The 288,358-nt window shown below is 44.3% G+C and overlaps 1 protein-coding gene across 1 annotated transcript; it reads left to right on the top strand.

The window, feature by feature from the left end:
* Positions 1 to 119,759: 119,759 nt before the first annotated feature.
* ECEL1 (endothelin converting enzyme like 1) lies at positions 119,760 to 272,694 on the top strand. Its single transcript, XM_077290204.1, has 18 exons — positions 119,760 to 119,910; positions 139,150 to 140,056; positions 165,901 to 165,969; positions 168,824 to 168,934; positions 169,119 to 169,211; positions 195,517 to 195,641; positions 205,147 to 205,369; positions 206,119 to 206,217; positions 206,386 to 206,460; positions 254,162 to 254,265; positions 255,373 to 255,431; positions 257,214 to 257,265; positions 258,447 to 258,514; positions 259,812 to 259,936; positions 263,577 to 263,642; positions 264,034 to 264,129; positions 265,996 to 266,072; positions 269,467 to 272,694. The coding sequence occupies exons 2-18, from the start codon at positions 139,307 to 139,309 to the stop codon at positions 269,564 to 269,566; spliced, it is 2,292 nt and encodes a 763-aa protein (XP_077146319.1). The 5' UTR covers positions 119,760 to 119,910; positions 139,150 to 139,306; the 3' UTR covers positions 269,567 to 272,694.
* Positions 272,695 to 288,358: the final 15,664 nt, after the last annotated feature.

Below are 288,358 nucleotides of genomic sequence, written 5' to 3'. Positions count from 1 at the left end.
AAGGATGCAGTGGGCCCGTAGGGGTAGACGTGGTGTCCAGCATGCATGTTAGTGAGAAAGATAATGAGAAGGTTTAATGTTCTATAGAAAATGTTTTGATAATGTTGAGAGATAATGGGGATAGAAGGTGAACCCTGAGTCCTCATAGGAGTCATGTAAAAATGGCTCGGTGCTCTTAAACTGAAAGTAATGTTATGCTCTATACTGTGTATAGTAGTTGAAAAGGCAGTAGGCCCGGGCTGAACGGGGCGGTCCTGCATAGAAAGGAGAGGCAGTAGGTCTGGTGCCGTTAGGACAGGCGGTCCTGCAGATTTAAAGAAGGAGAATAAAAAAGTTAAATTGCCTTATAATGTGATTATAAGAGGGTCTTTAGTGGATTCAGAGTGTATGTCCTTAAAGGCAATGTTAAATTATTGTTCAACAATTTTGCACTTAGTAGAATACCCGGTTGGGTAAAAGGAAAGTTATTTGTAGCATGTTGCTATGACATTTAACCATGTTTGTAACGTTCAAGCGTCCTCACCTCCCATAAAGGGAAGCTCTGTTTAAGTATACTTATTGTTATTGCACTCAACAAAACTGTATGTCTTTTTGCTAACTTGTATTGTTGTTTTCTTCTCAGTCCCAGAGTACTGTGTTTAACCAGGGGGGAGTGCAGCGCCCCAGAGTCCTGGTCGTTGCAGTACTGTGGCTCCGCCACTAAGGGGAGCTATGGTGCGTCTGATGGCACTGAAAGAGTTCATCTGATCAGGTATCACAGACACCAATACATTTCACAGTCGGGCCTCCGGGGGGAGCTAAGGGTTCTATTCACTAGGCCACTCCCCACCATAGTGGGTAAACTGGGGGTCAGGCAGGAAGTTAGATGAGAAAGCTGACTGGGTTGGAACCAGGCAACACCTTGTGGCAGAGGGTGTTGTGGGGGAAGATACAGTAGGGTCTCTGTCAGGGGTGGGATCCTGACAGAGGCTTGGCAACTTGAACGAACGTAACGGGACCGTGCCTGCTCAGGATAGCGGCGGTGCCCAAGGAAGGACCAGAAGCGAGATAGATTGTGCTGAGTGAGAAACGAGATCAAGCAATAGGAGAATACCAGTAGGGGTCGTGCTGTAAGACCGAAGCAACACCCTACTGAGGCGCACTACCGGTGGCCGGAACGCCGAGGGAGTATTACAATATTCAGCTTCAAGCAATACTCTAAACAGCGGCAGGGCAGTCAGTCTAAGGCGGGCTGTCTAACTTATATCACCTATGCAGTCTTGGGGGGCAACTTGTGGAGAGGGGCGACTCTAGGGTCCCGGAAGAGCTCCGAGCCTACCCGTCAAACGGGTGCCGTCCCAACCAGAACACCAGGGAGGGACAGAGGATTAGCAGAACATCATCTAATCGAGTTGTGAGGGAACTTAAGAAACAGACACAACAGTTGTGGGGACTTTCTGTAAGCACAGCAGGGAAGGACCGCAACACATAGCGCTAGAAGGAAGGCACAGATTTCCACCTGCTAGGAGAACTCTGGAGGTGCCATTGGACCGGCCGAACTTGCGTAGCCTGGTTATCCGGATTCCGGACTGAGGACCCAGAAATCTTCAGTAAAGAGGTAAAGAGACTGCAACCTGGTGTCCTCGTTATTTACTGCATCGCACCACTACAGCCTCACCACCACCTTCACCCGTCACATCGTTCACTGTGCGCCCCTCGGCAGGGTCACGGACTGGGCCTAGCCACCGTGACAACCCCAGAGCAGAGACTCACAGAGGCCCGGTACCGGGTACCCCTCGGCCCTGCGGCAGTGGGGGCGCTACAGATGTACAAAGGTACTCCATTTGTTATTTAAAGTACCACTAATCCCACGGACTAAATTCGAACACATTTTTGGAATAGCTCGCCTCTACTTAGGTCTATGGACCAATTTGGGGTATGCATCATTTCCTGCCATATACACTAATGTGAAGAAATATATTCTTTACTGCAGGCAATATTTACATAACCAATGATAACACTGAATATCTAACAGATGTCAGAATATTCATAGAACTGCTTGGAAGCAAGTGCATATTAGATATACAGTGGTTACGGAAAGTATTCAGACCCTTTTCAATTTTTCACTCTTTGTTTCATTGCAGCCATTTGGTAAATTCAAAAAAGTTCTCTGCACCTCATCTTGACTGAAAAAAAACATAAATGCAGAAATTTTTGAAAATGTAATAAAAATGAAAATCTAAAATATCACATGGTCGTAAGTATTCAGACCCTTTGCTCAGACACTCATATTTAAGGCACATGCTGTCCATTTCCTTGTGAGCCTCCTTAAGAAAATTTTACTCTTTTATTTGAGTCTAGCTGTGTTTGTTTAAACTGATAGGACTTGATTTGGAAAGGCACACACATGTCTATATAAGGTCTCACAGATCACAGTGCATGTCAGAACAAATGAGAATCATGAGGTCAAAGGAACTGGCCAATGAGCTCAAAGACAGAATTGTGGCAACGCACAAATCTGGCCAAGGTTACAACAGAATTTCTGTAGTCAAGGTTCCTAAGAGCACAGTGGCCTCCATTGTCCTTAAATGGAAGAAGTTTGGGACCAGTAGAAGTCTTCCTGGACCCGACCGTCCAGCCAAACTGAGCAATCGTGGCAGAAGAGCCTTGTGAGAGAGGTAAAGAACCCCAAGATCACTGTGGCTGAGCTCCAGAGATGCAGTAGGGAGATGGGAGAAAGTTCCACAAAGTTACGGTAACTATCACTGCAGCCCTCCATCAGTCAGGCCTTTATGGCTGAGTGGCCTTACAGAAGCCTCTCCTCAGTGCAAGACATATGAAAGCCTGCATAGCAGAGGTGTCAAACTGCATTCCTTGAGGGCCGCCAACAGGTCACATTTTCAGGATTTCCTTAGCATTCCACAAGGTGCTGGAATCATTCTGTGCAGGTGATTAAATTATCACCTGTGCAATACAAGGAAATCCTGAAAACATGACCTGTTGGCGGCCCTCGAGGAATGCAGTTTGACACCTCTGCTGCATAGAGTTTGCTAAAAAAAACACATGAAGGACTCCCAGACTATGAGAAATAAGATTCCCTGGTCTGATGAGATGAAGATAGACCTTTTTGGTGCTAATTCTAAGCGGTATGTGTGGTGAAAACCAGGCACTGCTCATCACCTGCCCAATTCCATCCCAACAGTGAAACATGGTGGCGGTAGCAGCATGCTATGGGGGTGTTTTTCAGCTGCAGGGTAGTCATTGAAGGAAACATGAATGCAGCCAAGTACAGAGATATCCTGGATGAAAACTGTTATGACCCCAATGGCAGAGGGTCTCAGAAATAATTACTAAGTCTGCAAACACAAAAAACCAGCTCATAGGGCAGTGGTAACTGAGCTGACCATATATCTAATCCTAGCACCACAAATAGCAGCAGCCAGGGAACGTGCCTACGTTGGTTCTAGACGTCTCGCGCCAGCCGGAGAACTAACTAACCCTAGAAGGGAAAAGAAAGACCTTTCTTGCCTCCAGAGAAAAGACCCCAAAAGTTGGATACAAGCCCCCAACAAATAATAACGGTGAGGTAAGAGGAAAAGACAAACATAAGAATGAGCTAGGTATTTAGCAAAGAGAGGCCCACTAGCTAATAGCAGAATATAGTAAGATGACTTATATGGTCAGCAAAAACCCTATCAAAATATCCACGCTGGATATTCAAGAACCCCCGAACCGTCTAACGGCCCGGGGGGAGAACACCAGCCCCCTAGAGCTTCCAGCAAAGTCAGGAATCACATTTAGTACAAGCTGGACAAAAATAAGAGCAAAGCAAATAACCAAAAAACAAAGAAGCAGGACTTAGCTTAATTTTGCACGAACCAGGACCAGCAGACAGGAGCAAACAGAAAGGATCTGATTACAACGATGCCAGGCACTGGACTAAGGATCCAGGAAGTTTATATAGCAACACCCCTGGACTAACGACCCAGGTGGGTGCCAAACTGAGGAAAGACAATCCCAGAGTCATATCACTAGTAACCACAAGAGGGAGCCAAAAAGTCTAATTCACAACAGTACCCCCCCCTTAACGAGGGGTCACCGAACCCTCACCAAGACCACCAGGGCGATCAGGATGAGCAGCGTGAAAGGCACGAACTAAATCGGCCGCATGCACATCAGAAGCAACCACCCAGGAATTATCCTCCTGACCATAGCCCTTCCACTTGACCAGATACTGAAGCCTCCGTCTGGAGAGATGAGAATCCAAGATCTTCTCCACCACGTACTCCAACTCGCCCTCAACCAACACCGGAGCAGGAGGCTCAACAGAAGGAACCACAGGTACAACGTACCGCCGCAACAAAGACCTATGGAACACGTTGTGAATGGCAAACGACACCGGAAGATCCAAGCGAAAGGACACAGGATTAAGGATTTCCAATATCTTGTAAGGACCGATGAAGCGAGGCTTAAATGTAGGAGAGGAGACCTTCATAGGAACAAATCGAGAAGACAGCCATACCAAATCCCCAACACGAAGTCGGGGACCCACACCGCAGCGGCGGTTGGCAAAACGCTGAGCCTTCTCCTGTGACAACTTTAAGTTGTCCACCACATGATTCCAGATCTGCTGCAACCTATCCACCACAGAATCTATACCAGGACAGTCAGAAGGCTCCACATGTCCCGAGGAAAAACGAGGATGGAAACCAGAGTTGCAGAAAAATGGCGAAACCAAAGTAGCGGAACTAGCCCGATTATTAAGGGCAAACTCAGCCAACGGCAAGAAGGTCACCCAATCATCCTGATCTGCCGAAACAAAACACCTCAAATAAGCCTCCAGAGTCTGATTAGTTCGCTCCGTTTGTCCATTAGTCTGAGGATGAAAGGCAGACGAAAACGACAAATCAATGCCCATCCTAGCACAAAAGGATCGCCAGAACCTGGAAACAAACTGGGATCCTCTGTCAGACACAATATTCTCAGGAATGCCGTGTAAACGAACCACATTCTGAAAGAACACAGGAACCAGATCGGAAGAGGAAGGCAGCTTAGGCAAAGGCACCAAATGGACCATTTTAGAAAAGCGATCACATACCACCCAGATGACAGACATGCCCTGAGACACCGGGAGATCTGAAATGAAATCCATGGAAATGTGTGTCCAAGGCCTCTTCGGGACAGGCAAGGGCAAGAGCAACCCGCTGGCACGAGAACAGCAAGGCTTAGCTCGAGCACAAGTCCCACAGGACTGCACAAATGACCGCACATCCCGTGACAAGGAAGGCCACCAAAAGGACCTAGCCACCAGATCTCTGGTGCCAAAAATTCCCGGATGCCCTGCCAACACCGAGGAATGAACCTCGGAAATGACTCTGCTGGTCCACTTATCAGGAACAAACAGTCTGTCAGGTGGACAAGAGTCAGGTCTACCAGCCTGAAATCTCTGCAACACACGTCGCAAATCAGGAGAAATGGCCGACAAGATAACTCCCTCTTTAAGAATACCAACTGGTTCTGCGACTCCAGGAGAGTCAGGCACAAAGCTCCTTGAAAGAGCATCAGCCTTCACATTCTTTGAACCTGGTAAATACGAGACCACAAAGTCAAAACGGGAGAAAAACAATGACCAGCGGGCCTGTCTAGGATTCAGGCGTTTAGCAGACTCGAGATACATCAAATTTTTGTGATCAGTCAAGACCACCACACGATGCTTAGCACCCTCGAGCCAATAACGCCACTCCTCAAATGCCCACTTCATGGCCAGCAACTCCCGATTGCCAACATCATAATTCCGCTCAGCAGGCGAAAACTTCCTAGAGAAGAAAGCACATGGTCTCATTACCGAGCAACCAGGGCCTCTCTGCGACAAAACGGCCCCTGCCCCAATCTCAGAAGCATCCACTTCGACCTGAAAGGGAAGTGAGACATCAGGCTGGCACAAAACAGGCGCCGAAGTAAACCGGCGCTTCAACTCTTGGAACGCCTCCACGGCTGCAGGAGCCCAGTTAGCAACATCAGAACCTTTCTTGGTCATATCCGTCAAAGGTTTAACAACGCTAGAAAAATTAGCGATAAAACGACGGTAGAAGTTAGCAAAACCCAAGAACTTCTGAAGACTCTTAACTGACGTGGGTTGAGTCCAATCATGAATAGCTCGGACCTTGACTGGGTCCATCTCCACAGCAGAAGGGGAAAAAATAAACCCCAAAAAGGGAACCTTCTGTACTCCAAAGAGACACTTTGAGCCCTTAACAAACAAAGCATTCTCACGCAAAACCTGAAACACCATCCTGACCTGCTCCACATGTGAGTCCCAATCTTCAGAGAAAACCACAATATCATCCAGATAAACAATCATAAATTTATCCAGATACTTCCGGAAAATATCATGCATAAAGGACTGAAACACTGAGGGAGCATTAGAGAGCCCAAAAGGCATCACCAAGTACTCAAAATGACCTTCGGGCGTATTAAATGCTGTCTTCCATTCATCTCCTTGCTTAATGCGCACAAGGTTGTACGCACCACGAAGATCTATCTTGGTGAACCACTTGGCACCTTTAATCCGGGCAAACAAGTCCGACAACAGAGGCAAAGGATACTGAAATTTAACAGTGATTTTATTCAGAAGCCGATAGTCAATACAAGGTCTCAAAGATCCATCCTTCTTGGCCACAAAAAAGAATCCCGCACCAAGAGGGGAAGAGGATGGATGGATATGCCCCTTCTCCAGAGACTCCTTGATATACGAACGCATTGAGGCATGCTCAGGTACAGACAGATTAAATAGTCTTCCCTTAGGAAATTTACTACCTGGAATCAAATCTATGGCGCAGTCACAGTCCCTATGAGGAGGCAGAGCACTGGACCTGGACTCGCTGAATACATCCTGATAATCAGACAAATACTCAGGAACTTCCGAAGGAGTAGAGGAAGCAATAGACACCGGCGGGGAATCAGCATGAATTCCCTGACAGCCCCAACTTGACACAGACATTGCCTTCCAATCCAAGACTGGATTGTGGGTCTGTAACCATGGCAGACCCAAAACGACCAAATCATGCATTTTATGCAGAACAAGAAAACGAATCACCTCCCGATGTTCAGGAGTCATGCACATGGTTACCTGCGTCCAAAACTGCGGTTTATTTTCCGCCAATGGCGTAGCATCAATACCTCTAAGAGGAATAGGATTTACCAACGGTTCAAGAACAAAACCACAGCGCTTGGCAAATGACAGATCCATAAGACTCAGGGCAGCACCTGAATCCACAAACGCCATAACAGGGTAAGAAGACAATGAGCAAATTAAAGTCACAGACAAAATAAATTTAGGTTGCAAATTACCAATGGCGACAGGACTAACAACCCTTGTTAGGCGTTTAGAGCATGCTGATATAACATGTGTAGAATCACCACAGTAAAAACACAACCCATTCTGACATCTATGATTTTTCCGCTCATTTCTAGTCTGAATTCTATCACATTGCATTAAATCAGGTGTTTGTTCAGACAACACCACCAGAGGATTAGCGGTTTTGCGCTCCCGCAAACGCCGGTCAATTTGAATAGCCAGCGCCATGGAATCATTCAGACTTGTAGGAATGGGGAAACCCACCATCACATTCTTAATGGCTTCAGAAAGGCCATTTCTGAAATTTGTGGCCAGAGCACACTCATTCCACTGAGTAAGCACGGACCATTTCCGAAATTTTTGGCAATACACTTCAGCTTCATCCTGGCCCTGAGAAATAGCCAGCAAGGCTTTTTCTGCCTGAACTTCAAGATTGGGTTCCTCGTAAAGCAATCCGAGCGCCAGAAAAAACGCATCAATATTTGCCAATGCCGGATCTCCTGGCGCTAGCGAGAAAGCCCAATCCTGAGGGTCGCCCCGTAAAAAAGAGGTAACAATTTTAACTTGCTGAGCTGAATCTCCAGATGAACGGGGTCTCAGAGATAGAAACAATTTACAATTATTCCTGAAATTCCTAAACTTAAATCGGTCTACAGAAAACAGTTCAGGAATAGGTATTTTAGGTTCAGACATTGGACTACTGGTAACAAAATCTTGTATGCCCTGCACACGAGCAGCAAGCTGGTCTACACTTGTAATCAAGGTCTGGACATTCATGTCTGCAGCAAGCACAAGCCACTCAGAGGTAAAGGGGAGGAAGAGAGGAGAAAAAAAAAAAAACTCAGAATTTCCTTTCTTATTATCCCACTTCTGCAATGCATTAAACATTCAATGTTGGCCTGGCATACTGTTATGACCCCAATGGCAGAGGGTCTCAGAAATAATTACTAAGTCTGCAAACACAAAAAACCAGCTCATAGGGCAGTGGTAACTGAGCTGACCATATATCTAATCCTAGCACCACAAATAGCAGCAGCCGGGGAACGTGCCTACCTTGGTTCTAGACGTCTCGCGCCAGCCGGAGAACTAACTAACCCTAGAAGGGAAAAGAAAGACCTTTCTTGCCTCCAGAGAAAAGACCCCAAAAGTTGGATACAAGCCCCCAACAAATAATAACGGTGAGGTAAGAGGAAAAGACAAACGTAAGAATGAGCTAGGTATTTAGCAAAGAGAGGCCCACTAGCTAATAGCAGAATATAGTAAGATGACTTATATGGTCAGCAAAAACCCTATCAAAATATCCACGCTGGATATTCAAGAACCCCCGAACCGTCTAACGGCCCGGGGGGAGAACACCAGCCCCCTAGAGCTTCCAGCAAAGTCAGGAATCACATTTAGTACAAGCTGGACAAAAATAAGAGCAAAGCAAATAACCAAAAAACAAAGAAGCAGGACTTAGCTTAATTTTGCACGAACCAGGACCAGCAGACAGGAGCAAACAGAAAGGATCTGATTACAACGATGCCAGGCACTGGACTAAGGATCCAGGAAGTTTATATAGCAACACCCCTGGACTAACGACCCAGGTGGGTGCCAAACTGAGGAAAGACAATCCCAGAGTCATATCACTAGTAACCACAAGAGGGAGCCAAAAAGTCTAATTCACAACAGAAAACCTCTTCCAGAGTGCTCTAGACCTCAGACTTTGCCGAAGGTTCACCTTCCAACAAGACAATGACCCTAAGCACACAGCTGAAATAACAAAGGAGTGGCTTTAGAACAACTCTGGGACCATTCTTGACTGGCCAAGCCAGAGTCCTGAAATAAACCCAATTGAGAATCTATGGAGAGACCTGAAAATGGCTGTCCACCAACGTTCATCATCCAACCTGACAGAACTGGAGAGGATCTGCAAGGAAGAATGGCAGAGAATCCCCAAATCCAGGTGTGAAAAACTTGTTGCATCATTCCCAAGAAGACTCATGGCTGTACTCAGGGCTGTATTTGCCACTAGGCACTTGAGGGCACGTGCCTAGGGCGGGAACAAGCGGGGGGCACCTGAGTAAGGTTTTGTTTGTTTTTTTATTCTAGTCCTGGCTCTGGCTGTGCGTCCCTTCCTGAAGACAGGGGGTGGCAGAGTGGCAGCCAGAACACGTGTTGCTGGTGCCAACTCTCCCTACTCCCCCTGCTGAGACACAATGATGCCCCTGCTCACAGCCTCACTGGTACCCGGCCGGAATGTGACTGTGACTTTGACTGACTCCTGAGGTGGAGCGGCGGCGCACTGTGTCCCGACCCTGGGTCGTGTCCTGGACTCACATTGCTGGCCTGGAGGACTCAGACAGTAGAGCAGTACATACACATTAAGTAGTGTACACTGTCTCTGTAATGATCTCCCTCCTTGCTCCTGCCCACACGCTGCCTGCTGCATGGCTCTGTCTGTGACTCACCTCACGGTGCTCACTCCTTCCCTCACATTCCCCAGCCTCATTTCTACCTGCAGTGCCTGAGGCTGGAGGAGCCATGAAAACACAGTCAGCAGCCCTTAATGTTTGATCTTTGCTCCCGGCAGACTGACCCAGAGAGTGAGTCATGGGGGTGGGGTATAATACACCCCCACTCACTCTATCTGGGTCCTGGGCGCAAACATTGCCAGTGCTGGTGTGTGTGTGTGTGTGTGTGTGTGACTGCATCGTATGTGTGTGTGCGTGAACGGAGCTGTATGTATGTGTCTGTGCGGAGCTGTATGTGTGTGGGGCTGTATGTATGTATGTATGTATGTATGTGTGTGTGTGTGTGCAGGCAGCGGAGCTCTATGTGTGTGTGTGCGCGCAGAGCTGTATATGTGCGGAGCTGTGTGTGTGCAGAGCTGTATGTGTGTGTGTGTGCGGGCAGCGGAGCTGTATGTGTGTGCGCAGAACTGTGTGTGCGGAGCTGTGCGTGCGTGGAGCTGTATGTGTGTGTGTGTCTCTACGAAGCTGTATGTGTGTGGGGCTGTATGTATGTATGTGTGTGTGTGCATGCAGGCAGCGGAGCTGTATGTGTGTGCGTGCCGCAGAGCTGTATGTGTGCGGAACTGTGTGTGTGCAGAGCTGTATGTGTGTGTGTGTGCGGGCAGCGGAGCTGTATGTGTGTGTGCGTGGAGCTGCATGTTTGTGTGTGGAGCTGTATGTGTGGTGGCGCTGTATGTGTGTATGTGCAGAGCTGTATGTGTGTGAGCGGAGCTGTGTGTGTGTGCGTGGAGCTGTATGTATGTGTGTGTCTGTGGGGTGCTGTCTGTGTGGGGCTGTATGTGTGTGTGTGTGCGGGCAGCAGAGCTGTATGTGTGTGCGGAGCTGTGTGTGTGCAGAGCTGTATGTGTGCGTATACAGGCAGCGGAGCTGTATGTGTGTGCGTGTGCGCAGAGCTGTATGTGTGTGTGTGCGGGCAGCGGAGCTGTATGTGTGTGTGTGCATGGAGCTGTATGTGTGGTGGCGCTGTATGTGTGTGTGTGTATGTGCAGAGCTGTATGTGTGTGTGCATGGAGCTGTATGTATGTGTGTGTCTGTGGGGTGCTGTGTGTGTGGGGCTGTATGTGTGTGTGCAGGCAGCAGAGCTGTATGTGTGTGCAGAGCTGTGTGTGCAGAGCTGTATGTGTGTGTATGCATGCAGCGGAGCTGTATGTGTGTTTTCGTGTGCGCAGAGCTGTATGTGTGTGTGTGCGGGCAGCGGAGCTGTATGTGTGTGTGTGCAGAGCTGTGTGTGCATGGAGCTGTATGTGTGGCGGCGCTGTATGTGTGTGTGTGTATGTGCAGAGCTGTATGTGTGTGTGCATGGAGCTGTATGTATGTGTGTGTCTGTGGGGTGCTGTGTGTGTGGGGCTGTATGTGTGTGTGCGGGCAGCAGAGCTGTATGTGTGTGCGGAGCTGTGTGTGCAGAGCTGTATGTGTGTGTATGCGGGCAGCGGAGCTGTATGTGTGTGTATATACAACCGTATGTCGTAGGCAGTGCCCTGCAGAAGCAATGACTAGAACATGCATCCATGTAATGCAATCTTTCTCAATGCTGCATGGCTCATCAGATCTCTGATTAAAACATCCAGTGCCGCTGTTTATTTTCTAGGAGAGGGGGTGAGACAGCCACCAGAACTGACCTCTAGTTGTTTATCCTGGCGATGTATTGCGCCTTTTTAATGCAATACAGCTATTACTCATTTAATGCTGAGTGTAAAGTGAAGGAATGATATATTTCTACTGCCCCCTCCAGAATGGTGTCTGAATCCCTGGGCCGTGATGTACATTTCCCAAACTGAGATAGAGATGCTTGGTCTGATTTATGCGGATTTTAACTCTGAGCTGTCGAAGGCCACAGTAGGATTCCTATTTTGCTTATTCTTTGCTGTCTGTATATACAGAACTGTATAGGTTTTACATGCAAAACACAGGTACAATAATGACATTTTCATAGAAATTCAGCATAAAATGGCTCACAAATATAAGCAAGGATAAAAAGGCAAAAGGATTATGAGTATTAAAATAAGACTTTACTTCTTTTCCAAACAGCAGAATTTGCGTCATTTATAACTCCATTGGGTCTCTAAATAAACCGACCTCTCATTAGTAATATGAAGATATGGGTCAACAATTGTTTATCCTTTGCCTGGTAGTAAAGTAACATTGCATCACTGGGCAACTGTTTGACAAATCCCAGACATTATTAATTAATTATTCTATATAAATTGTATGTGTAAAATATTTTGAAAAGTTACAACATTTTGGAGAAAAAGAATTTGTGTCTTTTAACATTTTCACAACAGTCCTGGCCAGATCTACCAAAGTGGGAAGAGCATGAGTGGGGCAGGGTGTGGTGAAGCTTGCCAGGGAAATTCTTCAAAAGCTACACCACAGTAATTTCATAACTTACTCCAGAAATGTACTACTCCCTGACTAAAGTAACATTTATGGCAACAGGAGGCACAGTGATAAGATATGCCTAATTCGTTAAGAGCCAGTCTTATGGAATGGGGCCCTATATCTGTTCGTGAAATGCATTTGATTCTACTGGATAAGAGGAATAAGAATAAGGCTAAGTTCACACGTTGTGTTTTTGCTTCTTTTCTACACATATTAAAAGCTACTTTTTACAGTATCAGCAAAAGCTCTGAGATTTCAGAAATTTCATGCACATGCTTGTTTTTTTTACCGACTGAATTGGAAAACTTCATGTTAATTCTTCCAGCATTTTTGCAGCATTTTTTCACTCATAAAAAGCAATGAGTAAGTGTTAAAAGACTGCAAAAACATTGCCATCCGTTTTTGCAGCATTTTTAGTGAAAAAAATGCAAGTACAGCAGGGTGTGAAAACCATTTATTTTTATGATTTTCCCAATTTTAAACCAAAATGTCTTGGTGTCCTCACATGAGCATGGCAGTTAGAGATTGTTTACATTAGCCTATAAATTGGAACATCAGTGGCTGGATGAAAGATGCAAGAATCTGTCTGGATCCCAGAAACTCACTCAGCTGTTATGCACACACACTGATTACAAGCAAACAAGTCACAGGTGAGGATTAGTGATGAGCGAACGTGCTCGCCACTGCTCGTTACTCGCCCGAGTATCACTGTGCTCGGTGTACTCGGCGAGCATCGAGCATTTCCGGGATTATTCGGTGGTAACTAGTGTCTCCACCCAGCATTTTTGGCGGACTTTAGAGACCCAATCATGTTGCAGGGATTGTCTGCCAGGCCATGAAACTCTGCAGCCATCTTTGTTGTGGTCGTGCAGTGATTGGCTTGGCCGTACAGCATCATCCCAAGTATAAGAGACCTGGCGCCACCCTGCTCGCCGCATTCTGCTCCAGATTCAGCGAGAGTAAGGAGAGCTGTTGCCGAGATAGGGTCAGAATCGTGGTTTTATAGTTAATGTAGGTCTGCAACTCTTAAATTCACAACTTCTGAGAAACCAACAGTCCTTTTTAGGGCTAATTCGTGGGTCCCGATATTGCAACGCTAGGTAGGCAGTAGAGAAAAAAGGATAGCGGGCACTGCATAAATATATGAATCAGGGATCAACCATATGCATATAAACAATTGCTAGAGGAAAACAAGAAAAAAAGATATGCACACAAATGGGATCAACCTTAAATAGTAAATTTTATTAAACATGATAATACAAAAAAGGCAAAGCAAAGCACACAATTAAAACCATTTAAAACACTAACATGGCTAGATGGGCCATAAAAAGTCTCCCCAAGGAAATTAAGGCATGATATACACAGGACAAAAAATAAATATATCAGATGTACAAATGGAATTCCCCGGTCATAATAATAATAATCATAAATAACACTTACAATTTGCTGCCAATTGACCCAATGGATACCATAAAAGAGTACATCTTATACCATAGTAACCCACATATTCCAACCAGGCATATTGAAAATGGTTGTTGGAAATCCGATCAAATACATCATAACATGTGCACACTTAAATGGCCAAATGCTATATCCAACACCTGTATTCTGCCAACCAAATCCCCAGGTGCCTGAAGGCCATCAGTCATATATCCTATCTGACAAACAGACATGCACATGAAGTCACAACATACCAATCAAAAATCTATGCCTGGTACCCCGAAACATGGAAAGAGGTAAAACCATAAGAAAATGTATCAAAATGGTCTTACTGCAAATGCAATAGTGGGATACTCAATCCTGTCCCTTGGGAGACCAAAGCCCCACGCATATCGATTATTAGAGCGTCTTCATCAGGGGAAATGTAGGGTACGTGATCAAACCCTGCCTAATTTATATACAAATAACACCAAAAATGATTATCACCTGTGAGACTGCAGCAGCGTACAGGAACTGCACGGCGTATGGCAGCCGGGAGTACTTCCGGTTCAGGTTGTAGGCACCTGCGCACAAATTACTCTAACAGGCCCATCCGGGCTCAATCAGAGCGATGCGCTGGCGCCCAAATCTCCATAGTGATAAGTGACGCCAGCAGGGCTTCTCTATGCGCCTGCGCATTTACTTAGATTTAATCCCTGAACGCAAACAGTGAATGCTGCAGATATAGATGATTCATACATCACTGCGGGCGCTCGCACATATGTCGTTCAAGCAAGCATACCAATGCTAAGACAAAACAATTTATCTGCGCGCACATCCCCGATGACAACAGAAGATGTTTAGGTTATCCCATTATGCGCATGCGCGTTTCACCTGAACATGGCCACTGCAGAGATATCACAATAAGTCGCAACAACAGCAGACTTATTTTACATTGATTCGGGTTCCACGGTACATCTTAGAGAACTACATTTGTCCATGTTTATGCATACAATAGATTTGCAATCAGGTGATGGCTGCACCCACGGATCTACTTACCACAATCCTCCCCTGGATAAGTACTTACTCGGGGAGAGAGAGTGTACATGGGAGCCAGCAAGATTCCAATCAGTCACCTGCACATATTTAATGGATGAAAGCAATCACATACACCCAGCGGGCAAAAGTGCTCACTGTAGATATTAATTACACATATGCAAATTATTACAGGTGCAAGAGTCATACATTCAGCACCAATTCTGTAGGTACCTCCTATCATATCAGCCCAATCGACTCACACCTATCAAAGGTATAGGCCCAAGTCAACCCATCTCAATGAATCTAAAATAGTAGCCTCAGTTGTAGTATCTATACAGACCCATCGGTGCAGCGTTTTTACACAGGTAAGGCTACGTTCACATTTGCGTTGTTGTGTGTTGCGTCGGCGACGCATCGGCGACGCAACGCACAACGCATGCAAAACGCATGCAAAACGCATGCAAAACGCATTGTTTTGTGACGCATGCGTCCTTTTTTTGCTTGATTTTGGACGCACAAAAAATGCAACTTGCTGCGTCCTCTGCGCCCTGACGCGTGCGCCGCAGTGACGCATGCGTCACAAAACGCAAGTGCAATGCATGTCCATGCGCCACCATGTTAAATATAGGGGCGCATGACGCATGCGTCGCCGCAGCGGCGCCTGACGCTGCGTCGCACAACGCTAATGTGAACGTAGCCTAAGCACCTTCCTGAACCTACAACTATTTGCAAGTTGGCAAAATAGCTGACCACAAAACTCCAATCAACAAATCCTTAAATAAAGATAGGTACAGCTGGCAGCAAATGGACAATATACAATTCACAGTACAAAAGCAGAGAGTATACAGGCACATATAACAAACAAAATGCACAATTCTTGAATGATTGAAGTTTCCCACTGAGATCTCCCAATAGCTTCATACTATGTCTCTGAGGGACAGACAGGAACATATTTTATGTACCCACAATATCTGTGAAAACAAAGGACATAGATTAAGAAAAAAGTGCAATTCAAGAAGACATACATCCTCTTATGTCTGCTTATAGAAACCGGAATACAGGAGTTCTTCATTAATACCAACAGGGGCCAAACTATTTAAGTTATATAACCACTTGGATTCCCTTCTCAATAGGTCCAATGTGATGTTGCCACCCCTGATATCGGATTTAACCCCTTTCAGTCCCATCACTCTAAGGCCCTTTGTGGAGCCCCCATGGACATGCAAAAAATGTGCAGCCACCGATTAAAGTGTCTTACCTTTCCCCAGATCTCTTTGAGCCTTATTGATGTTTTAAAGGTACTGCTGTACTCGACGTCTCAGTTCCTGTGTGGTATTCCCCATATACAGTTTAGGACAGCTACAAATCAAAGCATAAACAAGATTCCTGGTACATCAATGAAAGTACGCAGACGACTGGATCCTTTCAGAAAGGTGCGGTAGAGATATCCCCCTTTCAGCAATCATATAGCCACGTGTGTTACAGCTACCACACAGGTAAGATCCATATATACATGCACCCGTGCCAATTTTGGTAGTTGTTCGTTTGAAGTGACTGGATACCAATTCGTCCTTTAGATTGCGAGATCTCCTGGCAACCATCTTCCGGGTAGTTTAGATCCATGGTCGAAGTTTGGATTCAGTTAGAAGGATATCCCAATTTTTCTTTAAGATAGCATAAACATCACCCCACTGATTGTGATATGTGGTAATCAAGTTAATGGTTCGAGTGACATCCTTCTGTCTTGGCCTCAATATCTCCTCTCATACAGATTGTTGGGAGTGTTGAAATGCCTATGATATAATCTTTCGTGGCAGCCTCTCGCCCGTAACCTGTTTGTTAATTTCCGTGATTCTTCCCCAAAGTCATTGAGGGCAGAGCAGTTTCAGCAATGATATAGCCACATGTGTTACAGCTACCACACGGGTAAGATCCATGTATACATGCACCCGTGCCAATTTTGGTAGTTGCTCTTTTGAAGTGACTGGATACCAATTCGTCCTTTAGATTGCAAGATCTCCTGGCAACCATCTTCCGGGTAGTTAAGATCCATGGTTGAAGTTTGGATTCAGTTAGAAGGATATCCCAATTTTTCTTTAAGATAGCATAAACATCACCGCACTGATTGTGATATGTGGTAATTAGTGTTGAGCATTCCCATACTGCAAATATCGGGTATCGGCCGATATTCGCTGTATCGGAATTCCGATACCGAGTTCCGATATTTTTGCAATATCGGGAATCGGGATCGGGATCCATAATCATGTAAAAAATAAAGAATAAAAATAAAAAATATGGATATACTCACCCACCGATGGCCCCTGGCTCACAGCGGTGCAACCGGCAGCCTCCGTTCCTAAGAATGCAGTGAGTGTAGGACCTGCGATGACGTCGCGGTCTTGTGATTGGTCGCGTGACCGCTCATGTGACCGCTCACGTGACCGCGACGTCATCGAAGGTCCTTCACTCTCTGCATTCTTAGGAACAGAGGCAGACGCTTGCAGCGGTGACCGTCCATATTTTTTATTTTTATTCTTTATTTTTTACATGAATATGGATCCCAGGGCCTGAAGGAGAGTTTCCTCTCCTTCAGACCCTGGGAACCATCCAGCATCACTTCCGAAATTTGTGTCACATTGACTTGTATTGGTATCGGGTATCGGTATCGGCGATATCCGATATTTTTTGGATATCGGCCAATCCAATCCGATACCGATACTTTCAAATATCGGAAGGTATCGCTCAACATTAGTGGTAATCAAGTTAATGGTTCAAGTGGCATCCTTCTCTCTTGGCCTCAATATCTCCTCTCGTACAGATTGTTGGGAGTGTTGAAATGCCTGTGATATAATCTTTCATGGGCTGCCTCTTGCCCGGAACCTGTTAATTTCCGTGATTCTTCCCGAAAGTCATCGAGGGCAGAGCAGTTTCTCCTTAATCTTAAAAACTGACCTTTAGGTATACTGTTCCTTAAGTGGGCTGGGTGAACACTAGCTTAATGGAGTAAAGTATTCGTTGTCGATTCTTTCCGATGTAAATTGGTAGTTATACAGCCATGCCCAATAGTAATTTTTAAGTCCAAAAAATCCACAACAGTAGGGGATATATTTGAGGTCAGTCTGATATCCCAAGTATTATCATTAAGCTGATCAATAAGAGTATTACATTCCTCCAGGGTTCCGGTCCAAAAAAACAAAATATCATCTATGAACCTGTACCACTTGAGTACATGCTTCCGAAATAGGTGAAAATTACACACGAGGGTTTCCTCCCACCACCCCATAAACAAATTAACGTACGAAGGCGCGCATCTCGAGTCCATAGCGTTACCAGACGCCTGCCTGTAATAGGCACGATCAAAGATAAAGTAGTTCTTTTCAAGGACTATCCTTAAGAGGTCCAACAGAAAGGAATCATGGTTCCTTTCCCTACTAAAGTTCTTGTCCAAAAAATATGCAACTGCTTTGATTCCCAGATTATGTTCTATGTATGTATAGACGGATTCTACATCTAGTGTTACAATAAAAGTATCTACTGATATTTCAAGCTTGCTAATTTGTTCAATGAGAAGCATAGAGTCTAGGTAGGCAGGGCACAGCATATCCACATCAGTGCAAGGCCTGCAGGCACTGAATGTGCTTACATAGCTCCCACTGCATCTCTCCCAAAGCTCCATAACTGTTTGCTGCTGCAGCTTCTTTACTATATACCTGGTTGCATTTTTTTTCCCAAAAGTTCACCCCACTCAAAAAAAAAATATACAGTGTGTTCTGTCAGACTGAGGCCTGTTTAAAAATCATAGTTTGTCAGGCATACGTAGCATAGTTGTGTGTGCTAGCCATGTGCCACTTTTTTTTGGTGTTTTAAATTCACCAAAAAAGGCCTCATATATCTGCGTGCTCCAAGTTTTGGCATTTTAGGCCATTTTGCCACTGTTTTTGCTGTCTCTTACTCTGATTATATACAGCACTATTTGTCATTTTAAAAAAGAAACAGGCCACATATTTGCCAGTGTGGTATTTCCGTGACAGTCCTCATATATCTGCGTGTTCCAAGTTTGGGCATTGTAGGCCGGTGGACCACTTTTTTTGCTGTCTGTTACTGTAATTATATACACCACTATTTATCATAAAAAAATATAAAAAGGCCACATATTTGCCGGTGGGGTATTTCCGTGACAGCCCTCATATATCTGCGTGTTCCAAGTTTGGGCCTTGTAGGCCAGTGGACCACTTTTTTTTGCTGTCTGTTACTCTAATTATATACAGCACTATTTAGCATAAAAATATAAAAAGGCCACATATTTGCCGTGTGTGTGGTATTTCCGTGACAGCCCTCATATATCTGCGTGTTCCAAATTTGGGGGTCTTTCCATCCTGGTTCCAGCTCGATGTCCTGGTTTGCCCACTTCATTTGCGGTAAGCACACCCTGTATTGCCTACTAGTAGTGACTTTGTGTCACTTTACTGCACTTGTTATGGAAATATTAGGGTTGGATAAATATATCCCTGTGTGTGCTGTGGCCGCTCCCAATTAGACTGAGTATTTTGAGCGCTCATCAAGAATGGACTGTACACAACTGTGACAGAACAACATTCCATCAATACTGAAACTTTATTGTACATACATAGTTTTATATTTTCACATAGAAAGGAGTGGTTAGGGGTTGTCAGGGGTGGTTAGTTAATTATCATATTGTCTAGCTCCTCTGTCATTGGTTATCTAAACATATATGGAATATTGTGATTAATGCTCATATGACTGCTGATCAAGCAACTAAACTCGAGTTCTCTGTCTAGGACAAAGTGGAGACACCTGACCAGCAGTCACCAAACATCTGACTCTCTTCTGCTTTTAGGGGTGGAAAACCCCATATGATCTGTCTGGGTTATATCAGGCTTATATCAGTTCAGTTCGTGTCAGCCATTTTAAACCATTGATTATAATGTATATATTTGCTGTGAGCATATAAGTATATATTTGATTATAGAGGAGTATACATGCAAGTGAGATCTACATGATATATATATTTCTATCACAAGCCCCCCTTAGATATCACTTGCCCTAATCCTAGCCTCCTGTCCCAAAGCGCTGCAACTCTTTTGTGCTGTTGGCGAACTGACACAAGCCTAACGCCTGTGCCCCACTCCATACAGACTTTTCGCAAATGGGCGGTCAGGAGATCTGTCCCTAACGGGGGTTCGTTGCAATCAGTCTCTTAGTCAATAGCATGTGTAGTGAGCGATGTGTAGTCTTTATCAGGTAGGTCATCTTTTCGGTCAGGCCGCAACATCATTCTGGCTTGGGTGTCATCTTCTGGTAGGGGAGCTTTCTTGCGATGCGATGAGTGGATCCAAGCGAGTCTTCCCTCCAGTTTCACAGAGTTTGGTGTCATCAGCAGCACTTGAACAGGACAATCAAATCTGGGATCGAGTGGTGTTCTCCTTACAAGCTTTTTCACCAACACCCAGTCTCCTGGCTTCTAGGAGTGCATACCGGACACTGAATCTGGATCTGGCAATGAAGAAAAAAACTCGAGAATGGATGTTAGCAAGTTTCTTGGTGATTTCAATTACATAAGCAGACAAAGTATCATATTGCATAATCAGCTGCTAAGGGAAAGGATACCCCTAACCTGGGACTAGACACAAACAAAATTTCATATGGTAACAGCTTTCCTGGGCCCCTGGGAGTGTGCCTGAACACTGAGTAGTGTGATTGGGAGTGTGTAGGCCTAAGTCTGATCCTACTGCTGACTAGATCTCTCGTGTGAGATTTGCTGTGAATGCGGGTCCCTGGTCACTCTCTATCACTTCTGGGACCCCATAGCTGCATATCTCGTCTCTGAGAGTAGCTTCTTTGCAGTAGTCTTTGCTGACTGGTTCTTCACTGGGAAAGCTTCTGGCTGTCATCTTGAGAACATGTCCACGGCCACAAGGGCATATTCGAATTCTCCACTTGGCGGCATCTGGATGTGGTCTATCTGGATCCTCTGGAAGGGGGTACAGTGGTCTGGCAAGTTGATGTGTGGGAACTTTCTTCATTCTTCCAGGGTTGCATTTGCCACAGGTCAGACAGCTGTTTATGAACTTGGCTGTTAGGGTGGAGATTTCTGGAGTGAACCAGTAAGCACCAATCGGATCATTCATCTGTGTCTTTAATCTGTGTGTGGGCCCATGTGCCCACTGGACCACCATAGGGTACATGCTTCGGGGTAAACAGGGTTTGTAGTCCATTTAGTATACCCTTCCTTCTTCATGTGTTGCTCACTTCTGCATCCAGCATTCCATCTTGTCCTTTGGGGCTTGCTCTTGCAACTTTTTTGAGCAGATCCCAGGATGTCATCTTGTCAGGTTTCCTGTCTTCAGCCGTCCTGTAGTAGCCGTCCGGCTCTACGACCTCTTCCACTTGTCCATATTGTCTTCCCTTGACTGTTTCTTTGGCTGCCATATCCGCCATGTTGTTGCCTCGTGCCCCTACTGTGTTCAGTTTTCCATGCGCTTTGACTTTTAGCATTGTCACCACTTTTGGAAGTTGAAGTGTGTTCAGCAGGTCCTTAATGGCTCCATTGATGCTTCACGGTTGTTCCGCTTGCTGTGAGGAAGTCCCTTGCAGCCCAGATGGGTCCGAAGTCGTGTGCTATGCCATGCAAGTACCTTGAATCGGTAAACATTTTCTCAGTCTTGTCTTCTGCCATCTGGTAGGCCTTCATTAGCGCTATCAGTTCTGCTTCCTGGGCTGACAGACTGGGCGGCAGACTTCTGGACCACAGGATCTCTTGATTGCTGGTCGCTGCACCTCCCGTGTGGAATCTTCCTTCATCATCTGCAAATCTGGAGCCATCCACATAGAGGATCAACTCTGGGTTGGTCAGTGGCTCTTCTGCCACCTTGGGTAGTCCTGCTGTTTCCTGTTGCATGATGCTGAAGCAATCATGGTCATCCGTCCGGAGCAAATTCAGATCCCTGCAGAAGGTATCATGCAGATTTTGATCAGACTTTTTATCTGAGGATCCGTATCTGTATCCCCCCTTGGGAGTGGGAGTAGAGTGGGCGGATTGAGGACTGTGCATCTGGAGATGGTGACATTGTTGGGCAGGAGTAGAGAGCACTGGAGGCGAAGATGCCTGGCGGTGGAGAGATGTTTTAGCTGGGTTTGGTTGAGGATTGCTGAGATGTCATGCAGAGCCAGGATTTCCAATGGTTTTTTCCACTGATGTCAGTAGTCCTGTCCAGGAGGGCGTGTGCTGCAACTGCTGCTCTCATGCGGGAGGAAGAGGCTCCCCTTGCAACTGGATCCAGGCAAGCTGAAAAGTAGTCCGAAAGTCTCTGTTTTCCCCCCTGAAGCTGTGTCAGGACTCCAGTAGCAAGGCCTTCTCTTCTCATCAAGTAGAGACGGAATGGCTTCTTGTAGTCAGATAGGCCTAGTGCTGGCGCTGAGACTACAGAGCCTTTTAACTTCTTGAACGAACTGAAGGCCACATCTGTCTGGAGGAACGGGGTCACGCTGATGTATTCACACAGAGGCTGCATTAGGACGGAAGCATCAGGGATCCAGGCTCTGCAATATGAAACTAGACCAAGGAAGGCCTGTAGCACCTTTGGAGTTGTCGGAGGGACCATCTTCTCCACTGTGGTCTTCCGGTCATCTGTCAGGTGTTTCGCCTGGTGAGCAATACAGTGTCTCTGGAACGTAACTTGCTTCAGACACCACTGGACTTTGTTCTTTGAGATCTTGCAGTGCTGCTCCGCCAGGCAGAGTAGGAGATACAAGGAATGGGCTTTACACGTGTCAAAGTCAACTGCACAAAGGAGTAGATTGTCCATGTATTGTAGCAGGGTTACTTCTGCTTGTTCTGTGACTCAGTTGGTGAGAACTGTGGACATTGCTTTGGTGAACTGTGAAGGGCTGTTCTGGGCCCACTGTGGCATCACTGTCCATGTGTGGTGTCCCCCCTGGTTCATTAAGGCAAACAGGAACTGGTCTTCCGGATGAGGGGGAACACTGAAGAAAACCTTAGCCAGGTCGGTCACTGTGAACACTTTTGCTGTGGCAGGCACATTCGAGAGCAGAGTGTGCGGATTCGGCATAATTGCAGTTTCAAACACTGTGGTGTCATTCACAGCTCTCAGGTTATATACCATTCTGAACTTAGCTGGCTCTCCTTTTACAGTCTTTTTCTTGACGGGGAAAAGCGGGGTATTGCAAGGCGATTTGCGAGGAACAATGATTCCTATTTCCAGGTAGACCTTCAGTTGGTCAGAGGCAGCTTGACTCTAGGCCTGGCCTGGGCCTTACGAGGGTACGGGGTACATGGCTTGAGTGACACCCGTACTGGGGCAACTTGAGGTTTTCTCACGTGCTGGGGTCCCTTAGACCATAGACTTTCTGGTACTACGTCCAGTACCTCCTTGGGTAGGCCTCATTGGTTGGTTAATGTTCTTGTAGGGCCGCCAGCATGACTCTTCTTGGGTCAGGGATGAAGAAAGTGTCACTGTCCCATCTTCGTGGAACACTGTGGTTGCCTTCAGCTTCTGCAGTAGGTTCGCTCCCAGCAGGTTGAGTGGAAGTTCCTTGACACCACAAACTGGGACAGGATAGAGTGTCCTGGCTGAGTGCACACGCTCAGTGGCTTTGTAAGCTGAGAAGGTCTGACTTGACCATCAATGCCCATGCGAGACACAGAGAATTCTGATAGGCAGGTGGGATCAGCGAGTTCCACAGGTGTCATCACACTTCTGGCTGCACCACTTTGGATCTGACAACGCCATCCATTTTAAGGGTAATTTGAGGTACTGGTCTTGCAGATGAAGTTTTAAATGTCAGGAGCGTAGTGTCTTGCAGACCTGGCTTGCTTGCCTCTGTCCTATGGACGGGGTACTTCACTGCTTTCTGCACTTCCTCCTTGACCTGTTTCTCTGGACCAACTCTTGGATTGCATGGGTCCAGTCTCTTCGGGGGCGTGAGTGCTTTGCACTGGTTCTGGAAATGGCCAAACTTGCCACAGATGTAACACTTGACACTTTTTCTGTCTTTGTAGGGTGGTTGCGCTTTCAGGTCAGTGGTCACCATGAGAGGGGCTGTCTTCTGCACCCCTGGTTGGGACTCAATCCCTTTGGCTACTGTGGACAATGGCATGATGGGTACTGTAGCGGCAGCGGGGTCCGGCCTGCTGATTGAAGCTGCGGTGGTAAGACAGGGCCTGCAGGTGCATTCGTGGCGAGGCCCGGGGGTGCCATGAGACCGGCGGCTGCATCCAACCCAAGGTCTTGGGGCATTACAGGGGCTGCGGCTGCATCTGCCGTCACTTCTTACTCCTGCTCCGACATAGCTTCTCCCCTTTGCTAACCTTATTGAGGTCGGTGTCTCCTCTCTGGAGTCTGCAGCGGTTCTTCTGGTGGTGTGTTGGTCGGCACTTTGCGGCGTCTTCACCTCTGGCTCCCCTTCCAGCGTTCTCAGCAGCACGGCACCCGTTTCCTTCTTCGCGCTCTTTGCGGTGCTATAATGGCGGCAGTTTTGGTGACAATCGGCAATAAACAGTCTCCTAGGCGCACATAAAACATTTTTTCTGGGTCAGTCCACTGCTATTGACCTGTTCCTAGGCCTAGCCACTATCAGTGGTTTCCTGATTGGCTGTCTCAGTCCATGCCCAAAGGCCTGTGTATCTGGTCATCAATGGTGAAGCCCAAGTCTTGGAATACTTGCATTACTCTGCCATGAAACTTCTTTACAGACTCTGTCTTATCTTGGCTCTTGGTTTTGGCTTGTCCTGGCAATCTGCCTTTGGCCCACTCTCTGAGCTGTTCAATTAGCTGTGGCCCTGACTCCCAAGCGTGTATGTCTGATTCTGCTGGAAGTTTGAATTGTTCCTTCATGATTGGCCAGAGTGCATCACCTGCTTCTATTTTCATTCATGGCCCAGAGATCATTCCAGGTGGCTGCATATGTTTGCTGCTTCTGCTACTCTCTTCGGTAAAATGGCATGGGATGCATCCCTGGGTCTGGAAAATTGTCACCTGACTTGAAGTGCAGTGCACATAGTGTAATGGTGGTGCCTCTATCTGCCCCTGCATTCTTGGTGCCTGTGGGTTTCTTTTCTAGTACTAGACAGCATGTATGGTGTTCCCTCTTCATCTTCATCAGATGAATAGTTGTGATAGCTTGTACTGGGGTCGTACACTGACTGATTTTGAACTTAGAAGTTGCTTTTTTATGTGAGGATGTCTCCCCCCTTGCTGAAGCTATGATGGATTAGGCTTATAGTTTCATGTTGGTGTGAATGTGGATGTAGGCAGCTCTGACCGGTGCTGAAGCTGTACATTATCAATACATGGTGATATCAAAGTTCATGTAAAACCTTAAGGGTTACAATATTGTTGACTGTGAAATGAGGTAACGGAGGATCTGTCAGTGAGCTCGTTCTGATATCATTCCTCCCCCCTCTGCACCCAGGGCTGAGCTGACTGCTGCCTGATATGTCTGGGGCTGCCCACTGTAGGGGGGGCTTTCACCTTCCTTCCCCGATATCACAACTGGCAATGGCTGGACTGTGCCAGGGACACCTTGTGCTGTAAGCACCATATTGTTTGAATTGGGCGTTGGCCCAGCCGGCAACACGGAGGAAAAAAGAGGAAGAAGAAGGGGGAGGGGTTGAGGAGTGAGACAAAGGAATAGTAGGAAGGGAGAGAGAGAGAGAGAGAATGTGGAGAGAGAGGAGAGAGAAAGGAGAGAGAATGCGGAGAGAAAAAGACTGACAGAGAAAAAAAGAAAGAGGATAGAGGAGAACAACAAGAATAATAGAGAGGAGCAATTATGCCCTCTCCCTGTAGGGAGAGACGGGGCGCACCACATACTGTGCAAAAAAATAACTACCTATACCATGGATTCTGCTAAAAGCAGACTGCGCAGATTCTCCCGTCTCATACCCACAAAAATCACTTCCTGCTCATATAACTTTCTGTACCACCTAAACGATGTAAGCTCTGCTGCCACTTCATACCATGTATTAGTATTCAGCAATCTAACATCAGCTACTGTAACTTCCCTTATTTTCCTTTCTACGTCATGCCACTCCGCAGCTTGAAATCTGCCATTCTAATGAATTTCACGTACTTTATACCTTCCAAAAATCTTCACATACTTAACACCTTCGTATTCTGCCACTATCTAGGGGCTGTTTTCTCATCAGGAAGTAACAAGACTTTCCTGTTGCTCGGCCACTTTGTTCCCCATGGCAAAAGCAAAAAAATGAAAATGAAAAACACATAAAAATGAAAAAAGAAAACAGTACTAAAAAAAACTTCTAAAAATGAGTATATAAAACTCTAAGAAAAACCCAAAACGATAAGAAAAACCGTCAAAAACTTAGTTCACAACCAAAAACTCAAAACTTTGATACAATAGTAAAGAAAAAAAAACTTTTTTCAAAAATATATATATATAAAAAATAAAAAGGTAAAGAGATTGAAGATTGAGGAAAACTTAATTAAAAAAACTTTAAAATGCCGCAAAAAGAAAAAAGACCCCCTAAGAGAGTTAAAAAAATTAAAAATGAAAACGGCTGTCAGTCAGAGACACACTTCCTCTTAGATATCACGTATGCCATTGCAATAATATCAAATGTCACTAAAATCACGTTTCTGAAAACACTTATGTCACATAAAAAATGATAGATACAACTTAAATTTCACTTCTTTACAAAAAAAACTACACATACCCAGCACTGCAGCTGAAAACAGTCCGGAAAAAAAATGTGACAGTTTGATTTACAATGCATATCTCTCTGCTAAACAGCACGGAGAAAGAGGAAGTTCGGACAAGAGAACTATTTCTGCTTCTTAAAGCGGCAATAGTACATGACACAAACAGACAGATAGACAATCCGAGAGATGCCCTTTTAAATTCTGTGACACATGCAGGCTGCGCTGGGAACAGACTACTGCCAATCGCACTGGACGCACCTGCGCCCGGGCCACCTGAGTGCTTGAGAAGCACAACAAGCGGGAAATCTACCACCCCGGTCCGGACGTCCTGACTGGATCTCCGGCACTACGGGAATCTGTGGCAGCCCCTGTAATCTATCACCATCCGAGCCTGGATTCTGGAGCCACCTGCTCCGGAACTACCTGTTCCTTTCCTCTTGCACGGGAATCTGTGATAGCTTACTCAGCGATTTGACCTCCTGCGGTCTGTTTCTCAGCAACCACAAACAAAAGTCACTTTTTCCTTCTTCTCTCGGATTTTACACAAACACATACACGGTCCACAGCAGACACCTCCCAGGGTGGATTCGTGGCTACGGATTTTTTTACACTACCTGGGAATTTGTGACCACATCTGACCGGCAAGAGGCATAGACAAGGACTGGGCACAGGGGACTTTCAGGTAAGATGATAACATTTTCTTACCTTACTTATGGAGCTGCGCAGTCTCCTGCCCCTGTGCCAGGCCACGCTACAGCTTCCGTATCTCCGGTTAGAAGGATCCCGTGCGTTTCATCCGAGCCGTTGGGCGCCATTCTGTTATGGAAATATTAGGGTTGGATAAATATATCCCTGTGTGTGCTGTGGCCGCTCCCAATTAGACTGAGTATTTTGAGCGCTCATCAAGAATGGACTGTACACAACTGTGACAGAACAACATTCCATCAATACTGAAACTTTATTGTACATACATAGTTTTATATTTTCACATAGAAAGGAGTGGTTAGGGGTTGTCAGGGGTGGTTAGTTAATTATCATATTGTCTAGCTCCTCTGTCATTGGTTATCTAAACATATATGGAATATTGTGATTAATGCTCATATGACTGCTGATCAAGCAACTAAACTCGAGTTCTCTGTCTAGGACAAAGTGGAGACACCTGACCAGCAGTCACCAAACATCTGACTCTCTTCTGCTTTTAGGGGTGGAAAACCCCATATGATCTGTCTGGGTTATATCAGGCTTATATCAGTTCAGTTCGTGTCAGCCATTTTAAACCATTGATTATAATGTATATATTTGCTGTGAGCATATAAGTATATATTTGATTATAGAGGAGTATACATGCAAGTGAGATCTACATGATATATATATTTCTATCACACACTCAGTATTTAGGTGGTGCCTTGCGGCTTTATTATTAGTCTGCTTAGGTTTGCAGACTGATTGACTATCTGGGCTCCGTTCACCTGGGGAAAATTTGTCTTAATCCTTATGCACTTTATATGTATTTTATATATGCTCTTTATTTATGTGACTTATGCGTGTATTTACACTTTGTATATTTAATAAATTTGAATACCCAGTATACTCCTATATTCTCTTTGTTCTCATTATTAACATGGAGTGGGTGGCCTCCTTCGTAGGCCTTGGGTTGTTTCACACTATTCAGTGGTAAATAGCCCTCTGTTGTTTTTTCTTTGCTGAAACATGCGCTCTGGTTGTGTTACTGTTACTGTGATTATATACAGCACTATTTGTCATAAAAAAATATAAAAAGGCCACATATTTGCCAGTGTGGTATTTCCGTGACAGCCCTCATATATCTTGGTGCTCCAATTTTGGGCATTGAAGGCCGGTGTACCACTTTTTTTTTGCTATCTCTTACTCTACTTATATACAGCATTCTTTTGCATTTAAAAAAATATAGGCCACATATTTGGCAGTGTGTTATCGCTGTCAGACGTCTGATGAATTTGTGACCTACAAATTGTGGAAATTCAGGCCTACAATTAGCTTTATTTGTTGTCTGTTACCCTATTTCGGTACACTATTTTAGTTTAAAAAATTAAAAAATACAGGCCACATCGAGCACTGTGGTATCTCGTTAAAAATACTTCTCTTTCAAGTTGTTATGGCAAGGTACTCCCTCATCATTTTCCCAAACAAAGCACTCCTTGTGAGAGTCCCCCACGCCTCAGGGGTAGGGCGATAGGAGGGTCTAAGAAAACTCTCCCCGGACTTTGTCAGTGTTCCACTGCCTCTGCTGGATTGGAGTTGTGTCTCTCTCACCTGTACTCCTTGCTTGGCCAAAAAACTGTGACCTCTGCTGCCAGCGCTTTCATATGGGAATTTTTTTAATAATTCAGCAAGAAGGGCCCTGTGGTCCAACAACATTGCAGTACCCCTGTCTGCCTCTGGAATAAGAGATATAAAGTTCTCCTTGTTGCGTGGGTCTAGAATTGTCAATAATTAGTATTGCCTGACACCTAAAATTTTGAGAACGCGAGGGTGACAGGAAAGGCAGCGTAACATAAACTCAGCCATGCGTGAAAGACTTCTAACAGTCGATACTTCCATGTCCTCACCAAGAGGACAACTGACCATGGTCTCCTCCTCCTCCTTGTCTTCAGGCCTCCATGACTTTTGGCAAACCTCAGTAATATCATTGTAAATACATCACTGTAAATACATTCCCCTGTAGTTTTTTTCGTTGTCACGTGCAGGTTTTTTTTGGGGAGGTTTAATTATTGTTATCATTGTTACTTAGTGTAGATTGTAAGCTGTCACAAGCGTTGTAGTTTGATTTCTGTTTAATTATTGTATTGTTATCGTTGTTACTTAGGACTGTTGTGTTTGAAACTGTAAATATGTTGGCGCTATGTAAATAACTATAAATATTAATATTAGGACACAGAGAAGCAGAATGGAGATGTTAATTATGGCATCATTGCCGATCACCATCTTGGTGAATTCCTCAAAGTTTTGGAGGATGGTACATATGTCTGACATCCATGTCCTCTCCCGAGATCTTATGTATGAAGTCAGAACTGAATACCAACGGCCTTGTTGACGCTGGTAGTCTAAAAATGCCTTCTTCTGCTCACAAATCCTTTCCAAAATATGCACTGTAGAGTTCAAATGCATGGGGAGGACATTACACATCAGTCGGTGAGCCAGAAGCTGCAAGTGCTGCAGAATCATGGCAAGGGCAGATGAAGCTCTAGCTGACTTTCTAAAATGGGTATGCAGAGCCTCTTACTTTTCCTAGCAGATCGGGCACCTCCGTGTCACTTTTCTGAAAACGTTCAACAATGAGGTTAAGCACATGGGCAAGGCATGTAACGTGTGTGATCTTGCCTCGACAGAGAGCAGCCACCAGGTTCCAGCCTTTGTCACACACGACCATGCCTGGCTGTAGGTTGAGCGGTGTCAGCCACAGATCTGCCTGCTGTTTCAGAGCTGTCCACAACTCTTCATTATTGTGTGGCTTGTCACAGCATATTACCTTCAGCACAGCCTGTTGCCGCTTGGCTGAGGTAGTGCTGCAGTGCTTCCAGCTTGTGACTGATGTGTTACTTTCGGAGATAGAGGCTGAAGAGGATGCAAAGGAGGAGGAGGTGCAGGAGCTGTAGACTGTGGGGGCAACCCAGATTGACGTAGGGCCTGCAATACTCGGGGTTTGGAGGACATGCACCATCTCAAGGTCGGACTGGGTCCCGGGTTCCACTATGTTAATCCAGTAGGCCGTTAGTGAGATGTACCGTCCCTGACCACAAGCACTTGGCCACGTGTCTGTGGTTAGGAGAACTTTCCCAATAACAGCATTGTGGAAGGCACTGGGTAATGTTGTCGGACACGTGCTTGCTTGTGTGTGGACGTGCTTGTTGATGGTGCTATTTCAGTTTGTGTGCAACTGCAGATGCAGGGCATGAGGCATCTTAAAATGCACCATGGACAGTGGATTGGCTTGCACGTACAACATCGGAAGAAGCAGTGGTATCACCCACAGACACTGTTCATGAGGCTTATAACGGGTTTCAATTCACAGTGGAAACAAATTATGCAGGTTTTACGTAAACACTGGGCTGTGTTGAGGGCCGATTATGATTTAGCCAGTTGCATCCCAAAATATCTTTCTGTCACATGTTGACGATCTAAAAATTTAACAAAAAGTCATTATGTGGCACCTCAAATTACAAGTTTTTCTAGTCGGGTAGGCCCGAGATGGGGGTCATTCCAGTGTGGTGATTGCTCAGCATGCAAATTTTTGGACAGGGCATTTTCTTTCAATAACAGTGATAATAGTCGCAGTTTTACTATTACATATAGTATAAACTGCAAAACAGAAAATGTAATATATTATGCGTATTGTCCGTGCGGGCTTATTTATATTGGTATGACCACCCGTCAATTACGGGTAAGAGTTCTTGAACATGTGAGAGACATTAGGAATGGAGCTTTGGCTGATGAGATTGAACATCTAAAGACCATTCCCAAACACTTCAGGCTGTGCCATCGCAGTAATCCAAATCTGCTTAAAGTAAAAGGGATCGATCGGGTTCAGCTTGGAATCAGAGGTGGGAATTACAAAAGGGAATTATTGAAAAAGGAAAGCAAATGGATGGTTATGCTGGACACGATTGCCCCAAAGGGCCTAAATGAATATGTAAGCTTCAAACCCTTCTTATAGTAGCGCAAATTTTATTTGTAACTGTTGTATTTGTTGGTTTTACTGGTTTGTTATTGTTAATGTTTTTGTCTCAATGTATAGCTCTTCTAATTGACTTTGCGCTCTCTCATCCTATAGTTATTGTTACCATCGGTGCTGATTGAGTCCCTATGAAATCTATATGGGAGAACCCTGACGTCTGTGAACATTATCTATGTGCGAATACATGATGATCATGAAAAACTATATTTTTACTGTATAACTATAACTACATTTTGGACCATTATCAATATGTATCAAATATGTTGTTTTTATGGCACTAATGCATTTTATGTTACTTTATTTTGCACTTAATATGGTCACGTTGTATTTTTTTAATGTATGTTATTATACAAAGCAAACTCAATGCTTTGCTCTCTAGACAGAGTTTGGCATTGTGACTGTAGGCATTATCATATTGTAGAGATCATAATTCATGTTTAGCAACACTATGCACTTTATTATGTATTGTCCACCGTTGTTTCAAATGCCGTTTTTTAGGCATTTCATGTACTAATATGTAAATATGAGTACTGGCACGAGTTATTATGTTTCATTAATATGTATCTTTAGCGTCATTTGATGTATTGCACAGATTTAAGCACTGTATATTGGTGTGGTCGTTGATGTGATTGTCATGTTTTATTATTATTGTGGTCTGATTATGGCTTATGTCTATATTTATGTGATTTTCATATAGATGGTACAAATTTCTGTTATGATTGTTGCTGCATCCTATTAACAGCCAATAATCATAACCATTTATATTCAATAATTGTTTTGTGATTGTGGTAGGCATTATATGTTCTCAGAAATAGGTATAATTACCGGCAATGTGTGCACATTTTTACGCATGCGCTGTGGTGAGATGGCGCTCTATTGTTGTGGCTCGTTGTCTAGGTGACGGGCGGGTCATATGACCTGTTCACGTTACCGGGCGCATTGAGCGTTGCGCTCTCCATGGTGCTGCATCATGGTGGATATGCGCCGGTATACATGCAGCCAATTATCTAATTGGGAATGTGCTATATTAAGGGACTTACCCACGGCTACTCTACCTCCTGACGAAGCTGTGGCAGACAGTGAAACGCGCGTCGAGGTGATTGGTACACGGACGCCTCTGACACCATGTCGACGGGTATAGTCTGAGATTAGCTCGGGGGCACATAATTTGTATATCTGTGCTTGGTATTAGCTAGCTACTTATGACCTTGGAAATCAATATTATATGTGTGTAGCTAGTCACATAGTCCGCTATACTTTATTTAACCATTACATTGGTAGATAGATACTGCATTATGAGTGTGAACATTGGGTGGACACCTATTTGATATTAGATCTCTATAAATATGTCACCCATGATTGTTCAGGGAGTCATTATTTATTTCTATCCGTTTGACATGGTGCAGGTGATGTCTTTAGTGTAACTATTGGTCTATGTACTATGTCCTATATGTAAGTTATCCATATTTTGTGTATTTATGTGATTATATGTGCTTCATTCAATAAAATTTGTATATTATATTTTTACACACTGGATCAGTGCTCCTTCTATATTCTCCAGTAGTTTGTAGACACTGTTCATGGAGCCTTGTGTTCAACCACCAAAGTCAGGTGCTTTGCTGCCATGTGCCTGATCATGCTTGCAGTGGTTAGGATGGGATTTTTGCTATCCCTGCTGCAGCAGGCATGGCCGGTGGTGAAAATAGCCTTTTTGGGTTTATCAGCACAGTCTTTAAAAAACAACCAGGCTGTTACAGGGACATTCAGTGTCTCCCTCTCCCACACCATGTCCTTACTTTGACCCCGGTCTTTCGGTGTTCCCCAAAGGCTCAGTTCTAGGACCCCAACTCTTCTCCATCTACACCTTCGGCCTGGGACAGCTGATATAATGGCACGGTTTGCTATATCGTCAGTACGCCGATGACACGCAGATCTACGTATCTGTACCTGACATCACCGCCTTAGTGGCAAAAATCACAAGTCTTCACGCTATTTCATCCTTCTTTTCTGCTCGCTTTCAAAAACTGGACATGGACAAAAAGAATACATCATCTTTCAACCATCTCATGCTAAATAGACATGAGAGCTTGTGTATGCATCATTCGGTACCACTTTAGTAAAAGGGAAAGTTTGCCCAAGAGAAAATGATTTTCCAGACATTTCCGGCCTTTTTTGCACGTTTTGAAGCTGTGATCTTCATCTTCTTGGTGTGGATGGTGTAAATTTCAAAGTTATCATCAATACCATCATCGTCCATATCTTGTAAAGAGGAAATCTGGTGTTTCCCAGGGTAGTGGTTATCTACGTTTAGTGGCATTCCTTTAACAGTGTTCATTACACTATAACATAATTTTCAACTGTGACATTTGGATATTATTGGTAATATGTATGGGTGAAGATGAAGAAGCTTGTGCCATGGGTATGTTTATAGTTATGGACGTGCACTCCTCTTTAAACTTATTTTTTTCACAAACATCCATCAGTTTGTTTGGTTTTCCTCCAACACTGATCTGCTTTCTCTAATCCAGCATCTCACAAACATGTTGCACTTTGCCCTTTAAACAGACACGTGCGCCTTTCGCAACATATTTGTGACAGGCATTTTTTAGGCTGAGTCAAATATGCGCATCTGTTACACCGATCTTCTGATGGGCATGAAACACATTCTGGTAATTGTTGGTGGATAAACGAATAATCATTGTAGGCTGTATCCTGGATCTCATACCTCCCATAGCCACCACTGTTATTAATCATGTAAGTTCCCATTCCTGTCATCACCATGCCCCTTTTCCTGGTCACTTCATCCAACAATTCGTCCGCCATTTTTTTAAACAAAAAAATGCGCCTTCCTAGCAGCAACTGTGTAGGAAATCACTTTACAGTTTTGCAAAGTGTTTATGATGCCCGTAAATAATAATAATAAAAAAAAAATAACCACCCCCTGGGGAAATGTTTGACAGCCCATGCACTTAGTGTATGGGCATTACAAGTCAAGGAGACCCGCTCATTGACATGGCACAGCTGTGTCGGTGCTCAAGATAGGTTGCCCACACCAGTAAACATATAGGAAGTAAATAACTTGGCACTCAACTTGTGTATGGTGATGATTTTAAGAATTAAATATTTATTACTTGGATAGCAGTCCAGCATAAACGTTTCGGTCAAAACAATGAGACCTTCCTCAGTAGACCGACTGCTTGTCTGATGTGGAGGGTCACAGGGTATAGGCTAGGTCCTATATATTAGTTGTAAATGTATACGATACTCTTCATGGTGAGGAACACATTGTTACGTGCCAACATATTGGATATTAACCTATACATTAAATACCACGGTGCATGTACCTATTTTGGCTACCTTAGCTACCATCCTAACCACAAATTTGGAGAACTATACGTTCACACCCAACTTACCTGGGAAATCATTTTGCTTTAGAGGTCCATTTACAACTAATATATAGGACCTAGCCTATACCCTGTGACCCTCCACATCAGACAAGCAGTCGGTCTACTGAGGAAGGTCTCATTGTTTTGACCAAAACTTTTATGCTGGACTGCTATCCAAGTAATAAATATTTAATTCTTAAAATCATCACCATACACAAGTTGAGTGCCAAGTTATTTACTTCCTATACTTTCTAATGAGGCCTACCTCCGCCTCTCATCATTTTTTACCACTAGATCACCGGGGTTGATGTGTTCCGTGCTGCTACAGACAGTCAATTTTTGGGCAAGGGTGTCTATGATGGCCATACTATGTTTTTAATAAATGTATCCCCCTTGGTGAAATGTTTGTCAGCCTATACACTTACTGTATGGGCATTACAAGTGTAGGAGACACAATCCTTTACATTGGGCCTAGGTTTTAATGCGTCCTTCATCAATTTCTCCTCATTCTCCACCACTAGATCACCAGGTTTCACATGTTCTGTGCTGCTACAGACAGTCAATTTTTTGGAAAGGGTGTCTATGATCCACATGAAATATTTTGAAAAAATTTACCCCCATGAGCAAATGCCCTACTTCTTAACTCTGTCTCCTGCAATGTGTCCTTTACCTGCCACTAGATCACCAGGGTCAACGTGCTCTGTATGGTGCATTTTGGGCAAGGGGGCTGTGATGGCACTAATTTATTTAGAAAAGAAAGGACCCCACATTGGGGAATTGGGCATGACATTACATTGGGCCTACTTCTTAACTCTGTTTCCTGCAACGTCTCTTTCTTATCTCTGATGACATGACCTGGGTGAACGTGTTCTGTACTTTTACAGGCCCGAGAATTTTGAGCAAGGGGGGCTGTGATGGCAATAGTATATTTTTAAAAAGGTACCCCCCCATTGGTGAAACCACGTCCTTGTTGGCAAAGACTTCACAACATTTGTGTACCTCAAAGAGGTCACTTGAAAAGTTCCTTTTTGTGTTGCCTGGTTGCTCACATTGAACTCTATACACTTCATATAAATTTGATAAAGCAATGCTGTTAGTTTGGCTCAGTAGTTCATGACAAATATTTCTTTGTCGACTATATTAGTTTCTCTCCTTGAGAGCCATAACTTTGGCTGCCTCAAATGTACAAATGTCAAATATACAAATGGCGATTTGGAATTCAGATTAAAATACTGTATACCTTATGCATTCAGACAATCACATATCTGCATTTCTTGTAAAACATTTACAGATGTGACAGACAATGATCATAGTGACACAATCTTGGTAAATGTTTGATTATTCACTTCACAAACAGTTCTAAGCCTCTATATGTTTGCTGTTTGTCATTGTAAAACATTAAGGTTTACTGAAACTCTGCCTGTGGTGGTTTGATCTAAATCCTTGTGGCTTTTATATTCTAGGGGTTTATGGCCCCTCATCTGATGACTCCATGATATCTCAGTTTCATACAACCTTGAGAGCTGGCCACTTGAAGGTCTGGGTGAAACTAGAGTTACTACATAGTGTGTCATGGTTCCCAATGGCAAGGGAACGTAAGAAACATAAATAACGAACGAGCTCTCGGGTGATGGAAACTCGAGTTGACCGTGAGCTAAATCTACCACACAACTAATAGTAGCCAGGGAGCATACCTACGGCTTCCTAAATGCCACGCGCCAGCCGGAGGACTAACTAAGCCTGGTAGAGGAAGAAACAGACCTGGCTTACCTCTAGGGAAATACCCCAAAATATGATAGCTGCCCCCCACATGTAATAACGGTGAAATAAGAGGAAAAGACATACACAGTATGAAAGTAGATTTAGCAAAGAGAGGTCCACTTACTAGATAGCAGAAGGATACAAAAGAGGACTTCACGGTCAACTGAAAACCCTTTCAAAAAACCATCCTGAAATTACTTTAAGACTCCTGTGTCAACTCATGACACAGGAGTGGCAATTTCAGCCCGCAAGAGCTTCCAGCTACAGAGAATTACAAAAACTGCAAACTGGACTAAAGATACAAAACAAAAGGACAAAGTCCACTTAGCTGATCAGCAGACTAGTAGCAGGAACATGCAACCGAAGGCTCTGGTTACAATGATGACCGGCAAGGAAATGACTGGAGAGCAAGGCTAAATAGGAAACTCCCAAACGCTGATGGAAGCAGGTGAACAGAAGCAGCAAAGTGCAAACAAGTCACCAGTACCACCAGCAACCACCAGGGGAGCCCAAAAAGCGGATACACAACAATAGTGTAAATTACTATATAAGACCAGAGAAACATGACTAAGACAGATGCCAAAACTGGGGTACCTGTATATGTACAGTGTGCTGATACCTGCATAATTGGGGATGCCCATGCAGTGTTGGTAATCTCCCAGGGGTTCACTGTCTTGGTGTTTCTTCTCTGATATTCCAGACGGATGATGTTTAAAAGCCTCTTGTGGATTATGTAAGTATACTGTATGTAGTTAATCTTCATATATACGTAATCACTATATGCAGTTAATCCTTATATGTACTTATTAACCTTTGTATTTTAACATATACAAAAGTGTACGCACTCACACTATTCAATCATACTATTCCTTGAATTTTGTAGTTTGCAATAAATTTGCATTGTATTGCAAGTATTAGCCTTATTTAAAGCTGTATCTGAAACTTAGTGTTAAAAACATGGCAAATAAAATTGACAAATTCTCCTGTAAATAATTCGGCAAAGAGGGAACCATTATACTATTAAAAGATACGAGTGGATTTTCATGGGCCCATCCAGTATGTGGGTTCCAAGGCCTAATGGGGTGCATATGTCTATGCAGCAGGGCTGGCCTTGCTGCCAATGTGTAAAACAAAGGAGTAAGGAGTACAAAATGCATATTGTGAAGTGGATTTTCATGGGCCCATCCACTATGGGGGTTCCAAGGCCTAATGCGGTGCATATGACTGACTATGCAGCAGGGCTGGCCTTGCTGCCAATGTGTAAAGCAAAGGAGTACGGGAGTACAAAATGCATATTGTGAAGTGGATTTTCCTGGGCACATCCAGTATGTGGTTCCAAGGCGTAATGGGTTGCATATGACTGACTATGCCGCAGGGCTGGCCTTGCTGCCAATGTGTAAAACAAACTAGTACGGGAGTACAAAATGCATATTGTGAAGTGGATTTTCATGGGCCCATCCAGTATGTGGGTTCCAAGGCCTAATGGGGTGCATATGACTGATTATGCAGCAGGGCTGGCCTTGCTGTCAATGTGTAAAACAAAGGAGTAAGGAGTACAAAATGCATATTGTGAAGTGGATTTTCATGGGCCCACCCAGTATGTGGGCTCCAAGGCCTAATGCGGTGCATATGACTGACTATGCAGCATGGCTGGCCTTGCTGCCAATGTGTAAAACAAAGGAGTATGGGAGTACAAAATGCATATTGTGAAGTGGATTTTCCTGGGCACATCCAGTATGTGGTTCCAAGGCGTAATGGGTTGCATATGACTGACTATGCAGCAGGGCTGGCCTTGCTGCCAATTTGTAAAACAAACTAGTACGGCAGTACAAAATGCATATTGTGAAGTGGATTTTCATGGGCCCATCCAGTATGTAGGTTCAAAGGCTTATTGGGGTGCATATGAATTGGTAGCAGGGCAGGCCTTGAATTCAGTGCAACACTTTTTCAGGCATCCCCCCTGGACATCTTATGAAAGTGGTATTGTGGTGCGTCGTAATTCTTGGCAGCCCATCCACTCACAGCATAGGCTGCAATAGCTTAGGAGACCCACTGTTTAATAATGGCCCTTTAAGAAGATTAATGCCTCCTAATTAGTGTTGAGCGATACCGTCCGATACTTGAAAGTATCGGTATCGGAAAGTATCGGCCGATACCGGCAAAGTATCGGATCTAATCCGATACCGATACCCGATACCAATACAAGTCAATGGGAAACCAAGTATCGGACGGTATCCTGTATGGTTCCCAGGGTCTGAAGGAGAGGAAACTCTCCTTCAGGCCCTGGGATCCATATCAATGTGTAAAAGAAAGAATTAAAATAAAAAATAGGGATATACTCACCTCTCTGACGCAGCCTGGACTTTACAGCCGTAACCGGGAGCCATTGTACCTAAGAATGCGCGCTTGAAAGGCCTTAGATGACGTCACGGCGCTCTGATTGGTCCGTAGCGGTCGTGTGACTGCTACGCGACCAATCCCAAAGCAGTGACGTCACCTAAGGTCTTTCAAGCGCTTGAAATACCTTAGAAGACGTCCGCAGCTTCTGATTGGTCGCGTAGCGGTCGCGTGACCGCTATGCGACCAATCACAAAGCAGTGACGTCACCTAAGGTCTTTCAAGCGCTTGAAAGACCTTAGGTGACGTCACTGCTTTGTGATTGGTCGCGTAGCGGTCACGCGACCGCTACGGACCAATCAGAGCGCCGTGACGTCATCTAAGGCCCTTCAAGCGCGCATTTTTAGGTACAACGGCTCCCGGTTACGGCGGTAAAGTCCAGGGGCCGCCGGAGAGGTGAGTATATCCCTATTTTTTATTTTAATTCTTTCTTTTACACATTGATATTAATCCCGATACCGATTCCCGATACCACAAAAGTATCGGATCTCGGTATCGGAATTCCGATACCCGCAAGTATCGGCCGATACCCGATTCTTGCGGTATCGGAATGCTCAACACTACTCCTAATGCACCAGTAAAAATAGGCTCTGTGACTGTAAGAGTCCCTCCTTCATAAATGAAACAAGATGGGTCTGCTTATGTGTCACACACCACATGGCCAGCTAGGGTTGTTAAACGTTACAATGACATTTCCCAGTGAATGCATTTGTAGTGGTTGAAAGCAATGTTAAAGTTGAAAAACGCTTCAAAAACGCTGCATCTGAACTAAGCCTAAGTGGGGGAGGAAATTTTCGGCCTGGGGTTAAATGTTTGGCCTTACAGGCAAGTCATTAACCTGCAAAGGATGTACCTTGACATACTTCCCAGCAAAATTCATTTTGGTTTCGTTAGTGTGTTTTTTGTGGCACCGGGAAAAATGGCATGAGTCTCGGAAAAAAAAGTTTACAGCTGTGAACTAGGAGTCAGGAATGCTTCCAGGGGCGATTCCCATGATGTCCCTGTGTCATTTGAGCAGTGTTTCCATCATTTTCAGACGTTTTTAGATCTTAAAAGGACCCCCGGGGGGGATTGCAGTAAAAATACTCGGGTCTCCCATAGACTTACATTGGGCTCGTTGTTCTGGCCGAGTACCCGAGTATTCCAATCTGCTCGACCCGAGCAACGAGCACCCGAGCATTTTAGTGCTCGTTCATCACTAGTGAGGATGTTACCTTTAGTAGCCATTCAAACCCATTTGTGTCAACTTCTGTGCATGTTATCAGGCCATAATCACCAAGGTATGTGAACTTTTGATCAGGGTCATTTGGATGTTTTGGGTTCGCATTATGACTAAAAAAGAGAAAACACAGTAGTTTGACAATAAATGGCCTCTCCCAACCACTAACCATGAGTGAAGAAAAAGTTTTGGTGTTATCATTCATATCCTCTGAAAAAAGGACAAGAAAGTAAAAATTCTGCCAGGGTATATAAACTTTTGAGCATAACAATAGATAGAAAGATAGATAGATAGATAGATAGATAGATAGATAGATAGATAGATAGATAGATAGATAGACAGACAGACAGACTGACAGATTTGTGGTGAGCAACTTGAATCCCCAGGTGCGTCACAGAAGTTTATTATGTTGAGCCGTGAAAATAAACACATTTTTATTGTGCAAAATTGTTGTGCAATTTCTCCTATGTATGCTGATACCTCATATGTGGGGGAAAACTACTGTCTGGGCACATGGCAGGGCTCGGAAGGGAATGAGTGACGGTTTGGAGTGCAGGCTTTGATGGAATGGTCTACTCCCGCCATGTCACTTTTGGAGAGCCCCCAGTGTGCTTAAAAAGTGATAATCTCCCACAGGTGACACTATTTTAGAAACTACACCCCTCAAGGAATTTATCAAGAGGCATAGTTATAGTAATGATTATAATGCTTCTGGTTTTACCGGTGAATGTAAGTAGAGCGGAATACATCAGATGATAAGTGTGTTGTGTCAACAGGGTAAAACCAAATGTTATGAATTTATGGAAGTGTTGTATGCTTTGAAGCAATCCTTAGTGCAAAGGCCAGGTTTTTCAGTGCAGGTGTCACATGGTAAATTTTGTTTTTTCGTATTCCCCTTTTGGAGCATACGCTGCACCTTTTTTGTGATCTTCCCTTCTTCGCTGTTTGGGGAACCTCTCCGGGAAAATTTTTAGCTGGTGCGATACGGGCACCATCAGTTTCAGAAGTACTGGTACTAGGACCATCACTTTCCTGATGTCGAACATTAGGGCCTTGATGACTACCTCCTTAAACTGAAGGAAGGTCATCCTATTGACTGCAAATCAAAACAGCACAAAGCATTGCACACTGCCATCTGTACAATGTGCACAGTCAATTTTTTGAACCATACTTTAGCTTTTCACATGGCACTGTGTGGTTTTATGACCTGATCTGAGAGATTTACACCTGCCATGAACTTATTATAATCCAGGATACAGTTTGTCTTTGGGACTTGTGTTGTGGTACCTTGGACAGTGACAAGTGAGCTGTTGTCATGGTGTATGGTGGTCAAGAGAAGAACATTCTTCTTGCCATTATACCTGTCCTCCAGCATGTTGCTGGTGTGAAATTTATCTACATAGAGGTAATAATAACCCTTATCCAGCAGTGGATGCGGCAATTCACACAATTTTACCACTCACCCTGAGGACAAGGGGTATTAGAGGGGGATAAATCAGGGTGTCCTTCCCTTCGTAGGCCCTAATTCTGTGGGTGTATTCTGAGGTACTATCGCACAGCTTGTACAGTTTAATTCTGTACCTTTCCCTCTTAATGGGCAAGTAATCTCGGAATTTTAGCCTCCCTTTGAAATAAACCAGAGATTCATCTATAGAGGTGTCCCTTTTGGAGGTTGTACACCACAGCAAATTTTCTGCTGAAGTGGTTAACTACTGGCCAAATTTTATATAGGCGATCAAAGTTAGTATTGGGTCTGGAAGGTCACTGCACATTATCTCTATAATGCAAACATTTTTTGGATCACTCCAAATTGTGTTCTTGTCTGGCCATATAGAATACCGGTATACTGAGTATATCAGTACTCAAGTATTGCTGAAACTCAGTTGTTGTTTTCTGTTATATGCTCATATGCAGCACAATGCCCAAAATGTCATAATTTCCTTTGCATTTACAGGGGTCCATCTGGCGTATGATGACGTGAGATTTTGGGTGAAAAAATTGATGGGTATATAAATTTGCCTGGGCAACCATAACATTTATTATTTCCTCACTGAAAAAGAATTTGAAAAAGTCAATTTCAGTGAGGCCTGTAGCATAACATTGCATTCCCGAGGTGCCAATAACATTTGGAATAACAGGAACAATTGCAGGTCTCTCCTCACTAGGAAGAAAAGAAATAGAGGAATGTGGGTTCTTCCTAACTGCCTGAATTTGTGTCAGAGGCAAGGAAAGCATATGCCTCCTCTTGTGAATAGCATCTTCTTGACAAATGGGCCAGGGGTCGTCTTTAAAGTACTGTAATTGTTCCTTTACTTTCACTTTGGACTTTGATCAGCAGATGTGGTGTTCGCGTGCAGCTACTCAGCTAGGCATCAATTATACTCATCCCCTCTTTTGTTCACTTTCTTACACACGCTTACTCCTCCATTAGGCCCGGTTATGTTGTCTCTTGAGTGCAAGTTGCCGCCACCTCATACGCATATATCAGACTATAATTAAAGCCTGGGGTTTGTGGTTTGTAAGCAGACACTGAAATATGGCCATTTGAACATAATCTAAAGATGTATTGAGAATTTGAGAATGCAGTGAATGGAAGTAATCAAATGGAGAGCACTATTATTCCTCGGGAGTCCTGGAGATTAGACTGGTATCTATTAGCCATATCATGGGGATTTGCCATAAAAGTCTACAATGGGATTAACACTACAAGTATAATTTAACATAAAGCATATGTGACTTATCCGAAATATAGCATATTCCTGATCGTGACCACAGTTGGTCGCCCATGGACCCTTTTGCCCTCAGCTGTTCTGGTGGAAAATAATTTAGGCTATATTCACACATTGCGGATTTTGATGCGTTTCCACAGCGTTTTTAGACACGCGGAATTGCATCAAATCTGCAGTGTAGTACACAAGCCATATTAGTCAATGTGAAATTGAGAATTGTTGTGCACATGCTGCAGAAAAAAATGTGTGGATTTGCAGCGTTTTATTTTCCGCAGCATGTCAATTCTTTTTGTGGATCTGCAGCATTTCTGCACCCATTGACTTCCATTGTGTCAGGCCAATCCCCAGCAAAACTGCAGGTTTAAAAAAGATCTGCGGATTTGCTGTGAGAAATGCTGCAGATCAGGAGAAGGAAGAGTGTGTGGGCCAAGTGTGTGCAAAGACTGTGTGTGTGGGGGGAGACTGTGTGTGTGTGCGGAGAAGACGTGCGTCTCTGCGTGCGAATGTTTGTGTGTATCTGTGTCTGCAGGGGTCTGTGGGCTGTGCGGGGGTCTGCGGGGCTGTGTGGAGGTCTGCAGGGCTGTGTGTGTTTCTGTGTGGAGGTCTGTGGGGCTGTGTGGGGGTCTGCGGGGCTGTGTGAGTCTTTGCGGGGGGGTGCGGGGGTCTGCGGGGATGTGTGTCTGCAGGGCTGTGTGTGTCTGTGTGCGGGGGTCTGCGAGGCTTTGCATTGGTATGCGGGGCTGTGTGTCTGTGCGGTTGTGTGAGGGCGTTTGCGAAGCTGCGTGTGTCTGTGTACGGGGCTGTGGGGGTTTGCGGGGCTGCACCATATTTGGGGGTGGCTGGGAGCTGGTATTTGTAGCCGGGGGGGCAATATCCATGGTCCCTTCCTAGGCTATGAATATCAGCCTGCAGCTGTCTGCATAGCCTTTCTGGCTATAAATTATAGGAGGACCCCATGTCATTTTTGGGGGGGTCCCCCTATTTTAATAGCCAGTAAAGGCTAAATATACAGCTGTGGGCTGATAATAATAGCCTGGGAAGATCCATGGGTATTAACCCCTTCCCAGGCTATAAACATCAGCCGCCAGTCGCTGGCATTCCCTCTCTGGCGCAGAAAATTGCGCAGGAGCCCACGCCATTTTTTTTTTTCATTTTTTTTAAATTAAACAGATATTGCATTTAAGGCTGGGGTCACACTTACAAGAAACTCGCACGAGTCTCGCATCTCAATACCCGACACTGCTGCCAGCACTCGGGACCGGAGTGTGCGGTTGCATATATTTCTATGCAGCTGAACACTCCGGATCCAGTGTCGGTGGCAGTGTCGGGTACTGCAGTGCGCGAATCGTACGAGTTTCTCGCAAGTGTGATCTCGGCCTAACGCAGATTTTGTGTGTGTGTGTGTGTGTGTGTGTCTTTATTTAACTCTTTATGTACCATTTTATTATGTTTATTAATAAACATCGGTCTTGGTATTATCTATCTATCTATAGATATAGCTATCTAATACCTATTTATCTATAGATATATCTATCCATAGATATATCTATCCATCTATCTATAGATAGATATATCTATAGATAGATAGATACATCTATAGAAATCCAAAAATCAGTGGCAGCACACCATTGTAGATTAGATTTTGAAGGTGTTCAAATTTAATAGCCCATCATGGCAACGTTTCGGCCCGTGGAGAGCCTTTCTCAAGCTCTCCGCGGGCCGAAACATTGCCATGATGGGCTATTAAATTTTAACACCTTGAAAATCTAATCTACAATGGTGTGCTGCCTCTAAATTTTTGGATTTCTATGACAAGGTTTGATACATGCCTGAGGGGCCTTGCACCCTAATTTTGTTGTTTTTTCTTTGCGCTGCTCTTACTTTTTTGCAACTAGATATATCTATAGATAGATCGATCTATCTAGCTTTAATCTATCTATCTATAGATGTAGCTATCTATCTAGCTGTGTGTGTAAACATTATTCTTAAATGGAGTATGTAAATGAAGAGGTTGGACAAGAAATGATATAAGCAGGTTGCGGGATGCAGTGATGGACAGGAAGCAGACCAAGGGTTAACAAGGGGTTTAATAAACAGTAGTTACTCCTTGCAGGGTGATATGTTCACAAGGAGCAAGGTTATACCTAATACAGAGAGAACTAATAGGGGAAGGTTTTTTAACGAACAGGGAAGAATAATACAAATAATACTCTTAACACTTTGGGCATCAGCCATGGGTATGTTCCTGCTCGTGACTGAGGAAGTTTAGATTACATGACAAAATCTGTCACAGCTCTGTGAAAAGAACAGGGGAAACTTCCCTGGTGCTAACGGTGTCCTCCTGTGGTCCTTATGATGGCGGTGTCCTCTGGTGGTCCTGGTGGTGGTGATGTCCTCTGGTGAACCTGGCAATGGGTATGATAGTCTGTGGTATTATCACGGGCACTGGCCCCAACGGATAAAGGGAGAAAGGAGGAATAGTCTCTTCCCTCAGCAGAGTCCCTACACTGCCGGACCCTGTGACACTGTCCCGACACACTCTATAATGGCCAGCTCGGTCTGCAGTGCCGTACCGATAAGTGCCTGTATCCAGTACACAGACCTTGCCTCTCACGGTCAGTACTTCTGGCTGGGGCGGTTTTGTCAATGTCGTCGGCTGAGTCAGCAGTCTCTTAAAGGTCCGCAATGTAAGCGGGGACAGTGGTGTTAGCAAGGACAGCGTTATCTGTGGTGTCTCAGCGCGTCCGCTCGTCCCCTGGCTCCAGTCAGCGCCGCCCCGTCGCCTCACAGCTGAACTACTCTGACAGGACTCTCGTGGACGTGTAGTTCCCGCCTGAACTGTTTGAATTTCTGCACATGAATTAACTGTCTGCTTAGCCACGCCCCCTTCTCACGAGCACAGGGACACCCCAAGGTCTCCCCCCTGTATCCTAGGTGACAGACCCGATGGTTCCCAACCCGTTTCAGATGAGGCAAACCTGGTTGGTTTCTCCCCCTTTCATTCCCCCTCTCTTTTTGCTCGCCATCTCACGGGCGAGAGTTCCTGCAAGAGCCATTGACATTCTTTTATGTTTCGAACAACTTATTGCCAAACAAAATTTTCCTGGTCAAATCGGTTAGGGGGTTTTCCTGCTGTTGAACGCTCAGAACGTTGTAAACTGGGAATATCAGCTGGTTCTGTGTTATGACCCCAATAGCGAGGGTCTCAGAGGAACGTGGAAGTCTGCAGAATACAAAAATCCAGCTCATAGGGCAGTGGTAACTGGGTTGACCATATATCTACTCCTAACGCCAACACTAGAAGTAGCCGGGGATCATTCCTACGTTGATTCTAGATGACATGCGCCAGCCGGAGAATCTAGCTACCCCTAGTAGAGGAAAACAAAGACCTTTCTTGCCTCCAGAGAAGGGGACCCCAAAGCTGGATAGAAGCCCCCCACAAATAATGACGGTGAGGTAAGAGGAAATGACAAACACAGAAATGAACCAGGTTTAGCACAGAGAGGCCCGCTTACTGATAGCAGAATAAAGAAAGGTAACTTATATGGTCAACAAAAACCCTATCAAAATCCACACTGGAAATTCAAGAACCCCCGAACCGTCTAACGGTCCGGGGGGAGAACACCAGCCCCCTAGAGCTTCCAGCAAAGGTCAGGATATAGATTTGGAACAAGCTGGACAAAAATACAAAACCAAAACAAATAGCAAAAAGCAAAAGGCAGACTTAGCTGATATAACTGGAACCAGGATCAGTAGACAAGAGCACAGCAGACTAGCTCTGATAACTACGTTGCCAGGCATTGAACTGAAGGTCCAGGGAGCTTATATAGCAACACCCCTAACTAACGACCCAGGTGCGGATAAAAGGAATGACAGAAAAACCAGAGTCAAAAAACTAGTAACCACTAGAGGGAGCAAAAAGCAAATTCACAACAGTACCCCCCCCTTAGTGAGGGGTCACCGAACCCTCACCACGACCACCAGGGCGATCAGGATGAGCGGCATGAAAGGCACGAACTAAATCGGCCGCATGAACATCAGAGGCGACCACCCAGGAATTATCCTCCTGACCATAGCCCTTCCACTTGACCAGGTACTGAAGCCTCCGCCTGGAGAGGCGAGAATCCAAGATCTTCTCCACCACGTACTCCAACTCGCCCTCAACCAACACCGGAGCAGGAGGCTCAGCAGAAGGAACTACAGGCACAATGTACCGCCGCAACAAGGACCTATGAAATACATTGTGAATAGCAAACGACACAGGAAGATCCAGACGAAAAGATACAGGATTAAGGATTTCCAATATCTTGTAAGGCCCAATAAAACGAGGTTTAAATTTGGGAGAGGAGACCTTCATAGGAACAAAGCGGGAAGAAAGCCACACCAAATCCCCAACGCGTAGTCGGGGACCCACACCGCGGCGGCGGTTGGCAAAGCGCTGAGCCTTCTCCTGTGACAACTTCAAGTTGTCCACCACATGATTCCAGATCTGCTGCAACCTATCCACCACAGAATCCACCCCAGGACAGTCAGAAGGCTCCACATGACCCAAAGAAAAGAGAGGATGGAAACCAGAGTTGCAGAAAAAAGGCGAAACCAAGGTGGCGGAACTAGCCCGATTATTAAGGGCAAACTCAGCCAACGGCAAGAATGTCACCCAATCGTCCTGATCAGCAGAGACAAAACACCTCAAATAAGCCTCCAAAGTCTGATTGGTTCGCTCCGTCTGTCCATTAGTCTGAGGATGGAAAGCAGACGAAAACGACAAATCAATGCCCATCCTACTACAAAAGGATCGCCAGAACCTGGAAACGAACTGGGATCCTCTGTCTGACACAATATTCTCAGGGATGCCGTGCAAACGAACCACGTTCTGGAAAAACACAGGAACCAGATCGGAAGAGGAAGGCAGCTTAGGCAACGGAACCAAATGGACCATCTTGGAGAAGCGATCACATATCACCCAGATAACGGACATGCCCTGAGATAGCGGAAGATCAGAAATGAAATCCATGGAGATATGTGTCCAAGGTCTCTTCGGGACAGGCAAGGGCAAGAGCAAACCGCTGGCACGAGAACAGCAAGGCTTAGCTCGAGCACAAGTCCCACAGGACTGCACAAATGACCGCACATCCCTTGACAAGGAAGGCCACCAAAAGGACCTGGCCACCAGATCTCTGGTGCCAAAAATTCCCGGGTGACCTGCCAACACCGAGGAATGAACCTCGGAAATGACTCTGCTGGTCCACTTATCCGGGACAAACAGTCTGTCAGGTGGACAAGACTCAGGCCTATCAGCCTGAAATCTCTGCAACACACGTCGCAGATCCGGAGAAATAGCTGACAAGATAACTCCATCTTTAAGAATACCAACAGGATCAGCGACTCCAGGAGCATCAGGCACAAAGCTCCTAGAAAGAGCATCGGCCTTCACGTTCTTTGAACCTGGTAAATACGAGACAACAAAATCAAAGCGGGAGAAAAACAATGACCAGCGGGCCTGTCTCGGATTAAGGCGTTTAGCAGACTCGAGATACATCAGATTTTTGTGATCAGTCAAGACCACCACACGATGCTTAGCACCCTCGAGCCAATGACGCCACTCCTCAAATGCCCATTTCATGGCCAACAACTCCCGATTGCCCACATCATAATTTCGCTCGGCAGGCGAAAACTTCCTAGAGAAAAAGGCACAAGGTTTCATAACAGAGCAACCAGGGCCTCTCTGCGACAAAACGGCCCCTGCCCCAATCTCCGAAGCATCCACCTCAACCTGAAAGGGAAGTGAGACGTCAGGCTGGCACAAAACAGGCGCCGAAGTAAACCGGCGTTTCAACTCCTGGAAAGCCTCCACGGCAGCAGGAGCCCAGTTAGCTACATCGGAGCCCTTCTTGGTCATATCCGTCAAAGGTTTCACAATGCTAGAAAAATTAGCGATAAAACGACGGTAGAAGTTAGCGAAGCCCAAGAACTTCTGAAGACTCTTAACTGACGAGGGCTGAGTCCAATCAAGAATAGCTCGGACCTTGACTGGGTCCATCTCCACAGCAGAAGGGGAAAAAATGAACCCCAAAAAGGGAACCTTCTGTACACCAAAGAGACACTTTGAGCCCTTGACAAACAAAGAATTTTCACGCAAAATTTTAAAGACCAACCTGACCTGCTCCACATGCGAATCCCAATTATCAGAAAAAACCAAAATATCATCCAGATAAACAATCAAAAATTTATCCAGATACTTCCGGAAAATGTCATGCATAAAGGACTGAAAAACTGAAGGCGCATTGGAGAGCCCAAAAGGCATCACCAAGTACTCAAAATGACCTTCGGGCGTATTGAATGCGGTTTTCCATTCATCACCTTGCTTAATGCGCACAAGGTTGTACGCACCACGAAGGTCTATCTTGGTGAACCACTTGGCACCCTTAATCCGGGCAAACAAGTCAGACAACAGCGGTAAAGGATACTGAAATTTGACAGTGATCTTATTTAAAAGCCGATAATCAATACAAGGTCTCAAAGATCCGTCCTTTTTTGCCACAAAAAAGAATCCCGCACCAAGAGGGGAAGAAGACGGACGAATATGTCCTTTTTCCAGAGACTCCTTGATATATGAACGCATAGCGATATGTTCAGGTACCGACAGATTAAACAGTCTTCCCTTAGGAAATTTACTGCCTGGGATCAAATCTATAGCACAGTCACAGTCCCTATGAGGAGGCAGTGCACTGGACTCAGACTCACTGAAGACATCCTGATAATCAGACAAATACTCCGGAACTTCCGAAGGCGTAGAAGAAGCAATAGACACAGGCAGGGAATCCTCATGAATACCACGACAGCCCCAACTTGAGACTGACATAGCCTTCCAGTCCAGGACTGGATTATGGGTCTGTAACCATGGCAGCCCCAAAACGACCAAATCATGCATTTTATGTAAAACCAGGAAACGTATCACCTCGCGGTGTTCAGGAGTCATGCACATGGTAACCTGAGTCCAATACTGCGGTTTATTTGCTGCCAATGGTGTAGCATCAATACCCCTAAGAGGAATAGGATTTTCTAATGGTTCAAGAGTAAATCCACAGCGCTTAGCAAATGAGAGATCCATGAGACTCAGGGCAGCACCTGAATCTACAAACGCCATGACAGGATAAGATGACAGTGAGCAAATCAAAGTTACAGACAGAATAAATTTAGGTTGCAAATTACCAACGGTGACAGGACTAACAACCTTAGCTATACGTTTAGAGCATGCTGAGATAACATGTGTAGAATCACCACAGTAGTAGCACAAGCCATTCCGGCGTCTATGAATTTTCCGCTCATTTCTAGTCAGGATTCTATCACATTGCACCGAATTAGGTGTCTGTTCAGACAACACCATGAGGGAATTTGCGGTTTTGCGCTCCCGCAACCGCCGGTCAATTTGAATAGCCAGTGCCATAGTATCATTCAGACCTGTGGGAATGGGAAAACCCACCACAACATTCTTAATGGCTTCAGAAAGACCATTTCTAAAATTAGCGGCCAGTGCACACTCGTTCCAATGTGTCAGCACGGACCATTTCCGAAATTTTTGGCAATACACTTCAGCCTCGTCCTGCCCCTGAGACATAGACAGCAAGGCCTTTTCTGCCTGAATCTCAAGATTGGGTTCCTCATAAAGTAAACCGAGCGCCAGAAAAAACGCATCAAGATCAGCCAATGCCGGATCTCCTGGCGCCAGCGAAAAAGCCCAATCCTGAGGGTCGCCCCGTAAGAACGAAATAACAATTTTAACTTGCTGAGCAGAATCTCCTGATGAACAGGGTCTCAGGGACAAAAACAATTTACAATTATTCACGAAATTCCTAAACTTAAACCTGTCTCCGGAAAACAGTTCAGGAATCGGTATTTTAGGTTCTGACCTAGGATTTCTGATAACATAGTCTTGTATGCCCTGCACACGAGTAGCCAGCTGGTCCACACTTGTAATCAAGGTCTGGACATTCATGTCTGCAGCAAGCATAGCCACTCTGAGGTAAAGGGGAAGGAGAAAAAAAAAAAAAAACTCAGAATCTTCTTTCTTATAATCCCTCTTCTGCAATGCATTAAACATTTAATACTGGCCTGGCAAACTGTTATGACCCCAATGGCGAGGGTCTCAGAGGAACGTGGAAGTCTGCAGAATACAAAAATCCAGCTCATAGGGCAGTGGTAACTGGGTTGACCATATATCTACTCCTAACGCCAACACTAGAAGTAGCCGGGGATCATTCCTACGTTGATTCTAGATGACACGCGCCAGCCGGAGAATCTAGCTACCCCTAGTAGAGGAAAACAAAGACCTTTCTTGCCTCCAGAGAAGGGGACCCCAAAGCTGGATAGAAGCCCCCCACAAATAATGACGGTGAGGTAAGAGGAAATGACAAACACAGAAATGAACCAGGTTTAGCACAGAGAGGCCCGCTTACTGATAGCAGAATAAAGAAAGGTAACTTATATGGTCAACAAAAACCCTATCAAAATCCACACTGGAAATTCAAGAACCCCCGAACCGTCTAACGGTCCGGGGGGAGAACACCAGCCCCCTAGAGCTTCCAGCAAAGGTCAGGATATAGATTTGGAACAAGCTGGACAAAAATACAAAACCAAAAACAAATAGCAAAAAGCAAAAGGCAGACTTAGCTGATATAACTGGAACCAGGATCAGTAGACAAGAGCACAGCAGACTAGCTCTGATAACTACGTTGCCAGGCATTGAACTGAAGGTCCAGGGAGCTTATATAGCAACACCCCTAACTAACGACCCAGGTGCGGATAAAAGGAATGACAGAAAAACCAGAGTCAAAAAACTAGTAACCACTAGAGGGAGCAAAAAGCAAATTCACAACAGTTCTGCTTGAGTACTTGAATCAGGTGTGGGTTCACTCTGCCCTGGAGAAACAGCCCTTGTAGGAATTTCCGGAGTCTCTGGAGTCTCGTATTTCTGTTCTATTTCTGATTCTATCCCTGTAGGTTCAGCATCCTTGTCATTTTCTTGATCACTTGCAATGGGTAGAGGATCCTCAAGGGCATCCTGCTTTTCTTTCTCTATTTGCATGGGATCTTTAGACACGCAGGGGTGTAACATGTTTCGGTGTACAACATGAGTAGAAGTATCGTCATCACCTTCGGCTGCACTTCGTAAACAGGTCCTTCACAATTGACTCGTCACCGTACACGGTACGATGTCTTTTCCCATCGATGAGGTAATTTGTTTCAAGGACGTTTCTCTCTCTGATTAACACCCGGTCGCCGGCCTGTAGTGCTGTCCCCCATAGAGGAGCCGTTTCTGGATGTTCCAACTCTCAAAAATGGTTCTGCACCAGACGATGTAGAGTCTGTAGTCAATGATGATGCCCTCGGACCCAGCTTGACACCCCCGTCCTTGGGTAGTCCTCCTCAGGGTCCAGCTCCAACTCAGTGATCTCTTTTCCTGGCCGGACGAAAAGCAGTGTATAGGGCGCGTATCCGGTGGTGCGATGTACCCGATTGTTATACACCCACACTAGTTCTGCCACAAAGTCCGGCCAACGGGCCTTACGATCCTCTTCTAGGGTTCTCAACATTTGTATGAGAGTTCGATTGAATCGTTCAGACACTCCATTGCCCTGAGGATGATAAGGGGTCGTCTGAGATTTCTCAATTCCATACAAATGATGTAGTTCTTCCATAACTCGCCCTAAGAAGCAAGCACCTTGGTCTGAGTGAATTCTCTTCGGGCAGCCATACACTTGAATGAAGTTTTTACAGATGGCGTAAGCTGCGGTCTCAGCGGTTTGGTCCCAAGTCGGGGTCACTACCGCGAACTTAGTGAAGTGGTCGACCATTACTAAACAATGTTCATACCCTTGATGGGCTAGGCCTATTGTTAAATAATCGATCATTAATACTTCCAACGGAGCGGAGGTTATGATGGCTTGTGTGTTGTGAATTCTGCTTTTGGGCTCCCTCCGGTGGTTGTAGGTGGTAATGCAGTTGCCCCTGAGTTGCAGTCCTGGTCAGGTGTATCTGCTGATTGCAGTTCTGACTGGGGTATTTAGGCGTGCAGGATTCATTAGTCCTTGCCAGTTGTCAATTGTTGTTGGGAGGTGTAGGACCTCTGCCTGGTTCCTCCTGCCTTTCTTCCAAATCAGCAAAGATAAGTGTCTGTTTTTTTTTCCTGTGGCACACATGTTGTGTGCTTCACAATTCAGTGCTATTCTTTGTGTTTTCTTGTCCAGCTTAGATTGTGTCAGTATTTTCTCAGTCTTGTTGGATTCTCTGGAGTGGCAGATATACATTCCATGTCTTTAGTTAGATTGTGGAACTTTTTGTATTATCTGCTGTGGATATTTTTGGAAGGGTTTTAATACTGACCGCCTAGTAATCTGTCCTATCCTTTCCTATTTAGCTAGAGTGGCCTCTTTTGCTAAATCCTGTTTTCTACCTGCGTGTGTCTATTCTTCTCCTACTCACAGTCATTATTCGTGGGGGGCTGCCTATCCTTTGGGGGTCTGCTCTGAGGCAAGGTAGCATTCCTATTTCCATATATAGGGGTATTTAGTCCTCCGGCTGTGTCGAGGTGTCTAGGGTTTGTTAGGCACACCCCACGGCTACTTCTAGTTGCGGTGTTAGTTCAGGATTTGCGGTCACTACAGGTTCCACCTACTCCAGAGAAAGTTTCATGCGGCTCCAAGCTCACCAGATCATAACAGTACAACTGGCCCATAATGAGTTAAATGCATCTCAGAAGAAGGGAAGAAAGGTGTTAAGCCATTTTTTTTCTGCAGTCTGTTTTGTCTTTTCTTCCCTCTTTATTTATGGGTAGCTGAGGAGTCTTGTGCCAGCATGGATGTTCAGGAATTAGCTTCTCGTGTAGACCAGCTTGCTGCTAGGGTACAGGGTATTTCTGATTATATTGTTCAGACTCCTGCTTTAGAGCCGAAGATTCCTACTCATGATTTGTTTTTTGGTGATAGGTCCAAATTTTTGGGTTTTAAAAACAATTGTAAACTATTTTTTGCTCTGAGACCGCGATCCTCCGGTGATTCCATTCAGCAGGTTAAAATTGTCATCTCCCTGCTGCGTGGCGATCCACAGGATTGGGCATTTTCCCTGGAATCTGGGAATCCGGCCTTGCTTAATGTAGATTCCTTTTTTCAGGCTTTAGGATTATTATATGATGAACCGAATTCTGTGGATCAAGCGGAGAAAAGCTTGTTGGCCCTGTCTCAGGGTCAAGAGGCGGCAGAATTGTATTGTCAGAAATTTAGAAAATGGTCTGTGTTGACTAAATGGAATGATGATGCTTTGGCGGCAATTTTCAGAAAGGGTCTTTCTGAATCCGTTAAAGATGTTATGGTGGGGTTTCCCACGCCTTCCGGTCTGAGTGATTCTATGTCTCTGGCCATTCAGATTGATCGGCGCTTGCGGGAGCGTCAAACTGTGCGCTCTGTGGCGTCGTCCTTAGAGCAAAGTCATTGTGGCGACGCTTCTCATGTCATTTCAGTCTGCCCTAAGCGGACAAAAAGGATCGCTAGTTCATTTACTATCAGTACTGTACAACCTAAATTTCTGTTATCGGTGTCCTTGATCTGCTCATTGTCATCATTTTCTGTCATGGCGTTTGTGGATTCAGGCGCCGCCTTGAACTTAATGGATTTTGAGTATGCCAGGCGTTGTGGTTTTCCCTTGCAGCCTTTGCAGAACCCTATTCCTTTAAGGGGGATTGATGCTACTACACCTTTGGCTAAAATAAGCCCCAGTTTGGACACAGGTGACCATGCACATGGCGCCAGACCATCAGGAACATTGTCGATTTCTGGTGTTGCATAATTTGCATGATGTTATCGTGCTGGGTTTCTCATGGTTGCAGGTACATAATCCTGTGTTGGATTGGAAATCTATGTCTGTGACTAGTTGGGGTTGTCAGGGGGTTCATAATGATGTTACTTTGATGTCAATCTCCTCTTCTTCCTCTTCTGAAATTCCAGTTTTTGTCTGATTTTCAGGATGTATTCAATGAGCCCAAGTCCTGTTCCCTTCCACCGCACAGGGACTGTGATTGTGCGATTGACTTGATTCCAGGCAGTAAGTTTCCTAAGGGCTGACTTTTCAACCTGTCTGTGCTGGAACATACCGCCATGCGGAGTTATGTTAAGGAGTCTTTGGAGAAAGGGCATATTCGGCCATCTTCTTCACCGTTGGGAGCAGGTTTTTTTTTGTTGCTAAGAAGGATGGCTCCTTGAGACCTTGTATTGATTATCGCCTCTTGAATAAGATCACGGTCAAGTTTCAATACCCTTTACCTTTGCTTTCTGATTTGTTTGCTAGGATTAAGGGGGCTAGTTGGTTTACGAAGATTGACCTTCGGGGGGCATATAATCTTGTTTGTATTAAGCAGGGTGATGAATGGAAAACTGCGTTTAATATGCCCGAAGGCCATTTTGAATACCTTGTGATGCCATTCGGGCTCACTAACGCTCCATCTATTTTTCAATCCTTCATGCATGATATCTTCCGGACTTATATTGATAAATTCTTGATTGTATATTTGGACGATATTTTGATTTTTTCCGATGATTGGAAGTCTCATATGGAACAGGTCAGGATGGTATTTCAGATCCTTGGTGACAATGCTTTGTTTGTGAAGGGGTCAAAGTGTCTCTTTGGTGTGCAGAAGGTTTCTTTTTTGGGCTTTATTTTTTCTCCCTCATCTATGGAGATGGATCCGGTTAAGGTTCAGGCCATTCATGATTGGATTCAACCCACATCCGTGAAGAGCCTTCAGAAATGTTTGGGTTTTGCAAATTTTTATCGCCGTTTCATTGCTAACTTCTCCAGCGTGGTTAAACCCTTGACTGATTTGACGAAAAAAGGCGCTGATGTGGCGAATTGGTCCTCTGCTGCTGTCTCTGCCTTTCAGGAGCTTAAACGCCAATTTACTTCTGCTCCGGTGTTGCGCCAACCAGATGTTTCTCTTCCGTTTCAGGTTGAGATTGATGCTTCTGAGATTGGGGCAGGGGCCGTTTTGTCTTAGAGGGATTCTGTTGGTTCTTTGATGAAACCGTGTGCCTTCTTCTCCCGTAAGTTTTCGCCTGCTGAACGCAATTATGATGTCGGCAATCGGGAGTTGTTGGCTATGAAGTGGGCGGTTGAGGAGTGGCGACATTGGCTTGAGGGAGCTAAGCACCGTATTTTGGTCCTGACCGATCATAAGAATTTGATTTACCTCGAGTCTGCCAAACGGCTGAGTCCTTGTCAGGCTCGATGGTCCTTGTTTTTTTCCCGTTTTGATTTTGTGGTTTCGTATCTTCCGGGTTCTAAGAATTTTAAGGCTGATGCCCTTTCTAGGAGTTTTTTGCCTGATTCTCCTGAGGTCCTTGAACCGGTCGGCATTCTGAAAGAAGGGGTGGTCCTTTCTGCCATTTCCCCTGATTTACGGCGGGTTCTTCAGGAATTTCAGGCTGATAGACCTGACCGCTGTCCTGTGGGGAAATTGTTTGTTCCTGACAGATGGACTAGTAGAGTGATTTCTGAGGTTCACTGTTCTGTGTTGGCTGGTCATCCTGGTATTTTTGGTACCAGAGATTTGGTTGGTAGGTCCTTTTGGTGGCCTTCGTTGTCACGTGATGTGCGTTCTTTTGTGCAGTCCTGTGGGACTTGTGCGCGGGCCAAGCCTTGTTGTTCCCAGGCTATTGGGTTACTTTTGCCATTGCCGGTCCCTGAGAGGCCCTGGACGCATATTTCTATGGATTTTATTTCTGATCTTCCGGTTTCCCAGAGGATGTTGGTTATCTGGGTTGTTTGTGACCGGTTTTCTAAGATGGTTCATTTGGTGCCTTTGCCTAAATTGCCTTCCTCTTCAGAGTTGGTTCCATTGTTTTTTCAGCATGTGGTTCGTTTGCATGGTATTCCGGAGAATATTGTGTCCGACAGAGGTTCCCAGTTTGTTTCTAGGTTTTTGGCGGGCCTTTTGTGCTAGGCTGGGCATTGATTTGTCTTTTTCTTCTGCATTTCATCCTCAGACAAATGGCCAGACCGAGCAAACTAATCAGACTTTGGAGACTTATTTGAGATGCTTTGTGTCTGCCGATCAGGATGATTGTGTGGCCTTTTTGCCATTGGCCGAGTTTGCCCTTAATAATCGGGCTAGTTCGGCTACTTTGGTTTCGCCTTTTTTTTGTAATTTTGGTTTTCATCCTCGTTTTTCTTCTGGGCAGGTTGAGCCTTCTGACTGTCCTGGTGTGGATTCTGTGGTTGACAGGTTGCAGCAGATTTGGGCTCATGTGGTGGACAATTTGGTGTTGTCTCAGGAGGAGGCTCAACGTTTTGCTAACCGTCGTCGGTGTGTTGGTTCCCGGCTTCGGGTTGGGGATTTGGTTTGGTTGTCTTCCCGTCATGTTCCTATGAAGGTCTCTTCCCCTAAGTTTAAGCCTCGGTTTATTGGTCCTTATAGGATTTCTGAGATTATTAATCCGGTGTCTTTTCGATTGGCGCTTCCGGCCTCTTTTGCTATCCATAATGTCTTCCATAGATCTTTATTGCGGAAATATGTGGTGCCCGTTGTTCCCTCTGTTGATCCTCCGGCCCCTGTTTTGGTTGATGGGGAGTTGGAATATGTGGTTGAGAAGATTTTGGATTCTCGTTTTTCGAGGCGGAGGCTTCAGTACCTTGTCAAATGGAAGGGTTATGGCCAGGAGGATAATTCTTGGGTTTTTGCTTCTGATGTCCATGCTGCTGATTTGGTTCATGCTTTTCATCTGGCTCGTCCTGATCGGCCTGGGGGCTCTGGTGAGGGTTCGGTGACCCCTCCTCAAGGGGGAGGTACTGTTGTGAATTCTGCTTTTGGGCTCCCTCCGGTGGTTGTAGGTGGTAATGCAGTTGCCCCTGAGTTGCAGTCCTGGTCAGGTGTATCTGCTGATTGCAGTTCTGACTGGGGTATTTAGGCGTGCAGGATTCATTAGTCCTTGCCAGTTGTCAATTGTTGTTGGGAGGTGTAGGACCTCTGCCTGGTTCCTCCTGCCTTTCTGCCAAATCAGCAAAGATAAGTGTCTGTTTTTTTTTCCTGTGGCACACATGTTGTGTGCTTCACAATTCAGTGCTATTCTTTGTGTTTTCTTGTCCAGCTTAGATTGTGTCAGTATTTTCTCAGTCTTGTTGGATTCTCTGGAGGGGCAGATATACATTCCATGTCTTTAGTTAGATTGTGGAACTTTTTGTATTATCTGCTGTGGATATTTTTGGAAGGGATTTAATACTGACCGCCTAGTAATCTGTCCTATCCTTTCCTATTTAGCTAGAGTGCCCTCTTTTGCTAAATCCTGTTTTCTACCTGCGTGTGTCTATTCTTCTCCTACTCACAGTCATTATTCGTGGGGGGCTGCCTATCCTTTGGAGGTCTGTTATGAGGCAAGGTAGCATTCCTATTTCCATCTATAGGGGTATTTAGTCCTCCGGCTGTGTCGAGGTGTCTAGGGTTTGTTAGGCACACCCCACGGCTACTTCTAGTTGTGGTGTTAGTTCAGGATTTGCGGTCAGTAAAGGTTCCACTGACTCCAGAGAAAGTTTCATGCGGCTCCAAGGTCACCAGATCATAACACTTGGGTGTGGTCCCTCTGCTCCGGAGGTTTGACCAGCTCACAGTCCCTACAGAGTCGTCAGACTTCTTCCACAGTTAATTTTAACAGTGGACGATACATTAGTCTTTGCAGCCAATGAAAGTTTTTTTCTGGACCGAAGTGAGCCCCTTTTTCATGTGCCTCTGTGGCCACTTGATGTAATAGATTTTCAGGGATCACCATTTGTCAGGTGACAAATAGGGCTCGTTGTAACTGTACTTTTCTCTTCAACACTCCTTCTTTTAGGTGGAGCCTCTCCCATTGCCGGAGTATCTGTTTCATTCCAGGGAACAGGTTCACTCTCTCCTCCCATGTAGGCAGTTGGTTGAGAGCCACCCATTGCTGAAGTCGGGCGAGCTCATCATCTTCCTGCTGAATCTGTACCCACTTATCATGAGAATGCTCCAACACTCCCCCCCTGAATTTCTGCCCATTCTGGTTCCCTCGTAGCTGCCAATGTCCTGGCAGATCCGTGGAACTTTGGCACTTCATAAGCCTCCAGCTCTTCATCCCGGTTAGGTCTGGGTTGCCAATAGGGGACTCTGGATAATGCGTCTGCATGGGTTTTTTCAGCCCCCCATTTGTAGGCTATTCTGTACCGGTATTTGGCCATTCGAGCGACCCAGCGTTGTTCCAAGACCCCTAATTTTGCATTTTCTAAATTGGCCAGTGGGTGTTATCCGTGCGAACCTGTACTTCTGATCCGAATTGGTACTCCGCAAACTTTTCTGTCATGGCCCAGAATAGTGCTAACAGTTCTAGTTTGAATGAGCTGTATTTGTCTCGGTTCCATTCAGAGTCATGAAGAAAGTGTCTTGCATAGGGAATCACCCTCTCTTTTCCATCTTGGATCTGTGAAAGCACTGCTCCAAGCCCATGTAAGCTTCCATCTGTATGAAGAATGAAAGGTTGAGAGAAATTGGCAAAGGCCAGGACTGGGGCCTCTGTCAGAGCCATTTTCAAGCTTTGGAACGCTTTCTCCTAGCGCTCTCCCTACTGAATCTTTTGGTTCTTCGCTCCTGCAGGTACTCCTTTCAACAGTTCCAATAACGGATTCACAATCTGGGTGAAGTTTTTCACGAACCATCGGTAATTCACAGTCAGTCCTAAGAAGGCTTGGACATCTTTTATGGTTCTTGGGGTCGGCCAGTCTCACACTGCTGTAGTCTTTTCACGAGACAAATGTATACCTTCTGCAGAGACCACATGCCCTAGGTACTCAATCTGGGTGTGGAACAGGTGACATTTGGATAGTTTCACTCGAAGCACATGTTTCTGTAGCCGGCTGAGTACTTGTTGCAGATGCTGTAAGTGTTCATCGAAAGTGGGGGCAAATACAATTATGTCATCCAGATAGATGAGGGTGGCTTCAAAGTTCAGATCCCCCAAACACCGTTGAAAAGTACCAGGAGCATTAGCCAAACCAAATGGCATTTTGTTGAACTCATACAGGCCCATGGGTAGTATAAAGGCAGTCTTTGCTCGGTCGTGTTCTAACATTGGCACTTGCCAGTACCCACTAGCCAGGTCTAGAGTGGAAAAGTATTTTGAGCTCCCCAGAGCAGACAACGATTCTTCAATCTAGGGCAGTGGGTACGAATCTCGCACCATACAGGCGTTTAACTTGCGATAGTCCACACAGAACCGTAGGGTGCCATCTTTTTTACATACAAGGACAATGGGCGCAGCCCACGGGCTCTGACTTTCTCGGATGACTCCATTATTTAACATTTGTGCTAACATGCTTTTTACCTCCTGGTACATTTGTAGGGGAATCTGTCTGTAACGTTCTCTCACAGGTGCAGAGTTACCCGTTGTTATCTCATGGGTGATAGCAGTCGTGCAACCGAAGTCATCCTCATGTCTAGCGAACAGTGCTTGATAACGTCCCAACACAGTCTCCACTTGTTTCACCTGTTGTGGTGTGAACTCTGCCAACTCAGCCCGGGTTTGTTCTAGGAAGTGATGCCCCCTCTTTTGTAATTGAGGTTCGAACACAGGGGTTGTCTCTACAGCTACATTCCAAGGATCTTTCTTGTTTGCCTTCAATTGAACGGACTGTGTTGGTATAAGTTCTTCTGGCATGGGGAGCGCCCCCACTGCCGCAGGGCCGAGGGGTACCCGGTACCGGGCCTCTGAGTCTCGGTTCTGGGGTTGTCACGGTGGCTAGACCCGGTCCGTGACCCTGCTGAGGGGCGTCCCATGAAAGGTGTGGATGGTGATGATGTTGTGGTTTGGTGCAGGTCGCGGTGAATAACAAGGACACCAGGTTGCAGTCTCTTTACCTCTTTACTGAAGGCTTCAGGATCCTCAATCCGGAATACGGATAACCGGGCTGCGTAAGTCCGGCCGGTCTGATGGCACCTCCAGGGTTCCCTTTGCAGGTGGAAATCTGTGCCTACCTTCTAGCGCTTATGTGTTGTGGTCCTCCCCTGCTGTGCTTACGAGATAGTCCCCACAACTGTTGTGTCTGTTTCTGAAGTTCCCTCACAACTCGATTATGATGTTCTGCTTCGTCCCCCAGATGATATGGCTAGGATGCACCCGTATGACGGGTAGGCTCGGAGGACTGCCGGGACCCTAGAGTCGCCCCTCTCCAAATGTTGCCCCCTATGTCTTCTTAGGTGATTTGAGTGAGACAGCCCGCCTATAACTGACTGTCCTGCCGTAGGTTTGAAGTAAGGCCTGGAGCTCAATACTTCCTCGGCGTTCCGGCCACCGGCTGCGCGCCTCAGTAGGATGTTGCCTCGACTTACAGCACGACTCGTACTGGTGTTTCTCCTTGTTGCGTTGATCTCGTTTCTCACTCAGCACAATAAACCTCGCTCCTTGTCCTTTCTTGGGGTACCGCTGGAACGGAGTGCAGGCGCGGTCCCGTAATGTTCTTTCTGTTCGCTAGGCCTCTGTCAGGATCCCACCCCTGACAGGGACCCCCCTGAATCTTCCCCTGCAACACCCTCTGCCACAGGATGTTGCCTGGTTCCAACCCAGTCAGCTTTCTGACTCACTTCCTATCCAACCCCCAGTTTTACCAGATTGTGAGGAGTGGCCTAATACATAGCACCCTTAGCTCCCCCCGGAGGCCAGACTGTGAAGTTTATTGGTGTCTGTGATACCTGGTCAGATGACAGATGGACAGATGAGGCGGGCCCAGTCTCAGTCGTCCATCTCTTCTGTAAGTGATACTTCAGAACGATCTACATCTTCAGTGACCACACGGTCAAGAATGACTACACGGAACCAGAGAGATTTTATGTTTCATCCTTACAGACGAGATGATTCCTCCACCGAGCCCCGTAAATATAACAACAAGGTAATTAACCTTAGCTCACATGACTTTACTGATACTGATTTAGAACTACTAGAGAAGGGTCTATCTTTTTCACCTGCAGCACCCTTTGATGTGTTTGAGGCTGTAAAAGATCTTCACCTCTTTGCCAGATCATTAATTTTCAAAAAATATTTTTTTGATGGTAATCTGGCTGCACTCTTCCCCACAGAGGAAGAACAGATAGCCCTTCGTACTTTGGAAGAATTGGCAGTCGAACACGACACCCCTGAAGGAGGTATGATCCCAACCTCCATTCGTTCTAGATCCAAAAAATTTCCTCCCCTGTCTTCATGTCCAAATGTAGATTTGTTTGTACAAATGGTTACCAAAGATTTTCAGGGAATCCCCAAACACATCTATAAAGATAATTTAACATTTGAGGAGAGGGGGCGTCTTCGTGTCCTTCAAGGTCTTGGGGATGTTGTGTTTAAGCCGGCGGGCAAGGGGGGTAACGTGGTGGTTTGGCCGAACTCAACGTATGAGAAGGAGGCCTATCGCCAGTTAAACAACAAAGTTTGTTACAAAAAACTCACGTTTAACCCCTTGTCCGCCTTCTCTAAACAACTTGTTGATATTGTTAAACAGGCTAGAGATGCGGGTACCATCACTAATGAATTAGCATCAGCATTATTGACAAGTGACTCTACAATTCCGACATTCTATCTTCTCCCCAAGATACACAAGGACACAAAGACGCCCCCTGGGCGTCCTATAATATCTGGCAGAGGCAATTACCTCGAGAAGGTAAATCAATGGATCGACTCTAAGTTGCAGCCATTGGTTATAAGTCTTCCGTCGTATCTTAAGGATACGGGTGAATTCCTGAGACTTATGGATGGGGTCAGTCTCGGGGATGAGGAATTGTTAGTTACAGCCGACGTCGAGTCGTTGTACACCAGTATTCGACACTCCGATGGCCTTCGAGCGGTCAAGTTTTTCTTAGATGCATCCAACTCCTCAATTGAAATCATAAAACTTATTTGTGATCTCCTGGAATTTTCTTTAACTCACAATTTTTTTGTTTTTAAGGGGTCCTTCTTCCTGCAGCTCCAAGGAACAGCAATGGGTGCCCCCTTTGCCCCTGCTTACGCCAATCTGTTCTTGGGGCTGTGGGAGAGGGGCCTCTCCCTGCCAGATCATCCGGAGTCAATGTGCCGTGTCCTTCTGTGGACACGGTACATTGATGACATTTTTATGATCTGGCGGGGTTCTTCTATCAGCCTGCAGGAATTCATGACATCCCTTAATGATAACACCAGTAATATTAAATTGACATACAAATTCGATGGCAATGCCATCGAGTTTCTAGATGTCATGACTAAACGGGATGTTCGTGGTGACCTGCAGACAGTGATTTACAGGAAACCTACCTCTACCAATCTCTTGTTGCACACCTCCTCCTCACACCCGGATCATGTCATTCAATCAGTTCCCACGGGGCAATTCCTCCGTCTGCGTAGACTTTGTTCTACTGAGACGGACTTCTGTGAGCAGGCTGAAGATTTAAAAAACAGATTAGTGTCCAGAGGCCACAGTAAACGCAGTATCAAAAAAGCGTTCAATAGAGCGAAATACTCCTCGAGGGATTCACTACTATATAAGAGCAATGCTAAACAAGAGCACGATATTGTCAGATTTGTTACTAGGTACCACTCCCAATTTCCGATGATGAAAAATATATTACAAAAATCATGGCATGTATTGAGGGCTGACCCTGTTATTGCACGATATCTCCCTGAGAGGGCTGGGATTGCAGTCAGACGGTCCAGGAATCTCAGAGATACCCTGGTGCATAGCCATTATACTGGTGAGAGGATTACCACATTTCTTGATAGTATGGCGGTTCGGGTGGGGTGTGTTCCGTGTGGCCGCTGTGTCGCATGCCCAAACATTGAGAGAATTGGCGTATTTGCCAACTGGGATAGATCACGCGAATTTAAAATAAAGAAAAAAATTACCTGTACTAGTACCAATGTGATCTATGTTGTCACATGTCCTTGTGACAAAATGTACGTAGGTATGACCACCCGCCAACTTAAAACACGTATCCGGGAACATGTATTGGGCATCGGCGCAGCGGCTACTGTGGAAGACACATCCACCCTCAAAACAATACCACGCCACTTCAAGACCTTTCATGACTGTAACCCTGATCTTCTCAGGGCTAGAGGGATTGATTTACTTGAAGTAGGGATCCGTGGGGGTGGTACCTTTCAGAGGCTGGCCCGCGTCGAGTCAAGATGGATATGGACTCTGGGCACGGTTCAGCCGACTGGCCTTAATGACAATATTAGCTATGCTCCCTTTTTGTAAGATTGGCATTAATACAACTGCTCCTCTTCCAAGTGTATATGCTGTTATCGGTCCTGCTGGTAGTATCTGCACGTTTACGCTGTTAGTTCTTTGTTTTTAATCTTGTTTTTTACTTACTTCGTTGTTTTTAGCACATGTTGACCTGGTAGTACCCTGCGGCATATCCCAGATTTTTGTTCTATGAGAGAAAAAAAGAAAAAAAGGAAAAAAAAGAAAGAAAAAAAGAAAAATTGAGAAAAAAAAGAAAAAAAGAGTTTAAAAAGAAGAAAAAAGAAAGTAAAGGATTTAGAAGGCAGAAATGAGCAATTGACTACGGCCACAGTTATTACAACCACAGTTTTGTATATATATATGCTTTCTCTATATCTATTATTGCTATCTATATATGTGATTGTTATCACTTTTATTGCATTTGCAATGTATAGATTGTATGTTAAATTCGTTGTATTAATCTTTCATTAACTGTGGGATGAGCTTCTTGTATTTCTGTAGGATTAGAGGTGATTAAGTAATATATAGTTTGTGGTCGGTGTCATAGGTATCTATTGGTATTTGTCCCTTTATTTTATGTTCTTATATTCTATGTTTATGTCTATGTACAATTGAATGGCGCCATTCTTAGTGATTGTAGTGATTCCATCTAGCAGTAATTATTACATCTTTGGGTGCTGCTTTAGTGAATCCTATACGCCGGTGCGTTCTTGTGGTGGCCTTTGGATGCTACGGATCACTTGGGGCCCCAGTGGTCTCCGGCTCCCTTTGGCCCCCATTGGACGTCGCCGGCGCTATGGTGTTCATGAAATTTCGCAACTATTTAGCGTTGTGGTTTCCACGGAGTTACGTTCTTTTCCTGACGCTGCTGCGTTTTGATTTGCCATGTTACAGCGTTTTCTTTTTGACGCTTCTGCGTCATGGTTTCCACGGTACTGCGTAATCACTTTGATAGCCACGCCCCTATACTTCCGGTATATGCGGTCACTGTTTCTTTCTTTCCTGTTGCCGTACGGACTATTTTGGTCGTTGCACCCGCTCATTTCCGGTCCGGGAGCTTTTTAAACCCATGTGCACTCACTGTCTTTGCCCCCTGATGAAGGTGTGATCGCCGAAACGCGCGTTGGGGTGGAAGCGTGCCTCCAGTACTACAGTCCTCTGTGCGGTGGGTACCTTGCTCCAATAATATCTACTATGTTTGTTTGATAGGCTATGGGACTTCAATTAGGTTAGCACTATAGCGGTTCTTGTATTTACCTATCTTATATGTGAACTGTTGTTATTTGGCTTGGTATTCCTGACTGCAGTAGGATCAAATTATTATTTTTGTTTATTTAGTTTTTTACTATTTGTTTCCTATTTTTGCTTATTTTTTCTACTCTGATAATGTATAAGCCTGTAGGACTGGTATTCCTGGTGGCACCCTTCCTGTTAACTCTATAACAGAGGTTTTTGTGCTGTTACTACCTTCCCTCCTTTCACCTGGTTTTAATATTGTGGTATGCTATTAATAAAGTTTATAGTATTTCTATTTATTGTGTGTGACCATTTGTCATCTTTTTTCTTTCCGCGTTATGTGCTTATCGTGATGATAGGTCTTGTTGGTCCTTTTCACCTATGGTACAGATTTTTGTCATATTATGAGTTACCATGGTGTTTAGTCATATAAGTTGTTACTCAGTAGGATGTTGCCTCGACTTACAGCACGACTCGTACTGGTGTTTCTCCTTGTTGCGTTGATCTCGTTTCTCACTCAGCACAATAAACCTCGCTCCTTGTCCTTTCTTGGGGTACCGCTGGAACGGAGTGCAGGCGCGGTCCCGTAATGTTCTTTCTGTTCGCTAGGCCTCTGTCAGGATCCCACCCCTGACAGGGACCCCCCTGAATCTTCCCCTGCAACACCCTCTGCCACAGGATGTTGCCTGGTTCCAACCCAGTCAGCTTTCTGACTCACTTCCTATCCAACCCCCAGTTTTACCAGATTGTGAGGAGTGGCCTAATACATAGCACCCTTAGCTCCCCCCGGAGGCCAGACTGTGAAGTTTATTGGTGTCTGTGATACCTGGTCAGGTGAACTCCTTCAGTGCCATCGGATGTACCATAGCCCCCCTTAGCGGCGGAGCATCAGTACTGCAACGACCAGGACTCTGGGGGCTGCACATGCCTACAATTTTTCTGATTTTGCTTCTGGGGTAAGTGTCAGATTATCTTCTCTTAGGTTTACACACCGCACAGGTATCTTTCCATCACACACGGTAGCTAATGTCCTGGCTATTAAAAGCCCCGATGGTAAACTTTCCACAGTTGCTGGTTCCAGTTGAACTTCAACCCCTTCCAACGCAGTGCACACTCGAACAGGTAGTGAAATCACACTTTGACCTGGAGGTAAGTCAAGATTGGTGGTGGCCGGTATGATCACCTTCCCTAACACCTTTCCTTCACAGGAGACCTCTTGTGCCTGGGCCGTCCGGATCAATTGCTGGAACACCTTCCTTTGTGGGGTATATGGGCTCCATTGTTTCAGGAATGCGTTTGTAGATTCGCTAATCAGAAGACTTCCAAACTCTCTGAGTACATTCATTCCAAGCGTAACAGTATGTCCCTGCACATGGTCATCTGCGATCAACACCACTCCCTTACGGCCAAGGTCTTTGCCACAGACTTTAACCCTGCTGTTCTGTTTAGATTTCACATACACTTGTACTGTTCCCAAATAAAGTAAACAAAAATTAAAAAAAAAAAAATTCCCACAGAGAGTACCCCCCTAATGACGAAAAGTCAGGGAGCCTCAAGTCTCAGAATCACACGCTGAATTTTTATAACATTATAGAATTTCAAAAACGGTCATTTTTGACCTAACAGAACAGCAGGGTTAATCTGCATCCACGCCACCCCTGCGACCGGGATGGGCAGTTGATTGGCGTCTGTCAACTTGATCACTGGCCCCCACTCTTGGACACTTGGAAAGTGTCTCTTAAGTCTAAGGCATTGTGGTTACTGGAGAGCCTGTATCTACAAGGCAATGTACGGCCCGTCCATCTACTTTGGCCCATACCAAGGGACTCACTGACACTTAATTGGTGGGACTATCGGTATTCCTTTCGGGCTGTTCTGGCTCTGGGCGGTGTCCCCCAGTCTCGGAACCCTTTAGTTTAACGGGTGATGTCGTGGAGGCTGTCCACGTTGTGGGCAGACCCAGGCCTTATGTCCTAATTCTCCACATAGATAACACATTAAGGGTTCTCTCCGACAAGACCCTCTTTCATCCCGACGTGGCACTGAGAGGGTTTTGCTTCTGGGTGTTCTTATCAAAGTCCCTTTTCTTTTAGTCTCGGTCAGATACTCCCTCATTGATTGGATCTCTTTTCGTAAATCTTCCACCCATCCTGGTTCAGCAGTTGCATTCACAGCCACCTTCCCGCTCCAGACCTTTGCCGCCGGGACTGTCACCCCCTGTTCCTGTTCGCGCCTCGCTTCCCACCTCTGCAAAGGTCATATGTGGGTTCACGTTCAAAAACTCTTGCAGTGCCTGTTTAAGCTATGTGTCTCTCATCCCAGTCGCGCAACACCACATCAGTCAGCCCTACTCCCAAGTCGTCTTTTCTGACTATGGTCTTATGAATCTCTTGCAACGCATTCATATACTGGATCACGGTCTCCCCCTCTCCTTGACCCCAATGGAGCAGCTGCATGCGTAATTCTCCTATGTCTGTGGGGTCCCCATGGGTCTCCTCCAGTATCTGCAATACTTTGTCAAGGGTGTCTTGTTCACGGGGGGACTGCAACCTAACTGAATCTCTCACCTCCCCATCTAAGGCCATCACAGCGACCTCCACCTGCAAGGCAGGAACCATATGGTGCATTCTCATCATCCCCTTTATACGCTCAGTCCAGCTCCACAACATGGTATTGTTCCCATTAAACTTCGGGAGGTTATTTAACATTGCCCCATGGAGATACTAGATCTAGGGCTCTCCCAGAGGCTTGGTCTGCCATGTCCATATGTGTAGACTGCATCCTCCTGACTATGCCAAGTATAAGCAGGTTGTGGGATGCAGTGATGGACAGGAGGCAGACCAAGGGTTAACAAGGGGTTTAATAAACAGTAGTTACTTCTCGCAGGGAGATATGTACACAAGGAGCAAGGTTACACCTAATATACAGAGAACTAATAGGGGGAAGGTGTTTTTAAGAACAGGGGAGAATAATTCAAATATTACTCTTAACACTTTGGGCATCAGCCAAGGGTGTGTTCCTGCTCATGACTGAGGAAGCTTAGATTACATGAGAAAAAAAGCATCTGTCACAGTTCTGTGAAAAAAACAGGGGAAACTTCACTGGCACTAATGGTGTCCTCCTGTGGTCCTGATGATGGCGGTGTCCTCTGGTGGTCCTGGCGGTGGCGGTGTCCTCTGGTGGTCCTGGCAGTGGCGATGTCCTCTGGTGAACCTGGCGATGGCCGTAATAGTCTGTGGTATTATCACGGGCACTGGCCCCAATGGATAAAGGGAGGAAGGAGGAATAATCTCTTCCCTCAGTGGTAAGAGTCCCTACACTGCCAGACCCTGTGACACTGTCCTGACACTCTATAATGGCCAGCTCGGTCTGCTGTGCCGTACTAGTGAGTGCCTGTACCCCGTACACAGACCTTGCCTTTCACGGTCAGTACTTCCGGACGGGGCGGTCTGGTCAGCGTCGTCGGGTAAGTCAGCATTCTCTTAAAGGTCCGCGATGTAAGCGGGGACAGCGGTGTTAGCGAGGACAGCGTTATCTGAGGTGTCTCAACGTGTCCCGGTCGGTTGTTTCCTGTCATCCCATTAGCTTGTCCCCGACTCCAGTCAACGCCGCCCCGTCGCCTCAAAGATGATCTACTCTGACAGGACTATAGCGCGTGCCATTCCCACCTGAACTGTTTGAATTTCTGCACGTGCATTAACTGTCTGCTTAGCCACACCCCCTTCTCTCAAGAACAGGGACACCCCAAGCTCTCCCTGTATCCTTGGTGACAGACCCGACGGTTCTGGACCTGTTATGGATGAGGCAAACCTGGTTAGTTTCTCCCCCTTACAATGGCATCACAATTCTTTTGTGTTTTTTTTGTTAAATAATAGATCTTTATTTAGCCTACAAACGCATACAAATCCACATAAAAAAAACGCATCAAAAACGCATCAAATCCACGCAAATTTTTGCGCCCATTTTCTGGCAAAAGATGCAGATTCTATGCAGAAAATTCTGCAGGGAAATCTGCAAAGTGTGCACATACCGAGTGTATTTTCTATTTAATCCAGGTAAGATACAGTATGTTCAGTAACACATTTACCAGACAGTGTATTTAATTTTCTTTTTATATCAAAACTGTTAGAAAAGTGAGGATATTGCCTCCTATATTATAATGACCCTGAAATTTAAATTAGTTATAAATCAGTGGGCTACGGCACATTAAAAGAAATCTTTTTATTTAATTAAAAGCATGTGGCTTCAATCATTTTCATCTATACTCGCTCAATATCTAGCCTTGTGAGCCAGAACTTATTTACTCTTGTCACCAATTCCAGTCTGAATAACCCTGTATCCTACTGGAGGAAATTACGGTATATAGAAACGTGGGCTGCTCCTTCAAGCCTCTCGTAAGAACAAACAAACCCAGAGACATATTGCATTATATTTCTCCTAACGTTCAGCCTCCAAACACCTGTTATCCTGATAGCAAGTATAGACCACAGGCAGGTTACCTAGAAGTAAGCTGTTTGAGGAAAAGACAATGATAAAATTAATGTCAGTTATTAAATGTCAAGTCCTGTAGCATTACATGGATGCCCAGCTATGGTATTAGGCTTCAGGGCTGAAGTAGTTAATAGGAGCCACTCTGTAAGATGTACGCCCAGCGCATTTAATGCTGCTGATGTCACTCTGCTAAAAGCCTGCACATTTTCTGCTATTAATATGTGACTCATAGCACAACTTCTCTCTCCTATACCTTACCCGGCACAATTAGAGGTCCTCAAGCTCATATCGCAGAACATGGGAGATGTTTATTATGATTGACAATCTGTGCTGTCTATATTAAGGGATGTGATATGTTATGGAAAAGGCCTACCATATTGCATCTTCTGACCTTGTGTACGTCGTCTTACAGTTTTGTTTATGAACCTTTATTCAAACGCTTAAAGTTATTGGTGCAGATTTACTGATTCTGCCTCGTTTTTAGGTAGTGAAATCGGATGGGTAACTGACCTGACTGCCTAGTGTGAACACTTACCTATGGCTAATAACATGGTAAAGCCTGTATTTATAGGAAGGTCAGAACCAACTGTGTTTGGATGTAATTAAAATCACAGCATGGTGAAGAGCGGGGCGTTCAAGTCAGAAAAAATAGTACATAGCAAATATAGGAAAACTGACTGAACAGCAATCTAGTCTGAACTGGTGCATAACCAAAAAAGTCTTACATAGCAAATAGATCAATGGCTGCACTCAACTGTACTTAAGCAAGGAAATGTGCGATACATGAAATGTGAATAGCTTAATGGCTTGTGAAATCTATGAAAAAACACATGAGATGCTTAGCACAAGATTTGGCCAAAAAATGTGAGCCCATTCACCAAACATGGTCAGTTACCCATCCGATCTGAGATTACCTTGACGTTTGGTGGATGGGCTCACATTTTTTGGCCAAATCTTGTGCTAAGCATCTCATGTGTTTTTTCATACATTTCACAAGCCATTAAGCTATTCACATTTCATGTATCGCACATTTCCTTGCTTAAGTACAGTTGAGTGCAGCCATTGATCTATTTGCTATGTAAGACTTTTTTGGTTATGCACCAGTTCAGACTAGATTGCTGTTCAGTCAGTTTTCCTATATTTGCATTGTGACACTGACATCTAATACAAAACATGATTGAAGAAGAGACCGTGGCTGCTGGATTAGGTATTAGTATTTTTTTAATACTGTGTGGTACATCATCATACTATATAATGGCCTGTGAAATGGACCATCATACTATATGGAAAGCTGTGGGGGGACCAGCATACTATATGAAAAGCTGTAGGGAACCATCATACTATATAGGGGCCTATGGGTGGGACAATCATACTATATGAAAAGCTGTGGGGGATTATTAAACTACTAGATTGTGGCCCGATTCTAACGCATCGGGTATTCTAGAATATGCATGTCCCCGTAGTATATGGACAACGATGATTCCAGAATTCGCTGCAGACTGTGCCCGTCGCTGATTGGTCGAGGCAACCTTTATGACATCATCGTCGCCATGGCAACCATTATGACATCTACGTCGATACTGTGCCCGTCGCTGATTGGTCGAGGCCTGGCGGCAGACTGTGCCCATCGCTGATTGGTCGAGGCCTGGCGGCTTCGACCAATCAGAGACGCGGGATTTCCAGGACAGACAGACAGACAGACAGACAGACAGACAGAAAGACAGACAGACAGACAGACAGACGGAAAAACCCTTAGACAATTATATATATAGATATAGGGCCTGTGGGGAACCATCCTACTATGTGGAAAGCTGTGGGGGACAATCATACTATATAGGGGTCTGCTGGGGAGGGTATTCATTTTATAGGAGGGGAAGATAGTGCAGATAGAGACCTGGGCACAAATATGGAAGCTGGGGGTGGTGGTGGCATGGGGGGTGGGGTTAAAACAGTTAGTAATTTAAGAAAGAATAGAGGTACAGAGAGGAACATCAAGTGCATGTATACTAATGCCAGAAGCCTCGCCAACAAAATGGACGAATTAGAACTAATGTTGTTGGAACATAATTATGACATGGTGGGGATATCTGAAACATGGCTGGATGAGAGCCATGACTGGGCTGTTAACTTGCAGGGCTATAGTCTGTTCAGAAATGACCGTACAGATAAGCGAGGGGGTGGGGTGTGTCTGTATGTAAAATCAACCTTAAAACCCATCCTGCGTGATAATATAGGTGAATCTAATGAAAATGTAGAGTCCCTGTGGGTGGAGATAAGGGGAGGGGGAAAAAATAATAAATTACTGATAGGGGTTTGTTATAAATCTCCAAAAATAATGGAAGCAATGGAGAATATCCTCGTAAAGCAAATAGATGAAGCTGCGACTCAAGGAGAAGTCATTATTATGGGGGACTTCAACTACCCTGAAATAGATTGGGGAACAGAAACCTGCAGTTCCAGTAAAGGTAATCGGTTTTTGACAACTATGAGAGACAATTACCTTTCACAACTGGTTCAGGACCCAACAAGAAGGGGGGCACTGCTAGACCTAATATTAACCAACAGGCCAGACCGCATATCAAATATAAGGGTTGGGGGTTACTTGGGGAATAGTGATCACGAAATAATAAGTTTTCAGGTCTCCTTTAACAAGATGTGTAGTAGAGGGGTGACAAGGACACTAAACTTCAGGAGGGCAAATTTCCAACGGATGAGAGAGGATCTTGGTGCAATTAACTGGGACAATATCCTGAGGCATAAAAATACACAAAGAAAATGGGAGACATTTATTAGCATCCTGGATAGGACCTGTGCACAGTATATACCGTATGGGAATAAACATACTAGAAATAGGAGGAAACCAATATGGCTAAATAAAGCTGTAAGGGGCGCAATAAGTGACAAAAAGAAAGCATTTAGAGAATTAAAGGAAGTAGGTAGTGAGGAGGCATTAACTAAATACAAAAAATTAAATAAATTATGTAAAAAGCAAATCAAGGCAGCAAAGATTGAGACAGAGAGACTCATTGCTAGAGAGAGCAAAAATAACCCCAAAATATTCTTTAACTACATAAATAGTAAGAAACTAAAAAATAATAGTGTTGGCCCCCTTAAAAATAGTCTGGGTGAAATGGTGGATGAGGATGAGGAAAAAGCCAATATGCTAAATGACTTTTTTTCATCAGTATTTACAAAAGAAAATCCCATGGCAGCCAATATGACTAGTGATAATAATCCCCAATTTAATGTTACCTGCTTAACCCAGCAGGAAGTACGGCGGCGTCTAAAAATCACAAAAATTGACAAATCTCCGGGCCCGGATGGGATACACCCCCGAGTACTGCAGGAATTAAGTACAGTCATTGATAAACCATTATTTTTAATCTTTAAAGAGTCCATAATAACAGGGTCTGTACCACAGGACTGGCGTATAGCAAATGTGGTGCCAATATTCAAAAAGGGGACAAAAACTGAACTCGGAAATTATAGGCCAGTAAGTTTAACCTCTACTGTGGGTAAAATCCTGGAGGGCATTCTAAGGGATGCTATACTGGAGTATCTGAAGAGGAATAACCTCATGACCCAGTATCAGCACGGGTTTACTAGGGACCGATCATGTCAGACTAATTTGATCAGCTTCTATGAAGAGGTAAGTTCCGGTCTGGACCAAGGGAACCCAGTAGATGTAGTGTATATGGACTTTTCAAAAACTTTTGATACAGTGCCACACAAAAGGTTGATACATAAAATGAGAATAATGGGGATAGGGGAAAATATGTGCAAGTGGGTTGAGAGTTGGCTCAGGAATAGGAAACAAAGGGTGGTTATTAATGGAGCACACTCGGACTGGGTCACGGTTAGTAGTGGGGTACCACAGGGGTCAGTATTGGGCCCTCTTCTTTTTAACATATTTATTAATGACCTTGTAGGGGGCATTCAGAGTAGAATTTCAATATTTGCAGATGACACTAAACTCTGCAGGGTAATCAATACAGGGGAGGACAATTTTATATTACAGGCTGATTTATGTAAACTAGAAGCTTGGGCTGATAAATGGCAAATGAGCTTTAATGGGGATAAATGTAAGGTCATGCACTTGGGTAGAAGTAATAAGATGTATAACTATGTGCTTAATTCTAAAACTCTGGGCAAAACCGTCAATGAAAAAGACCTGGGTGTATGGGTGGATGACAAACTCATATTCAGTGGCCAGTGTCAGGCAGCTGCTACAAAGGCAAATAAAATAATGGGATGCATTAAAAGAGGCATAGATGCTCATGAGGAGAACATAATTTTACCTCTATACAAGTCACTAGTGCGACCACACTTAGAATACTGTGCACAGTTCTGGTCTCCGGTGTATAAGAAAGACATAGCTGAACTGGAGCGGGTGCAGAGAAGAGCAACCAAGGTTATTAGAGGACTGGGGGGTCTGCAATACCAAGATAGGTTATTACACTTGGGGCTATTTAGTTTGGAAAAACGAAGACTAAGGGGTGATCTTATGTTAATGTATAAATATATGAGGGGACAGTACAAAGACCTTTCTGCTGATCTTTTTAATCATAGACCGCTGACAGGGACAAGGGGGCATCCTCTACGTCTGGAGGAAAAAAGGTTTAAGCATAATAACAGACGCGGATTCTTTACTGTAAGAGCAGTGAGACTATGGAACTCTCTGCCGTATGATGTTGTAATGAGTGACTCATTGCTTCAATTTAAGAGGGGACTGGATACCTTTCTGGAAAAGTATAATATTACAGGGTATACAGTGGGGCAAAAAAGTATTTAGTCAGTCAGCGATAGTGCAAGTTCCACCACTTAAAAAGATGAGAGGCGTCTGTAATTTACATCATAGGTAGACCTCAACTATGGGAGACAAACTGAGAAAAAAAATCCAGAAAATCACATTGTCTGTTTTTTTATCATTTTATTTGCATATTATGGTGGAAAATAAGTTTTTGGTCAGAAACAAACAATCAAGATTTCTGGCTCTCACAGACCTGTAACTTCTTCTTTAAGAGTCTCCTCTTTCCTCCACTCATTACCTGTAGTAATGGCACCTGTTTAAACTTGTTATCAGTATAAAAAGACACCTGTGCACACCCTCAAACAGTCTGACTCCAAACTCCACTATGGTGAAGACCAAAGAGCTGTCAAAGGACACCAGAAACAAAATTGTAGCCCTGCACCAGGCTGGGAAGACTGAATCTGCAATAGCCAACCAGCTTGGAGTGAAGAAATCAACAGTGGGAGCAATAATTAGAAAATGGAAGACATACAAGACCACTGATAATCTCCCTCGATCTGGGGCTCCACGCAAAATTCCACCCAGTGGGGTCAGAATGATCACAAGAACGGTGAGCAAAAATCCCAGAACCACGCGGGGGGACCTAGTGAATGAACTGCAGAGAGCTGGGACCAATGTAACAAGGCCTACCATAAGTAACACACTACGCCACCATGGACTCAGATCCTGCAGTGCCAGACGTGTCCCACTGCTTAAGCCAGTACATGTCCGGGCCCGTCTGAAGTTTGCTAGAGAGCATTTGGATGATCCAGAGGAGTTTTGGGAGAATGTCCTATGGTCTGATGAAACCAAACTGGAACTGTTTGGTAGAAACACAACTTGTCGTGTTTGGAGGAAAAAGAATACTGAGTTGCATCCATCAAACACCATACCTACTGTAAAGCATGGTGGTGGAAACATCATGCTTTGGGGCTGTTTCTCTGCAAAGGGGCCAGGACGACTGATCCGGGTATATGAAAGAATGAATGGGGCCATGTATCATGAGATTTTGAGTGCAAACCTCCTTCCATCAGCAAGGGCATTGAAGATGAAACGTGGCTGGGTCTTTCAACATGACAATGATCCAAAGCACACCGCCAGGGCAACGAAGGAGTGGCTTCGTAAGAAGCATTTCAAGGTCCTGGAGTGGCCTAGCCAGTCTCCAGATCTCAACCCTATAGAAAACCTTTGGAGGGAGTTGAAAGTCCGTGTTGCCAAGCGAAAAGCCAAAAACATCACTGCTCTAGAGGAGATCTGCATGGAGGAATGGGCCAACATACCAACAACAGTGTGTGGCAACCTTGTGAAGACTTACAGAAAACGTTTGACCTCTGTCATTGCCAACAAAGGATATATTACAAAGTATTGAGATGAAATTTTGTTTCTGACCAAATACTTGTTTTCCACCATAATATGCAAATAAAATGATAAAAAAACAGACAATGTGATTTTCTGGATTTTTTTTTCTCAGTTTGTCTCCCATAGTTGAGGTCTACCTATGATGTAAATTACAGACACCTCTCATCTTTTTAAGTGGTGGAACTTGCACTATTGCTGACTGACTAAATACTTTTTTGCCCCACTGTATATATTAGATTCCTTGATAAGGCGTTGATCCAGGGAACTAGTCTGATTGCCGTATGTGGGGTCGGGAAGGAATTTTTTTCCCCATGATGGAGCTTACTCTTACCACATGGGTTTTTTTTGCCTTCCCCTGGATCAACATGTTAGGGCATGCTAGGCTATGGGTTGAACTAGATGGACTTAAAGTCTTCCTTCAACCTTAATAACTATATACTATATAGGGGCCTGTGTGGGGAAGACCATACTATATGGAAAGCTATGGGGGACTATCACACTATACAGGGGCCTGAAGGGGGACTATAATAATATATAGGGGGCTGTGGTAATCGTCATATTGTTTCAGAGCTATGGGGCACCATCATTCTGCATGGGGCACCATCATACTATATGGTGGACTGGAGGGGCCATCATACCATATGGAAGGCTACTATTGTACTGGATAGGGGCTTTGGGGGAAAATATACTATGAGGAAGGATTTGGGGAGCTGATCTTACTGTATTGGGTCTGTGTGGGGTGCATCATACTGTATTAGGGCTGTGGGGGAACTGTTATGCTATATGCAGGGCTGTGGAGGACCGTCAAACTATATTGGGGCTTTGGGGGATCAATATACTATATGGAAGGATGTGGGTTGACCATCATACTGTATTAAGGCTCTGGGAGGACACAATACTGTATCATACTTCAAATTTACTGAATGCATATTGATATATCCATGCTCTTCACACCTAGCACTATCATTCCTTTATCATTCCACCTCATTCTGTCTCTTTCTTCAACTTTGATGGTAGTCAAATGTTCTTCTAACTGCAATCTGTTAATTGTTCCCTACTGTGAACTGTCCTCCATCCCCTACCTCCTCCCCTCTCCCTCTCTCACCTGGCTTCATTTCATGGACACTTGAATGGTATAAGTTGAATGGAGCTGGTCAGAATGTCCTTGGTCATATGCAACATCATTTGAAGTGACAACTATTAAGTGTAACATCAGAAATCTACCAGAAATAGTCCAGAAATCAGCCAGACGGTAAGCCTATCACTGTCTTCTATTTCTACTTGCTTTTAATTTCTTCCCCTGCTCTTTAACCATGTTCACATTTGCCCTCACTGTTTTTGCTCCACTAATCCTCACTCCCCAAACCCCTGGACCCTTCAACCAAATAACTATCTCCCCCTCTCTCTTACCCCCCCACCTTGCTTCATCTGCAGACCTGCTCCTTAACTTCAGATCTCTCCTACAAAAACATAATATAAGCCGATCTCTCTCCTTCACCCACCTGCTTTCCCTTTCTCTGCTCCTTCTCACTGCTGGCGACATATCCCCCAATCCTGCCCCCCCGCCTCATACATCCCACTAATTCTCACTCCTATCCTTCTCACACTAAGAGAAACTACCGTAATCCCTCACACTTAAAATCTGTGCCACTGACCCCCACCCCCCTGCTTCCTCTCTCTGGGGCACTTTGGAATGCCTGCTTTGTCTGCAACAAGCTCCACGTGATCCATGATCTCTTTACTTCCCACAAACTTTCTTTCCTGGCCCTCACTGAGACCTGGCTGACGCCCGATGACACGGCCTCCCCTGCTGCACTAAGTTACGGTGGCCTCCAATTTACCCACGCTCCTCGCTCTGGCAAAAGAATTGGCAGAGGAGTGGGTTTCCTTCTTTCTAAAAACTGCTCCTTCAACCCTATCCAACCCCCACCCTCCCATATCCTCCCTTCTTTCAAGGTTCACTCTGTCCGTATCTACTCTCCCTCTAATCTCCAAATGGCTGTCATATACCAACCACCGGTCTCAGCCACTGCCTTCATTGACCAATTCTCCACCTGGCTTCTTCACTTTCTCTCAGCTAACATCCCCACCATCATCATGGGCGACTTTAATATCCCTACTGACACTCGACATCCAGCAGCCTCCAAACTCCTGTCTCTTACCTCATCCTTTGGACATGCTCAGTGGTCCTCCACAGCCAACCACACAGACGGACATACACTAGACCTCATCTTCACCTGCCTCTGTTCCCTATCCAATCTCACAACCTCTCCCTTCCCCCTATCTGACCACCATTTACTCACCTTCTCATCCTTGTCCTCCTCACCCACCCCTCATGTCCAGCCACTAGCACATCCCTGCAGAAACCTCGCTCACCTAGACATTTACAGACTCTCTGACTCTCTTCTACCTCTGTCCTCCATATCTTCACTCGATGACATGGACAGCACTACTGGAGCGCCCTCACGCGTAAGGGCAGTGGGGTACTCGGTACTAGGTCTGTCTCTCTCAGTTCTGGGGATGTCACGGTGGCCCGACCCAGTCCGTGGCCCTTCTAAGGGGCGCCCAATTAAAGGTGTAGTTGTTTGTATGGTGTTCGTGACGCCACCTGTGGTATTCGGTCAGAGTGACCGACGCTGCTAGGGGTCCGCTGGGGTGATGGAATGGCAGCTAGATGGTGTACCTTCCCACAGGTGAAGTATATCCCCAGGGCTTCCCAGATGTGTAGGTGGTGATGGTGGACATTGTAAGGCTCAAGGAATAATGAGGACACAAAGGTTCCAGTCTCTTTACCTTTTACTGAAGACTTCAGCGTCCACAGCCTAGAGTACTGTTCACAGGGCTGGCTGAATCCGGCCGGTCTGAAGGCACATCCAGAGTTCCCTTTACAGGTGGAAATCAGTAGCCTTCCTACTAGCGCCTGTGTGTTGTAGTACCTCCCTGCTGAGCACCACGGGATAGTCCTCACAACTTTCGTGGATGTTTCTGATGTTCTCTCTCTCTGTCCCCCAGATGATATGGATAGGACAACCCGTATGACGGGGTAGACCTGGAGCTATTTTATAGGGACCCTAGAGACGCCCCTCTCCCACAATTTGCCTCCGTTGTCTTCATAGGTATTAAGGTCGGGCAGCCAACTTGGAATTAACTGTTCTGCCGGTCTCTGAAGTAATGCGTAGAGCCTATTACTCCCTCGGTGCTCCGGCCACTGGCTACGCGCCTCGGAAGGATGTTGCCGGTCTTAAGGCAAGACTCCTCCCGGTGTTATCTCCTTGTGCTGTGATCTCGCTTCTCACTCTCCACAATATACTTCACTTCGTGTCCTTTCTTAGGATGCTGCCGCAATGAAGTGCAGGCACAGCTCCATAACGTTCTATCTCGTGCTTGGTCTCTGTCAGGATCCCACCCATGACAGGGACCCTCTGTCTGCAGCTCAGATGTTCCTCCTTCTCCCCCTGTCTGCCTGACAGGTCCTCTCTGGGTCTAACCCAGGCAGCTTCTCTCTCACTTCCTATCCAACCCACCAGTTTTACCCGTGTGTAAGGAGTGGCCTAGTAGATAGAACCTTTGCTCCCCCTGGTGGACTGGAGTGTGAAGTGTAGTGTGTGACTGTGATACCTGGTCAGGTGAACTCCTTTAGTACAATCAGACGTAACATCACTCCCCCTGGTGGAAGAGCAACATTACTGCAACGACCAGGACTCTGGGGCACTGCACTCCCCCCCCCCCCCCCCGTTAAATCCAGCACTCCCAGGCTGGGAAAAGAAGAACAGCAATACATGTTAGCAAAAGACATACAACATTTTTGGAATGCTGTAAACAAGTAAGTATAACAATGCTTCCCTTTATGGGAGGTGAGAACACTTGAACGTTGCAAACAAAAACATATTTACATGGTGCATATAAATTTAAATAACACTTATTAACTAACTAACTATGAATAACCATTATTACCCATACGGGTATACTATCTACGAAAACAGTACTTTTCCTTTAAGGGCGTGTACCCACTAAAGGTATACCATAAGATTCAAAAGTGCAACTCAACATTCTCTTTATTTCTCTTCCACTTTACGTATGCAGGACTATCTGTCTACCCCTACGGGCCTACTGCATCTTTCTTTAACTTCCTCTCATAAAATTCTAATTTTTACTTTAACTTCAATTTTTATTCAAAGAACATTATTAAACATTATTAACATTTCTACTTCTAACTACATACTATCACTATGTAAGAACATTATTACTATCTAACTAGTTAAGGCAACATTGTCACTTTTAGGCGAAGTGCAACAACTAACATTCCCTTTAAAAGGAAACCAAGTCTCTTCTGAGGTAGTGCAAACAATCAGTTTGCAAGTCAGTTTAAAGCAAGAATTTTCACGCTGTAATCAGGAACAGTCTCTTCAAAAAGCTCTTCTTTGGGATACCAGTAGAGAGCACCCTTAAGAAGGTGCAAACTATATACAGCAACATTTTGTGAATCATTCACCGTCCATGATTCAGCAGTCTTTTAGAGAAACAGGCAAAAATTGGTATAACCTGAAACAATAGGGATCCCGGGTAAACTAAGGGATCCCTTTAAGAAGAATAACCCTGGACGGGTTTTAGCAGCAAAAACAGAAAAACAAACAGTTAACTATTTACAGTTTTCGGTTCTCCGAGGTTTATTTGAACCATTCAGGAGGTAGTACCGGCGGAGGTAGTCCCTTTGGATATTGGCTACCGCCTGGTACTACATAAGGGGGTCTCTCATCCCATTTGGGGGTCTGTGTACCCACTGTTTTCTGTTCTGGGATGGCTGGAGCGCTGGCCATCAGCGGAGTCAGGTCTTTGGCCACAACGGTGGTAGAGGTGGCGACAGTACACGTCGTAGTCCGGATAATGGTACTCGTTGGGGTAACGGTCGTTGTCTTAGTAACAGCTGTAGCCTGAGCACAAGGGGGCACTGTTGCCACAGGAGACAATTTAACCGAGCTCTTCGTGGGATGTGCTATGGTGTCCTTTCTTTTATGCACATTCAGGGCGAACCAACCCTTTTCCCCAAAGTGCCTGGTATAGGTGACTACATCTCCCGGATAGAGATCTCGGTCGGGGTGGCCTTCCTGCAGGTGGGATTCCACGTCCCTCCGGTTTACGAAGACCTCCGCGTACAAACCTTGTTTCTTAATGAAGCCCCATCCTCCCCGGAGCTTGAAGGCTACAACCGTGCCCTGCCTGCACGGGGCCTGGTGAGCGGTACGGTCCTTACGGGCCTGGGCTTTCACCGCTAGGTCACGTCGGTCATGGGCCTCATGTTGGGCCTGGTGTTATGACCCCAATGGCGAGGGTCTCAGAGGAACGTGGAAGTCTGCAGAATACAAAAATCCAGCTCATAGGGCAGTGGTAACTGGGTTGACCATATATCTACTCCTAACGCCAACACTAGAAGTAGCCGGGGATCATCCTACGTTGATTCTAGATGACACGCGCCAGCCGGAGAATCTAGCTACCCCTAGTAGAGGAAAACAAAGACCTTTCTTGCCTCCAGAGAAGGGGACCCCAAAGCTGGATAGAAGCCCCCCACAAATAATGACGGTGAGGTAAGAGGAAATGACAAACACAGAAATGAACCAGGTTTAGCACAGAGAGGCCCGCTTACTGATAGCAGAATAAAGAAAGGTAACTTATATGGTCAACAAAAACCCTATCAAAATCCACACTGGAAATTCAAGAACCCCCGAACCGTCTAACGGTCCGGGGGGAGAACACCAGCCCCCTAGAGCTTCCAGCAAAGGTCAGGATATAGATTTGGAACAAGCTGGACAAAAATACAAAACCAAAACAAATAGCAAAAAGCAAAAGGCAGACTTAGCTGATATAACTGGAACCAGGATCAGTAGACAAGAGCACAGCAGACTAGCTCTGATAACTACGTTGCCAGGCATAGAACTGAAGGTCCAGGGAGCTTATATAGCAACACCCCTAACTAACGACCCAGGTGCGGATAAAAGGAAAGACAGAAAAACCAGAGTCAAAAAACTAGTAACCACTAGAGGGAGCAAAAAGCAAATTCACAACAGTACCCCCCCTTAGTGAGGGGTCACCGAACCCTCACCATGACCACCAGGGCGATCAGGATGAGCGGCATGAAAGGCACGAACTAAATCGGCCGCATGAACATCAGAGGCGACCACCCAGGAATTATCCTCCTGACCATAGCCCTTCCACTTGACCAGGTACTGAAGCCTCCGCCTGGAGAGGCGAGAATCCAAGATCTTCTCCACCACGTACTCCAACTCGCCCTCAACCAACACCGGAGCAGGAGGCTCAGCAGAAGGAACTACAGGCACAATGTACCGCCGCAACAAGGACCTATGAAATACATTGTGAATAGCAAACGACACAGGAAGATCCAGACGAAAAGATACAGGATTAAGGATTTCCAATATCTTGTAAGGCCCAATAAAACGAGGTTTAAATTTGGGAGAGGAGACCTTCATAGGAACAAAGCGGGAAGAAAGCCATACCAAATCCCCAACGCGTAGTCGGGGACCCACACCGCGGCGGCGGTTGGCAAAGCGCTGAGCCTTCTCCTGTGACAACTTCAAGTTGTCCACCACATGATTCCAGATCTGCTGCAACCTATCCACCACAGAATCCACCCCAGGACAGTCAGAAGGCTCCACATGACCCAAAGAAAAACGAGGATGGAAACCAGAGTTGCAGAAAAAAGGCGAAACCAAGGTGGCGGAACTAGCCCGATTATTAAGGGCAAACTCAGCCAACGGCAAGAATGTCACCCAATCGTCCTGATCAGCAGAGACAAAACACCTCAAATAAGCCTCCAAAGTCTGATTAGTTCGCTCCGTCTGTCCATTAGTCTGAGGATGGAAAGCAGACGAAAACGACAAATCAATGCCCATCCTACTACAAAAGGATCGCCAGAACCTGGAAACGAACTGGGATCCTCTGTCTGACACAATATTCTCAGGGATGCCGTGCAAACGAACCACGTTCTGAAAAAACACAGGAACCAGATCGGAAGAGGAAGGCAGCTTAGGCAAAGGAACCAAATGGACCATCTTGGAAAAGCGATCACATATCACCCAGATAACGGACATGCCCTGAGATAGCGGAAGATCAGAAATGAAATCCATGGAGATATGTGTCCAAGGTCTCTTCGGGACAGGCAAGGGCAAGAGCAAACCGCTGGCACGAGAACAGCAAGGCTTAGCTCGAGCACAAGTCCCACAGGACTGCACAAATGACCGCACATCCCTTGACAAGGAAGGCCACCAAAAGGACCTGGCCACCAGATCTCTGGTGCCAAAAATTCCCGGGTGACCTGCCAACACCGAGGAATGAACCTCGGAAATGACTCTGCTGGTCCACTTATCCGGGACAAACAGTCTGTCAGGTGGACAAGACTCAGGCCTATCAGCCTGAAATCTCTGCAACACACGTCGCAGATCCGGAGAAATAGCTGACAAGATAACTCCATCTTTAAGAATACCAACAGGATCAGCGACTCCAGGAGCATCAGGCACAAAGCTCCTAGAAAGAGCATCGGCCTTCACATTCTTTGAACCTGGTAAATACGAGACAACAAAATCAAAGCGGGAGAAAAACAATGACCAGCGGGCCTGTCTCGGATTAAGGCGTTTAGCAGACTCGAGATACATCAGATTTTTGTGATCAGTCAAGACCACCACACGATGCTTAGCACCCTCGAGCCAATGACGCCACTCCTCAAATGCCCATTTCATGGCCAACAACTCCCGATTGCCCACATCATAATTTCGCTCGGCAGGCGAAAACTTCCTAGAGAAAAAGGCACAAGGTTTCATAACAGAGCAACCAGGGCCTCTCTGCGACAAAACGGCCCCTGCCCCAATCTCCGAAGCATCCACCTCAACCTGAAAGGGAAGTGAGACGTCAGGCTGGCACAAAACAGGCGCCGAAGTAAACCGGCGTTTCAACTCCTGGAAAGCCTCCACGGCAGCAGGAGCCCAGTTAGCTACATCGGAGCCCTTCTTGGTCATATCCGTCAAAGGTTTCACAATGCTAGAAAAATTAGCGATAAAACGACGGTAGAAGTTAGCGAAGCCCAAGAACTTCTGAAGACTCTTAACTGACGAGGGCTGAGTCCAATCAAGAATAGCTCGGACCTTGACTGGGTCCATCTCCACAGCAGAAGGGGAAAAAATGAACCCCAAAAAGGGAACCTTCTGTACACCAAAGAGACACTTTGAGCCCTTGACAAACAAAGAATTTTCACGCAAAATTTTAAAGACCAACCTGACCTGCTCCACATGCGAATCCCAATTATCAGAAAAAAACAAAATATCATCCAGATAAACAATCAAAAATTTATCCAGATACTTCCGGAAAATGTCATGCATAAAGGACTGAAAAACTGAAGGCGCATTGGAGAGCCCAAAAGGCATCACCAAGTACTCAAAATGACCTTCGGGCGTATTGAATGCGGTTTTCCATTCATCACCTTGCTTAATGCGCACAAGGTTGTACGCACCACGAAGGTCTATCTTGGTGAACCACTTGGCACCCTTAATCCGGGCAAACAAGTCAGACAACAGCGGTAAAGGATACTGAAACTTGACAGTGATCTTATTTAAAAGCCGATAATCAATACAAGGTCTCAAAGATCCGTCCTTTTTTGCCACAAAAAAGAATCCCGCACCAAGAGGGGAAGAAGACGGACGAATATGTCCTTTCTCCAGAGACTCCTTGATATATGAACGCATAGCGGTATGTTCAGGTACCGACAGATTAAACAGTCTTCCCTTAGGAAATTTACTGCCTGGGATCAAATCTATAGCACAGTCACAGTCCCTATGAGGAGGCAGTGCACTGGACTCAGACTCACTGAAGACATCCTGATAATCAGACAAATACTCCGGAACTTCCGAAGGCGTAGAAGAAGCAATAGACACATGCAGGGAATCCCCATGAATACCACGACAGCCCCAACTTGAGACTGACATAGCCTTCCAGTCCAGGACTGGATTATGGGTCTGTAACCATGGCAGCCCTAAAACAACCAAATCATGCATTTTATGTAAAACCAGGAAACGTATCACCTCGCGGTGTTCAGGAGTCATGCACATGGTAACCTGTGTCCAATACTGCGGTTTATTTGCTGCCAATGGTGTAGCATCAATACCCCTAAGAGGAATAGGATTTTCTAATGGTTCAAGAGTAAAACCACAGCGCTTAGCAAATGAGAGATCCATGAGACTCAGGGCAGCACCTGAATCTACAAACGCCATGACAGGATAAGATGACAGTGAGCAAATCAAAGTTACAGACAGAATAAATTTAGGTTGCAAATTACCAACGGTGACAGGACTAACAACCTTAGCTATACGTTTAGAGCATGCTGAGATAACATGTGTAGAATCACCACAGTAGTAGCACAAGCCATTCCGGCGTCTATGAATTTTCCGCTCATTTCTAGTCAGGATTCTATCACATTGCATTAAATCAGGTGTCTGTTCAGACAACACCATGAGGGAATTTGCGGTTTTTCTATCACATTGCACCGAATTAGGTGTCTGTTCAGACAACACCATGAGGGAATTTGCGGTTTTGCGCTCCCGCAACCGCCGGTCAATTTGAATAGCCAGTGCCATAGTATCATTCAGACCTGTGGGAATGGGAAAACCCACCATAACATTCTTAATGGCTTCAGAAAGGCCATTTCTAAAATTAGCGGCCAGTGCACACTCGTTCCAATGTGTCAGCACGGACCATTTCCGAAATTTTTGGCAATACACTTCAGCCTCGTCCTGCCCCTGAGACATAGCCAGCAAGGCCTTTTCTGCCTGAATCTCAAGATTGGGTTCCTCATAAAGTAAACCGAGCGCCAGAAAAAACGCATCAAGATCAGCCAATGCCGGATCTCCTGGCGCCAGCGAAAAAGCCCAATCCTGAGGGTCGCCCCGTAAGAACGAAATAACAATTTTTACTTGCTGAGAAGAATCTCCAGATGAACAGGGTCTCAGGGACAAAAACAATTTACAATTATTCACGAAATTCCTAAACTTAAACCTGTCTCCGGAAAACAGTTCAGGAATCGGTATTTTAGGTTCTGACCTAGGCTTTCTGATAACATAATCTTGTATGCCCTGCACACGAGTAGCCAGCTGGTCCACACTTGTAATCAAGGTCTGGACATTCATGTCTGCAGCAAGCATAGCCACTCTGAGGTAAAGGGGAAAAAGAAAAAAAAAAAAAACTCAGAATCTTCTTTCTTATAATCCCTCTTCTGCAATGCATTAAACATTTAATACTGGCCTGGCAAACTGTTATGACCCCAATGGCGAGGGTCTCAGAGGAACGTGGAAGTCTGCAGAATACAAAAATCCAGCTCATAGGGCAGTGGTAACTGGGTTGACCATATATCTACTCCTAACGCCAACACTAGAAGTAGCCGGGGATCATCCTACGTTGATTCTAGATGACACGCGCCAGCCGGAGAATCTAGCTACCCCTAGTAGAGGAAAACAAAGACCTTTCTTGCCTCCAGAGAAGGGGACCCCAAAGCTGGATAGAAGCCCCCCACAAATAATGACGGTGAGGTAAGAGGAAATGACAAACACAGAAATGAACCAGGTTTAGCACAGAGAGGCCCGCTTACTGATAGCAGAATAAAGAAAGGTAACTTATCTGGTCAACAAAAACCCTATCAAAATCCACACTGGAAATTCAAGAACCCCCGAACCGTCTAACGGTCCGGGGGGAGAACACCAGCCCCCTAGTGCTTCCAGCAAAGGTCAGGATATAGATTTGGAACAAGCTGGACAAAAATACAAAACCAAAACAAATAGCAAAAAGCAAAAGGCAGACTTAGCTGATATAACTGGAACCAGGATCAGTAGACAAGAGCACAGCAGACTAGCTCTGATAACTACGTTGCCAGGCATAGAACTGAAGGTCCAGGGAGCTTATATAGCAACACCCCTAACTAACGACCCAGGTGCGGATAAAAGGAAAGACAGAAAAACCAGAGTCAAAAAACTAGTAACCACTAGAGGGAGCAAAAAGCAAATTCACAACAGCCTGGTTCTCCTCTTCTTTCTCCTCCCACTGTCGAGCAAGCTGGGCCTGGTATTCTTCCCAGCTAAGGGCTTCCACCGTCTCCCCTTCATGCGATCTCACCCCGGGGAGCCCCATGAAGTCTGACCCGGGGTTCACCCAGCGGTACTCAGTCCGCTCCACGTAGATTTCACCCGGCACGGTGGTTGGTGAAATCGGGGCCTTTAGGAACCGCTCCATGCCTGTGGCCTGGTCCCAGGGCTCAAGGCGCTGGAGTCTATAGGTCCTGCAGGGAGGTGGAGCTGCGACGGGGCCTATCAGCAGGTCCACCGCCACGGGGGCAGGGTCGGCGTGCTTACCGGCCATAGCGGCATCCTCCATGTCAGCTGGTTCCGCTGGCGGCGGCATCTGCAGTGACACTGGCAGTAGCTCTGGTAACGGTACAGGAACCAGTGTCAGAGGATCCTCTGCTGGCACCACCTGGTACGGGGTCTTGGTCTTCACCCGCAGCTGCAGGAGTTGGTCTATCAGCTCTTCCATCCCGATCTGAAGGGAAACAGCGTCAACAGTGGAGACTTGGCTGCGGTGCCCTTCTGGGTAGCTGGGGGAGTCCTCTGCTTCAACCCCACACTCTGGTTCCAAGCGGCCGGCCATGGCGTCCTCCACGTTGCTCGTTTCCCCCTGGTCTTTTTCCCGCTCTCTCCTTCGTGGGCGGTTTCGTTTTCTTTGTCTCCACCCGCCATTGAGGATCAGGAGGCGGATCTCGGCTACTGACGACACGTCCTCAAGGTGCAGAAATATTTAGACTGGGTGGCCATTATCTTTTGTGCTTCTCAGTTCGTTCACGCCCACAACTCCACGCCCTTCTTCTTCTTCTGCGCTCCCCGTGGCACTGCAATGGCGGCGGTTTTGGTGGGAATTTTTGGCGGCAAATGGCAATACACAGTCTTTGCAATAAATCACAGTTCAAGCACAATTCTGGCACAGTTCCAAGGCACACATGACCTGATTTTCAGGCTTAAGTAGATCCTGTTCCTGACGACAAAGTTGGAGCGCCCCCACGCGTAAGGGCAGTGGGGTACTCGGTACCGGGTCCGTCTCTCTCAGTTCTGGGGATGTCACGGTGGCCCGACCCTGTCCGTGGCCCTTCTGAGGGGCGCCCAATTAAAGGTGTAGTTGTTTGTATGGTGTTCATGATGCCACCTGTGGTATTCGGTCAGGGTGACCGACGCTGCTAGGGGTCCACTGGGGTGGTGGAATGGCAGCTAGATGGTGTACCTTCCCACAGGTGAAGTATATCCCCAGGGCTTCCCAGATGTGTAGGTGGTGATGGTGGACATTGTAAGGTGCAAGGAATAACGAGGACACAAAGGTTGCAGTCTCTTTACCTTTTACTGAAGACTTCAGCGTCCACAGCCCAGAGTACTGTTCACAGGGCTGGCTGAATTTGGCCGGTCCGAAGGCACATCCAGAGTTCCCTTTACAGGTGGAAATCAGTAGCCTTCCTACTAGCGCCTGTGTGTTGTAGTACCTCCCTGCTGAGCACCACGGGATAGTCCTCACAACTTTCGTGGATGTTTCTGATGTTCTCTCTCTCTGTCCCCCAGATGATATGGATAGGACAACCCATATGACGGGGTAGGCCTGGAGCTATTTTATAGGGACCCTAGAGACGCCCCTCTCCCACAATTTGCCTCCGTTGTCTTCATAGGTATTAAGGTCGGGCAGCCAACTTGGAATTAACTGTCCTGTCGGTCTCTGAAGTAATGCGTAGAGCCTATTACTCCCTCGGTGCTCCGGCCACCGGCTACGCGCCTCGGAAGGATGTTGCCGGTCTTAAGGCAAGACTCCTCCTGGTGTTATCTCCTTGTGCTGTGATCTCGCTACTCACTCTCCACAATATACTTCGCTTCATGTCCTTTCTTAGGATGCTGCCGCAATGAAGTGCAGGCGCAGCTCCATAACGTTCTATCTCGTGCTTGGCCTCTGTCAGGATCCCACCCCTGACAGGGACCCTCTGTCTGCAGCTCAGATGTTCCTCCTTCTCCCCCTGTCTGCCTGACAGGTCCTCTCTGGGTCTAACCCAGGCAGCTTCTCTCCCACTTCCTATCCAACCCACCAGTTTTACCCGTGTGTGAGGAGTGGCCTAGTAGATAGAACCTTTGCTCCCCCTGGTGGACTGGAGTGTGAAGTGTAGTGTGTGACTGTGATGCCTGGTCAGGTGAACTCCTTTAGTACAATCAGACGTAACATCACTCCCCCTGGTGGAAGAGCTACATTACTGCAATGACCAGGACTCGGGTGCTGCACTACCGCTTTCTATAACGCCTCCCTCACATCAGCCATAGACTCAGTCTCCCCTCTCATGCATGGCAAAGTGCGACGAATCAATAGGCAACCCTGGCACAATAATCTCACCAAAAAACTTCAACAAGCATCCAGGGTCACAGAGCTGCATTGGAAGAAAACACGCCTGCTAGATGACTTCACTGCTTTCAAACAAGCTATACTTGCCTTCAAATTAGACCTCTGCTAAACAGACCTATTTCACAAACCTTGTATCTTCATTATCCTACAACCCAAAACAACTCTTCAGCACATTCAACTCTCTCCTCCGCCCACCACTTTGGACTGTGATTGTTCAGAGCAGATGGCACACACTGGCCATTGTGCCAGTGCACCCTCTGACCTAAATTGTTACAGTCAGAAGACGTGGAAGACGCTGCAGTGGAGGAATGGGGAGAGGTAAGTATCGCAAGTACGAGGGCCCTGAGTAAGCAGGGGGGCCCACTCGTGGATGCTGGTACTGGTACTGGCACCGGTACCAGGCCCCCATAATGCACCGGTGTCCTCAATGGTGAGTTGGCTCCCCCGCCTGCTCAAGCCCCGGCATCTGCCTGGGTGCGCTAGGTACTGATGCAGTCCCTGCTTGTCCCACACTGGTAACTGCCTCTTTTATTTAAAACAAGCTCTGAAGGCAGATTCTCATGCAGATCAGTGTCCAGCCCATAGATCTTAACAGCTCATTTACGTATAAGAAAAACATGGATTGCTCTGGAATAAGTCATGGGATTACAGATATCAAATATATGTTTTTAACTCTTCCTATAACCTGCAGGCCCATATAGGCGGCTTAGGCTAGTTTCACACTAGCGTTTTGATGAGCTGCGGACTTCCTCCGTGAAGCCCTGCCCTCGGCCACACCTCCGCCTCTAGCTCTGCCTACTTCTGCATGCAGCCTGCATGTGGCCTGAGTACCTATCTTTAACATTAGGTACGCAGGTCGTGCCGCTGTATGCGGATGCTTCCGCACGCGTCGTTTTGACGATGCGGAGAAAAAAAGAAATTGCTACAAGCTGCCTCCTACGCTGGTCACCGCATCGTCAAAACGACGCATGCAGAAGCATCCGCATACAGCGGCACGACCTGCGTACCTAATGTTAAAGATAGGTATGCAGGCCACATGCAGAAGTAGGTGGAGCTAGCGGCGAAGGTGCGGCCGAGGGCAGGGCTTCACGGAGGAAGTCCGCAGCCCTCCGCAGCTCCTCAAACCACTAGTGCGAAACTAGCCTTAGGGTTGATCCTGCTGACAGATTCCCTTTAAGCTGTTTCTATAGTTTGATTTCTTCTTGGGCAGTCAGTGTATGTTTGATATACACTACAGAAGCTACAGAGGATGCAGTAACCTTCGGTATGCTCCTCTTACAATCACATTCTTAATAATTGTTTAGTTGCATTGAGAATATATCCTTTTATTATAACATAATGAAATTGATACTGTATGTTATTATTTTCATTACTGCAGTAATCTGACAGTCTCCTTTTACTTATGAAAAATGCAATTGAACAACTAAAGATTTACTGTATAGCAGCAATACATTCCTTATGTTCCCTGCCCTATTCATTATAATATTCTCTGCACAAGTATGGTTGCTGCATATTTAATTATTTTCTCTAAACCCTTAAGTAACATCAAAGGTTAAAATGTAATACATAATGAATTAATGATTCGAAAATCAGCCCATCCTTATAATGTTAACGGTTCCATATGATTGTGAGAATAAAAGACATTTCAGCATCAGGTGCCTCTTCAATTACCCTCCAATCTTCCCTCATTTAGTTCCAGTGCCCTCTTCTTTGCCCTGTGCTTGCAAGCCGGCAGATGTATTAATACTCACTAGATTTATACAGGAGGTGGAGTGAACATTTATAGTAATTGATGAATGATAAATCTGGAATGTGCTCACCCCCTGGTGACAGGAGCACACAGTAGTATTTATGTTTATATTCCTCTGCAATGCAGTTTACCATGGCCGTGGATTATAGAGCAGTTTACATTCATGTGTGTATTGGGAATATACAGAACTAAAGTTAATGTTGGCGTGAAAGATCTACACAGTGCGAATATAGCTGCAGGGAAGATGGCTACTTATGTATCCTGGGCACAAACTCATTGGAGAGAGGACAGTTGTGTCTAGGAATTGACATAAAGCTGTGTTAACCGGAGGACACAAAACTACTCTGCCAAGTCTACTTGCAGAATAGCCCAATAGGTGTCTGAGGAGTTGTTAACTAACTTCCTACCTATCTGTAACATTTGTATTCTCTCTGCTATCGCAATAATTGAACATTGTACTAGATGAGAAACACATCTAATAATTCATTCATCCTCGCAAGTTTACTTGACAACCACAACATCTCTACCTCAAACCATATCGGAGCACAATACAAGATGCACCACATGGGTCAGTTTATTTACAATATAACTAAAGGATTAGTAATTGATACGTGTCTTATAGACACCTCTCCATTACTAAGCCATGGACTTGATGTCACCGGACAATACAAAGTTGACATCAACCCCACTAATATGAACCCTACTTACCACTGCCACAGGGCAAGTGGGAAAAGTAGGCAAAGCATCCAACTTGGCGCATCTAATAGATGTGCCTTTTCTGAGGCCACTGCAGGCTGCTATTTTTAGGCTAGGAGGGCCAATATCTATGGCCCCTTACCAACCTGAGAATACCAGCTCTCAGCTGTCTGCTTTAGTTTGGCTGGTTGTTAAAAATGAGGGGACCCCACACCATTGTTTTTAATCATTTAAATAAGTAAAGAATACAGCGTGGAGACCCCTCTATTTTGATAACCAGCCTTGCTGAAACTGACAGCTGGGGGTTGCAGCCCGCAGCTGTCAGTTTTGCCTGGTTGCTTATCAAAGATACAGGGGAACCCCAGAACATTTTGGGGGGAGTCCCCCTTTTTAATAACCAATAAAGGCTAAGCATACAGCTGTAAGCTGATATTAATCGCCTGTGAACCTTTATGAATATTGTCTGTTTTCCAGAATATCAACATTATCCCCCACCATCGGTTTTCCCTCTCCTGATTATGAACATTATGAGGGACCCCATGTGTTTTTTTATTTACTTTTTTAATTGTCAACAAGAACAGTAAGGTCACCTGAGTTCATTTCTCTTGCTTTGCTAGTGCCTGTGCCGGACTGATGAACGGCCGTGAGTCCGGCACCCGGCACTCCGGCATTCAACAGTCTGGCACTGGAGTGAACATCAGACCCAGTGGCATGAACTCAGGTAACCTTCAAGTAGCTGCGAGGCCTAGAAACCTCATATGAAATTTTGAGGGACATTTTAAGATTACTGAAATTTCCAGCTCCTGTAACATCTGAGGGCTGTAAATGAAGGTTTCCATGTGTGTGTATCTTACTGTACTTGCTAATAAATAAAAAGAAATACAAAAATAAGCTAAAAAAACAGAGTGGGGTCTCTTGTAATTTTCATAAACCGGTGAGGAAAAGCTGACGGCTGGGGGCTGATGTTAATAATCAGGGAAAGAGACAATATTCATAAAGGTTCCCAGGCTATTAATATCAGCCCACAGCTGTATACTTATCCTTTCCTTTTTATTAAAATGGTGGACCCCCCAAAAAATGCTGTGAGATTCACCTGTGTTTTTGATAGCCATCCAGGCAAAACTGACAGCTGCGGGCTGCAACCCTCAGCTGTCAGCTCTAGCTAGGCTGGTTATCAAGAATAGAGGGGGTCCCTACCCCATATTTTTTAATTATTTAAATAGTTAATGAATAAAACAGTGTGGGGTCCCCCCCATTTTTGACAACCAACCAAGCTAAAGCAGACAGCTGGGGGCTGGAGTTTTCAGACTGGTAAAGGGCCATGACTATTGCCTATCCATTACTAAGCTGTTGGCTTGATGTCACCAGATAATACAAAGGTGACTTTAACCCCACTTTCTATCGCCACAGGACAAGTGGGAACTGCCAGGCAAAGAGCCAGAATTGGCACATCTAATAGATTTGCCTTTTCTGGGGCAGCAGGGGGCTGTTATTTTTAGGCTGAAGGAAGCCAATATCCATGGCCCATTACCAGACTGAGAATACCAGCCCCCAGCTGTCTGCTTTAGATTGGCTGGTTGTCAAAAATGGGGGGGATCCCAGGCATTTTTTATTATTTATTTAAATAATTTTAAAAACAGTGTAGGGACCCCTCTATTCTTGTTAACCAGACTTACTAACCCTGACAGCTGAGTGTGCAGCCAACAGCTGTCAGTTTTGCCTGCCTGGTTATCAAAAATACAGGGGAAACCACATCAATTTTTTTTTTTATTATTTATTCATAGCGTCATTGAAGGGTCAATTGATGTCACTTTTCCTGGTGTCTGGCCCTAATTTTAGCTGTTTTGGCAGATTTTTGTCCCCCCTGAAGGTATTGTCTATGTTTGGTTTTGCCTCCCATTGAAGTCAATGGGGTTAGAGTATGTTCAAGGAATTTGCTTTGCAAACATCGGGATGTTTGCCGATCCGAACTTTGAAAGGTTCACTCATCTCTACCAAGCACATTTGCTAATGTTGACAGTTCAGTCACTCTGCAGGCAGGTCCATGAGCCACATGACAATGGTCCTGAATTTTTGTATATAACTTCAATAGTTCAATGCATACATAAGTGTTAGACTATGTGCACACGTTGCGGATTTTGTTGTGGATTTGCAGCGTTTTTTCCACATGGATTTACACCAAATCCGCAGAGTGCTCAGGCAATGCTAATCAACAGGAATCCAGAATTGGTGTACACATGCTGTGGAAAATTCCGCACTGATTCTCAGCGTTTTATTTTCTGCAGCATGTCAATTATTTTTGTGGATCTGCAGCATTTCTGCACCCATTGACTTACATTGAGTTAGTAAAATCCGCAGCTAAACCACAGGTTTAAAGAGGTCTAAGGCCTTGTTCACACCATCCTTTTTTTCCTGCGGATTTTTCAGGTCCTGATTTGGGAATCCCGCAGTGCAAAACCGCGGTGGATTTCCCTGCTGTTTTTTGTGCGGTTTCTTCTGCGGATTCCACTGCGGTTTTCCAACTGCACTTTCCTATTGGTGCTGGTGGAAAACAGTTGCGGAATCCACAGAAAGAAGTGACATGCTACTTCTTTTTTCCGCAGAAAATCAGCGCGGATTTTCCAGCGGAAAAAAGCAAAGTGGGAACAGCGGATTTTGTTTTCCATAGGGTAACATTGTACTGTACCCTGCATGGAAAACGTCTGCGGATCCGCAGCTGCAAATCCGCTGCGGATCCACAGCAAAAACCGCAGCGTGTGAACATAGCCTATGGATTAGCTGCGGATTTGCATGCCAAAAACAGTTATATGAAAAAGTTTGGGCACCCCTATTAATCTTAAGCTTAATGTTTTATAAAAATTGCTTTTTTTGCAACTGCTATTTCAGTTTCATATATCTAATAACTGTTGGACACAGTAATGTTTCTGCCTTGAAATGAGGTTTATTGTACTAACAGAAAATGTGCAATCTGCATTCAAACAAAATTTGACAGGTGCATAAGTATGGGCACCTCACCAGAAAAGTGACATTAATATTTAGTAGATCCTCCTTTTGCAAAAATAACAGCCTCTAGTCGCTTCCTGTAGCTTTTAATGAGTTCCTGGATCCTGGATGAAGGTATTTTTGACCATTCCTCTTTACAAAACTATTCCAGTTCAGTTAAGTTTGATGGTCGCCAAGCATGGACAGCCCTCTTCAAATGATCCCACAGATGTTCAATGATATTCAGGTCTGGGGACTGGGATGGCCATTCCAGAACAGTGTAATTGTTCCTCTGCATGAATGCCTGAGTAGATTTGGAGCAGTGTTTTGGATCATTGTCTTGCTGAAAGATCCGTCCCCTGCCTAACTTCAACTTTGTCACTGATTCATGAACATTATTGTCAAGAATCTGCTGATACTGAGAGGAATCCATGCGTCCCTCAACTTTAACATGATTCCCGGTGCCGGCATTGGCCACACAGCCCCAAAGCATGATGGAACCTCCACCAAATTTTACTGTGGGTAGCAAGTGTTTTTCTTGGAATGCTGTGTTTTTTGGCCACCATGCATAACGCCTTTTTGTATGACCAAACAACTCAATCTTGGTTTCATCAGTCCACAGGACCTTCTTCCAAAAAGAAATTGGCTTCTCCAAATGTGCTTTTGCATACCTCAGCCGACTCTGTTTGTGGCGTGCTTGCAGAAACGGCTTCTTTCGCATCACTCTCCCATACAGCTTCTCCTTGTGCAGTGCGTTGTATAGTTGACCGATGCACAGTGACACCATCTGCAGCAAGTTGATGCTGCAGCTCTCTGGAGGTGGTCTGAGGATTGTCCTTGACTGATCTCACCATTCTTCTCTGCCTTTCTGATGTTTTTCTTGGCCTGCCACTTCTGGCCTTAACAAGAACTGTACCTGTGTTCTTCCATTTCCTTACTATGTTCCTCACAGTGGAAATTGACAGGTTAAATCTCTGAGACAGCTTTTTGTATCCTTCCCCTGAACAACTATGTTGAATAATCTTTGTTTTCAGATCATTTGACAGTTGTTTTGAGGAGCTCATGATGCCACTCTTCAGAGGAGATTCAAACAGGAGAACAACTTGCAAGTGGCCACTTTAAGTAGCTTTTCTCATGATTGCATACAACTGGCTATGAAGTTCAAAGCTCAATGAGGTTACAAAACCAAAAAAAGTGCTTTAGTAAGTCAGTAAAAAGTAGGTAGGAGTATTTAAAACAAGAAAATGATAAGGGTGCCTATACTTATGCACCTGTCAAATTTTGTTTTAATGCAGATTGCACATTTTCTGTTAGTACAATAAACCTCATTTCAAGGCAGAAACATTACTGTGTCCAACAGTTATTAGATATATGAAACTGAAATAGCAGTTGCAAAAAAATTTTTTTTTATAAAACATTAAGCTTAAGATTAATAGGGGTGCCCAAACTTTTTCATATAACTGTATATGGGCAGAGAATATGTGTAAGCGGGGAATATGTGCGGGTCTGTCTGCGGGTGTCTGTGTGTGTGTGTGTGTGTGTGTGTGTGTGTGAGGGTGTCTGTGTGTGTCTGTGAGAGTGTGTGCGTGTGTCTGTGTGTGTAGCTGGGCATAGTCTGACGGGACTACTACTCCCATCCGGCTATGTCTGGTGTCAGATATAACAGTGACAGCATAAACCGATGATGGGACAGTAGAAGTCCCATCATCCGGCGACAGTGTTTAATTTTAAAACTAAAAAAACACAGTCATACTCACTAAACACCTAATTTCTCGACACCCTCGATCTCCTGCAAGAAAAATAACTCACGTGTAGAACCATCACATCAGGAGATGTGACCGCTCTACCTGACTCCTGGTGATACAGCGACAGGAGGTATCCTCATGCAGTGTATCACTGTGCCGCCATCAGAGGTCACCGGAGTTCGTGCTGTCACTTGCGACACCGCTGTGTGAGAAAATTCTCACACAGCGGTAGTGCCGTAAGCGAGAGCACGAACTCCAGTGAACTCTCAGTGTATCACCTGAGGCCATGTAGAGCAGTCACATCTCCCGATGTGACTGTTCTACAAGTGAGATCATCGTGGGACACTCGGTAAATGGACTACGTCAGACAGGGAGTATTTGTGTTGGTTTATTATTTTATTTTTGTTACAGGAGATTGAGGTATTCGGGGATTAGGTGATACAGTAAGTATGGTTTAATTAAGCTAATAAAGGAGTCTGTGTGATTATTTTAAATAAAGGACTTTATTCTGGCCATGTCTTTATTTACCATGTAACTATAGGATTAGTAATGGATAGGTGTCTTATTGACGCTTCTCCATTACTAACCCGTTGGCTTGATGTCACCGGACAATACACAGGTGACATCAACCCCACAAATATTACCCCACTTGCCACTGCTACAGGGCAAGTGGGAAGAGCGAGGCTGAGTGCCGGAATTGGCGCATCTGGGGCAGATGAGAGCTGATGTTTTTAGCCTGGGGGGGTGCCAATATATTTGGCCCCTTCCCAGGCTATTAATATCAACCCGCAGCTGTCTGCCTAGCCTTTTCTGGTTTGATTTTATAGTGGGGCCCCATGCCAATTTTTTTTTTGGACTTCCCCTGCAAAACTAGCCAGGAAAAGCTAAGCAAACATCTGTGAGCTGATATTAATAGCCTGGGAACCTTTATGGCTATTGGCTCCTTCCCAGAATATTAACATCAGCCCTCAGCATTCGGCTTTCCCTCTGCTGGTCATGGAAATTATGCAGGAGCTCACACAATTTTTTTTTACTTTTTTTGAAAAATCAACAGATATTGCGTTTCACGTAAATTTCATGTGTGTGTGTGTGTGTGTGTGTGTGTCTTTTATTTAACTCTTTATGTACCATTTTATTAATGAGGGTATCTGGCTGACACATAGACACATACAGTATATACATATATATATATATATATATATATATATATATATATATATATATATACACTCACCGACCACTTTATTAGGTACACCTGTCCAACTTCTTGTTAACACTTAATTTCTAATCAGCCAATCACATGGCGGCAACTCAGTGCATTTAGGCATGTAGACATGGTCAAGACAATCTCCTGCAGTTCAAACCGAGCATCAGTATGGGGAAGAAAGGTGATTTGAGTGCCTTTGAACGTGGCATGGTTGTTGGTGCCAGAAGGGCTGGTCTGAGTATTTCAGAAACTGCTGATCTACTGGGATTTTCACGCACAACCATCTCTAGGGTTTACAGAGAATGGTCCGAAAAAGAAAAAAAATCCAGTGAGCGGCAGTTCTGTGGGCGGAAATGCCTTGTTGATGCCAGAGGTCAGAGGAGAATGGGCAGACTGGTTCGAGCTGATAGAAAGGCAACAGTGACTCAAATCGCCACCCGTTACAACCAAGGTAGGCCTAAGAGCATCTCTGAACGCACAGTGCGTCGAACTTTGAGGCAGATGGGCTACAGCAGCAGAAGACCACACCGGGTACCACTTCTTTCAGCTAAGAACAGGAAACTGAGGCTACAATTTGTACAAGCTCATCGAAATTGGACAGTAGAAGATTGGAAAAACGTTGCTTGGTCTGATGAGTCTCGATTTCTGCTGCGACATTCGGATGGTAGGGTCAGAATTTGGCGTAAACAACATGAAAGCATGGATCCATCCTGCCTTGTATGGAGCATCTTTGGGATGTGCAGCCGACAAATCTGCGGCAACTGTGTGATGCCATCATGTCAATATGGACCAAAATCTCTGAGGAATGCTTCCAGCACCTTGTTGAATCTATGCCACGAAGAATTGAGGCAGTTCTGAAGGCAAAAGGGGGTCCAACCCATTACTAGCATGGTGTACCTAATAAAGTGGCCGGTGAGTGTATATACAGTTAGGTCCATATATATTTGGACAGAGACAACATTTTTCTTATTTTGGTTATAGACATTACCACAATGAATTTTAAACAAAACAATTCAGATGCAGTTGAAGTTCAGACTTTCAGCTTTCATTTAAGGGTATCCACATTAAAATTGGATGAAGGGTTTAGGAGTTTCAGCTCCTTAACATGTGCCACCCTGTTTTTAAAGGGACCAAAAGTAATTGGACAGATTCAATAATTTTAAATAAAATGTTTATTTTTAGTGCTTGGTTGAAAACCCTTTGTTGGCAATGACTGCCTGAAGTCTTGAACTCATGGACATCACCAGACTCTGTGTTTCCTCCTTTTTGATGCTCTGCCAGGCCTTCACTGCAGTGGTTTTCAGTTGCTGTTTGTTTGTGGGCCTTTCTGTCTGAAGTTTAGTCTTTAACAAGTGAAATGCATGCTCAATTGGGTTGAGATCAGGTGACTGACTTGGCCATTCAGGAATATTCCACTTCTTTGCTTTAATAAACTCCTGGGTTGCTTTGGCTTTATGTTTTGGGTCATTGTCCATCTGTAGTATGAAACGACGACCAATCAGTTTGGCTGCATTTGGCTGGATCTGAGCACACAGTATGTCTCGGAATACCTCAGAATTCATTCGGCTGCTTCTGTCCCGTGTCACATCATCAATAAACACTAGTGACCCAGTGCCACTGGCAGCCATGCATGCCCAAGCCATCACACTGCCTCCGCCGTGTTTTACAGATGATGTGATATGCTTTGGATCATGAGCTGTACCACGCCTTCGCCATACTTTTCTCTTTCCATCATTCTGGTAGAGGTTGATCTTGGTTTCATCTGTCCAAAGAATGTTCTTCCAGAACTGTGCTGGCTTTTTTAGATGTTTTTTAGCAAATTCCAGTCTAGCCTTTTTATTCTTGATGCTTATGAGTGGCTTGCACCGTGCAGTGAACCCTCTGTATTTACTTTCATGCAGTCTTCTCTTTATGGTAGATTTGGATATTGATATGCCTACCTCCTGGAGAGTGTTGTTCACTTGGTTGGCTGTTGTGAAGGGGTTTCTCTTCACCATGGAGATTATTCTGCGATCATCCACCACTGTTGTCTTCCATGGGCGCCCAGGTCTTTTTGCATTGATGAGTTCACCAGTGCTTTCTTTCTTTCTCAGGATGTACCAAACTGTATATTTTGCCACTCCTAATATTGTAGCAATTTCTCGGATGGGTTTTTTCTGTTTTCGCAGCTTAAGGATGGCTTGTTTCACCTGCATGGAGAGCTCCTTTGACCGCATGTTTACTTCACAGCAAAACCTTCCAAATGCAAGCACCACACTTCAAATCAACTCCAGACCTTTTATCTGCTTAATTGAGAATGACATAACGAAGGGATTGCCCACACTTGTCCATGAAATAGCCTTGGAGTCAATTGTCCAATTACTTTTGGTCCCTTTAAAAACAGGGTGGCACATGTTAAGGAGCTGAAACTCCTAAACCCTTCATCCAATTTTAATGTGGATACCCTCAAATGAAAGCTGAAAGTCTGAACTTCAACTGCATCTGAATTGTTTTGTTTAAAATTCATTGTGGTAATGTCTATAACCAAAATAAGAAAAATGTTGTCTCTGTCCAAATATATATGGACCTAACTGTATATATACTGCTCAAAAAAATAAAGGGAACACTTAAACAATAGAATATAACTCCAAGAAAATCAAACTTCTGTGAAATTAAACTGTATACTTAGGAAGCAACACTGTTTGACAATCAATTTCACATGCTGTTGTGCAAATGGAATAGACAACAGATGGAAATTATTGGCAATTATCAAGACACACTCAATAAAGGAATGGTTCTGCAGGTGGGGACCACAGACCACATCTCAGTACCAATGCTTTCTGGCTGGTCACTTTTGAATGTTGGTTGTGCTTTCACACTCGTGGTAGCATGAGAAGGACTCTACAACCCACACAAGTGGCTCAGGTAGTGCAACTCATCCAGGATGGCACATGAATGCAAGCTGTGGCAAGAAGGTCTGTAAGCGTAGTGTGCAGAGGCTGGAGGCGCTACCAGGAGACAGGTCAGTACACCAGGAGACATGGAGGGGGCCGTAGGAGAGCAACAACCGAGCAGCAGGACCGCTACTTCAGCCTTTGTGCAAGGAGGATCAGGAGGAGCACTGCCAGAGCCCTGAAAATGACCTCCAGCAGGCCACAAATGTGCATGTGTCTGGACAAATGGTTAGAAACTGACTCCACGAGGATGGTCTGAGTGCCCAATGTCCACAGATGGGGGTTGTGCTCACAGCCCAACACCTTGCAGGACGCTTGGCATTTGTCACAGAACACCAGGATTGGCAAATTCGCCACTGGCGCCTGTGCTCTTCATAGATGAAAGCAGGTTCACACTGAGCACGTGACAGACATGACAGAGTCTGGAGACACCGTTTAGCACAATCTACTGCCTGCAACATCCTTCAGCATGACTGGTTTGGCAGTGGGTCAGTAATGGTGTGGGGTGGCATTTCTTTGGAGGGCCGCAAAGCCCTCCATGTGCTCGCCAGAGGTAGCCTGACTGCCATTAGGTACCGAGATGAGATCCTCAGACCCCTTGTGAGACCATATTCTGGTGCGGTTGGCCTTGGGTTCCTCCTAATGCAGGACAGTGCCAGACCTCATGTGGCTGAAGTGTGTCAGCAGTTCCTGCAAGAGGAAGGCATTGAAGCTATGGACTGGCATGCCCGTTCCCCAGACCTGAATCCGATTGAACACATCTGGAACATCATGTGTCGTACCATCCACCAATGTCACGTTGCACCACAAACTGTCCAGGAGTTGGCGGATGCTTTAGTCCAGGTATGGGAGGAGATCCCTCAGGAGACCATCCGCTGCCTCATCAGGATCATGCCCAGGCGTTGTACAGTAAGAAGGTCATACAGGCACGTGAAGCCCACACACAATACTGAGCATAATTTTGACTTGTTTAAAGGACATTACATTCCACTTTAATTTTGTGTGTGACTCCAAATCCAGGCCTCCGTAGGTTAATAAATTTGATTTCCATTGATGATTTTTGTGTGATTTTGTTGTCAGCACATTCAATTTTGTACAGAACAAAGTATTCAATGAGAATATTTCATTCATTCAGATCTAGGATGTGTTATTTGAGTGTTCCCTTTATGTTTTTGAGCAGTGTACATACATACAGTGGGGCAAAAAAGTATTTAGTCAGTCAGCAATAGTGCAAGTTCCACCACTTAAAAAGATGAGAGGTGTCTGTAATTTACATCATAGGTAGACCTCAACTATGGGAGACAAACTGAGAAAAAAAAATCCAGAAAATCACATTGTCTGTTTTTTTATCATTTTATTTGCATATTATGGTGGAAAATAAGTATTTGGTCAGAAACAAAATTTCATCTCAATACTTTGTAATATATCCTTTGTTGGCAATGACAGAGGTCAAACGTTTTCTGTAAGAGATATCCGTAGGCACTACTATTGAGGGTGGTGCGCAAGTAGGTGCCCAAACCATCTAATCTTGAAAAATAACTTGGCACACACGTGATCTGATGCTGGGACGTTTCGGTCAAAGACCTTCTTCAATGTACTGAACAAAAATAATAATAAAACGTAATAAATAAGGTATATACAAAACGCATGAAATGCATATAACAAATAACCTAGTGGTCTTTTGGAATTTCAAGCTAAATAAAGGAAACAACTGCTAAAGGCTTGTCTTGTGCTTAAATTGCTACTGTCTTATATTGTGCAGTTGTTAGAAGGAAGCGTGCCAATATTCATGCACAAAAGCTATGGAAAATGGTACCCCGGTGACCGTGGGGGTGAGGGGTAAACATGGTGGTAAACATACAGCGGAAGAGAGCTTACCCTCTCACAAGATAATTGGGCTGCTACCCAGTTATATGAGGAACAAGAGGACCTGTGAACGTATAGAGTATTATAGACTTATGGTGGTATGTGCTGGCATATTGTGCAGATGGAACTAAGAGATAACATACCCCTTATTTGCTCCGTAAGGAGTGATCTGTGCAGCAGTAGCTCACTGTGGAGGAAAGAGCAGCACATATTGCTAAGAAGGCACTCGCCTCTAATGTACAGTCTGTGATCCGGTATAGTGCTTACCTACGATGATCCTCTCAGGACGCGGCATCCACCGCTCGTCCTCTTGTGTAAGGAGGCTGTGGTGTCAGTGCCGTGAGTGAGCGCGTTATGAAGCGCGCTACCGGAAGTGGCTAACCGGAAGTGCCCCTACGTTGTGAGTATCCTGCTGCCTGCGTGTCACTACAGCTGGAGAAGGTGGGGGCAGCCCCACCTTCTCCAGCTGTAGTGACACGCAGGCAGCAGGATACTCACAACGTAGGGGCACTTCCGGTTAGCCACTTCCGGTAGCGCGCTTCATAACGCGCTCACTCACGGCACTGACACCACAGCCTCCTTACACAAGAGGACGAGCGGTGGATGCCGCGTCCTGAGAGGATCATCGTAGGTAAGCACTATACCGGATCACAGACTGTACATTAGAGGCGAGTGCCTTCTTAGCAATATGTGCTGCTCTTTCCTCCACAGTGAGCTACTGCTGCACAGATCACTCCTTACGGAGCAAATAAGGGGTATGTTATCTCTTAGTTCCATCTGCACAATATGCCAGCACATACCACCATAAGTCTATAATACTCTATACGTTCACAGGTCCTCTTGTTCCTCATATAACTGGGTAGCAGCCCAATTATCTTGTGAGAGGGTAAGCTCTCTTCCGCTGTATGTTTACCACCATGTTTACCCCTCACCCCCACGGTCACCGGGGTACCATTTTCCATAGCTTTTGTGCATGAATATTGGCACGCTTCCTTCTAACAACTGCACAATATAAGACAGTAGCAATTTAAGCACAAGACAAGCCTTTAGCAGTTGTTTCCTTTATTTAGCTTGAAATTCCAAAAGACCACTAGGTTATTTGTTATATGCATTTCATGCGTTTTGTATATACCTTATTTATTACGTTTTATTATTATTTTTGTTCAGTACATTGAAGAAGGTCTTTGACCGAAACGTCCCAGCATCAGATCACGTGTGTGCCAAGTTATTTTTCAAAACGTTTTCTGTAAGTCTTCACAAGGTTGCCACACACTGTTGTTGGTATGTTGGCCCATTCCTCCATGCAGATCTCCTCTAGAGCAGTGATGTTTTTGGCTTTTCGCTTGGCAACACGGACTTTCAACTCCCTCCAAAGGTTTTCTATAGGGTTGAGATCTGGAGACTGGCTAGGCCACTCCAGGACCTTGAAATGCTTCTTACGAAGCCACTCCTTCGTTGCCCTGGCGGTGTGCTTTGGATCATTGTCATGTTGAAAGACCCAGCCACGTTTCATCTTCAATGCCCTTGCTGATGGAAGGAGGTTTGCACTCAAAATCTCATGATACATGGCCCCATTCATTCTTTCATATACCCGGATCAGTCGTCCTGGCCCCTTTGCAGAGAAACAGCCCCAAAGCATGATGTTTCCACCACCATGCTTTACAGTAGGTATGGTGTTTGATGGATGCAACTCAGTATTCTTTTTCCTCCAAACACGACAAGTTGTGTTTCTACCAAACAGTTCCAGTTTGGTTTCATCAGACCATAGGACATTCTCCCAAAACTCCTCTGGATCATCCAAATGCTCTCTAGCAAACTTCAGACGGGCCCGGACATGTACTGGCTTAAGCAGTGGGACACGTCTGGCACTGCAGGATCTGAGTCCATGGTGGCGTAGTGTGTTACTTATGGTAGGCCTTGTTACATTGGTCCCAGCTCTCTGCAGTTCATTCACTAGGTCCCCCCGCGTGGTTCTGGGATTTTTGCTCACCGTTCTTGTGATCATTCTGACCCCACTGGGTGGAATTTTGCGTGGAGCCCCAGATCGAGGGAGATTATCAGTGGTCTTGTATGTCTTCCATTTTCTAATTATTGCTCCCACTGTTGATTTCTTCACTCCAAGCTGGTTGGCTATTGCAGATTCAGTCTTCCCAGCCTGGTGCAGGGCTACAATTTTGTTTCTGGTGTCCTTTGACAGCTCTTTGGTCTTCACCATAGTGGAGTTTGGAGTCAGACTGTTTGAGGGTGTGCACAGGTGTCTTTTTATACTGATAACAAGTTTAAACAGGTGCCATTACTACAGGTAATGAGTGGAGGAAAGAGGAGACTCTTAAAGAAGAAGTTACAGGTCTGTGAGAGCCAGAAATCTTGATTGTTTGTTTCTGACCAAAAACTTATTTTCCACCATAATATGCAAATAAAATGATAAAAAAACAGACAATGTGATTTTCTGGATTTTTTTTTCTCAGTTTGTCTCCCATAGTTGAGGTCTACCTATGATGTAAATTACAGACGCCTCTCATCTTTTTAAGTGGTGGAACTTGCACTATCGCTGACTGACTAAATACTTTTTTGCCCCACTGTATATGTATATGTCAACCAGATACCATGTTCAGATATAATGTTTACATACACAAAACAAATGTAAGCGAATATAATATGTATCTTCAATGGAGAATGTAAAAGAAGAGGTTGGACAAAGAAATTACATCACAATTCTTTATTTTTTGTTAAATAATATATCTTTATTTAGCTTGGAAATCTGCAATGAAAACAGCATGAAAATCCGCATCAAAACCGCGCAGATTGTCAACTGCGTTTTCTGCCAAGAGAGCTAGAATCTGTGCAGATTTTTACAAAGGCAAATCCGCGCACATACCCTTAGCCTGCTTTCACATTTGCGTCTGTGTGCGCAGCGTACGATCCGCATGCGTCATGCGTACCTATCTTTAACTTGGTGTATGCACGGACTGGCGTTTTTCATGGTGTGTGGCGGGGTGCGGCGAACGCAACATATTGCATTTTTTGAAGCGTCAAAAATCAGTCAAATATGCGCAGGCATGCGCATGCGGTTGAGTGCACTAAAAAAGCATTACTGTCTATGGGATCGCATGCGTACGCAAGGACATGCGTACGCATGCGTTCGATGTGCTTGCTTCGGACTGCGCATGTCCAGGAACTGTTTTGAGACACGCCCATTGAGACACACCCTCCTGGAAATATCAAACGCATGCGCATAAAAAGCGCAAATGCAGGCAAAAACGCATGCAAACACTGCGTTTATTTTGCCGTCATGCGTAAGCTTTGCATGCGGCTTTGCATGCGGATGATACGCTGCGCACATAGACGCAAATATGAAACTAGTCTTAGACAACCTTATATGCCTATTAACTTCACTTTTGACTTCATTCCTCCTAAGGAAGATCAGAATCAACATTCGCTCCTCTCAACCACCATCAATCATAGGAGTGTAAGATGAGTTTGTTCAGCTATGTCTTATTTCCTATTCACTCCAATAAAAGGCAATCACACATAAGATGAGCACCTAATTCCTATTTGGGGATTGTTAACGTCCATTCTTGGGACAGATGTAGTCAGTCACACTGATTTTCTATAATTTCCTGTTCACATTTCATAAAACTTTATGTTAGGGAAAATCCATTGGTGCTAAGCTGCAAGTGAAACCTATATGTGGTTACTTAGGTTTGATATTCATGAGAATACATACTGAAGGCTACTGGCTGCTGAAAATACCAAATGGTCGAATATTAATAGGTCTGTAAGATATTCTTCTCAGTAGTGGGGTAAATAAAGTAGAAGTTGTACTGAAATGCAGAAATAATGTCATGGAAGTAAAGCATAGAGGTCTTTGCTTACAATAAAACAAGCAATCTATTCTAATTCTGAAATGCTACGTCAAAGCATACCTATCCACAAAACTTTCAAAAGAGTGTGGTCTTATTCCCCTCTCCCTCCATATCATAATTGTGGAAATGAACCCATGATTCTGTGTTCTCTGGTCGAAGTCGCTTTCCACTGAGCCACAACAGTTGCACTTTTTATTTGAATTTTTGTTTTAGTACTGTTACCACTTCTGTTGGTTTTTTGGTAAGAAGTGTTTTTCATGTACTCTGTTTGTCTGTCCTAACAACTTTTCAGGTGCAGCTTTAACCCCTTCATGACCTTGGGATTTTCCATTTTTCCGTGTTCGTTTTTCGCTCCCCTCCTTCCCAGCGCCATAACTTTTTTATTTTTCCGTTAATATGGCCATGTGAGGGCTTCTTTTTTGCGGGACGAGTTGTACTTTTGAACGACATCATTGGTTTTACCATGTCGTGTACTAGAAATCGGGAAAAAAATTCCAATTGTGGTGAAATTGCAAAAAAAGTGCAATTCCCACACTTGTTTTTTGCTTGGCTTTTTTGCTAGCTTCACTAAATGCTAAAACTGACCTGCCATTATGATTCTCCAGGTCATTACAAGTTCATAGACACCAAACATGACTAGGTTATTTTTTATCTAAGTGGCGAAAAAAAATTCCAAACTTTGGTAAAAAAAAAAGAAAAGAAAAAAATGGTGCCATTTTCCAATACCCGTAGCGTCTCCATTTTTCATGATCTCGGGTCAGGTGAGGGCTTATTTTTTTGCATGCCGAGCTGGCGTTTTTAATGATACCATTTTGGTGCAGATACGTTCTTTTGATCGCCCGTTATTGCATTTTAATGCAATGTCGCAGCAACCAAAAAAACGTAATTCTGGCGTTTCACATTTTTTTCTCGCTACGCCGTTTAGCGATCAGGTTAATCCTTTTTTTATTGATAGATCGGGCGATTCTGAACTCGGCGATACCAAATATGTGTAGGTTTGATTTTTTTTATTGATTTATTTTGAATGGGGCGAAAGGGGGGTGATTTGAAACTTTTATATATTTTTTTATTTTTTTCACATTTTTTTTTACTTTATTTTTTTTACTTTTGCCGTGCTTCAATAGCCTCCATGGGAGGCTAGAAGCTGGCACAACACGATCGGCTCTGCTACATAGCAGCGATCATCAGATTGCTGCTATGCAGCAGAAATGCAGCATGCAGGTGTGCTGTGAGCGCCGACCACAGGGTGGCGCTCACAGCTATCGGGGATCAGTAACCATAGAGGTCTCAAGGACCTCTATGGTTACACTGCAGAAGCATCGCTGACCCCCGATCATGTGATGGGGGTCGGCGATGCGCTCATTTCCGGCCGCCCAGCCGGAAGCACCGGTTAAATGCCGCTGTCTGCGTTTGACAGCGGTATTTAACTAGTTAATAGCGGCGGGTGAATCGCGATTTCACCTGCCGCTATTGCGGGCACATGTCAGCTGTTCAAAATAGCTGACTTGTCCCGGCTTTGATGCGGGCTCATCGCCGGAGCCCTGCATCAAAGAGGGGGATCTGACCTCGGACGTACTATCCCATCTGAGGTCAGAGAGGTTAAATACTTTCCCCTACTAGTGTTTCCTCCAAGTGATATATTTTGTCGTATTCATTCACTTTGCTGAAGTTTGTGTTGGTTGCAGTCATTTTGTGTGTGACTACTGTATTCCTTAGGGACCTGCTCCTCTATCGATCCTAGGAGCTGCTACGAACATTCAGGGTAAGCCGTCATCAAGTGGGGGCGCCATTACATTATCTTAGGGTGCCAACCTTCACGTTTAGAAAAGACAGATTAGGGCCAGAGAAGGTTGAAGTGTGAACAGTAAGCTGTCAGGTTCAGGTATTTATCTTCCTCATTTGTACGTTACCCGTATGAATGTGCTTTAGCAGTCATAACCCTCCATAGCAAGTTTAAAATGTTATTATGCACACCTGTCTAATATTCCAGGATATGTCCAGATTCTCATGTCATGTAACTTGTTATCCACTCTTTTTGAGTGTGTGGTTTCTCTTCATCACTATTCTGACAGCACTATTCTTACTGGAACTTTCTTTTCCCTCAATTCCCAATAAGTATTGTGAGTGCCGTCTAACTGACTACCTGCCTTAAACTGAAAGCCCACTTCTCTGCTATGCTTGTAAGCAGTTTGACCAAGAGGAGAACAGGAGCAGAGAATTAAAGATCTGTCATCATTTCCAATATCTGTCTCATGATCTCTGTTGCTTAAGATGGATTATACTTGACAACAGGCAGTGGGATCAAGTTAGACAGAAGTGAGATATCTTGTAACCAGCACTTTGATGTGATGTTTTTGGAGTAAAACAAAATTTGGGGACATTTATGAAGTCTCCTGCACAACGATTGTGGGATCAAGTTTCATATTTTTATTGAAACCTTGCTTCAGCAAAAATGTTCCACTTTTTGCCCCTTTTCGCTTTAAAAAAAGTGGATGGCTTAGTGAGAGAGGCAACACCTGTGGACCGATACATTTTTTATAATTTACTGTATAATCTGGGTAACATTATAGTGGACAACTATGATGGTTTGTCATGGCTGGACAAAATAAGAGACATGTCATTTTACCCAGTGGTCTATGGATTAAGAGTTGATCAGAAAATGAAATGAAATACGCAAATGTGCATCAACATTTTTAAATAAAGTGTAAACTGTCTAGTTAGCATGCTTTCAAATGGGATTGAATTATCTAAGTCCATCTAAAAGACAAGGAAGCAATCCATGCAAACAAAACAACATATAAGGAAAGTTGCAGGAACAGGTATGCAAGCTAAAAAGATCCTTTATTGATATCTATTTGAAGCAACATTTACTATATAATCAGGGCCGTATTTAGAGTTTCTGCTGCCCTAGGCACTTTTAGTGCTGCCTCCCCCATTGGTGAGTTTGACGCTATCGGCAGTGACTTTGGCAAAAATCGCTGATGTGAAAGTCGCCTTTTGCAGCAGATCAGGCAGTTTTTCCGCATCTGCCGCGTAATGGATCACTTACGGCAACACTGCGTTCGGCCTCATTCATTCCCTATGGGACTTGCAGACATGTGTGGCACTTGCAGTTTTGCCATGATCCGGCAAATGCGGTACTTGCAGCAATGGGAAAAAACACTGCTAGCTGTGTTTTTTGTATCTCCGTAAGTGCAAAACCGCAATTGCCGCACATGTCCGCAAGTAGCCATCACTACCTGTCCCTGCACCTTGCTACTCATCCCTATCCATCCCTCCCTGACCTAAAACTACACTATAAAGCTTTAGAAAAACAATTTATTAACTGATATATTCCATCGACATATAATGAGGGCTCCAGGCTACGGCGTAGACTGGGACGGGCAGTCTCCGTATCTCCATTCTCTCTGTGCACACCCTCAGTCCCTGTCTCACTGCCTGTGCACAGACCTCCCTCCACCGGACCCGGTAATCGCCGCTCGCAGTAGCATACCGGCAGAGGCGTATCTAGGGTTTCTGGCACCCGGGGAAAGAATTCATTTTGGTGCCCCCCTCCGCCAAGGACATATGCGATTTGCACACTCAGTCATGTGCCCACGAGCTCCTCTCCCTAATGCTCTCAATGTTCAGTGAAAAAATGAGAGAAGCAGAAGAGAAGCTCGTTGTCACAGGACCATAAGTCTGAAAATCGCATATGAGTGTCCATGTGACGACTACTGGAACTTGCAGAGCTGAATCCTGACATCGCCGCTTCTGAATTCTCACAACGCAAGCACTGCACACTTTTAGGATTCTCCCTTGCCGGTGGACGGTCATGTCAGCACAAGCATGCGATTTTTATACTTCTGACCACATTCCGACTAGATGTGCCCGGCCTCACTCAGTTCATTATCATTGACGGAGGCCACACATGTCTAGTCAGCACGTGACCGCATTAATGTAAATCCCCAGCATGAGAGAATCCTGACAGCGTGCAGTGCTCACTGTGAGAAGTCAGAAGTCTGCAGTCACAAAGAATGACTGCAGACTCATCACAAACCTGGACATCCCCTTTAATGCTCCTAACATAAATAAAAACATGAGAGTTAGTCAGTATCACAAATAACATTTACATCCAGGTACCTTATAGATGACGTCGTCTCTGGAGCCTTCTCCTTCTTTTCTTCATCTTGTCCAGACCCCATGGTGAGTTTTCTCATCCACAGCCGTCTCTGCAGAGTTCCATCTTCTCCATTCTTTTGCAGAAAGTCTCCACATGACGCCCTTAAAGATACAAGTGTCATTATAATGCTCCTGAATAAAAAATTGCCCCACTATATTGTCTGCACAAAATATGACCCCCACACTGTCCCTCTTATGGTACATACTCTTCACACTGACCTCTCCTTTCCATACCGGTACCCTCTTCACACTGTCCTCTTACACTGTGTCCCCCCTATAGGGCCCAGTATTTATACTCCATATTTATACTCCATCCTCCCACCCTGCGTGCATGGCTCCCCCATCTTCCCACCCTGCGTGCATGGCTCCCCCATCCTTCTCCCCTGAGTGCATGGCTCCCCCATCCTTCTCCCCTGCATTCATGGCTCCCCCATCCTTCTCCTCTACGTTCATGGCTCCTCCATCCTTCTCCCCTGTGTTCATGGCTCCCCAATCCTTCTCCCCTACGTTCATGGCTCCCCCATCCTTCTCCCCTGTGTTCATGGCTCCCCCATCCTTCTCCCATGCGTGCATGGCTCCCCCATTCTTGTCCCCTGCATTCATGGCTCCGCCATCCTTCTCCCCTGCATGCATGGCTCCCCCATTCTTGTCCCCTGCGTTCAAGGCTCCCCCATCCTTTTCCCCTGCGTTCATGGCTCCCCCATTCTTCTCCCCTGCGTTCATGGCTCTCCCATCCTTCTCGCCTGAGTGCATGGCTCCCCCATCCTTCTCCCCTGCGTTCATGGCTCCCCCATCCTTCTCCCCTACGTTCATCGCTCCCCCATCCTTCTCCCCTGTGTTCATGGCTCCCCCATCCTTCTCCCATGCGTGCATGGCTCCCCCATTCTTGTCCCCTGCGTTCATGGCTCCCCCATCCTTCTTCCCTGCATGCATGACTCCCCCATTCTTGTCCCCTGCGTTCATGGCTCCCCCATCCTTCTCTCCTGCGTTCATGGCTCCCCCATTCTTCTCCCCTGCGTTCATGGCTCCCCCATCCTTCTCCCCTGCATGCATGGCTCCCCCGTCCTTCTCCCCTGCGTGCATGGCTCCCCCATTCTTGTCCCCTGCGTTCATGGCTCCCCCATTCTTGTCCCCTGCGTTCATGGCTCCCCCATCCTTCTCCCCTGCGTTCATGGCTCCCCATCGTTCTCCCCTGCATGCATGGCTCCCCCACTCTTCTCCCCCTGCGTTCGTGGCTCCCCCATTCTTCTCCCCTGCGTTCATGGCTCCCCCATCCTTCTCCACTGCGTGCATGGCTCCCCCATCCTTCTCCCCTGCGTGCATGGCTCCCCCATTCTTGTCCCCTGCGTGCATGGCTCCCCCATCCTTCTCCCCTGCGTTCATGGCTCCCCCATCCTTCTCCACTGCGTGCATGGCTCCCCCATCCTTCTCCCCTGCGTTCTTGGCTCCCCCATCCTTCTCCCCTGCGTTCATGGCTCCCCATCATTCTCCCCTGCATGCATGGCTCCCCCATTCTTCTCCCCCTGCGTTCATGGCTCCAACATTCTTCTCCCCTGCGTTTATGGCTCCCCCATCCTTCTCCCCTGCGTGCATGGCTCCCCCATCCTTCTCCCCTGCGTGCATGGCTCCCCCATTCTTGTCCCCTGCGTTCATGGCTCCCCCATCCTTCTCCCCTGCGTTCATGGCTCCCCATCGTTCTCCCCTGCGTGCATGGCTCCCCCATTCTTGTCCCCTGCGTTCATGGCTCCCCCATCCTTCTCCCCTGCGTTCATGGCTCCCCATCGTTCTCCCCTGCATGCATGGCTCCCCCATTCTTCTCCCCCTGCGTTCATGGCTCCCCCATTCTTCTCCCCCTGCGTTCATGGCTCCCCCATTCTTCTCCCCTGCGTTCATGGCTCCCCCATCCTTCTCCCCTGCGTGCATGGCTCCCTCATCCTACTCCCCTGCGTGCATGGCTCCCCCATTCTTGTCCCCTGCGTGCATGGCTCCCCCTCCTTCCCCCCTGCGTTCATGGCTCCCCCATCCTTCTCCCCTGCGTTCATGGCTCCCCCATCCTTCTCCCCTGTGTTCATGGCTCCCCCATCCTTCTCCCCTGCGTGCATGGCTCCCTCATCCTTCTCCCCGCGTGCATGGCTCCCCCACTCTTGTCCCCTGCATGCATGGCTCCCCCATCCTTCTCCCCTGCGTTCATGGCTCCCCATCCTTCTCCCCTGCGTTCATGGCTCCCCCATCCTTCTCCCTTGTGTTCATGGCTCCCCCATTCTTCTCCCCTGCGTGCATGGCTCCCCCATTCTTCTCCCCTGCATTCATGGCTCCCCATCCTTCTCCCCTGCGTTCATGGCTCCCCCATCCTTCTCCCTTGTGTTCATGGCTCCCCCATTCTTCTCCCCTGCGTGCATGGCTCCTCCTTCCTTCTCCCCTGCGTTCATGGCTCCCCCATCCTTCTCCCCTGTGTTCATGGCTCCCCCATCCTTCTCCCCTGTGTTCATGGCTCCCCCATCCTTCTCCCCTGCGTGCATGGCTCCCTTATCCTTCTCCCCGCATGCATGGCTCCCCCATTCTTGTCCCCTGCATGCATGGCTCCCCCATCCTTCTCCCCTGCGTTCATGGCTCCCCATCCTTCTCCCCTGCGTTCATGGCTCCCCCATCCTTCTCCCTTGTGTTCATGGCTCCCCCATTCTTCTCCCCTGCGTGCATGGCTCCCCCATCCTTCTCCCCTGCGTTCAAGGCTCCCCCATCCTTCTCCCCTGTGTTCATGGCTCCCCCATCCTTCTCCCCTGCGTGCATGGCTCCCCCATGCTTCTCCCCTGCGTGCATGGCTCCCCCATTCTTGTCCCCTGCGTGCATGGCTCCCCCATCCTTCTCCCCTGTGTTCATGGCTCTCCATCCTTCTCCCCTGCGTTCATGGCTCCCCCATCCTTCTCCCTTGTGTTCATGGCTCCCCCATCCTTCTCCCCTGCATTCATGGCTCCCCATCCTTCTCCCCTGCGTTCATGGCTCCCCCATCCTTCTCCCCTGTGTTCATGGCTCTCCATCCTTCTCCCCTGCGTTCATGGCTCCCCCATCCTTCTCCCTTGTGTTCATGGCTCCCCCATCCTTCTCCCCTGCATTCATGGCTCCCCATCCTTCTCCCCTGCGTTCATGGCTCCCCCATCCTTCTCCCCTGTGTTCATGGCTCCCCCATTCTTCTCCCCTGCGTTCATGGCTCCCCCATCCTTCTCCCCTGTGTTCATGGCTCCCCCATTCTTCTCCCCTGCGTTCATGGCTCCCCCATTCTTCTCCCCTGCGTTCATGGCTCCCCCATTCTTCTCCCCTGCGTTCTTGGCTCCCCCATCCTTCTCCCCTGCGTGCATAGCTCCCCCATCCTTCTCCCCTACGTGCATGGCTCCCCATCCCTTTTCCCTGTCATACTCACCTCTCACCGCGCGGCACAGAACTTCCTGGCATCTCTGCAGCGTCTTCCTTCCTGTCTTCAGCGGTCACATGGTAGCGCTCATTAAGGTGATGAATATGCACATATTCATCACCTTAATGAGCGGTACCATGTGACCGCTGAAGACAGGACGCTCTGCCGGCGCTGAGACGCAGTTGCAGCCACCGCTGGAGGAAGGTGAGTATTACGTCTTCAGGGAGGGGGGCAGGCGGGAAGGAGGGAGGGAGGAGGGGGGGGCACTTGACCCCAGAGTTTTATAAAAAGAAAAAAGATAAGAAAAAACCTAGCTCAAGTGCAACCCCCGCGCATCCCGCCGCCCTAGGCATGTGCCCTCAAGTGCCTAGTGGCAAATATGGCCCTGTATATAATAAAGCTATTCATGTGTAGCCTGGACACAGTTCTCACCTTCTGGAACTGAAAGGTGATGCACAGGCAAAATAATGAAAGGAAGCAAAAATATGCACAGTTCAAAAAGAACAAAGTGTATGCAAGAAAGAAGGGGACATTCATTTGGAAAGGAAACATTTCATTTTATTGCTGACTTTAAATAGTACACATGCAGACTATGAATCTGATTGTTATTATTATTGATGCTTACAGAGAAAACATAAGGTGCTATAGAGTGTGACAGAATATTGGCCAGGCTTATTCTAACAATTACATAAATGTAACAATTAGAAGGCGAGTCTATTTAGTAAGACAGAAAACAGCCAAAACTGTGGAGCAGCCTAATTTTGTAAGGTTGGGGTTCTTTGACGTTCTCATCAGTATCCTATGACATAAAGAAGAGAGCTCTGGAAAATGAGAAATCATGAAGCTATGCATGAGAAGTGTTGCAGAGAGAAATAGTCATTAGAAGAGAAAAAGTTTCTTTAGGAAGACTACTTGCTAAGAAGAAAGAAAATATTGTGTAGGTCTCTCAGTGAATGACTTTTGCAAGAGTCATAATCATGTTGCATAATCAATATTTTTATAATATCATGCAAGAGAAAGCGTGATATAAGAAATATGGCATTCAACTGCAATACTTGAAACACAGTAGGGAGGGTCAAGGAGGGAGAAGCAGAATGAGAGAAAAGAAGAAATATTGAAAAGTCACTTTCTAGTAGGTTTTTAGCTTAACTCAGAGCTGGGTACATATGGTCAGGGCCATCATCGGGGCAATGCCCTTACTGTTGCATGGGGCCCAATGAGCAGAAGAAAAGAGGGGGAGTCCGGGCCCACCCTATTATGGTTTTGCTCACCGGGCCCATGGTATAACCTACTGTGTGCTGGAACACAGCCATCGGCGGCACACATCTCAGCGCAGGGAACCTTTCTTGGAGCTCCATGGGATAGCCGTGCAGCTCCAAGGGACTCGCGCAGCATCCTCTATGATGTGCTGGTGACGACGCAGAGACAATTATGTAATCACGTATGTGCCGGCATATATGTGCTCCACTCTCCAAGAGGACACTACAAGTGGAGCTGCACCTGCAGGGGATCGTGAGAGGTAAGTATGAACACTTTTTCTTAATAAAATGAATTAAATGGGCTTTGTGGGGAGCAAGTGATGATTAATTGAGGGTGGGGGATGGTGGACAGTGAATGATGAGGTATTGAGGAGGGGAGTGCAAATAATGATGAATTGGGGGTGGGGACAGCAAATGATGACTTGGGGTGGGGGTGATCAGAGTAAATAATGATGATTTGGGAGTGAGGGACAGCAAATTATGACTTGAGGGTGGGGGTGAGGAGAGAAAATGATAATGAATTGAGGGTGGGTGACATCAAATGATAATTAATTGAGGGTGGGGGAGAGCAAATGATAATGAAGTGCGGGTGGGGAGAGTAAACAATGATGATTGAGAGTGGGGGGTGGGAGAGAGACAGAACATGACAAAGAACTGGGTCAGAGGCAGGAATGTAAATATAATGAATTGGGGAGGAGGAGATAAAGAGTGGGGGCATTAATGATGCGTGTGACTGGTAATAATTGGGGGAAAGAGTACAGGTTAATTAATTTTAATTAATTAATTTACATATTTATTGGGTGGGGAAAGTGGCTATTTATTGTTAGTAGGGGTGCAGTGGTGGATTACAATTTATATGTGGAATGATGGGTTGCATAATAACTGATTACATATTAATGGTGGGTGAGCGTCTGTATTCAGCTGCGTAGTGTAGTAGTTGGGGAAAAAGTGGGGAATGTGTTCTGGAATCGGTGCTCTAGATAACTTTGATATTTTATGCAGAGACGAGTCCGTGGCTAGAAGAAGTTATGGCGGTCACTGGATGAAGAAAAGCGAGGGTGAAGGACTTCAATTAGAGATGTCACCGGAGAGTCAGTGTATTACCTGTACACCATACACTGTATACAGAGCTCTTGTGTATAATGTCACCAGAGATCACTGTATTACCTGTAGACTGACAGTATATACAGAGCTCCTGTATATAATGTCACTAGTGATCACTGTATTACTTGTACACTGACACTATATATTCAGAGCTCATGTGTGTAATGTCACTGGAGATCTCTATATCACCTGTACACTGACACTATAGACAGAGCTTCTTTGTATATTACCTGTACACTATACACCAGAGGTGTCAAACTGCATTCCTCGAGGGCCGCCAACAGGTCATGTTTTCAGGATTTCCTTAGCATTCCACAAGGTGCTGGAATCATTCTGTGCAGGGGATTAAATTATCACCTGTGCAATACAAGGAAATCCTGAAAACATGACCTGTTGGCGGCCCTTGAGGAATGCAGTTTGACACCTCTGCTATACACCATACACAGAGTCCCTGTGTATAATGGCACCTATGGTAATATTAGTAATGTGTTTTTTTTTATTAATGATCAGTATTGTAATATTCGGTCACTATTTTGTGGTAATATGTGGTCTGGTCATAATGTGGGGGTATTTGTTCCTTTCATGTGGTATTATTCATTTACTATGTGTTGGTAAGATGTTGTCTGGTCATAGTGTGGTGGCATTTGTTCCTTGTATGTATTATTTGGTCACTATGTGGTGGTAATATGTGGTCTGGTCATGGTGTGGCGGTATTTGTTCCTTGTATGTGGTATTCGGTCACTATGTGGTAGTAATATTTGGTTCGGCCATCGTGTGGCGGTATGTCTTCCTTGTATGTGGTATTATTCGGTCACTATGTGGTAATAATATGAGGTCCGGCCACGGTGTGATGGTATTTGTCCCTTATATGTGGTATTATTGGTCATTTTAAAAAAAATGTAGGCAACACATTCCCTTAAAGAAAAATATACCTAAAAAGAGCATTGAATATTTGAAGAATGTTTAATAGGTTAGAGTAGAGTAGGGCCTTGCCAAAAAAGTCTACTTTGTTGTGGTGACGGCTTAAAAAATCTTTTGGCCAAAACAAAAGCTGATGGTTATGTATTGATATGATGTTCGTTGGGAACTGTTAATGTGTGATTAATTAGGACATGGTGCAGAAGTGGAGTTTTTCCAAGAGTGGGCGGTTGGACTGTGGAAGGTTTGAGGGGTGGATGCAGAGCTGGGGAGTTGCCTGAACGGTATCTCAAGGTGGCTCATACATTTTGCCGGTATGGGGCCCTGAAATTCCTGGTGGCAGCCTTGTTAGTTACACTGCTCAGTACTGCTCTACTGTATAATGTTATTCATGTTGTTGCTCTCATGTCGGGAACTCTCATGTCTGTGGGTGCTCTGAATGGAAGATATCAGCTAGTGTCCACCCAGCAACTAAAAATTAAAGATAGAGCCAGCAGAAAACTGGTGAAAAATACAGGATAAACATCAAACAAAAGCAAGAACTAGTATTATTCCCTATGTACATGTACAGTGAATATACCAACTTATAGTTCTGGAGGTTTTCATTATAGCAGAAAGCAAATTATTAACTTTACTATTATACAATGCTTGCATTGTTAAAAGTTAGGTGGTAGAACATTTTGAAAGATTGTGCCTAAATGAGCAATTATTCTGGGGAAAAGTGCTAAGATATCAACAAGGCTGTTACTGTATAGCAGTAAGTTAAAGTACAAGAAGACCTTGCAATCTTTTCAATGGGGATAATAAGAATAATCAGCACAGGACCCCCTAACATTGGTAACAAAGCAATGTATAGCTTGAATGGTACTGCCATGTGTCAGTAAAATTCTCACCCAGTTTATTACCCACTCATGGTACTGTACAGTACAGGTAATTGTAAGGAGCTGATGAAAGATTTTGGATGAGAAAAGCTTTTTTACTTTCCTTATCCAACATGACCAAATTACAGAACTGGGTTAACATGTTTTTTTTGCAGATCCCACCAAATGCTTGGAGAAAATAGTGCAACTGCTGGACTGTCTTTCAGTAAATGGTCAGGCAAGAATGAAGAGGATAAAAAGGACATAAATTAGGGGGATGTAGCGAAACGTCCCACAAGGTTGTATGTGGTATTGCATCTTGCATCTTTCATTTAAAAAGAGATAAGCTGAAAGACAGACACCAGAAGTTTCTCTGTAAGTTGGTTATTTTAGCCAAAGCCAAGACTGAAGAGAGGAAAAGTGTACAGGAAAAAACATCTTTTTAATCAACATCTAGTTATGGTGAAAAAAATAAAAAACTTAAAGAGATTTTTTATTGAATAAACTTTTGGAAATCCAGAAATCCAAGGAAAGAGAGTATTCTAGTGTAGTCCATGAGCTATCATATGGCAAATTCTGAAAATACTGCCATCTGAAATGGCACAATAACTTCCTGCCGTATTTGTGCGCTGCTAGCTAGACTTTGAAGAAGAAAAGTTCAGTTCTCCCTGTCTTCCCTTCTGCACAATGTCATCATGGGAATGAGTAACCTTTTACTATGCTCAGAAAAGGAGACCTTTGAGCCTCTTGGGTAGAAGAAACCCAGGTGGCCAACTTGCAAGGTCACTTGTGTCTCTTCACAGCAGCAGGCAAGCGGGAAGAGATGCAGGATGTGGAAATAAGAAAAGATGATGGGAGACAAGGAACCTCTCAGCAAGAGGCTTCATTAGCGTAATTATTTGCAATAATTGTGGGAGGAAGAATGTTTTTCTTTATGTTCCCATTAACGGAAATTATATTGGACAAAGCAGAACAAAAGAAGCAGCTTGATTATTCTCATTGAATGCACACAATGGATGATCATGGTCCTGATGTTGGATTTTATTGTCACTGGCAGAAATTGATGGTCGTCATTTGCTATGTATGAAAAGGGCACAATTTATTGCTTGTGCAATTTATGAAATTGACTCCTAACATAAAACATTGAGCTCTAAAAGTTTGGAAGTATGAATTCCCCATGCACAGTTATTGGAAAAGTTTACGAATGGTCTAGAATCTAGACTCTAGATGATTATTATATTTGTGATATACTGTGCAATATATAAATTATGAAGGAACACAAGTTTTTTTTGTGTATTTCATACATAGAAATGTATTTCACAACAGCAATGTAGATATAAAAACCATATTAAAAAACGTAACACAGTGTCATCGCGCCATTCATTTTACATTTAAATTCATGGTCTAGAAAAGTATATCAATAATATACTCTAAAACTACTAGATTGGAGTCATTGATCTTTTTTTTGGCAACTATTTAGATGCTGAATGGTGGAGGCTAACAATAATATAGCATTATTAACCAGCTCAGCTCTAGTGAGATCAGATGCTCCTTAGTGCATTAACGTCTCAGCTGATGCCCTTCTTAAAAAACAAGTCATTCCGCAAGGTTGGGATATGAGGTAAGACTACTTGGAGCCTACAAACAGGGATTAGCATAATGGGAATAATAAGAATAATCTGCTTTAGTGCTGCTATAGACTGCAGGGACAGAAAGTGAGTTATGTGCCGACATTGTCCCACCCCCCTATGTCCCCCTCCCCTCCACTTCTCTACTATGATCCCAAGGCTCCTATGTGCTGCAGCACAGCACACAAAGACAGTGTAGTGACAGGTACAGCAGGGTGTAGCGCGCAGCTGCCCGTACAGTCTGCATGGAACACTAGTGCCTTCCACAGACTCAGCACAGCATCAGCACCAGTGCTGGAGAGGGAGCTGCCTGACACCATCACTTGTACCAGGGTAAGTGATAACTTTTAATCCTGTCTGTGATATCCGACTTCTGTGATAGGTCTTATCTCAAGTCACCATTTAGTATTTCAGAGAAAACTGGCATCAGACAGGGAGCAATATCCCTATAGAGCCAAGTACTCTGTAGTTTAACAAGTAGCATCAGCTATACGTGAGTGCATACAGCTTTATCCATCATCGAAAGATATGTAGGATATATATGGTCATCCATGTTATTTATACACTCAGCCCAATAAAGGATATGTTACATCCTTGTAATAAGATGTATTGCTTTCTAGTCTCTGAGTCTAAGCTATAGATGACAAGCCAGAAACATTCCTCAGGTCTGATATTCAATTTTCCATCCAGGAAGCTAGATACCATAATTAGTGTCCTATATGAGTGCAGGCGGTGACCACTGATGATCGTGAAGGACATTATAGACTGAGGTTACAATGTGGATGCTAAGGGAATAAAGTCAGTGTTTTGCATACGAAAAGTTTCAGGATAGGTATAGCAGAAGTATAACAGATATTGGAGTTACTTATGGCCGATCTTTATAACACTTAAAACTAAGGACCCTGTGATCTCATTGTACAAGATATATAAACGTTTTATTTAATGAGATCTGAGACATCAGCAATGGTTGAACTCACTGTTGAGCGTAAACTAGTGCATGAGACACGGTGGGGGTGAGCAAAAACTTTTTCTTCATTCCTTGATTGTAGCTTCAGTATGGGCACCCTGTATTGCTAGGGTTTTACCTGTAATCTGGAACCACCAGTACCCTGGAACTTAGCAAAAAAAGACAGAAAGAAAATGTAAGTATTTTCTTTAAAAGAAAGGTGCAATGAGGTCTGCTGGTAACATAGTAGTAAAAATAGCTTTTCTTTAACTGTATCATATATAAAGTATATATATATACATATATATAATATATAATTCAAGAAAAGCTATTTTTATTACTATGTTACCAGCGGATCCCATATATATATATTATATATGTATATACTTTTTATATTACCAGTATAACTGTAGAATTTAGGTATAGGGACAGGGCAAGCCCTTTCTCATATCTAGCTCCTCGCCAGTCTCCACAATAGAAGAGAATCAGTATGCAGTGTTTGCTTTTTGGGAAATGGATAAATTGCTGTCATATAAATTCATGTTTTTCTTTACAAGAAATAATGGTTGTGCTGTCCGTTGGGTAAACGGGCGCTTTGCGGTTCCTAGAGAGGAATTAAACATAGTTGAACCCTGAATAAAGTTATTGCTTGTCTGACTCCAGGCGTTGTGTAAAGGTATTATACATTGCTCCTTCAACCTTCTGTGAGATGTGGAATGCTGGATGGGAACTCCGGGGAATGAACATTTACTTCCCAAGCTGGCAGGCTAAAATATTGATTTCTCATTTACTCTTGCAGCCAATGTCCCTACAAGTTGTATAAAGCCATGGTCATTGAAGAGTAACTGTCACACATTTTGACAGGCGGTGCCACTAGTGGACTAAATATTCAGCCAACGAATTTAACCAAAAATAGTGACATAAGTAAGATTTGATGTCACCACCACTTAGTGAGGTGATAGGCAGGATGTCTTGTGAATATAGAAAACGTCAACTAACCAGCATCTCCCATTATGAGAATGAGCTAACACTGATCCCACTGAAGATTTCAATTCTGTTGACTGAAATAAAAAAAAATGTATGTACTCTTAAAAAGTGTCACTAAACCCAAACCTTCTGAGTGAAAAGCTTATAAAAACAGCAGCTATATCCATGAATACGTAAAGGTGTAAGTAAATCACAAGGTAGGTAGCCTAATGAAGGACAACCTCAATCACAAACTACCTACAATCAGCCAATCTCCTGGCATGTAGTGATACAGACTTCAACAGGTTGCTGACATTGATCTACCGTAGAGTCCCTCTAAGCGTTCTGACATAATATCGATTTAACAATTATGTAAAATATGTGCACAAATCCTATCAAACCAATGAGATTTCATGATGTGGGGGAGTGATGAAATGCAAGGAAGTATTAACTCCCTGCGAGGGGGAAATTCTACTATACTTCAGTGCAAGGAAAAGGAGCAGACAACAGCTTGATCCCTGTGGTCAATATATGGTGCAGAAAGCATCCGACAGTCACTAATCCAAAACTTATGCACACAATTCCATATTATAAAGTATCTTTACATTTCATTCACAGCTTAAATATACTATATTTTTACCAGATAATCACTCCATGTGTGCAAATTGCCACAATTGACTAGTATCCTTAACGTAAAGGTATAAATGTTTCATGGTAGTCATCCCCATTGAGCACATCAGATCTATGTCCGCTTACCTTAATTCTATCTATACAGAGAAAAAACAGATTACAATAAAGGAGAATAAGTCTTGTGCTATTTCCAAAAATCCACTAACTTTTTTTTCCCAGTTTTCAGCTTTTCTGAATATGAAAAATACTTGTCTCATTGTTACTTTAGCTTTTCTTTGGTTGAGGACAATGCACTAACTGTAACATGTCACGTAGTCAAAGTGAAATGATCTTCCTTCTGCCTGTCCCTCTGTGGGAGACAAAGAATTAATAAAAACCATGTTTCCCAATCCCAGTCTTATAATTTTATTAGAATTGGCCATAAGCCCTTAAATCCAAAGGCAAATATTGCAACATAAAAAATAAAGATTGCATTACCATTAGCTTTCCCCAAATCCAGCGAATGATGTATTACCAGCAAAAGTCCAGACTCCCATCGTAAATCTTTAGAATAAAGGATATGCAAATTGCCTCTTCAGAGAATAAAGAGGACTTAAACTCTATAGCGCCACCTGTTGGAAGTAGCGAGACACAAGAAACGTTACCCCTTAGACCCTAGAATAAAGGAGGCACTATTATACTAATAAATAATTCCTCACCACCTATTTCTTGGAAATATACTTAGGGGCACAGTGGTCAACCATAAAATGGTTTTTAATGAAAACTATATGTTTTTATATTAAAATACCCTGCACAAACTCTTCCAAGCTCAACCCTTTAAATAAACCATTGTTGGCTTCGACTCATTACTTGTAATATATGTGTCACTTGTTCTCACTTCTTGTATTATTGATTTTCTTGTAATTCACTGAAAAATCTTTTATTTGAAGATGTCCCTAAAAGAGAAATTCACATTATTACTACCAATAAAACTCCAACCAGTAGGAACAAAGGGAACATTACATACAATTAATTTAATAAAGACACAAAGCTGCAAATATCATTTCACATTTTCAGTTGCACCTATGGCAAATATGTATACGAATTATTACCACAATGATTACATTTTGCGCTGAAGGTACAGAAACTTATGGGGAAAGCTCTATAAGTGTATACATATTAGATGTACACTAATGCAATGGTCCGTTATCCTGCGGAACGTAATGGGTTAAGGTTAATTTTCATTAACCCGCTCAAGAAGACCTCACATTGATATTCTGGCAGCCATCCGCCACTCTGTCTTCTTGGGAAGGGCCATGAGGTTATTCTATTTCGGTGCGAGTGCCCGGGAACGTTACATATTTATAGGAGGAACAGGAACAGCATAAAGTGAAATGATGTGAGAGTATTATTACTGATATAAATCAGGGATGTGCACAACTCTAGTCAGCTCAGCCAGACTGCCTGTGACCGGGTCTATGGAGAGCACGCCTGGGCTACGGGGAAGGACGCCCAGCCCCGAGACCAGCCATATGTGACCTTACATTATGATGCCAATAGCATGTAGATTAGATCTTCATCGTAAGAGAAGAGTCATCTGACAAGTTTTTTTTTTCCTTTTCTTGTAATATTTTTCTTCTCTTATTATCTCCATCCCCCACTATAACCACTCAACATGAAGAAGGATTGTCCGGTATATTTCCCCAAGAATGTAAACATTTTTGTTTCAATGACTTTTCAGGTCTTGTCTGGTATTGGCTGCAGTATTGATGTCCTGTCGGCATCGCGGCAGCCAATCAGTTTGCTCTGCAGATCTAAAGGGGGTGTTTTGTCCACACCAGAAGATCACTGAGCTCACTGATTGGCTACCGACATGATGTCAGCACCATAGCCAATAACAAACAACTAGGAGCAGTGGCAGAGACTCAGCGCTGGACATGGGGAAAGTGCAACTGGTGACAAATGTTTTCGGAAAGGGGACAACCTCTTTAAATGGTTATTCACAACTTTTAAGGTTCTCACCTTTACATAACACTAAGCTTTTTCTAACAATCCCATAGAAAATGAAAGGCGAAAAGTCCATTTTTAGAATGATTGGGGTTCCCAGCAATCGAATGCCTACTGATCCTGCAGATAATCACTAAACGCAGGCTATTATAACTTTCAGCAGAAAGATCTTTTGTTCCACTATACTGACATCTTTAGTTAATAGGCTCAAATGGCACAATGCTACAATCATATTTTTATTATGAAGGTGGGAATATCGGTTATAAGACTTAAAGTAATCAGATTTTTACATCAGCCATGTAAATAATGTGTAATAATTGAATTTCACCTACTCATTTGTGCCTTATTTCTATGGTTTGCTGTATGTTATGGCTACACTAGAGATGAGCGGATCTGGAGACATTTAACTTTACTAAATCGGAAGGATTTTAAAGGAAAATTTGATTAGCAGCAAATTTTTTCTCTGCAAATTGAATGCTCCTTACAGTCTCTACAGACCACAGAGCATAACAAACGTAACATGTTAAAAAACAAAACAAAACAAAAACCTAACCTAATAATAATAATAAAAATAATAACTCTCACTTCTCCATTTACCTGTCCCAGCACCCCCCACTGCAACGACCAGGCTTCGGAGGTTCAGGGCATGTTGACTTAGAAAACTGTGTCCATTACTTTAGGTCACTTGTGTCCAGGAAGCCTCCTCCAGAGTCTAGGGTGGACATGAACTTCCAAACAGTAGCCAGCACACCGTCAATTATGTTCTTCATATTAACGTCCAAACTTCATACAGCACAAGTAGCATATAATAAAACATGCCAGAATTTAATGAAACACTATAACTGCAATTTGTTTCAGGCCTACATGGTCTCTGTCTCAACTGGCCTCATTGGCTGTAACTAATGAATGCAAGTCAGGGCCTGGAATGACAGACAGAGAAAACAATAGGTGTTGAGGACCAGATGTGATTTGTGGGAGGAACATCTGTAGAGCCTGTGAGGTAACATTTCTCTTGTGGAACCTATGCCCTGACCCCAATGAATTACCTCCCATGTACATTGTATATCAATGTGTTCCAAAGAATATTTCAAAGCACAGTAGACAAGCAGAGCATGCTTAACTTCTTCTGCCTTTTTCGACCCATCTCCCTACAGCATGTTGTTCCGTAGAGATCATTGATGTCTATGTAATCTATATGCAAGTATTCCTCTCCCCTCTTTGCCCTTGTCAAGAAATAAAAAAAAAAGGAAGACAGTTCACAGAGTACTCTTATGAATAAGGCTTATAGTTGCTGTTTGTTGTTCCAAAAGAGCCAACATAAGACCTCTGTCAATATTGCAGTCTTCTGACTACATTATTAGAATGTGTGCATACATTTCCTATTAATACCTCATTCATTAGAGTCTGTGGTAGCCCTTGGGACTGGAATGTCAGATCTGCTCAGTAAAATGGCATTAGGAATAAATTGCACAGCTCTTCATAAGTGAAATTGGTCAAACAGTAGAACATTGGTCCCTGAGCTTTCAGAATGCTTGCAGTAATGCATGAAGGCGCTCAGTACTGCATGATCACCAGTGATAAAACTTCAAGCTGATGGGCTCCGGAGAAAAATCTAAAATAGGGATCACAACTATCACAGGACTTTAGTAGTATTAGCCTTCTGATATGGGCCATAGGGGTATTTACACCATCCATAGACTTCAGGGCCGGGTGTGACTATAACCTCTTATATCTATATATGAAACTGAAAAAGACTAACTTGGGATGGAAGAACTGGAAGTAAGTAGCAAAAGTCCAACACCATCGCACCATTGGATGTTATATGACTGCACAAGTCCCTGGTTTTATTGATACAATCCCTACATTTTCCAAAGTTTCCACAACTCCAATAGGAAATAATTTTTATATCGCTCTTCATCTGTGTAATAATGTGTTAGGTATATGTCTACTGAACAGATTCTCAAAACCTAAAAACAAAATTAGCATATAACCTGCAGTAAGTAAATGAAAAGTAATAGTACATGTAGATAACACAGGGTATTTAGTTCATGCTGTTGGGAACAAAAAAGCATAAAAGCTATTCCAAAGCGACAAGGTGTACCCAATCGGGATGGTCCTATCTATAATACTAAGCCTCAATCAGTGTCAGCAGACCTCAATGTAGATGGGAGCAGAGGATGACCCAAGCCCAACAGCCATGTTCCTGTATGTACAAAGTACAAAAAAACTAAAGAAAAAAAACTAAGAAATGAGCCAGAATATACTGTATGTTGGTATAAGTGCAGCATCTAGGTACACGTTGACGCTGTGGTCACCTAACAGACAAAACAGATTCTCATCATAGCTACAGATTTCAATGGCTCTGCAATATCTTGCAGTCAAGGACTCCAAATTATCATCATGCAAATACATTATTGCAATGTGAAAGCAAAACACAAATTCTTCTACATCACAGCCATCCAGTGGCCAAATACAGACACATGTAGTGTAACAAACTCCCTGCAGAATATGACAAGCTCATGCTTTTTATAGCTGATGATCTCACAACACTTATCTGGCAATAGATCAAGCCAAGATTACGTAAGAGTAAGGTAAGCAATATACATCTATGTCTGCATAATGAGGATGTAGGTATGTTTCTTACATTAAGCAGGACGAGAATAGTGGTATCAGATTACATTTACCTGAGGTAAAGAAGTTTTCCACTGCAGGAAAATGGACCCCAAGCATTGTAAAATACTTAAACTAACAAACAGAGAATGTCCACTCCCTCCCCAGGTCCAGCAGCAGCTTAATGCCACTGCTGAGGTCTGAACCAGTGACGTCCTTTTGACATTGAGCATCACCGCTGTAGCCAATCACCGAGCTCGGCAGCTCAAGCTGTCTACCTCGGCCCGGCCGGTGAGCTCAGTGAATAGATACAGCAATGATACTGGCTGTCAACGTGACGTTCCCGCCGTAACCAAAACAATGGAATCTAATACCATTATTCTAGTTATGATTAACCTAAGGAACATTCCTTACCTTACTCTTACGTAGTCCTGATCTATTCCTAGATGACTGGTACGAGATATGAGCAAAATAATTAAATACTTACACACTTATTTAGGCTCTCACCAGTTACGCTTGTTCCCGATAATTGTGCGGTGTAAACAAGCTGCCGGTCAACCAACAAATGAGCAAAATGATCTTTTAGTTTGCCTAAACCTTTCATTGTATTATCCACCTTTCCAAACACCGACTTTTATTAGCGCGAGTTAGTTATTTGCAACATGATAATGAAGCTTTTTGTGCAAATGACCGCATTAAACACATCACATTCCAATATATAACCTCACACAGGACACAACGCATTAAAGCTATAAAACATTGTCGCATAGCTTTACTGCATGTAGAATGCAACCATAAATCCAAGTCTAAGATGCTCTGCACATTAGGAATGCCATCAACACTGATCTGTCACATGAAAAGTACCAATGAGAATATATTTTTTTCTGGTCTATCACTCAAAAGGTTTTTTTCTGATTATATGTATTTTCAAAAGAAATCAATAGAAACAAAAGTAATCCTTAATAATCTTTAATAGTAAATGTCTCAATTTGTCCCCCTAGGCCAGAGTCACACTAGAGAGTAATACGGACGAGTGCTATGCGATAAAAAAATCACATAGCACCCGGACCAATGTTAATCTATGGGGCAGCACCCATCATATGTTTTTTTCTGGTATCTCAAAAACGGAGGAACATAAGAGCAATCAGGTATAATAAAAATAGAAAATTTATTAACATAAACTCCACACAAATTTAATACTATATAACAACAATAAGTCACAAAATAGGATGCAGGAAAGAACACCATAAAGGAGAAGGAACTCCACTATTTGTACCTGGCCACTTTGTGCAAAGAGCTGAATTAAATAAGGTGCAAGTGCAATACCAAACATACGGACATTGTGTCAATAAATAAATAGTACGGGGAATAGATTGCTTACCGAGGACAGGGATGCGGTAAGCATGTATTATATGTTCGAGAGAAATCGCAGCATGCGCACCGTATTATGGTCGAGACTCGCCAATGCAAGTCTATGAGTGCGAGAAATAAACAGATTACATATGGACCATGAGTGTGACTTTCGAGAAATACGCACTGGTGTCCTTTAGAAAAGCCGGCAATTCAGGGCGCTGTAATGTAAAATCACACTGACAGGTTAAAAAAGAATAGATAAATTAAATGTATACACATAGTATAGGTGTATATATTTATATATATACACTGCTCAAAAAAATTAAGAGAACAGTAAAATCCCACATCCTAGATATCACTGAATGAAATATTCCATGAAATATTCCAGTTGTAAATCTTTATTCATTACTAGTGATGAGCGAATATACTCGTTACTCGAGATTTCTGGAGCACGCTCGGGGGTCCTCCGAGTATTTTTTAGTGCTTGGAGATTTAGCTTTTCTTGCCGAAGTTGAATGATTTACATCTGTTAGCCAACAGTGGGGGTTGCTGGTTGCTAGGGAATCCCCACATGTACTTATGCTGGCTAACAGATGTAAATCATTCAGCTGTGGCAAGAAAAACTAAATCTCCGAGCACTAAAAAATACTCGGAGGACCACCGAGCGTACTCGAGAAATCTCGAGTAACGAGTATATTCGCTCATCACTATTCATTACATAGTGGAATGTGTTGAGAACACTAAAACCTAAAAACGATCAACGTAAATCACAACTAATATCCCAAGGATGTCTGGAGTTGGAATGATGCTCAAAATCAAAGTGGAAAAGTAAGTTACAGGCTGATCCAAATTCAGTGGCAATGCCTCAAGACAAGGAAATGATGCTCAGTAGTGTGTGTGGCCTCCATGTGCCTGTATGATCTCCCTACAATGCCTGAGCATGCTCCTGATGAGGTGGCGGATGGTCTCCTGAGGGATCTCCTCGCAGACCTGGACTAAAGCATCCGCCATCACCTGGACAGTCTGTGGTGTAACATGACGTTGTCCCAGATGTCACAGATGTGTTCAATCGGATTCAGGTCTGGGGAACAAGGGGCCAGTCCATAGCTTCAATGCCTTCATCTTGCAGGAACTGCTGACACACTCCAGCCCCAGGAGGTCTGGCATTGTCCTGCAATAGGAGGAACCCAGGGCCAACCGCACCAGCATATGGTCTCACAAGGTGTGAGGATCTCATCTCAGTACCTAATGGCAGTCAGGCTACCTCTGGCGAGCACATGGAGGGCTGTGCGGCCCTCCAAAGAAATGCCACCCTACACCATTGCTGACCCACTGCCAAACTGGTCATGCTGAAGGATGTTGCAGGCAGCAGATCACTCTCCACGGCATCTCCAGACTCTGTCACGTCTGTCAAATGTGGTCAGTGTGAAGCTGCTTTCATCTGTGAAGAGTACAGGGCGCCAGTGGCAAATTTGCCAATCCTGGTGTTCTGTGGCAAATGCCAAGCATCCTGCACGGTGTTGGGCTGTGAGCATAACCCTCATCTGTGGAAGTCGGCACTCAGACCATCCTCATGGAGTCGGTTTCTAACCATTTGTGCAGACACATGCACATTTGTGGCCTGCTGGAGGTCATTTTGGAGGGCTCTGGCAGTGCTCATCCTGTTCCCCCTAGCACAAAGGCTGAGGTAGCGGTCCTGCTGCTGGGTTGTTGCCCTCCTACAGCCCCCTCCACGTCTCCTTGTGTACTAGCCTGTCTCCTGGTAGCACCTCCAGCCTCTAGACACTACGCTGACAGACACAGCAAACCTTCTTGCCACAGCTCGCATTGATGTGCTATCCTGGATGAGCTGCACTACCTGAGCCACTTGTGTGGGTTGTAGAGTCCGTCTCATGCTACCACCAGTGTGAAAGCACAACCAACATTCAAAAGTGACCAAAACATCAGCCAGAAAGCATTACTGAGTACTGAGAAGTGGTCTGTGGTCCCCACCTGCAGAACCACTCCTTTATTGAGTGTGTCTTGATAATTGTCAATAATTTCCATCTGTTGTCTATTCAATTTGCACTACAGCATGAGAAATTGATTGTAAGTGTTCCTAAGTGGACAGTTTGATTTCACATAAGTTTGATTTACTTGGAGTTATATTCTGTTGTTTAAGTGTTCCCTTTATTTTTTTGAGCAGTGTATATATATGTCATTGACACACATATATACAGTGGGGCAAAAAAGTGTTTAGTCAGTCAGCAATAGTGCATGTTCCACCACTTAAAACGTTTGACCTCTGTCATTGCCAACAAAGGATATATTACAAAGTATTGAGATGAAATTTTGTTTCTGACCAAATACTTATTTTCCACCATAATATGCAAATAAAATGCTAAAAAACAGACAATGTGATTTTCTGGATTTTTTTTTCTCAGTTTGTCTCCCATAGTTGAGGTCTACCTATGATGTAAATTACAGACGCCTCTCATCTTTTTAAGTGAACTTGCACTATTGCTGACTGACTAAATACTTTTTTGCCCCACTGTATATATTAGTTAGGTAGCAGAATAGCCGATAATTCAATTGTCGGCTTCTGTAAAATCATTGCAGAAGCCGTCAGGATAAGACACATGGTGTTAGGGCTAGCGGAAGCCCTGCCTGTGATTCCCAGCCCCGCAGTGACTTATGATTTATTCACATTGCGGGGCTATGAATCACAAGCAGGGCGGCCGAACAGGCGCAGTCAGCTGGACTGCATATGAGGACAGACGGCCAGCGTTCACTGCGCCTGCACCAGGCAGGGGATAAGAGCGCAGGCGCCGGCTACTTTTGAAAATAGCGGTGAGGAGGAGGCGGTGCCCGCCGCCAAGAAGATGTGAGTGACAGCTGTGTGCTGTCTGAAGCAGGGGGGAAACGCCGGCCTCCCTGACTGAGGAGCAGGTATTTCAGACAAATTATAAAACTGATTATTTCTCAAGTTACAGCACCTAGAACTAAAAGAGCCACCTTGTCAGAATGCAGCATTACTGCTGCACAAGGTGGCTCTTTTAGTTTGAAACGACTGGGGGGGTGACAGGTTCCCTTTAACAATGTTCAGGCATGATATGGTGGTTGACATACTACCGGCCAAGCAATACTCATTCAGGCACTCTTATGTATACAGATTGGTCCAGATTGGTGCTCACTGTCTGTCAGACATTTAGGAATGATACAAATCAGTGATATGAGGCTGTGACTCTACTTTATTCTATGCCGCTCATCCCACATTGAGTAGAACAGCCGGAATCCTTAGAAGAACAGTCCGGAGCCCTTTTGATCGAATCTTTGGCGCTTGTCTAAGAACAATTCATGTCCCCATAACTGACAACGTGTGCAGGGCTAAGTACAGTTTTTAGCCAGTCACCAGGTGAAACCATAAAGTATAGCATTTTCTGCGCACTTACTGCTGGTATGGCGTCTATGCCGACTGTGACTATGAATGAGATTTACATATCTCCTCACGACAGTTTTCCATGAACTAGTAGTATAACATCCATTCATTTATAACGGCACCAGAAAGATTTTTTTTTACCTGTCATAGCATTTCACAGCCCACAATCACCAATATTATAAGAGACACAGTTCACACATCTGGATAGGAACCATTGTATGCTGCAGTGCACAGTGTATTCCAGACTCCTATACTTGTCAGCTGTTTCTCGGCAAGTTATATGGTCAGAGATCCACTTGCTTTCAAACCTCTCCATGGTCTTCATGGTGCCTCCTTTTCTGTCTAATTCACAGGTAATGGTTTAAAGGGGGAACCTGTTATTAAGTTTTCTTGTTGTAAATGGATGTTATCTTGTGACAGTAACGCCATTCTGATATATTTTTACATCACTATTGATGCCCTGCATACCTAAAATAGAGAGGAAGATGCATTAAGGTTTTTTCTCCAGAAATCTGGCATGAACACCTGAATTAGTCACAATATCTTTGCCCACTCACGCAAATATTGCGACTTTTCGCGCTTACATGCCAGTCCCAGGCAGCTATGCTAATACATGCATGGAGATGGCGAGACATGGGAGGAGCAGGATGCGGTTACGCTCGCCCATCAAATACATCATAAGTTACGCCACTATAGGGGCATAACTTACTCTACAACTGGTAGGAACTAGCATTCATTTCTGGTGGTGACACCTGCTGAGTACCAAACACACATGATTCATTAGGTGCATCAGATCATTGCACTCCAGTGAGCGCTTCATTAACACTGGCATGCGCTATCTCAGTTTTAATGAATCAACTCCCAAATCTGTGGCTCTTATTCATAGAATCATAGAAGGTTAGAGTTGAAAGGGACCTCCGGGGTTATCATGTCCAACCCCCTGCTCAATGCAGGATTCACTAAATCATCCCAGACAGATGTCTGTCCAACCTCTGTTTGAAGATTTCTATTGAAGGAGAACTTACCATCTCTCGTGGCAGCCTGTTCCACTCATTGATCACCCTCACTGTCAAAAAGTTTTTTCTAATATCTAATCTGTATGTTCTCCCTTTCAGTTTTATTCCATTGCTTCTCGTGTTTCCATGTGCAAATGAGAATAAGGATGATCCCTCTACACTGTGACATCCCTTCAGATATTTGTAGACAGCTATTAAGTCTCCTCTTAAGGTACCGTCACACTCAGTAACTTTGCAAAGAGAACGACAACAATCCGTGACGCTGCAGCGTCCTGGATAGCGATCTCGTTGTGTTTGACACGCAGCAGCGATCTGGATCCCGCTGTGCCATCGCTGGTCGGAGATAGAAGTCCAGAACTTTATTTCGTCGGCGTGTATCGTCATGTTTGACATCAAAAGCAACGACGCCAGCAACGAGCATAGGGGGCGGCGCAGCGTATCCTTCTAGCCAGTCGGTACACTCCGGCTGTTTGACATGGAGCTAACAACCAGCGAGAACTAGAAGTGAGTCGCTGTTACGTCACTGGATCGCTCCTGCATCGTTCTGGAGTTGCTGTGTTTGACGTCTCTACAGCGACCTAAACAGCGACGCTCCAGCGATCTAGTTTAGGTCGGCTCGTTGTCTATATCGCCGCAGCGTCGCTGAGTGTGATGGTACCTTTAGACTTTTTTTTAGCCATCCTGGTCGCTCTTCTCTGAACTTGCTCCAACCAAATTTTCAACGTCTTTTTTATTCATCATTTTGTGCCACTTTTAGAAAAAGCCTGACACATGATACATGTTGCCAAACCGTGGGCAACATTTATCAGACATTGGCTGTGTCATTTCAAAGAAAAATCATACTTCTCCGTGCCCACTGCCCTGGAGTGACAGGTCTATACTCGCACATAGGCACACCAGGGCAGTGGTTGGGTAAACCACCAGGGACTTGCCTGTCCAGCTTGTTTACTGTGCAATCTCATTCTGGAGCGCCCCCACACCGCCGCAGGGCCTAGGGGTACCCGGAGCCGGGCCTCTGGGTCTCAGTCCTGGGGTTGTCACGGTGGCTGGACCCGGTCCGTGGCCCTGTCTGTCAGTGGGGGACGTCCGGTGCAATAAGTGATGATGATGGTGCAGTAACGGTGGTGTAGCGGTGCAGTTGTGGGGTGCAGGTCGCGGTAAATAACGAGGACACCAGGTTGCAGTCTCTTTACCTCTTTACTGGAGATCTCTCAGTCCGCAGTCCAGAATACGGTTCACCAGGCTGCGCAAGTCCGGTCGGTCCGATGGCACTTCCAGAGTTCTCCTCACAGGTGGAAATCAGTGCCCTCCTTCTTAGCGCTATGTGTTGTAGTCCTTCCCTGCTGTGCTCACGGAAAGTACCCCACAACTGTCGTGTCTGTTTCTTAAGTTCCCTCACAACTCGATTCACTGATGTTCTTCTCGTATTCCATCCCTCCCTGTTATTCAGGTTGGAACGGCACCCGTTTGTCAGGTAGGCCTGGAGTTCTTCCGGGACCCTAGAGACGCCCCTCTCCCGCAATTGCCCCCCAAGACTTCATAGGTGATATGTGGTAGACAGCCCGCCTTAAACTGACTGCCCTGCCGCTGTTTGGAGTATGGCTTGAAGCTGTATGCTATTCCACTCCCTCGGCGTTCCGGCCACCGGTAGTGCGCCTCAGTAGGATGTTGCTCCGGTCTTACAGCATGACCCCTACTGGCATTCTCCTTTCGCTTGATCTCGTTTCTCACTCAGCACAATCTATCTCGCTTCTAGTCCTTTCTTAGGGCACCGCCGCTATGCTGAGCAGGCACGGTCCCGTTACGTTCTTTCCAATGCCAAGCCTCTGTCAGGATCCCACCCCTGACAGAGGCCCTACTGTCTCTTCCTCCACAACACCCTCTGCCACAAGGTGTTGCTTCGTTCAATCCAGTCAGCTTTCTCCTCTCACTTCCTGCCTGACCCCCAGTTTACCCACTATGGTGGGGAGTGGCCTAATGAATAGAACCCTTAGCTCCCCCCGGAGGCCCAGCTGTGAAACATATTGGTGTCTGTGATACCTGCTCAGAGGAACTCCTTCAGTGCCATCGAACGCACCATGGCTCCCCATAGTGGCGGATCCACAGTACTGCAACGACCAGGACTCTGGGGCGCTGCACTCCCCCCTGGTTAAACACAGTACTCCGGGACTGGGAAGAAAACAACAATACAGGTTAGCAAAAAGACATACAATTTTGTTGAGTGCAAAACAATAAGTATACTTGAACAGGCTTCCCTTTATGGGAGGTGAGGACACTTTTAACGTTACAAACATAATTAAATATCATAGCAACAGGCTCCAATTAACTCTCATTACCCAACCGGGTATTCTACTAAGTGCAAATTTTGTGAACAATAATTTAACATTGCCTTTAAGGATTCACACTCTAAATCCACTAAAGACCTTCCTATAATCACATTATAAGGTATTCTAACTTTTCATTCGCCTTCTTTGGAATCTGCAGGACCGCCTGTCCTAACGGCACCAGACCTACTGCCTCTCCTTTCTATTACAGGACCGCCCCGTTCAGCCAGGGCCTACTGCCTTTTCAACTACTATACATAGTATAGAACATAACTTTACTTTCAATTTGAGAACACTGAGCCGGCTCTACTTGGCTCCTATAAGGACTCGCTCCCTAACCCCTACGGGTTCACTCTCTGTCCTTAGTAACGAACTAACTTTCTATGGGGACTCAGGGTTTACCTTCTATCCTCACCTTCGTTATTACTTCCTTTCTTTCAACTATGCAGGACTCTAATTCTTCCCCTACGGGCTCTCTGCATCTTTCCTTTTAAAGAACATTATCTAGGTTTCACATTTCAAACAGATTAAACACACATAACTTTTCCTTATGCATAACAGTTACATTTCTTCCAGAGCATCATCATATTACGGTTCTAAAACAGTATCACTTTCAAGTTTAGGTCACACATCCCCCTTAAGAGGGGATCAAGTCTTTCTGAGGTAGCTCGTCTTCTCAGCCTACCAGTCTTTGCTCAGCAAAGGTTCCAGAACGGTATCTTCGCAAAGAGTCTTTAAGTAAAACCAGTAGAAAGCGCCTTTAAGAAGGTGCAAACTATTTACACGAAAGTTTGGATCATGCACTGTTCATGATTTCTCAGTTTGTAAAACTTATGCAAAAACTGGTAGGAAAAACAAACAATAGGGATCCCGGGTCAACTAAGGGATCCATAAAGAGTTAACCCTGAACGGGTTTAGCAGCAAACAGTATACAAACAGTTAACGGACAAAACTATTTACATTTTCAGGTTCCCGAGGTTTAGTTGGACGGCTTCCAGGGCTGCACCTGGCACTTAACCCTTCTTGGCCCGGGCAAAGTGAGGTCCAGGGTTACACCCAGTGCTGGACAAACGCCGTTAATCCGTCCTTCATGTATGGTTAAATCATGCGCAGCGATGGAGGTCTGCGCAGCTTGAGTATGGGCATTGGCTGCAGCAGAGGTAGCGGCCGCTGCAAGATCAGTCACTGGAACGGAGTCAGCAGCTGTGGCACTAGCAGTCACTGGAGGGGTGTCGGTCGTCAGGGCAGGGTCGTCTTTCATACCTGCTTCAGATGCGGTCCCTCCGGTGCCGGTCTGCTCTGCCTCCGCTGGGGTCTGGAACGCTGGTTGCAGGGCCTTGTGCTGCGACATTGTCATCTCTGCTTGCAGCATACCCCTTTCCGGCAGGGCCATGCTTTCCAGCTTCGGAGCGCTGGGACTTCTTCCCTGCTCCGGACCAGATGAGGCTGCCGACAGATGTCCGGTGAGGCTCCTGATGATGGCCTTCTTCCACCCGGCCTCAGTGCTCAGCTGCGTCCGCCGGGGTCGGTCGCTGAGCTCGTCCACTCCGGCCTGCAGGAATTCAGCATCAACTGTGGAGGTCTGGCTGCGGTGCCTCTCCGGGTAGCTGGGGGAGTCCTCGGCTCCGACCCCACGCTCCGGCTCCGGGCGGCTGGCCATGGCGTCCTCCATGTTGCTCGCTTCTTCTTCCTGGTCCTTTTCCCGCTCTCTTCTTCGTGGGCGGTTTCGTTTTCTGTCTCTGCCCACCATTGAGGATCAGGAGGCGGATCTCGGCTGCTGACGGACACGTCCTCAAGGGGCTGAGATATTTAGACTGGGCGGCCATTGTCTTTCGCGCTCTTCAGCTTGTTCACGCCCACTTCCACGCCCTTCTTCTTCTCCTGCGCTCTCCTTAGCGCTGTAATGGCGGCGGTTTTGGCGCGAACTTTTGGCGACAAGCGGCAATACACGGCCCTTCTAATAAAGTACAGTCCAAGCACTATAAATCACAGTTCCAAGGCACACATGACCTGATTCTTCAGGCTTAAGTAGATCCTGTTCGTGACGCCAAATTTTGGAGCGCCCCCACACCGCCGCAGGGCCTAGGGGTACCCGGAGCCGGGCCTCTGGGTCTCAGTTCTGGGGTTGTCACGGTGGCTGGACCCGGTCCGTGGCCCTGTCTGTCAGTGGGGGACGTCCGGTGCAATAAGTGATGATGATGGTGCAGTAACGGTGGTGTAGCGGTGCAGTTGTGGGGTGCAGGTCGCGGTAAATAACGAGGACACCAGGTTGCAGTCTCTTTACCTCTTTACTGGAGATCTCTCAGTCCGCAGTCCAGAATACGGTTCACCAGGCTGCGCAAGTCCGGTCGGTCCGATGGCACTTCCAGAGTTCTCCTCACAGGTGGAAATCAGTGCCCTCCTTCTTAGCGCTATGTGTTGTAGTCCTTCCCTGCTGTGCTCACGGAAAGTACCCCACAACTGTCGTGTCTGTTTCTTAAGTTCCCTCACAACTCGATTCACTGATGTTCTTCTCGTATTCCATCCCTCCCTGTTATTCAGGTTGGAACGGCACCCGTTTGTCAGGTAGGCCTGGAGTTCTTCCGGGACCCTAGAGACGCCCCTCTCCCGCAATTGCCCCCCAAGACTTCATAGGTGATATGTGGTAGACAGCCCGCCTTAAACTGACTGCCCTGCCGCTGTTTGGAGTATGGCTTGAAGCTGTATGCTATTCCACTCCCTCGGCGTTCCGGCCACCGGTAGTGCGCCTCAGTAGGATGTTGCTCCGGTCTTACAGCATGACCCCTACTGGCATTCTCCTTTCGCTTGATCTCGTTTCTCACTCAGCACAATCTATCTCGCTTCTAGTCCTTTCTTAGGGCACCGCCGCTATGCTGAGCAGGCACGGTCCCGTTACGTTCTTTCCAATGCCAAGCCTCTGTCAGGATCCCACCCCTGACAGAGGCCCTACTGTCTCTTCCTCCACAACACCCTCTGCCACAAGGTGTTGCTTCGTTCAATCCAGTCAGCTTTCTCCTCTCACTTCCTGCCTGACCCCCAGTTTACCCACTATGGTGGGGAGTGGCCTAATGAATAGAACCCTTAGCTCCCCCCGGAGGCCCAGCTGTGAAACATATTGGTGTCTGTGATACCTGCTCAGAGGAACTCCTTCAGTGCCATCGAACGCACCATGGCTCCCCATAGTGGCAGATCCACAGTACTGCAACGACCAGGACTCTGGGGCGCTGCACTTCCCTTGTAGCTTTTAAAGTAGAATTTTCTCTGAAACACCTCAGCTTTTCAGAGTCATACATACCTGGCTGAAATAATACAGCCAGTCCATGTTACTTGCTTCCTAGGGACTGGGCAGCATGTTTCAGCTGTCAGGTTCACTTTCATTTGACTTTCTTTTTAAAATCTTTTTTATTTTTCCGATAACAACTTTGCTTTTCCAGATGTTTTACCCAAATTCATTAAATTCGACTTCTACAAATGTTGCATTTTTTGGTGCATTTCACTCCAGTCTCTGTCTGGAGAAAGGTTCTGGAGGAGTTTGCAACTTTGGTAAATTTTCCAAAGAATTGCGATTTTATGTTCTTGAAAAGTAAAAAAAAAAGCAGTTAAAGAAAAAATGTAAGAGCATTTTTGATATGGCACCGAATTCATTAACTGAGTCGACTATTTTGAAAAATTTCCCACAAAAAACATTAGCAAATACCACAATGCAAAAAAAGAAAAGTGACTTTAGTAACTCGCAAATGATGAATCTGGCTCAGAATCCGTATCATATGTTATATATAAAAATAAAGTGTTTTTTTATGATATGCTAGACTGCGATAGTGTGGTGCACATGTTTAAGAATTATTAAATGTATCTCTTACACCTGATAAGCGGTGTATGTACACTGGAAGTGCATGTCCGAATGGCTGTATCATTCTAAAATTAAAAGTGCTATGCAAGTGCATGATTTAATAGTAAGCAAAGACGTTTTCTAGAAGGGTTATAAAGCAGAGTAAATTGAACCAAAAACTAACTGGCCGGCGGCTCTCCCAACCTGAGTGTGACAGCAGCATAAAAATACATGAAGCTGTCAGGCTCGGGTGGGGAGAGCTGCTGACCAGTCCGTGCACTGCGTTTTCGATCTCATCCCGATTTATACGGCCGTCTGACTGGGGCCTTATATGGATTCTCAAGGTAAGTATACCAGCCTAATCAAGTGTATGAGATCTGTTTAATAATGTATACTGCGTGTATTTTCCTATCTGGTGACTGATAAAATTGTAATCATGAATAAGTGTATGAAATAATGCAATGGTAATAATAATAATACTGTCTTTTTTACAGGTCTCTAACCCTGGAATTGAGGAACACCAACATTTCAAAACAGTTGCGTTAGATTCTTCTTCTATTTTTCAGTATATGAACTTCAACCACTCATTAATCTTGAGGTGTGTCTGTAATATTCTACTCTCCTTATTCTGTCACATAAGTCTTCAGAGACATGGAAAAAACATATTCTCTGACAGCCCACTATGATGAGTTCCAGGAAGTCAAATATGTTAGCAAGTACAATAGTAGCAGCACACTTTCCAATGGCTTCAACATCCAAGTAAGCTCCAAAAAGCAGTCAAAAGGAATACCCCGCTGGAGCAGGAGGGAAACTTGTCTACTTTCTGGACTGGTCTTTGCAGCTGGTCTTTGTGTCATTTTAGGGTGCATGTTGGTGCTAAAGTATCTGTCTATGGACCAGGATGGACAATGCTTAGAAGAGTGCCAAGAAAGAAAAGCTTTTATGAGGGCTTCTAAATTTATCAGCAACAATATAGATCCAACTATTCCCCCTTGTACTGACTTCTACTCATTTGCTTGTGGAGGTTGGCTAAGAAGGCACAGGATACCAGAGGAGAAGCTGATTTATGGCACTATAGCAGCTATTGGAGAACAGAATGAAGAAAAGTTGCAGCATCTTCTTTTACAACCTGTAAGAAGGAAGCATCGTGAATCTTCTGAGAGGAAGGTGAAAGAGTTCTTTAGGTCATGTCTCAATATGAAAGAAATTGATCGTTTGGGGGTATACCCAATGCTGCAAGTTCTTGAGGATTGTGGAGGTTGGGATCTGCCAGAATACTCCAAACACAAGTGGGACTTTAATGAATTGCTTTATAAGACACAAGGAGTGTACAGCACCGCTGTCTTCTTCTCACTTACGGTAAACTTAGATGACAAAAACTCCTCCAGATATGTCATCAGGGTAAGTCTAATGATGGAAATCTCTTATCTGACAAATTCACTAATTTTGAACACTAATTTCTACTCTTGTGATTGGTTGTGCATGTGTCACTATCAGGCTAATTCGATAAATATGTGAAAAACTATCCTTCTCAAAGTATTTTGTTTATTGACATAGCAAATATTTAACCAGCCTAATGCTTGTAGCCTATGAAATAGCTATAGTAAACCCTGTGTTTTCTTCCAGGAGATGGATAATAAGGTCATAACGGAATATTTTTAGGTGCAATAATCATTTGTTCTCTTTCAAGTTAGTCATATTCCATTACTCCGTTTAAGACTAGCGAATCAAGATATATTGATGATCTAACCCTCATTTAATTGCATTGAAAGCCCAGTCTGCTATGTGACCTTCAAAGTGATGAATGTTCCCAGTACTAAGTACTTTTCTGTGGAATTGATCATTTAGTTATTTATTGAGGTTATCTGAACTGATTTATTTAATTTTAAATACAGTATCCCATCAGTTATCATGGAAAATATAACTTGACTACAATGATATACTACATATTTTACACTGAGAACAGCCTTCTTGAGGAAAGTTGTAATATGGTGGTATAGCTTATTCCGAAATGAAAAGTTTATCAATTCTGAAAATGATCTTTGAGATCTACAATCGTGATGATCACATAAAAAATATATTTTCTTCAATTGGTTTCATAAGGGCTAATCAATAAACAAATCTTCTATAGTGAGAGAATTGGCAAGGTGATATACCTACAGAAAAGAAGACCTAGGGATAAGGAATTCTGAAACTATTAATTTGTAAATCTTGAGTTATGATATATATTGAATGAAGTCGGCTGATGTGTTAAATTGGAATTTTTCTCTACAACTTCCATTCTCAGATGAATCTTTAACCTGCTTCCATTAAACGAAAGGAGTTCTACAGTAAAAGCAATGTAGACAGTAGCACAAGGAAAAAGAGTAATTCTGACTCAGAAATATGTATTTTTGCAGACAGCTTTTGGAATAAAGCATCTAGCTGCCGTTTTTTCCACTAATTGCTACAAATGAGTGCAAAAGTTTTTAAGGCAGAAAGGTGTCTTCCAGCCTAAACCAGATCAGACTATACGTAAATTGTAGAAGAGATTTCTAAAGGATAGAACTTGTTTATTGTTTTCATCCTGTGAGACATAAGCTAAAGGGGTTTTCGGGTGAAAACTAGTTATTATCACCTAAAATGAAATAAAATGATAACTTATTGGTCGTTGAGTGTCCGACTGCTGTGATCCCACTGATCGGCAGAACAGGACATTCTTGGCCCAACAAGACACTTTTATCCTATTAAAATTGAGTAGCACTGCATATATACAACCAATGCTCCATTCACCATAGGGAACGCTGGTTATTAAAATATCTTTCTTTAGATTGAATGCAATTGTAACAATTGTTATTTATTATAGCACGTATTTATTATTTTATGTGCATAGTTGTCATAACCACAGGGTTTAAAAATATATATATTTATTACCTTAAGAATATCTTTTCTAATACATGACTACATTTTATATTTCAATATTATTATTTCTTAACGAGAGCCTATCACCTCCATAAACTTTATTTACTTGCAGATATGATGGCAATCTCTAGACAAATAGCATTTAAGTAATACATGTCTGCCTGACTGAAGAAACGGTTTCAGGGAGAAAATGAAGTTATATCCTCCCTGCAGCTACTCACTTCCAGTCATTGGAGTGGTGCAGGAAGCCGTTATATTCACCACAGAGAGTGCACTGTAGTTACTCACCGGCACACAATGACTGACTGCCTGCTCTGCCGCGTGTGAGTGTAAAACAGGCTGCCAATCAAAGTGCTGGGTAGGACTTATGTTCCTCATAAATAGATTTTCCTATTTTAGAAAAATAATCCCAAATTATCAGATCCTAGTAAAAAACAAATAGATAGTGCTCACAAACCCTCAGTACAGGACTGGTTCCCCGATGCTACACCGATGTCTGTGTTTTGGCTTTAGTAGTGATATCACAAATACAGCATGTATCACCGCTGCAGCCAATAACTGAGCTCAGGGGCTCTTCTGTTGTTAATGAAGCCCTCCCATTTAGTTTTATATTCATTAAAGGGAATATATGGGAAAAACAATACATCTGCCCAAGCACTAACAGGCAGGTAGTTGCTACTTACCTGCTTGTTATGCCCGACACGATTCATCACTGGCACAGAGTGGTCACAGACTGCTACTGCCGGGGATTCAGCAGCCCCTGCTGATGTCACATCGACAGGGCGGCGACTTCTTTTCCGCACTGCTCTGTTGATGGGGATGGACAACCGATGTCATGTTGATTGACAGCTGGCTCCGCCAGTTAGACAGTGGTAATTTGGCTGTCAATCAGAATGATGTTGAAGTCCGGTCCTGTCTACAGAGAGGAGTGGAAAATAAGCCTCCGCTACGTCGACATGACGCCAGCACAGGCAGATGAATCACTGGCAGGAGTGGTCTGGGACCGCTCTGGGTCAGCAATGAATGGTGCCGGGCACAACAGGCAGGTAAGTAGCAATTACCTGCCTGTTAGTGCTTAGGTACATTTTTGTGTTTCACAAAGACCCAGATATATCACCTTTAATGAATAAAGACCTCAGTGGGAGTGCTTCTTTAACAACAGCAGAGCCGCTGTTGTCCTGGATATCCCCTTTAAATGTGTGTATAAATGCATGTAATGTAGTTGTTACTACATATTTACTCACCTAACACTCTCCTCTTCTCAGTGACATGACCGCAATTGCGAATGGCCTGCTCATGTATGCTCCATGTGTGAGCTGGAAGTCTCTTTTACAGTGTAAGTCAATGGAGCCCTATTCTGATGCCCCATAGCCTTACATTGTAATATTCACTTCTGGGTCACGCAGAGCGCAGTGTGATCCACATAGTCTTCCGAGCTTTGACGTCAGTCTGAAGAGGAGAAGATCAGAGCTGGATAGCGGAGAGAGCAGCTGTATGTGAGTATATTATTACACTCACACTACATTACATGCATATACACACATTTAATGAATAAATAACGTAATAGGTGTGCTTCTTTAACAGTACTAGCTGCAGAGCTTAATGATTAGCTGCAGTGGTGATACAAGCTGTAGTCATAATGTCACCACTGCAGCGAAAACACAGGCATGGGAGCAGTGGTGGGTAGCTGGGTGAGCGAGAGTGAGTACTATCTCTTTTTGTTTTTTACTGTTATCTAATTAATTGGGGTCCACTTGGGTAAATGCGAAAAACACTTTTAATTCATGTAGAAATTGTCCTTACCACCTAGACTATAGCAAAGTTCAGTATTTGCACTTAAGAACTTCACAGAAAAGAAAGGCATCTCCACCTAGTGACTTGAAGCGGTATTACAAGGTTAAATCACACAATAATTTTTTCTTATTGGGCACTCTATGTCAGCAAAAAATTATAATAATTAATATTAAAAGATTTTTCGGTTCATTAAAATTTTTGGCTAATCTGTAGGATAGACTGTCTGACTATCATCTATTTGAAGGGACTGAAGAACTTGTAGCGGTTGATATAATTGTTGGCTATAACATAATTTTTAATGTGTTTCAAATAAAAAGGCACAATCTACATAAAAGTAAACATATAAAACGTAAGCATCAGTAAAATACCGGGTGTGGCCTAACAAGCATATAATCCAGATAGTCCTCTAGCATTACACCAATTCTATAAAGGTCTGGTGTATGCCAGTCCACAAGAGGATACGTTACAGGTTCAATCTCACCCAGTAGAAGGTCTGGTGAGCAGATAGTCCATTGTCCCAGGGGTCATGGACACAATGTGAGGATTATTAGTCACTAGTTTGCCCTGAACACACAAAACATGTCCATGACTGTCCAACAAAAGATGCTCCAATCCTTAAGCCCCCGTCACACTAAGCGAGGTCGCTAGCGAGATCGCTGCTGAGTCACAAGTTTTGTGACGCAACAGCGACCTCAGTAGCGATCTCGCTATGTGTGACACGTAGCAGCGACCAGGCCCCTGCTGTGAGTACGCTGGTCGTGTCGGAATGGCCTGGACCTTTTTTTGATCGTTGAGGTCCCGCTGGGTAGCACACATCGCTGTGTTTGACACCTTACCAACGACCTCGTTCACACAGGACGTCCCTCATCGAGGTCTGAATCGTCATAATAGCTGCCATGTGACAGGGTCACAACAACCAACGACACGACACAACGTCGTTGGGAAGATCTCACTGTTTGACATCTCACCAGCGACCACATAGCAACGCAGCAACGATCCCTGACAGGTCGTATTGTTGTCGGGATCGCTTTAGCGTCGCTAAGTGTGACGGGGCCTTTACAAGAACAATCGCAAGCTGGCCCTAGCTTCAACCTTAGGGGCACCATGAATAATAGATATCTGTTGGCTATCTCTCCGGACTACTCCACACATAGGAGTATATACCCTGCAGAATGCTCCTGGGTTCTCTACAAAAGAGATGCTGCCAGACTCCTCTGGTAACGGACTATGTTGCCGAAAATAAAAAGATCAACTGTCTGAAATTGGACATGCCGAATCCTTCATTCCTATAATTGGGGGAAGGTAAGATGGCCCCCAAACACAATAATCTGTTGACCAAGCACGCCAATATCAGCCAGTTTGGCCAATATTGGTCTAATGTTTTTGGGGTCCTTTGAAGTGTCTCTACTGTGCTTCCAATGCATTTCATTTTGCCCTGCACATGCCACAGACTCATCAGCATTAAGTAAACCTTGCCTTAGGGAATGCATAGAGATATTATTACTATATACTGTAACTTAAATTTGTGCTGCTATTAGTGAAATGCTGAGATGCTGGCACGTGGAGACACGGCTGTACTCTTCTGTCAACTGTGCCTGATATTACAGCTTTTTTCAATAATAATAAAAATATTTTTTGAATTCTTAAGTGCCAACATATTCTGCAGCACTTTACAACTTAGTGGAAATTTTTACAAACAAGATAAGACATTACAGATTAACACATGGCTTAATACATACCAAAAGAAGTGAGGGCCCGGCTCGTAAACTAACAGTCTATAAGGAGATAGGGGGCACACAAAGGGTAAAAAAGTGCTTGTATTGTACAGTCCAGTCATCAATTTAATAAATAGGGGTATACAAATAATGCTGCATGAACCAGTCATCAGCCAGTTTGTGTACAAGTACAAATGCAAGGAGCTGTTGAGTGCATGGAAGCGAGAACAGGGAATAGTTAGATTAGTGAGGTGACAGGCCAGTCTAAAGAAATGTGTTTTTAGGGCACGCTTAAAACTGTGGTTACTGGGAATTAACTGGATAGTCTGGAGTAGTGCATTCCAGAAATTGGTGCAGCATGAGAGAAGGCCTGGTATAAACCATAATACCAAGAGCAGCCACTAGTAAAGTATAGAGCTGTACTGTGTCGAGCAATGTAAATATGGAAGGTGATGTTGTGTTCCTTTAAGATAATTGGTGTGGTGCAAAAAAAGTTAGATCTGCACCCATTGGAGCAGGAGAAGGATTATAAGGCCGTGGTCACACTTGCGAGGGCAATGCAAAAAACTTGCGCGAGTCTCTTGCCTCAATACCCAGCACTGCCGCCGTCATTCGGGACTGTAGCATTCAGCTTCATAGAAATACATGCAGCCGCACGCTCCGGTCCTGAGAGTCGGCGGCAGTGCCGGGTATTGAGGCAAGAGACTTGCGGGAGTTTCTCGCATTGCACTCACAAGTGTGACCACGGCCTAAGAGTGTTCTACTGTATATGACCTCAATCTGTTTATACACAGATAGGATCACCCTATGATATCCTTGTGACTGCCAAGAGAGTAATCGCAAGGCAATTAAATTCTATACAACTGCTCTCTTGGTACCATCAACAAAATATTACTCAGGCAATAAGTTTGTCTAGATATAGGTTGAAACTTCGCCAAAACACTCCCTGAGAAGAAGACCTATTTATTTAGACAAGATTTTGTGACCGATTTTCCTTTTAATCATGTCCTATGTATATAGACCCATTTCTTTGAGACAACCACCCTCCTAGATGAGGAGTGATTGTCTCAAAGTCACAAGAACGACTGACCATGATGTAAAATCACAAGGTGCTAATCATATAATATTTAGACGCCATTGTTAGCTGATTAATCTGCAGACCCACATGAAAATACAAGGATATATGGGCAGTCATGTCTCTTTTTTGCAAGGTACAGGAATTTTTAATAACACTTTTTTTTCTGCTTTTCCGTTCGGTGTGAACCTCTTAGCAGCTCAACTCTGAATTGCAGAGTTCTTTTCTAAAATATCATAGACTCTAAATATTGGATTTGAAACGTTACAGTAACAACCACTTGTGACATTTCCATGCCTCATAAATGTCCAGCGAGGTCAAGTCTGAGTCACTGAGAATTTACTGCTCCCGAAGGTGACAGCCATAGTAAATGTGTATAGTAAGGCTTTATGCTGACCACCTATAATGCAGTCACCCTGAAAACTATGAGAAAGGGCAATGCAGCCACTACACTAGTGTGCCATAGGAGGACATTAACCCGTTATTAACAAGGTGGACGGTGTTGCACATCCTCCATTACCGCATAGTGCTGCCTGTGCACGTGTTTGAGTGAATGTTTAGCACTAATTGCCTCTTCAAGCTGAAGTGACATTACAGCCGATGGCAGTTTATTTCCATAGCAAATGGTGGATCCATCAGGGACCTGGAAATGGCTCTTAATGTGCAAATTTACATGACTGATACTGGGAGGAAGTTAGAAAAACCTGTTTTGATCTGTGTAATTGTGCAATTTTAGCACAGAAAGCAGACTAAATTATTGCCAGTAAGAGACAGGAAAAATAGAGGGGAAACGGGTAAAGGAAATAGATAATGAAAGAAACTGTGAGGTGAGGGAATTCATTACCGTCTGATGGTTCTCCAAAGCCCACTTGTCATTACCTTACAGAGAAATGCAAAGTGTATACATTAACAATGCCTAAGTCCTCCGCTGCTTGCATCACAGTCGTCTGTGTCCTGTACTAGGGTTATATGATGATGTCCACAGACATGTTCAATGATGAAATGTTTACATGAGGTAAAAAGAGCCACATGTGTTCTCATCATCACAAAGAGCTGCCTGTAATAACCTTGCAGTGTACTTTGCCATGATCGCCATTGATTTTTGTAATTCTTTTCTGTCAGATGCAAAGCTAAAAAGTTAACCTAGGTCACCAGACCAATATCATACAAACAGACTGAAACAAAGTGCGGACCCTCATTACAGCTGGTAGCCACTATTATATTAGTTACATATTTTAGGCTGGTTTCACACTTGCGTTTTGATCTGCAGCGTTTGTAAAAAAAACGCATGTGGTGAAAAAACGCATGTAAACGCGTGCAAACGCTGCGTTTTTTAGACGCATGCGTTTTTGCATGCAGTAAAAAAACGCGGTGTTTTGACGCGTTTACATGCGTTTTTTCCTGCGTTTGCGTTTTTGAAACGCATGCTGAGAAGTGTGTGACAGCTGCCAATCATCAAAATCAACTAGAAAACCCACTATTAATAGAATTAGCTAGTGTTAGGGTTAGCTTTAGGGATAGGGTTAGGGTTAGGATCCCTAGGGTTAGGGTTAGGGGTAGGGTTAGGGTTAGGGGTAGGGTTAGGGTTTGGATCCCTAGGGTTAGGGTTAGGGGTAGTTTTTTATTAGAAGAATGTCCTGGTCACCAGGTCACTGATAAGCCACCCCCCACCATCAAGGTGATAAAGGGATCCAAACCCTAACCCTAACCCTAGGGATCCAAACCCTAACCCTAACCCTACCCCTAACCCTACCCCTAACCCTAACCCTACCCCTAACCCTACCCCTAACCCTAACCCTAGGGATCCAAACCCTAACCCTACCCCTAACCCTAGGGATCCAAACCCTAACCCTACCCCTAACCCTACCCCTAACCCTACCCCTAACCCTAACCCTACCCCTAACCCTACCCCTAACCCTAACCCTAACCCTAGGGATCCTAGGGATCCATAGGGATTGGCTATTATGTTGACCTGGAGACCAGGACATTCTTCTAATAAAAAGCTTTGTTCAATGTGGACACCCCAAGATATACGGTATTGCTATAGAGTACTAAAAATATAAACTCAGAGAGTATTCACTGTCATATTGTTAGGGTTAGGGTTAGGGGTAGGGGTAGGGTTAGGGTTAGGGGTAGGGTTAAGGTTAGGGTTAGGGTTTGGATCCCTAGGGTTAGGGTTAGGGGTAGGGTTAGGATCCCTTTATCACCCTGATGGTGGGGGGTGGCTTATCAGGGTGTATTCTTGTTTTTTTCTATAAAAACGCATGCGTTTAAAACACAAGCAAACGCATGTACGCAAAAATGCATGCGTTTCCATAGACATCAATGTATTTTTTGCCGCAAATCAAACGCAAATGAACTCATGCGTTTTTTTGCGGCAAAAAAAACGCCTCTGAAAATTACTACATGTTGCATTTCTGCAAAAGAACGCATGCAGCAAAAAATGCATGCATGCGTTTTTAATGTTAAACATAGGGAAAAAAAATGCATGCGTTTTTTTCGGTAAAAATGCTGCAGATCAAAACGCAAGTGTGAAAACAGCCTAATAAACTTTTATGAAAATTACCACTTATGCTTTATTTTTTGTTACACTCATTTTAGAGAATGAAAATATTTTTATTACACTTCTTATATGGTTGGTTCCCTCTTTTTTTCACCTTAAGGGCTCTTTCAGATGTTCGTGATAATCGATCAGATCTCAGATCACAAGGAACGGACTGGCCACACGTCATCCAACTCGATCATGACAGCTTCATATATTTCTATGAGGCTGTTACCCTCGGCTCGGAAGATGCACAGTCAGTCCATGCATTACGATCTCAGTTTGGACTGAAGAGCCATAAAGGGAACATTCTCCTTGTCCGCTCCCTTTGAATGATGAGCTTCTCCCTGCGCACATGCATAGGGTGATTATAGACTGTAGTTTGCAAGCAGGACCCTCACTCCTGTAACTTGTGTAACTATCTTACATGTTCTCCTGCATCAAGAACAATATGGTATCGGAGCTGCCAGAGCTGAAGACTGAGGCACCTTTGAGGTGAAAAGTATGATAGTGAGTAGTGTTGAGCGATACCGTCCGATACTTGAAAGTATCGGTATCGGAAAGTATCGGCCGATACCGGCAAAGTATCGGATCTAATCCGATACGATACCCGATACCAATACAAGTCAATGGGACACCAAGTATCGGACGGTATCCTGTATGGTTCCCAGGGTCTGAAGGAGAGGAAACTCTCCTTCAGGCCCTGGGATCCATATCAATGTGTAAAAGAAAGAATTAAAGTAAAAAATAGGGATATACTCACCTCTCCGACGCAGCCTGGACTTTACCGCTGTAACCGGGAGCCGTTGTACCTAAGAATGCGCGCTTGAAGGGCCTTAGATGACGTCACGGCGCTCTGATTGGTCCGTAGCGGTCGCGTGACCGCTACGTGACCAATCACAAAGCAGTGACGTCACCTAAGGTCTTTCAAGCGCTACGCGACCAATCACAAAGCAGTGACGTCACCTAAGGTCTTTCAAGCGCTTGAAAGACCTTAGGTGACGTCACTGCTTTGTGATTGGTCGCGTAGCGGTCACGCGACCGCTACGGACCAATCAGAGCGCCGTGACGTCATCTAAGGCCCTCCAAGCGCGCATTTTTAGGTACAACGGCTCCCGGTTACGGCGGTAAAGTCCAGGCTGCGTCGGAGAGGTGAGTATATCCCTATTTTTTATTTTAATTCTTTCTTTTACACATTGATATTAATCCCGATACCGATTCCCGATACCACAAAAGTATCGGATCTCGGTATCGGAATTCCGATACCCGCAAGTATCGGCCGATACCCGATACTTGCGGTATCGGAATGCTCAACACTAATAGTGAGTTCAATATATTTATAACTCAAACACATTTAAAGATAATTTTAGTATCTACTCCTTGAAGTATAGTTTAAAGTAAATTAAAGATACAAACTTCAGAATTGCAGAGCACAACATTGGTGCCCATTTCTGGTATAAGCAGAAGTAAATAGCTCCCCAGAAGTCATCTTTGCCACTGGCATAAGATAATTAGGAGCAAATGAGCTGAACACTAAATGAAGTGAACATTGAAGACTCACAGCTGTTCAGAGATCCATAAGTGGAACATAAAGATGCAGAGGACATGTGGCCTCCCAGAGTCCCAGGACACCTTTCTTCAGACTCAGAGGTGCACTGGCTATTTATCAATTTCCTTATAAACACACATTACTGAATTTATTGATACATACATTAAAGATCTAGCTCATTAAAATGAATGCAACATAAGGATGATTAAGCTGTCTGCTAGAAGTGATTGAAATATTTGACAGTAGTGACCTTAGGAGCATACATAACATTTTGAAGATATGTTGCTTTGAAGTGTTAGCATAATCTGGATGTTTTCCTGTTGGTTATCACAGCATGCAGGGACCATTGGGCCATATGGAGTAGCAATCAGCTGCCTATCAATTAGACAGGCATTAAACTGCCACTGGCTTGGCCTTCTGCCCCAGAATAATGTATCTAGGACAGCCAGGGGAACAAGGTTATCTGCTTGGCTGGAGCTGAATGGTAATTTGGCATCTTTTATTATACCAGTTCCAAATGAAATGATTGCAAACAAGTGATTAACTAAGATAATACTGCAGATCTTGAGCTGTGCTTATGAAATACACATCTAATTATTAGACATCATTGGGTCATATGATGTAATGTAGCCTTAATGTATATTCAGGTATTCAATATGCAATATATTGAGGCACTATGGTAAAAGTATAATGTGTTATACTGCGCTGACTGGCCTGCCTACTGGCTAAAGGTGACCTGCACGGGCACAAGGCCCAAACCACGCCAACATCAACACCCAGCCGTGACTCACGCAATTTTCCTGTAAAGTACTGGAGTGTGACTGATCAGCAGCTCAGTTATGACTGAAAACTTTACATTTCGCATAGTCATCAGGATGTGAGTTAGCATGAAGAGAGCAGAGTAAAGAAGACCCATGGTGCAGGAAACAGAGCACCAGAATCCATGCGGCCCAAGTTGGCGGCCAGAAGCAGGGACTCCAGGATAGCGATGGTGAAGAGAATAAGAATGGTGGATGATGTCCAAAAGCATAAAAATATGGTCTACCCACACAAGTGTTGGTCAGAGAAGGATGTGCCCTGCAGCTAAGATCTAGCGGAGTAAGAATGCGTACTTAAGGAGGGCGTGGCACAGAGAGTGGAAGACGGCGGATGCAGGAGACTTGGCCAAGGGCAGTCACCACAAGATTGAAGTACAATGCAGCAGTCTCGTCTGAAATTTGGCCCAGGCAAATTGTATCAGGACCCAGTTGTATGTACTAACGTCACGTCATGTAGCATATATCCATATGTTCCAAAATGGTAGTATCTTCTGTACAGTAACAAAGTTCAGGCTCTACGGCCTAGGTACAAATACTAGTGATGAGTGATCATGCTCGGGTAAGGTGTTATCCCAGCATGCTCGGGTACTAATTGAGTGACTTCAGTGTGCGCAAAGAATATGTTGAGTCCCCACGACTGCATGTCTCGCAGCAGGGATTGCCTGTTTGTTAGAGAATCTCTGCATGTGTTGCGGCTGTCTAACAGCCGCGAGACATGCAGCCACAGGGACTTGAACATATTTTTCGAGCACGCCGAAGTCACTCGTTTAGCACCCAAACATGCTCAAATACACGTTCGCTCATCACTAACAAATACTGCAACTGCACCTCTGTAGCTATGTCCCTGGTTATTACATTAACATGACAAAATGCCGTTACATCATAGGTCAGAATTTGATCCAAGCCCCAGGATCCCATGTGTGACTGCAATCTCTGCACCGATTAATATAGCCAGACCACTGGCAGGCACAGGGTTAAATGCGGACAGCTATGACAGGCACAGCAAATGATGTATTGATTCTTCCTGCAGATGTAATTTGTGAGGTCGGTACTCTGTCCCCAGAATTAGTTTAAACATGATGTTCCTCCCCATCGCTATAAATGTCATGCCGGACTTACTGGAATTTGCAGAAAGGACGTACTTCCCAGCTGAAAGCTTTTCTGTATGATGCAGATACCGTGGTAAAACATGAGCATCTACATTTCCCAGTGACAAGAAAATGCATCTGGGGCTATTAGTGTCCTTTGTAAGAGGACTGTGAGAAGATGTAATATATTAATGTTCTGCTGTTCTTCCATTGGTGGCCTGTCCAGGGGAAATTATTAACTACATAAATACGCTCATGAATAGGCTTTATAATTGCTTCTTACAATATGGAGTTTAGGCATGAAATTAATGCTGGAATACTACAGTTCATTGAATTCTTCTGTGTGTCTGAGACATGGAAAACTCCACACCCGATGTATTTCTCAGAAACTGTATTCGTCTTCTGTACCTCATATCTAAACATATACAGTACATAGTGACCACGGTGTCCACACTTGTGTCACTGACCTGCTGTGTAAGAGCTGAAAAAAGTATTAGACTGAAGACACAATTAAAGAACTGTCTCATTGCTGCCAGGTCCAGGAACTAAGGCGGGAGGAGAAATATAAAGTAGCGCCAATTGAGAGGGGGGTGTTCTGGCCGCTCCCCAAAGGTCATCATGACCTTCAGAATCACTTTATAGATTATCTTTTTTCATACTGTATAATTTGTTCTAATGTCTTGGCTGGCTTCCCTCATAATCGCAGGCCAAGTAGCAAAGAAGAGATGAGGGAAGAGGACGATTGCTTCAGATTGTGAGAGAAGTGGTGTGAGAGAGTAAAGACCACAGAGGAGTAATCTTACCGTATAAGAAAGCATTCACAGCCATGCCTCCATACGGGATCATTACATGTCCTGTTACACGACCATCGTATTATTGGTGTCCTAGCCCAATATCAGCTGCCAGCAGACCCAGATTATCAGATGTCCGTTATATTGCAAGTCCACAACTGCTAGCTGAATTGACAACCAGCACAAACCTAATAATCACTTTTGGCCGGCCTGCTAATTAGATATATTTTTCTTTAATCTGTACAATTAGAAATATACAGTCTGTCCAATGAGACCTGTAATGTTATACTAATGATTGCAATAAAATATGGTAATTTGGCGTTATAGATGTTTACATATATTTATTTTTTATTTATTTAATTTTTTTTTTAGTTGTTTTACTCACTTATATATCGCATTTAATTCCACAGCGCTTTACTGACATTATCATCACTGTCCCCATTGGGGCTCACAATCTGTATTCTAAATCGGTATGTCTTTGGAATATAAGAGGAAACCTGGGTGCACAGAGGAAACTCACACATACACGGGGAGAACATACAAACTCCTACATTATATTATTATTTGTTTTCAGTCATTAAATGGGTTATCTGGGACTTTTTTATTTTTTACTATGGACCTAAGAACTAACAGGCAGGCCTCAGACTGCTCCTGCCGGCGATTCCGCAACGTCTGCTGACATCCCATTGACAGCGCAGCTGCTTCTTTTCCGCTTTGTTGTGTGTGAAGAAAACCACTGTGGGGACACTGTTATTAACATTATGGCAACCACATAGGGGCACAATATTAATGTATAGGTTCACAATTGAGGGATATTACTAATGTATTGGAGACACAATGGGTGATGCTATTGGAGCGCCCGCTAGGGCCTAGGGGTTACTCGGTACCGGATCCGGTGGTCATTAAAGAGGTAGTCACAGTGGTGGTCACCTGGTCTGTGGCCCTGGGTGTCCAAGTTAAAGGGAAGGTCTTTAAAGGGGTTGTTTGTAGAAGATAATAAATAAAGCTTGTTCGTGACACCACCTGTGGTATTCGGTCATGGATGACCGACGCTGCTTAAAGGGGTCCTCTAGGGATGATGTTATTGCAGCAGAGATGGTATGGCTTCCCACAGGTGAAGCCTAGTCCCCAGGGCTCCCGGTGTAGTAGGCAAAGATGACAGACGGTGTATTTCTAGAAAGAATTGGAGGACACAAAGTTGCAGTCTCTTTACCTTTTACTGGTAGATGGCAGCCACAGTCCAGGGTATGGATCACAGGTGATGGTGAGGTCCGGGCAGTCTGGAAGTGATTCAGAATCCCACTAGCCAGGTGGGTTTGGAAGCCTTCCTTACTGCACTGTGTTATAAGTCCCTTGCTGTCTAAGGCTTCACACAAGGTCCTCTCTTTCTCTCTCTGTCCTTTTAGTTGGACATTACCCACATGGCAGGCAACTCGAGCCTTTTTACAGGTGTCCCTTCTAGTGGTGACTCCGGGCTCTATATGCTGCTGTGCCTTCGGGTGTAATCGTAGACAGGCGACTTGAAATCTCCTGCCCACCAGTTTCTACTGCAGGGCATACAGTTACCCCACACAACCTCGGAATTCCAGCCTCCAGTTTCTTGTGCTGATTCTGGAGTGAGCCCTCTCGCAGCCCCACTCCCAGTATCTTTCCTCTCCTTTGCCTCTTCTCCCCTCTCAGTCTCTTACAATCTGCTCTGTCAGGAGCTGCAGAACCTCGTGTCTGCATGGCTCCAGCTCTTCTCTAGACTCTTTCCAGGAGCTGCGGAATCTCGTGTCTGCACGGCCACAGCTTTCCACTCGTCACTCCTCTCTGACAGACTCCCTCTGACAGACTCCCTCTGACAGACTAACTAACTCCTCACCCAGCCAGAATATATATAGGGAAGCTCCCCTGAAACTGGATCTAGAGCTCCCCTTCTGGCCTGGAGTCAGAACAGTGTTGTGTGTATATGTTAGTTGGTACCTATTAAAGGGATCCTCGTTGATTCCAAGCATTGCATCACCCTCCCCATGAGGAAGGCAATACCACTGTGACAACTGAACTCCTGGGGTGTCACACTATAAATGGAGTTGTTCCGTCACACTATACTGCTGACCTAGTCACTGGGTCAGAACACCTCCAACTCCCCACACCGATCAGCTGTTATTTGCCCCTGTAGCTACTAAATGACTACAATAACCAGTGGTAAACAACAGCCTCTTAATTAACACAATGCTATGTCAGACTTTTTAATGTTCTCTGATTTTAATAAAGTTCCTTTTTTGTGTAGATGTCTGCTGTGTTACTGTTTATAGACATAGGATGTATGCGGGAGAAGCTTTGCATCATTTAGCTTTCAAAAAATTATCATACCTTTTTTATGGAATAGCAACAGGTTTTGTGTTTGTTCAAGAAGTGAATAAGCCGCAGGGCCCAGACAGTGCGACCAATGAAGAAGCAATGGAAAGCAGCAGTCCAGGCTCGAGAAACAATGGCTTATTATTCTTTAGTTGTGGCCCTTTGATGAAATTATTTGTTCTTGGGCAGCAATAAATGGTTTGGTAGTTTTTTCATTGCCTGCACCAAAAATTATGATTAAAAAAATTATGGTGTAGCAATGGCTTATTTCAACAGCCCGTGTCAATAACATTGAAAAAGCTGTGAATTTTGTTTAAAAATAATAAACATTTTTTAAGGACGGTGCAGACAGCAAAGAAGCAATAGCTTATTTTAGCCTGCTTGTGAAATTTTTAGAAATATTTATTTTTCTTTTTTGGCAGTAGTAAAGTAAAGTTCATTGGAAATTGTGGTAAAACCTTGTATTTCGGTTTTGGTAAGTGAAAATTGGGTGGTAAATCAATGGCTTCCTTGAGCTGTGACAACAAATTTGAACATCTTTTTGACAGAAATAACATTTTTATTATAAAATTGAAACATTTCTTGCTAAACGGCACCTAGAGATGAAAAAGCAATGACTTTTAACATTTTGTTAAAAAAAGTTCCCTTTTTTTGATGAGTAACAAGTTTTACTTACTAACAAGCCATCTAAAAATTATCCAATTTTTTGAGCAGTTTTAGATTTCTTATATTAACTGTGCCTAGGATTCCGAGCATCAGTACAGTTTAGATGTATAACACAATGTGCAAGCAGGAGATGTGTGGCTGACTGGCAGCCTTCTGGCAGGGGCTGTTGTAGCAATAGTACAATATAAAACACAATGGACAGGAAGACGATATGTGCTTGTATACTTACTAGCATTGGCAGCAACAGCACAGTTTAGAACATGGACAGGTAGGAGATGCCTGGCTAAATACGGGTGTCAGAACTGGCAATAATAGAATAGTATAGCACATATTGGATAGTTAGGCATATCCTATGGCCAATTTAATCATTGGCACCTAGAATAGGTGAATGAAAATCCTCACTGATCCATGCCAGATTAATTGTCACAAGTGTAAGGTTTTCCACACCTGTTCAGAGGAATCTAATCTACCTTGAGAGACTGAGCCTCCTGCTGCTCTAAATAACATCTCTGATAGCACACAACAGACTGGACAAAACTGTATGCCCATGGCAAACTGGGTCAGTTTTTGCCATTGGTCCAATCTTCTGCCCCAGAAGTCTACGGGGTCAGGGCTCATGGCATCTGCTGGAGAACTGGCACAGTCCAGTCATGATTAAACGGTTGTTCAGGTGGTATATCTCTGTTTCCTGATGTGTTACAGGTGGGTGCAGCAGCTGATAAAACAACTAGTCCATCATGTCATATACATTGTAACCACCACTTGTGCTTCTGCTACTTGTTTGCACTGATGAGGAAACATTGACTGTTTAAGCAATATATAGGGTTCTCCTGTATTCGGTAGGCATCTGCTCGGCATCTGCTTTGTAAAGCACAGAACACAGCTTATCCTGCTTATACTTCAATTTTAACGTCTTTTTGGAGGCTGGAAGAAAAAACAGATTACGCTTTTATAGTAAGGACCATCCCTTTGCTTGATGCTAATAATACGCATGTCAGCCTACAAGAAATTGACCAAGCATTTTACCATGCTTGCTTTAAAAACGTCATTTGACTTGCCACCATTACGTCTTCAGGCTGTTGAGCTTTCACCACTAACAGCAGAAGAAGCAGATTTGTCCTTGGAAGATCTTTTAGCAGGACATCAGCTCCGCTTTTTATCACTGATGCCTCCACCTTCTTATGTTGATGATGTTTTGCTATCTCGATTTGGTTCGCGGGTGCTGTTCATCATGCAATTACCATGATAACCATCATCCTTGATTCATTTGACAATTGTCTGAGTGTGCAAAATGGCTTAAGCTTCTTGACACCCTTCTGATTCCCACTTCTAGATTTGCCCTGGTTCTGAGTGCCATTATAATCACAGTTGCCACTGCTACTACTACCAACACAGCTAGGCATTGGAGTCATGCACTCCACCTCCCCTGTGTCTATCTAATCCAAGTCTAATAGATTATTCTCAATAGGAAGTTTTAAAATATCTACCAAATTTCTGCCGCTTAGGGAACAAGGCATCTCACTAGGGGTCAGAGAAGACAGAGATATAATTGATGGGAATTAGAGTCTGCCATTGAAATGATTGTTATAGTAGAGAAGAAATGGCCATAACACTGACTCAAACTGATTGTCCTCCATTTCCTTCGCACTAATATAATTGATGTAGGCAAAGAGAGACTATTTGTGACCATATTTGGTAGTACTACTGCCTGGATGGCTAGTGCCAGTGATGGTAGTGCTACTGGCACTAGAAGCTTCAACATTCTTATCGACAGATTGCATGGTATAGGGTTTTACTTTATTTTATATTACTCTATCTTTTGCCATTGTCACTTTCTTTCACTGTATGCTTTTTATTACACTAAAATTAACTCTTATTTTTTCAACCCCAATTTCCCCATTCCCAAAAAGGAGTGACCAAAAAATGTTAGATAAATGCCAAAATAATAACAGAATCAACAGGCTGCATTATTTTTGTGTCATGTATGTACATCAAAATTAGATAGAAAAACAGGTGTGCAAAAAAATCAGTAATATTCAAATAGCCTATTCAGAGAAAAAGAGGCTGAAACTCTACTGCCATCTATTGAAAGTAGCAATCCTAAAAGTCAGTATTGGCCCTTTAAAAGGCTTTGCCACATGACTTAGGATAAGAAGCCAAGCCAGGTACTCCATTTGCAGAAACATGTTGCATTGTGTTTGCCCCTCATCAGTGCGAAGCGGGAGAGCTGGTTTAGCTGGGTGAGAGGCTTCTCACAAATGTTCTAAGGGGTAAAGTTTCTGGAGATTGCTGAGTATACATTAGGAGTGGAGATTCATAAAAATGCAATGATCCTTTGGGAATTAAAATATACAAATAGCCTCTTCAAAGAGGAGGAGGATAGGAGCTCTAGTGCACCTATTAGAAGTAGCAATTAATGATGGTAGAATCGATTCACTTTACAGGACTCTGGTCAATCGGCCAGGTGAGAACTCCGTGACCACTGAAAATGACTGCAAATCTCCTTACCTCACAACATTCCCGACTCTTCATTTGATTAGCTTGTCTGACGCGACGTTGTGTGCGCGTCCCTCCGCAATGATGATATCGAGCAGGGAATGCTGGGAGGTAAGGAGATTTGCAGGGCTCCCATCCAGCAGTTACAGGCTACTGACCTCGCCGATGGACCAGAGACTTGTGAATTGATTCTCCCATCTCTATTATCAATCCTAAAAGTTTATATTGACCCTTTAAAGAACTTTGCCTTGTGACTTAAAATAAGAAGACAAACCAGTCACTCCATTTGCAGTCACATGTTTCAGTATGAAGCGTGTGACACGCTATGTATTGGGCAGTGACAGTTAAATGACTGCACTTTGTATTTTTATTTCTTTTTTGTATTTTCTTAACTCAATTACCAAAAAAGAAGAAACCAAGAAATGTGAGGTAACACACAAAGAATCAATACTGTGTGTGACACTCACACTTTACCTGCCTCACAGACTTTATCATTCCTCTCCTATCTTTCTCCCTATCAATTTAATCTGTATTACTGTTTTTTCCTCACACATTAATCTTGAGAGCTGTACTGTCACACACTATCGGTAAAGTTTCTTTTGTATTTTACAGCTTTCTCTCCCTATATCTATGGCTAAGCTGTGATCTGTGACGTCCTCTCACTATTCAGGTTTACCACAAAATGGCTGATGCACATCCTACTTCTGCTTTTTTACAGACTATTATATTCCATCCTGACTGGTTGTGCTATACCAAGTCATGTGACAACTGCAAGACATAGTGGGAAAGCCAGCACCAGAGGACTTTTGATCCTTGTCTGGCTGATGCCATTTTCTGCAATGTGTAAAATGTTGACAATTTGGGAAGTTTCCACTAAACAAATTGATCACTGTTAGAATTTGCTGACTGTAGTGGATTTACTTATTGTACTTTCTTATGTAGCACCATTAATTCCACAAATATTTCCATCCTTGTCCCCAATGGGGCTCACAATCTAAATTCCCTATCAGTATGTCTTTGGAGTGTGGGAGAAAACCAGAGTACCAGGAGGAAACCCACGCCAACATGAGGAGAACATACAAACTCTTTGCAGATGTTGTCCTTGGTGGGATCTGAACCCAAGACTCAAGCACTGCAAGGCTGTAGTGCTAACCACTGAGCCTCCATAAAATTGATTCAATTAGCTCTAATGTTGGTAGCATCTATAGTCCCAAAATGGTTAAGCGCCCAGGTACAGCTTTGCCTATAATCCTGTACTGACCAGGATCACAATTTGTCATATAGTCTGGTCCCCATATAGAAGATCAATTAGTTGTTTTTTCACAGTCCAAACATGTCTTCCGACATTGGAAATGACAGGATCATTGAGCTCTCCAAAATGTTTTTTAAAATGATACAGCACAAACATTTGTGGTAAAATGAAGGTATAAATAAGAATGATGTAATAGTGTGCACTGTGTCCCAGTAAAATAAAATCTCTCAATAGGTTCTATGAATATACCTGTGCAGAATTCAGATAGAGCTCACAAAATATTCCGCATACCAACTTCTCCATCCTGTGGTTTTCATGTAAGACTTTTCTGTCTGGACACTAACTTTAATATCTTAGCTTCTCTTTAAGAATTTTTTTTATTGCTGCCGGTAATTTCTTTCACCAACCGCTGCTGTTCCTGGCCCCCCGCTGTTTGCAAAGCATTCTGGGTCAATTAGGCACCAGCAGGGAAATATGAGAAGTAGCAGCAGGAAAAGGAAAAGAACAGCCCAAAACTCAACCACAAAGTATTTGTTCAGGAGGAGTTTACGAGAGAATCCGCAGCGATTCAACCTATTTACAATTTATTCATCTATTTCTAAGACTGAATTATAGAAAGGAATATTTCATGGCTTCGTTAGTTTGCATACTTTATCCAGTAATATTTTTATATAATAAATAATGACTCGCAGTCCAGGAGCAGTAAAAACACAGAATCCTTTCAATCTATTCTGCCAGGCAAATTTCAGGGAGTAACAACGGTCAGATATCATATCAAATCAAGCAATACATCTCTATTCACTGGCTTTTAAATCTGTGACACATTGCTTCACATTATCCCATTCATTAATTTACTTTTAAAAATCATATTCATATAAAAAAAATATTTGAAAAACTGTTAAAAAAAATTATATTCTTAACCCCTTCACGACCAGAGGTATTTCCGTTTTTTTGTTTTCGTTTTTTGCTCCCCTTCTTCCTAGAGCCATAACTTTTTTATTTTACCATCAATATGGCCGCGTGAGAGCTTGTTTTCTTTGGAATAAGTTGTACTTTTGAACGACACCATTGGGTTTAACATCTAGTGTACTGGAAAATGGAAAAAAAATCCAAGTTCGGTAAAATTGCAAAAAAAGTGCAATTGAACAGTTGTTTTTTTTTTTTTTTACCATGGTCACCAAATGTTAAAACTGACCTGCCACTATGATTCTCCAGGTCATTACAAGTTCCAAGACACCAAACATGTCTAGGTTATTTTTTATTTAGGTGGTGATAAAAAAATCCCAAATTTGGTAAAAAAAACAAACAAACAAAATGGCTCCACTTTTCCGAGACATGTAGCATCTCCATTTTTCTCGATCTGGGGCTGGGTGAGGGCTTATTTTTTGCGCGCCGACCTGATGTTTTTATTGATACCATATAGGTGTACATATGATCTTTTGATTACCCGTTATTGCATTTTATTGCAATGTAGCTGTGACTGTAATTCTGAATTTTTGATTTTTTTTCTCATTACGTCGTTTAGTGATCAGGTTAATTCTTTTTTATATTGATAGGTGACTCTGAACGATCCCAAATATGTGAATATTTAATTTTTTTTAATTGTTTTATTTTGAATAGGGCGAAAGGGGGTGATTTGAACTTTTATATTTTTTCTATTTTTTAAATATTTTTTAAAACTTTTTTACTTTTTGCATGCTTCAATAGTCTTCATGGGAGACTAGAAGCTACAGTTGTCCGATCGTCTCTGCTACACACAGGCGATGCTCAGATTGCCTGTGTGTAGCATAAATGCTCATTTGTTATGAGCGCCGTCTATGGGGTGGTGCTCATAGCAATCCTGCAATGACAACCATAGAGGTCTGCTTCAAACCTCTGGTTGCCATGCCGACCCATCGGTGACCCGCGATCATGTGACGGGTCACCGATGGTTGGGATTAGCAACATGCTTCCGGTAAGCGCGAGTTAAATGCCGCTGTCAGAAATTAGATCGCGATTCCACCCGTGGCTCTTGCAGGCTCATGTCAGCTGTATATATCAGCTGTCATGTGCCCGAAAACGGAAACAGGGGGAGTCCGACATCGACGTACTAGTACGCCCGATGTCAGAAAGGGGTTAGAGATTAATTTGCAAAGATAATGTACATTGTGATATATGAAGGCCCATAGGTCCAACCATAGAAACTTCATGGGTGACAAATGGTGCTTTCATGACACACCCTGTTCTCTACTACCCGATATGATGGATAAAGGTCAGGATTTTTCAAAGATGGTGTATAAATCTGGAAAAAATACAAACTGTCTGTATATTAACTCATACGCATGTAAAGGTGCAGTATTGGTCCATATCCACACACTATGGACCCATGGGCTTTGAGCAATGGATCTGTGCAACATTAATTCATATCATGGGCATGTGTATGGACCCTCATTGTATTGGAAAAAGTTTCAGACATACAGTAAGTGTTTAAAAGGGTTGTTGTGTTTAATTATTTTTTACTCCTCTGGCTTCCTGTACTTAAAGAAGCACTCCCATCAAAGTTTTTATCCTCTTAATAGACTGGAATCATCATATTTTATAGGACCGCGTACTTACAATTGCTTATTTTTCCCTTCTACTTAACTAATTCTCTTTTCCGTTAGATCAGGGGTGGGGAATCTTTTTTCTGCGAAGGGCCATTTGGATATTTATACCATCCTTCGGGGGCCGTACAAACTCCGCCCACAAAGTACATCCTGACTCTGGCACTGGTATCAGGATGTAATCTTTCATTGCATGCCCTTCAGTGTTCAGTAGTGAACACTGCTTGTGTGTGCTAACAGAGCAAGAAGAAATTAATGAGCTTGTGGCAATCAAAATACACCTCCTTGCCCAAGAATGCGGTCCCTGAGAATCTGCCCGAGGGCCTGATAAAAGGTCATCGAGTGCTGTATATAGCCCGGGGGCCTGAGGCTCCCCACCCCTGAGATCTATCACATGATCTGATTATTAACTGACGAGCTGAATCCTTCTAAGCTCAATGTAGAAACAGGAAGTCAGTGTTCCCTGTATGAGTCATGAGTCACTGCAAAGGTCCCTGCTGGCAGGGTGGAGGAGGGAGTAGCTGGGTCAGGATTTGAAGAGGGGGATCATAAATGCAGGGACAAGAGACTTCTTTTTTTGGCATAGAGCAAAGAAAAGAGAAGAAATAACGGGGTAGAAAGGCAAAATAAGCAATTATAAGTACACAGTGCTTTATAATAGGATGACTGTACTAAATTAAGAGGATAAAAACTTTGATTGGCGGAGTAGTGCTTCTTTATGGACAATGAAGACAGTTGTGCTCAGTCAGTGCTACTCTCCTGCTGGCTCTGCTGCAGCCTCTGTTATTTCTTAGTATAAATGCAGCAGTGACATCACATCAGCATCAGATGACGTCTGTAACCAAGGACTGAGCACAGGGGAGATGCTAAGGATACGGCTTTAGATGGACGAACCCATTGGTACTGGAAGCTGCAGGGATAAAAAAATAAATAAATAAACTGAACAAGTTCTTTCATAACAATTAGCTACTTTCATTTGTGCTGCTAATCCACAAATGTGAGCATGTGTCCTCTATATTAACTATAGGTAACCTCTTCTATTTTTTTAAAGGCTCATCTACAGCTGAAAGGGACACTTCTCTAAGGCTACTTTCACACTAGATTCGTGCACTGCACGTCGCAATGTGTCGTTGTGGATAAAAAACGAATCCTGCAAAGTTGCCCGCAGGATGCGTTTTTTCTCCATAAACTTTTATTAGCGACGCATTGCGACGCAGTGCCACACGTCACAACCGTCGTGCGATGGTTGCGTCGTGTTTTGGCGCACCGCCGCCACAAAAAACGTTACATGTAACTTTTTTGTGCGTCGGGACCCCCATTTTCGACCGCCCATTTTTGACCGCCCCCTCCTCCCCGGACCTTGCAATGGGGCAGCGGAAGCATCCTAAGACTGCTTCCGCTGCCAACGTCGGGCATTTTCTTCACAGTATGCGTTGGTACGTCGGGCCGACGCAGCGCGATGGCCCCATACCAACGCTAGTGTGAAAGTAGCCTAAGCCATTACCAAAAATATATCATATTTATTTAACCAATAAAATCCACCACTTTGGCCAGATGTAGGATATTCATTGTTCTCCACTAGAAAGGGGTTTCTAGTATCATATTATTGATAGACTGTATTTAGGATAGGTCATTAATATAAGATTGGAAGAGTTCCACCGGGCTATTTAAAGGGTCCATTGAAATGAGTGGGACAACACTGAACAATAGCCTCCTCCTATGTAGCAGCAGTGCAGTGCAGTGTGATGTAAGCATAGAAAGAGATGCAGCACTCACATAATCAACTTGTCCCCTCCGAACACCTTATTGGTGGTGGTCCTGAGGGTTGAACCCCCGCAATCTCATATTTATAGTCTATCCTAATGACTGACTAGCCTAATCTTGGGGGAAGAAAAACTTTTATTTTTATAGTATTATTGCATCCATTATCAGGGCGAATAGACACGTAGCAAATTTTGGCTGTTTTGGCTTCAAGCATTTACAGAGGGTACGTAAAGTATTCAGGTGATGCAAAGGGCAAAGGGTTTGAATACTTATGACCATGTGATATTTCAGTTTTTCTTTTTTATTAAATTTGCAAAAATTACTACATTTCTGTTTTTTTCAGGCAAGATGGGGTGCAGAGTGCACATTAATGAGAAAAAAAATGAACTTTTTTGAATTTACCAAATGGCTGCAATGAAACAAAGAGTGAAAAATTTAAAGGGGTCTGAATACTTTCCGTACCCACTATACATTTCTACAAGTTGCACATGTAAATTCTCATAATTTTATAATGTACTAGATGGTGGCCCGATTCTAACGCATCGGGTATTCTGGAATATGCATGTCTACGTAGTATATTGCACAGCCCACGTAGTTAATTGCTCAGCCACATAGTATATTGCCTAGCCACGTAGTATATTGCCCAGCCACGTAGTATATTGCACAGCCCACGTAGTATATTGCCCAGCCACGTAGTATATTGCCCAGCCACGTAGTATATTGCCCAGCCACGTAGTATATTGCCCAGCCACGTAGTATATTGCAAAGCCCACGTAGTATATTGCCCAGCCACGTAGTATATTGCACAGCCCACGTAGTATATTGCACAGCCCACGTAGTATATTGCCCAGCCACATAGTATATTTCCCAGCCACGTAGTATATTGCCCAGCCACGTAGTATATTGCCCAGCCATGTAGTATATTGCCCAGCCACGTAGTTAATTGCCCAGCCACGCAGTATATTGCCCAGCCACGTAGTATATTGCACAGCGATGTAGTATATTGCCCAGCCACGTAGTATACAGCACTGAGCCACGTAGTATATTGCCCAGCCACATAGTATATTGCCCAGTCACGTAGTATACAGCACTGAGCCATGTAGTATATTGCCCAGCCACATAGTATATTGCCCAGCCACATAGTATATTGCCCAGTCACGTAGTATACAGCACAGAGCCACGCAGTATACTGCCCAGTCACATAGTATATTGGCCAGTCACGTAGTATGCACTGTATCCCTGTTAAAAAAAAAGAATTAAAATAAAAAATAGTTACATACTCACCCTACGTTGGCTCCCGGATCGAAGCGGTTACCGATGGTCCTCTCGCGCTCCGGTCTGAAGAGTGCATTGCAGTCTCGCGAGATGATGACATAGCGGGAGTAAGGAGCGGCCATTTTCTTCCGGACTGTGGCCGTCGCTGATTGGTCGTGGCTGTTTTGCCGTGACCAATCAGCGACTTGGATTTCCATGACAGACAGAGGCCGCGACCAATGAATATCCGTGACAGACAGACAGAAGGACAGACAGACAGAAGTGACCCTTAGACAATTATATAGTAGATATCTGTATGAAAACTTAAAATTTACCACGTAAATATGTTTTCTGATTCATTTTTGTTTTAATCGCTAAGCTATTAACATTTTGTGTTTATTTGTGAAATTTGCAACAAGATCAGCAGCCATATTGGTAGTCACCGTAAATGATACCTAGCATCTGATACCTGATGCCAGATCCATGGCCACCATGTACCAGGCGCTGGCTGTATGATCTCAGTTATGTATATTTGAAGCATTGAGTAAAATATTTTATGTTTTGTGGCAATTAAAGCTTCTAAAAATAATTTCTTGTTGCTTTGTTCTAAATTTACAGATTGATCAAGATGGCTTGACTCTACCAGAGCGTACACTTTACTTGGGTCAGGATGAAGACAGTGAAAAGGTATAACCCACATTAACACCATTGTTTTTGTCACTTTGAATTCGAAATGAACAGGAACAGGAACATATATTTCTGTTTGTGACAACAGTTGTACTATGGGATATGTGGATATCATATCAGCAACAAATCAGCTTAAAGTGAATTTGTCACCTGAGTAGCATGATGCATGGGCAAACACTCTGATTCCAGCCATGCGTCACCTTCTGGGCTACTGCTGAGCTCTTTAAAACCCCACCTACACCTCTGATTGACAAGTGTCTGTGTACACTGTGCATAGGCAGAAAGCTGCCAATCAGTAGTGTGTGTGGGATTATACAGAGCTCATGAATATAGAGGGCGACATGGCAGCAGATTTACTAGACCTCTAGTGATAATCTCCTCAGGGCCGGCGTTAGGGGCAGGCAGACCACGCAGCTGCCTAGGGCCCCTGCTCCCCCAGGGACCCCAGCTAACGGCACATCACACAGCCGCTATGGGGCCCCTGTGAGTCAGGGGGGCTCGCCTGTCATCAGCGCCGACTTCCCCGCCACCGCATTGAACTATACCGGCATCTCCCGGTACAGTTCAAAACAATGATGGAGGAGAGAACATCAGCTGATGCTCCCTCTACCATCATTCCCCGCTCTGCCTCTGACACTGTGGGTGCGCGATGATGTCATCGCGCACTCACTGTGTGCCAGCCAGTGCAGCAGTGTTTTGTTTTTTCACTATAACAGTGAGCACTGGACTGTGGGGCCATTCTCGGGGGAGGGGGGAGGTGTGGGCTGTGCTATATACTATGCGGGCTGTGTTATATACTATGCGGCTGTGCTATATACTATGTGGGCTGTGCTATATACTATGCGGACTGTACTATAGACTATGCAGGCTGTGTTATATACTATGCGGGCTGTGCTATATACTATGCGGGCTGTGCTGTATACTATGCAGGCTGTGTTATATACTATGCAGGCTGTGCTATATAATATGCGGGCTGTGTTATATACTATGAGGGCTGTGCTATATACTATGAGGCTGTGCTATACACTATGCAGGCTGTGTTATATACTATGGGGGTATATTATATCCTATAGGGAGGCTGGGTTATATACTATTGGGGTATATTATATTCTATGGGGGAGGCTGTATTATATCCTATGAGGGTATATTATATTCTATGGGGGAGGCTGTGTTATATACTTTTTGGCTGTGTTATATACTATGGGGGGTACATTATATTCTATGGTGGAGGCTGTATTATATACTATGGGGGTGCATTATATTCTATGGGGGCTGTGCTATATACTATGTGGGCTCTGCTAAATACTATGCGGGCTGTGCTATATACTATGAGGGCTGTGCAATATACTATGAGGGCTGTGCTATATACTATGTGGGCTTATATACTATGAGGGCTGTGCTATATACTATGAGGCTGTGCTATACACTATGCGGGCTGTGTTATATACTATGAGGCTGTGCTATATATTATGCGGGCTGTGTTATATACTATGCAGGCTGTGTTATATACTATGGGGGTATATTATATTCTATGGTGGAGGCTGTGTTATATACTATGGGGGGTATATTAAATTCTATGGGGGAGTCTGTGTTATATACTATGTGGCTGTGTTATATACACTATAGGGGGTACATTATACATTATATTCTATGGTGGAGGCTGTGTTATATACTATGGGGGTACATTATATTCTATGGGGACTACATTATATACTATGGGGAGGTGGGCTATATTATATTCTATGGGGGCTGTATTAGATTTTATGAGGGGGGATTGCATCATACTCTTTGATGGGGCTACATTATATTCTATGGGGAGGTGGGCTGTATTATATTCTATCCAGGACTACATTATATTCTATGGGGGGCTGTATTATATTTATATTCTATGAGGGGTGATTGCATCATACTCTATGATGGGGCTACATTATACCATTATACTCTGTGGGGTGGCTGCATTATGCTCTATGGGGTGGCTGCATTATACTAAAAGTGGGCTGCATTATATACTGTATCGAGGACTAAGGGAAATTATACTATATGAAGAACTATGGGGTGCATAATACTATGGGAAGTGAATTGTACTACATGGAGCACTATGAGGAGTGTATTACACTATGTGGAGGACTGAGCAGTGTATTTTATATGGAGGACTATGAGGAGTGTATTATACTATGTGGAGGACTATGGGAAGTGTATAAAACTATATGGAGGACTGAGGAGTGTATTATACTATATGGAGGACTATGGGGCATATTATATTATATGGAGGACTATGCGGTGTGCATTTTACAATATAGAGGACTGTGGTGCACATTATAATATATGGAGGACTATAGGGTGTATTATACTAAACAAGCAAAATGCTGCATATTCATGGAGTGATTGGATTGTTTATGCCAGCACATCGCCGTTGTAAACTGCAGATATGTTGCTGATAACATGATACTGTATGGTGATCTGTTAGTGATCTATTAGTGATCATTCTGTCCCCATCATTCTTTCTCAGATGGTGGAAAGAGGCCGGGAAACAAGCGTTGAACGATTTCAATATTGTCGATCACACTCATTTAGCGGCCTGTACTCAGCGCATGTAAATACAACCGAAATGCTTCTGTGTGATGTGTAATATGTTAGCAGTGATTTTATCAAAGCTACAGCAAGCAGCCCAGTAAGTGAAATATTCCTGGAATCAGGTTTTCTGTATCTACATTAAGCTGCTTTCAGATTAGGTGGCAAAAATCTGGTGACAGATTCCCTTTAAGCATTTTGGTCTGATTATTATTAACATTATTAACAATTGAGGCTTGAAAAGTAAGCTTGAGTCTTAAAACATTTATTTTACTGTCCACAGATTTTGGTAGCTTACAAAGAGTTCATGCAGAAGATCCTAAGCCTTCTGGGAGTCGAGAACGTGCAAAAGAAGGCACAGGAAATACTACTACTAGAACAGGATCTTGCCAATGTAAGAGTCCATGACATCATAGCTTGAAGTTGCCACTGTCCCAATATTGCTTGCTGCCTAGGTCATAGCTCACTGTTTTTGGTGACTAAATACACCATAAAAAGGATCATTCTAACAGCTTGTCTTACCAACCATTGGAAAATATGGTCTGTTCCATTAATAGTTACTTTTTTCAACCCTTAAGATCACAATCTCGGAATTTGATGACATCCGACGAGACATTAGCACTATGTACAATAAAGTCACCATATCCCAGCTGCAGCACATTGCCCCATATGTGAGTATGTCTTCTTTAAACATATATTGCAGTGAGTTTTAACTTTTAGGACTCGCTAAATGCATGATGTTGTAAGGATTTCCTGTATTTCAAAGGCTTTTATTTGGCATATGAAAATGATTTTCAAGAAAAAGCTAGTCATACATATACAGTAAGATACCTTTTTGGGATTATCCATATCGCCCATATAAAGTGTTCGCTCACATCACCGTATAAATCAGACAAGTGCCATTCAATGTTATTCAGTGGGGCAGTGCTGATGACAGATTTTTTTCACTGACAGAATCTGTCTCTAAAGAAAATTGCAGCATAATGTGATTTCACTCCAATATAAGATGGGAGCGAGAAAAAAATCAGATGCTATTCGGAGACACAGTATAGCATTCATTTTTTACAGATGCATTACAAGTCTGTAACATGGTCCTGTAAATGATTAATAGCTGCTGCTGTAAAAAATGGATGTTACACAGACTGTGCACGGATGACAAGTGAAAAAAAATGCACACACTTTTCTGGCTGAAAATGACTGATCTTTAATACGTTCATGCGATCCTAGACAAACACGCGTAGTCTGATTTGGCAAGCTTCTCTGTTTATTGCCACAGTAAAAGGAGAAAAAGCGGCTGACAATTATCTTAAGTCTATGGCCAGCTTAGGACTGCCCAATGTAAGCATTTTGGGGGAATTTAATCCTTAAAAAGATTTGTTCAAAATGATTACACTTACGTTCAGCTTACCGAATCCTAACTGTGTGCAGTGTACACACTGTTAGGATTCGGCTCCACTTGTCAGCTTCAGCGGTCATCATGCATTGCAAGTAGTGATGAGCGAGTATACTCGTTGCTCGGGTTTTCCCGAGCACGCTTGGATGGTCTCCGAGTACTTGTTAGTGCTCGGAGATTTAGTTTTCGTTGCCGTAGCTGCATGATTTAAGGCTGCTAGCCAGGCTGAATACATGTGAGGAATGCCTGTTTGTTAGGGAATTCCCACATGTGTTCAGGCTTTCCAGCAGCCGTAAATCATGCAGCTGAGGCGAGGAAAACTAAATCTCCGAGCAGTAAGAAATACTCAGAGACCATCCGAGCATGCTCGGGAAAACCCGAGCAACGAGTATACTCAGTCATCACTAATTGCAAGTATACAAATCATTTACTTCTGGTCGTGTGATGACAAATGGAACCAACAAGTGGAGCAAAACAAGTTGTAATTTTGAAAGATAACTAGTGATTAGTGAATATACTCGTTACTCGAGATTTCCCGAGCACGCTCGGTGGTCCTCCGAGTATTTTTTAGTGCTCGGAGATTTAGTTTTTCTTGCCACAGCTGAATGATTTACATCTCTTAGCCAGCATAAGTACATGTGGGGATTCCCTAGCAACCAGGCAATCCCCACATGTACTTATGCTGGCTAACAGATGTAAATCATTCAGCTGTGGCAAGAAAACCTAAATCTCCGAGCATTAAAAAATACTCGGAGGACACCCGAGCGTGCTCGAGAAATCTCGAGTAACGAGTATATTCGCTCATCACTAATGATAACATTTATTTTACCACACAATGTACTAGAAAATGGAAACAAAATTCAATGTGTGATGAAATTGTGAAAATAAGGACGCAATTCTGCAATTGTTTTTTGGGCTATATTTTGTCTGTGGTCATTGTGTGGTATTTTGTGTAATTATTATGGTGATACTAAACGTGTCCAATTTTTTTATTATTTTAGTGGTGAATTTTTTTTTTTCCTACAGTGGAATTGTGTGAGGGCTTGTGTTTTTATTGATACCGTTTTGGGGTACATGTTTCTTCTTGATAGCTTTTTATTGCACTTTTTGCGGGGAAGTGCAGCGACCAAAAAATGGGAATTCTATGGCCATGATTTTTTTCTTTCTTTTCAGCGTTTAACTTATATTTTAAATAATTTTACAGTATGATAGAACAGACTGTTGATGTGGCGATACCTAACATGTTTTATATGTTTTTGTTTTATTTATTGTTGAAGGGGTGTGTCAACACAGTATGAGCCAGTGACTGGTGTTACATGTGAGGCTCCCTGTGTGTTCCCCACAACATGCGCACAAAGGTCTATTGAGGCCATGGGAGTGCATTGCAGTCACAGGCGTAGCTGTGATTACAATGCAGAATAAAAAGTGTTAGTCTTGGGCAAACTATTTGTCCAAGGCAAACTTAGGGAAATCCTGCTCTGGGCTTTTGTATTTTGAAACAGACTACAGGACGGTAGTGGTGCAGTCCGTTTCATTCCTGGCCCGGGGTTTTCCATGTGGCCCATGGCCACAGATTCCAGTTAAAATTTGTGGTGCATTAAAGGGTTTGGGTGTGTCAGGGTCAGAGTCAGTGTTAGTTTGATCTTGCAAGCATACACAGCAGAAGGCTCTGCAGAGCTCCATGTATGTGAGGCAACACAGGCAAGCAGAGCTGAAAGGCGTGGCACCCACAGAGTATATGGCAGGGCAGTTGCCCATGTCATCCGGTCACGGAGGTGGACTGGCATATTTATTGACTGCAATCTAGAGGATATGGTTCCCGGCTGCGATCTGAAGGATATCTGGAGCGCCCGCTAGGGCCATGGGGTACTCGGCCGGGTCGGTCGGTTCGTTAGGGGGTTTGTCATGGCAGCAGTGACCCGATCCATGGCCCTGAGCATCCAATAGAAATGATGAGGGAATCTCAATACATTGGAAACAAATGTCCCCTCCCACTCCTAGATATTGGATAGCTAAAGTGCAAGACATACACCGTCTAGAGGAATTGACCTGTTGGGAAACTCATACACATGAAAAATTTATAAAATCTTGGCTCCCCTGGGTCAATTACTCACGCTCCATTCCTTAGACTAATAATTTGTACCCCAAAATGCTTTCAATTCGGTTCCCTAGGTAGTTATAACACACTCTCCCCCTAATCTCGGCGCCGCACTGGTTGAGCTCACCGTCCTGTTCAGAAGTCCCTAGATAGTCTATATTACAGATTCCTCGATATGTCTTATGCCGTTTTTCTTTTAGCTACAATTTGTTGTTCTGGGAGGCCCACCTGCCGTACCGTCAAAAGAGTTCGGGTGCTTTTTTTTTGGATCCAGATTACTGGTCCGATGGAGAGGTTTCTGCTTATACCTGAATTGTTGTTATTGTTTAAGATGTTTATTTCCAGGCTCTCCTCACTTCTCTCCTTCCAGACTCACACTAACTAACTCTGCCTCCAGACTAGAACTTATGAGGAAACTCCCCTGAAATCAGGTGTCAGAGCTCCCCCTTCTGGTCTGGAGTCAGGAAAGTGTTGGATGCTAGTGTTACCTGCCAAGGGGACCCATCTTTTCTTCCAGGCATGACATCACTCCCTGTGAGGGAGGCAATGCCACTGTGGCAACCGGACTGCTGGGGTGCCATATATCGTGTGCTGTGTTTTTGTGAGTTAAACATTAAAGAGATGTTTTGCTTTGAACTTTCCTGGGTCACTGCTTCATCACTGCACAGTGTGGATACCGTTGCATGACAACAGCTACAGCCATCGCTCACAGCACTGTAAGCACGCCCCAACACTTTGATTGACTGCAGATCTGCAGTGCATCTGTGTAAAGAAAGCTGTCAGGACATGTTTACAGTGCCTTGAGCGATGACTGTAGCGGCACTCCTGTATAGCTGAAAGCCAGCAGCTCCTGGGAGGAATAAAATTCATTTTTCTCTTGAGTGCCGCACTTTTAGTACAGTAACACAGTGCACCTTCATAACATTGTTTACCTGCAGATATACCCAATATCTGCAGGTTAATAGCATTACCCAACATGACAGGTTCCCTATAATAATAAAATGCAGAAGACTAAGGCCTTCAAAAGTAAGAAATAGTTGTGACTGTTCTTAAAACAACCTATGAGACCTAGTAAGATCTGCAGCTAAGATTTGCTCCGCTCCATTACATACAAATAACTTGTTTCTTCCTCTACTTTTCTCAGTCTACAGCAGTGATGGGCAACCTTTTGAGCTCGGTGTGTCAACATTCGCCAAAAAACCGAGCATAACTTGGGTGGTGTGTCACCTTGATAAAAAAACAATTTTGCGACATGTATGGTTTAAATAACAAATATGTATAATTAGAATTAACTTACCTGCTTAGTGACTTCTTTGTTCATCTGTCAGTTGGGTTCTTTTGTTGGTCTTGCTATTATTTAACTTGTGTGGGGTGCCGTGAACTAAGATAAGTGAGGGGGAGGGGGAATTCTTCCAGTGATGGCGAACCTGTGGCACTCCAGCTGTTGCAAAACTACAATTCCCATCATGTCTTTACAGCCAAAGCCTTTGCTTTGAATGGCCAGCCATGATGGGAATTGTAGTTTTGCAACAGCTGGACTGCCACAGGTTCGCCATCACTGATGCCTCCCTCTCACTTATCTCAGTAATGGCCAATGACACCCCACAGTTCACTGGATGATGGTTGCTGTAGTAGTCACAGGGCCTCAGTCCAGACAGCAATCACAGGGCCTGAGTCCAGACAGCAATCACAGGGCCTGAGTCCAGACAGCTATCACAGGGCCTGAGTCCAGACAGCAATCACAGGGCCTGAGTCCAGACAGCAATCACAGGGCCTGAGTCCAGACAGCTATCACAGGGCCTGAGTCCAGACAGCTATCACAGGGCCTGAGTCCAGACAGCAATCACAGGGCCTGAGTCCAGACAGCTATCACAGGGCCTGAGTCCAGACAGCAATCACAGGGCCTGAGTCCAGACAGCAATCACAGGGCCTGAGTCCAGACAGCAATCACAGGGCCTGAGTCCAGACAGCAATCACAGGGCCTGAGTCCAGACAGCAATCACAGGGCCTGAGTCCAGACAGCTATCACAGGGCCTGAGTCCAGACAGCTATCACAGGGTCTGAGTCCAGACAGCTATCACAGGGCCTGAGTCCAGACAGCAATCACAGGGCCTGAGTCCAGACAGCTATCACAGGGCCTGAGTCCAGACAGCTATCACAGGGCCTGAGTCCAGACAGCTATCACAGGGCCTGAGTCCAGACAGCAATCACAGGGCCTGAGTCCAGACAGCAATCACAGGGCCTGAGTCCAGACAGCAATCACAGGGCCTGAGTCCAGACAGCAATCACAGGGCCTGAGTCCAGACAGCTATCACAGGGCCTGAGTCCAGACAGCTATCACAGGGCCTGAGTCCAGACAGCTATCTCCTCAGGCCTCAGAAGTGCAGCCTGGGACTTCTGGTCGGCGCAGCAGGGAGCAGCGCAATGTCGCCCAAACAACACAGATCCGACGCAGAGGCCTGGGACTTCCGGGAGCTGCGCCTGGCCTACCGGAAGTCCCAGGCCTAGACGCTCTGCACCGGAGCTCTGTTGTTTGGACCCACAGACCTCCTGCATGGCATCCGATCCGATAAAAAATTGGATCGGATGCCATTGTTTAGTATTCCGATACCGCAAGTATCGGGTATCGGCCGATATTTGCTGTATCGGAATTCCGATACCGAGATCCGATACTTTTGTGTAGGGTTGAGCGAAACGGGTCGATCATTTTCAAAAGTCGCCGACTTTTGGCTAAGTCGGCGTCTCATGAAACCCGATCCGACCCCTGTGCTTGTCGGCCATGCGGTACGCGACTTTCGCGCCAAAGTCGCGTTTCAATGACGCGAAAAGCGCCATTTCTCAGCCAATGAAGGTGAACGCAGAGTGTGGGCAGCGTGATGACATAGATCCTGGTCCCCACCATCTTAGAGAAGGGCATTGCAGTGATTGGCTTGCTGTCTGCGGCGTCACAGGGGCTATAAAGGGGCGTTCCCGCCGACCGCCATCTTACTGCTGCTGATCTGAGCTTAGGGAGAGGTTGCTGCCGCTTCGTCAGAAGCAGGGAGAGCGTTAGGCAGGGTCCACTAACCACCAAACCGCTTGTGCTGCAGCGATTTCCACTGTCCAACACCACCTTCGGTGTGCAGGGACTGTGGAAGCTATTTTTTTTTTTTTTTTCCCCTCAGCGCTGTAGCTCATTGGGCTGCCCTAGAAGGCTCCGTGATAGCTGTATTGCTGTGTGTACGCCACTGTGGAAACCAACTGCTTTTTTCAAAGCACATATCCTCTTGTTCCTTCCTTTCTGCACAGCTATCTTTTTTGTTTGTCCACACTTTTTATTTAATTTGTGCATCAGTCCACTCCTATTGCTGCCTGCCATACCTGGCTTAGATTACTGCAGGGAGATAGTAATTGTAGGACAGTCCCTGTTTTTTTTTTGTTTTTTTTGTGGGAGATTAAGATTGGCATTTCTGCTACAGTGCCATCCCTGTGTGTGCCATCTCTCACTGAGTGGGCCATAGAAAGCCTATTTATTTTTTCCGTGATTTGTGTTCTAAATTCTACCTCAACACAAAAACACTACATCAATCAGTGGGAGAAAAATATTGGCCTCAGTCAGGGCTTGTGTGCCACTGCTGTGTGTGCTATCTCTCATTCAGTGGGCTATAGAAAGCCTATTTATTTTTATTTTTTTTTTAATATTATTTGGTTTCTAAAGTCTCCCTGAAAAAAAAAAAAAAACCTAAAAAAACAGTGGGAGAGTAATATTGCCCTTTCAGCTTGTGTGCCAGTCTTGACTCCTGGGTGTGCCACCTCTCTCTCTCATTCAGTGGGCCATAGAAAGGCTATTTCTTTTTTTGGTTTTTTTAATATTATTTGGTTTCTAAAGTCTCCCTGAAAAAAAAAAAAAAAACATAAAAAAACAGTGGGAGAGTAATATTGCCCTTTCAGCTTGTGTGCCAGTCTTGACTCCTGGGTGTGCCACCTCTCTCCCTCTCATTCAGTGGGCCATAGAAAGCCTATTTATTTTTTTTTAAAAATATTATTGGGTTTCTAAAGTCTCCCTTAAAAAAAAAAAAACATAAAAAAACAGTGGGAGAGTAATATTGCCCTTTCAGCTTGTGTGCCAGTCTTGACTCCTGGGTGTGCCACCTCTCTCCCTCTCATTCAGTGGGCCATAGAAAGCCTATTTATTTTTTTTTTAAAATATTATTGGGTTTCTAAAGTCTCCCTTAAAAAACAAAAAATACATAAAAAAACAGTGGGAGAGTAATATTGCCCTTTCAGCTTGTGTGCCAGTCTTGACTCCTGGGTGTGCCACCTCTCTCCCTCTCATTCAGTGGGCCATAGAAAGCCTATTTATTTTTTTTTTTAAATATTATTGGGTTTCTAAAGTCTCCCTTAAAAAAAAAAAAAACATAAAAAAACAGTGGGAGAGTAATATTGCCCTTTCAGCTTGTGTGCCAGTCTTGACTCCTGGGTGTGCCACCTCTCTCCCTCTCATTCAGTGGGCCATAGAAAGCCTATTTATTTATTTTTTTAAATATTATTGGGTTTCTAAAGTCTCCCTTAAAAAACAAAAAATACATAAAAAAACAGTGGGAGAGTAATATTGCCCTTTCAGCTTGTGTGCCAGTCTTGACTCCTGGGTGTGCCACCTCTCTCCCTCTCATTCAGTGGGCCATAGAAAGCCTATTTATTTTTTTTTTTAAATATTATTGGGTTTCTAAAGTCTCCCTTAAAAAACAAAAAATACATAAAAAAACAGTGGGAGAGTAATATTGCCCTTTCAGCTTGTGTGCCAGTCTTGACTCCTGGGTGTGCCACCTCTCTCTCATTCAGTGGGCCATAGAAAGCATTTTTTTTTTTTTTCCTTGATTTGTGTTCTAAAATCTACCTCAACACAAAAACACTACATCAATCAGTGGGAGAAAAATATTGGCCTCAGTCAGGGCTTGTGTGCCACTGCTGTGTGTGCTATCTCTCATTCAGTGGGCTATAGAAAGCCTATTTATTTATTTATTTTTTTTCTTATTATTTGGTTTCTAAAGTCTCCCTGAAAAAAAAAAAAAAACATAAAAAAACAGTGGGAGAGTAATATTGCCCTTTCAGCTTGTGTGCCAGTCTTGACTCCTGGGTGTGCCACCTCTCTCCCTCTCATTCAGTGGGCCATAGAAAGCCTATTTATTTTTTTTTTTAAATATTATTGGGTTTCTAAAGTCTCCCTTAAAAAACAAAAAATACATAAAAAAACAGTGGGAGAGTAATATTGCCCTTTCAGCTTGTGTGCCAGTCTTGACTCCTGGGTGTGCCACCTCTCTCTCTCATTCAGTGGGCCATAGAAAGGCTATTTTTTTTTTGGTTTTTTTAATATTATTTGGTTTCTAAAGTCTCCCTGAAAAAAAAAAAAAAACATAAAAAAACAGTGGGAGAGTAATATTGCCCTTTCAGCTTGTGTGCCAGTCTTGACTCCTGGGTGTGCCACCTCTCTCCCTCTCATTCAGTGGGCCATAGAAAGCCTATTTATTTATTTTTTTTAAATATTATTGGGTTTCTAAAGTCTCCCTTAAAAAACAAAAAATACATAAAAAAACAGTGGGAGAGTAATATTGCCCTTTCAGCTTGTGTGCCAGTCTTGACTCCTGGGTGTGCCACCTCTCTCCCTCTCATTCAGTGGGCCATAGAAAGCCTATTTATTTTTTTTTTTTAAATATTATTGGGTTTCTAAAGTCTCCCTTAAAAAACAAAAAATACATAAAAAAACAGTGGGAGAGTAATATTGCCCTTTCAGCTTGTGTGCCAGTCTTGACTCCTGGGTGTGCCACCTCTCTCTCATTCAGTGGGCCATAGAAAGCATTTTTTTTTTTTCCTTGATTTGTGTTCTAAAATCTACCTCAACACAAAAACACTACATCAATCAGTGGGAGAAAAATATTGGCCTCAGTCAGGGCTTGTGTGCCACTGCTGTGTGTGCTATCTCTCATTCAGTGGGCTATAGAAAGCCTATTTATTTATTTATTTTTTTTCTTATTATTTGGTTTCTAAAGTCTCCCTGAAAAAAAAAAAAAAAACATAAAAAAACCGTGGGAGAGTAATATTGCCCTTTCAGCTTGTGTGCCAGTCTTGACTCCTGGGTGTGCCACCTCTCTCTCTCATTCAGTGGGCCATAGAAAGGCTATTTTTTTTTTTGGTTTTTTTAATATTATTTGGTTTCTAAAGTCTCCCTGAAAAAAAAAAAAAAAACATAAAAAAACCGTGGGAGAGTAATATTGCCCTTTCAGCTTGTGTGCCAGTCTTGACTCCTGGGTGTGCCACCTCTCTCCCTCTCATTCAGTGGGCCATAGAAAGCCTATTTATTTATTTTTTTAAAATATTATTGGGTTTCTAAAGTCTCCCTTAAAAAACAAAAAATACATAAAAAAACAGTGGGAGAGTAATATTGCCCTTTCAGCTTGTGTGCCAGTCTTGACTCCTGGGTGTGCCACCTCTCTCTCATTCAGTGGGCCATAGAAAGCATTTTTTTTTTTTCCTTGATTTGTGTTCTAAAATCTACCTCAACACAAAAACACTACATCAATCAGTGGGAGAAAAATATTGGCCTCAGTCAGGGCTTGTGTGCCACTGCTGTGTGTGCTATCTCTCATTCAGTGGGCTATAGAAAGCCTATTTATTTATTTATTTTTTTTCTTATTATTTGGTTTCTAAAGTCTCCCTGAAAAAAAAAAAAAAACCATAAAAAAACCGTGGGAGAGTAATATTGCCCTTTCAGCTTGTGTGCCAGTCTTGACTCCTGGGTGTGCCACCTCTCTCTCTCATTCAGTGGGCCATAGAAAGGCTATTTTTTTTTTTGGTTTTTTTAATATTATTTGGTTCCTAAAGTCTCCCTGAAATTAAAAAAAAACTTAAAAAAACAGTGGGAGAGTAATATTGCCCTTTCAGCTTGTGCGCCAGTCTTGACTCCTAGGTGTGCCACCTCTCTCTCTCTAATTGTGGGCCATAGAAAGCCTTTTTTTTTTTTTTTTTTTTAATATTATTTGGTTTCTAAAGTCTCCCTGAGAAAAAAAAAAAAAAAAATTAGGTGGGAGATTAATATTGACATTAGTGCTTGAGTGACAGTCCTGCGTGTGTGTCATCTCTGTGATTTTGTGCCACAGAAAACAGAGTGTGTACCATTGTGCCTGATTTTCCTTGTGGTCTCACCAACCTGTTAAGGGATATTGAAATCATACTGAAGTTATAGCTCACCGTGTAAGTTGTTTGACAGCAACAAATAAAGTTACTTTGGTTAAGATTTTAAAACAATGAGGAAGTCTGGTGCAAGAGGTCGTCGTGGGCGTTCATTGTCAGCTGGTAATGATGGTAGTGGTAGTGGAGCATCAGGTGGTCGTGGGGATAAAAATATTCCACCTAAGTCTGGAGCTGTGGAGCCAGTTTCGTCGTCAGGCTACACAAGGCCTCGAACGCTCTCTTTTCTGGGAGTAGGAAAACCGCTTTTAAAGGCGGAGCAGCAACAGCAAGTTTTGGCTTACATTGCAGACTCAGCCTCTAGCTCTTTTGCCTCCTCTTCCGAAACTGGTAAATGTAAAAGCAGCGCGTCGCTTGTGGATGTTCACGGTCAGGGACAAGTCGCTTCCTTGTCCTCCTCAGCAAAAACTACAACAAGAGAGAAGGATGCAGCAGGCGACACAATGGGTTACTCCATGGAGCTCTTTACACATACCGTCCCTGGCTTACAAAGTGAAACACTTAACAGGCCATGCCCATTACAAGTATATTCTGACATGGAGTGCACTGATGCACAGCCACAGCCAGAGTACTATGCTGCTCCTTTGACTCAGACCACCACATTGCCCTGTCAGGGTACAGATCCACAATCAGACCCTGATGAGACTATGTTGCCCCGCCACGAACGCTATACCACCGACCGACACAGTGACACAGACGAAGTTGCACACGAGCTCGAAGAGGAGGTAATAGATGACCCAGTTATTGACCCCGATTGGCAGCCATTGGGGGAACAGGGTGCAGGCGGCAGTAGTTCAGAAGCGGAGGTGGAGGAGGGGCCGCAGCAGGCATCAACATCGCAACAGGTTCCATCTGCCGGGCCCGTATCTGGCCCAAAACGCGTGTCAAAGCCAAAACCTGTTGGAGCACAGCGTTGCCATCCGGTTAAAGCTCAGTCTGCAATCCCTGAAAAGGGATCCGAGTCTAGGAAGAGTGCAGTCTGGCATTTTTTTAAACAACATCCAACTGATCAGCGCAAAGTCATCTGTCAAAAATGTTCAACTAGCTTAAGCAGAGGTCAGAATCTGAAAAGTCTAAATACTAGTTGCATGCATAGACACTTAACCACCATGCATTTTCAAGCCTGGACTAACTACCAAACGTCCCTCAAGGTTGTAGCACCCTCGGCCAATGAAGCTAGTCAGCAACGCAACATCCCTTCCGTCACTGTAAGGCCACCATTTTCCGCACCACCGGCAGTATCTGTGCAGGTTTCTTTGCCAGCCAAAAGCAGTCAGGGTCAGGGAATCACCAGTTTTGTAGGAGGAAATATTGCATCTAGGGCACCGGCGGAAACAATACCGTCTCCAACCGTCTCTCAGTCTGCCATGTACACCGGCACACCCGAAAGTTCCACGATCTCCAGCTCTCCAGTCCAGCTCACCCTACATGAGACTCTGGTTAGAAAAAGGAAGTACTTATCCTCGCATCCGCGTACACAGTGTTTTAACGCCCACATAGCTAGACTAATCTCGTTAGAGATGATGCCCTACCGGTTAGTTGAAAGCGAAGCTTTCAAAGCCCTGATGGAGTACGCTGAACCACGATACGAGCTACCCAGTCGACACTTTTTTTCCAGAAAAGCCATCCCAGCCCTGCACCAGCATGTTAAACAGCGCATCGTCCATGCACTCAGGCAATCTGTGAGTACAAAGGTGCACCTGACTACAGATGCATGGACCAGTAGGCATGGCCAGGGACGTTATGTGTCCATCACGGCACACTGGGTGAATGTGGTGGATGCAGGGTCCACAGGCGACATCAATTTAGGGACAGTTGTGCCTAGCCCACGGTCTAGGAAACAGTTGGCTGTAGGCGTTCGCACCCCCTCCTCCTCCTCCTCCTCGTCCTCCTGCAGAAGCTACAGCTCTTCCACAGAACGCAGTCTGCCAACCACTCCATCGGCAGATGACACTGTTGCACACCAGTTGTCCCATTATGGGCCAGCTACTGCCAAGCGTCAGCAGGCTGTATTGGCTATGAAGTGCTTGGGCGACAGCAGACACACCGCGGAAGTTCTGTCCGAGTTCTTGCAACAAGAAACGCAGTCGTGGCTGGGCACAGTAGATCTTGAGGCAGGCAAGGTAGTGAGTGATAACGGAAGGAATTTCATGGCTGCCATCTCCCTTTCCCAACTGAAACACATTCCTTGCCTGGCTCACACCTTAAACCTGGTGGTGCAGTGCTTATTGAAAACTTATCCTGGGTTCTCCGACCTGCTCCTCAAAGTGCGTGCACTTTGCTCACATATCCGACGTTCGCCTGTACACGCCAGCCGTATGCAGACCTATCAGCGGTCTTTGAACCTTCCCCAGCATCGCCTAATCATAGACGTTGCAACAAGGTGGAACTCAACACTGCACATGCTTCAGAGACTGTGCGAACAGAGGCGTGCTGTTATTTATTTGTGGGAGGATACACGGGCAGGCAGTAGGATGGCAGACATGGAGTTGTCAGGTGTGCAGTGGTCTAAGATACAAGACATGTGTCAAGTCCTTCAGTGTTTTGAGGAATGCACACGGCTGGTTAGTGCAGACAACGCCGTAATAAGCATGAGCATCCCCCTAATGCGTCTGCTGATGCAAAGTTTGACGCACATAAAGGAGCAGGCGTCTGCACCAGAGGAAGAGGAAAGCCTTGATGACAGTCAGCCATTGTCTGGTCAGGGCAGTGTACAGGACGAGGTAGCGGGCGAAGAGGAGGTGGAGGACGAGGAGGATGATGGGGATGAGTATATTTTTAATGCCGAACCTTTCCCGGGGGCACAGGAAATTGGTTGCGTGTCACGGCCGGGTTCTGGTTTTTTGAGGGACACAAGTGATGTAGATTTGCCTGCAACTGCCCCTCAACCAATCACAACCGGAGATTTGACAACTGGAACTTTGGCCCACATGGCGGATTATGCCTTACGTATCCTAAAAAGGGACACACGCATTACGAAAATGATGAACGATGACGATTACTGGTTGGCCTGCCTCCTTGATCCACGCTATAAAGGCAAATTGCAAAATATTATGCCACATGAGAACTTGGAACTAATATTAGCAACCAAACAATCAACTCTTGTTGACCGTTTGCTTCAGGCATTCCCAGCACACAGCGCACGTGATCGTTCTCACACGAGCTCCAGGGGGCAGCAGACTAGGAGTGTTAGGGGTGCACACATCAGAAGTGGCGTTGGACAGAGGGGTTTTCTGACCAGGTTGTGGAGTGATTTTGCTATGACCGCAGACAGGACAGGTACTGCTGCATCAATTGAAAGTGACAGGAGACAACATTTGTCCAGTATGGTTACTAACTATTTTTCATCCCTTATCGATGTTCTCCCTCAACCGTCATTCCCATTTGATTACTGGGCCTCCAAATTAGACACCTGGCCAGAATTGGCAGAATATGCATTGCAGGAGCTTGCTTGCCCGGCAGCAAGTGTCCTATCAGAAAGAGTATTCAGTGCTGCAGGTTCAATATTAACCGAAAAAAGGACTCGTCTGGCTACCCAAAATGTTGACGATCTAACATTCATTAAAATGAACCACAACTGGATTTCGAAATCTTTTGCCCCACCTTGCCCGGCCGACACCTAGCTTTCCTATGAAAAGCTCTTGCCTGTGAATTACTTTTCTAATGTCTAATTTGCTGCAGCTGATTGTACAGCATACGACATGTTTACACCTCCCTAAATGGCAAAACTCCCCACACGGGGCCGTGGTATCGCGACTTGGCGCAAGCACCCGTGAGACTGCTGTTTGTCTGAAGAGGTGGGTGTGCTCGCTTTTGGTTGACGGCATTGCTACTGGGTCCCTCATAGTACAATGTAGTGTCTCTGGCGGTGGTGGTGCGCACCCAACGTCAGACACACCGTTGTAACATGAGGGGCCCTGGGGCGGTCCCGCCGGCCTCAAGAGAGTTCCCCCCTACCCCAGCTCAAAATGTGCTCTACCACGTGCAAAATTATGTCGCACAGCTCCACCAATCTTTAGTCTATTCGCTGACATCATTCAATGTCTGGCACTGACAATACAAATTTGTAGACATCTATGATGCAACTTAAAGTAGTCTGTGTCTGTGTCCTATATTGGCACCATTAAATAGTTACTGCCAAATTACTATGTCAGAAACTCAGCAGATGAGCCCACCCCTGTACCTAAGTATGCCACCTTTTTTTTTGTTTTGGTTGTTTTGCGAGACATTAACATCTATTTATATTTTGGGAGTACTGGGACAGACACTCCTTGCACTACTCCTCCACTCACCACCAAGCTGCCCGTGTATCCATGTAACCGCTGTAAAACTGCCATGAGCCTATTGTTTGTTATTTTAGGCCTTTGAAGCCTGTCTGCGGTCCCTCCTTCCACTAGTCCTCCACTGACCAGACCACTGCTGCCCGTGTACCCCTGGAACCAATTATAAAGTGCCTACAGCCAGCCCATTTTTTTATGTTAGGCCTTTGAAGCCTGTCTGCGGTCCCTCCTTCCACTAGTCCTCCACTGGCCAGACCACTGCTGCCCGTGTACCCCTGGAACCAATTATAAAGTGCCTACAGCCAGCCCATTTTTTTATGTTAGGCCTTTGAAGCCTGTCTGCGGTCCCTCCTTCCACTAGTCCTCCACTGGCCAGACCACTGCTGCCCGTGTACCCCTGGAACCAATTATAAAGTGCCTACAGCCAGCCCATTTTTTTATGTTAGGCCTTTGAAGCCTGTCTGCGGTCCCTCCTTCCACTAGTCCTCCACTGGCCAGACCACTGCTGCCCATGTACCCCTGGAACCAATTATAAAGTGCCTACAGCCAGCCCATTTTTTTATGTTAGGCCTTTGAAGCCTGTCTGCGGTCCCTCCTTCCACTAGTCCTCCACTGACCAGACCACTGCTGCCCGTGTACCCCTGGAACCAATTATAAAGTGCCTACAGCCAGCCCATTTTTTTATGTTAGGCCTTTGAAGCCTGTCTGCGGTCCCTCCTTCCACTAGTCCTCCACTGGCCAGACCACTGCTGCCCGTGTACCCCTGGAACCAATTATAAAGTGCCTACAGCCAGCCCATTTTTTTATTTTAGGCCTTTGAAGCCTGTCTGCGGTCCCTCCTTCCACTAGTCCTCCACTGGCCAGACCACTGCTGCCCGTGTACCCCTGGAACCAATTATAAAGTGCCTACAGCCAGCCCATTTTCTTATGTTAGGCCTTTGAAGCCTGTCTGCGGTCCCTACTTTAAATACTCCTCCACTCACCACCAAGCTGCCTGCCCGTGTATCCATGTAACCGCTGTAAAACTGCCATGAGCCTATTGTTTGTTATGTTAGGCCTTTGATAGCCTGTCTGCGGTCCTTACTTTAAATACTCCTCCACTCACCACCTAGCTGCCTGTGTATCCATGTAACCGATGTAAAACTGCCATGACTGCCTACTGTTTGTTATTTTAGGCCTTTGATAGCCTGTCTGCGGCCCCTACTTGCAATACTCCTCCACTGACCACAATGCTGCCTGGAGTGCCTGCCTGTGTATCCATGTAACCGATGTAAAACTGCCATGACTGCCTACTGTTTGTTATTTTAGGCCTTTGATAGCCTGTCTGCGGCCCCTACTTGCAATACTCCTCCACTGACCACAATGCTGCCTGGAGTGCCTGCCTGTGTATCCATGTAACCGATGTAAAACTGCCATGAGTGCCTACTGTTTGGTATTTTAGGCCTTTGATAGCCTGTCTGCAGCCCCTACTTGCAATACTCCTCCACTGACCACACCAATGCTGCCCGTGTAACCCTGGAACCTATTTAAAAGTTCATAGAGCCTAGTTATATATTTTATTTACTATTAATAAGGCCATGATGGACTACGCTGTACCACGCTACAAGCTAACCAGTCGACACTTCTTTTGCGAGAAAAGCCATCCCAACCCTCCACCAGCATGTAGAAGACCGCATTGTCCATGCACTCTGGCAATCTGTGAGTACAAAGGTGCACCTGACAACAGACGCATGGACCTGTAGGCATGGCCACGGAAGATTACGTGTCCATTACGGCGCAATGGGTTAATGTGGTGGATGCATGGTCCACAGGGGACAGCCTACTAAGTCTGTCTGCAGTCCCTAATTCAAATTGTCCTCCACTGTCTAAATTGGAGCTTCCACCTTCTGGCTTTCGGCCTATAGTATCAGAAATTAAACTGCATTTGGCCTTCAACTTTGGTTAGGGCCTACTAACGGCTTCTGCCCCTCCCTGGTGTTGCCCTCAACTAAATAAAGCTGAGCTTCAACCTTCCGGCTCTCATTAAGTGGTTTTTAAAAAAAAAAAAAGGTGGTTAGGGCCTACTAACGGCTTCTGCCCCTCCCTGGTGTTGCCCTCAACTAAATAAAGCTGAGCTTCAACCTTCTGCTCCAAATTACCATTTTAAAAAATGCAATAGGCTTTTCCGGCCTACTAAAGGTGTCTGTCTGTGTGCCCCTGCCTGGTGTTGTCCTCAACTAAATAAAGCTGAGCTTCAACCTTCTGCTCCAAATTACCATTTTAAAAAATGCAATAGGCTTTTCCGGCCTACTAAAGGTGTCTGTCTGTGTGCCCCTGCCTGGTGTTGCCCTCAACTAAATAAAGCTGAGCTTCAACCTTCTGCTCCAAATTACCATTTTAAAAAATGCAATAGGCTTTTCCGGCCTACTAAAGGTGTCTGTCTGTGTGCCCCTGCCTGGTGTTGTCCTCAACTAAATAAAGCTGAGCTTCAACCTTCTGCTCCAAATTACCATTTTAAAAAATGCAATAGGCTTTTCCGGCCTACTAAAGGTGTCTGTCTGTGTGCCCCTGCCTGGTGTTGCCCTCAACTAAATAAAGCTGAGCTTCAACCTTCTGCTCCAAATTACCATTTTAAAAAATGCAATAGGCTTTTCCGGCCTACTAAAGGTGTCTGTCTGTGTGCCCCTGCCTGGTGTTGTCCTCAACTAAATAAAGCTGAGCTTCAACCTTCTGCTCCAAATTACCATTTTAAAAAATGCAATAGGCTTTTCCGGCCTACTAAAGGTGTCTGTCTGTGTGCCCCTGCCTGGTGTTGTCCTCAACTAAATAAAGCTGAGCTTCAACCTTCCGGCTCTCATTAAGTGGTTTTTTAAAAAAAAAATGGTGGTTAGGGCCTACTAACGGCTTCTGCCCCTCCCTGGTGTTGCCCTCAACTAAATAAAGCTGAGCTTCAACCTTCTGCTCCAAATTACCATTTTAAAAAATGCAATAGGCTTTTCCGGCCTACTAAAGGTGTCTGTCTGTGTGCCCCTGCCTGGTGTTGTCCTCAACTAAATAAAGCTGAGCTTCAACCTTCCGGCTCTCATTAAGTGGTTTTTAAAAAAAAAAATGGTGGTTAGGGCCTACTAACGGCTTCTGCCCCTCCCTGGTGTTGCCCTCAACTAAATAAAGCTGAGCTTCAACCTTCTGCTCCAAATTACCATTTTAAAAAATGCAATAGGCTTTTCCGGCCTACTAAAGGTGTCTGTCTGTGTGCCCCTGCCTGGTGTTGTCCTCAACTAAATAAAGCTGAGCTTCAACCTTCTGCTCCAAATTACCATTTTAAAAAATGCAATAGGCTTTTCCGGCCTACTAAAGGTGTCTGTCTGTGTGCCCCTGCCTGGTGTTGCCCTCAACTAAATAAAGCTGAGCTTCAACCTTCTGCTCCAAATTACCATTTTAAAAAATGCAATAGGCTTTTCCGGCCTACTAAAGGTGTCTGTCTGTGTGCCCCTGCCTGGTGTTGTCCTCAACTAAATAAAGCTGAGCTTCAACCTTCTGCTCCAAATTACCATTTTAAAAAATGCAATAGGCTTTTCCGGCCTACTAAAGGTGTCTGTCTGTGTGCCCCTGCCTGGTGTTGTCCTCAACTAAATAAAGCTGAGCTTCAACCTTCCGGCTCTCATTAAGTGGTTTTAAAAAAAAAAAATGGTGGTTAGGGCCTACTAACGGCTTCTGCCCCTCCCTGGTGTTGCCCTCAACTAAATAAAGCTGAGCTTCAACCTTCTGCTCCAAATTACCATTTTAAAAAATGCAATAGGCTTTTCCGGCCTACTAAAGGTGTCTGTCTGTGTGCCCCTCCCTGGTGTTGTCCTCAACTAAATAAAGCTGAGCTTCAACCTTCTGCTCCAAATTACCATTTTAAAAAATGCAATAGGCTTTTCCGGCCTACTAAAGGTGTCTGTCTGTGTGCCCCTGCCTGGTGTTGTCCTCAACTAAATAAAGCTGAGCTTCAACCTTCTGCTCCAAATTACCATTTTAAAAAATGCAATAGGCTTTTCCGGCCTACTAAAGGTGTCTGTCTGTGTGCCCCTGCCTGGTGTTGCCCTCAACTAAATAAAGCTGAGCTTCAACCTTCTGCTCCAAATTACCATTTTAAAAAATGCAATAGGCTTTTCCGGCCTACTAAAGGTGTCTGTCTGTGTGCCCCTGCCTGGTGTCGTCCTCAACTAAATAAAGCTGAGCTTCAACCTTCTGCTCCAAATTACCATTTTAAAAAATGCAATAGGCTTTTCCGGCCTACTAAAGGTGTCTGTCTGTGTTCCCCTGCCTGGTGTTGTCCTCAACTAAATAAAGCTGAGCTTCAACCTTCTGCTCCAAATTACCATTTTAAAAAATGCAATAGGCTTTTCCGGCCTACTAAAGGTGTCTGTCTGTGTGCCCCTGCCTGGTGTTGCCCTCAACTAAATAAAGCTGAGCTTCAACCTTCTGCTCCAAATTACCATTTTAAAAAATGCAATAGGCTTTTCCGGCCTACTAAAGGTGTCTGTCTGTGTGCCCCTGCCTGGTGTTGTCCTCAACTAAATAAAGCTGAGCTTCAACCTTCTGCTCCAAATTACCATTTTAAAAAATGCAATAGGCTTTTCCGGCCTACTAAAGGTGTCTGTCTGTGTGCCCCTGCCTGGTGTTGTCCTCAACTAAATAAAGCTGAGCTTCAACCTTCCGGCTCTCATTAAGTGGTTTTTTAAAAAAAAAATGGTGGTTAGGGCCTACTAACGGCTTCTGCCCCTCCCTGGTGTTGCCCTCAACTAAATAAAGCTGAGCTTCAACCTTCTGCTCCAAATTACCATTTTAAAAAATGCAATAGGCTTTTCCGGCCTACTAAAGGTGTCTGTCTGTGTGCCCCTGCCTGGTGTTGCCCTCAACTAAATAAAGCTGAGCTTCAACCTTCTGCTCCAAATTACCATTTTAAAAAATGCAATAGGCTTTTCCGGCCTACTAAAGGTGTCTGTCTGTGTGCCCCTGCCTGGTGTTGTCCTCAACTAAATAAAGCTGAGCTTCAACCTTCTGCTCCAAATTACCATTTTAAAAAATGCAATAGGCTTTTCCGGCCTACTAAAGGTGTCTGTCTGTGTTCCCCTGCCTGGTGTTGTCCTCAACTAAATAAAGCTGAGCTTCAACCTTCTGCTCCAAATTACCATTTTAAAAAATGCAATAGGCTTTTCCGGCCTACTAAAGGTGTCTGTCTGTGTGCCCCTGCCTGGTGTTGTCCTCAACTAAATAAAGCTGAGCTTCAACCTTCTGCTCCAAATTACCATTTTAAAAAATGCAATAGGCTTTTCCGGCCTACTAAAGGTGTCTGTCTGTGTGCCCCTGCCTGGTGTTGCCCTCAACTAAATAAAGCTGAGCTTCAACCTTCTGCTCCAAATTACCATTTTAAAAAATGCAATAGGCTTTTCCGGCCTACTAAAGGTGTCTGTCTGTGTGCCCCTGCCTGGTGTTGTCCTCAACTAAATAAAGCTGAGCTTCAACCTTCCGGCTCTCATTAAGTGGTTTTTAAAAAAAATGGTGGTTAGGGCCTACTAACGGCTTCTGCCCCTCCCTGGTGTTGCCCTCAACTAAATAAAGCTGAGCTTCAACCTTCTGCTCCAAATTACCATTTTAAAAAATGCAATAGGCTTTTCCGGCCTACTAAAGGTGTCTGTCTGTGTGCCCCTGCCTGGTGTTGTCCTCAACTAAATAAAGCTGAGCTTCAACCTTCTGCTCCAAATTACCATTTTAAAAAATGCAATAGGCTTTTCCGGCCTACTAAAGGTGTCTGTCTGTGTGCCCCTGCCTGGTGTTGCCCTCAACTAAATAAAGCTGAGCTTCAACCTTCTGCTCCAAATTACCATTTTAAAAAATGCAATAGGCTTTTCCGGCCTACTAAAGGTGTCTGTCTGTGTGCCCCTGCCTGGTGTTGTCCTCAACTAAATAAAGCTGAGCTTCAACCTTCTGCTCCAAATTACCATTTTAAAAAATGCAATAGGCTTTTCCGGCCTACTAAAGGTGTCTGTCTGTGTTCCCCTGCCTGGTGTTGTCCTCAACTAAATAAAGCTGAGCTTCAACCTTCTGCTCCAAATTACCATTTTAAAAAATGCAATAGGCTTTTCCGGCCTACTAAAGGTGTCTGTCTGTGTGCCCCTGCCTGGTGTTGCCCTCAACTAAATAAAGCTGAGCTTCAACCTTCTGCTCCAAATTACCATTTTAAAAAATGCAATAGGCTTTTCCGGCCTACTAAAGGTGTCTGTCTGTGTGCCCCTGCCTGGTGTTGTCCTCAACTAAATAAAGCTGAGCTTCAACCTTCTGCTCCAAATTACCATTTTAAAAAATGCAATAGGCTTTTCCGGCCTACTAAAGGTGTCTGCCCCTCCCTGGTGTTGTCCTCAACTGAACAAAGCTGAGCTTCCACATTCTGGCTTTCGCCCTATACTATCAGATATTAAACTGCATTTGGCCTACTAGTGTGGTTAGGCCCTTGAAACAGTGTCTGCTGCTCTTGGGTTTGCTACTCCACTGAACAAAGCAATGCCGCCTGTTTAGTCCTGTTACCAATTTTGAACTGCATTTAGCCTACTTTATTCTTTGGCCCTATATCTGTTTCCTCCTCATCCTGCCCATTGCCCAGCCACTGCTAAATGAGTCTGCTGGTACATTGACCTAGACCACTACATTCCCCTTGTACTCTACACAGCCAGAATCTGACCCTGCTGAAAGTAAGGTTCCCCTTCCCGCATGTTATACCACCTTACACAGGGACAAAGAGGAAGGTGCAGATGAAAGTGCAGGTTCCTTCATCAGGTGGGGGGGCATACTCGTTGGCGACGTCACTGGCACAGGGCCCCTCAGAGTACGCAAAAGTGTCGCTGCTGGTGGGAGGCGCCCCCGCCATGCAAACACACCGCCGTACTTTGAGGGGCCCTGTGCCAGTGCCAATGCGAACGAGTGGGCCCCCCCCTGCTTGCTCAGGATCACAGCACTTGTAACGTTTAAATACTTACCTTTCCCTGCAACACCGCCGTGACGTAGTCTGCATTTCCTGGGCCCACGAAAAACTTGAGCCAGCCCTACTCCCCCCACAACTTTCCCCCAATTCCCTATGCCCAACTATTATTATACAGTTAATTAAGATTGGCAAGCTTCAGAAACAAGAATGGATGTTTTTGGCATTAAAATGGGCACTGTAGGTGTTTTCCTGGCCTCCACTCACTGCCGACTATGCTTCCCCATTGACTTGCATTGGGTTTCGTGTTTCGGTCGATCCCCGACTTTTAGCGATAATCGGCCGACTGCACTCGACTCGACTCTGGACAAAATCGGGTTTCCCAAAACCCTACTCGATCTTAAAAAAATGAAAGTCGCTCAACCCTACTTTTGTGGTATCGGGTATCGGTATCGAAACAACATTAATGTGTGTAAAATAAAGAATTAAAATAAAAAATATTGCTATACTCACCTGTCCGACGCAGCCTGGACGTCCGCGAGGGAACCGGCAGCGTTGTTTGCTTAAAAATCGCGGTTTTCCTTCCTTACTTGAAGTCCCGGCTTGTGATTGGTTGCGTTCCGCCCATGTGACCGAGACGCGACCAATCACAGCAAGCCGTGACGTAATTTTAGGTCCTTCAGGATTTTAAAATTACGTTCCGGCGTTGTGATTGGTTGCGTGCGGTCACATGGGCGACGCAACCAATCACAACGCCGGAACGTAATTTTAAAATCCTGAAGAACCTAAAATTACGTCACGGCTTGCTGTGATTGGTCGCGTCTCGGTCACATGGGCGGCACGCAACCAATCACAAGCCGGGACTTCAAGGAAGGAAGGAAAACCGCGATTTTTAAGCAAACAACGCTGCCGGTTCCCTCGCGGACGTCCAGGCTGCGTCGGACAGGTGAGTATAGCAATATTTTTTATTTTAATTCTTTATTTTACATATTAATATGGTTCCCAGGGCCTGAAGGAGAGTTTCCTCTCCTTCAGACCCTGGGAAAGAAGCAATTTCTATGGGGCCGCGGCCGTCGTGTCACTGAAAATGACTACGCGTGTCAGCACTGACACGCGTGTCATAGGTTCGCCATCACTGGTCTACAGTTACCAAAACATTATAAAAAAGATATTTCAAAATAGTTACAATACACTAGTTTAGCAGGAAAATGATTCGCAATCACCCTTCAGTGTCATGGAATCTGCTAAAGAAAATCTATTTGAAAGAAGTAGTATGGAAGATCCTTCCGAGCTATAGCTTAGAATGTTTCAGGAACTGACATACATAACAATTTCTGTAAATGACCAAGGTACACATTGGCGTTGAAAACAGTCCTGTAAGGGACCAGCCAGCCGAGAAGCTACGGGGGAGCTGAGCAATCAAATGTAATTTTCTCCAGAGAGAAATGCTCTATGTAACTGCTTTTCACTTCTGGTAATTGATGGACATTGCATTTGATGGACCTCCTCTACTAGTACAGAATACCCTGGTAGGCAGTGGCGTAACTACAAAGTTATGGGCCCCGGTGCGAACTTCCAAATGGGGCCCCCCCCTGCAGCCCTGCCATACAACTCAATGCAACCCCCATAGAATACAACGCAGCCCCCCTCATAGTATAATGCAGCCCCTCCATACAGGGGCAGTGAGAAAGACACGAGCAAATGGTGACGAGGGGGCAGGGGAGAGGGCACAAGGGGGCTAGGGGAGACAGGCACAAGGGTAACATAGGGGGGCTAGGGAGCAATGAAGACAGGCACAAGGGGACACATGGGGGCTAGGAGGCAGGGGAGAAGGTTACAAGGGGACTAGTGGGCAAGGGAGACTGACACAAGGGAACAAGAGAGACTGACACAAGGGGACTAGTGGGCAAGGGAGCCTGACACAAGGGGCACACAGGGACAAGTGGGCAAAGGCGACTGACACAAGGGGCACACGGGGACTAGTGGACAAGGGATACAAGCACAAGGGGACACAGGGACAAGTGGGAAAGTGAGACTGACACACAGGGACTAGTGGGCAAGAGAGACTGGTACAAGGGGACAAAGGAGACAGGCACATGGGGACACACAGGGACTACTGGGCAAGGGAGACTGGCACATGGGGACAAGGGACACAAGCATAAGGGGACAAGGGAGACAGGCTCAAGGGGACACACGGGCCCCTGACCTGCCAGAGCCGCTCGCAGCGGCGACTGCTGCGACTGTGGTAATTACGCCCCTGCCTCACACACACTACGATATCACACACACACATATAGAGAGGGACAAGGAAGGAAGGGCCCCCAGAGAGGGACAAAGAAGGAAGGGCCCCCAGAGAGGGACAAGGAAGGAAGGGCCCCCAGAGAGGGACAAGGATGGAAGCACCCCCAGAGAGGGACAAGGAAGGAAGCACCCCCAGAGAGGGACAATGATGGAAGCACCCCCAGAGAGGGACAAGAAAGGAAGAGCCTCCAGAGAGGGACAAGGAAGGAAGCATCCCCAGACAGGGACAAGGAAGGAAGCATCCACAGAGACGGATGAGGACTGAAGCGGCCTCAGAGACAGTCAAGAAATTAAGCGTCCCCTGAGAGGGAAGAGCACTGCAATTGTGCAGTGATGAGGAATAAGGAGCTCATGATCCCCATTCTAGTGATCGGTCGGAGCCAGTAGTGGTGCCCCTAGTCACCAGACATTAACCTCCCCTTTAACATTCCGGCCACTTTATAAATTTATTGTACGCATCAATGTTTCGGCCACCTGATGTGCAGGGCACACACACACACAGGATGGTTAGGAGCGCCACTGTGCAGGAGAACTGCTGTAGCATTATCTGTCTTTTAGTTTTTGGGATCGCCACGAAATGTGTACATTTATTTTATTTACCCCCTACCAAAATCTCTCCTGTCCAAGTAAATGATTATAACTAGTATTTTTTCATGTTCATTAAGATCAGCATGAACAGAATTGCATATCTTGGCTACATACGACTGTGGTAATTACGCCCCTGCCTCACACACACACACACACACACACACGCACACACACTACAGATATCACACACACACACACACACATACTACAGATATCACACACACACACACACATACTACAGAAATCACACACACACACACACTACAGATATCAGCTTGACAGTCGGCACAGAGAACAGCCGACTCCTAGACCGGGGGCGGCAGAATGCAGCCGCCGGGGGAGACACTGCGGACCGCCGAATTAGGCGGCCCGACTGCGCCCCCCTGCCGGCTGCCCCCCCTGGGTACGCCACTGCCTGGGCCCCTGACCTGCCGGGCCCGGTCGCAATGGCGACCTCTGCGACCGCGGTAGGTACGCCCCTGCTGGTAGGGCATTAAAGGGAACCTGTCACCTGAATTTGGCGGAACCAGTTTTGGGTCATATGGGCGGGGTTTTCGAGTGTTTGAATATTGCCTTGCACAGGCGTGTACTCCGGAGGACAGAGAATGAACTTCAATCCAATATTGCGGCCAGCATGCAGCCAGCGGGTAAGGAAAGGGTGAATCAAACACCCGAAAACCCCTCCCATATGACCCAAAACTGGTCCCGCCAAATTCAGGTGACAGGTTCCCTTTAATAATGGTTTTTCAAGACAAGACAACACCTTTTAGGCTAAGTGCACACGTTGCAGAATTGCCGCGGAAATTTCCGCGGCAATTCTGCAGCTCTTGTCGCGGGTATATCGCATGCGGAATTGGCATGCATATTCCTGCAGAAAACTAGCGTTTTGCAAGCATAATTAGCTTGCAGAATGCTAGCGTTTTCCAAGCGATCTGTAGCATCGCTTGGAAAACTGATTGACAGGTTGGTCACACATGCCAAACATAGTGTTTGACAAGTGTGACCAACTTTTTACTATTGATGCTGCCTATGCAGCATCAATAGTAAAAAATACAATGTTAAAAATAATAAAAAAAAATAAAAAAATGGTTATACTCACCTTCCGCAAACAGCCGATCTCCTCAGCGGCTTCCGTTCCTATAGATGGTGTGTGTGCAGGACCTTCGATGACGTCGCGGTCACGTGACCGCGACGTCATCACGGTCATGTGACCATGACATCATTGCAGGTCCTTCACACACGCCATCTATAGGAACGGAAGCAGTCACGTGCAGCGCTGAGAGGGGGGAAGGCTCCGGGGCCATCAGAGGGTGAGTATATCAAGATTTTTTATTTTAATTCTTTTTTTTTAACAATTATATGGTGCCCATTCCGTGGAGGAGAGTCTCCTCTCCTCCACCCTGGGTACCAACCGCACATGATCTGCTTACTTCCCACATGGTGGGTATAGCCCCATGCGGGAAGTAAGCAGATCAATGCATTCCTATGTGTGCGGAATCCCCGCGATTCCGCAAATTTAATGAACATGCTGCATTTTTTTCTGGAATGCGATTCCACTCAGGAAAAAAATGCAGCTTGTGCACAAAAAATGCGGATTGCATTCTATTAAATAGGATGCTTAATGTGAGCGTTTTTTTCGCGGTTTTATAGCGTTTTAATAGCGAAAAAACGCGAAAAAAAACGCGAAAAATCTGCTACGTGTGCACATAGCCTTAAAGTGCTATTAAGTGTTTCTCCGGTTTCCTCTCACACTTCAACAGCCATAATGATTGTGAATTTAGATTGTGAGTCCCAATGGGGACAGTGATGATAATGTATGTAAAGTGCTGCAGAATATGATGGCGCTACATAAGCAAAGCATAATAAATAATGTGGGGCCAGAAGCAAAGCTTGTCAGGATGCACACTGATTGGTTGATAGGGATTCCAAAACTGTTGTAATTAGCAAGAGGCAATTAAAATCAGGATAATTTGTGGTTAATATAATTAAAATCTCTGGTACTTATTATTACTGTTATTTATATTTTTTTAATGATTTTTAGATTATGTTTTATGAGGTTTACGAATGAATATGTGGGTGTGGGTGCAAAATTTGCAGGCAAAAATAATAAAATTTCTTCTTCTACCATGTCCAATTTTATTGCTCATTTTAGATTAAATGGAAACGCCTCCTGGACAGAATATTTCATGAAAACTTTTCTGAAGATGAAGAAGTTGTTGTGTTGGCCACAGATTACATGCAGAAGGTATCTGATATGATACACTCTACACCAACAAGGTAAGGATCAATGCTGTTAACTGTGCTTTGTCTGCTTTAGTTTTTTACTCAGACACCTAGTATTGTACAAGCTAGTTATATGGAAAATAAAATCTCTGATAGGCAGGATTGTATGGATAATGTTGGATTGTTTAGGTTCGTTCACAATTGACACCCACCTGGAATGCTATAAGCATAGCAGAAAATACTTTTGGATGACTGGTGTCTTTTTCCTTTGCCCAGTGCAAAGAGGTGTAACATCTCTGTCAGTTTCTGCTTCAGTCGCTTGGTGGTGCCGCTCCTTTGTTGCATCAATCTTATGTTATTCTTGGTCTTGTGGCTCTGGCCTGTCCAACAGCTATGGTGTAAATCCTGTTCATTTGTTTCTATTGTTTGGTTTCTATCAACTGTCAGCACTGGATGGGGCTGTTACTATATAAACCCCTAAGAGCCAGTTCCCAAGGCCAGTCAATGTGTGTGCTTCCTGGCTTTACCTATGTGCTGTGCATTCTTCCTGACTTATCCTGTTCCCTGACAGCGACTAGTTTATTGACTTTTCTCCTGCCGGACGATTTTCTACCTCTGACACGACATCTGACACGACTACTTGACTATCCTTCTTGCCAGCTTGCATAATTGAACAGCAGCTGACTCTATGGCCCTTGCCCAGAGACCCATGGGTAAGTCCAGATCCCTGTACAGGTGTTAAAGGGTGAATGCCAGGGCAACCTCAAGAGAAATAGAGTAGCTTGCACCAAGCCTGTTCGTGGCAGCCATTTTGGAGCTGCCAGGTGACTGCGAATAGTACTCAAGTGATAGGGGAGAACTGTCTTGTGAAAATCACAGTTTAGCAAAATGAGAGACTCTGGTTTATGGCACCGTGAACAGTATTGTAGCAAAAGTCTCATTCCAAGTCAAAGATATAACATATTTCTTCTTCATTGACTGATAGGCATCACAATGTTTAAAAAGTAACCAGTTTCGCACCCTGAACTAGTACCTTCATTAGGTGCAAAACATGTATAACAAAAGCGACCTAGTGTAGCACAATCTAGTGTCCTCAGGAGCTTCACTACTGATGGCTTTATTAAGAGAAATCATACTCTTTTCTATGAAAGCTACTTCCTTCAAGAGGAAACATCTGATGAAACGCTCTTCTACTCACCTGACCGCTGCAGCCAATCACAGGCTTCAGCAGTCCAGTGACTTCCTAAATGGAACAGGCATCATTTCCGAGCCAGCACAGACCTTGAGAATGGCCTGTATTAGATCCACGAGGCTGTTAATAGGTGAATATGCCTTTGTTTTCTATTTTATGAGCATTCATGCCAAAAAAGCACCAAAGTCTTTTAAAAAGTTTGTGATAAAATATACACCATCAGCACTCAAATGTTAGTATCCAGAGACAAGCTATGAGCTTTCATACACTACAGTTTCAGAACCTATGCAGTTCTAGTGAAGCACATTTAGATCACCACTGAATTAACAGAAATCTACAATTAATCAATTAAATCAACAAGGTGTCCACATGTTGGTCTATGGCTGGGATTCCTCCTACGTCGGAGTACGCATCAGAGGTGAGGATGTTTGGCCTGGAGTACATGGCCGAAGTGAGATTGCTAAGAAGTTAATTCCTAAAAGTCAATGGCTTCTTGCAGCTTCTTCAAAATCATGTAGCAACAAACAATAGTCAAGCGCCAGGCCTTTGTCTCATCATTTGTCATTTTCTATTTATGTGTTTGGATTTTATGAATCACTATCCAGATTCCATCACCACAATCAATATCAATTGTCAGCTTATTAGTTTTACTTTTATTATGCCTGCCCTATATTTATTAAAACTAGATTCCCTTAAAGATAGAATTTATGCATTATACAAGTTGATAGGCATAAATTAATAGCAATGACCAGATAGACCCGAAGCCTATACTTAAAATTCTGTTCTGCTTAGTATAGTTTTTTTTCTATTTAATTACTGTTATATTTCTATCTGCTATTATTTGGCTTGCAGCAATCTACATGGCTTGGTAATAAAAATTTTCTGTGCCTGCTTTGACAAAAACAACTTAAAAAAATACAAGATTAAATCTGGAGCTAGAAAGCATAGCGCAGCAACATATTTGTGCCTTCTGGCATTACCTATGTGTGGAGATGCAGACTGATTTATACCCAGCCATAGGAGCAAGATGTAGGCAACGAGTGAAGGACATAATTTCTATCTATAGACAACTGTTTTTCTCTTATTAGATGTTCACATGGTTTTGGGCCTTTTAGAGGTAGTTCCTCCAATGTAATATAAAAATAAGTTATGTTATGCTGTAATGAGAAGTGCAACTTTACAATATATTAAATTGTAAGTTCCAAAATATCAAAGGGGTACTTTAGGTGTGAATACTTTTCTTCCCAATGATGACAAAAGTATTCTAGGAGTGAAACCTTTATTGGCTAACCAAAAAACAATATATTTGCAAGCTTTCAGAGCACAGTGGCTCCTTCTACAGTCAAGCTCTGAGGTATATTCGGATCTGTTCTGTTCCATTTAGCGTTCTTCGCCCTAGGGAATCTTCCTCCCCTCTAGCAGTATATTCGTATTGCAATACCTTCTGCCACATGTAGTCTGAGTCCATCTGTAATAATTATAGGGGATAATTCAGGAGACTCTTTGCGTGGAACAAGACAACAGGACACAGTTTTATAATTGGTAAAGTTTATATTATCACACGGTGATTCAAACAGGTGCAGAGAGAAACTCAAGTCCACAACACTTGGTGCAAATAATAAACGCAGCTTAGCAGTCAATAGGAAACTTCAGAGGTAGATGCAAACAAACAGAAAGTCTATGAAGCACAGTTATTCTTGAGGAAACTTGACACGAATAGATCCTTGACTTAGTCCAGACACAGATAGATATGCTATAAGGCAGTTCAAATCATATCTTAGCTCAACCAGGGAGACCTGGTTAATAGTCTCAGGTTTTGCAGAGCAGCAAAGCTTACATGTCCAGCAAATGCAGATGGAAGTAACACAAGCAGCAGATGAAGGAGGATTACTGAACACTGGTGTATGCAGCAGGAACTCAGAGCAGAGTAGCAGGATCTCCAACACAGGTTCACAGGAGCAGGTGCAGGTGCAAGGCCAGGGAGTAATCAGGAGCTGCATGCAAAGCAGAATAATCTAGCACAGACTGAAGGCTGGGGTGGAGTTTTATAGCAGGAAGACAAGTGCACATGAGACCAAAGACGCCATGTTGGAAAAGGGCAGTAATGCACAAAAGGTAAAAAATGTTCAGAGTCCTGACACCATTTTTCCCTGTAGCTTCACAAGCTAAGTGTGCCTCTGGACTCCCACCTCAATCTCGAGGTTGCCCCAGGCCATTAGAAGGAATCACATGGAAGGGTACTTGTGGCAATCCACTGCCCCGAGAATTAGGCTTATGCTGTCCCTAGCAGCCTCAGATCCGCTACTTTACTCATTGCTACCCTCACACAGACTGTCACTTCTTGCACTTGCCAATAACTCTCAGTTCCCCCTCCCAAACTGGCTGGCTACTACAGTTAATCCTGTCCCGGCCATCTGCATCCCCAGTGGGTATCAGACCTTTACCACATACATAAGCATCAAATACATTTAACCCTGGTGAGTCAGTGAGCAATCCATCAGCTACCACCACCGTTACAAGTCACAGGCTGAATAAAAGCATATGTGTAAGTTAGTCAGCAGAGATGAGAGAGGAAACTTAATAAGATTCTGCTTCGGAGACTAGGAACAGAATCCTGACTTCTATTGAAGAAAAGGAAGGTCGCAGAGCAACCAAAGACATAACCTAAACTAACCAAAATGCAAAATCTATAATGGGCTCCCAAGAATGATATAGAATTTATTATAGTGGTGTCTTCTTATGTGGCAGAGGGCCCTTGGGGGTCCTTTAGGCACCATGACCTACATTGTCTTCTACCTCTGCACCACCGACAGCTATGCCACGGGATATAATGACCAACTGAGAGCAGGGGTATTGAAATAATCATTGTAAGGAGAGATCAACCTGACAACTGTGTTTATGATGGATTGAAGTAAAGCTCTGCTCTCTTATTGTATATCACAACTGGGGGCAGACATAGCATTGGTGCGACCTGTGCAGCCACAGACGGGCCCAAGAAGTAAGGGAGCCCACTTTTAAAGCAGGAGGAATTGTTGATTATGGTGAGATATTAGACTGCAGAGGCCCATATATTGTTCTTGCACAGGGCAGTTTTCTGCCTATGTCTTCCCCAATAACAAGCTAATCTCTCTATAAATCATTTTTATTGTAAAGATTTATTAAAAATCATGCACACAAAAAACATAGATTTATCAGTTTCAAAACTGTGACAAATGAAAGTCTCATGTCTAGTGACATTCTTGTAAAGGTAAAGCATAGTGTTTGTGAAAGGGAATCTGTCAGCCCAAAGTAATAGTGTAAACTAAGCACATAGCCTTGAAAGGGCTGTAACTCTTATAAAAGTCTTGCACGTCATGTTTTTGCCACATTTTCTTGTGTTTTTCCCACACATTTTTGTCTGATAAAAATTCAGCATTTTACTGTCCCAGTAAATGGGATGAGTTTTCTGAAGTCTCATGCACACGTTGCTTTTTTACTGTTCAGATTTGAAGCAGTTTCAAATCTGTGACATTTAAATTCTTTCGGCTTTTTTTGCAGCGTTTTTCACCTGTTCAAATGAATGAGAAAAACGCAGCAACCAAAGAATCCAGTCCCCACGGCTGCATGATTTGCGGCTGTTAGACAATGTTTGTTAGGCAATTCCCGCATGTGTTACGGTTGTCTAAGAGAAGTTACAAGACGAGTAAAAATAATTACATTTTTACCACAAAAATTTTGTTTTAGCCCCAGATTTTATATTTTCACAAAGAGAAATAGGTAAAAATTACACAAAATGTCACACAATTTCTGCTGAACATGGAAATACCCTATATGTGGCTGTATAGTACTCGTTAGCCACACAAAGCTGTATTTGGAGCACAATTCTCCTGGAGCACAGATTTCCTAGAATTTCCATGTAGACAGGGGGTGTCTGTGTAAAACTGTACCAGGCTGACCTTACATGTTGCCAGGGTGTGCAGAATGTCACATTGGTGCAAGTGGGGTGACCGCATTACGCGATCCTTCTAACGTAATAGTGACGTCATGTGGGGTGGTGGGATGCGGGCTCATCACACTCCTCCTTTCTTTTCTTTTTTTTTTTTTTTTTAGAAATTCATTAGTATATTTGAAACATTGAACCACGATGTGACCCGAACAACCATAGTATAAACACTAACAAGTTGATGCTCCGAATAATTCACCCCATGTGGGATCTCTGCAAACATCACTTTGCATAGGTTCATAAGTTTCAACTGGTAGAGAGGAAGATGCCACTGAAACACCTTTAAAAGTATCTGTATCTCTCAGGCGTCTATCTAAATGGAGAGCAAGTGTCATAGCTTCCTCTAGTGACTGCAGCATGGAAGTGTAGGCCAGTATATCCTTAATCTGATACGAAAGTCCCTTGCAGAACTAACTCCAAAGAGCCAGGTCATTCCAGGAGGTCTCCACTGCCCAGCATCTAAACTCTGAGCTATAGTCCTCAGCTGTATGGCCTCTCTGAGCCAACTTTTGGATCATGGATTTAGCCACTGCAACTTTGTCAGTTTCATCATAAATGAGGCCAAGAACCAAGAAAAATGCCTCAACAGAGGAAAATACCAGGGAATTCTCAGGCAAAGAAAATTACCAAGCCTGTGGATCTCTATGAAGTGAAGACAAAACAATGCCTACTTGTTGACTCTCGAACCCAGTGGAGATAGGACATAGGTGAAAATATAAATTTACATGAGGTAGAAAAAAACAATGACTTACTACTGTCCCCATCGAAGCTATTTAGAACTTAACCTGGGCTTCAACTATGATGCTCTGTAGGTCTGAATGCTTCAGGACAGCAGAACATGTGAGCTGTTATTGATGCTTGATATTCGCAGTCTCCAAGGATAAAGACTGTAATTGTGTGGCCAAGGCATTTACTAGATCCATTCTGACACCTCAAAATGCACTAATGCGCTAGCTATAATGTTATGAATGTGGTTACACTCACAAATGGGTAACGGAAAAAGGAAAGTTCAAACACAGGGAGACGCCGCACCTTCACCCAACTGGTCCCTGTACAGACTATAAAGGCCTTAGCAGCACAACTGAAAACACCACCTCGTACCTAACTCCCTAAAAGGCAGTTGAGGGGTTTCTCGTACCTCCTGAGGAACTAGAGGGGAGGCCGCAACACCCTACAAGCAAGGGAAGAGGAAAGTAAGATATGAAAACCCAGCGGCATTTACACCAATTTTAAAGGGAATCTGTCACCTCAAAAATCTTATATGAGCTAAGGCCACCGGCATCAGGGGCTTATCTACAGCATTCTGTAATGCTGTAGATACGCCCACGATGTAACCTGAAAGGTAAGAAAAACAGGTTATATTATACTCACCCAGGGGCGGTCCCGGTTTGTTTCGGGTCCGATGGGCGTCGCGGTCCGGATCGGGCACCTATCTTCAAACAATGACGTCCTCTTCTTGTCTTCCTGCTGCGGCTCTGGCGCAGGCGTACTTTGTCTGCCCTGTTGAGGGCACAGCAACGTACTGCAGTGCACAGGCGCCGGGCCTCTCTGACCTTTCCCAGCGCCTGCGCCCTGCAGAACTTTGCAGACAAAGTACGCCTGCACCGGAGCCGCGGCAGGAAGACAAGAAGAGGACGTCATCTTATGAAGATGGGAGTCGCCGGACCCGGACCGCAACGCCCATCGCACCAGACCGCAGCAGGACCGCCCCTGGGTTGATATAATATAACCTGTTTTTCTTACCTTTCAGGTTACATTGGGGGCTTATCTACAGCATTACAGAATGCTGTAAATAAGCCCCTGATGCCGGTGGGCTTAGCTCATATACAATTTTTGGGGTGACAGATTCACTTTAAAAATTACTAATTTATGTGAAGTGACATTCTTTTTAATATAGCAAGGGAGAGCACACTTTGGGCTGAAAAGAATGGGCACACCAAATTTTTATTTTTTTCTTAGAATATTAGTCAGTGCCTCCTGTTGATATATTTAATTTCTGAAAAGTAGGCTTGCTCTTCATGGAAGTTGTATAAATTACTTGTTTTATTAAGTTTTATAATGTGTACTTTTATTTATTTGTTTATTTTGGGTAGGGGTTGCTCAATTTACTTAATCTTTTATTGTCCTTAACCATATAATTTAAATGTATTCCCCTTTTTTTCTGTTTTCCAATCAATTCCCTCTGCATTCACATTCTGCTGGTGACCGGCGTCTTTTGCTTTCCAGCCCCCATCTCAATCATTATTCCTCTCTGTATCGTCTTCCTTCCCTTTAATGTCATACACAGCCCTGGGCGGACGCATAGCTGACATGCCACAGCCTCTTCCAGACTGGACTCTATGGATGGAACATTACGCTAATGGTCATTGATCTAGGGAGGGTTTGCTGTGTTCTGAATTTCAATGTTTTGCGTTTCATAGTAATTGTCTGAGCAGAGGAGCTACACAACGTGCCTGTACTCAATTCAAGTGCTGGAATTGTAATGCAGCAAGAAAAACAATTACATTACTTTATGTATACCTCTACTGCATATTCCTGCAGACGTAGAAATAAGACAATGCTGTATATACGATGTGCTGCCATGGAGTAATGTTTAAGGAATCTTCTTATAACAACTCTTTGTAATGTAAGGTACACTGTTTTCTACAAATCAAGGAAATAATATAAGTTTAATTTTAAGAAAGTGCTGTCTAGGGTTTTCTATGAAAATCTTTCTATTCCATGTGGAATCTCTCTTATTACTTCCATGCACATGTGCAATCCTGTAGGAAACTAGATTACTCATAAGTCATTGTAATTACTAGGATAATAAAAGGTTCTAATTAATTTGTTGATTGAATATGCCAAATGTCTAGCCACAAGGGGCTCATAAAAATGAGTCTGTAATGCTGGTGGATGTGGACCCACTGCGCCACTGGCTGGGCTTACCCTGGAGCGCCGTGACAAAGTGGCTACCTGATCTTCACTAGTGCCCCTGATGTGAGGTTAGGCTTGGCCACGGGAGAGTTACCAGGTGTCATTCCAGGGCAGTGTCCTGATCTGCAGCAGCTGACTCACGGGTCAGAGCAGATGTGCGAGGTACAGAGGGACAAGACAGAAGAGTAGTTAGACAATCCGTTGTCAGGGCAGGCAGCACGTGTTCACAAACATAGCAGGGGTCAGGAATGGAGAGATCAGAACAGATGAGTAGACTGGGACAATAGCATAGATACACCTTAGCAGGCCACTAGCAATAAAAGACACTAGACCCTAAGCTCAGGAGAAGTGTGGAGGGCGTCACTGCCTGATATAGCACCTGCTGGTTAGTGATTGGCTGGGGAATCCAAACCCTGCAAGACACAGCAGGGTTAAATTCCTACAGGATCTGGCTGTGCCCCACTATAGGATGTGGAGACATCAGGGATATGCAGCAGACTTGGAGGTGCTGCATGAGGAGTCGGCCTGACATGAGGATAAGCAGAGCTACTGTCATGCAGCGCTCGCCCCCGGCTTCTGCAGCTCGCCGGGTGCGCGCGCGCGGCGCATTCAGCTCTGCGCGTGCGCACATCTGATTCCTCTGTTGGCACTCCTTCCTGTCCTCTCTGTCATCCTGGAGGACTGTAACCCGGAAGTAGCCCTCACGCTGGTATATAAGCTGCTTCCTGCTGCTCCTCTGTGCCTGATGATCATTTGTGTTTACAAGTGCTTCTGGTCACCTGTGGTCTCTGTGCGTTCCTAGCTTTCTGACCTTGGGACTCCTCCTTCCTCTGCAGTACCTGCCTGATTTTCCTGTGTTCCTGCTTTGTTCCTTCAGTTCCTGTTTCTCTGCGGTATCTGCCTGGCTCCTTTACCATTTCCTTGCTCCCGTCAGCCTCTGTGTCTCCATATTGTCTCGTCAGCCTCCGTGTCTCTGTAGTATTCCCATCTTCTCCCTCGTCTCAGTAGTTCCTTGCCATTCCCTCTGTTTCCTCCACTGTTTCCTTCGGTCCCTGAGTTCCTGCAGTGTACCCTTCTTATCTCAGTCGACCCTCCAGCTTCCGTGGCGATAGTCCCTCACGGGCCTGCCCCTAACGCTCCCTGTATAGGGGGTGGTCCACCTGGTCAGCTCGTCCGAGAGGGGTTCGTCGTCACGGTCCAGTGGGTCCACTCTCCGTTGTCCCTGTTTGAATCCACTCTCTCAAATGGGACTGCACTCGGATGACATCTGAGTGCAGCCTGATTCTTACAGCGTCACAGCTACAAAGCAGAGAGGAGCATGGCACTGCAAATGTGTGCGAGTTACCACTGAGACAAAGTCAGTTTCAATGAATATTTGCCCCAAATCTGTAGTTCTGTCAAATTTTATCTTCAGTAATATTTTGACCTTTGTACCTAGGAGGTATCAACCTTTCTTTGGTTCCTTGCAGTGTCCTACACAATTACATGCTATGGCGACTTGCAGTAGTCCTGAGTGAGCATCTTACCACTCCTTTCCGAGACGCACTTCACGAGTTGTCTAAGGAGATGGAGGGTTCAGAGAAACAGCTGGAGCTGGGAAAAACCTGCCTTACACAAGCCAATAAACATTTTGGGATGGCACTGGGAGCCCTGTTTGTAGAAGAGTATTTCTCATCATCCAGCAAAACTAAGGTAACTAAACATGCTTATATTTGTCCACAAAAAGGGCCGTCAAAAATGAGAAAAAAACAATAGCGTTTACAATATTTGTTTATGTGGTTACCTGATCCTGATTATCAGATACAACCAAATAATAATGGAGCAGCAAGGTGCACGCATTGCCAGCCTCTCTATTCAACTCCTTCTACTGGGGGTCTTTTGGCCAGGGTAGAATGGTGGAAATAAATCCAGTGGAAAGGTAATCATTTATGCAGAATGGAAAAGGGTCAAAAGTGGCCGGGATCACACGAGCGATGATTCTCCTTCCGAGAGAATCGGATTGAATATGATAATGACATGACTCTGATCCGAGTTTGAGCCTAGTGTAGGTTTACTGTGGTCCAATTCTCTGGGATGAGAGAATCATATAACGGGAGTAGAGAAGGCGGAGAACATAATTTCATTCGAGTGCAGTCTGATGTTTTTCACGCAGTCATAGACTTGTATGGGTGCGCATGATCCAAATTGCGGAGCCACTCAGAACATGCTGCGATTCTTTCCACAGACCGATTAGGTCTGTAAAAAAAAGACATAGATCTGCACTGCCCCATTGTAAAACATCAGAAGGCACTCGTCCAACATATACCCTTGTATGAGTTGCTTGAAGCTATAATCTTCCTCCAGTAGGTCTGGTTTCATTTTTTTCTCCTCAATTATATTCTTCAAGACGAACTTTCAGGTTGAGGTTTAATACTGGTTTATGTTATTTTTACTTTGTGCAGGTACAACAACTTGTTGAAGACATTAAGTATATACTAGACAACAGGCTGGATGAGTTAGACTGGATGGACAAAGAGACCAAAGAAGCTGCAAGGGCCAAGGTAAACGGCAAAATCCCAGTCTACATATTGCAGTATTTATCACAGCTGGGAGTTTGCACCACTTTATCCAGTCTTGACATTCTTCTGCACAAATGTCTCGTAGTCCCTCGAAGTTTTGCTGCAATATATCAGTGTACTGTAGGTAACAAATCTCATTTCACCTTGCAGCTGAAGCACATGCTGGTGATGATTGGATACCCGGATTTTCTGCTCAAGCCAGACGCAATGGATAAAGAATATGAAGTAAGCTTTAGCCTCTAATCCATGGGATTCCCATGGACTTTTAACAACACACCATCGGCTCACAGGCTTTTCACATCTTAATTGATGTGCCACTTTCCAACAAGAAAAGCTAGTGACTCTTCACTTCGGGATCATGATCCCGAGGCTACTGTTGCCTAACAGAATTCTACTACCTCATGCTAGCAAAGGTATAGCAGGGGGAATTGAGCGCTGCCAGTGTTTGTTGTGGCTCAATTAAGGAGCAATAGGTCAAAGCCTAATAAACCATGCCTGAAGTTTGGTCTATTAGACAATCTATCAGTATGAGGCCTCATTCAGACTTCCGTTTTGTTTGGCATGTGCCAAAAAAAGATACGAATGTCATCTGTGTTTTGTCCAATTAGTATTTGGTCAGTGCGTCATCGGTGCTTCATCAGAGATTTTCATGTTTGGATAAATAAACTGCAATGATAGGCACGTGGGCCTTCTGTAGACCCCCGGCTGTCATGACATCCAGTTTGTAATGCTTTTCCGGCGTGGTCATGTTAATTGCCACTGTCAGAGAATGACAGTGGCATTTGAAATGTTAACAGCCGTTGGTGGATTGCAAGTCCACCCGTGGCTGTTAGGGGCATATGACAGCTGATCAAAGCAACTGTCATGTGGATGACAAAAAGCAGGCCCAGTGCCACAGCCTGCACCAAACAGGGAGGTGGCCTATGATGTACCTATACGCCATAGGTTGTAAAGGGGTTAATTATGTAGATATTGCTATTCCCAAATTTGGAAGTTCTGTACAAAGCTTCTAGTCAAGAGCTGGACTGTGTAAAGCTGATGGTGAAGCCTATATTGTGGGAAACCCTGTGTCTCATGAAGCATAACAACATCACAAGCGCTTCGGCACACACATCGATGGAACGGCGTTGACACCGGTGCTGAGTGTAGGCTGATTATTTTACATGGGAGAATATAGTAATTGAGAAGGGATTGTCTGAGCAGTGGACAACCACTTTAAACTCTTATAAAGAAACAGGCGTAATTTGGCTTCAATGTACACACTGTACACACCGTTTTTTCATTTTTTCATTGACCTGTTCAAGGAGCCATAAGTTTGTTATTTTTTGTACATGTATCTACTTTATTAGGGCTTGGTCTTTGCAGGTTCTGTTGTATATGTCAGTGGCATGATTTAGGGGTTCATACAATCTAATGCCTAATGTTTATTAACTCTAAATTTGAATGCCTGTTCTACACCAAATTTACGTAGTTTAATGTATGTGTTATTACTTTTATTCAACAAATAGGCTGTTTGAAAAAAAAAAAACATTGTCTTTGTCACCATATCCTGAAAGCAATTACATTTAAAGTTTTTCTGGATGCGGAACTTTAAGGCTATGTGCACACGTTCAGGATTTCTTGCAGAAAATTCCTGAGAAAAACCTAAAATTTTCTGCATGAAATCTGCATACGTTTTTGCTGCGTTTTTGGTGCGTTTTTTTCCAGACTTTTCCCAATGCATTTTATAGTGGGAAATCCACAAAAAAAACGCAAAATTAATGAACATGCTACGTTTTTTATTGCGATGCGTTTTTTTCGCGGACAAAAAACGCATCATGTGCACAAAAATTGCGGAATTGATTCTAAATGATGGGATGCATATTGTATGCTTTTTTTGCAGTTTTATAGCATTTTTAATGCGAAAAATCAGCATCAGTGTGCACACAGCCTAAAAAGGCTAATTTATTTGCATTAGAAAATGTAGTGTTTCAATGGTATATGTGACTTATTGATCACTTTTTATTACACTTTTTGGGACGTGAAAAAAAACAGTAATTCTGCATTTTTTTTGCTTTATTTTTAAACACTATTCACCATTTAGTATTATTAAAGAAGTGCTCCCATCAAACTTTGCATGCCAAAACCTGTGTAAATGTGCATGTAATATAGTGTAGGTAATATACTAACTGACCGTTGTCTTGTAAATCTATATTCCTCTCTCTGACGCTCCATGGACACTTTTACTGTAAAAGTGACGTTTGGCTGATACATACAGCCTTGTGTGATCTGGTTATATTTTTCATGTACAGGTATGTTTGAGGGCTTTCTTTTTCCAGGACAAGCTGTAGATTTTACTGATACCCATTTTTGGGTACGTTTGACTTTTTATCACTTTTTATTCAACTTTTCTTGTAAGCAGGATGAATAAAAAACTGCAATTCTTTCTTTGTACTTTTTGGGATAAATAATGACATAGTTTTACAGTGCTGGCAATATAATTACAGTGATGTCCAAGTTATGTCATTTTTGATGCTTAACTAGTTTTGCATAACAATTTCACTTTTTGTTTTTTAAATAATTTGTTTACATCACATTCTGAGAGCTTAATGAGGGCTTTATTTTTGCATAACAAGGTTTTGTTTTGATTGGTACCACTTTGGGATACATTTAACTTTTTGATAATTTTTTTAATCAATGACAATTTTATTACTTTTTTACAATTTTCATCTTGTGAGATAATTGATGATGTATTTCTTTCTTATTATTTTTACAGTATTTATTAGTCACATAAGGGAACTTTAAACATGCAACTCTTTGGTCACATTATTAATACCCTGCACTATTCATATAGCCAATACATGATAAAGTCTGTCAGTATTAGGCCTCATTCAGGGCCGGCCCGAGAGATTACAGCACCCTAGGCGAAACTATTTTGTTGCACCCCTACTACTTTTAACATACCTCCCAACTTTTGAAGATGGGAAAGAGGGACAAAGTTTGCGGCACGCGAAGCGCGTCACGACAAATTTTAGGCCACACCTCTGACCACACCCATTCATAACTAGACACACCCATATCCACATCCCAACCACACCCATTTAGCACTGCTGATCACACTGTTTCATAAAGAATAATTATAAACAAAAAAATATGGCCACACATTGATCTCCATACTGTATAATGGCCACACATGATGGTCCATACTGTATAATGACCACACATGACGCTCCATACTGTATAATGGCCAAACATGATGCTCCATACTGTATAATGACCACACATGATGCTCCATACTGTATAATGGCCACACATGATGCTCCATACTGTATAATGGCCACACATGATGCTCCATACTGTATAATGACCACACATGATGCTCCATACTGTATATTGGCTGCACATGATACTTCGTACCATATTGAAATACTGCCTGTACCACGTGCCACGCCAGAGAGGCAACGGGAGATTAGGGAGGTTAATAAGTGGCTCAAGAATTGGTGTAGGAAGGAGGAGTTTGGGTTCCTGCAGAACTGGGCCGACTTCTCAGTTGGCTACAGGCTCTACGCTAGGGACGGGCTGCACCTCAATGGGGAAGGTGCAGCTGTGCTGGGGGAGAAAATGGTTAGAAGGTTGGAGGAGTGTTTAAACTAGGGAATGGGGGGAGGGTATTCATTTTATAGGTGGGGAAGATAGTGCAGATAGAGACCTGGGCACAAATAATGAAGTTGGGGGTGGCGGAGGCATGGGGGGTGGGGATAGAACAGTTAGTAATTTAAGAAATTTAAGAAAGAATAGAGGTACAGAGAGGAACATCAAGTGCATGTATACTAATGCCAGAAGCCTCGCCAACAAAATGGACGAATTAGAACTAATGTTGTTGGAACATAATTATGACATGGTGGGGATATCTGAAACATGGCTGAATGAGAGCCATGACTGGGCTGTTAACTTGCAGGGCTATAGCCTTTTCAGAAATGACCGTACAGATAAGCGAGGGGGTGGGGTGTGTCTGTTTGTAAAATCGACCTTAAAACCCATCCTGCGTGATAATATAGGTGAATCTAATGAAAATGTAGAGTCCCTGTGGGTGGAGATAAGGGGAGGGGGAAAAAATAATAAATTACTGATAGGGGTTTGTTATAAATCTCCAAAAATAATGGAAGCAATGGAGAATATCCTTGTAAAGCAAATAGATGAAGCTGCGACTCAAGGAGAAGTCATTATTATGGGGGACTTCAACTACCCTGAAATAGATTGGGGAACAGAAACCTGCAGTTCCAGTAAAGGTAATCGGTTTTTGACAACTATGAGAGACAATTACCTTTCACAACTGGTTCAGGACCCAACAAGAAGGGGGGCACTGCTAGACCTAATATTAACCAACAGGCCAGACCGCATATCAAATATAAGGGTTGGGGGTCACTTGGGGAATAGTGATCACAAAATAATAAGTTTTCATGTCTCCTTTAATAAGATGTGTAGTAGAGGGGTGACAAGGACACTAAACTTCAGGAGGGCAAATTTCCAACGGATGAGAGATGATCTTGGTGCAATTAACTGGGACGATATCCTGAGACATAAAAGTACACAAAGAAAATGGGAGACATTTATTAGCATCCTGGATAGGACCTGTGCACAGTATATACCGTATGGGAATAAACATACCAGAAATAGGAGGAAACCAATATGGCTAAATAGAGCTGTAAGGGGCGCAATAAGGGACAAAAAGAAAGCATTTAGAGAATTAAAGGAAGTAGGTAGTGAGGAGCCATTAAATAAATACAAAAAATTAAATAAATTATGTAAAAAGCAAATCAAGGCAGCAAAGATTGAGACAGAGAGACTCATTGCTAGAGAGAGCAAAAATAACCCCAAAATATTCTTTAACTACATAAATAGTAAGAAACTAAAAAATGATAGTGTTGGCCCCCTTAAAAATAGTCTGGGTGAAATGGTGGATGAGGATGAGGAAAAAGCCAATATGCTAAATGACTTTTTTTCATCAGTATTTACAAAAGAAAATCCCATGGCAGCCAATATGACTAGTGATAATAATTCCCAATTTAATGTTACCTGCTTAACCCAGCAGGAAGTACGGCGGCGTCTAAAAATCACAAAAATTGACAAATCTCCGGGCCCGGATGGAATCCACCCCCGAGTACTGCAGGAATTAAGTACAATCATTGATAGACCATTATTTTTAATCTTTAAAGAGTCCATAATAACAGGGTCTGTACCACAGGACTGGCGTATAGCAAATATGGTGCCAATATTGAAAAAGGGGACAAAAACTGAACTCGGAAATTATAGGCCAGTAAGCTTAACCTCTACTGTGGGTAAAATCCTGGAGGGCATTCTAAGGGATGCTATACTGGAGTATCTGAAGAGGAATAACCTCATGACCCAGTATCAGCACGGGTTTACTAGGGACCGATCATGTCAGACTAATTTGATCAGCTTCTATGAAGAGGTAAGTTCCGGTCTGGACCAAGGGAACCCAGTAGATGTAGTGTATATGGACTTTTCAAAAGCTTTTGATACGGTGCCACACAAAAGGTTGATACATAAAAAGAGAATAATGGGGATAGGGGAAAATATGTGCAAGTGGGTTGAGAGTTGGCTCAGGGATAGGAAACAAAGGGTGGTTATTAATGGAGCACGCTCAGACTGGGTCATGGTTAGTAGTGGGGTACCATAGGGGTCAGTATTGGGCCCTCTTCTTTTTAACATATTTATTAATGACCTTGTAGGGGGCATTCAGAGTAGAATTTCAATATTTGCAGATGACACTAAACTCTGCAGGGTAATCAATACAGGTGAGGACAATTTTATATTACAGGCTGATTTATGTAAGCTAGAAGCTTGGGCTGATAAATGGCAAATGAGCTTTAATGGGGATAAATGTAAGGTCATGCACTTGGGTAGAAGTAATAAGATGTATAACTACCGTATATACTCGAGTATAAGCTGACCCGAGTATAAGCCGACCCCCCTAATTTTGCCACAAAAAACTGGGAAAACTTATTGACTCGAGTATAAGCCTAGGGTGGAAAATGCAGCAGGTACCGGTGAATTTCAAAATTAAAAATAGATACTCCATACTGTTCATTATGGCCCCATAGATGCTCCACATAAAGCTGTGCCACATATAATGCTCTGCACCGTTCATTATGGCCCCATAGATGCTCCACATAAAGCTGTGCCATATATACAATGCTCTGCACCATTGCCCCATAGATACTCCACATAAAGCTGTGCCATATATACAATGCTCTGCACCGTTGCCCCATAGCTGTGCCATATATATAATGCTCTGCACCGTTGCCCCATAGCTGTGCCATATATATAATGCTCTGCACCGTTGCCCCATAGCTGTGCCATATAGTGCTCTGCACCGTTGCCCCATAGCTGTGCCATATATATAATGCTCTGCACCGTTGCCCCATAGCTGTGCCATATAGTGCTCTGCACCATTGCCCCATAGCTGTGCCATATAGTGCTCTGCACCATTCATTATTTCCCCATAGCTGTGCCATATAGTGCTCTGCACCGTTGCCCCATAGCTGTGCCATATAGTGCTCTGCACCGTTGCCCCATAGCTGTGCCATATAGTGCTCTGCACCGTTGCCCCATAGCTGTGCCATATAGTGCTCTGCACCGTTGCCCCATAGCTGTGCCATATAGTGCTCTGCACCGTTGCCCCATAGCTGTGCCATATAGTGCTCTGCACCGTTGCCCCATAGCTGTGCCATATAGTGCTCTGCACCGTTGCCCCATAGCTGTGCCATATAGTGCTCTGCACCATTGCCCCATAGCTGTGCCATATATATAGTGCTCTGCACCGTTGCCCCATAGCTGTGCCATACAGTGCTCTGCACCATTGCCCCATAGCTGTGCCATATATATAGTGCTCTGCACCGTTGCCCCATAGCTGTGCCATATAGTGCTCTGCACCATTGCCCCATAGCTGTGCCATACAGTGCTCTGCACCATTATTGCCCCATAGCTGTGCCATATAGTGCTCTGCACCGTTGCCCCATAGCTGTGCCATATAGTGCTCTGCACCGTTGCCCCATAGCTGTGCCATATAGTGCTCTGCACCGTTGCCCCATAGCTGTGCCATATAGTGCTCTGCACCGTTGCCCCATAGCTGTGCCATATAGTGCTCTGCACCGTTGCCCCATAGCTGTGCCATATAGTGCTCTGCACCATTGCCCCATAGCTGTGCCATATATATAGTGCTCTGCACCGTTGCCCCATAGCTGTGCCATATAGTGCTCTGCACCGTTGCCCCGTAGCTGTGCCATATAGTGCTCTGCACCGTTGCCCCATAGCTGTGCCATATAGTGCTCTGCACCATTATTGCCCCATAGCTGTGCCATATAGTGCTCTGCACCGTTGCCCCATAGCTGTGCCATATAGTGCTCTGCACCATTGCCCCATAGCTGTGCCATATAGTGCTCTGCACCGTTCATAATTGCCCCATAGCTGTGCCATATAGTGCTCTGCACCGTCCATTATTGCCCCATAGCTGCTGCTGCTGCTGCAATAAAAAAAAAACAAAAACACATACTCACCTGTCTTGCTTGCAGCTCCTCGGCGCCATCTTCCCGGCGTCTCTCCGCACTGACTGATCAGGCAGAGGGCGGCGCGCACACTATATGCGTCATCGCGCCCTCTGCCTGAACAGTCAGAGCGGAGAGACGCCGGGAAGATGGCGCGACGCCCGGCGTGTGGAACGAGGACAGGTGAATATGCGATACTTACCTGCTCCCGGCGTCCCGCTCCTTCCCCCGGACAGCTGGTCTTCGGTGCCGCAGCCTCTTTCTCTATCAGCGGTCACCGGCACCGCTTCATTAGAGAAATGAATAGGCGGCTCCGCCCCTATGGGAGGTGGAGCAGCCTATTCATTTCTCTAATGAGCGGTCCCACGTGACCGCTCAGGGGAAGAGGCTGCGGCACCGAAGACAGTGTGACAGGCAGGGGGAGCATCAGGATCGCCGGGACTAGGTAAGTATATGACAGTGCTCACCCGCCGACCCCACCACCGATCATGACTCGAGTATAAGCCGAGAGGGGCACTTTCAGCCCAAAAATTTGGGCTGAAAATCTCGGCTTATACTCGAGTATATACGGTATGTGCTTAATTCTAAAACTCTGGGCAAAACCGTCAATGAAAAAGACCTGGGTGTATGGGTGGATGACAAACTCATATTCAGTGGCCAGTGTCAGGCAGCTGCTACAAAGGCAAATAAAATAATGGGATGCATTAAAAGAGGCATAGATGCTCATGAGGAGAACATAATTTTACCTCTATACAAGTCACTAGTGCGACCACACTTAGAATACTGTGCATAGTTCTGGTCTCCGGTGTATAAAAAAGACATAGCTGAACTGGAGCGGGTGCAGAGAAGAGTGACCAAGGTTATTAGAGGACTGGGGGGTCTGCCATACCAAGATAGGTTATTACACTTGGGGCTATTTAGTTTGGAAAAACGAAGACTAAGGGGTGATCTTATGTTAATGTATAAATATATGAGGGGACAGTACAAAGACCTTTCTGCTGATCTTTTTAATCATAGACCGGTGACAGGGACAAGGGGGCATCCTCTACGTCTGGAGGAAAAAAGGTTTAAGCATAATAACAGACGCGGATTCTTTACTGTAAGAGCAGTGAGACTATGGAACTCTCTGCCGTATGATGTTGTAATGAGTGACTCATTGCTTCAATTTAAGAGGGGACTGGATACCTTTCTGGAAAAGTATAATATTACAGGGTATATATATTAGATTCCTTGATAAGGCGTTGATCCAGGGAACTAGTCTGATTGCCGTATGTGGGGTCGGGAAGGAATTTTTTTCCCCATGATGGAGCTTACTCTTACCACATGGGGTTTTTTTGCCTTCCCCTGGATCAACATGTTAGGGCATGCTAGGCTATGGGTTGAACTAGATGGACTTAAAGTCTTCCTTCAACCTTAATAACTATGTATCTATGTAACTATGTAACTATGTAATGGCCACACATAGCTACTCCTACACACGCCGCTGCGCTCCGTACACACGCGCTCTGCTCCATACACCTCGTACACACGCGGCTCCGCTCCGTACACCTCGTACACATTTAGCTCTGCTCCATACACCTCATACACGCACAACTCCGCTCCTTACACCTCATACACACAGCTCCACTCTGTACACCTCATACACACACAGCTCCGCTCCATAGGAAGAGAACCAGGAGGTGGCAGTGTACTTAACCCCTTCATGACCTTGCCGTTTTTTGCAATTCTGACCAGTGTCCCTTTATGAGGTAATAACTCAGGAACGCTTCAACGGATCCTAGCGATTCTGAGATTGTTTTTTCGTGACATATTGGGCTTCATGTTAGTGGTAAATTTAGGTAGATAATTTCTGAGTTTATTTGTGAAAAAAACGGAAATTTGGCAAAAATTTTGAAAATTTCGCAATTTTCACATTTTGAATTTTTATTCTGTTAAACCAGAGAGTTATGTGACACAAAATAGTTAATAAATAACATTTCCCACATGTCTACTTTACATCAGCACAATTTTGGAAACAAATTTTTTTTTTGCTAGGAAGTTATAAGGGTTAAAATTTGACCAGTGATTTCTCATTTTTACAACAAAATTTACAAAACCATTTTTTTTAGGGATCACCTCACATTTGAAGTCAGTTTGAGGGTTCTATATGGCTGAAAATACCCAAAAGTGACACCATTCTAAAAACTGCACCCCTCAAGGTGCTCAAAACCACATTCAAGAAGTTTATTAACCCTTCAGGTGTTTCACAGCAGCAGAAGCAACATGGAAGTAAAAAATGAACATTTAACTTTTTAGTCACAAAAATGATATTTTAGCAAAAAATTTTTTATTTTCCCAAGGGTAAAAGGAGAAACTGGACCACGGACGTTGTTGTCCAATTTGTCCTGAGTACGCTGATACCTCATATGTGGGGGTAAACCACTGTTTGGGCGCACGGCAGGGCTCGGAAGGGAAGGAGCGCCATTTGACTTTTTCAATGAAAAATTGGCTCCAATCTTTAGCGGACACCATGTCGCGTTTGGAGAGCCCCCGTGTGCCTAAACATTGGAGCTCCCCCACAAGTGACCCCATTTTGGAAACTAGACCCCCCAAGGAACTTATCTAGAAGCATAGTGAGCACTTTAAACCCCCAGGTGCTTCACAAATTGATCCGTAAAAATGAAAAAGTACTTTTTTTTCACGAAAAAATTATTTTAGCCTCAATTTTTTCATTTTCACTTGGGCAACAGGATAAAATGGATCCTAAATTTTGTTGGGCAATTTCTCCTGAGTACACCAATACCTCACATGTGGGGGTAAACCACTGTTTGGGCACATGGTAAGGCTCGGAAGGGAAGGAGCGCCATTTGACTTTTTGAATGAAAAATTATCTCCATCGTTAGCGGACACCATGTCGCGTTTGGAAAGCCCCTGTGTGCCTAAACATTGGAGCTCCTCCACAAGTGACCCCATTTTGGAAAGTAGACCCCCCAAGGAACTCATCTAGAGGCATAGTGAGCACTTTAAACCCCCAGGTGCTTCACAAATTGATCCGCAAAAATGAAAAAGTACTTTTTTTTCACACAAAATTTCTTTTAGCCTCAATTCTTTCATTTTCACATGGGCAACAGGATAAAATGGATCCTAAAATTTGTTGGGCAATTTCTCCTGAGTATGCCGATACCTCATATGTGGGGGTAAACCACTGTTTGGGTGCACGGCAAGGCTCGGAAGGGGAGGCGTGCCATTTGACTTTTTGAATGGAAAATTAGCTCCAATCGTTAGCGGACACCATGTCGCGTTTGGAGAGCCCCTGTGTGCCTAAACATTGGAGCTCCCCTACAAGTGACCCCATTTTGGAAACTAGACCCCCCAAGGAACTTATCTAGATGCATAGTAAACACTTATAACCCCCAGGTGCTTCACAGAAGTTTATAACGCAGAGCCGTGAAAATAAAAAAATAATTTTTCTTTCCTCAAAAATGATTTTTAGCCCAGAATTTTTTATTTTCCCAAGGGTAATAGGAGAAATTGGACCCCAAATGTTGTTCTCCAGTTTGTCCTGAGTACGATGATACCCCATATGTGGGGGTAAACCACTGTTTGGGCGCACGGCAGGGCTCGGAAGGGAAGGCACGCCATTTGGCTTTTTGAATGGAAAATTAGCTCCAATCATTAGCGGACACCATGTCGCGTTTGGAGAGCCCCTGTGTGCCTAAACATTGGAGCTCCCGCACAAGTGGCCCCATTTTGGAAACTAGACCTCCCAAGGAACTAATCTAGATGTGTGGTGAGCACTTTGAACCCCCAAGTGCTTCACAGAAGTTTATAACGCAGAGCCATGAAAATAAAAAATAATTTTTCTTTTCTCAAAAATGATTTTTTAGCCCACAATTTTTTATTTTCCCAAGGGTAATAGGAGAAATTGGACCCCAAAAGTTGTTTTCCAGTTTCTCCTGAGTACGATGATACCCCATATGTGGGGGTAAACCACTGTTTTGGCACACGTCGGGGTTCGGAAGGGAAGTAGTGACGTTTTGAAATGCAGACTTTGATGGAATGCTCTGCGGGCGTCAGGTTGCGTTTGCAGAGCCCCTGATGTGCCTAAACAGTAGGAACTCCCCACAATTGACTCCATTTTGGAAACTAGACCCCCAAGGGAACTTATCTAGATGTGTAGTGAGCACTTTGAACCCCCAAGTGCTTCACAGAAGTTTATAACGCAGAGCCGTGAAAATAATAAATGTGTTTCCTTTCCTCAAAAATATTTTTTTAGCCCAGAATTTTTTATTTTTGCAAGAGTAACAGGAGAAATTGGACCCCAAAAGTTGTTGTCCAGTTTCTCCTGAGTACACTGATACCCCATATGTGGGGGTAAACCACTGTTTGGGTACATGCCGGGGCTCGGAAGGGAAGTAGTGACGTTTTGGAATGCAGACTTTGATGGAATGGTCTGCGGGCATCATGTTACGTTTGCAGAGCCCCTGATATGCCTAAACAGTAGAAACCCCCCACAAGTGACCCCATTTTGGAAACTAGACCCCCCAAGGAACTTATCTAGATGTGTGGTGAGCATGTTCAACCCCCAAGTGCTTCACAGAAGTTTACAACGCAGAGCCGTGAAAATAAAAAATCATTTTTCTTTCCTCAAAAAATATGTTTTAGCAAGCAATTTTTTATTTTCACAAGGGTAACAGGAGAATTTGGACCCCAATATTTGTTGCCCAGTTTGTTGTGAGTACGCTGATACCCCATATGTGGGGGTAAACCACTGTTTGGGCACACGTCAGGGCTCGGAAGGGAAGTAGTTACATTTGAAATGCAGACTTTGATGGAATGGTCTGCGGGCGTCACATTGCATTTGCAGAGCCCCTGATGTGCCTAAACAGTAGAAACACCCCACAAGTGACCCCATTTTGGAAACTAGACCCCCGAAGGAACTTATCTAGATGTGTGGTGAGCACTTTCAACCCCCAAGTGCTTCACAGAAGTTTATAACGCAGAGCCGTGAAAATAAAAAATAATTGTTCTTTCCTCAAAAATTATGTTTTAGCAAGTAATTTTTTATTTTTGCAAGGGTAACAGGAGAAATTGGACCCCAACAGTTGTTGCCCAGTTTGTCCTGAGTACGCTGGTACCCCAAATGTGGGGGTAAACCACTGTTTGGGCGCACGTCGGGGCTTGGAAGGGCGGGAGCACCATTTGACTTTTTGAACGCAAGATTGGCTGGAATCAATGGTTGCGCCATGTTGCGTTTGGAGACCCCTGATGTGCCTAAAACAGTGGAAACCCCTCAATTCTAACTTCAACACTTACCCCAACACACCCCTAATCCTAATCCCAACTGTAGCCATAACCCTAATCACAACCCTAACCCCAACACACCCCTAACCACAACCCTAACCGCAACACAACCGTAACCCTAATTCCAACCCTAATCCTAACCCTAATCCCAACCGTAACCCTAATCCCAACCCTAACCACAACTGTAACCCCAACACACCCCTAACCCTATCCGTAACCCTAACCACAAGCCTATTCTTAACCCTATTTCCAACCCTAGCCCTAATTCCAACCCTAACCCTAAGGGTATGTGCCCACGTTGCGGATTCGTGTGAGATTTTTCCTCACGATTTTTGAAAAATCTGCAGGTAAAAGGCACTGCGTTTTGCCTGCGGATTTACAGCAGATTTCCAGTGTTTTTTTGTGCGGATTTCACCTGCGGATTCCTATTGAGGAACAGGTGTAAACCGCTGCGGAATCCGCACAAAGAATTGACATGCTGCGGAAAATACAATGCAGCATTTCTGCACGGAATTTTCCGCACCATGGGCACAGCAGATTTGGTTTTCCTTAGGTGTACATGGTACTGTAAACCTGATGGAAAACTGCTTCGAATTCGCAGCGGCCAATCCGCTGCGGATCCGCGGCCAATCCGCTGCCAATCCGCTGCGGATCCGCGGCCAATCCGCTGCCAATCCGCTGCGGATCCGCGGCCAATCCGCTGCGGATCCGCTGCGGATCCGCGGCCAATCCGCGGCCAATCCGCTGCGGATCCGCTGCGGATCCGCGGCCAATCCGCTGCCGATCCGCTGCGGATCCGCGGCCAATCCGCTGCCGATCCGCTGCGGATCCGCGGCCAATCCGCTGCGGATCCGCGGCCAATCCGCTGCGGATCCGCTGCCGATCCGCTGCGGATCCGCGGCCGATCCGCTGCCGATCCGCTGCAGATCCGCGGCCAATCTGCTGCGGATCCACTGCGGATCCGCGGCCGATCCGCTGCGGATCCGCGGCCGATCCGCTGCAGATCCGCGGCCGATCCGCTGCGGATCCGCGGCCGATCCGCTGCGATCCGCGGCCGATCCGCTGCGGATCCGCGGCCGATCCGCTCTGTGTGCACATGCCATAACCCTACCCCTAACCCTAACCCTACCCGTAACCCTAACCCTACCCCTAACCCTACCCCTAGTTCTAACCCTAACCCTAGTGGTAAAAGAAAAAAAAATATTTTCTTTATTTTATTATTGTCCCTACCTATGGGGGTGATAAAGGGGGGGGTTTATTTATTATTTTTTTATTTTGATCGCTGTGGTAGAACCTACCACAGCGATCAAAATGTACCTGTAACGAATCTGCCAGCCTGCAGATTCGGCGGGCGTACTGAGCATGCGCCCGCCATTTTCCAAGATGGCGGCGCCCAGCGAGGAGACGGCCGGACACCGGGAGGATCGGTAAGTATGAGGGGGTGGTGGGGGGGTGGATCGGAGCACAGGGGGGGGGATCGGAGGACGGGGGAGCGGACAGGAGCACGGGTGTTATGACCCCAATGGCGAGGGTCTCAGAGGAACGTGGAAGTCTGCAGAATACAAAAATCCAGCTCATAGGGCAGTGGTAACTGGGTTGACCATATATCTACTCCTAACGCCAACACTAGAAGTAGCCGGGAATCATTCCTACGTTGATTCTAGATGACACGCGCCAGCCGGAGAATCTAGCTACCCCTAGTAGAGGAAAACAAAGACCTTTCTTGCCTCCAGAGAAGGGGACCCCAAAGCTGGATAGAAGCCCCCCACAAATAATGACGGTGAGGTAAGAGGAAATGACAAACACAGAAATGAACCAGATTTAGCACAGAGAGGCCCGCTTACTGATAGCAGAATAAAGAAAGGTAACTTATATGGTCAACAAAAACCCTATCAAAATCCACACTGGAAATTCAAGAACCCCCGAACCGTCTAACGGTCCGGGGGGAGAACACCAGCCCCCTAGAGCTTCCAGCAAAGGTCAGGATATAGATTTGGAACAAGCTGGACAAAAATACAAAACCAAAACAAATAGCAAAAAGCAAAAGGCAGACTTAGCTGATATAACTGGAACCAGGATCAGTAGACAAGAGCACAGCAGACTAGCTCTGATAACTACGTTGCCAGGCATTGAACTGAAGGTCCAGGGAGCTTATATAGCAACACCCCTAACTAACGACCCAGGTGCGGATAAAAGGAATGACAGACAAACCAGAGTCAAAAAACTAGTAACCACTAGAGGGAGCAAAAAGCAAATTCACAACAGTACCCCCCCCTTAGTGAGGGGTCACCGAACCCTCACCACGACCACCAGGGCGATCAGGATGAGCGGCATGAAAGGCACGAACCAAATCGGCCGCATGAACATCAGAGGCGACCACCCAGGAATTATCCTCCTGACCATAGCCCTTCCACTTGACCAGGTACTGAAGCCTCCGCCTGGAGAGGCGAGAATCCAAGATCTTCTCCACCACGTACTCCAACTCGCCCTCAACCAACACCGGAGCAGGAGGCTCAGCAGAAGGAACTACAGGCACAATGTACCGCCGCAACAAGGACCTATGAAATACATTGTGAATAGCAAACGACACAGGAAGATCCAGACGAAAAGATACAGGATTAAGGATTTCCAATATCTTGTAAGGCCCAATAAAACGAGGTTTAAATTTGGGAGAGGAGACCTTCATAGGAACAAAACGGGAAGAAAGCCATACCAAATCCCCAACGCGTAGTCGGGGACCCACACCGCGGCGGCGGTTGGCAAAGCGCTGAGCCTTCTCCTGTGACAACTTCAAGTTGTCCACCACATGATTCCAGATCTGCTGCAACCTATCCACCACAGAATCCACCCCAGGACAGTCAGAAGGCTCCACATGACCCGAAGAAAAGCGAGGATGGAAACCAGAGTTGCAGAAAAAAGGCGAAACCAAGGTGGCGGAACTAGCCCGATTATTAAGGGCAAACTCAGCCAACGGCAAGAATGTCACCCAATCGTCCTGATCAGCAGAGACAAAACACCTCAAATAAGCCTCCAAAGTCTGATTGGTTCGCTCCGTCTGTCCATTAGTCTGAGGATGGAAAGCAGACGAAAACGACAAATCAATGCCCATCCTACTACAAAAGGATCGCCAGAACCTGGAAACGAACTGGGATCCTCTGTCTGACACAATATTCTCAGGGATGCCGTGCAAACGAACCACGTTCTGGAAAAACACAGGAACCAGATCGGAAGAGGAAGGCAGCTTAGGCAAAGGAACCAAATGGACCATCTTGGAGAAGCGATCACATATCACCCAGATAACGGACATGCCCTGAGATAGCGGAAGATCAGAAATGAAATCCATGGAGATATGTGTCCAAGGTCTCTTCGGGACAGGCAAGGGCAAGAGCAAACCGCTGGCACGAGAACAGCAAGGCTTAGCTCGAGCACAAGTCCCACAGGACTGCACAAATGACCGCACATCCCTTGACAAGGAAGGCCACCAAAAGGACCTGGCCACCAGATCTCTGGTGCCAAAAATTCCCGGGTGACCTGCCAACACTGAGGAATGAACCTCGGAAATGACTCTGCTGGTCCACTTATCCGGGACAAACAGTCTGTCAGGTGGACAAGACTCAGGCCTATCAGCCTGAAATCTCTGCAACACACGTCGCAGATCCGGAGAAATAGCTGACAAGATAACTCCATCTTTAAGAATACCAACAGGATCAGCGACTCCAGGAGCATCAGGCACAAAGCTCCTAGAAAGAGCATCGGCCTTCACATTCTTTGAACCTGGTAAATACGAGACAACAAAATCAAAGCGGGAGAAAAACAATGACCAGCGGGCCTGTCTCGGATTAAGGCGTTTAGCAGACTCGAGATACATCAGATTTTTGTGATCAGTCAAGACCACCACACGATGCTTAGCACCCTCGAGCCAATGACGCCACTCCTCAAATGCCCATTTCATGGCCAACAACTCCCGATTGCCCACATCATAATTTCGCTCGGCAGGCGAAAACTTCCTAGAGAAAAAGGCACAAGGTTTCATAACAGAGCAACCAGGGCCTCTCTGCGACAAAACGGCCCCTGCCCCAATCTCCGAAGCATCCACCTCAACCTGAAAGGGAAGTGAGACGTCAGGCTGGCACAAAACAGGCGCCGAAGTAAACCGGCGTTTCAACTCCTGGAAAGCCTCCACGGCAGCAGGAGCCCAGTTAGCTACATCGGAGCCCTTCTTGGTCATATCCGTCAAAGGTTTCACAATGCTAGAAAAATTAGCGATAAAACGACGGTAGAAGTTAGCGAAGCCCAAGAACTTCTGAAGACTCTTAACTGACGAGGGCTGAGTCCAATCAAGAATAGCTTGGACCTTGACTGGGTCCATCTCCACAGCAGAAGGGGAAAAAATGAACCCCAAAAAGGGAACCTTCTGTACACCAAAGAGACACTTTGAGCCCTTGACAAACAAAGAATTTTCACGCAAAATTTTAAAGACCAACCTGACCTGCTCCACATGCGAATCCCAATTATCAGAAAAAACCAAAATATCGTCCAGATAAACAATCAAAAATTTATCCAGATACTTCCGGAAAATGTCATGCATAAAGGACTGAAAAACTGAAGGCGCATTGGAGAGCCCAAAAGGCATCACCAAGTACTCAAAATGACCTTCGGGCGTATTGAATGCGGTTTTCCATTCATCACCTTGCTTAATGCGCACAAGGTTGTACGCACCACGAAGGTCTATCTTGGTGAACCACTTGGCACCCTTAATCCGGGCAAACAAGTCAGACAACAGCGGTAAAGGATACTGAAATTTGACAGTGATCTTATTTAAAAGCCGATAATCAATACAAGGTCTCAAAGATCCGTCCTTTTTTGCCACAAAAAAGAATCCCGCACCAAGAGGGGAAGAAGACGGACGAATATGTCCTTTCTCCAGAGACTCCTTGATATATGAACGCATAGCGGTATGTTCAGGTACCGACAGATTAAACAGTCTTCCCTTAGGAAATTTACTGCCTGGGATCAAATCTATAGCACAGTCACAGTCCCTATGAGGAGGCAGTGCACTGGACTCAGACTCACTGAAGACATCCTGATAATCAGACAAATACTCCGGAACTTCCGAAGGCGTAGAAGAAGCAATAGACACAGGCAGGGAATCCCCATGAATACCACGACAGCCCCAACTTGAGACTGACATAGCCTTCCAGTCCAGGACTGGATTATGGGTCTGTAACCATGGCAGCCCTAAAACAACCAAATCATGCATTTTATGTAAAACCAGGAAACGTATCACCTCGCGGTGTTCAGGAGTCATGCACATGGTAACCTGTGTCCAATACTGCGGTTTATTTGCTGCCAATGGTGTAGCATCAATACCCCTAAGAGGAATAGGATTTTCTAATGGTTCAAGAGTAAAACCACAGCGCTTAGCAAATGAGAGATCCATGAGACTCAGGGCAGCACCTGAATCTACAAACGCCATGACAGGATAAGATGACAGTGAGCAAATCAAAGTTACAGACAGGATAAATTTAGGTTGCAAATTACCAACGGTGACAGGACTAACAACCTTAGCTATACGTTTAGACTCAAGGGGTGGGGAACCTCGGCTCTCCAGCTGTTATAAAACTACAACTCCCAGCATGCCCTAGCAACTTGCAGCAGTTGAGGCATGCTGGGAATTGTAGTTCTCCCACAGCTGGAGGGCCAAGGTTCCTGACCCCTGGAGAGCATGCTGAGATAACATGTGTAGAATCACCACAGTAGTAGCACAAGCCATTCCGGCGTCTATGAATTTTCCGCTCATTTCTAGTCAGGATTCTATCACATTGCATTAAATCAGGTGTCTGTTCAGACAACACCATGAGGGGATTTGTGGTTTTTCTATCACATTGCACCGAATTAGGTGTCTGTTCAGACAACACCATGAGGGAATTTGCGGTTTTGCGCTCCCGCAACCGCCGGTCAATTTGAATAGCCAGTGCCATAGTATCATTCAGACCTGTGGGAATGGGAAAACCCACCATAACATTCTTAATGGCTTCAGAAAGGCCATTTCTAAAATTAGCGGCCAGTGCACACTCGTTCCAATGTGTCAGCACGGACCATTTCCGAAATTTTTGGCAATACACTTCAGCCTCGTCCTGCCCCTGAGACATAGCCAGCAAGGCCTTTTCTGCCTGAATCTCAAGATTGGGTTCCTCATAAAGTAAACCGAGCGCCAGAAAAAACGCATCAAGATCAGCCAATGCCGGATCTCCTGGCGCCAGCGAAAAAGCCCAATCCTGAGGGTCGCCCCGTAAGAACGAAATAACAATTTTAACTTGCTGAGCAGAATCTCCAGATGAACAGGGTCTCAGGGACAAAAACAATTTACAATTATTCACGAAATTCCTAAACTTAAACCTGTCTCCGGAAAACAGTTCAGGAATCGGTATTTTAGGTTCTGACCTAGGATTTCTGATAACATAGTCTTGTATGCCCTGCACACGAGTAGCCAGCTGGTCCACACTTGTAATCAAGGTCTGGACATTCATGTCTGCAGCAAGCATAGCCACTCTGAGGTAAAGGGGAAGAAGAAAGAGAAAAAAAAAAAAAAACTCAGAATCTTCTTTCTTATAATCCCTCTTCTGCAATGCATTAAACATTTAATACTGGCCTGGCAAACTGTTATGACCCCAATGGCGAGGGTCTCAGAGGAACGTGGAAGTCTGCAGAATACAAAAATCCAGCTCATAGGGCAGTGGTAACTGGGTTGACCATATATCTACTCCTAACGCCAACACTAGAAGTAGCCGGGGATCATTCCTACGTTGATTCTAGATGACACGCGCCAGCCGGAGAATCTAGCTACCCCTAGTAGAGGAAAACAAAGACCTTTCTTGCCTCCAGAGAAGGGGACCCCAAAGCTGGATAGAAGCCCCCCACAAATAATGACGGTGAGGTAAGAGGAAATGACAAACACAGAAATGAACCAGATTTAGCACAGAGAGGCCCGCTTACTGATAGCAGAATAAAGAAAGGTAACTTATATGGTCAACAAAAACCCTATCAAAATCCACACTGGAAATTCAAGAACCCCCGAACCGTCTAACGGTCCGGGGGGAGAACACCAGCCCCCTAGAGCTTCCAGCAAAGTTCAGGATATAGATTAGGAACAAGCTGGACAAAAATGCAAAACCAAAACAAATAGCAAAAAGCAAAAGGCAGACTTAGCTGATATAACTGGAACCAGGATCAGTAGACAAGAGCACAGCAGACTAGCTCTGATAACTACGTTGCCAGGCATTGAACTGAAGGTCCAGGGAGCTTATATAGCAACACCCCTAACTAACGACCCAGGTGCGGATAAAAGGAATGACAGACAAACCAGAGTCAAAAAACTAGTAACCACTAGAGGGAGCAAAAAGCAAATTCACAACACACGGGGGAGCGGACAGGAGCACGGGGGAGCGAACAGGGGGACGGAGGGGGGTACCTGACAGAACGGACGACTGGGGAGGAGATCGGGGGCGGTGGGGGGGGCCAGTACATGATTTCCAGCCATGGCAGATGCTATTGCAGCATCGGCCATGGCTGGATTGCAATATTTCACCATTTTCATAGGTGAAATATTGCAAATTGCTCTGATTGGCTGTTGCACTTTCAACAGCCAATCAGAGCGATCGTAGCCACGTGGGGGCAAAGCCACCCCCCCTAGGCTGAAGTACAACTCCCCCTCTCCCTGCAGATCGGGTAAAATAGGAATTAACCCTTTCACCCGATCTGCAGGGATGCGATCATTCCATGACGCCGCATAGGCGTCATGGGTCGGGAAGGGGTTAATGTCAAGTGACTGAAGCCTGGAGAGTAGGAGATGGTGGTCAACAGTGTCAAAAGCTGCAGAAAGGGCCAGAAGAATGAGCAGAGAGTAGTCACCATTACATTTTGCTGTCAGAAGGTCATTGGTCACTTTGATGAGTGCAATTTCTGTCGAATGTAGGGGGCGGAAGCCGGACTGTGAAGGGTCTAGGAGGGAATGAGTGGAGAGGTAACAGGTAAGGTGGGAGTAGACAAGGCGCTCCAAGAGTTTAGAGATGAAGGGGAGATTGGAGACTGGTCTGTAGTTGTTTGTGCAGAATGGGTTAAGGGCGGGTTTCTTTAATAATGGAGTAATGATAGTGTTTGAAGGAGGAAGGGAAAATGCCCGAGGAGAGGGAGAGATTAAAGATTGTAGTTAGGTGATTAGTGAGGACTGGAGAGAGAGACTGGAGGAAATGTGAAGGAATGGGGTCAGTAGTGCATGTAGTCGGATGAGAAGAAAAGAGGAGCCTGGATACTTCTTCTTCTGTGATGGGATCAAATGTGGAGAGTGAGCCAGGGGAAATGCAGGGAGGGATGGGAGTCATGGCACCTGGTGGCTGGGAGAGGATTTCCGGATGGATATTATCTATTTTCTCTATAAAGTGGGAGGCCAGGTCATCAGCACAGATGTCTGTGATAGGGGCTTGTGCTTTCGGCCTGAGGAGGGAGTGAAATGTGTCAAAAGGTTTCTTAGGGTTGTTGGATAGTGAGTCATTACAAACAGAGTGATCTATTTCAAGTGTTTATTTCTGTTAATGTGGATGATTATGGCTTACAGCCAACGAAAACCCCATTCATTATCTCAGGAAATTAGAATACTTTATAACACCAGCTTGAAAAATGATTTTAAAATCCAAAATGTTGGCCTACTGAAATGTATGTTCAGTAAATGCACTCAATACTTGATTGGGGTTCCTTTTGCATCAATTACTGCATCAATGCAGCATGGCATGGAGGTGATCAGCCTGTGGCACTGCTGAGGTGTTATGGTTATGGAAGGCCAAGTTTCTTTGATAGCAGCCTTCAGCTTGTCTGCATTGTTGGGTCTGGTGTCTCTCATCTTCCTCTTGACAATACCCCATAGTTTCTTTATGGGGTTAAAGTCAGGCGATTTTGCTGGCCAATCAAGCACAGTGATACTGTTGTTGTTAAACCAGGTATTGGTACTTTTGGCAGTGTGGATAGGTGCCAAGTCATACTGGAGAATGAAATTTCCATCTCCAAAAATCTTGTCGGAAAAGGGAAGCATAAAGTGCTCTAAAATTTCCTGGCAGATGGGTGCGCTGACTTTGGTCTTGATAAAACACAGTGGACCTACACCAGCAGATGACATGGCTCCCCAAACCATCACTGGTTGTGGAAACTTCACACTAGGCCTCAAGCAGCTTGGATTGTGTACCTCTCCACTCTTCCTCCAGACTCTGGGACCTTGATTTCCAAATGAAATGCAAAATTTACTTTCATCTGAAGACAACACCTTGGACCACTGAGAAATAGTTCAGTTTTTTCTTCTTGGCCCAGCTAAGAACCTTCCGGCATTATCTATTGGTCATGAGTGGCTTAACACAAGGAATACAACACTTGTAGCCCATGTCCTTGACACATCTGTGTGTGGTGGCTCTTGAAACAATGACTCCAGCAGAAGTTCTCCCCTTGTGAATCTCCCCCAAATTTTTGAATGGCCTTTTCTAAATCTTTTTAAGGCTGCGGTTATCCCGGTTGCTTGCACACATTTTTCTACCACACTTTTTCCTTCCACTCAACTTTCCATTAATATGCTTGGATACAGCACTCTGTGAACATCCAGCTTCTTTAGCAATGAACTTTTGTGGCTTACCCTCCTTGTGGAGTGTGTCAGTGACTGTCTTCTTGATAACTGTCAAGTCAGCAGTCTTCCCCATGATTGTGGAGCCTTCTGAAACAGACTTAGGCCGTTTCACACGTCCTGATATTTCCAGTACCATAAAAAAAGGTACCGAAGATGACAGTGTCTGTGCATCCATGTGTGTAATACTTGCGGCACATGTGTTGCAACTGTGTGCCCCATCAGTACCACATGGACAGGTGCTAGGGAAGAAGCACTACAATAAGCGCTGCCCCATGGTACTGGGTGCTGAAGACGCTCTCATCACTCTCCCTTGCTCTGCCTGCGATCAGCGTGAGTAAGGGAGAATAATGAGAGATGTATTCAAGAGATAACAATGAGCAGGAGTGGCTGATGGGAGTATTCCTCATCGACCACCTGTGTTGTAAATAAATAAATAAATAAATGAAAGAAAAAAAATGGCATGGGTTCCCCTCTATTTTCTATAACCAGCCAGGCAAAACCGACAGCTGGGGGCTGCAACCCTCAGCCATCAGCTTCAGCAAGGTTAGGTATCAAGAATAGAGGGGTCCTCACGCTGTTTTTTTATTTATTTAAATAAATAATTTTAAAAAGCGGTGTGGGGTCCCTCCATTTTTGACAATCAGCCTTGCTACAGCTGACAGCTGAAGGCTGGTAATAAAGTCTTTTATTATAAATAAAACACAGTTTTCCATTGTTATTTTAAAATAATAAACATTGTTTACACAAAAAATGAGATATCGCGCTATAGCACTACTTGGTTGAACCCACCTATTGAATATATAAGAACCTACACTAATATGCCATAAACTCAGAATGAAATGACAATGGTATAATGAGAATGTTAAAAATAATAATAGTAGTAAACTGCCCCCACTTCAAATACCAAGCACAATGCAAACGAATAATTAATATATATATAGAAAATGAGCTCAGCTCCTTACCTAAATAGTAACTTGAGGCAAGTAACAACTGATTCAGCACTGTAAGTGGTAGATGTCAGGAGCTTGCAATACTGGGTAGCAGATATAGATGTCAGCCAGTACTGTGCTGGTGTAGCAATACCGGTAATCCGGTGCCAGCAGTTGGACCTGCTGAACACTTGGCGGCAGAGGTGGGTGTCCACAGAAAGAAAGGACTGTGCTCGACGAACGCGCAGAGCCAGGAGCACTCCGGCCGGTAGTGGACCTGGATGCGCGTGTGAAAGAATGGCCGCCGCTGCTAGACTGCAGCGTGTGACGTCACAAGGGCCTACGGCGTGCAGCACAGGACACAAAGTGGCTAACCAACGCGTTTCGAGGGACTCCGTCCCTCTTCATCAGGGTTACCGCCCCCTCTCTGCCGATCACTATATATAGATTAGTAAACCAACAAGTTAACCCTTTTGGGGAAAAAATGGCATTTAGCACCGATCCCTCTAGAATCCATATAATATAGAATTCATATAATATAGAATTACCGGCAATACCTGCATACAAAACATAAAACCAATTTTATTTATATAATGATTAAAAGCTAAAGGAGACCTCATACATGCGCTGCTGAAACCCAGATATATAAATACCATATATATACTTGATAAATAAATAAATACACAGCATAAATAAATAAATAAATATGTGTATATAAAAAAATGTCTGTATATATATATATAACCCCCAATTGCTCTCTACATACTAAACATGCATTGTCTGCACTATCTAAATACTTAAAATTATATTTTTATTTATATTTTTAATTTACGTTAAAAACCTATATAAAAAATGGAAATACAAACAGTGCAAGAAAGTTAAAAATTAAAACGCATATAATTCCAATTCATAATTAAGGCCCATAGGGGCCAAACTATTTAAATTAAAAATCCATAGGGATTCGACCCTAGACATTTTCATCAGGTAGTCACCACCCCTTTGGTTATGGGGGACCATTTGTATACCGCAAAAAGTGACATTTCTCAAAGATTGGTTATGTCTTTCTTTAAAATGGCGAGAAAGGGGGTGCCCCAAGAAACCCTTTTGTATATTTTTAAAGTGTTCCCTGATACGTTCCATCAGGCGGCGTTTGGTACGGCCCACATATAGTTTCCCGCACGGGCACTTAATATAATAAATAACTCCCGCGGAAAAACAAGAAATATTATCTTTAATTAAAAACTCTCTGGTGCCATTTGTATCAGAAAATGTATTTATCCGGGTCTTTTTAAAAGAGGTGTGTAGGCAGCCAAAACAGCCGCCACATGGTAAAAAACCAGCCTTCAGTTGGTTTACTGTTTGAGCGTCATTTTTGCTTCTCGTAGCTACAGTGGGGGCTATAAGATTCCCCAACGTTTGTGCTTTCCTATATATAAATTTAGGGTGAGGGGGAAGGAGTTCCCCTACTACTTTGTCTTGTTGTAGGACGGACCAATGTTTGCGGATAATGCGGGTAAATTTATTATAACCCGCATGAAATTGCGTGACAAATGGTAAACCATAAACCTGTTTTGGCAAGTCACCATGCATTGGGTCCTCCTTAGCTGTTGATACAAGTAGGGTACGCCTATCAGTTCCGGCCAGTTCGTTCCTTGTTTTTTCCAACAATGGCCTCGGGTACCCCTTTTCCACAAATTTCTCAGTAAGGAAGCTTGATTCCAATTGGTAATTCTCAATCGTTGAGCAATTCCGTCTTATCCTTGTGAATTGCCCCTTTGGTATATTCGTAAGCCAAACCGGAAGGTGGCAGCTAGTAAGATGTATAAAACTATTGGAGTCTACCGCCTTCCGGTGGCACTTAGTACACAATTGATCATTCTCTACGTAAATAGTGAGGTCCAAAAAATTGACCTCCACAGGACTTGTATGCGCTGTAAACTCAAGTCCATAGGAGTTGTTATTAAGTCCGGATAAAAAGGTGTCCAACTCAACTTGGGACCCTTCCCATATAAACAAAATGTCGTCGATGAAACGACGCCACATCACCAGACCAGGGCGTAGCATGCCTTCCTTATATATATGGACCTCCTCCCACTTGGCCACATAGATGTTGGCATAACTTGGGGCAAACCGCGTGCCCATGGCGGTGCCCCAAGTTTGTAAATAGTACTGACCCTCATATGTGAAATAATTGTGTTGCAAAATAAATTTAATGCAATCCACAACAAAAAGAATCTGCTCACTTGTATATATATTAAGGGCCATAAGGAAATATTCAGCTGCCTGACACCCTTTGTCCTGGTTAATGACCGTGTATAATGATTTAATATCTAATGTGCCTATGATATAATTCTGTTCCCATTTTATGTTATCTAAAATTTGTAAAGTGTGACCCGTATCTTTCAGGTATGACGGTATTTTTGACATACATTTTTGTAGATGTATGTCTACATATCGTGATAAGTTAGATGTAAGACTATTGATGCCTGATATAATGGGCCGTCCTGGAGGGCAAGTGAGACTCTTGTGCAGTTTAGGGATGTGATAAAACACCGCCCTACTTGGATTTTTATTCATTATGTATTTGGATTCCTTAGTATTTAGAATGCCCAGTGACTTCCCTTTCTGTACCAGGACATTCAATTTGCTGATGTAATGTAGGGTGGGATCCCCGACAAGTTGTTTATAGGTCATTTGATCCTGTAGGAGCCTAACCGATTCCTTGTGATACATGGATCGGTCAAGGATAACTATCCCACCCCCCTTGTCCGCAGGCCGTACAATAATATCCTGGTTGTTCTGGAGATCTTTAATTGCCCTTTTTTCTTTCGGTGTTAAATTATGTGGGGCATACTTTGGGTTTCTATAACCCATTTTCCTTATGTCTTTGGACACCAACATGTCGAATGTATGAAAGGCACTGGAATATTCCTGAAGTGGGTTATAGGTAGAAGGATTGGCTAAGTTGGTATGGACCGCCAACCCCTGATGAGTACTAGCCCCATTAAATGGTCCCTTTTTTATGAAAAACTTTTTCAGTGCAAGATTGCGTAAATATTTTTTCATGGTAATATATAGGTTGAATGGTTGTACCCCTTTAGTGGGGGCAAACTTTAGACCTTTTTGTAGCAAGGAGACCTCACCGTCCGACAATTGATGTGAGCTGAGGTTAAATATTTTCTGGGGGGCAACAATTTCGTTGTTTATTTCCTCATTACTTTCCTCATTTATTTTCTTTTTGGTGAATTTCCCCCCTCTTTTGCCCCTTTTGGTCTTAAAGGTCTGGCCCGGAAAAAATCCCGATTGATCTGTGGGCGGCTAATTAGCCCCCTACCCCTCTTGTGAACCATATTTGGTTTCTTTGGGATATTCCTATTAATTGGGGTTATAGTAGATCCCATTCTTCCCGTATTCGATGTGGAGGAATCTGGTTTGCTTCTAATACCATTAGTGTGCTGAATAAGTTCAGGGGTATGTATAGTAACTAAACTAGGTGATGGTTCATAAGGAAGTTCCCCATTCCCGTCCAGACATAGAGGTGTATATCTATTACTAATAGTAATAGCAGGCTCTATATGTTGTCCTTTCCCCACAAAATTTTCATCACTGGATGCCACTAAGTCTTCCACCATTATCCTATCTCTGGTATGGACGGATACTGGTGTGTACTGTGTGGAATTTGAGTTTGCATAAATGGAAAATTCTACAGATATATCTTGTTCAGTGGGATTTAACGTACCAGAAGTTTCATCCAGGGTTATAAATTTATTGTTTCTGGATTGGGTACTTGTATTTGGAACCATAGGCAGGTCCTCAAGTGTGGTCTCAATTATAGGTAGATGTTGTGGGATATTATCCCTTTGAAATTTCTTCAGTTTTTTCTTCATAATCTCTTTTTCTTTTTCTTTTAGCCTGTGTGAAATACTTTCCACCATGTTTTGGTTGTCTATTGAGAGATCACAAACTTGAAGATCATCAAAGATCCGATTAATTTCATGATTAACTTGATCTAGGTTGGCGGATCGTTTATCTATAATAAATTGTACAGTTTTCATAGAAAAAATGTGGAACATCGCGTTCCATTCATCCTGGATATTAGAGTCTCCAAAATCCGCTGCTAGATGTTTCTGTACAATTAATCCCTTTGGGGCTATATTAGCCTTCATGTATTTCTCTAATGACGCAATCTCCCACATGTCCCTTAATTCGGACATCAGTAGTTTTTCCAGAGACTTAAGTAAGTCTCTGGCTTTATTAACATTATATAGATTGGGGTTGGTAAGATTAAATCTTTGTCTAATGGACACATTTCCTTATGGCCCTTAATATATATACAAGTGAGCAGATTCTTTTTGTTGTGGATTGCATTAAATTTATTTTGCAACACAATTATTTCACATATGAGGGTCAGTACTATTTACAAACTTGGGGCACCGCCATGGGCACGCGGTTTGCCCCAAGTTATGCCAACATCTATGTGGCCAAGTGGGAGGAGGTCCATATATATAAGGAAGGCATGCTACGCCCTGGTCTGGTGATGTGGCGTCGTTTCATCGACGACATTTTGTTTATATGGGAAGGGTCCCAAGTTGAGTTGGACACCTTTTTATCCGGACTTAATAACAACTCCTATGGACTTGAGTTTACAGCGCATACAAGTCCTGTGGAGGTCAATTTTTTGGACCTCACTATTTACGTAGAGAATGATCAATTGTGTACTAAGTGCCACCGGAAGGCGGTAGACTCCAATAGTTTTATACATCTTACTAGCTGCCACCTTCCGGTTTGGCTTACGAATATACCAAAGGGGCAATTCACAAGGATAAGACGGAATTGCTCAACGATTGAGAATTACCAATTGGAATCAAGCTTCCTTACTGAGAAATTTGTGGAAAAGGGGTACCCGAGGCCATTGTTGGAAAAAACAAGGAACGAACTGGCCGGAACTGATAGGCGTACCCTACTTGTATCAACAGCTAAGGAGGACCCAATGCATGGTGACTTGCCAAAACAGGTTTATGGTTTACCATTTGTCACGCAATTTCATGCGGGTTATAATAAATTTACCCGCATTATCCGCAAACATTGGTCCGTCCTACAACAAGACAAAGTAGTAGGGGAACTCCTTCCCCCTCACCCTAAATTTATATATAGGAAAGCACAAACGTTGGGGAATCTTATAGCCCCCACTGTAGCTACGAGAAGCAAAAATGACGCTCAAACAGTAAACCAACTGAAGGCTGGTTTTTTACCATGTGGCGGCTGTTTTGGCTGCCTACACACCTCTTTTAAAAAGACCCGGATAAATACATTTTCTGATACAAATGGCACCAGAGAGTTTTTAATTAAAGATAATATTTCTTGTTTTTCCGCGGGAGTTATTTATTATATTAAGTGCCCGTGCGGGAAACTATATGTGGGCCGTACCAAACGCCGCCTGATGGAACGTATCAGGGAACACTTTAAAAATATACAAAAGGGTTTCTTGGGGCACCCCCTTTCTCGCCATTTTAAAGAAAGACATAACCAATCTTTGAGAAATGTCACTTTTTGCGGTATACAAATGGTCCCCCATAACCAAAGGGGTGGTGACTACCTGATGAAAATGTCTAGGGTCGAATCCCTATGGATTTTTAATTTAAATAGTTTGGCCCCTATGGGCCTTAATTATGAATTGGAATTATATGCGTTTTAATTTTTAACTTTCTTGCACTGTTTGTATTTCCATTTTTTATATAGGTTTTTAACGTAAATTAAAAATATAAATAAAAATATAATTTTAAGTATTTAGATAGTGCAGACAATGCATGTTTAGTATGTAGAGAGCAATTGGGGGTTATATATATATATACAGACATTTTTTTATATACACATATTTATTTATTTATTTATGCTGTGTATTTATTTATTTATCAAGTATATATATGGTATTTATATATCTGGGTTTCAGCAGCGTATGTATGAGGTCTCCTTTAGCTTTTAATCATTATATAAATAAAATTGGTTTTATGTTTTGTATGCAGGTATTGCCGGTAATTCTATATTATATGAATTCTATATTATATGGATTCTAGAGGGATCGGTGCTAAATGCCATTTTTTCCCCAAAAGGGTTAACTTGTTGGTTTACTAATCTATATATAGTGATCGGCAGAGAGGGGGCGGTAACCCTGATGAAGAGGGACGGAGTCCCTCGAAACGCGTTGGTTAGCCACTTTGTGTCCTGTGCTGCACGCCGTAGGCCCTTGTGACGTCACACGCTGCAGTCTAGCAGCGGCGGCCATTCTTTCACACGCGCATCCAGGTCCACTACCGGCCGGAGTGCTCCTGGCTCTGCGCGTTCGTCGAGCACAGTCCTTTCTTTCTGTGGACACCCACCTCTGCCGCCAAGTGTTCAGCAGGTCCAACTGCTGGCACCGGATTACCGGTATTGCTACACCAGCACAGTACTGGCTGACATCTATATCTGCTACCCAGTATTGCAAGCTCCTGACATCTACCACTTACAGTGCTGAATCAGTTGTTACTTGCCTCAAGTTACTATTTAGGTAAGGAGCTGAGCTCATTTTCTATATATATATTAATTATTCGTTTGCATTGTGCTTGGTATTTGAAGTGGGGGCAGTTTACTACTATTATTATTTTTAACATTCTCATTATACCATTGTCATTTCATTCTGAGTTTATGGCATATTAGTGTAGGTTCTTATATATTCAATAGGTGGGTTCAACCAAGTAGTGCTATAGCGCGATATCTCATTTTTTGTGTATTTTTATTTCACTAGCAGGTGTGACGGGTGAGTCACGGCACCCGTTTGATATCAGCAGCTGGCACATATTTTATCTCACTAGCGCCAGTGTGGTATTGTTTGTTGTTTTTAATAAACATTGTTTATTCCACTGAAGCCCTTGTCTTCTGTAATAAAAGTAAAATAAAAAACAACAATATTCCTCCCCTATCCATCATTCTGTCCCACACCATAATCCATGTCTGGGGGATAAATAGTTTTCAACCTGGGTGGTGCCAAAATGCGACCATCCAGGCTGAGAATGAGCTGCTTCGAGCGCAGTATCATTGACCAGCGGTGACATCACCGTGGCTACCGCCAGTCAGTGAGGCTGTGTTTCCAGCAGGGCTGAACTGCGGTGACCTCAGGACCGTGGGAAAAAGTCAGTGATGAGGTCACCGTAGTTCAAGCTCAGTGACTTCACCAAAGATCACTGTGAGAATTTTTTTCATTTAATAACTTTTGGGTTTTCATTGGCTGTAAGCCATAATCATTAACATTAACAGAAATAAAGACTTGAAATAGATCACTCTGCTTGTAATGACTCTAAATACTGTATGAGTTTCACTTTTTGTATTGAAGAACTGAAATAAATTAACTTTTTGATGATATTCTAATTTAGTGAGAAGCACTTGTAGGTACCCAGAGTTATTACTACTGATATATACAAATCAGAAGAAATATACTATATTTCTAATTGGAGGTATTTGCTAATATTATTATTATTACACCTACTACATATTGAGGTAGGATCTTGGAGATGGGAATAACCATTTAAGTCTGCAGCATTGGTACACATTGAACTCCTGACATTTTCCATCGTGATGGACCTGCAGATGATACTGGGCATTCAATTGTTTTTTGTATCTTGGTTTTAAGGCATTCAGCATGCGGCATACATGACATACTGTATTACCTCCATTCTGTACGTAAGTATATGATCAGTATTTGGTCAATATTTTACATCAGTATTTGTAAGCCAAAATTAGGAATGGGTGAAAAATACAGAAGTGGTGACATGTTTCTATTAGGCTATGTGTCCACGACTCTGAAGGAGCAACGCTTATAATGCAGCGTATTTTCGCTATGTCCAAAATGCTGCTGTCTATTGAATGCAGGTAAATCCGCATGTATTCACTGAACCATGCGGATTTATCACATTAAATTTCTGCTCCTGAGGCTAGACTCGCCGCATGTCAGTTTCCGCCGGTGATCTGTAGGCAACTAGGCACGCATAGTGGACATGGTTTTCTAGAAATCCCACCCACTATGCTGTAACATCTGGCCGCTGCGGGTTTGACACTGCATAAATACTCAGCGTCAAAATCGCTGCAATTCCTGAATGTGGGAACGTACCCTTGTAATAACGTGCAGGTACTGAGTATGTCACCACGGAACAGGCAGACCAACAGTTGAGGGGTTTAATAACAGGAATTAGGTTCTCCTCGCAGGGAAGAAGCAATGGAAAATAACTAGCAATAAAACAATGCAAGAATACGGGAGTTAAACAATAAAACAGAATTAAGCACGATTTCTTGAGAAAAGAACACTTATCAGTCTCATGAGAACTTGCTTGGAGGGTCGTCTTCTCCAACGTAGGCGCCGAGAATCAGTGGCACTTGTCGTCCCTCTGTGGTCCGTGAGCAGAGTAGTCTCTGAGAGCCTGCTGCCTGGGGTTTCGGGAGTTAATGTGGTATGCACAGGCTCTGAGTCTTTAACTTTTATAGCACAGCCAGAAAATCAGGGCTCCGCACGGTTGTCTCTGTACCAGGAAAACAAGGGGCTCTGCACTGTTAAGTCTCTGTACCAGGAAAACAGGGGCTCTGCACTGTTAAGTCTCTGTACCAGGAGTCAGGGGCCAGGGTGTAGTAGTCTCTCAACGGGTCTCAAAGCGCCCCCCTAAAGTCACAGCAGAGTCCGCTTTAAGTACTCACTGGATGCAGTCTTTCTGGGCAGTCTCTACAAGATGCAGTCTTTCTGGGCAGTCTCTACAAGATGCAGTCTTTCTGGGCAGTCTCTTTCTCTCTCTCTTCTGGAGCGCAGCTGCACCCGGCTCTGCACGCTGCTCTGCAAGCTGCTCTCTCTCCTGCATGCGTCCCTTTCCCGCTCTCTGGCTGCTTCCCTCTTGTCCCAGTCTACAAGTCTCTCCCCTAGGGAACCTGCAGCACAGCTCAAAGGTTCCGGGCACAGAGCCGAGAAGGTAACATTCCCCCCCTCTTTCTGCTCGCCATTCCACGGGCGAGATCTTCAGGAGCTCCTGTTGGCAACCTTCTAGTCCTTGCACAATCTGCTGCCAGATGAACTCATCCTGATTGTAGCGAACAGGGGGTACACCAGCCGTTGAACGTTCAGAGCGTCTAAAACCAGCAGGGGCGGTGGTGTCAGCTGCTGTGGGAGGAGTCGAGGCTTCCTCCGATACGTTGGTAGAATCTGGCACCAGCCCTGTTCCTGGGTTCACTGGAGGAGATTCGAAGTCTTCCTCATCTTCCACATCTACATTGATCACTGGCGCAGCCGGTGGGGGTGCTGGAGCCAATTGGACTGATTCAGGATCTCGAGACAAACATGGACGCAACATATTCCTGTGCAGCGTGCGGGTGGGAGTCCCTTCTTCCGTTTTGGGCTGGACCTCATAAACGGGACCCCCGTTGCCGAGTCGCCGCTTCACTCGGTACAGCCTTTTCTCCCATCGGTACTCCAGTTTGTTGTGTGGGCGCTTTTCCCTCACTAAGACTCGGTCTCCAGGCCACAGGGCTGTCCCCTTTTTAGGAGCTACCTGGGGATGCTCCAATTCTTGTAGCTGGTCCTGCACTAGACGTTGAATTGTTCGCAACCGACGACGATGTTCTTGAACCCAGGAGTACACCCCCGTCCGTGGGTAGTCCTCCTCGGGTTCCAGCGCCAGCTCTGCCAGTCCCTTCCCGGGTCGGCCAAAGAACAGAGAGTAGGGGGTGAATCCGGTAATGCTGTGTTTACGATTGTTATATGCCCACACCAATTCAGGGACGGACTCAGTCCACTTCGCCTTCTGGTCCTCCTCCAGAGTCCTCAGCATTTGAATCAGAGTGCGGTTAAATCTTTCACAAGCCCCATTCCCCTGTGGATGATAAGGGGTGGTCCGGGACTTATCTACTTTGTACAGCTGGTGCAGCTCCTCCATCACTCTTCCGAGGAAGCAGGCCCCTTGATCAGAATGGATGCGCTTGGGACACCCGTACACCTGAATGAAGTGTTTGCAGATTGCGTGAGCCGCCGACTCGGCAGTTTGGTCCCGCGTGGGCGTCACTACGGCAAATTTAGTAAAGTGGTCTATCATCACTAAACAATGCTCATAACCTTGATGTGCTGGTCCAATTGTCAAGTAATCTATTGCCAGTAGGTCCATGGGGCCAGAAGACCTCACCGTCTCTGTGGGAGCTCTTTGTTCTGGTGGTTTGACCAGCTCACAACTTCTGCATTGCCGACATACTTTATCCACAGTGTTCCTTAAGTGGGGGTGATAAAATAGGCGCTGTAACCACTGGAAAGTCTTTTCTGGCCCAAAGTGTGCTCCTTTCTCATGTGCTTCCTTAGCCACCTGGTCTATCATGGACGAGGGAATCACTGTCTGCCATACAAGACTGAGTTCTGTTTGCAGGAATACCTTCCGGTACAGGATACCATCCCGCAACTCGAGCCTCTCCCACTGGCGTAGCATTTTCAGTACTTCAGGTGACATGGACCTCCTCTCACGTCGATTGGGCATTTGTTCAGACACGACCCACCTTCTCAAACTGAGCTAGCTCCGGATCCTCCTGTTGTACTCGGACCCACTCATCGCGGGGCTGCTCCAGCAAATTCACACAGGCCTCTTCCTGTTCAATTTCCCGCGCCGCTGCCACCGTCCTGGCAGTCTTTCCAAAACCTGGAACCTCTACATCTTCCAGTTCTTCATCCTGGCTGGGTGCTGGTTTGCGATAGTTTACTCGAGAGAGGGCATCCGCATGTACATTCTCAGCTCCTCTTTTATACGAAATTCTGTATCGGAACTTGGCCATTCGGGCTACCCAACGTTGTTCTAGGGCTCCTAACTTGGCATTCTCGAGATGGGCCAACGGATTGTTATCGGTGCGTACATGAACTTCTGAGCCAGCCAGATATTCCGCGAACTTCTCAGTCATTGCCCACACCAGCGCCAACAACTCCAGCTTGAATGAACTGTAATTTTCTGGATTCCTTTCTGAGTCATGCAGAGACCGACTGGCGTATGCGATGACGCGCTCTTTCCCGTCCTGCATCTGCGACAGTACAGCCCCGAGGCCCTGCAGGCTCCCATCAGTGTGCAAGATGAATGGTTGTGTGAAGTCAGCGTAGGCCAGCACGGGGGCCTCCGTCAATGCCTTCTTCAAAGCCAAGAATGCCTCCTCCTGATGCTTCCCCCACTGTATGTTCCTGTTTTTGGCGCAAGAGGGCACTCCCCTCAACAACTCCTGGAGTGGATTAGCAAGGTGGGTAAAGTCTTTTACAAAGCGTCTGAAGTATCCCGTGAGTCCCAGGAATGCATGCACATCTTTCACCGTTTTTGGAGTTGGCCACTCTTGTACCGCAGCAATCTTCTCCTGGGAAGGCCTCACCCCTTCAGCGGAGACAACATGTCCCAAGTATTCAATCTCGGTACGGAAGAGGTGACATTTCTGGGGTTTCACTTTCAAGCCATACTTCTGTAGCCGACTCAGAACTTGCTCTAATCTCTGCAGATGCTCCTCAAAGGTGGGGGCAAAGACGATGATATCATCCAAGTAGATCAAAGTGGCTTCAAAGTTCAGGTCTCCCAGACATCTCTCCATGAGTCGCTGAAATGTTCCTGGGGCGTTTGCTAGGCCGAAGGGCATCCGGTCAAACTCATACAGTCCAATCGGAAGGATGAAGGCCGTCTTGGCTCGGTCTTGCTCAGACATGGGCACCTGCCAGTAGCCGCTGGCCAAGTCTAACGTGGAGAAATATCTGGCATTCCCTAGTGCCGTCAGGGACTCCTCTATCCTGGGCAGTGGGTATGAGTCCCGCACTGTGCAAGCATTGAGCCGCCGATAGTCCACACAGAACCGCAGGGACCCGTCTTTCTTTCTCACCAAGACGATAGGGGCAGCCCACGGGCTCTGACTCTCACGTATAACTCCCTTCTTCAGCATGTGTGACAGCATTCCCTTCACCTCCTGGTACATCTGTGGAGGTATTTGGTGGTACCGTTCCCGGATTGGCGCCGCATCCCCGGTGGGTATCTTGTGGGTAATGGCCGTGGTACGTCCAAAGTCATCTTCATCTTTGGCGAACGCATCCTGAAATTTCCCCAATACAGCTTCTACCTGAGGTACCTGCTGCGGAGTAAGTTCCGAGAGCTCCGCCCTCATGCGTTCCAGTATCTGGCGCTCTTCTTGCATTAACCTGGGGTCCGGAGCTGCCTCCGCCTTGACGGTCACCAGCCACGGATCTTCTGGCCTTGCTGTCAGCTGTACCGCCTCAGTGGGGACCAATTCGTCTGGAAGGCCCAGGACTTGAGCGACTTTGCTTCTAGGGGGCAAAGTTATATCTGTCTCCCCCAAATTGATGCAGCACACAAGGACAGTTCCATCCCGCAAGGTAGCCAGGGACCGTGCGACCAATATTCCTGACGGCAGCTGGTCGTCTCTGCTGGGCTCAATTTGGACTTCGACTCCCTCCAGCGGGATGCCAGCTCGTACAGGCAGGGGAAGCACTGTCTGCCCAGGGGGCAACACTCGATTGACTGAGGCGGGGACGACGACTTTGCCGAGTTCCTTTCCGTCGCTGTATGCTTCCCGGACCTGGGCGGTCCGTATCAGTTGTTGGAAGACCCTTCTCTGAGGAGTTTGGTCGCTCCATTGTTGTAGGAACTGTTCCGGGGACTCGTTGAAAACGAGGCTTCCGAAGTCTTTTAACACATTCATGCCCAGGGTCACGGTATGGTCTTTAGCTACCTCTCCATCCACCAATACCACTCCTCTCCTCCCGAGGTCTTTTCCGCAGACCTCTATGTTCATCCATACCACCCCTGCGACCGGGATGGGCAAGTGATTGGCCGCCATAAGTTTGATCACAGGACCCCATTCGGGCCGTAGCGCCTCTGTGAAGTGATGGCGGAAATATCTCTCAGGCATGGTGGTCACTTGTGAGCCGGTGTCTATCAAGCATCGCACTGCTCTTCCATTGATTTCTGCCCAGACCAGAGGGCACGTGGAAACAAGGCTGTGGGGACTTTTACTCCTCCTCCTCTGTTCTTCACGCTCTGAGCGGCGCCCCTCAAGCCCAGAGCCACCTAGTTTAAAGGAGGATGCGGGGATGGTCGGCTCCGCCGGGGACACCATCGAGCAATGTGGCCGGACTCTCCACAAGTGTAGCATGTAAGAGGGCTTCTCCTCCTGGTAGTTTCACCCTCCCTTCGGGGGGCAGCTTCTCTGTCTCGCACCAGAGGGCCGGGCCCCTCTGCCAGAGTTCTTCTGGAGGCCGCCATTTCTTCACGGACCTGTCTAATCTCCATTCTCAGGTCCTCCACCCACTGGGGAATATTGCCTGCGGTGGTGGTTACCTCCCCGCTCTGCACCCTTCCTACCAGCCCCGTCACTCCCTGTTCTTGTTCTCGCACACGCGCCTCACTGCCAACCTCAGAGAAAGTCATGTCTGGCTTTACTCGCATGCGCTCTCGCAGTGCCTGTTTCATCATTGCGTCACGCAGTCCTGTCACTAGCTGATCTCTGAGCACCACATCAACTGACCCTACCCCTACACCGTCCTTTCGTCTGATAGCAGTGTGAAGCTCTTGTAGGGCGTTCATGAATTGGGTCACGGTCTCCCCCTCCCGTTGTACCCGGTGAAACAGTCGCATGCGAAGTTCCCCTACGTCAGTGGGGTCCCCATGCGTTTCCTCAAGTATGCGCAGCACTTTGTCCAGGGTATCTCTCTCCCGGGGGGACCTATGCATGACAGAATCCCACGCCTCCCCCTCCAGAGCCATCAATGCAATTTCTGCCTCCAGGGCTGGTGTCATGGGGTGCATCCGCATCATTCCCCGAATACGCTCTGTCCAACTCCACAACATTACATTGTTCCCAGTGAACCTTGGCAAATTATTCAACATGGCTCCCAGGGAAATGCTAGGCCTGGGAACTTCCCCCGCTGCTTGGTCTGCCCTATCTGCACTACCGTGTGACATCCTGCCGACTACGCCAAATGTAATAACGTGCAGGTACTGAGTATGTCCCCACGGAACAGGCAGACCAACAGTTGAGGGGTTTAATAACAGGAATTAGGTTCTCCTCGCAGGGAGGAAGCAATGGAAAATAACTAACAATAAAACAATGCAAGAATACGGGAGTTAAACAATAAAACAGAATTAAGCAGGATTTCTTGAGAAAAGAACACTTATCAGTCTCATGAGGACTTGCTTGGAGGGTCGTCTTCTCCAACGTAGGCGCCGAGAATCAGCGGCACTTGTCGTCCCTCTGTGGTCCGTGAGCAGAGTAGTCTCTGAGAGCCTGCTGCCTGGGGTTTCGGGAGTTAATGTGGTATGCACAGGCTCTGAGTCTTTAACTTTTATAGCACAGCCAGAAAATCAGGGCTCCGCACGGTTGTCTCTGTACCAGGAAAACAAGGGGCTCTGCACTGTTAAGTCTCTGTACCAGGAGTTAGGGGCCAGGGTGTAGTAGTCTCTCAACGGGTCTCAAAGCGCCCCCCTAAAGTCACAGCAGAGTCCGCTTTAAGTACTCACTGGATGCAGTCTTTCTGGGCAGTCTCTACAAGATGCAGTCTTTCTGGGCAGTCTCTTTCTCTTTCTCTCTCTCTTCTGGAGCGCAGCTGCACCCGGCTCTGCACGCTGCTCTGCAAGCTGCTCTCTCTCCTGCATCCGTCCTTTTCCCGCTCTCTGGCTGCTTCCCTCTTGTCCCAGTCTACAAGTCTCTCCCCTAGGGAACCTGCGGCACAGCTCAAAGGTTCCGGGCACAGAGCCGAGAAGGTAACCGCCCCCAGACTCTTCTGGTGCTTTTAACTCCTTACACCCTTAGGCCAGCGTGAGACGAGCGTATGGCATCCGATGCAAGAGCATCGGATGTGATATGCTAATGACCCTCGGCTCTTGCTCTGCTGCGAGCGTTTAATTAGCGTTTTATTACTTCAGCCATAACTTTTTTATTTTTACTTTCAAGGCTGTATGAAGGATTCTTTTTAGTGGCATGAGTTGTTATTTTTATTGGTAGAATTTTTTTTATTTGATAATTTAACTAAGTCCTTGTTTGTTTATTTTTGTGGTGCTCATCCTATGGGTTACATAAGATTGTTGTTATATAGTTATGGTCTTTACTAATGTAACAATACCAATTGTGTTTCTTTTTTGCTTAATAATAAAGCAAGGAGTTAACATGATGACAATAGCAGGTGGTGAGTGAGGACACTGAAAAGCTTTTATTTGTCTAACTAGCTTTCTGATTATGTAACTTCTAACCCTTGGATGGCAATTTACTCCTTTCCTGCTCTGTGTGGCTTCTTAGACCTAAGAATTGATCTTAGAATCTTAGATCTAAGATTGTTACAAGCCAAATACCCAATTCAATGTACTGAATTGATTGTAAAGATTTTGGTGGTGCAGTATATCAGAATCTGGAGCCCCACTTTGAATTTTGCCCAGGGCAGAGGCACAGTTTGTCTAAAATTGGCTCTGATATTACAGTCATCAAACATATGTTGGTGCTGCATAATAATAATTATTTTTATTTCTATCTATAACATGCAGTGACACATGAAGGTGACTTTCCAAAACAATGTAAAGATAAAGGGAACCAGTCATGTGATAAATGCTGCGCAAACCACAGGCAGCACGAATCAGAGTCTGGCTGCATAATTGGAGCCAAATATATTTTTCTCTCTTTCTGATAAAAATACTTTAAAGATCTAGACTGGACCAGTGCCCCATCTGACCAGCTCTTCCCTGCGCTGATGCAGGTGCTTGACTCTTCAAAGTATATTTTTTCTGAAATGCCAATGATTTACTATGCTAGCATAAGGAAATTTCAGGAATTCAATGTGCCTCATGCTCATTCTTCCCTAGAAGCATTTTTTCCAATGTTTGGAATCTGGCAGGCAAACCTATGACTGCAACAAAAGGAGAGAAAAAAAAAGCAAAAAAATACAAAGATGTCATTTGTGAAATTTTAACGTAAATATTCGTTATTCTATATATTTGAAGTTTTTTTTTAAACCAAAGATTAGCGTATAGTTTTTGCATATAGTAGGGAGTATGCTCACTCTAGTTCTTTAACCTGGTAAGGGTGGTTCCTCTTGTATAATTTAACCCCTTCATGTCATGGTCAATTTCTTTTTTTTTTTCTCCCTTACCTCCAAGAGCCATAACTTTTTTTTATATATTTCTTGCAATATGGCGATATGAGGGCTTGTTTTTTTGCAGGACAAGTTGAACTTTTCCATGACGCCATCGATTTTACTATATAGTGTACTGGAAAATGGGGAACTGAAAATCCAAGTGTGGTGCAATTCCACAATTGTTCTTTTGTGTTTTTTATTTACCATTTTTAACTGTTTTAACTGTTATTTCCAATGGGGCAAAAGGGGGGTGATTTGAACATTTGGGGCTTTTTTTTCATATTTTTAAAAACTTTTTTTTTTTAACTTTTTTACTGTCTTCAATAGTCCTTTTAGGAGACTTGAAGCACTGCTACATATACCAAAAATCCCGATTTCCTATAAACGCCGGCCATGAGCCGACATTCACAGAAGTCTTGTAATGACAGGCATGGGGTCTTCAGCAGACCTGCAGCTGTCATGACAACCCATCGGTGCCCACCGATCATGTGACAGGGGCACCGATGGGCGAAATTAACTACTTTACCCCTGAAGGTGTTATGCAAGTAAATGACCAGGCCAATTTTTACAATTATGACCACTGTCACTTTATGAGGTAAAAACTCTGGAACGTTCAATGGATCTCGGTGATTCTGAGACTGTTTTTTCATGACATACTGTACTTCATGATAGTGGTAAAATTTCTTTGATAGGACTTGCGTTTATTTGTTAAGAAAACAGAGATTTGAATTTGGCGAAAATTTCACAATTTTCCAACTTTGAATTTTCATGCCCTTAAATCACAGAGCGGTGTCACACGAAATACTTAATAAGTAACATTTCCCACATGTCTACTTTGCATCAGCACAATTTTGGAACCAACATTTTTTTGTTAGGAAGTTATAAGGGTTAAAAGTTGACCAGCGATTTCTCAATTTTACAACAAAATTTACAAAACCATTTTTTTAGGGACCACCTCACACTTGAAGTCCTTTTGAGGGGTCTATATGATAGAAGATACCCAAAAGTGACATTCTAAAAACTGCACCTGTCAAGGTCAAAACCACATTCAAGAAGTTTATTAACCCTTCAGGTGCTTCACAGGAATTATTGAAATGTGGGGAAAAAATGAACATTTAACTTTTTTCTAAAAATTGTACTTCAGATCCAATTTTTTTTTGTGAAAGGGTAACAGGAAAAAATGGACCCCAAAATTTGTTGTGTAATTTCTCCTTAGCATGCCGATACCCTCTTGAGGGAAAAAAACAATGTTTGGGTGCATTACAGAGCTCAGAAGGGAAGGAGTGCCGTTTGACTTTTTGAATGCTAAGGCCACGTGCACACGTTGCGGAAAGTGGTGCTGATTTTTCCGGACACTTTTTTTTTAAATCTGCAGGTAAACTGCACTGCGGAATTACCGCAGATTTACCGCTTCTTTTTGTGGATTTTGTGCAGATTCCACCTGCAGTTTTACACCTGCGGACTCCTATTATGGAGCAGGAGTAAACCGCTGCGGAATCTGCACAAAGAATTGACATGCTGCGGAATAAACAACGCTACGTTTCCGCTCGTTTTTTCCGCAGCATGTGCACGGCGGATTTTGTTTTCCTTAGGTTTACATGGTACTGTAAACTCATGGAAAACTGCTGCGAATCCGCAGCGGCCAATCCATTGCGGATCCGCAGCAAAATCCGCAACGTGTTCACATACCCTAAATTTGCTTGAACAATTGGCGGATGCCATGTCGTGTTTGGAGAGCCCCTGAGGTGCCTAAACAGTGAAAATTCCCACAAGTGACATCATTTTGGAACCTAGACCCCTCAGGGAACTGATCTAGATGTATGGTGAGCACATTGAACCCTCAGTTGCTTCACAGAAGTTTATAATGTTGAACTGTAAAAATAAAAAAAAATCTAATTTTCTCCACAAAAATGTTTTTAGCACAAAATATTGCATTTTTATAAGGGTACCAGGAGAAATTGCACCATACAATTTGTAGTGCAATTTCCTCTGAGTATGCCGATACCCGACATGAAGGAGAAAACCACTGTTTAGGCACACGGCAGGGCTCGAAAGGGAAGGAGCGTCATTTGACTTTATGAATTTTAAAATTTCCTGGAATGATTAGGGGACGTCATGTCCCATTAGGAGAGCCCCTGATGCGGCTAAACAGTGGAAATCCCCCATAAGTGACCCCATTTTGAAAACTAGACCCTTCAAGGAATGTACATAGATGTGTGGTGAGCACCTTGAACTCCCAGGTGCTTCACAGAAGTTTATAACATAGAGCCGTGAAAATAAACTTTCCCCGCATAAATTTTCCCCGCAAAAATGTTATTTTGCGTTTTCATACAGTTTGATGTGTAATTCCTTCTGAGTACACTTATACCCCATGTGTGGGGGAGTACTACTTCTGAGGCACAGCGCAAAGCTCAGAAGGGAAGAGGCACCATATTGGAGTTCAGATTTTGCTGGAATGGTTTGAGGGTGCCATGTCACATTGGCAGAGCCCCTGAGGTGCCAGAACAACAGAAACCCCCTATATGTGACCTCTTTTACAAACTACACTCCCCAATTAATTCATCTAGTGGTGCAGTGATCATATTGACGCCACATGTGCCTCACAGAATTTTATACCACTGAGCAGTAACGATAGAATATATTACATTTTTACCACTAAAATGTTGTTTTGGCAACAAGTTTAATTTTTCTAAGGGCTAATACGAATTTTTTTACAATAAACTTAGGTCCATTTTTTCCTGAGTGTGCCAATACTCTACATATACAATAATTTTCAGGCACAGTGCAAAGCTCAGAAGGGAAGGAGTGCCAGATTTTACTGTAAGGGTATGTGCACACGTCAGGATTTCTTGCAGAAATTTTCCTGACAAAATCCGGACATTTCTGCCAGAAATCCGCATGCGTTTTTTTTTGCGTGTTTTTTACGCGTTTTTTGTGCGGTTTTTTTGCGGATTTTTTGCGTTTTTTTTCCTGACACTCCAATTTAATGGGAAATCCGCAAAAAATCCGCAAAAATAATGAACATGTTGCTTCTTTTTCTGGAATGCGTTTTTTTTGCGGAAAAAATCGCAACATGTGCACAAAAAATGCGGAATGCATTCTAAATGATAGGATGCATAATGTATGCATTTTTTATGCGGTATTATAGCGTTTTTATTGGGGAAATCCGCAAAAAAATGCAAAAAATCCTGAAGAAATCCTGACGTGTGCACATACCCTTATGGTTCCAGGTGCCATGACCCACTGGGAGTGCCAATGAAGTGTCAGAACAGCAGAACTCCACATAATTGACCCCATTTCACAGACTACACCTCTCAATGAATTAATCTAGGGGTGCAGTGATCATATTGACACAACGGGTGTGTCACAGAATTTTAATCCATTGGGCAGTAAAGAAAAAATAACTACATTTTTACCACAAAAATTTTGTTTTAGCCCCAGATTTTACATTTTCACACAAGGAATGGGTAGAAATGTCACCAAAATTTGACCCACAATTTCTACTGAACGTGGCAATACCCCATATGTGGCTGTACAGTACTACTTAGCCATACGGAGAGATTCTGGAGTAACGGAGCGCTGTTTGCCTCCTGGAGCGCAGATTTCCTAGAACATTTTGCGGACTTGATATACAGAGCCCCTAATTACTAGAAGAGCAGAATTCCCCCTCAAGTGACCCCATTTTGGAAACTATAACCCTTGGGGATTTTATCTACAGGTGTAGTGACGATTTTGACTCCGTGGGTATTTTCCAGAAACAAGCAGCAATGAATGTTGTGGAGTGAAAATTGCAAACTGCCATTGTAGTGACCAGTACATTGTAGTCACCAGTACGTTATGCCCAGCCTGTGCTTCTGGAGGCATGTACCCGTAAGTTAGGCTTCAGAAATGCTAAACGTTGACACAATATGTGGTTTTGGTACACTGTGGGACTCATAAGGGAGTGGGGCATTTGGATTTGAGAGCAGAGGATTTGCTGATTTTCTTTTGGAGTGTGAGGAGCCATTTCGCTTTTCCAGAGTCTTTGTACTACCAGTAACGTGAAAGCTCCCTATATTTCCGTTAACAGATGACAGACCTGAGTGGGGCTTGCTTTTTTTGTGAATTGAGTTGAAGCTTCCATTGGGAACATTTTACATAAAGTTTTGGATCACAGTTATCCGGCGCTCTACACTGACCACTTACTTTGGTGTTTCCATCTAAATCTCTGAGTGACGTGATTCAAATGAAACCCCCGAGGGATCCATTTACTATAATGAGGCAGCAGAGTTATTCTAGACTCCATCTGACCTCTGTTCAGTAGTGTGCTTCTTTTCAGAAGTGCACAAAATTGTGGTCGACGGCACTATTATGCAATCCTACAAAGATGGCCACCGCCGTATCACAGGTCAGATGGCATCCACAGCGCCTCCATCTGCCTCATTACAGGGAATCTTCTGCCAGAGGTTCCGTCTGAATCACGTATTTCAGAGATTTACACGGAAACCCCGGTGTAAGCGCTCAGCGCAGAGCACAGGGTAAATGTGCATCGAGTCTTACTGTGATCGTTTGGAGGCAGAATGAAAAAATCAACAGCAGGTGAAGAATTGGTTTTATTTATTTTTTTGCACCGTTCCTTGTGCGGTATAAGTGATTAGGCGACTTTATTCTTCAGGTTGGTGCGATTACAGCAATACCAGACTTACCGTATATACTCGAGTAAAAGCTGAACCGAGTATAAGCCGACCCCCCTAATTTTGCCACAAAAAACTGGGAAAACTTATTGACTCGAGTATAAGCCTAGGGTGGGAAATGCAGCAGCTACCGGTTAACATCAAAAATAAAAATAGATACCAATAAAAGTAAAATTAATTGAGACATCAGTAGGTTACGGGTTATTGAATATCCATATTGAATCAGGAGCCCCATATAATGCTTCATACAGTTCATGATGGGCCCCATAAGATGCTCCATATTAAAATATACCCCATATAATGCTGCACAAAGGTTAATAATGGCCCCATAAGATGCTCCATAGAAACATTTGCCCCATACAACGCTACATAAAGGTTGATGGCCCCATAAGATGCTCCACACATTATGGCCCCATAAGATGCTCCACACATTATGGCCCCATGAGATGCTCCACACATTATGGCCCCATACGATGCTCCATACATTGTGGCCCCATGAGATGCTCCTCACATTAGGGGCCCCATGAGATGCTCCACACATTAGGGGCCCCATGAGATGCTCCACACATTATGCCCCATACGATGCTCCATACATTGCGGCCCCATGAGATGCTCCACACATTATGCCCCATAAGATGCTCCTCATATATGCCCATAAGATGCTCCTCATATATGCCCCATAAGATGCTCCTCATATATGCCCCATAAGATGCTCCTCATATATGCCCCATAAGATGCTCCTCATATATGCCCCATAGGATGCTCCTCATATATGCCCCATAAGATGCTCCTCATATATGCCCCATTAGATGCTCCACACATTATGGCCCCATGAGATGCTCCATACATTATGCCCTATAAGATGCTCCATTTGCCCCATTTGCTGTTGCTGCGATTAAAATAAGCAAAATCACATACTCACCTCTCTTCGCTCAGGCCCCCGACACTTGCGATAGTCACCTTCCACGTTCCATCACTGCGCTCTGTCTTCCATCCTCGGCACTGACTGTTCAGGCAGAGGGCGGCGAGCACACTAATCGCGTTATCGTGCCCTCTGACCTGTACAGTCACAGCCAGAGGACGGAAGACAGAGCAGCGCGCAGCGATGGAATGAGGAAGGTAACTATCGCGCAATGCTCACCCCCCCGATATACTCACCTGCTCCCGGCGCGGTCCCTGGCAGCGTCTCACTGTCAGATGGTCTCCGGGAGCCGGCGGCATCTTTGTGTCTTCAGCGGTCATGTACCGCTCATTAGAGTAATGAATATGTGTGCATATTCATTACTTTAATGAGCGGTACCACGTGACCGCTGAACACAGGAAGCGGTGCCCGGAGACCATGGGACATGCAGGGACAGCGCCAGGAGCAGGTAAGTATATCACAGCCGCCGTTCCCCCTCACCCGCCGACCCCCCCGCCAACACTGACTCGAGTATAAGCCGAGAGGGTCACTTTCAGCCCAAAAAAGTGGGCTGAAAATCTCGGCTTATACTCGAGTATATACGGTATATCGGGTTTTTATGTTTGGCTGCTGTCACACACTAAAAGACGCTTTTTATTGCAAAAATAGTTTTTGCATCAGCATATTTTGAGAGCTATAATTTTTCCATATTTTGGCCCACAGAGTCATGTGATAGCTTGTTTTTTTGCAGGACGAGTTGACGTTTTTATTGGTACAATTTTGAGGCAAATTACATTTTTGATCGCTTTCTATTCCGATTTTTGGGAGGCAGGGTTTTATGCCTTTCCGTGTGTGGTAAAACTGATAAAGCAGATTTATTCTTCGAGTCAGTAAAATTACAGCGATACCTCATTTATATCTTTTTTTTTTTTGCGCTTTTACACAATAAAAACTGTTTTATAGACAAAATAATTATTTTTGCATTGCTTTATTCTGAGAGCTATAACTTTTATATTTTTCTACTGATGGAGCTGTATGGCGGCTTGTTTTTGTTAGTCAAGATGAGGTTTTCAGTGGTACCGTATTAATTCATATCCGTTTTTTTATCACATTTTATTCCACTGTTTTTGGGGGGGGCAGTACGATGATAAAGCATTGTTTTATTGCCTTGTTTTTTATTTATTTTTATGGCATTCACTAAAGGGGTTAACTAGTGAGACAGAGTTTTATACGTTGGATCGCTGCAGATGCGGCAATATATGTAATTTTATTGTTTATATTTTTTTAATTCAAATATTTATTTATAGATACAATATCTCTTAATTTTTTTTTTATTATTATTTTAAATTTATAAAAATTATTTTTACAATGATTTAAAAAAAATGTTTACCTTTTTTTTTAAACTTTTTTTACTTTGTCCTACTGTGGGACTATCATTTTTTGCAGGTTGATCGCTTGTACAGTATGGGGACGCAGCAGCATCCCCATACTGTAGAAACTGTCAGCTCTGCACTGACAGGGAAAGTTGTTGATCATGCACTGCACATGATGAGCAAGTTTCCTAGCTCTGGTGACCCGGATGTTGTCATCGGGTCACCATGGCAGCGATCGGGACCCCGCTATCAGCCCTGTGCCGGCTCCCGAAATGCTGCGATCTCGTTCAGTTGCAGCATTTCGGGGATTAAAGTGTCGGGAGCGGTGCATGACTGCTCCTTGCACTTAGAGCCGGTGTCAGCTGTCAGAATCATCTGACACCCAGCGGCGATCGCCCGCACACGGGTGGTGTGCGGGAGATCGAAATTACGTAATAATGCATCCCTGGTCAAATTGGCCCAGGGAACATGGACGGATTATTACATCAGATGTCAGAAAGGGGTAAATGATGCGCTTCCAGCTAGCACATGTTAAATCCCGTTGTCAGAGAATAACAATGAGATTCGATTGGTTAACAGCTGGTGGAGCTCCAATCCATCCATGGCTGTTAAAGGCACATGACAGCTAATGCGGGGAAAGATGTGGGCTCTGCACCAGAGCCAGCTTCAAAGTCAGGAGCATGACATACGATATAAATATACGTTATATGTCGTGAAGGAATTGCTTTGTTATTCCTGGTGTTTTTTGCAGTTTTTTTTTGCAACCAAAAATGTTGGTTCGAGGTGTTAACATAAAGTTAAAGATAAAATACTGTAGCTGATAGATAAAAACTAAAAACAGTGCAGTGTTCTTGTGCCTTTTTATGGCGTGGCATTTTTACAAGGTAAAAATAAAAAAAGAACGCATAAAAGCTAAAAAATTCGATTTTTTTTCAGATTGCCTACTAATAATTTGTGAACAAACACATATATATTGGTCATCAACATGAGTTAATGAAGTTTCTGTTTACCATGAACAACAAGTGTTTGATTAACAGAATATATAAATGACCTAATGACTCACCGGGTGCTAGACTAGTGAGAAATTCAGCCAGGGATTTGGTATTAATATGTTACATTAAATCTATGATGTGAGTTCTCTCAAAGTAAAAGAAGGTACCGGTAAATGCCACCAAGGGAATGTCATTTATATCCCACATTTGTCTCATATCTTTCATGTCTCCGGCAGAATGTGTAATACATTAATGATGTCTAATATTTTCTGTATTTTTATTCTACTCATTATTGCCTGCTTTGATCAGCTCAATACACTATATCATTTGTTTTTTGTTTCATGGTCGGTTATGTCATCATCTTTATTTCATGGACACTGATTCTCTATTTTCTGTTTTCTTTTAACCCATTAGTTTGAGGTTCATGAGAAGACCTATTTCAAGAACATTCTGAACAGTATTAGGTTTAGCATCAAACAATCAGTAAAGAGGATCCGTCAGGAAGTGGATAAGTCAGCGTATGTATACCCACCGTTATATTATAGAATAGTCACTTTGACATTTTAATGCATTTTTCAAAAAATAAGCACAAAACCCGTTCTAATTTCAAGATGTCTACAAATGGACCAAAGGAAAACCAACATAATACATCTTTTTGCCCTCAAGATTTTAATAAGCCCCACTAATCAAAAACGTATTTTTGTGCAAATGTTACAACACGGTTACAAAAATAATATTCTGCACTTAAACTTGCGATTATCTAAAAAATAATGGTTTCATACAATAGAAACTTGTCTATGAAGGCACATTCTGTATATTAGACTAGTAGATTAGAGTACTTGATTTGACTGATGGGGAAATAGCTAAATTGTCAACTAGGTAATGCACTTTTAGTCAAACTTTCCCCAAAAGAGGATGTTGATTAATTTTTTTACAATGTAGTTGGCACGAAAAGATCCCTGGAGATCTGGAGATCCCTGTTGTTCTAAATGTATGACAATGTACTGTGTTGTATGTGTTATCCTCTGGGAGGCTACAGTTACTGTTAGTCAGGGGTGACGGTGAACTATAGAGCCGGCACCCTGGTTGGGGAGGAAGATTGGGGACCTGTGTGTCAGTTCCTGATTTGGTAGTTGTTAGTGAGCGAGAGACAAGAAAGGACACCCTCAGAGGAAAGCTATCATCATTGAGTGTATGTGTGGGAAGGGACCAGGAAAATAGAGCAAGTTTCAGAAAGAGATCTTCAGTGGCGGCAGTGTTCTTCCTTAAGCAGGCAAGTCAGAGCACCTATATCAAAAGACTTTTAGCAATGGTAATAGTGCTAGCCAGACCTGGGCTCTACCAAGAAGTAAGGCAGAGTCGTGTAGGCTGGGGCACGTTTAGTAAGGAGGTAGCTGGTGGAGCTCCCTTACATTGTTTTCATGAAGTTTAGTAAGGGTCAGTGGTCACAGCGAAACACATTGACTTGTGTGGCCTCTGACCTGGTTTAACCTGGTCTCTCTCTTAACAAGCTGCAAATAGCATGTCAGGACATCTGAAGATGAAGGAATGAAGACTGTGGATTGAAACTTAGTATAACTTTTCGTGAACAAGAGATATTTATTTAGCCCTAATCTTCCTAACAGGTGGCTGCTCCCTCCACAAGCCCTTAATGCCTACTATCTTCCCAACAAGAACCAAATGGGTGAGTACTAAGGAGCTTCATTTGCTGCTTTTTAGTGGAATTTCCTTACAAATATGTAAAGTATTGCATAACGTATGTGTCTGTGTCTACAGTGCCTTGCGAAAGCATGAAAGCATTTGGCTACCTGGAACTTTTCAACCTTTTCCCACATATCATGCTTCAAACATAAACATACCAAATGTAAATTTTTGGTGACGAATCAACAACAAGTGGAACGCAATTGTGAAGTTGAACGAAATTTATTGGTCATTTTAAATTTTTGTGGAAAATCAAAAACTGAAAAGTGGGGCGTGCAATATTATTCGGCCCCTTTAACTTAATACTTTGCTGCACCACCTTTTGCTGCAATTACAGCTGCAAGTCGCTTGGGGTATGTCTCTATCAGTTTTGTACATCGAGAGACTGAAATTCTTGCCCATTCTTCCTTGGCAAACAGCTCAAGCTCTGTGAGGTTTGATGGAGATCCTTTGTGAACAGCAGTTTTCAGCTGTTTCCACAAATTCTCGATTGGATTGAGGTCTGGACTTTGACTTGGCCATTCTATAACCTGGATGAGTTTATTTGTGAACCATTCCATTGTAGACTTTGCTGTATGTTTGGGATAATAGTCTTGTTGGAAGACAAATCTCCACCCCAGTCTCAGGTCTTTTGCAGACTCCAACAGGTTTTCTTCAAGAATGGTCTTCTATTTGGCTCCATCCATCTTCCCATCAATTTTAATCATCTTCCCTTTCCCTGCTGAAGAAAAGCAGGTCCAAAGCATGATGCAGCCACCAGCATGTTTGACAGTGTGGATGGTGTGTTCAGGGTGATGAGCTGTGTTGCCTTTACGCCAAACATATCGTTTGGCATTGTTGCCAAAAAGTGCGATTTTGGTTTCATCTGACCAGAGCACCTTCTTCCACATGTTTGGTGCGTCTCCCAGGTGGCTTGTTGCAAACTTTAAACGACACTTTTTATGGATATCTTTGATAAATGGCTTTCTTCTTGCCACTCTTCCATAAAGGCCAGATTTGTGCAGTGTGCGACTGATTGTTGTCCTAAGGACAGACTGTCCCACCTCAGCTGTAGATCTCTGCAGTTCATCCAGAGTGATCATGGGGCTCTGGGCTGCATCTCTGATCAGTCTTCTCCTTGTTTGAGATGAAAGTTTAGAGGGACGGCCGGGTCTTGGTAGATTTGCAGTGGTATGATACTCCTTCCATTTCAATATGATCGCTTGCACAGTGCTCCTTGGGATGTTTAAAGTTTTGGAAATCCGGCTTTAAATTTCTTCACAACAGTATCACGGACCTGCCTGTTGAGTTCCTTGGTCTTCATGATGCTCTCTGTGCTTCAAACAGAACCCTGAGACTATCACAGAGCAGGTGCATTTATACGGAGACTTGATTACACACAGGTGGATTATATTTATCATCATTAGGCATTTAGGACAACATTGGATCATCCAGAGATCCACAATGAACTTCTGGAGTGAGTTCGCTGCACTGAAAGTAAAGGGGCCGACTAATATTGCACGCCCCACTTTTCAGTTTATGAATTTCAGCAAAAATTTAAAATAACCAATAAATATCGTTCAACTTCACAATTGTGTTCCACTTGTTGTTGATTCTTCACCAAAAACTTACATTTGGTATCTTTATCTTTGAAGCATGATATGTGGGAAAAGGTTGAAAAGTTCCAGAGAGCCGAATACTTTCGCAAGGCACGGTATGTACCTGTGTATGTTCAATTATTTTAGCTACCTTAAAGATAATGGTATGGCACTTTTGTCATCCACAGTATTTCCTGCTGGTATTTTGCAACCTACGCTCTATGATCCAGATTTTCCACAGTAAGTTTTAGAGAAATCAACTGAACGTTTAGTATATTTTAGTTGTGCTATCAGAAACAGCCCCCTCAGGGAACCATCTTTCAATTGCTTGTTATTTTTGAGAAACTTTTTTCCACATGCCCAATGAGAGTAGTAAGGCTATCTTCACACATTGCATTTTTGCTTGGTTTCTTTCTGCAGGTAAAACCTGCTCTATTAGCAGTAAAGAAACTGCTCAAAAAAACACGGTTTTGCTGCATTTTTTTTTTTTGCTGCAGTTTTCATGCTGATACAGTTTAGAGCCTGTACTTCCTGAGTTTTCTGCACCAAAAACACAGAAAAATCTAATATCCGTGCACAAAATGACATATTCCACCTTGAGAATGTTATATCTTCATTGACTAACCAGCTAGCAAACCAAATGCTGCCAATGTAGTGTTTAGTACTAAATGCCAAGGAAACATTTTAAGCATGGACAATTACTGTGCCAATCAATGGAACTGATCATTTATAAAACCATACGCATAAAGAAAATAATTTACAGTGGTCACATCTTTCTGATCATTAATCACCACCACCATGTCTCTGGCTAGCACTGTGGAAAATGTTTTCCCCCAATTCTTTGTGTTCAATTGTTAATAGCACAAGAACTCTCAGACAAATGCTAATCTCCTTTAGCTCCACTGAAATAATAATATCCACCAGTCGGACACACGTTAACAGAGAGGCTCAAGAATTAAGACTGTTGCCCCTATTTATTAGGACAGCCGTATCATGGAGTAAGAGGAGCCTGATTCGTTAAGAGGCCCACACCACTTAAGGAATCATGTACATCTTGCAAGTGGTGTGTGCATTGCCAGAAATCTGACTCTAGTCTGGGACTGGAGCAAGATTTCTGTCGTAAGGTAGGCCACATCTAGTAACACAATAGATGGGTGGGCATGGCTAATTCCACGTCCAGCTGGGATGCCAAAGAACTAGCTTTGACTCCAAAAGTCTAATAATTTTGCTACTTTTCAAAGTGAAACTGGCATAAGCACTTTGATGTATTGACCCCTTTATGAACTGTATGGCAATCATAACAAATGACTGAAATCAGCAAATCAATATATTGACATTTGTAGGTATCTATATTTTGGAGGAATGTTTTTGTTAGTGGCATTAATGTCTCTATGGCATATAACATGTTAATATATCTACAGATCCTTGAACTATGGCGGCATTGGCACCATCATCGGGCATGAGCTTACACATGGATATGATGACTGGGGTAAATGTTAATATTATCATCAGTGGTGGACTGTAGTACATGATCTTACCAATGTCATACCTGTAATATTTTAAAGGTGCAATAGTAAAATATGATTGGTTAGTAATGCAGCCATTATCCTGCCGTTATAGCGTACTGTATATAGTGTATGCAGTTCAACATTTTGAATACCATCTAGCTGGTGCTCAATTGGTGATTTCTATCACAATCATTATACACAATGACAAAATCAGCAAATGGAATAAAGATGTTTTCTGAAGCTCCTACATTAAGAAAATATAACTTCAGATGAAAAAGTCCAAAATTTCTATGTATATTTAGTGGATCATCAGTAGTTTTCAATGAATGGAAGCATACAGCTGCCTGTACTCTGCAAGTACAGGTAATTACCTATATCTTCATGAACTGTACATTATCAAATTGCTACAATTTGTGGTTTTAATGGCAGAGGTAATTTCAGGCTGCTTGGTTCAATGACATGAAGTATTATAATAAGGATTTAAGCCTGAATACTACTAGGTACCTGTATTGGGGTGATCTCTTAAGGTCAGATCTTAGTGATTGCCTGACCTGATAAATATGAGCCAAGTGCATGCATAGAATAAAGACATTGGGCGCAAGGTCAGATGTGTGCTCCTCTCTCGGCAAGAGCTGGCACAGAACTCAACTTTATTAGTACAAACAAAAGATCATGTAGAAGGCAGGAAGAGGGCGTTGCACAACTTCTCAGCAGCCATTGTATCAGTCTGTGATAGGTCCATGCTAGGTCTGTACCATGTATGGTCTTCAATGTATCCACCTCACATTCCAAGGATTCCAGGGCGTAGTTCCAGGATGTAGAGGCCATCTTGCCACATCACATATATTACTAGCTTATGTAAGGTAAATAAATTATTTAATTAGCCATTCTCTTCTTCACACCTGGTTAAATCATTTGTCAGTATAATGCTAGGGCTACACTGTGACTTTGGCTGCAACACAGGACGCATGGCAAAAATTGCTGGGAAGCTCAAAATATGTGACTGAGGCCTCATTGTGACCCTGAGGGTGCCGCGTCAAGCAAATAAAAAAAAATCGGACCCGGTTGGACTTCTTGCGACTTGTCTCTTAACCCTCGGGGTCACAATGCCACCCTATTCACTTGTATTGCTCTGCGATGTAGCAGTGACACCTGACAATCTTTTTAGCCGAGCAATCTGTGTTGCAGGCAATATTGTTTCCTATTTATCTATTTGGTACTTTCATTTTTTATATTGTATTTATGTAATAACTTAATATTGCTCTTTTTTAATTGTAGGGGGTCAATATGACTCATTTGGGAATCTGATCCACTGGTGGACTGAGGAATCCTACAGCAAATTCCTGAAGAAAGCAGAATGTATTGTAGATCTGTATGAAAACTTCACTGTGTACAATCAGCGGGTGAGAAAACCATACGTTTCATGGTTTCAGACCGGACTATCATGAAAAACATGAAACGTGTTTACCCCAATGTAGAATTATATCAAACCTATCTTATAGGGATATTTTTTCTTCAAGCATGTATCTTGTATAAGAGGAATATTTGCAACAAATTGTGTTAGAAAGTCATGTAACCTTTCATATAAATATTCTTTATTTATTTTCTAAAATGCTTACTCTTACTGGAACTGGCTACTGTTTATCAGACCAATGAAAGAATTAATATTAGTTGTACTGTGCTCTACATGTCTACAGAGTGACGTGATATATTCTGATAAATCACACTAGAAAGCATGAGGACAAGCAACATTGCCAGGACTGATTTAATGGACTAGTTTAGTAGTGTCTCCTCGCACAATCAGATCTCAAGTATTCGCTGCCCCCTCTACCTCCACATCTGATACTGTAGGCTCCAAGCAAAGCTACGGAAGCGAATGGCTGCTGGTGTCTGTGTATTCCTCTACTATGAGGCAATTTTGGCATGATATACATTAAAACATGCCCAGTAGAACAAATCAATTAAAGGTCTGAACCAGTATCATCCAATGATTTGTCATCCTTCAGAAATAAGTGGAAAGATAATGTAAGTCTTTGGAGCTGCCATTAAGATCAGTAATCAGAATATGGGAAATATAATAAAAGAATTTTAAGGATGCCACAAAATCCATGTCTGCCTATGTAGAAAGCCAGAGATACAAAATGCTGTAGTATGTGCTTATAGCAGTCTAGAGATGTGATACTATAGATCCGTATGCATTTCTGAACCCGCCTGTTTAAACGTGCTCTAAATAGTTCGGCCTTTCTTAAAAATAAGAAAGGTAATCAGTCACCTTCAGACTGCATAGTGGGAATCGGCATGTAAATAATGGTGAAATCATGCCAGCAGGCTCACTGGAGAAGCGGTAAAGGGAGAAAATTCAATTTTATGAAGTTTGATCCTCCATGCAGCTGCTTGCTTCCAATAATCATGGCGGTGCAGGGGGGCTCTTAAAGTTACCAATCACTACGCCGCGGGCTTGATGAATCAGGAGCACCAGACTCCGGCATGCCCCATCAACAAGACCAGCATGAAAGTTTCCGGGTATGATTAATTGGAGCCTGTCAGTAATTGACAGCCTTCTGTTCAGCATGCGTGTGCAACAAGTCTGTGTGCAGTGCAGGCTGTCACTCAATGTGTCACTGAGTAATAATTGCACTTATTGTATAGTGACCAGTGGCTGTTACAGTTCCCAGCGCCACCCCAATGCATGGAAGCGAGCAGATGCAGAGAGATTAAAACTTCATGCTAGGGTCGGCAGATTGCACTAAATAAAAATAAATAATAAAGTGCAATCGCAACCCGGGGTCCACCGTGCAGAGATGCGTAAGTGCTGCTAGTGTGAACAAGGGCAAAAACAAACAGCGATTGCTTGAACACACTGTTAACACCATACAGTGTGAACAGACATCTGAGTACCAAGCTCCGTTACTTCACAGAGTGGTACTGAACAAAAGAATACAAAGAGTAATACCCTGTTAAACGTCACAGGGATAAGGCACTAGAAACCACTATGGCGCTAGATTTAATACCCTCTAGGCTGAGGGTTGGACTTGCCCAGTAACTCAACTGTGCTAACCACACACGAATGAAACTGGTGCTAAGCCAAGGACTAATTGCCCCCACTAAGAACAAAAAGACAGCGCCACAATGGATGGTGAAAAAATAGGAGCTTACATTTATTCTGCCTCCTGTAGCGACGTTTCGGTCAACAGACCTTTATCAAGTGCTTGATAAAGGTCTGTTGACTGAAACGTCGCTACAGGAGGCAGAATAAATGTAAGCTCCTATTTTTTCACCATCCATTGTGGCGCTGTCTTTTTGTTCTTTGTGATCTTGGTACTGGCCGGGATGGGCTCCCTGGTTTTGGACGTGCGCCCTTGTGTCCGCTGAGACCTTCAATTTATATATAAAAGGGTGCGATTTTGACTTTCTTTTGTTTTGACTAATTGCCCCCACTGACGTTAACTGCCTGCCAACGTGTACAGACCCAGAGCTTAGACCGACTCACACAACCTGCAGACACAATGGTAGCGTATCCACACTTACACACCATAACACATATGATACTAGCGCACTGGCGTGTGTCTCTGAGAGCCTTTTATGCATTAGGCTCCACCCCCCCAAACACTCACGCCCAGCCGACCGCGACATCGCCCGCAGGCCAATCTGAAGCTGCCACATCACCAGAGCAGGTAACATCCAACCACCAATGAGAAGACCCCACATCACAGACATGCTCAGTAAGGTGATTTGTGGACTCAGGCTCCAGAGCGCAGGACTACACCTGCGTATCACTGTCTCCCATAGATTTAGCTGAAGAGCCAGCAGCAACCAAGCCTGTAGCATGATCCTAAGCAAGATGCTGGGACCGACATCTGTGCTGAGCAGCAATCTGAGTGGCTGGACCCGAATGGGGGACCACAGTGCCAGGCAATTCCTGGGATCTATCCCGCGCAGTGGGAGAATACTGGCATCTAACACTTAATTTTCTCCCTTTGCTCGCTGCTCCAGTAAGGTAGCTAGGCCTGATTTTAATGCTCATGCTTTTTTCCTGCAGATTACTGTTATATCCTTAAATAAATAGTATTTCCATTTAAAGCAAAATGGATAATCCTGTATATACTAAACTGTAAGACATTGTTAATTCCTAATATATTATAATATATAATGTATTGTTGGGGCTGTGTAAAGCAGAGCAGCAAAAAAAGACATTTTAGAATTATGCATCAGAATCTTCTTCAAAGAAAATGAATGCTAAGACTCAAGAGATAAGAGGATGATGCATAAAGTACCATTATTACTTCTGACTTATGAAGACTAATATTCCATTCCCAGCATAGTTGCATCTGTTCCATTGGAAGCTAAATAAAGTCCGTTATTAATGCGATGTCGGGTAGTAGATTCCATGTATATTCATGTAATGCAATGTACGGTACCGTCACATGGCCAGATAAGACGCAGTATAATTTTCTGTATCTCCTCCGTGTCATCTTATGCATCATTCTGTACAGTGTGATATTTACAGCCTGGAGATAAATTCTAATATATTAATATTATTCAATACAAGTAATGTAAGCAGAGTTACCGGACCAGATCAGATTCTTTGCCTTAGAAATTCACAATATACAGTATATTCATTCATACATGTTTGTGTATCATTCTGTCTGGATCTTATGGCCTTGTAATATTAGATTGTGTTAAAGGGTGTATTCTGTCTCGTGAAGTGATGGATGTCACATGACTTGGAAAGCCACCACTTTACAGTCATATTCTAAGAGTAAAGCAGATTCCGCACTGCTGCCCGTTCACCGCTCTCCCAGCACAGCAGCGCTGTTGGCCACCTGGCCACGCGGGGAACTGCAGTTGGCCCAATTCACGTTAATCAAGTTGTGTTACAGTTTCCCTGCACAGGATGGCATGGGGGTCCCAGAGGTGGGATTCGAGCTCAGCATAAAACGATGCCAGAGAAATGTCGTCAGTTTTTGAGATGGAGAAAGAGTTAGCAAAGTCTCGAGTCCACCAGTTAGAATAGAAAAAATGAGACTGTGTGCTGTTTTTCAGGTTAATGGAAGGCTAACTTTGGGAGAAAATATTGCAGATATGGGTGGCCTTAAATTAGCATATTACGTAAGTATGGCATATGGTTCATATATCTGACTATAAGTTGATCTTAATTTTAGTACATTTATATTCTTTTAACCGTCCTCACCCAAGGTCATACATATAAGGGTATATGTAATATTGGAGCCATTGTTTTCCGTGTACAGAGCTGGACACCAGCTCAGTTTCGCATGATCCCTTCTCCCTGTGGCAGTGTGAGCCTGTACAGGCCTAACCTCCCTTTGGAACTGTAGCATTTACATATTCAGTATATATGGCACCTTCACACTGTCTTTAAAACACAAGAACAAGCTTATTCCATAAATGTGTGCTCGGCCTAAGGTGCCCTCTATTATTGAGGTTGTACAATTGTGCTGACTAATGTGACAGCCAATATTTCTAATTTATTGCTTTCCAGGCTTACCAAAAGTGGGTAAGAGAAAATGGTCCGGAACGCCCATTACCACGCCTGAAATATACTCATGATCAGCTATTTTTCATTGCATTTGCACAGGTCAGAAACAAACACAACTCTGATGTATATTTGTTCCCCTTCCCATGAAGGTTTCGTCTTTGTTATAAATTTGGAAAACAAGTAAATAAAAACACAAGACACAAGAAAAAAAATACAATCAAAGCTACAATGTTTGGTGACTTCTAGGATTACCTGTGTAGGTATACTGCATAGTATATGTAAAAGTACCTGGAATTTATCATAACTAACAACATAGGACTCTGATTCCCAGTAATCATATTGGATGTAGTCTATCATACGTACCAACATCTTAATTTCCAAACTGGTAACATTGGGTTGGGACAAACATAACCTCCAACGTTTTGCTGGTTAGACCACAGGGTTTTCACACCAAACTTAGGAATATTAGCAAGTATGACAGCCACCAAAGAGGAGATCCATACATTAAGGAGGCTGTATATCACCAGGTCATGGACGACAATATGATGCAATTAGACACACGACAGGGTAAGTCATGGTGCTTGCCCAGTCTGCCTGACATGTATCTTCTTCTTAGGTAGCTGTTATATTGCTTTGGCATCTACATAATGTTGTGTTGTCTGCACAATCTAATTGATACGTTAGCAGGTATGATCTCTGTTAAAGGAAAAATTGGCAACAGGGCATTTAAACCACATAAATACACAGACAAGGCCTCTTGAACATCAGTGTACCTTACAAATTACATTCGATAGTATTTATTAAGGAGAACATGTCACTCACTACCTTTTTCCAATATAAAGGACGCCGCCGCCTTTGAGGCATCTCTCACAGCATTCTAGTATGCTGTATGTCAGTCCCCAATCCCCCCTGCAGGGCACAAAAAAGATCTTTTATTATACCCCTATACAGTGCGGTCTGGTCCAATGGTCATCACTGGTGTTGATCCAGCGTCTCCTCTTTTCCCACAATCGCCGTCTTCCTGTCGTCATCCACACAGTGTCCCTAAACACGCTCTTGCACAAGCGCACTTCTCTCTGCCCCGCTGAAGGCAGAGCAAAATGTTTTGAGGAGAAGAAAAATAAACCAGCTCACCTGTAATGCATTAGTTGAACTTCGGGAGCATGGACCTGCTGTGTCCAAACATGTAAAGTCCAAAAGAAGAAAAATGTCCAGCTCCACCGAATCCGTGAAGATAAAATTTCTTTATTCACAAACTTGTAACATAGAGGGTACAAACTTCAGCACAAACCAAGTGGGTGTGAATCTCAATGCGTTTCTGGAGACTAAGCTACCTTAATCATGAAATTTTATCTTCACGGATTCGGAGGAGATGGACATTTTTCTTCTTTTAGAGCAAAATGTTGTAATGCGCATGCACCAGTTAAGGCCAAAGGGTGCTGACGATCCGGAGGTAAAGCTGGGGCATGTGCACCACAGTATTTTTCTCTCTCCATCAGCGACCAGAGTGCACAGGAGCATGCTTGTGAGACAATGTCTGAATGATGTAGGACACGTCATCCACATGAAGCAAGCAGGAGGATCGCGATTGCGAAGAGAGAGGAGGCGCAGGATCAAAACCAGAGACGCCCATCGGACTTGACTGCACCGCTCCGTATGGGGGTATAATAAAAGGTCTTTTTTGTGCTATACAGAGAATATTGGGGACTAAGAAACAGCTTGCAATAATGCTGATAAAGAGGCCTTAAAGTTGGTGGTTGGAAAAACCTGGTGACGGGTTGCCTTTAAAGTTTATATTTTGCTTTTTCTGTGTAAACTCTAAAGACGTTTTTACCAGTGTATTATAGAAAAGCGTCAAAACCTGAATATCAGATTCAACATGCAAGTATGTAATCCAAAATACTACAATGTGACCTCTTACAAATAGGAAAATTAACTACTTTTTTCATAACTCTCTTTTTTTAGAATTGGTGTATAAAGAGAAGATCTCAGTCCATATACCTGCAGGTCTTGACTGATAAACATGCTCCTGAACATTACCGGTATGACTAATACACAATTACAGTAACAAACCATTTGATGACTTGTAACTGATCACATCCCACTGAATGTCATCTATGTCCTCAGAACGCCAATGATTACTCACATTACTTTATTGCTATTTGCATCTTGTTTATCAAAATATCAGTTAAAAGTCAATTAAAAGCATTTGGCATGATTCAGTTCCCACAATGACTGCCTTAAAAAGGTCATAAAGAGGAGACTATTTGATGTGATTGAAGACTGACACAGCAGTGAAGTTTATACCTCAGGATCTACAGTGCTGTGCAAAAGTTTTAGGCAGATGTGGAAAAATGCTGCAAAGTATGAGTGCTTTCAAACAAAAAAATTGTGAAAATAGTTTTTTTTAATCAAAATGTAATGTGAAATATTAAAAGACATATAAGTAAATAGTTGGCACACCCAGACTGATTACCACAAGATTTTATTGGATCACTAAAAAAAGTTTTACAGAGAGACTTTACATTTTAAATTTATGTTGAGCCCAGAAAAGCCATGTTCCGAGAGCCATATGGAGCGCCCCATAGGACACAGTTCTTAAAGGTGAAGGTCATGGCAGCAGTGACCTGGTCCGTGGCCCTGGGCGTCCAATTAAATGGGTTGCTTTGTAGAAAAGTGCAAAATGGGAATAAAGTTTATGGGGAAAAAGGGGAATGTTTGTTACGCCACCTGTGGTGTTCGGCCAGAGATAGCCGACGCTGCTTAAGGAGTCCACTGGAGCCAATGGTAATGCAGCAGGGATGGTTCTGCTCCCCACAGGTGGAGCGTGGCTTCAGGGCAGCCAAAAGTGTGTGTAGAGTTTTGATGGTGGGAGTGATGCAGGGCAGGCGTCGCAGGAAAGAATTGGAAGGACACAGAAAGAGGCAGTTTTCACGTTTTACTTACAGTTCTGATGTTATTCCCCGGCCGGGGTGCTGTGTCCTCCGGGTGAGAAGTCCAGGAAACTCTCTAGCAACTTAGGGCTCCTATCCAGAACCCCCCTTTTGTAAGCTTTTCCTGGCTGTCTCACTGCGCTGGCTGCCTCCTCTCCTGCCCTACGCTTCACACCCAGTGTCCCGAACTGGTAGAGGAGGGTCCTGTCGGGCGATATCCTCACTGTCCCCTTGACCCTCTGTGTTCACCTTTTCGGCAAAGTACAGTACAGACCAAAAGTTTGGACACACCTTCTTATTTAAAGATTTTTCTGTATTTCCATGACTATGAAAATTCACACTGAAGGCATCAAAACTATGAATTAACACATGTGGAATTATATACTTAACAAAAAAAGTGTGAAACAGCTGAAATTATGTCTTTATTCTAGGTTCTTCAAAGTAGCCACCTTTTGCTTTGATGACTGCTTTGCACACTCTTGGCATTCTCTTGATGAGCTTCAAGAGGTAGTCACCAGGAATGGTCTTCCAACAATCTTGAAGGAGTTCCCAGAGATGCTTAGCACTTTTTTGGCCCTTTTGCCTTCACTCTGTGGTCTAGCTCACCCCAAACCATCTCGATTGGGTTCAGCTCTGGTGACTGTGGAGGCCAGGTCATCTGGTGTAGCACCCCATCACTCTCCTTCTTGGTCAAATAGCCCTTACACAGTCTGGAGGTGTGTTTGGGGTCATTGTCCTGTTGAAAAATAAGTGATGGTCCAACTAAATGCAAACCAGATGGAATAGCATGCCACTTATCCTCAGAAGCAGAGGTGATTCTTGGTCTTCCTTTCCTGAGGCGGTCATTATGTGAGCCTTTTTTTTGTATCGCTTGATGGATTTAGCCACTGCACTTGGGGACACTTTCAAAGTTTTCCCAATTTTTCCGACTGACTGACCTTCATTTCTTAAAGTAATGATGGCCACTTGTTTTTCTTTACTTAGCTGCTTTTTTCTTGCCATAATACAAATTCTAACAGCAGCATGGCTGCCACAGCATCTTGCAGTGGCATGCTATTCCATCCGGTTTGCATTTAGTTGGACCATAATTTATTTGGGTGTGTCCAAACTTTTGGTCTGTACAGTAAGTGTGATATTGGCTACCGCTCTTACAGACACGACAGCCTCTGGGTTCCTAGTTGAGACCTGTAGTTCTTCAAATAGATTAGGGGCTGGTTCCCCTTCCTGTGACCTGGTCCCTCCACTTGATGCTGGTCAGCCTGGATGCAGGCCCCACGGGTGGCTTCTGCACTTCCTGTGCCCCTGAGACCCTTTCTTTCCTCCTTCTGGGAGCGTCTTTCCTTTCTCTCTCCCTTTCCTGCTGGGACAAGCTGCTCTCTCCTCTGTCTTCCCACAGACTCCTCAACTCCAACCTCCTGTCTCCCATGACCACTCCTCACTCTCCACCCACACCTTCCATCTAATTCCTCCCTGGCCTGGGGAGGTCTGGTGTTGGGTGCTAGTGTTAGGATTCTGTACAGCGCCCCTCCTTACCAGAGAGTTGGGGTACCACACCTCTGGCTGAGATGCAGTACCTCTGTGGCGACTGGACCTTTAGGGGCGCCACACATATATTTTACAATTTTTTCATTAAAGCTATGAAAAGACTTACTGTATTTTTTGCACTATGCTGTGAAATGAATTACATAGACTGTCAGTGTTTCACTGGTAGGATAGGGTCACACAACAGTAGATTCTTTTATCTGAGGATTATGCTAATGTCACTCCTAGTTTGATCAGAGTGTCAGCATCATGTGATACGATTCCCGCTTCGTATTGGGGTACTGCGTCTCACTTTGTATTGAAATGAACTGTAATGAAGTATCTGTATTGGAAACGGCGACACCACAGGGCTCTTTAGTGTTCCAGTTTAGCCCACTGTGTGCTTATACCTACCGTGAGATCTACTAGTAGCAGCAGCTAATAGGGGATCCAACACATTTATTTATTTTACTCACTTATGTAATTTACTCACTTATCTAATTCCACAGCACTTTAGTTATTATTGGCACTGTCCCCCATTGTTGCTCACAATCTATATTCCCTATTAGTATGTCTTTGAAATATGTGAGGAAACTGCAGGAAACACCCACAAACAAGAGAAGAGCATACAAACTCCTTGCAGATGTTGTCCTTGGTGGGATTTGAACCCAGGACCCCAGCTCTGCGAAGCAACAGTGCTAACCACTGAGCCACCGTGCTGCCCGTGCTAGACAATTTGATTCAAATGGTTGTTGACCTACGTGAACATTTATCAAACTTTCATTTATAAGTGTATCAAATATGATGATCATCATTAGGTTAGAGATGTTTTAAGCAATGCACACCATTTAGATGATTCTAATCTAGTATGTTGTCACTAGAAAAATTAATGAAAAAAAGAAAGTAAGAGAAAAAAACAGATTTGCTATATGTGTTTTATGATTTTCTTTCTTGCCATATACTCTTTTTGCTTCTATTTTAGGGTTATGGGCAGCGTTTCACAGTTTGAAGAGTTTGGAAGAGTATTCCACTGCCCAAGAAATTCCCCTATGAACCCGGTTCAGAAATGTTCTGTGTGGTGATCCATAGAGGGATTTGCTAATGTCTGCTCCACCACAGCACAAATGCTCCTTGTGTCTAAATCAGGAGAAGAATGTCTAAGTGTGCCTTGTATATTGGCTAAGGGATATTGAACCCTTGTCACTCCCTGAACTGTGTTTCACTGAGCTCTGACATACACAGAAGATCATTTCCTGACACCATCACACCAACAAAAATGACATTTAAGTATCTTCCCATCTCTAGAGAATCACACTATGGGTTTATAACCACAGAAGATTTGGAGCCGGTGCCTCTTGGAATCTTATGGTATATTTATCTTCAGCTCAGAAGGACAAAGGCCAAATAGGACACTGAAAGTCTAAAATAATGCATTGTTCCTTTAACCGACAGCAGAGGGTGAGGTCATAGACAACCAACCATGACGATTTCTAAGCCTTTATAGTTCACATTAGAACAGAAAGTTGGTAAGAAATGGATCATTACAAAGAGGTGAAGACATGCGGAGACTAGTTACTGAGCCACTAAGGTGGAGTTGACTTTGAGGTTATCGAGCACTTTATACCCAGAATGGGCTTACAGTTTTTACATATCACTTGGTGTAACCACTTTGTTTGCATCCATGTAATTCAAGGAACTGTGTCCCCTCAAATCTACAAAGACATAGATTGCAGAGCTCTTCTCGTGCATACACTACTGTATATTGGTGATATTCAGAGCAAAAAGCCTATTTTTGTTCATTTGCCAAATAAAAGATGACTTTCTAAGGCATTCATACAAGCAGATAGTATGTTGCTGGAATTTTAATCACAATGAGTTTTCTAGCAATTGTACAGATTAAGAGTGGGTTAATAGTCATTTCGATCTGGGGGTGAAGGGGAGAGTTAAAAGTTGTTTGAAGATATTTTGAATATTCTTCATTTTATACCAATGAACCTGCTGTGCCAAGTGAAGTGTTACTATTCTTTTAGTCATTACTAAACACCAGCATATTCCATATGTAAATCAAACACAAAGAGATCGATATGGTGACCAAGTATCATAGGTTCAACTTAATGAGATCATGGTGAATAAAAATCACACCACTACATTTTCTGAATTGTATCACTGCATACATTTGTGAAAGTGCCAAATATTTTTTTTTCTGTATACTTATCATCTCCATGCCCAATAACGCCACTGCTATACTCTATAACAGGCAATATATTAGCTAAACTGTACCCAACTATTGTTCTTTTATGATGAGAAAAACAATCACAATTTTCTCCATAAACATAGTAAAATTCTATTATATGGTTCTGTTGTCCTGACCATTGAACACCATAAAAAAGATGTGGCTGCAGTACTGATGAAAGCACCGAGACCCAATGCATTTAATGACTTGATCCTTTCCTTGATTTATGGACCATTTTTGGGAGTTACAATTGAAATATGCGGATAATATTAATAAATGCTGATTGTTACAATAAAATAACCTACTGAACTGTGTTAGATAAAAACATGATATTCATTTATATCCAGCCAACAGTTTTCACCACTTCAATGGCCATGCAATGTTTCCAAAAGAACATAGCCCATAATTTGCACATTGTTGAAAGGTCTGTTATTTTAGTACTAAGGTAGAGGGGGCTTCTAGAAGTCAGAATATATGGTATAAAATCTTAATGTATAATTGACCATGAACACTCTATTTGCTGTGGACAATTTTTGATTTTCCACTTTCGTTTTATTTGCGCCCCTTTTTCCAAGAGATCGCCGATAGCTGCTATTGCGCAGTTGCAGGCGGCGCCATCTTGGAGGAGGAAATTTTTCTTCTCCAGAAAATAGCAGCTATCAGATCTCTATACACACCGATAGCTGCTACTGCGCAGGTGCTTGGGCGCAATTTTTAAATTGACTTTTTTTTTTCCTTGCTCAAATAAGCAAAATGGAATAAAGTGCACAGTAAACATGTGATTATGCTGTAGCCCAGGTGTAACGGCCGGCACCTGCCTGCAGAAGCGTTTTTTTTTTTCATTCAGTATGTGCTGGTATTCATTATGCAAACTAGGGGGCAGGTCATTAGGGGATCAGTGATCTGTCAGCAGTCTGCATTATGAATATCTAATCAGAGCACCACATACATGAACCCCGCCTTAGGGCGCGAGAACCTCATTAACACAAAACTAAAAATAAAGATTAAGAAACAACAACAAGACAGATTTCATCAACCAAGGCATCATTTTAATCAGTATAACGGCGCCGACCTGACACTGTCTGTAGGTTACTGTGCACAATCCTGCTGACAGGTTCCCTTTAATGACAAAGACAATTTTTACAAATCTGACCATTGTCCCTTTATGAGGTTACTAGATGGCAGCCCGATTCTAAAGAATCGGGAGTCTAGAATCCATATATACTTTATTTATTCAAATGTAAGAATAATACAATTAATAAATAATAGTAAGAAAGAACAAAAAATGGCTGCACTCACCAGCTCTTGACAATTCTTGACAGTATGGCACATTTCTGATTGGTCGCTCGCGGCAGGCGGCAACCAATCAGAAAAGTGCCGCGCACCACGAAGACATATATCTTTGTCCACCCTGAGCGGGTGTAGGACGCTGGTGACGTCACTTATCTCCGGACATTATCTCCGGACAAAGCCACGGAAGTTGGCACAAATTGCCGGAAGTAGTATTCTAGGCAATTATATATTAGATTTTAATGTTATCAGTGTTTACCTTTGAACGTTTATATTGTATTGTCCTGTCACCAGCCATGTGTACGATTATCGGCCGAAAGCCTCTCTGGAACCAATAATCACCCCATGTAAAGGTATCTTTATAAGTTAAAGATTCAGAATACTATGACTTTTATCATATCCTGAACAGTCAAGTTTTTTTATGAACCGTTAAGGTTTTCTGGTTGAAGTAAAAAAAACTCTGAGTGTTTACAGTTTGAAACCATAAAATGTTGAAAAATTATGTCATTCTTGAGTATATCACTCAATGGTGCTCATAAACGTGTCAAATTTGATCTATAATATACTTTAATATACGTTACTTTAATCTTTAATATACTTAAGAACAGGGCCCCAGACATCACACAGGGGGTCTGAAACACCGCACAGTGGTCCAAAATATCGCTGTGCTCTGCCTGGGGCCCCATATGCTGCCTGAGGCCCCTGTGCTCTGCCTGGGGCCCCATATGCTGCCTGGGGCCCCTGTGCTCTGCCTGGGGCCCCTGTGCTCTGCCTGGGGCCCCATGTTCTGCCTGGGGCCCCTGTGCTCTGCCTGGGGCCACTTTGCTCTGCCTGGGGCCCCATATGCTGCCTGGGGCCCCTGTGCTCTGCCTGGGGCCCCATAGGCTGCCTGGGGCCCCTGTGCTCTGCCTGGGGCCCCATAGGCTGCCTGGGGCCCCTGTGCTCTACCTGGGACCACTGTGCTCTGCCTGGGGCCCCATATGCTGCCTGGGGCCCCTGTGCTCTGCCTGGGGCCCCTGTGCTCTGCCTGGGGCCCCATGTTCTGCCTGGGGCCACTGTGCTCTGCCTGGGGCCCCATAGGCTGCCTGGGGCCCCTGTGCTCTGCCTGGGACCACTGTGCTCTGCCTGGGGCCCCATATGCTGCCTGGGGCCCCTGTGCTCTGCCTGGGGCCACTGTGCTCTGCCTGGGGCCCCATATGCTGCCTGGGGCCCCTGTGCTCTGCCTGGGGCCCCATATGCTGCCTGGGGCCCCTGTGCTCTGCCTGGGGCCCCTGTGCTCTGCCTGCGGCCCCATGTTCTGCCTGGGGCCCCTGTGCTCTGCCTGGGACCACTGTGCTGCCTGGGGCCCCTGTGCTCTGCCTGGGGCCACTGTGCTCTGCCTGGGGCCCCATATGCTGCCTGGGGCCCCTGTGCTCTGCCTGGGGCCCCTGTGCTCTGCCTGGGGCCCCATGTTCTGCCTGGGGCCACTGTGCTCTGCCTGGGGCCCCATAGGCTGCCTGGGGCCCCTGTGCTCTGCCTGGGACCACTGTGCTCTGCCTGGGGCCCCATATGCTGCCTGGGGCCCCTGTGCTCTGCCTGGGGCCACTGTGCTCTGCCTGGGGCCCCATATGCTGCCTGGGGCCCCTGTGCTCTGCCTGGGGCCCCATATGCTGCCTGGGGCCCCTGTGCTCTGCCTGGGGCCCCTGTGCTCTGCCTGCGGCCCCATGTTCTGCCTGGGGCCCCTGTGCTCTGCCTGGGACCACTGTGCTGCCTGGGGCCCCTGTGCTCTGCCTGGGGCCACTGTGCTCTGCCTGGGGCCACTGTGCTCTGCCTGGGGCCCCATAGGCTGCCTGGGGCCCCTGTGCTCTGCCTGGGACCACTGTGCTCTGCCTGGGGCCCCATATGCTGCCTGGGGCCACTGTGCTCTGCCTGGGGCCCCATATGCTGCCTGGGGCCCCTGTGCTCTGCCTGGGTGTAGGACACTGGTGACGTCACTTATCTCCGGACATTAGCTCCGGACATTAGCTCCGGACATTATCTCCGGACATTAGCTCCGGACAAAGCCACGGAAGTTGGCACAAATTGCAGGAAGTAGTATTCTAGGCAATTATATATTAGATAGCTCTGGAATGCTTCAACGAATCCCACTGATTCTGAGAATTTAGCAATTTTCAAACTTTTCATTTTTGTGCCCTTAAATCAGAGAGTCATATCGCACAAAATTGTGTAATAAATAGCATTTCCCACATGTCTACTTTACATCAGCACAATTTTGGAAACATAATTTTTTTTTTGTTAGAACGTTATAAGGGTAAAAGTTGACCAGCGATTTCTTATTTTTCCAACAAAATTTACAAAACCATTTTTTTAGGGACCACCTCACATTTGAAGTGAGATTGGGGGCGTCAATATGACAGAAAATACCCAAAAGTGACACCACTCTAATAACTGAACGCTTCAAGGTGCTCAAAACCACAATCAAGAAGTTTATTAACTCTTCAGATGCTTCAGAACTAAAGCCATGTGGAAGGAAAAAAATCAACATTTTACTTTTTTCAAAAAAAATTTACTTTAGACCCAAACTTTTTTATTTTCACAAGGGTAACCAGAGAAAATGGACCACAAAATTTGTTGTGCAATTTCTCCTGAGTACTCGGATACCCCGTATGTGGGGGAAAGCCACTGTTTTGCCGCATGGCAGGGCTCAGAAGGGAGGGAGCACTGTTGATTGCAAAATTGTGTGGAATCAATGGTGGGCACCATGTCACATTTGGAGACCCGCTAATGTACCTACACAGTGGAACCCCCTCAATTCTAACTCCAACCCAAACACAACCCTAACGCCAACACACCCCTAACCCTAATCCCAACTCTAACTGTAATCCCAACCACAACCATAATCCTAACCCGAACACCACCCTAACCCCAACACCACCCTAACCCCAACACAACTCTAACCCCAACCCTATCCCTAGCTGTAACCCCAACCCTAATCTCAACCCTAACCCTAGTCCCAACCCTAACCCTAGCTCTAACCCCAACCCTAACCCTAGCCCTGATGGAAGAATGGAAAAAAAAAATTTTTTATTTTATTATTTTTACCTAACTAAAGGGGTGATAAAGGGGGTTTGATTTACTATTTATAGGGTCTATCGCAGTGATAAAAATGAACCAATAGAAAAAATCTCCTATTGTTGCCGTGTGCCGGCCGGAAGATGTCGGCGGGCGCACTGCATATACGCCAGTCATTTTTTTACCGGAAGAAGATGCCGAGGGTCGGGGGACAGGGATGGAGGGTCCAGGGACACCGGTGGTATCAGGGGGAGATCAGGGGACCCATTTCTCTTTTTTCCTCTAGTTTGCTAGATCATATCAGAGGAGAGAGAACTAAATGGGAAATGAGACTTTTTTTTCAGTGAATAACTGCGATCGCAACACTGGGGAAGGTAAAAACTGACCCTAAACATGTTCTCCGGGATCTCAGCTATCCCCAGCAGCCAAGCCCCCTGAGATTTTCCAATGCTGGGGGGTGCCATACCCTTATTTTTCAGAGCCGTTAAAAAGTGCCGCTAAGGAATAAGTACCCTTAACTGCTGCCGTTAAAAGGCGTATCGGTGGTCGTTAAGGGGTTAAATCTATAAACAGGAGCAATCAGAGAAAGCTCTAGTTGCTGCTTTTACTGGCAGATACCAGCTGTGTAATACTGCTGGCATTTGCCGAGCACAGCGTGGACTCAGCTCCTAAGCCAGCTCCATACATGGGGACCAGATGAAGAATGCATTAATATGTCCTACATCGTTAAGCGGTTAAATCAATGCAATCAAATCAATAAGAAGAAAAGAACATTATATCCCTGTTATAGTAAATTAGTTATATTATTTTTTGCCACAATAATGCCATTGCAATTACTAATTATATCATTATCTGCTGTTTTACAGAATACTAGACATCATTATAGGTTTCATCATCCTCTCCCAATACCAATACTTGATTATCTTTGTGTACTAGAGTACAATATGATCCTCTTGATACATCAGTATATCATTATCATTATAGCACTACTCTTCTGTACCATTCAATCATCTTCTCTTATACTGAAGATCATTAACATTACGTGCCTTCAACTGCAGCAAATAGGTTTATTTTGCACTCAGAATGCTTATAGGGTGGAATTCGCTTACCTGGTCCAAAATTTGGTAAATGTTTGCATAAATGAACTTTAACTCTCTGACTACAACAGATTTGTAACACAGCAAACCGTGCAACTATATACTGCATATTGAATGAGCAAAATTCAATATGACCATTAGAGCAAAATTCATATGAAACTACTTACAACAACCCATTAGTGGAAATTAAAAGAGCCTGCCAATTATCTAATCATTGCGAGCCAAGGTTTAGAAACCACCAACAATTAGTTGTGATCACAGATGGAAGCTGTGGCAGCTAAACGGTATACCTCTATGGAAACCCTACATACAAGACTCTCATCTAAGCCTCATGCACAAGAACGATGTTCTCAGACTAATGCTATTCGTGATTTTTATGGATAGCACTCGTACCTATGATATTCTATGGATCAGCGCACGTGTCTGATTATTTTTCCCATGACCGAAAAAATCTGAGAAATTTCCAATTTTGATCTGAGCATTGGATCGAAATCGGCAACGCAAGTCTATGTGTCCGTGAAAAACATCAGACCGCACTCAGGTGACATTTCATGAACTGACATAATGAAGAAGGTAGAGAACCTTTTTTTTCTCTGCTTATAGTCTGATCAGAATAATTGAACTGTTTTTCCAGATGTGAAGAAAACAGTCATATTACCCTGCCCTTAGAAAAAGCTCATCTACAGCAAGAGCTGCTTTTATAGTTTGTTTTCATTTTGACTAATAGTAGGGGCACAAAAATAAGCAATATTGAATTGGGTTTTCTTCGAAGCTCGTAAAACATTTTATTTCTGAATTGCTTTCTGACTAATTGTGACACTAAAAAAGCTATAGCTATGCAAATAATGCACTATGTATATCAGCGAACTGACCGATTCATAAGATGGGCTACTAATATTCGATCGGTGGAGGCCAAAATCTCAGAATCCCTGCCAATCTCCTCAGCATTACTCATTCTGTTTCTCTATACAAAATATCCTGCTACTATGTTCTGAGAGTTTTCTTACATTGGTAGGAAATTGAAAGCTTAGTGGCTGTGAAATCGAATAATCCCAAAGTTTATTGGCTGCTGTGTATCCTACTATATCAGGGGCGTGGGATATTTTTCTGTCAAGGGCCATTTGGATATATGATCCTTCAGGGGCCGTACAAACTCCGCCCACAATGTACGTCATGACTGTGGCACTGGTTTCAGGACGTAATCTTTCATTGCATGCCCTTCAGTGTTCAGTAGTGAACACTGAGTGTGTGTGCTAACAGAGCAAGAACAAAGTAATGAGCTTGTGGCAATCAAAATACACCTCTCTGCCCAAGAATGCGGTCCCTGAGAATCTACTCGGGGGCCTCATAAAAGGTCATCGAGGGCTTTAAATGGCCATGGGGACTGAGGTTCCCCACCCCTATACTATATCATAGAGCTACAGGAGGCGAAATTGTCTCCTTCATACAACTGATGCTGAACAGCAAGTTTATACAAACAGAAGTTTCTACGTGAAAAGTGCAAAACACAAAGTATTTTGAAGAAAGTAATCAAATGTATAGATTTAGAATACTAATTTTTTCTCAGCTGACTTTTTTTGCATTATTATTATCATATTCATACTTGAATGTAGAAGTACTGATCCAAAAGTTTATAGTCTGGGAGTGATTAATAAATGTATTATTTTTTGACTGACTCTTGAAGATTTCGGTAGTTTATGTCCCTCCTCATTTTACTGAGAACCTGGATTGTATTCATTTTGCACCTGTTCCTACACACAGTATGAATGTGAACATACTGTAACCAGCAAGTACATGTATATCTAAGAGTGGAACATTCTGCTAATACAGTGCATTAGTACAATGTTTGTAGCGGAGGAGTTTTATGGATTAATATACTTTTTCACATTTACCTTGGCAAACTGGAATGCTTGTATATATTTGACCCACAGTATATAAATGATGTACCATTGGTCTCATCCTGCATACAGTAAAGTGTTTAGTAACTGCTACATTATTAAGATTAGACTTGTACAGTATGGGTGACTGAATTGCAGTCCAGGATGCATGATTGTATAAATTGTACAACCCTCATTTTGTGTACATTGGGAATACAGAATAAAGCTCTTATATTTTTAAACTGCGTAGTTTAATTTTTTTTCGAGAAATACAGCAAGACACTTAGTTACATAATTGAGGTTTGTAGGTATATGTGATGGAAATGTGATACAAGGCCAGAAGTAGAAACAGTTTTGGGGTAGCCTTTTATTGCAGGTGAACCACCCTCAGGGACTAACTGGCCCACCGGAGAACCAGAGGATTCTCCGGTGGGCCCAGGCACTGACACCTGCTGGCATATTGGCCAGCAGCTGCCTTGGGCCCCCACTGCTCCAGGGACCCCCCAGCCAGTGGAGTGTTGCTAATAGCGGCACACCCAGCTGCTATGGGGCCCCTGAGTCAAGGGGGGCCCTTTTGGTGACGGAGAGCAGCAGATGGACAGGAGCCTGTCCCCGCTGCTAAAGAGAAATAAATATTCACGCTTCCCCATGCCCCCCATGGGTGTGGAGAGGCGTGAATACCATTTCACTTTAATGGCGGGCAGCGTTAGCCGCATGCTGAGGCTAACACTGCCCGCAGCTGCTGCTGAATGGGGGGCCCCGGAGGTGGGCCCCTAAAGGGCGGCGATCCTTGATTGCGATCCCTGCAGCTTGGGACCAGAGCAGAGCTGCAGTGATCCACACTGTCCTCCTTCCTGCCCGGCACTTCCTGTCTGAATCAGCCCAGCTGGATGACATCATCATTCAGCGCGGCTGTTTCAGACAGAAAGTTGCCGGGATGTGCTGCGGCTGCTAAGAACATGAGGAGAGCTGAGTGGGTGCTGTGTGTGTGTGTGCGCGAGTGCGGCTGTGTGTGCGTGTGCGCGTGCCTGCGTCTGCGTGTGTGCGTCTGTGTGTGTGTGTGTGCGTGCTTCTTGTGTGCATCTCTGCCTGCCTGCATGTGTGTCCCTGCCTCCTTGTGTGCAGCTGTGTGTGTGGGGGGAGGCAATGATGATGGTGCTGGAGGCAATGATGATGGTGCTGGAGGCAATGATGATGGTGGTGGGGGCAATGAAGATGGTGCTGGAGGCAATGATGATGATGATGGTGGTGGGGGCAATGATGATGGTGCTGGAGGTAATGATGATGGTGCTGGAGGCAATGATGATGGTGCTGGAGGCAATGATGATGGTGCTGGAGGCAATGATGAGTGTGCTGGAGGCAATGATGATGGTGGTGGGGGCAATGATGATGGTGGTGGGGGCAATGATGATGGTGCTGGAGGCAATGATGATGGTGGTGGGGGAAACAATGATGATGGTGGTGGGGGCAATGATGATGATGTTGGAGGGGGAAGCAATGATGATGGTGGGGAAGAAAGCAATGATGGTTGTGGTGTAAAGGACAAAGATGGTAGTGGTGGAAAGGACAATGGTGGTGGGGGAGGAGGCAATGATGGAGGTGAGAATGAGTACAATGGTGGAGGAGGAGAACAATGATGATGGTGGAGGGGGCGGCAGTATACCCTATGAGGGGGCTACATTATAATTCTGTGGGGGCTGCACTATTCTCTGAGGGGGCTACATCATGCTATATGAGGGGCTACAGTATATTCTATGGGGGGCTGCCTTATGAGGGGTTGGCATGGCATTATACTCTGAGGGGGCTATATTATATTCTGTGGAGGGGCTGAATTATATTATATGTGGGGGCTGCATTATTCTCTCAGGTGGCTACATCATACTGTATGAGGGGAGCTGCATTATGCCTTATGAGGGGGCTACAGTATATTCTATGGGGGGTTGTATTATACTCTGAGGGGCTACATTATATTCTGTGGAGGGGCTGCATTATGCCATATGAGGGAGCTACATTATATTCTATGGGGGGGGTGGCTGCATTATATTTTGTGGAGTGCTGTATTATACCCTATGAGGGGGGCTGCATTATATTCCATGAGGGAGGCTACATTATATTCTATGAGGGATCTGCATTATATTCTATGGGGGGCAGCATTATATTCTGTGGGAGGCTACATTATATTCTATGAGGGTGGCTACTTTATATTCTATGAGGGGGCTACCCCAACCCCTGCTACATAATTAAGATGTGTACTACCTTATATTATGCCCTGATATTAGCGTTTTTTACCGCACAATTGATGATCTTGAATGTATTTCTATGTAGCTACATAGTGGGCCCCAAGAATGATTTTCTCTGGTGGGCCCAAGGTGCTCCAGTCCGACGCTGACCACCCTCACGCATTACCAGACAAGTTCATCTGCAAAAGTGGTGCTAAGTGCTTTCTCCAGTCCTATAGAACCCTTTATCAAAGGCTATCTTGTGAAAACAACAGAGAAAATGTGCCAGCAAACTGCATTTTTTAGTGCCATCATGACATCACTGGAGCACACCGAACAACTTGTCATATCACACTATGCCAGCATTAAGCCTCTTATTCTCTGTGAAAGAGCAGTGAGATGTAATCCATTTACATTTACACAACTGACTGAGTAAGAAAAGATAAAAAACAATACAGTAAATGATAAATATATAACCTACATATTAATGGGAACCAGTCACTAGATTAATGCTGCCGTGACCACAGGCAATTGCTTTGTGCAATTGCAGCCAAGTATGTTTTACGTAGCAACACGCAGCTGTCACAGAAGGCATAGATTGAAAAGCCAACCCAGGGACTGTAGGGAGAGATATGACTAGTGTGGCACATTAGTAAGTAATGGAAAACTGACTGAACAAAGAACTAGTCTGAACTAGTACATAGCAAAAACAACTCACATAGCAAATAAAGAAAAAGGTTGCACTAAATTGCACTAAAGCAAGGTCAATGTGAAATACATGAATTGTGAATAGCATGATGGCTTTTGAAATTTGTGAAAAAACACATGAGATGCTTAGGACAAAATTTGACCAAAAATTGTGAGCCCATCCACCAACGTCAAGATAATCTTATGGATCCGATGGGTCCCTGACCTAACTGCCTAGTGTAAACACTTACATCTGGCTAATGTCTTAGTAAAGCCTATATTTATGGGTAGGTGGGAACAAAGTGTGATTGGATGTAATTAAAATCACATTACGGTGAAGGATGGGGTGTCCAAGTCAGAAAAACTGGTACATCAGTAATTCACACAAAAAACACCTTAACCTTTTCACCCCGGAGTCTGTTTTCACCATCCTCATCAGGCCAAATTCTGCAATTCTGACCAGTGTCACTTTATGAGGTAACAACACTGGAGCACTTCAAAGTATCCCAGTAATTCTGAAACTGTTTTTTTTGTGATACATTGTACGTTATGGTAGTGGAAAATTTATGTCAATATTTTTTGCATTTATTTGTGAAAATATTGGAATTTGGAACTTTGGCTTTAATTTAGAAAATTTAGCAATTTTTAAACTATTACTTTTTATGCCCTTCAACAAGATACTGTATTTTTGGATTATAAGACGCACTTATGTTCCCCTAAATTTTTGGGGAAAGTGGGGGTGCGTCTTACAATCCGAATGTGTGCTGTAGAGGAGAGGGGCAGCTCTGGATTGTGTCAGGGGGCTGGGGTGGGCTGGCTGTGGGCTGCAGAGACAGTGGGAGGTCAAGTGCTCCCGCTCATTAGCCTCATGTAATATTCACTGCACCCGCTGTCCATCACCTCAGTGCTGAAGCAGCACCGAGTTGGTTGACAGGGGAGTGGCGCATATTACATGTGCCTGCACTCCCCCTCCCCCCCATCATGAATATGCTCCCAATGGTCACTCTATATGCCCCCTGCTGGCACGCACATGCCCCCCAGTCAGTCTATATGCCCCCCTGCTGGCTCGCACATGATAAAATAACAAACACTTAACTCACCTTCCGATGATGGCTCCATGCTCTCAGCTCCCCCATGGCTCTTTCTGAGTTTGTGCCGACATACGATCATGTGATCGGCACAGCACAGTGATGTCACCACTGTATGCCCAGGTCACATGATCGGATGCCCAGGAAACAGGAAGTACAACCAAGGAGCTGGGAGCACAGAGCCATCATTGGAAGGTGAGTTAAATGTTTGTTATTTTATCATGTGCATGCCAACAGGAGGCATATAGTTACAGAGGGGCCATATCCAGGATGGGATGGGGGCAGTGGTGTGTCAGCAGCACAGGGGGGCAGTGGTGTGCCAGCAGCACAGGGGGGCAGTGGTGTGCCAGCAGCACAGGGGGGCAGTGGTGTGCCAGCAGCACAGGGGGTAGTGGTGTGCCAGCAGCACAGGTGCAGTGGTGTGCCAACAGCACAGTGGGGGCAGTGGTGTGCCAGTAGCACAGGGGGCAGTGGTGTGCCGGCAGCACAGGGGGCAGTGGTGTGCTGGCAGCACAGGGGGCAGTGGTGTGCCAGCAGCACAGGGGGGCAGTGGTGTGCCAGCAGCACAGGGGGGCAGTGGTGTACAAGCAGCACGGGGGGCAGTGGTGTGCCAGCAGCACAGGTGGGGTAGTGTGATGTGCCAGCAGCACAGGGGGGCAGTAGTGTGCCAATCAGCATGGGGGCAGTGGTGTGCCAGCAGCACAGAGGGCAGTAGTGTGCCAGCAGCAGAGGTGGGCAGTGGTGTGCCAGCAGCACAGGGGGCAGTGGTGTGCCAATCAGCACAGGGGGCAGTGGTGTGCCAGCAGCACAGGGGGGCAATGTGCCAGGATGAAGGTTATATAGATACCAGGATGAGGGACAAATACAGTACAGTCCAAAAGTTTGGACACACCTTCTCATTTAAAGATTTTTCTGTATTTTCATGACTATGAAAATTGTACATTCACACTGAAGGCATCAAAACTATGAATTAACACATGTGGAATAATATATTTAACAAAAAAGTGTGAACTTCCACCTGATGAAGACGGTTTAACTGTTGAAACGCGTTGTGTTCAACACTAAAATCCTTGTTTTGGTCTCATTTCCAGCGCTCCTAGGACCGTTATTACTATTCTTTACTGCATTTTGTATCCTCCTAGGTTAACGGCTGGAGCTGCGGTGGACCTTTTGCTTTTAATTTTAACTGTGACCCCCACAGTGCTCCCCAGTGAACGCTTTCTTTTCCCTTGACTTTGAAGAACCTAGAATATAAGACATAGTTTCAGTTGTTTCACACTTTTTTGTTAAGTATATAATTCCACATGTGTTAATTCATAGTTTTGATGCCTTCAGTGTGAATGTACAATTTTCATAGTCATGAAAATACAGAAAAATCTTTAAATGAGAAGGTGTGTCCAAACTTTTGGTCTGTACTGTATATGATTTGTAAGACGGACACTGGCATTATAAAACAGACCCCCATTTAACATAAAAAAATATTTTTTTCTATTTTTCTTCACCAAATTTGGGGGTGCATCCTATAATCAGGTGTGAAAAATACGATAGTTATATCACACTTTGCATCAGCACATTTTTTAAATATATATTTTTTCCTAGGAAGTTAGAAGAGTTAAAAGTTTTATAAAGCAATTTCTAATTTTTCCAACAAAATTTACAAAACCAAATTTTTTAGGGACCACATCATATTTGAAGTGACATTGATGGCCCATATGACAGAATACATATCCAAAAGTGACCACATTCATGAAGTTTATTAACCCTTCTGGTGCTTTGCAGGAATTAAAGCAATGTGGAAGAAAATAATGAAAATGTTACTTTTTCCCCTCAAAAATGTTGCTTTAGCCCCAAATTTGGCATTTTCACAAGGGTAAAAGGAGAAAGTGGACTGTCCAGTTTGTTGTGAAATTTGCTGATACCCCATATATGGTGGAAAAATACTGTTTATGTGCACGGCAGAGCTCAGAAAACAAGGAGCACCATTTGACATTTAAAGTGCAAAATTGATAGAGGGCGCCATGTTGTGTTTGCAGAACCCCTTGTGTGCCTAAACAGGGGAAACTCCCCAAAAGTGACCCAATTATGGAAATTTATTTACAGCTGTGGTGAGCACCTTGAACCCACAACAGGTGCTTCAACGAATTTTATAACGCTGAGCCGTAAAAATGAAAAAACACATTTTTCTCACAAAAATGTTGCATCGGCCACACATTTCCTCATTTTAACAAAGATAACAAAAGAAAATGGACCATACAACTTGTACAATTTCTCTTGAGTCCACTTATAGCCCTTATGTGGCGGAAGACTACTGTTGTGGAGCACAGCAGCGTTCAGAAGGGGAGGAGTGCCAATTGACTTTTGGAGTGCAAAATTGGCTGAAATAGATAGCGGACACCATGGTAAATTTGCAGAGACCCTGATGTGCCTAAACAGTGAAAATTCCCCACACGTAAACTTATTTTGGAAACTACACCTTTCAACGTACTTATCTAGAGGTGTGGAGAGAACCTTAAACCCACAGGGGCTTAACAGAATTTTATAACGTTGAGCCGTGAAAATAAAAAAGTGATTTTTTTTTTCTGCAAAAACGTTGCTTCAGCTCCAAATTTGTCATTGTCACAAGAGTAACAGAAAAAAATGAACCATACAATTTGTTGCGCAATTTCTTCTGAGTACACCGGTATCCCATATGTGGCGTAAAACAACTGTTTGTGCACATGGGAAAGCTCAATGTAAATAGGGACAGCATTTACAAGTTGCCTTTTCCTGCAGCATCATATGTACTCTAGTCATGCATTAATTTGTAGATTTATTTATGCTGCAACTTGCGTTTAAAAAAACATAAAGGGTTTCCTCTTTTTCTGACGGATTTTTCGCAATTAGCCCCTTTGTGAAACAGACTGTTTTTATTGTTTTGCATGTCTCATACGTGTTTTAACTATGTTGAAGAAAGATAATTAATTAACAAACCAGTGAGTTCACTGGAACTGAAGATTTTTAAGAAATTACCGGTACTTACTATTGTTGAGCATCATGAATAAGAGTATTTAGTCACTTGAAATGCATTGATGCCGCTGCTATTAGGAAAGTCCTGTTTTAATCCTTTGTCATGCACTTATGTGAATAAAGACTGTTCATTGTTCATAAGCTGGATCTTCCTCTTTTTCAATAAATGAAAAGATCAGAGTAGCCAAAAAAACAGATTTTTCTCTTTATCATACTTACCGCTCTAGAGTTTTCTAAGTTGCTAGAATAGAAATATTATGTTCAATGAATTAAATGTTGATGAGCCAATGTTCCTAAATGCATATCCTCAAAGTTGATATATAAAATAGCATTCAAACCCGTTCCTACAACAAACCGACAGACAGCAAGAGATATATATCTATGTTCAGCTGTCACTTAACCAACTGGCTACTAAATGTGCCAAAATGTCAATATATGAGGCTATATAGGAACTGTAGCAAGCCTGAAGATTATGACATTGAGGCTCAAGCACTAACATGTCCCAGTATTCTTACACGACACCCAATCAAATATCAGAACCATCTCACAATTGGAATTATTACAAAACCACCAATATAAACGTGAAAAAGAATTAAATATGGTGGATGTTCCCATAATCATGCAGTTGCTAAATACTGGAATATGGTATATTGCGTGATGATAAACCATAGGCGACCATCTACCAGTACACTCAAGATTCCTCTATAGAATGACTAAAAATATTGGGAATTTAATTGTCCCCACCATACAAGAACCTACCACTAATATTAGCAATGGTAAATCATTTTTAGCCAACATTGGCTTCTACCTGTGTAACAAATGCAAAGTTTGTCACAAACTGTGCGCCAAAAGAACCCTGAATTATGTAAAAGTAATGAAAGGCTCACTATCCGAGATTGCATAATGTGCAGTACTAGAGGTGTCATACATTGTATTAATGTCAATGTAATAAAATATATATATTGGCAAAACAAAACGCCCCATGACAAAGAGAATAATTGAGCATATGCGCAATATTAAAAATAAATTTCATGAACACTCTTTATCAAAACATTATGCTGAAAAACATGGTAGCTCCTTTAACGGTACGTAAATATACACTGAGTCGCACTGAAAAGAAAACGCTGTGCCCTGTTAGCGTCACAGAGAAACACAGCTAACTGCTGAGCTGATGGCAGTCAGTGGTCACGCACACAGAGAAGCATACATACAAACTCCTCACCGGAGGTGCCGGTATTCTAGGGGCTTATTTCAGCCGGGGCCCTGAATACATACATACAAACTCCTCACCAGAGGTGCCAGTATTCTAGGGGCTTATTTCAGCCAAACCCTATCCACATACAGGTGCGACCACAAATAGCAAGCTCATAACATGAAGTGATACTAGCGCATGGCCGTGCGGCCATGCAAACCTTTTATAGCTGCAGTAGCTTCAGGACCTTCCTAGAGGACCAATGGAAGCTGCTACAATACCAGAGTAACTTCAGGACCTTCCTAGAGGACCAATGGGAGCTGCAGCAGTACCTGAGCATGTGACCCCTGACCTCCAATGAGAGGTCTTACCTTGGGCATGCTCAGAAGGGAAAAAGCAGGACTTAGTCCCAGAGATATTATTTAGAAAATGGGGTGCTCACTATTCTGTATGGTGCTCAGGAGAAAAATAGAACATCAAAAAAACAAACTCCAGCACACAAAAATAGATGAAGATAGTAAAGTCATGAATTTATTGAGAATTCCAAATAATATTTCAATGACGTTTTTCCGTCAGAAGGCACCGCACACGTAAGAAAAAATACAATACTCTTTCGGTAATATTCAACACTTCACAGGCAATTATTTCAACGTTTCGGCTATTTAGCCTTTTTCAAGAAAACCTGTATATGTATCAGTGACGGGGATCCAGCTGCACGTGGTCCGTGATGCGGCCCGCATCACGGACCACGTGCAGCTGGATCCCCGTCACTGATACATATACAGGTTTTCTTGAAAAAGGCTAAATAGCCGAAACGTTGAAATAATTGCCTGTGAAGTGTTGAATATTACCGAAAGAGTATTGTATTTTTTCTTACGTGTGCGGTGCCTTCTGACGGAAAAACGTCATTGAAATATTATTTGGAATTCTCAATAAATTCATGACTTTACTATCTTCATCTATTTTTGTGTGCTGGAGTTTGTTAGTCCCAGAGATGTCTGCTCGCCGCTGACCAGTACTGGCTACAATGGCTGAGCCTTGGAAAGCAGCAGAAACCATCCACACAGTATCAGGCTGAGCCAGACACTGGGACCGATGTCTCCGCTGAGCAAGCTCCACTGCGGCTGGAGAAGAATGGGAGACCACAGAGGAGATGTTTTGAGATTCCCCCTGTGCAGAGGTGGGAACTTGACCCCTAACACGTGACATGTTGTACTTCATGATAGTTGTAAAATTTCTTTGATATGACTTGCATTTATTTGTGAAAAAAAGGGGAAAATTTGGAAGAGTTAGCAATTTTCCAACTCTGAATTTTAATGCCCTTAAATCACAGAAATATGTCACGCAAAAATAGTTAATAAGTGACATTTCCCACATGTCTAGTTTACATCAGCACAATTTTTTAAACAATTTTTTTTGTTAGGAAGTTATAAGGGTTAAAATTTGACCAGTGATTTATAATGTTTTTAACAAAATTTACAAAACCATTTTTTTAGGAACCACCTCAAATTTGAAGTGACTTTGAGGGGTCTATATGATGGAAAATATGCAAAAGTTACACAAGTATAAAAACTGCACCAGTCAAGGTGCTCAAAACCACATTCAAGAACATTATTAACCCTTTAGGTTCTTAAAAAATATTTGGAATGTGGAAAAAAAAAGTGAACATTTAACTTTTTTTCACAAAAAAATGTAATTTAGGCCCCAATTTTTTTAATTTTACAAGGGTAACAGGAAAAAGTGGACCCCAAAATGTGTTGTGCAATTTTTCATGAGCATACGGATACTCCATATGTGAGGGAAAACCACTGTTTGAGCGCATGGCAGAGCTCGGAAGGGAGAGAGCACCAATTGACTTTGTGAATGTAAAAATTTGCTGGAACAACTAGCTGAGTCATGTCGCGTTTGAAGAGCCCCTGCTGTGCCTAAACAGTGAAAATCTCCCACAAGTGCCACCATTTTGAAAACTAGACCCATCAGGAAGTGATTTAGATGTGTAGTGAGCACACTGAACCCTCAGATGCTTCACAGAAGTTTATAATGTTGAGCCGTGAAAATAAAAAAACACACATTTTTCCCACAAAAATGTTTTTCAGTCTCAAATTTTGCATTTTTATGAGGGTAACATATTGCA

This window comes from Ranitomeya variabilis, chromosome 2 (assembly GCF_051348905.1).
Source record: "Ranitomeya variabilis isolate aRanVar5 chromosome 2, aRanVar5.hap1, whole genome shotgun sequence".
Classification (NCBI taxonomy): Eukaryota; Metazoa; Chordata; class Amphibia; order Anura; family Dendrobatidae; genus Ranitomeya; species Ranitomeya variabilis.
Note: the sequence above shows the minus strand (reverse complement) of the source record. Positions and strands in the feature narration are given on the sequence as shown.

Bases quoted from the DNA above. Each gene is read 5' to 3' on its own strand.
- ECEL1 (XM_077290204.1), top strand. From the start codon at position 139,307: ATGGAAAAAACATATTCTCTGACAGCCCACTATGATGAGTTCCAGGAA. The intron at 206,461-254,161 runs GTAAGCTTTAGC...TTAACCCATTAG, and splicing joins CAATGGATAAAGAATATGAA to TTTGAGGTTCATGAGAAGAC. The intron at 255,432-257,213 runs GTGAGTACTAAG...TGTCATCCACAG, and splicing joins TCCCAACAAGAACCAAATGG to TATTTCCTGCTGGTATTTTG.